We start from the raw sequence: 288,358 nt of genomic DNA on the forward strand, positions 1-288,358 counted from the left end.
GTGAGTGTATAAGTGATGTAAGGTGAGACAAGGGATGAGTACCTGTAGTACAACACGACGGTGTGAAACGCTCTACGGGAGGCATGTATATAAGTGAATATCTCTCATAATATAAGGATACTCTCCCATTGTGCAATAGAGTCTTGCTCTTGCTAATCCTCTTACTAATCTCTCTCTAATATATGCTAGTGACTGTATAAGTGATGTAAGGTGAGACGAGGGATGAGTACCTGTAGTACAACACGACGGTGTGACAACCCTCTACGGGAGACACGATGGAATTGCTTCTCAAGGAGTTGTAGAGCTTGGAGACCTCTCAAGGGTTACGAGCTCGACCATTGGAAAGATCCTTATGAATGACAATTGCAGTTCTCCAGGTAATCTCTTGTTGGATGTGTTTCAAGGGGAGGTCAGGGTAAGCCATAACATTTTTGGCGTCGCTGTCGAACGAGAAACCATCCCTAGGTTTTTTCCATCATTTTTCTCTAATCTACACATTACTCATTTCCCATTGTCTTTTATTAATGGTTTTTCATTTTAAAAAAATATGTGGATGTGATGGGGATTTATGTGTGATTTTGTAAGAATTAGCTCTCTTTTTTGTTTTTGTAAAGAATGCTACTTAATTTTTTCCTTAATTTGTTGTTTTTGTTGTTGTTAATATAGTTTTTAATGTTCGTAGGTCTTATACATAGAGTATATTAGGCTTAGTTTTCATCCATTGCATCAAACAATGCAATAGAGTACAATTTTTAGTGAATGTTAGCTCTCTTTAGAGTTAAACATAGAACTAGAATCATTAATTTTAGCTTAAATTGTGTATTTTTTGTTGAAATTATATGCATTGGAGTGTTAGCAAACATTACGACTAGCTTAATACTTCAAAAATTTCTCAAAACCATTTAAAAAAACCCTTGAAATCAACTAATTTCTCTTAATTGAGTGGTTCTCATCATTAAGAGTAATTAATCCACTTTCGGAGGTAAATTTTTTAGAAAATGTGTTATTTGGGGTCCAAATTGATCATGTAAGTAATCAAAATTAGTGTTTTTGAGTGTTTTGAGAGCATCTAGATGCATCAAAACACCTAATTACATCAGTTTCTTTATCAATTGGAGAAATTTAACTCTTTTACTTAATTTTGCTTAAAAGAAGAGACCAAAATTAAGAGTCTCATTAATCTCTAATTATACATTAATTTACACATTAGTTGATGCACATAGCTTAGCAATGTTGCCTTATATATATAGACAGTGATGTGTGTGAATACACTTAGGACCGCCGAGGTACTTTTTCCCTCTTTAGGAGGTTTTTTCCCTCGGCTTGTATATACGCCTATCCTTCTAGGGCTAATTATCTTTTGTACATTGACACAATCTAATACACTTTGTGTTGTGTGCATTCTTGCTTCTTCTTCTCCAAGCTTTGTGTGCTTTCCTGCAACCCTAATTCCAACGTAGCCTTTATCCTATATATATAGTCTTCTCCAAGCTTTAGCCTTCATTTTTCTTATCTAGCCTATATATATGGCTCTTCTCCAAGCTTTGTGTGCTTTCCTGCAACCCTAATTCCTGCGTTCTCAGAATTTGCATCTGACGTCGTTTCGGGCTCCGTTTTTGCATTTCAAGTTCTGCACAGGTGTTCGTCATTTTCTACAGAAATTTCGACAGTGCAGTTTTCTGCAAAACAGGCATACGTATTCTATTGTGGACCGTGCTACATAGCACGAGTTGTTTTTTGTTTAGTCTTTGCTTCATTATAGGCAACTTTTACATCAGTTTCAGTGAGTGGCCATGGCTGATAACAGCAATGATGTATTTCGCATGTTGTCTGCTGAAGACAAACTGGATGGAGACAGCAACTACCCACTTTGGGCATACATGATGCAGCATGTTTTGGTTGCAAAAGGAGTGTGGAACATTGTGCAGGGTATGGATGTACGTCCAGGCTCTGTGGATGTAGGATCTATTGAGGATGTTGCAGGTTCTAGCAGCTCTACTGTTGCTGCTGTTTTACCCACTGCTGAACAAGCTCGTTTTGGGATGGTAAAGATGCGCAGGCTCATGCCTTGATTGCACTTTCTGTCAAACGTAACATCACCCCACATATTCGTTCACCTAAAACAGCAAAACAAGCTTGGGATATTCTAGCTGGTTTGTATACAGGTCGTTACGAGGCAAAAATCGCTTACCTGCGTAAAGAGCTAGAATTGAAGATTATGCAGGAAGATGATGACATGAATGTTTTTCTTGCTGAGATTAAAGATCTCAAAGAACAATTGATTTCTGCAGGTGAGATTATACCTGATCATTCTCTTGTGCAGACTGTTCTTGATGCTTTACCTGAGACATATCAGACATTTGCTTCCACGTGGAGACTTCTTAATGAGGACAGACCTGATGCTGTCAAGTATGATACTTTAGTCAACAAGCTCTTGCAAGAAGCGCAGTCCAGGCAAAACAGGGCCAGGCAGCGTGCAGTTGATCAAGCATTTATTGCTGCCCAGCAGCAGAGAAGAAGTGGTAAGGCAGCCCCTTCCACTGTTTCTTCTCCTATTAGTAGGTCTGCAACTTCTTCTCCTTCCACAGGTAGCAACAATAAGTCTGAGAAGGCTCTTGATAAAGGCAAGAAAAAGACCAGGTGCAACTATTGTAAGGCAAATGATCATGTCATTAAGAATTGCCCTAAGCTAAAGGCTAAAGAGGCAAAGAAGAAAGAGTCAAATGCAGCCACAATAGCGGATGCTTCTACAAATGCAGATTAGGCGTTTAGCGTGTATTGCCAGTATGACCCATCTGTACATGATGCATGTTTGGCAGTTTCTGTTGACTCTCATGTATGGTATTTTGATAGTGGTGCTACAAAGCACATTACCTCGCATCGTGATATTTTCACTTGTCTTGAGGCTGTTCCTAATGGGAATACTGTCACATGTGCCAATAATGCTTCTTACCCAGTGAAGGGCGTTGGTAAAATATGCTTACGGCTGCAAATGGCAGCGCTTTTACACTTTCAGATGCTTTGTATGTGCCAAGGATAAAGAAGAATCTATTGTCTGTCTCTGCGCTTGCTAGACTTGGACTTGTAGTCAAATTTGTGAATGACAGATGTACTGTTCATGATTTGACTTCTGGTGATACGATTATTGTATCTGGTACCTTGTTTCGTGGACTGTATAGGCTCAATTCTTATGACAAGTGTATGGAAGATTCAGTAAATGCAATTTCTGATGAAAAGGCAGTTTCAGATGCAAAACTATGGCATGCTCGTTTTGGTCATCTGAACTTTGCTAGTTTGCTGCGTTTGCAGAAATTTGATATGGTTGCTTCATTGCCCCCTCTTGAGGCACCATTGAAACATGTTTATGAAGGCTGTATTTTGGGCAAAATACAGCGTTCTGCGTTTCCAAAGGATGGTTCTGTGCGGGCCACTCGCAAATTGTAACTTGTACATAGTGATGTATGTGGGCCTATGCAAACTCCGTCATTTGGTAAACACTTGTACTTCATGACTTTCATTGATGATTACTCAAGGCATGCATGGGTATATCCACTAAAGGCAAAGTCCGAAGTGTTTTTGTGCTTCAAACAATTTTTGCTTATGGTTGAAAATGTATCCAATTGTAATGTGGGCACCCTCCGTTTTGATCGAGGGGGGGAGTACATGTCTAAAGAGTTTGATGCATTTCTGGCTAGTCGTGGGATAAAACACCAATGTACAATGTCGTATACCCCTCAGCAAAATGGTGTTGCTGAGAGGAAAAACCGGTTACTTATGGAGATGGCACGATGTATGGTCAAGAGCCAAGCTTTGCCACATGCGTTTTGGCTTGAGGCTGTCATGTGTGCTGCATATGTACTCAACAGGTGTCCCACGAAGGCCTTGCAGTCTATTACTTCATACGAAGCTTGGCATGGCAGGAAGCCTTCTATTGGTCACTTGCGTATCTTTGGTTGCTTGGCCTATGCTTTAGTGCCTGTGCAACAATGCAAAAAATTGGATGATAAGGCTGTCGAATGCATTTTTGTTGGTTACAGTGCTGAGAGCAAGGGTTACAGATTGTATCATCCACAGTCAAAGCGTATCTTGATTAGTCGAGATGTTGTTTTTGTGGAAGATGCTGTGCAACCTTTGTTATCATGTACCAAAGAGACAGGTGTGAGCTCACGGGATGTATTTGATACGTTGTTGCCTCTCTTTACAGGTGGGAATTCAAATGTAAGTCCTAATAAGGCAAATATTCAGCCTATGCAGATTTCAAACGACATCATAGATCAGCCTAGTTCTGATGCAGATTTACAGGATGTAATTCATGAGGATAGGGCTGAAAATGAGCAGGCTAGAGGTATGCCAAAATGGCTGGTGCAAACCTTGCGTGATAGTAAGATTGATGCACCTATGACTAGTCGTACTCGTTCAGGTTTTCAGCATGCCTCTTATACATCAGATTGTTATGCTTTGGCTGTGTCTAGTATGTGTGAAGAGGAAGAACCTCTTTCATTTGATGAGGCACAAAATTTAGAAAATTGGTTGGCTGCAATGCAAAGTGAATATGATGCTATAATGAAGAATGGTACATGGTCTTTGTGTGATTTGCCTATTGGTAAAAAGGCCATTGGATGTAAGTGGGTTTTTAAGTTGAAACGAAAGCCAGATGGCAGTGTTGATCGCTATAAGGCTAGACTTGTTGCAAAGGGTTATGCTCAAGAAAAGGGCATTGATTTTGATGAGACCTTTGCTCCCACTTGTCGTATGACTACCATTCGAAGCATTTGTGCATTGGCAGCTCATAATGGTTGGAATGTACATCAGCTGGACATAAAGACTGTGTTCTTGAATGGAGATTTGTATGAGGAGGTGTATGTATCGCAGCCTCGTGGTTTTGTTCAAAGAGGGCAGGAAAACAAAGTGTGCAGGTTGAAAAAGGCTTTAAATGGTTTAAAGCAAGCTCCACGAGCTTGGTATGAAAAGATACATACATATTTAACTGCACATGGGTTTCAGAATAGTCCAACAGAAAGCACTTTGTATGTTAAACGTGTGGATGGTGTACATCTAATCATTGCTCATGTCGATGACATGCTACTCACAGGACCAAATGAGAGTCATATTGCTGATTTTAAGGCTGATTTGAATGCCTCTTTTGAGATGTCAGATTTGGGGCATTTGCATCATTATTTGGGGATACGATTTAAGCAGTGTGATGGAGGTATTGCTTTGTGTCAGACAAAGTATATTGAGACATTGTTGCAGAGATTTGGCCTTGAAGACTGTAAGCCTATTGCTACTCCAATGGAGACAGGTTTGAAGTTGAGTCTTCATGATGCTGGAGATCACTTTGATGTCACACTCTATCAGACAGCTGTTGGTTGCCTCATTTATGTATGCATTACGAGGCCGGACATTCAGTTTGCAGTCTCACAGGTGAGCAGGTTTATGCATAGCCCAGGGTCTCAGCATTGGAAGGCAGTTAAATGCATCTTTCACTACTTGAGTGGCACCATACATCTTGGGTTGTTTTATCCCAAGGGGGGATCGTTGCCGCTAGATTTACATGCTTTTTCGGACTCAGATTGGGCTGGTTACTATGACACAAGAGTGTCCACAAGTGGTTTTTGTTTCATGCTCAGTAGCTCATGCATATCTTGGTTGAGAAAGAAGCAACCTACTGTGGCCACTTCGAGTTGTGAAGCTGAGTACAGGGCAGCTTTCACAGCTACGGTTGAGTGTGTGTGGCTCAGACGGCTTATGGCTGACTTGGGTGTTGGATAGGAGTCTGCCACCTCTATCTTCACTGACAGTCAGAGTGCATTGGCAGTTGCGAGAAACCCAGTTTTTCATGCTCGCACAAAGCACATTGAGGTGCATTATCACTATGTCAGGGAGAGACTCTCAGCGGGAGAGATCAGCTTGGCCTATGTGCCAACACAGGACAACCTCGCCGATCTTTTCACAAAGGCGCTTCCTCGTGAGAAGTTCGAAGCTTTCCGCAAAGCTTTGGGCTTGCTTCCCTTTGTGGACTGATCTACTTTGGGCATGGCACTCCCCTATACATGAGTGCCAGCTCTCGTTCACACCATCACTCCCAGGGGGGATTTGTTGCCATATATATATAGGCAGTGATGTGTGTGAACACACTTAGGACCGCCGGGGCACTTTTTCCCTCTTTAGGAGGTTTTTTTCCCCCAGCTTGTATATATGCCCATCCTTCTAGGGCTAACTTATCTTTTGTACATTGACACAATCTAATACACTTTGTGTTGTGTGCATTCTTCCTTCTTCTTCTCCAAGCTTTGTGTGCTTTCCTGCAACCCTAATTCCAACAAGCAATGCCTTGCTCTATCTAATGATGTGCTCAATTGTGTGAATTAATTACTAATTAGGGGTTACTTAGAGCTCTTGATTAGTCTAAAACAAAGAAAGAATTAATCCTTGATTAATTTTTAATCACTTTTTTTACATAATTCATTAAGGCTAATGAGCATTGAATGAGTAGATGCTCATGAGTTGTCGAACTGTCCATTTTGGAGGTCATTTATGAGGGGTGTAAGGGGGTGTCATAAAAAGGTTTTTTTTTATTCCCACTTTCTTTTTTGGGAAGATGCTAATATCTCCCTAATTTAAAATTCAAAAAATATTCCCCACGAACAAGGAAATTCTAATTTCCCAGTAGAGTCCAAAAAAAAATAAAAATCCGCGTAAGCCACGTGGCTCACTACGTGAACCATTTCTGCACTCACGCCTTAGGGGTCCGCACCAAAAAAAAAATCTGCGTGAGCCACGTGGCTCACGGCATGAACCATTTCTACACTCGCGCCTTAAGGGTTCATGCCCTAGGGGTCTGCACCCAAAAAAAATCCGCGTGAGCCATGTGGCTCACGGTGTGAACCATTTCTACACTCTCATGCCTTAAGGATTCACGCCCTAGGGGTTTGCACCTTAAAAAAAATAAATTTAATTTTTTCATTTCGTGAAGTTCGATTCACGGCGTGAAACAGTCCACGTAAAAAATAAAAAAATTTACTTTTTTCGTGAAGTCCAGTGCACGGTGTGAAACCCTAAGCTTCTCATGGTATAAAACACTAAGCATCTCATGGCATGAAACAGTCCACGCAAAAAAATCAAATTTGATAAAATGCCTGAAGTCTACTTCACGCTGTGAATTGCACCCTACTAGTTCACAACGTGAAAGGGGGACCGTCGGCCAAAAAAAAAAAGACTCTGAAAAACAACCCCGTTTGGAGGCTCATATCTCTTAAACAATGAATCCGATAAAGGCACTCTAGTGCTCATCGGAAAGCCGACATCGAGCTCTTAAAAATTGGTCTTGCCATCCGAGGGCAAAATCAATTATTTTGGCCTCCAACCAGCTGTCTCAAAACTCGACCTGGAAATCAAGGTAAATAACAACCCGAAAAGCACTAAAGATTGCTAAAACTAGCACGAAAACGACTGCAAACCATATTCGAGCTACTTTTGGGGGTTCTAAACGACAAAATCACGAACAGCTCAGAGAGACAAAGTTGTAGTACTCCAAAAGTAATACAACTCTCTCATACAGAGTTTTTCCAAATTCCTTTTGGAACACAGAAACAGGATGTGAAACATGGAAAAAATTCCTAGAAAAACTTTTCATCTTGAGACAGTGATGGAAAATAGGTTTTAGGACCTCTTCTTCCATCTGGGATGCTATTGGCATGCATTTTTTTCGAAAAAATATCCCTAAGGTCGTTTACGTGTGTGTAACACACCTAAGCTAATTAGGACAAACGGACACTCGTTTGACCCAACGAAGAGTACGCCATGCTTCCTAAGGCTATAACAGAAAGTGAGAAAATCTAAAAAGCAAAAAAAAAAACACGTGCTTGCTCATTAAGGAGCAATTGATAGTGTCAGACATGGCAACGATAGAGGGACTACATGGGCCGACACTCTCACTGAACCCAATGGCTGACTTCTTCGAATCATTGAGACCCATGCCATAAATGCACCTCCCGATACCATTCGCCATGCCAACAACAAGAGTGTCATCGGGTTTTACATCCCCTATCACTTCAATCCCACCGAGATTTGGTCCTTTACCTAAAATTTTCACAAATCCTATAGGTACCAACCCTTTCCAACCCCTAGATGCCCACACCTTGGACATATTGACTAGTCCCAGGAAGGGGGGTTGCCCAAGAACTAAGTGAGTCCCTACCAACAAGAGCACTCACATACGGCCTAAGTGACTCATACAAAAATACGACCGTACAGATTTCTAAAATTATGAGCAAATACAACGAAATAACTGATCCTATTCAATTCATTCAAATGTTTGAATAGAGATGTGAAGCCTTTGGAAATCCAAATTGCCCCATCAAGGTACATGCGTTAAACCTAGCTTAGTGGGAAAGGCTAGTCGATGGTTTATCACATTGATGCCGGTGATCAAGACAAACTTCATAACCTTGAAGTCAACCTTTATCCATGGCTTTTTAAGACAAGGTGATCAGTGGAGTGCACCAAGCAAACTATATTCAATTGAGCGTAAACCAAACGAAACCGTTAGAGAGACTTTATCCTTCAGATAAAACTCTTAGACTCACGATGTGAATCATGGGAAAAATTAAACGATTCTCAATTGAAGAGATGTTTCATGATGGGCTTAAAGAAAAACAGCTTACACAACTTGGTCATTGTATCCAATCCAGAAACATTTGATCAATGTTGTAAAGAAGCAATATGTTTAGATGACAACATGATGGAAGATGATCATAATACGAGATGTTCCTCATCTAAACCACGTAAAGCAATGGCTAAAGAATGACCGATCTCGGAATTGTCATTCCTCAAATTTTATGCAGCATTGCTTAAAAGCTTTCAATCGATATCTCTAAGAGAGGATGAGATCCTTCAAAACCAAACATCCTTAATGTCTCTCTAAGTGATGAGCGAAATGTCTTGTGTTAAGTGCAATCACTATGACCATCCCAATCCCCATTGTGCGTACAAGGCAGTTGCTTTTATTACATATATTGCAAAACCTTTGGTCATGATTCTACCCATTGTCCCAATTCATCAGCAATTGACTCAAAACCTCCATCTCTCGTACACCAAACAGAATTAGTCCAAAGGATGGAAAAGAAGCAGTTAAGCAAACACTTCAGTGTTTCTATTGTCCTGGACCGCACAAGGTGACAGATTGCATAGTTTGGAATACTTCCATGCCCATAGTCACTGGCACTTTGCAACCTATGTGTGAACGTTGTGGCATCGACCACATGTTCCAAGATTGCCCAGGCGAGTTGCTTCACTACAACAACCTGTCTCACAGAATACAACTCTAACTATCTTAAGTCTACAAAACGGGCAATTGTCCATGGTACCCTTGAATGTATTTACGCAATTGCAATCCAAGGCATGAGAAACAGTCAACAAGAACACAAAATAAAACACTTCAGAATGGGTAAAAGAACATACCTTAAAGAAGAAACCAAAAGAGAAAACAAAACCTTTCAAACCCAAGAAAAACAAGGGACAACAAACTATCGAAACCAAGGTCGAAAGAGAAAACATGAAAAAGGAACCTATGGAAAACATAAACCCAAAAGAGCTAAAAGCTACACATGATGCAAAAGCATCTACCCCAAAGGCCACCACTCAAACCATAACACCCACATGTGCGACACAGGATACAAAAACCCGAATTCAATCTCGTCGCATGGGCAAACATAATGAAAACCTAACGATCCAAAGAAAGTCAAAAGATAAAAAAAGTTCTAGTACATCACTTAGTGAAGATGAAACAAGTTATGACTCTTCGCTCAATGCACTTCCCAGACCAATCCAGAAACTAGAACAACCCACCCAACCACCCCAAATTGAAAATCATGATCACATGATATATACAGAACATAAAAAGCAATCTCATGAGAGCATGCTTAGCATTGTTGAGTGTCTGTGATTGAACCTCATAATGCCAATCCTAAAAAAGCAACCAAAATACAAGAACTTAAGAAGTATCCCTTTCCCTTTCACGCAATGAGGAAGATATACTCTCTATAGAAGAGTCATTAGAGATAGATTGTACAAATTATGCGGTTGAGAAAGCATGCAAGGAATTCAATGAATCCCTTACAAAATTAAAGCAGTCTCTCAAAACCTCATTTGGAGGAGTGCTCTTCTCTCATGGTACAGCCAGCATAGTGTTAGCACTTGCACCTTTAAAGGCTAAACATGGGTTATGCAAAGACATAAAGAGCTCCGTAGAATAGGACTATGAGGATTCACAAGTTTCCGAGCAGAACTCAATCAGGATTGTCAAAGGACCAAGTGTGCCATTGTACACATTGGATACTCTTGAAAAAGCTAAGAGCCAAAAGGAGGATGAAAGTAAATGATGGGAATATGAAACCGAAAAGGGATCTAAAGCTGAAATAAAATATGAAACATCCATGGTTCCTCTTGAAGATTCTATCATGGTATGGTTAGATTTCCCCACAGAGGCAAGGATGTTAAGCATAAACATACATTGATTAGCCCTTGAGCTTCATAACATCATGACAATAGACACTTGGGTGTCATTGGGACAACCTAGACTCATCCCTAAAGACAATGGTCTTGCAAGAGGAGCCAATGGACAAAACATTGAAGTTCCACGTTACTTTAGCTATGCTACTCAAATAATTGATGGAGATGTGGAATTTAGATTGCATGTTACCACATATCCCCTTGAGTATGATGTCATCCCTTGATGGAACTTGGATATGTGACTCATCGTATTCACTTGATGAATCCATGCAAACAATCACCTTGAACACTCTTGCATGCATTGTGCAATTACTCTTATGGGAGGAAGACACCTTGGAGGAGCTAGAAGCTAGAACTTCCATCCTATCTTCCTGAGAATATCCCAAGAATTATGGTTGGATTGGACCTTTCCGATAAAATCACCACATTTCAAGCACAACTTTAACCAACACAAGAGCTGAATCTCATGACCCTCGAGTAATGGGATTTGTGAGGTCAACCAACACTCACGGCTCATCCTAAAAGAATTCCATTTATACAAGACTTGAACATGCCATGTTTGGGGCACTTTGAATATACAATGTATATTGAAACTAACCCCCTTACTTGCAAGTTTTTCGTGGTTGAGTATGTGTTGGAAGAAGATTTGATCTTGGAGCATAAATGGACTATTGCTACCCAAGCACCACTGTGCTTTGCTAGCGATAGGGTCATCACTCATGATGGTCAACGACACAAAGTTGACAATACCATACTGCAAGGAAGAGGATTCAACCCTAATGGATTTCTATGATACTGAATGCAAAGCCTCTCTACACAATGAAAAAGTTACAAACCTCTTCCACGAAAGCCCCTCTACACAATGACATACCATCTACATCAACGATCGACTCTGATAAAGCATCTACTTCTTCAACTCCATCCTCACCACCCAACAAATTTTGATGCCAAAACCTCGCAATCAACAGCTATTCCTGAAAAAGAACCCCACACACAACCATCTATCCCTAGCAAGGAACTTAAACGAAAAGCCCCAGAGCCAACGCCTCTTCATTGAAAATCCTCACCAAAGGAGACGACGATATGATTCAAAGCCTAAACATCGATAGCCACTCCATAGCAGACTCTAGTCTCATCAACAACAACACCCATGAGTCTCAAACCCGTAACCTCAGTGCAACCAATGTTAAGGAGGGCCCCAAACCTTCCACTCCAACCAAAAAAAAACCTTCACCAAGGTAGCCAAGATCAAGATATCTTAATGGTATCAAAAGGTAAAATGAGACTTATGAGCACATCAAAGACAAACTCACAATGCTCTTTTCACCCCTCTAGATGTGACGTATAAGTGCAAAAGTTACACGACAGACGTCTAAAATAGGGAATAGATTGCAAGGTGGTAGGAAAAAAAAACAAACAAACACCAGAGAGTCACATATGGCCTGCCTAAAAAAGATAGAATATCAGAAGCAACTCCCAACGATCTTCAATAGCCACCAATACAATTTTGTTAAGATTATACCCTACTTTTCATTTATCTAAGTTAATATAGTAGCTGCTCCATGAGTACAAATCCATACTCATGCACTGCAGGACATTTGAACCAAATCGACAACTTTTCAGGTACATCTCTGGATGGGGGGGGCATGGTGGGCGAACACCTAGTCAATGGTACAACCCATTACCTAAAACTTTCCTTCAAATTACAAACCTCTCCAAAGACAAGTCTTCACAATGCATGGGTCTCAAATCCTTAGTGAATATATCTTAGCCTCGCAAGTCGACGTAATTATTTCAAGTTTCGCCAATGAGTGGCTACTTCAACAAAAAGTAGCAATTTAATAAGAGTCTAATTGACTCAATTCTTGTACTTCATATATATATACTTCATTAGAGCACTTAAATATACATAAAAGCTAAAAAAGCACATGGGAAGAAGCATGCAAGAATATGTCCTACTCAACAATTAACAAGAATCCTGTCACACAAGGGACATCATCGAAAGCCAATTTCTTTAAATGATAAATGTCACTTCAATGAACGTCACTTCAATGAATCAAATGAGGAACTGATAACTGATAAATTCCACTTCAATGAATCAAATGAGGAATTGAGAATCACCATCTCGTTCTTGATGATTTTGTCTACGTTCCTCCAGATCCTTCCTTCTCTTCTCACCCATTATTAACACCTCTTAGCGTCCCCACTAACACAAATCACATGTAACCTTGCTTATGATTGCCAAAAACAAAGTGAGCAAAAAAACCCCAAAAAATGCTCACACAAATATAAAAATATAATCATTCGCACAAAAAACCCCACCCACTTGCCCCGTTAGGAATTCCCAATAAACCACTAACCTTTTCATTCACTAACTAGCTTTTTTGATTCCTTCTAGATGAACAAAGACCATTGAAGGTCACTCAACAACAAAGCTTATCAATTCTCCCCACAAAAAAAGTCTTCAACATGATGCGATCACTATCAGGAAGGGGAGAATGTTAACCCATTTCTAGGGTTAACAAGAGCTACCGCCATTATCTTACATCAAGGAGTCAAGTTAGATACACTAAAAGGTCATACATTCAAGATATGAAGCAATGATGTCCAAATATACATCTTGGACGGGCGCCCGTAACGGTGTGATGGAATACTTTGGCGATTTCCGCTTCAAGAGCATGTGGTAGTAAGTTAGGATGGCTAGTTTGACAACCACAAAAGTATGTTACATGAAAGAAATTGCACATGGCCATTCTTGATCAAAGCAATGGAGGGAAGGGCATGGATAGTAAAGGCAAATGTGTGGATTGCACTTGACAAATTAGCACAAGTTTTACATAAGAATACATTTACATAAAATATGTGTGACAACTTGAAGTCTAAGCCTCTGTCATTGACTTGTAAAATGTACTTAACACTTTCTTAAATTCTTTGGCATTAATATGGTAGGATTTGTCTTGAAGTTAGTATTGAAAAAATTGCACATTTTATTTCTATTATAATTGTAGATATGTTGCTTATGATTACAGCACATCTTGGAGGCTCATGATCCTTACTTTTCAAATAAAGTTAGTTTAATGATCTAGTCTAAACAAGAAGGCAAGGAGAAATCTCATTGGCAAGCATGTTACAATTTCCAAAAGGAAACAGCTCATGGAAGTGGAGTCCATGATGTCAATCCCATGAGATAATTACTCTAATGGTGGTACAAGAAGATATAAATAAGGTTAAAGAAAAAGATGTCCAAGCCCCCAATGGGACACTAGTGATTCAAAGAGAAATATGTCTTATGATACAAATTGGTTGAGAATTCAAGTGAGAGAGGGGAGCAAATGGAAAGCACGAGAGCAATGTCATGGTAGTAGTCTTTCAAATATGCAAATGTAAATGGATAATGCAAGGAATATTATATTGGTTATGTGTAAAAGTATAAGTTGGATAAGTTTTCATAAATACTTTGTCATATACAATGCTGGATAAGTTTTCATAATTGAAATTGGTTCTATATGAAAGCATATTACAAATGATGTTTGGTAAGTTACCATAGTAGTAAGTTTTGATGTGCTATCGTAGATAAGTTATCGTAAGTTATCGTATTGATAACTTATTATAATATTGAAAAGTTATCATACTCCTATATATAAATGTGAAGGCATTACTTTCATTCCTTCTTTATAACGACCCTTATCTCATCTCTCTCCACTCTTTTAGCTTGCCTTCATTTCCTTCATTTGGCATGTACAAAGGAAGTTGCTAGAAGAAATCCCAATAGGGTCTACACTCAAATAACTATACATCAATGGAATCATCCCCATGAAACCAATAGTGAGTGTACCCATTCTGACAATAGGGGAGGCAATCCACCGCTCCTAGGGATGATATGTGTGCTAAAGTTTCTCCACCACCGCCATAGAATAAAGAGAAAAGATAGAAAACATTCATTATCGCTCTTTGAGAAATAAGAAAGTACTAGAAGACTACCAATCTTCTCATACCAAGGACAAACTTCTCAAGGTTGGTGAAAGAGGTATTGCAAGACCTAAAGCAACACTCTTAAAAGGTTTCTTCTCGAGCTGATAATAGTGTCGGGATGATATGTGTGCTAAATCTTCTCCACCACCGCCATAGAATAAAAAGAAAAGATAGAGACCATTCACCATCGCTCTTTGAGAAATAAGAAAGTGCTAGAAGACTACCAATCTGCTCATACCAAGGGCACACTTCTCAAGGTTAGTGAGAGAGGTATTGCAAGAGACCTAAAGCAATAGTCTCTTACTAGGCTTTCTTCTCGAGCTGATAATAGTGTCAATGAGGTTAAATGGACGAGCCTAGCCTTGCTTGCTATCCAAGAAGTAGTTGAAGCTTACTTGGTTGATTCGTTGCATTATAGCCAATTAGCTATAGCCATCCATGTCGGGTGCATCACTCTCAAGGACAAGGATCTCAAGCTTGTCTGAAGACTTTGCAACAATGGTGATGCTTTTAGTTTGAAGCATGACATGCTTTGAATAACAAGGAGGATGCTTGTCATTAGGGAGTATATACTTGATTTATGTGTGTGTGTGTATGAATTATCATTTTTATTGTGTAAAACTCTCTATGTGTTGTATCTAATACAAGGTGCAATGTATTAGATTTAAAGTTATCAATGTCACAGCACTTATAATGTTTGATATCATGTGTGACCTTTACTTGAACGGATCTTTTAATTTTCAATAGAGTACGAAATGTAACCAAGAATAATCTTCTATATTTTGATCGAACAATAAAAACACAATGTAATCTTGAGTTCTATTTCTTATAGATAAATAGCACAATAAATACTAGTACCTTCTATGTGCACTATTCACCTATTTCTTTTAGATAAATAACACAATGATGAATATGGGTACCTTTTGTGTGCACAATGGTGAGTAACATGATAGATTGAGAGCTAAGAAAATACCTTGTGGATTTATAACTCCATGACTTAACCAAAGATGAGGTTAAGAGGTTATCAACAGGCGAGTAGGTGGCAAAAGAGGAGCAAGAGATGGGCTACAGAGAGAGAGTACAAGAGGATGTCTAAAATTAAGTTTGACATGCAAAACCTCATCTTGCTATAAGTGGTCTCAGATCCTATCTCTAATTTTGGTGTGTGGTCTCATATTTTCTATTTACTAAAACAATAAGATGGGCCTTGCAACCTCGAGGAAACAATAGAGTTGAAATAGTTGTTCAAGGAGTCAAATATCGGTTATGGAAGTGAGGAGTTGGAGAAGTCTCCATCAAGGAAACAATAGAGCAAACTTGAAGCTTTGAGGAAACAAGAGCAAACTTTCAACTCTACTTGTTTGGGACACAAGTAGCTAATCCAAAGGATAGGTGTGTGGCATGAGTCTCTACACAAGCCATCAATGAAAGAAACTAAGAAATTGTTCGGAAATGCCAAGCAATACCCACATATTATTATGGGGGAGCCACATAGCCATATTATTATGGGGGAGCCACATAGCCAAAGGTGTTTTGCCTATAACCTTAGAGTGAATCATGTAATGTAAAAGCCTCCGTAATAGCCTTGGATTCTATCTTGGTAAAAGAACCTCTATAAAAGGTAACCAGCATTTATGTAACACACTATTGTTAATTAAGAGTAGCCTTGGATTCTATCTTGGTAAAAGAACCTCTATAAAAGGTAACCAGCATTTATGTAACACACTATTGTTGAATCCATATCCATAATAATCCAAGGTCCCCTAGAATCAAGGGAGATAATGTAGGGCCTCAATAAAGAGATTACAAGAGGCATTCTATGAGTAATCACTTGGCACTATGTGCTATGTACTTTGCATAGCTAAGAGGCTCAAAATGAATGAACAATATATGTGGGATTCCTATAATTCATACTCAAGTTGTGGTGGTCCTATTTAATCATCATCATTTAGCATTCATCATCTTTGCTAATAATGTCCTCGTTAAGCTTTGCTCCACCCTAATATCTTCATTATTAGCAACAATGAGCTACCATAATTGGTATTAGAGAATATCATGATCCTACCCTAATCCTGTCAATAGTACACTAATCACCACATTAAGCTAAATAGCTTCTCTCACAAAATAAGCATTCCTCTATAGATCAGCCAAGATCTCCTCCCTTGAAGTTTTCTATTGGAAACAAACCTCATAGTCTTCTTGCCAACACAACAAGTCTCAGCATTTTATTTAATCAAATGCATCTTCATTCTAGCAAAAAGTTTAGTGCTACCAACCAATGATGCATTGATTTGTCATGCCTACTTTGAATCAACTTAAATACTTTTAGGAGGATTTTTTCCATGGTATTGGCTACCCATAACTAAAATCTCCAATCAAAAAAAGCATTTGATTTAATCAAATGCATCTTCATTCTAGCAAAAAGTTCAATGCTACCAACCAACGATGCATCGGACATTCATTTGTCATGCCTACTTTGAATCAACTTAAATACTTTTAGGAGGATTTTGTCCATGGTATTGGCTACCCATAACTAAAATAAGCATGGATGGGCCTGGTATTTGCAGAAGATCAGATGTAGCCTTCCTAGAATAAATTTTAAACAAATGATGCCTACTAAGGGAAAGGAGAAAAACCCATCGAGGAATCTCTAATTGGGTTTAAGATAAATTTACACATCAAATAGTGAAGCATTTTATCTACTACTAGTTGGTGAGAACCAAAATTTCTCTCATTTTTCTATAATTTATCATTATAATAGAGGATTAGTGCTAATATTTGTTGGTTTTCTAGACCATTGAGGGTTCAATACACATTTGGCACCTTATGTTGATTCCCCTTTGATTTAAAGTGTATAGCACATTTGGCACCTTATTTTGATTCCCCTTTGATTTGATATCTTGAATCAATCCTCCAAATCAAGGTCCAATTCTACATAAAAGTAGAGAGCTAGGTGAAACTCAAAATGCCTTCTTCCTCCAATACACATTTTCATAAGCTGGTTAATTATAAACCCAATAAGGTAATCAACAAGACCCCATTATTACTCATATGCTAAAGCCATGGGATTCTTGGCTTTTCTAAGCTTTCATATGCATCTTTATGGTGAAAGTAATTAAGCATATTGTATGCAAAGGTTTTTGACACTACCCTTAAGAGTCTCAAGTGGCTAAGACCACCCTCATTGCATTATCATGGCATCACACTCAGTAGAAAAATTCTCAAGAAAGGGTTTCCACACCTGGCAGCAGATGAAGGTGACGTTCATGGTCATGAAAGAAGTCTTTTGGGGTATTGTTAATGGAAGAGATCTATATTGTGAAGGAGGAGATAAGGTTTGGCGTGAGAGAGATGAGAAAGCTCTTAACATCATTGCATTAGTCCTAGATTCATGACATAGTATACAAAGGGCACTTCTAAAAAGGCATGGGAGGAGTTAGAAAAAAATTTAGGGCTAAAGGAAAAATTTCCAAGATTTGTTTAAAGATGAAATTCTTTGGTTTGGATATATCTCATCATGAAAATTTCTCTACTCATTTGAAATTTTTGAAGGGTTTAATGCTCTAGCTCTTATCCACATTAGAGCACGTATTGAAGATGAGGATGCCCATTCTTGTCCTCCTCAAAAGAATTGACAAGGAGCCCTACTAAACATTAGTCTCTACTCTCAAAACCTTCCAAGTCCCACTTTCAAAGGCATAGGAGTGGCTCTACTTGAATAGGGGAAGAAGATCAAGGAAAGGAAACATGGACCAAATCAGGCTTTCTTCACCAGGAGCTTTAAAAAAGGACCACCAAAAGAAAAGGGGAAGATCTTGTCTTCTCCACTACCTTATCTCTTTTGTGTGAGTGAGAGAGAGTTTGAGTGAGAGTGTGACTTGTAGGTACTTATATCCACGACCATGGTTGCTTGGCTATGAGGGGTATGTCATTGGAGAGTTACAACAAACATTGCGGGTGACAATGCTAGAAGTTGCAACACCAAGTAGCTACATCAATGAGTGGTTGAAGAGCCTCCCTTTTCAGAAGCTCTAGACAAGCTACAACAAAGAATGTGGGTGGTGACACAATGGTGAAAGAGTTGCAACATGTAGCTACATCAATAGTGGTTGAAGAGCCTCCCATGGGAAGTTCTAAATGGGTAGATACCTTCATCCCCATGACAAAAAAAAGTAGGTATTGTCCCTAGTCTTTGTTGTAGCTCTAAACGAGCTACAACAAAGAATGTGCGTGAAATGGTGGAAGAGTAGTAACAACATGTAGGTATTGTCCCTAGTCTTTGTTGTAGCTCTAAATGAGCTACAACAAAGAATGTGGGTGAAATGGTGGAAGAGTAGTAACATCATGTAGCTACATCAATACGTGGTTGAAGAGCCTCCCATGGGAAGCTCTAAATGGGTAGACACCTTCATCCCCCCATGACAAAAAAGTAAGTATTATCACTGGTTTTTGTTGATAGGTTTCTCTATGTGTATAATGGTTTAGCTCTTATCACTTTGTCTTGTGAGTTCTGCTAAACATTAGCGTTGAGGAGTAGGGTGAAATCCTTGCCCCATGGGGAAACTTATTGTGCTTTCCAAGTCCTTATTTCTACCATTTCTTGCTCTCATACTTTTTGTGTAGAGAAGGAAAAGATAATGGGTGGATAAGGTGAAAGGAAAGGAGTTTTATGGTCATGGATTTGACTAGGTTTTAGCTTGTTTTTTCTTTTCGTTTTGATTGATAGATTAATATTGTGTGGATTGATTAGGTTTTGGATTGAGCATTTGGCTAACATTAAGCTCTTTAGGAAGCATTTAAATTCATTTTAGCTCTATGTTAAAAACTTGCACATTAGGATAGTTTATATTAATAAGATATATTAAACATTCAAGTAATAAAGAGTTAAACATGAGCATTGTATTCGTAGTTAATTAGATATATTAATCATTCAACTAATAAAAAGTTAAACATAAGCATTGTATTCTTAGCTTAATCAAGCTTTCATTAATACATTACATTTGTTGCTTGAGCTTTGATTAGTGATTAATTCATCACTAAATTTAATCATAGTCAGTAGTATTTTCGTCACTAAATTGTTCATAACCTGAGATTTTGGATTCAGTTTGAAAATCCAAAATCAAGAGATCGAGCTCTTTGATCGTAAAACCTCATTTTGGAGAAATTAGTACAAAAAAATAAAAAAATGTATATTTTTAGACCCCTAATCATGATTAGTGTTGTAGGTGATTTTAAAATAGGCTGCTTGTGCTTTCCTTTGGTGTGATTAGATTTGGTTTTTGATTAAGCATTTGCATTTTAGGATTGATTTAGGTTCTCTGTTGTACTCTACATAGTTTATAGAGAACAAAAGAGAGTAATCTCCTTGGTTTTAACTCATAATCAAGGGGATTAACTTTCTTCTTGCTTGGATTGTTGTAACTAGTGCATAAGCAGGTATCCAAGCATTGTATGTGCTTTGTTGCGTAGATTTTGATCTTAAAATTATATTATTCATGATTTTCTCATGAATTTTATGGCTGGACATTACCTTAATGTGGCTACTCACATTTGGAATGAGTTTTTAAGGTGTTGATTATTCTCCAACCATATAGGAGGAGAGATACTTGCAATTGAGGTAAAAATGGCTATCGTATTCTCTATCCTCACTAGGAATGGATATATTTTTTTGCATGGATAGCTTTAGCTTTCTTGGTTTTCTGCATTGCATCAAACTCCATGTATGTGTGTGTGGTGGTTTTGTTTCCATTCACACTTAGTGCTTTGATGCATTTCATGGTCTAGTTATGCTTCTTTCAGGAGCTTATAGGCCCATTCCAACACACTTACTTTAGTATTCAATCAAACACACTTACTTTAGTATTCAATCAATGGGATTGCTTGTGGATCATAAGAACTCGGTGAATCAGTCACCTAGAACTTAAGGACGGCCTTGGAAGCACGAGAAAAGAGCTTCTCATGCAAGTCACCTAGAACTTAAGGACGGCCTTGGAAGCATGAGACAAGAGCTTCTCATGCAAGTTAAGCTACTGTTAACAATCCTCCAAGCAAGAATAGCTTCTAGTCTAACATAGTGGGAAGTGAAGGTAAGAATTATATCCCATTGTTTCATGGCATATTTTCAGCGTAGAGGTCATATCAACACATCCAAGCATGCACTAAGAATGGTTGCATGCATGAGTGGAGTGGATAAGTCATTCTTTGCTTTACGATTTTACACTTTTATGTGGTTTTGGATTTTTGGGTGTAGATTTAGATTTTGGAGGAGCTAATTTTTCTTAAGGATTGTAAGATCTTATTTGTGGGAAGTGATTGGGAGGTTGGAGGGGCTTAAATTGTGCAGCCAAAGTACTTGAAGGGAGGCCATCCCACTCGACATCATCTCTAGCATCCATGAGTGCTACACCCTAGATGCAAGAACTCCATGTAAGAATCTAATTATTTCTCTACCACTAGATGGATCATTTGCATTCCCTTTGCAGCCATTTGGTATGTTGAATGCAGCCATTTGGTATGTTGAATGCAACCATGCATTAAGTTAAGCTATTGGTTGGTCTTTGATCTTTTTTATCCCCTACTCTTGGGCTGAAAGCAATTGCATGCATACAAACTAGCATTTGACATGTAGGACATTGGCATTCTATCTAGCTTGTCAGTCTTGTCTAATTTGCTAGAATCTTAAATTGGGGCTCTACTACCACATAGATCTTGGATGAACGTTTGACCCTTATTTGAGAGGTTTTTACCCCTTCCATAGGGTTTTTTTGTTGGGTATTTGGAGCCTCGTGTACGTGTGTACCACTGTTTGTGTATCTTTGTGTGTGAACACTCTCTATGAGTGTATGTGTATGTGTGTTTATGTGTGTGAACACCCCCTAAGATAGAGAGAATTTAGGGTATTTGTGTGAAGCAAACAGTGATGTCATCACATGCCAACCATAGTTACTATATATAGAGTAGTTTGGCAGTCTCACTTCATCGTTGAGTTCAATGTGTTCAAGCACTCTTGTAAGCAATATATCCTCTATCCAAAGCCATTAGTTTATAATCAAGTTTTTTCAAGAAATTAATATTGTTTACTCTCCACTTCTTTCTACAATTTAGTGGTTTGTATTATTTTGATCTGCTTTCACTATTGTGCATTATTACATAGTATCAGAGCATAGGCTCTACTGTAAGGCCTTTTTGTTTCCCTTTCTTGACCTTTTGCTCTGGTTGGGCATCACATTTTGCACCTCACGACATGCACGGGCACATGCACCTACAAGTAACCTCATCAATGACAACCGTCCAGGTACATCTCTAGGTGGGGGGACCATGGCAGGCATAGGCCTGCCATGGCCCCATGGTATGACCTATCGCCCTTGGATAACCATCGACCTTGCAAGTACCTTTAAGAATAGAACCTCCTCTCCAATTTAACACAAACACAACCTCACCCTGGTTGATGTATTAGCCACATGAATAAGCTGAATCTCTAGACATCAATTGTAGAATAATTTCATGTCGTGCCAAGAAGGTCCATATTATTATCTACCCATGCAAATCATTCAATGGTGGTCTTGGCACTGATTCTATCAATCAAAAGGTGGCCCAAGACACTTCCAGAAATAAAGGAGGCCTTGCATGAAGAACTTCCACATCTCATTTCATACCACCTTGGCAAACTGAAGCTGCCTCTACCACCAAGGCTACCAAAAGATTATTACCAACTTGCCCTACATCCCGCTCTAGATCAGTCCCTAATCTACCACTTGATCTCACATGCCAACTTTATAGCTTATCCTAGACCATCCACACCTCTCCAACTTGGCAGCAACATTACCACCAACTTGGGTGGTGATGCGGGGATGCAGTCATCATCATTAAGAAGGGGAGTATGTTAGCCACTTTATAGGTTAACATGGTTTCACCTACCCAACCTATCATAAGCCATCTGACCTACTGAAAGGGGCACCTATCTTTTGTAAGATGATGCTTAGCTTTATAAAGCAGCATTACCATGAGATTAATGCCAAATAGGGAAGTCACTAACTTCGTGTACATACTTGCTTTTGATTAGACCTAGTAGATTGGGACTATTTTAGCAGCCTAGTGTGAAAGCCAATCACTAGTATATAAGGTATTTTAGAAACTAAGCAATACACATTCATTTCCTTATACAATAGAATATCTGTGAGCTCTCCTTTTTCTCCCTACCCTCTTGCTTGTGTTCTATTGAATCTTCCTTACTTGATGGATGCTTGCTACATAGGTTTGATTGTATGCTTCTCCCTCTCATTAGCTTCTTCTCCCTCTCATTAGCTTCTTCTCCACCCACCTTTTGTGAGAGAGAAATAATGTGAAGGCTATCTCCTTCTTGCCTACATCGAGCCAAAGGAAACTCTACCTTCACCCCCTTAGTAAAGACGCACATATGAGCTAGTACACACACACACACACACACACACACACACACACACACGAGAAGCTATGTTTGTGGCTCTATGGAAAAGTACCAAATGACACTTGATTTGGCAAGGTTAAGGTAAACTCTTGACTTGAACAAACATTTATTCCCATAAAAAATAATTCTATAATTCTTTCTCATGGCTCTAATAGAGATAAGATTCTTGTTTAAGTTAGTAACTATAAAATATCACTGACATAACTTTTCTTCCTTGTGTGCGTTTTCATGAATTTACTTTGGATTAGATTTGGTGTGATATTTGCGGTATAGATAAAAGTTTTTAGATTTGATATAGGATCTAAATCTAAAAAAGATGGATTTTGCCCTTGGACGCTCAAGACCAATTTCAAAGAGCTCGATGCAGGCTTTCCGATGGTGAGCAATAGAGGGTCCTTTACCCTTTTGCCTTGAGATGAAATCATAGCTTGCTCATTGGGTTGCCCTTTCCTTGTTCCTTACTTGAATAGTTTGTTTCTCTATTAAAAATTCATTAGCTTGTAGTATATATCATAATCCAACAAAGCATGGTGGATACCTATTTGTAGAGTAATATATTGGACCACCATATTCTCATGACCTTCCCCAAGGTCATTCATCAACATGATTTGGACCTTTCAAGTCCTTGATTCTATGAGCATATCGCCGAGCATATGCATGAGGGGTCTTTGATGGTCTTAATTTGTTCATCTAATTCCTAAGCTTTATCAGGTCCTTGATTCTACAAGCATATCATGAGCATATGCATGAGGTCTTTGATGATCTCATTTGGTTCATTTGATTTCTAATCTTTATCAAGCAATTATACTTCTTTCTACATAGATGTTGTTGAGAGTATCCTTTAGGGTTAGTAATTTCCTTTACTGGTATGATGGTAAGGCCATTACTTTTGGTGACCATTTTAAAAAGAATAAAAATTATATAAAATGAAAGTATCTTAAAATTGTACCTTAAAGGAAAAAGATTAACGAGTCTAGAATCACTTACATTAGCTAAAGAGTATCCCATGCTTCTTTAGCGTTAGTAGTAATTTCTTTGAGATTACCAAGTAAAGAAGTATGCAAGGCTTTTCTAGCCTTTGAATCCCATATGACTTATTGCCTAGGCTCATGTGTCCTTGTGTTTCTGCATTCAACAATGTCAATGTGATCCTTTGGAACAACATATGCTCCATTCTCTTTTTCCAAAGCTCATCTAATTTTTGGCATGATTCCATATATTGACTCCAAAGACACTAGCCATATTGGTAGTGACTAAAAATTATAAATTCAACAAGAAAATCATGCCTAGAAACTTGGAAATCAACCTTGTAAGAAAAGAATGAATATATCTTGTGTTGTAGAAGTGGTTGGGATCTTCTAAATCCCAATGATGAGAATGTAGAGCAGATTATACTCTACATTTTATCTTTTTTTAATCTCATCTCAAATCAATGGTTCATTCAATTTGAGTGAATCACCCTTTCTACAATGAACCTCCATTGAGAATATGGAAGTAGTAGTAAACAATTTACTGAAGAAAGGAAATGACCATGTTTTTTGTATTTTGTCTTGGAATTTTTATCTTGGCATACTTAGGTTGATTCACCTCTAATAGGAGGGCTACCTGTTATGATGCCTGTTCTTTCTTCTCATTGCCTCCTAAAATTTTACCTCAATGTTGCCATATCTCTCCAATACCTATTGTGACTCCTTCTCCTCTTTCTTCTCATCGCCTCTTAAAGAGGTAGTGGTTTCTTTGTGCTTTGCTATTTCTGCCTTTAGCTTTGGCATATCTTTGCAATTGTGCACTTTCATATTTGTCAACACCACTTGGTCACGAGCTTCCTTTAATTCCATCAGTTTTCTGCCATGTATCTCCTCCTTGAGCATCAAAATGTCTTGAATAATAATGAGATCCTCATGTGCATAGGACTCGCATAGGATCCCATGGGGCTAATGCTCTTCCATGTATTGTCATTAAAGTGGGCTTCCATTATGTCTAGGACTTAGTTCGATATACCCTACACGCCCTTCCGTTTGGTGGAGTGGATCATTTGTGTGTGTGGAGAGAGAGAGAGAGAGAGAGAGAGAGAGAGAGAGAGAGAGAGAGAGAGAGAGAGATGCGAAAGGTCAAAATGGCTTTGAGACCCAATATATAGATGAAGACCATCAGGTCTTACGCTAAAATGAGACCCAATACATAAATGAAGACCATAAAGGTCTTATGCCAAATGAGTGGTCCAAATAGTATGGAACAAAAAAAGAAACATTACATCCAACTTAAAAAAAACGAAGTCCTAAGGTCCATCAACCATGCCACTAAAAGATGTAACATTTGTAAAAATGCTAGATTAGAGGTGATCAGATATTGTTGAGGTTATTTTAATAGCAAGTGTGCAAGATGTATTCCCTCCCACCTATCAATCCCATAGTTCTCCCATCCTTCTAGTAATCCCCCAACTTGGATTTTTAGAGCTACCGACTCCCTTCGTTTACTTCCTCGATTCCTATGTTGACCACCATTGGCCTTATCTTACCGATTGTTTCCTTTACCTCTTCCTTTATCTCATCCTTCATTTTTGCCTTCACTTGCACTCCGATTTCCTTTGTTTGTTGAGTCTCAAACACATTTTTTTGGGTGGAGAGAGAGAGAGAGAGAGAGAGAGAGAGAGAGAGAGAGAGAGAGGTATTAATGTTGGTAGAATGCAACACGAGGGCATATACGACCAACAGTGGGACTTGTGGGACTTGAACTCCGGTGGAGAGAGAGAGAGAGAGATCTTTAGATCTAAAGCTAATCGTGGATAAAGAGAGCAGAAAAGCATTATGTAATATTGTAGTATTTGTTATTTTCAACATGAAAAATGTACTTAATTTGTCATAATCTTAGAAAATGTCTTAAAATTCACGTCTCAACCTTATAAAATTTAAGAGTCTGAACCTTAGGACCTTGAGCATTCAAGACGGTGCTTTCCTGGATTCTGAGAAAGCATCGTACGTATGTTAGCCAGGTTAGCCAAGATCGGCGGGGAACCCTGCATCAATTCTTCATCCAAATGAGGCGGATCGAATGGGTATGGATCGATTTGTTGGATGACCCATTGTAGCTGGATACGTTGAACCCGAGAATACTCGACAAGTGTCTCGTGCTTTTTGGATGAGATCATGGAAGCGCGTGCAGGTTTATTCCTCTCTCATGCCAGTCGATTCTCACAAAGTCTGTTTTTGATGCGTGTTTGTTCTCGTATGTGGGGGGGGGGGGAGAGAGAGAGAGAGAGAGAGAGAGAGAGAGAGGTTGTATAAAATGGCTAAGTCAGTGTAGGGATCTTTCACTGACCGAGAGAGAGAGAGAGAGAGAGAGAGAGAGAGAGAGAGAGTTCTACTTACTCACAAGATCATAAAAAGACACCAAAAGCGGTACTCCAGACATTGAGCATTGTGGTAGGAGATACTTAATGTATCTACCCTGGAAAAACTGATGTAAGAGACGGGATGACCCATCTTACTCTGCATCCATCCATCCATTAGCTGTCACATAGGGAGGTGACCCAGACATGATGATGCCCTCGACTTGGTGATCTTGGTGATGATGCCCTTGACTTGGTGTTCTTGGTGTTTAATGTACTGGACCTTGGTCATGGCATAAACTACGCACTGCATATGCTTTGAAGATTATCATCATTTGGTGATGATGGTATGTCTTTGTGCTTTGGGCTATCTCATCTGTAGTGATGGCTGTGCTCAACTGAATCGTAATGTTTTCAAAGGTGAAACAACGGGAAGCTATACATGCAATGAGGGTCTAAATCAGAGTTCATGGATAATTGATCTCTCCAGATGGTGAAACTACTGCTGCAGCCTGTGACTATTACTGCACAAGTAACCAGGACTTGGAAGACTTGCACACACCTGGATTGACACAGGAAGCAGGATGGTTTCTCTTGTTGATTTCCTACTTGTCACTTGGACCAATCGATGCCTTACTGCACAAGGAACCAGGAGTGGATTGAATGCAAGTACCTTTATGTTACATGCTCCACGTAAGCTTGAGTAAGCATTCAACAAGTCTTTTAGTGCTTGTTTAGAGTCACTTTCAAGCCACGTGGACATGATTCTCAGCATTAGTAGACTAAAGGGCAGATATAGGGTAGAATTGGATCAGATTGGAGTAGATTTGACAACTTGGTAGGCACCTAGAAGTGCCTAGGGCATGCACTATATGTGAGATCTTTTGGGCACAATATGAACACACGTAGTGATATTTATGATAATATTTTTGGGTCTGCAAAGTGATAGCCGACCAGAAAATCGCTAGCCATCAAAAACCTTTAAATAGCAATATTTGGGTCATATTTTAGCATTCGAAAATCAGTAGCCATCATAATTCTTTTCAGACAGCTACCTCCGGAGGCCCAGGAGAGGAGCCTCACTGGGATACGAGGCAGGGACGGACTTAGCCTCGACATCGACTCTTCCACCCTCTTGGAATGGCTTGCCCCAATCACGAACCCTCCCCCCCGGTGGTGGTTGGGTGTGTTCATCAGACTTGACATACCCTTGGCTAGAGCTTCGCCTTCCCTGCAGTGGTTGGGTGTGTTCACCAAACACGACATACCCTTGTGCAATTGAAGCCATGGGGTCAGAAGTGCAAAAGCAATTGTAGCATGAAATAGCTACCTACAAGTTGATATTGAAAGAAGATATGGAAACACAACTACAAACAGAGCTAACTACAATGAAACTGGAAATGCAAAGAGAGATGCAAAACCAGTTGAGTGAGAACCTGAAATCACGCCAAGTGATGGTTAAAGCCGAATGTATAATGGTATGTATGCCTCAAATGAAAGCATGTGTACATGAATGCATGGGAGATGTGAAAGTGCAACGTGTACAGGAATGTAAGGGAGAGATGCAATCATGTGGAGTCCGATGCATGGGTGAGGTGAAAGCCGAATGCTTGGAGAACATTAAGAAAGCGGAAGTGGAACTACCCATGCACGAAGCCTGCTTGAGATCGTCCAACTCAAAGAAGTGAATGGCAAGCTACAAGCTGATTTGGAAGAGGCTAAGAATGCCATCACTGTAGGTACCCAAACCCTCCGGCCTGAGGTGGAACCAACGACCTCTAAATTGGTTGAGGTTGCTAAAAAGGATCTTGACAACAAATGGGTTGAGGTGGCCAGAAAACAGAAAGTTGTCATGCCCTCCCAAGATGCCATTATGACAGCCACCTTGGAAGAAAAGCATAGAAAACATAAGGAACTTAATGTACGGGTAAGGGGCCTCGAAAAGGGCCCCACCCCTAGAGATGATGCCACCACATTGTGCAACAAAATGGGTGGAGGCATGGCGGATGGGGAAGGATGCAACAAGGGAACAACCCCTTATACTTAGATTCCCTGATGACACATCGCAGACGGAGTTTCTCAAAAAGAGAGTAAGCCTTTGGGGCTCCAAAATCTACTTGGGAGATGACTTGATGCAGGTACAAGTAGAACACCGCAAAACAAGTATGCCCAAGTCATGGAAGCACGGAAGGAAGGCACATGGGTGGTTTATCGCGATGGCAAAGTGGACTACTTGATGGGCTCTCCGGCCTTTACCCCTTACATAGAGGATTTCATCATACCGCCTCCCCCAATCGGAGCTGATCATACATATCTTGCCTACCATCTCAAATCTCCCACATTCGATGCCATATCCCATACAACCCTCCCCCTACATGAAGGTGCACTTCCACCACGATCTCGACAACATCTACAAGGATCACATATGGTATCGCCTCTCAGCCCTTGACTTACATACCACCTCCCTTGCCAATACCACCACCCAGCTCTCAGCTATCCTACATGAGTCAGCTCAAGCCACCTACCTGTGCACCACTCGTCCGCAAAACTGTGCCTCTATTGGATTCATACCCCAAAACAACCGGTATGATCAGGAGTGCAAAGCCTACCGTGTTCAGCTTCACCAAGACCAAGCAAGGGGCATCATCACGGCATGACAAGCACAACGGAGATCTAGGCGATTTACCAGGCTCTCCCTCTTGGCCATACTCATTAGCCCCATGCTTGATATTTTGGAGAGTGGTGTACCATCTACTGGGGGCTGATGCTCCTCTCATGTTTCTATGTTCCTAGTATTCCATGATGAGTTTCCATGGACAGTTTTGTATTACGTCAATGAGGTAGCTATGTTTATGTTTTGTTTGTGTTTTATTTTCCATTCCATGATGAGATATGCCATGGACATTATTGTTTCACTTTGGTATCATAGGCCCATTGGGTCTTTAGTAGACCCTGCTATACCTGCAGTACTTGCTGTAAACCCTACTGTGCCTGCAGTATCTTCTGGAAACCCTACTGTACAGGCTTTTGTACCTGCTGTACTTGCTGGAGAACTTTACCGTAGAGCCTTCTGTACCTGCTGTACTTGCTGGAAACCCTACTGTACCGGCTGCTCTTTCTGAAAACCCTACTGTGCCTGCTATACTTACAGTAGCACTTGCTGCACCAGCAGTTGTACTAGCCGTCATATCTGTACCTCTTGTACCGGCTGTACATCTTCTTGTATCTGCTGAATATCACACTACATCTAATGTGCCGGATGTATTTGCTGTGAACCGGCTCCGAGTGTACCTGCTATTGGGAACCACGTACTAGTACTCGTTCGTGTGCATGTACCTGTTTGTGTACTTGCACCAGGGAGGCTTGAGCCACGGTCTCTTCGAGGGTGTGAGCCAGGTGCTAGTATGAGAGCGCCTGTTCATGCGTAGTCTTGGAAAGATAGTTTCACGTTCACTCCCCTTCAAGTGTATGAGGCTGGTGGCCAGGCTACTTTGACTCATTCGACAAGTCTGGCATCAACAATCTACTCCCAGCACACTTTTGTTTGGGTAACTTGTCTTCATATTTGCATTGTATTGGATTATCTCGAAGGCAAGCCCTTGTAACTTTGTGCAGATTAAAATACTCCAATAATCTACTTTAGTATTGAGGGGGGGGGGGTCGGCCCGTTCGTGGCCCAAGTGGTGGTGTATTGTGTGCAATGCTTGTCTCTTGCGGATTATCTTGTGCAGTGATGTATATTTAAGTTGTTTTGTGCATTGTGGCTATTTTATTTTAAGTGTTGATGCGCGTATTGTTCATGAGACGGCGCCCAACCTTTAGGTTAGATTAACCTTAGCTTGGGGTTAAGGCATGTTAAGTGGCGGTTAGTAGCTTTTATGAGACACTTGATATATTTGGCTCCCAGTTTATAGGAGGCCTATATAAGTGACTTTATGAGTCAGTTCTAGGGAGAGCTTCTTAAACCTGGACTCGAGGCCTTGAGACTACTCCGTGCTTACATCCGCCGATGGGTGTGTACTAGTGGTATGGGACACTAGGGACTTCGCACGTGGAACTATGTCTATGATGCTACTACTGTGCTCGGGGGTGAGCTTGAATAGCTCTATGGTTGGGTGGTGAGCTAGATGCTCGAGTCTTTGTGTGTTTCTATTTGTTTATTCCTAATCGCAGGGTCTGATAGCCTGGGGCCTTCACAATAGCCTTGTTGGGAGACAAAGTAATTCTCTCTCTCTCTCTCTCTACATACATACATACATAGAGAGAGAGAGAGAGAGAGAGAGAGAGAGAGAGAGAGAGAGAGAGAGAGAGAGAGAGAGAAATGAAATGATATATTAACGTCCTCAAAAGGCCAAAATGACCTATGAGACCAAAAAGGTTACGACAATTGGTGGATCTGATACAATGTCTGTGTAAGAAAAGCTAAAACAACTAAACAACTAACTGAAACTGAAACAATAACTATGAGGAAAAGTAAGGTACTAGGAGCTCCTAATGATAACATCTGGGGAGGAAAACTCCAACAACAAAGGTAAGCATCATATACATCACTATCCAAAGATGTCTCTCATCGGTCGATGGCGGATATCCTCAATGTCCTCCATGGTGAGTACTCTAACTGGACGTCTCCCATGCCGTGCTAGTATGGTCCTGATCCTCTGTTGTAGTCTCCGCCGGTGTCGAGATGGGCCTCTCATCTTGGGGCGTCTGGACCGCCCCAGCTCTATAGCCCGATCAATCAGTGTACCTCTGGTGCGGCTATACTCTGGGGCTAGCTGCAATGTCTTCTGGCCTGATTGCTCAATCTCTGGTCGAAAGAAGTCTGTAATCTGCCTTTGTAGGTGTCTCTCCCTCTCTGATCCCCTCCCTCTCAAGAGACCCTCTCTATGTCTACGTAGCTCCAGCAAGTATAATCCGAGGCATCTCTGATCTTGGTATCTCATGACTCTGGAAAGTGGTCTGAAACCCTCTCTGAACAGGTAGTGAAAACGGCCTTGTATCTCATAATATACTGGACAGTGACATATGTAATGTAACTCTGTCTCTGGCTCCATCTGGCACAACTGACAAATCCTGGCCTCAGCTGGTACTCCTCTGAATCTACCAGTCTCGATCTCTAGCTGGTGTGAGGATGTGCGCATCTGACCAATAGCACACCGTACCCCATGAGAAAGATGAGTCTCCATGTAGCTGGGTCTAATCACAAGCCCATCCTCTGTGAGCTAGAGAAGGTGATCTCTATAGAAAGCCATCTTTGTACCAAGCTCGTGTGTCGGCTGTATCCATGTCCTCCTAGTGTCCAGCTGAGTCAAGTCCTGCCAGATAAGTCTGGCATGAATAAAGTGCTTTGCTACCAAACCATCATGATCATATGCTCTCCCAGACCTCATCCTGTCAATAGCTTTCCTTGCCATCTCAGTAGTAAAGAAAGCACATGTTTCTGGGCATGGCTCCGATGGGTCTGGCAGGGGCGGCTGTCCTGGTGCTGTGTACAGGGATGCTGCATACTCACCCCAAATCTCTGTGGAGGTAATGGCTGGTGATGGTGAATGCTCATCGAATAGTCTCCATGCCTCGCCTGAGTCCTGACTCATAAATAACTGATACAAATCCCTCTCCAACCGAGCAAGATAAGCCCTCTTCTTCCATCGCACCAGGTGCCGGAAGGTAATCCGTGACTGTCTGTGAGTGGTAACACCCATGAGCACACCTCTCTGTAATCTGATCCTCATCTCTCTTCACTCCTCATCATACCAGCTGTTCTGGGGCACGTTCCCAGATCGTCTCCGTGTAGGCTGACTATGGGGATATGCCTTTGATGCTGTAGCATGAAGCGTCTCTATCAATATCTGAGTGAGCTCATCTAATGGCCGTCCCGGCTCCTCGGCACATAAGCGTCTGTATATCTCATCCGTGTACATGGTGTCAGTCTCCCTCGTAAAGGTATAACGAGTGTGTGTGAAGTCCTGTCCCAATGGAGCTGTGCTGAACTGAAATGTGAGAGTGAAGGACAAGATAGCATGATCCACTGCTACTCCAACCGGCCTAGTGCCTACCATAAAATCCTGAAAAGAGGGAATGAGACTGGGCTGAGCCATAACATAGTCCACTGTACTAGCACCATGCCGATGTGGAAAGCTAGTGAAACCGCCCGCTGTTGGGAATCTTTGTAGGCCATTCAGGATGGCCAATCCATGTGCAGTCTCCATGTCTATCAAATACCGCCCATACACAGTATGTTCCTCATCCTGTGAGAGTCTAGATAGGCCCATATGCCTAACATCAAGCTCCCTCAACATCTCCTCTAAGGTATCATAAAATACTGTCTGGTTATGGGCGGTCCTGGCATTGAAGTCCCCCAGGAGAATGATGTCACCGTCCCTGGAGAACTCCCAAATGTCATCATTCAAAATAGAAAAGGGAGATTACCCGCTAGGTGATGCATACACTGATGTACTAGGAGCAAAATAGCATATAGCAATGTAGAGATATCTGCCCGTCTCTGCCCTCAGTCTAACCCACATGTACCTAGCCTGCTCATCTCTGCGGACTATATGTATCAGTGGCTGCAGCTCCTCTCTAAACAATACTGCCACTCCTCCTGAGCCCCGTCCTCTATGCTCTGAACGAGTCTCTTGTCTACAAGCTGTCTCCCATCGGTATCCACTAACATGTGGCATGGACTGTCCAGGAGCCTGATGCGTCTCACAGTAGAAGATGATGTCCCTCCCAGTGAAACTATCCTCAAAAGCCCCTACATCAAGGCGTAGAGATCCATTACAATTCCAAGTAGCAACTTTGAGTGTAGTCCCATAGGTCTCGCGCCGTCATGAAGAGTGCCTCTCCATAATCACCACTCTACCATCTCTGTAGAAGGCCACTTTCCCTTTCTCTCGGGCTGCCCTTATCTCGGGCATAACTTCTTTCATGTGGGCAAGTTGCGAGAGTGTGAGGTCATCTCCAAGAAATATTCTCGTCTTCTTGAGTGTAGGACGTCTCTTCAAGAAGTCCTTCTTCGCTTCCATGGAGGGGAAACGAATGATAAGTGCTCTCTCCTTAGAAGATTCGCCACTACCTTCTCTCTTCTTTCCCACTCTCCATGCCTTTGTGTGTGTGGCTTCAATGCCCATCAAGAAAAGAGCTCCTTGGTTTCCCCCTCCGCATCATCACAATCTTTTAGACCGGACACTCGTAGATGTAAGGCCCGGGTCTTCCTCCTTTGCTCCTCTTCAAGGGTCATGTTGATGATGGTGGGAGTGGGGATGGGTGGCGATTCTTTACCTTTACCTTTCTTGGCGACCTCGATCCATTTCTCCGTCTCATCCATCTTCTTTTATGTCTCTGTGATCACCTCCACCCATGAAGATGTCTTCTCTTTATGTTGCTCCTCCTCCTCTCGAATGATCCTCATTTGTTCCTTGATGGTATTCAGCTCTTCAATAAAGGAGGGCTGAAATTTTCCATCCTGAAGCTTGCCTTGTGAAGTGGCTTCCAACTCCTTTTTGAGGGCTGAGATTTCAGTGGCTTGACTTTTAGCATGCAATTTGGCCTCCACTAGTTCCTCCTTTAAGGTTGAAATCTCAGCCTCTTGTAGAGGGACGGGGCCAGCCCAGGCGCGAACAGTGAAGAGAGAGAGAGAGAGAGAAAAGAAAGAAAGAAAGAAAGATTTTATTAACGTCTTCCAAAAGACCGAACTCGGCCTATGAGACAAATGAGTGTACCTGTGTGGGGTATCCTCTGACATCCCAACAAAATGAAAAAGTACTGAACTAAAAAGTTGAATCTGGGTGTGCAATAAGTACAATGAGTGGGGGAGGTGATGGAGCTCTACTACTAGGAGAACGCAAAGCTATATGCATGGAGTATACAATCATGATATGCAACCTAGCTAGCTCCCTCTTGTACCATACTGGGGGTATAGAATGGTATACATCAATGAAGGGGGTGTCCACCGCTCCCTGAAGAACATGCTTGGGTGTGCTCTGAAGCGAGCCAATCGCTCCGCACCCTCTCTGTGAAACTGAGCTTTGATCTCTGTCATCTCTCTCTGGTATAGGCATGGTGTCCGAAAGCCAGGTGTCCTCTGTCTCCTGCGGGCTCTGTGTGTCTCTGCTCTCTGGAGAGTAATTCCCTGCTGTGTAGGGGCTGGGAGTGGGGTGGATCTCTGAAAAAATGTAGTAATCTGTGTCTGTCGTCTCCCCTCTGGAGCTGTCTGAGCATGTAATGATGTCTCTCTGTGACGCTGAATGTCTAGAATGAATCTCCCCAGTATGTGCTGGTCTGCTGCCTCAAAGATTTGGCGTAGGGAATGTGGCTCTCTGAATAAAATGGGATATCTCTCTCTTATGGCTGTATATGCTCTTCATCTGCATACATAATGCTCCTCACTCTCCACCTCCTCTCTGCACAATCTGCATACCCTCTCCTCTCGGGGGATCCGTGCTGCTCTGCCAGTCTCGATCTCCAATCGATGTGATGAGACTCTAAGCTGACCAATAGCTACTCGGGAGGCGTGTGGTAAAAAGCCCTCCATGTATCTAGGCCTCTATAAATCCATCATCAGTGATACTCATGAAGTGAATCTAGGCCTCTCTATAAATCCATCATCAGTGATACTCATGAAGTGATCTCTGTAGTATAGCATCTTCGGTGGAAGAGGCTGTGTAGGTGATATCCATGTCTCTCGTGTATAGAGCTGCCATAGGTCCTGTTTCAATACTCTGTTCCTCTCACTATGAGAGAGACGGATATGTGGTGCATCCCTGTCATACTGGAATGGTGGTAGATGATCCGTGTCTAGGCCATGCTGTGAGAACCAATGTGTGACCTGTGCATACCATGATCCTCTGTCTCCTGCCTCATCCAGCTGTCTAGATGCCTCAAAAGCTCTGTATGACAATCTGTCCTGTGGCATCTCTCTGAATCTGTCTAGCAGGCATATAGTCTGGAATATGGCCTCTACTATCATCGGAGGCGTAGCAAACTTTGCTCGGATAATGTCATGAGGTACTGACGGTTTGTTGCATATCATGCGTGCCATCATGAGGGCCTGTGGTCTCTCTATCTATGTCCACCAATGGGTAGCAAGTCCTGGCGCCCATACCGCTGCTCCATACATCAGTGCCGGTGTGACTAATGTGTCAAATAGCCACCCCTTCGTCCGGGGTTCCTGAAAATGCGCCTGGTGGCACTGTCTCTCTAGCATAGCCAATGTTGCATATCCCCGTGTCAATCTGGCTCTGGTTGCTGAACCCATGGTGAAGCGCGTGGTTGTTGTTGCAGAGAAGGTAACCCCTAGGTACATGTATGATGTCACCACCTCCACCTGGCGTCCTGCGAGAGTGAATGTCAGCTGACTCCTGCCCTGTCTCGATGTATGAAAGACCATAACCTTGGTTTTCCCAAGGTTCATGAGAGAGAGAGGGTGGCGGAAGCAAACAACGAAGAGAGAGAGAGAGAGAGAGAGAGAGAGAGAGAGAGAGAGAGAGAGAGAGAGAGAGAGAGAGAGAGAGAGGGGGGGGGGGGGGAGCGGCAGAAGCGAAGAGAGAGAGAGAGAGAGAGAGAGAGAGAGAGAGAGAGAGAGAGAGAGAGAGTCAACAAGCGGGGCAGTAGGCGGGAGAGGGAGGCGACGCAGGTTCGAAGAGACAAAGAGGGCAGAGGGACGGGGCTTGCCTAGGCGTGAACAGTGAAGAGAGAGAGAGAGAGAGAGAGAGAGAGAGAGAGAGAGAGAGAGAGAGAGAGAGAGAGAGATGAAATGATATATTAACGTCTTCAGAAGGCCAAAATGACCTATGAGACCAAAAAGGTTACAACAATTGGTGGATCTGATACAATGTCTCTGTAAGAAAAGCTAAAAACAACTAAACAACTAACTGAAACCCATGGTGAGGCGCGTGGCTGTTGCAGAGAAGGTAACCCCTAGGTACACGTATGATGTCACCACCTCCACCTGGCGTCCTGCGAGAGTGAATGTCAGCTGACTCCTGCCCTGTCTCGATGTATGAAAGACCATAACTGAAACCGGCCTCTGATAGAAAACCAGAGTGCGGTAGGAGCAATCACCCGTCCACTTGTAGTCTAGATGAAAAACAAAACACAGATTGGGGCTAGAGTGCCCAAATCTGAAAACACAGCGACACCTGTTGGCCCCAAAGCTTGGCGCCCCTTGCGGTATTTCTTTATTCCATTAAAATAATATGTATGGCTGAGTACAACACAAAAACCAGCCAAGAGTTTACACCTGTAAGTCCAATCTGACTGCCCACAAATCCTTCTCAGCACAGAGGATCTATGCACACAGATCTGTGTCCTCAAGCAACACACTGTGCCTCCCTCTGATCAGCCAAGTTCACAAAGCAGGCCAGCCATGGGCATACATCTGGCATAACTCAAGAGCCTGATACATCTTCTCAGCTCAAACATACATATGCTGTTCAATCTCTGTCTTAATCCCTTGTCAATCTGCCATACTCCTCCTCTCACAAGGAGCCAGATAACACATACCTGTAGCAGACATCAAGCAATAGAAAGAGAGATAGATGAACAGAGTCAAGGCTTACCAAGTTCAGCTCGTGAAACAACACTTGAGGAAGCAACAGCACCAATCTGTGCCTGCAGGCACTTGAATCCACAATCCTGCTTCACACATGTGCTTGCACTTGCCTGTATCTTCCTCCTGATGTTCACTCCTATGCTGTCCTTGTAAAGTACAGATCTGAAAATCAGCACAGTACCCGTCTGTACCGCCTCGGGATACGTGCCAGGCGTTGTACTAGCATAAACAGCCTGCTGTCCACTTCTGTACCAGCCTGAATCAGCATACACAGGTCTGTCCAGCACCCAGAAAAGCGCCGCCTGCACCTGTATGTGCTGTATCTGACTGCCCGTACACTGTACGGCAGTCGTACAGGGGTGTACTTGCTGGAAAACACACTACACAGCCTGAACAGAGCTTCTGCGCAGCCACCAGCAGCTGTCCTGTGCGCCGCCAGCAACAGAGGAGAAAGAGAGAGAGAGAGAGAGAGTGTCCAGTACTGGCCGTACAGTGCTGTACGGCTGGTTTCACTCAGAAAAACAGCAACAAATCTGGTCTTCAGCAGTCGCCTCCTTCTCTTGCTTTTCCACGATTGTTCATCATGCGCATGAGGAAGCCTCTCCTTTTGCTACACGATTCCCCAAAAAGGGAAGAGAGAGAGGGAAGAGAGAGAAAACCCCTTCCCAATTTAATCCCTAGGGCCCCAACTTAATAAGTTACTAGGGCCACTAAGGCCTAGGGGCAAACTCCAATAAACATTAAAACTTAATGTTTTTAGTTCCCCCCTTCACACCTAGGGATGTCCACACATCTTAAACACTGTCCGGGCACCCCCCCATGTGAATCATAGAATATTCTGACCCTGCAACCACCATGCCCACACTTGTCCTGCTCCATTTTCACAGGGCCATGACATACCCCCCTCTTGAAAGATGGCAAGCGTCCTCGATTGCATTCTGGTGATGCATCACAATATCCAAAGTGAAATATACAATATGGCAAGATTAGCGTCCCAATCTCTCTGAGCCATACACATGTATCATCATTCACTGCAAACCAATGGCATAGTAATAGTCCAAGTTGTATACCACTGTGAACCATACATATCCACAAAAATCTCCATGTGACTAGTACACATATATCATAGAAGTCCCATAAACAGATGTACTGTCAGCCTTAGTACCTTCGGGTGAGATAAGATCTGCACCAAGCGACCTCTAGATGTCATCTGAGCCTGTCTGTATCAAGGGAGTGGAGGTGCTACCCCCCTCTTGAGCATCAGGTAATGCTCCAGACCCATGCTCTGCTGAACCTGAATGAGCCACAATAAGAGTCGGCTCTAACTCAAAGGCATCGAGATAAAGCTGCAAAACCTGAGGTGAATTTGTTAAGTCACCTTCCTCCATCCACTTCGCATCCATCGGTGAATAGTTCTTAAACTTCACAAGATAGCGACGGGAAACTTTACCTCGTACCTTCCTTTCTTTAGGTGCCAGTATTTGCTCTGGAATCAGAACCTCATCAAGTTCCTCAACTTCCGGCTGAGCCTCATCTGATACATCCTCAGGCACATCCCCACGGAAAGGTCTAAGAAGACTCACGTGAAAAGCATTGTGAATCCTCCAGTGATCTGGTAACTTCAAACGATAGGTTACCTCACCAATCTTTTCCAAAACCTGAAAAGGCCCATAATATCGCATGCTCAACTTAGGGAATAAGCGCTCTTTACCCTTCATCTTCTTGAGTCTAGCCTTTTCAAAGCGCAAAAGAACCCAATCACCCAATGCAAACTGTAAATCACGTCTGTGACGGTCTGCGGCTTTCTTTTGCTTCTGCTGAGTTTTCTGGAGGGCCAACTTAACTCTCCGATAAGCTTCATCCAAGCTCTCCACATACTGATCAGCCTCAAAGATCTTATCCTTTGTATGCAAAATGGGTGGAACCTTCTTCCCTCCTTCTACAATCTCAAAAGGCGCCTTGCCTGTCGAGCTATGTACAGTGTTGTTATATGCAAACTCCACTAAAGGAAGATACTTTTCCCATTGTTGCTTGTGCTCTGACACATAACACTTGAGAAGATCTAACACTGTAGAGTTAGCCTCTTCTGACTGACCATCTGTCTGTGGATGAAATGACGATGAAAACTTGAGAGTTGTACCCATGTTGTCAAACAACCCTCTCCAAAACAAACTCGTCATCCGTGGATCACGGTCACTAATGATAGACGTAGGCAAGCCATGATACTTGAAGATGTTCGCCATGAACAACTTCACCATATGATCCACTTTAATTGTCTTCCGCACGGGAATGAAATGAGCCTGCTTACTGAACCTGCATATGATAGTCCAGATGCCATCATTTCCCGTTTGTGTCCGTGGAAGATCAAATACAAAATCCATGGCAATGCTCTCCCAAGGTCTATCCGGAATAGGTAAAGGCTGTAATAACCTTGGTGTCTTTTGACGGTCAAACTTTACCTTCTGACATACGATGCATTGCCTCACAAAGGCATCAACATCTCTTCTCAAGGTTGGCCAATAAAAGAAAGTCTCCACTGCTTTGACCGTGGCGTCAATACCTCTATGACCTGCATACGGTGGAGCATGACTTTCAATCATAACCTTGAGTCGCAATGGCCTGGTAACACACAGTCTGCCATGCATCAATAAAAACCCATCTCTGAGAGTGTAATGCTCATGCCGCTGACCCTCAGACATCTGATCATACAACCTTTCAAAGTCCTCATCATGGGCATACTGCTCTTTCATTTCATCAAGCTCATGATGATAAGCAAGTGAAACTGCAGAGACCTGTGGCTTGCGTGACAAAGCATCTGCCACTACATTCTTTTTGCCTTCCACATGCACAATCTGGAAGTGAAACATTGACAAAAAGTTTGCCCAACGCATATGCTTCTCTGAAAGCTTAGTCTGCGTGAGGAAATATCGCAAGGTCTGATGATCTGTCTGTACAGTAAAATCAGCCCCAAGCAAGTAGTGTTTCCATGTAGAAAGAGCGTGAATTACAGCCAACATCTCTTTCTCATACACCTGCAAATGCTTCTCGGCATCTTGCAAAACTCTACTCTCATAGGCTATCACATGTCCCTCTTGCATGAGAACTGCACCAATGCTACTTCCACATGCATCACACTGGAAGGGTGATGAGCTAGGCTGAATCAACCCCTTATTCAACAGCTCCTGCACCTGACTCATAATCTCTTCCTGTTGGGCTGCACTAACACGATACGGCGGTCTATTCGGTGGAGTACTACCAGGAATCAGATCTATGGCATGATCTTCTGGCCTCTCAGGAGGTAATTCTCCTGGCAATGACTCGGAAAAACAGTCTTGAAACTCATTTAAGAAATCAGCCCTGTCCTTATCTAACATTGACAAATTAGACTTAGACTCATCATCCCTTGCATCCTTTACATAAATCAAGTACGCGGAAAGATGCTTTTTCATTACTGATGAAATCGCCGAAGCGGATACAATAGGAACAGATTCCCCTTTGAGTTTTACATCCAATACATGCTCTTTCCCTCTATGAGTCAGAGTAATTTTCCTATTGTAAGTATCCACCACCGCATGTACCCTGTGGCACCATGGCATCCCCAACAAAACATCACAGCCATCCAAAGGCATGATGAAGAACTCCTCGCTGTCCACATAACCCTGCAAATGAAGCCGAAGCTTCCCAATGATAGGAGTAACGGGTTCTGCATACCCTGGACAAGCCATATTTGCCTCATGTAACGGCCCCATCTCCTCTGCGCGAATCCCCAATCGGCCAGCCAAATCTGGTGAAATAAAGTTGGCTCTAGCACCTGTGTCAAAGAAGATCAAAGCATTCTGATCTCTCACTTTGCCCCATGCCCTGCACAACTCTGTAGCTTCACCACTTAGCTGCTCACCCACAAGATCAGGAACTAAGCCTGCAGAAGGCTTTTGTTTCTTTGGCTTGGGCTCTCCTTTATTGTCAGGGTCCTTCTTGGACGTTCTTTTGGGACAATTGAATGACATATGCCCCTCTTCAGTACAGTAAAAACACTTTTGAGCATCTCTCAAAGCCTGTCTTTCCTCAGAAGTCCTTTTGGGCATTGGCAACTTCTTATACTTTGTCTCTGTAGACCCTTTAGCATCACGAGAAGCATGCCCAAATTTTTCAGCTTTCTTGCCCAACTTCTTACTGCCTTTAAATCCAGATGAACCACCTGTGAGTAACGCATTAGCTGTCATAGCATTTTCAATCATCTGTGATATGTTCGTTACTCTTGTCTTTATACAGTAATCTCGTACCTCCTTGGGCAGCCCACAACAATATTTCTCAACCTGCTCAGATAATGGCACGGCACGATAAGAAGTCACTGGGAGAAGAGCTTCCCAAAACTTCTTGTTATAATCCTCCAAACTATCACACTTTGAAGCATCCAGCTTGTGCCATGCGGTCATAACATCCACCTCAAATGTAGATGTGAGCCATACGGAAGAGAAAACCTGTTTGAATTGAACCCATGTGGTGGGTGCTATGCCCTGCAAAAGAAGAGTAGACCACCACTGCAAAGCATTGCCCTTGAGAAAAGTGGCAGCTTTCCTCACCTTCGAGGACTCTGTGTAATTCCCACCAGAAAAAGCAGCATCAAACTGCTGTAAAAAGGTAAGTGCCTTCAATTTATCCTTGGCCCCACTGAAAGTGTCAAACTTCACTGCAGCTCCCCCTTCCTTGTAATCCTTCGCCTTTCCCATAGGCGTTAGATTATCATATGGAAGTGGTTTTGTGAGATTGCTGCCCCCAACATTCATACCCATCATTGGGTCAACATTTCCCATTCCAACACCAGGCATACCATACATCCCAGCCATGTTTCCATACATTCCACTATGCATACCTGGCTGCATGCCACCAAACATATTGCCTTGCATCCGAGGTTGCATGCTTCCAAACACATTTCCTTGCATACCGGACTGCATACCACCATACATCCGAGGTTGCATGCTTCCAAACACATTTCCTTGCATCCGAGGTTGCATGCTTCCAAACACATTTCCTTGCATGCCAGGCTGAAAATTGGCTCCAAAAGGCCCATACATACCCATGCCTCCCTGAGGATAACCCCCAGTCATGGATTGAAACACCGAGCCACCACCAAAATAACCTGGATGCATGTTCTGCTGAGGAATAGGTGGTTGTCCATAGAAGGAACTCTGTGGGTTAGCACCAAAAGCATGCTGCATATTCGGAAACTGGGCAGGAGATGGATCCTGTGGAGTGGTACCACTATGACCTTGAGAAAGATTCTTCGAACGAACCTTCTTCTTCTTTTTCTGGGGCTCTGTGCGGGGCTCTGAGCGAGATCTCAAAAATTCAGCAAATCTCTCACTCTGTGTGAGCTGCATAAAAGTATCCATAACACTAGCCAAGCGATCTTTGAACCGAGCATCATCATCCTCTTTACCATGCACATCTTCTGGCTGTGTTACATCCTCATAAGGCTCAACATCTGCAGCCTGTTCTCCTGCAAAAATATCCTCAGATACATCTCTTTCAGGAGAAGTCTCTTGCTCTTCTTCTTCATGATAGAAGTACTCTTCCTCTGTATCAGACATGATTGCTGAATTTTCAGCGATGGCTTTCTCCAAAGCAACCACGAGCTCACCCCCTTCAGAAAGTTGATGATTGGTCCCGGCAACGGAACCTTGAAACCGGCCTCTGATAGAAAACCAGAGTGCGGTAGGAGCAATCACCCGTCCACTTGTAGTCTAGATGAAAAACAAAACACAGATTGGGGCTAGAGTGCCCAAATCTGAAAACACAGCGACACCTGTTGGCCCCAAAGCTTGGCGCCCCTTGCGGTATTTCTTTATTCCATTAAAATAATATGTATGGCTGAGTACAACACAAAAACCAGCCAAGAGTTTACACCTGTAAGTCCAATCTGACTGCCCACAAATCCTTCTCAGCACAGAGGATCTATGCACACAGATCTGTGTCCTCAAGCAACACACTGTGCCTCCCTCTGATCAGCCAAGTTCACAAAGCAGGCCAGCCATGGGCATACATCTGGCATAACTCAAGAGCCTGATACATCTTCTCAGCTCAAACATACATATGCTGTTCAATCTCTGTCTTAATCCCTTGTCAATCTGCCATACTCCTCCTCTCACAAGGAGCCAGATAACACATACCTGTAGCAGACATCAAGCAATAGAAAGAGAGATAGATGAACAGAGTCAAGGCTTACCAAGTTCAGCTCGTGAAACAACACTTGAGGAAGCAACAGCACCAATCTGTGCCTGCAGGCACTTGAATCCACAATCCTGCTTCACACATGTGCTTGCACTTGCCTGTATCTTCCTCCTGATGTTCACTCCTATGCTGTCCTTGTAAAGTACAGATCTGAAAATCAGCACAGTACCCGTCTGTACCGCCTCGGGATACGTGCCAGGCGTTGTACTAGCATAAACAGCCTGCTGTCCACTTCTGTACCAGCCTGAATCAGCATACACAGGTCTGTCCAGCACCCAGAAAAGCGCCGCCTGCACCTGTATGTGCTGTATCTGGCTGCCCGTACACTGTACGGCAGTCGTACAGCGGTGTACTTGCTGGAAAACACACTACACAGCCTGAACAGAGCTTCTGCGCAGCCACCAGCAGCTGTCCTGTGCGCCGCCAGCAACAGAGGAGAAAGAGAGAGAGAGAGAGAGAGTGTCCAGTACTGGCCGTACAGTGCTGTACGGCTGGTTTCACTCAGAAAAACAGCAACAAATCTGGTCTTCAGCAGTCGCCTCCTTCTCTTGCTTTTCCACGATTGTTCATCATGCGCATGAGGAAGCCTCTCCTTTTGCTACACGATTCCCCAAAAAGGGAAGAGAGAGAGGGAAGAGAGAGAAAACCCCTTCCCAATTTAATCCCTAGGGCCCCAACTTAATAAGTTACTAGGGCCACTAAGGCCTAGGGGCAAACTCCAATAAACATTAAAACTTAATGTTTTTAGTTCCCCCCTTCACACCTAGGGATGTCCACACATCTTAAACACTGTCCGGGCACCCCCCCATGTGAATCATAGAATATTCTGACCCTGCAACCACCATGCCCACACTTGTCCTGCTCCATTTTCACAGGGCCATGACAATAACCTTGGTTTTCCCAAGGTTCATGAGAGAGAGAGGGCGGCGGAAGCGAACAACGAAGAGAGAGAGAGAGAGAGAGAGAGAGAGAGAGAGAGAGAGAGAGAGAGAGAGAGAGGGGGGGGGGGCGGCGGAAGCGAACAGAGGGGGGGGGGAGAGAGAGAGAGAGAGAGAGAGAGAGAGAGAGAGAGCGTCAACAAGCGGGGCAGTAGGCGGGAGAGGGAGGCAACACAGGTTCGAAGAGAGAGAGAGGGCAGAGGGACGGGGCCTGCCCAGGAGAGAGAGAGAGAGAGAGAGAGAGAGAGAGAGAGAGAGAGAGAGAGAGAGAGAGAGAGAGAGAGAGAGAGAGAGAGAGAGAGAAATGAAATGATATATTAACGTCTTCAGAAAGCCAAAATGACCTATGAGACCAAAAAGGTTACAACAATTGGTGGATCTGATACAATGTCTGTGTAAGAAAAGCTAAAAACAACTAAACAACTAAGAAAAGAGAGAGAGAGAGAGAGAGAGAGAGAGAGAGAGAGAGAGAGAGGGGCAGGGGGGTTGGCGGGAGGGAGGGCTGGCACAGAGGGGAGCGAACAACGAAGAGAGAGAGAGAGAGAGAGAGAGAAGGCGGCGGAAGCGAACAGAGGGGGGGGGGGGGGGGAGAGAGCGTCAGCAAGCGGGGCAGTATGCGGGAGAGGGAGGCGACACTGGTTCGAAGAGAAAGAAAGAAAGAAAGAAAGAAAGAAAGTTATATTAACGTCAATGGGAGGCCAAATCCGACCTATGGGACAAATCAGGTACATCCATTTACATTCCACTCTGGGTATCGATGCCAAAGAGGCATAAAACTGAAAAAAAATAACTCAAAATGAACTCTTAAGACTCTTAAGAGTTTAAATTACAATGGGTTCTATTGCATCTAGTTCGAAATTGAGGTTCAAAATAAAAATAGCTGTATAGTATATTGGGCAGCGACATATGTAATGCTCCTCCGTCTCAAACTCTGTGTGGCATAGTTGGCAGATCCTCTCCTCTCTGGGTGTCTGTACGAGCTTCCCGGCTTTGCAGATGCGCTCAGCTGTACCTGTCTCCACTCTGAGGCGGTGGGAAGAAACCCGTATCTGGCCAATCGCAATCCGCATGGGATGGGACATGTGAACACTCAAGTAGCCCAGCTGCTGGATGAATCCATCCTCAGTGAGTGTGAGGAAGTGGTCTCTGTAAAAGCGCATCTTCGTGGGGAGCTCCGGGGGTGTGAGCCATGTGCAATGTGTGTAGAGGCTAAGAAGATCTGACCGGATCACCCAGTTGGTATCCTCGTGAGATAGCCGGAAAAAAGGGGAGTCCAAACTGTCCTGAAGGGGGGGTAGGTGGTCCATGCAGAGCCCGTATATTGAGAACCAAGTGGAAACTAGTGCATAGCATACTCCAGAGTGCCCCTCAAGTGCTAGCAGTCTGTAGGACTCCAGTGACTGTCTGGAAGAGTGCCTCCACTACCATCGGGGGTGCAGCAAACTCTACCTGGATAATCTGGTGTGGGATTGATGGTTTGCTGCGGATCATACGGGAGAACATCATGACCTGGGGCCTCTCAACTCGCTGCCAATCCTCATCGGATAAATCTGGCCCCCAGAAAGCTGCTCCATACATCAAGGCTGGTGTGCCGAGGGTGTCAAAAAGCTAGCCCTTCGTCCTGGGCTCCTGGAAATGTGCCTCGAAGTAGTGCCGCTCAAGTAAGCTTAAGGCTGCATATCCCGGCGTCACTCTGGCATGTGCTGCGGGAAGCATGGTAAAGCGTGGGCCACTGAAAGTGACACCAAGGTAGACATAGGATGAGACAATCTCCACAGGATCCCAGAAAGCTGAATTAACGTCTACTAGAGGACAAACTCGACCTATGAGACAAATCAATGTACAATTGTCAATGTCTTCTGGATGTCCAGAAAAAAAAGGGACAAAATGAACATGAAATAAACTATGAAAGTACTGAGCTAGTGGGGGGGTGTGATGGATGGAGCACTACTGCTAGAGGCTCCGTACTGAGCCAGGGCAGGTGGGAAAAGGGAAGCAAGCCAGCGGGAGACCACCAGCGCGCAGCGCAAGAGAAAGAGAAAGCTGTATTAACGTCTACTAGAGGCTGAACTCGACCTATGAGACAAATCAATGGACAACTATCAATGTCTTCTGGATGTCTTGAAAAAAAAAGGACAAAATGAACTTGAAATAAACTATGAAAGTACTGAGCTAGTGGGGGGGTGTGATGGATGGAGCACTATTGCTAGACTCAGTATGCAACCTATATGCGTAGGGTATACAAGAATGCAATGCAGATCTGTCTAGCTCCAACCAGTACCATAATGGGGGTGTAATATGTGATACATAGGCGATGGCGAGGCAAGAATACCTCGGAGCATGATCTCCGGATGTGAGTGTAAGTGAGCTAGCCGCTCCTGGATATGGTGCTGATGTCGAGCCCGTATCTCTGTGATCTCCCTCTGATGTAGTTTGGGAGTCTAGTAGCCTGGTGCTCTCGGTCTCCGTCTAGCTCGGAGGTCCGCAGCGCGCTGAAGTGTAACCCCCTCCTGTGTCAGGGTAGGCACTGGGATAGATCTCTGGAAGAAATCAATGAGCCGGAGCTGTCGCCCACCTCTCCCTGTGGTATGAGTCCATAGCAGTGTCTCTCTGTGGCGCAGTCTCTCTAGCAAGAATTGGCCAAATCTGCGCTGGTCTGCGGACTCCATGATCTGGCGGAGTGAGGGATGTCCATTGAAGATGGTGGTGTATCTCTCTCTAATGACACTATATGCTCTGCATCTGCATACATAATGTTCCTCACTCTCAACCTTCTCCTGGCATAGTCTGCATATCCTCTTTGCTCTCTGTGTTGCCATACCTGCCTCAATCTCAAGCTGGTGTGATGACACTCTGAGCTGGCCAATCACCACTCGGGCACTGTGAGGCATGTACACATCCATGTATCCAGGTCCCTGTATGAATCCATCCGCTGAGATACGCATAAACTGATCTCTGTAGTATAGCATCTTCAATGGTAACTAGGTGTAATCCAAATCTCTTGAGTGTATCGCTGCCATATATCGTGCCGAAGGACTCTGTTCCTCTCACTGTGAGAGAGTTGGATGTGTGGTGCATGTATATCATACTGGAAAGGTGGCAGGTGATCTATGTCAAGACCATGCTGAGTGAGCCACTGTATCATTTGTGAATACCATGATCTCTTATCTCCACTCTCTATGAGCTGCTTGGATGCCTCAAAAGCTCTATGTGAGTCGATCTGATGGCATATCTCTGATCCTCTGTATGAGGCAGATCGTCTGGAAGAGGGCCTCTACTAGCATAAGAGGTGCAGCAAACTCCGTCCGGACAATGTCATGTGGGACGGAGGGTTTGCTGCGGATCATCCGTGAGAGCATGAGAATGTGAGGCCTCTCTATTTGAGACCATGTGGAGGTGGCGAGCCCAGGTGCCCATACTGCTGTAGCATACATCAAAGCAGGGGTGACTAGTGTGTCAAACAACCACCCCTTCGTGCGGGGCTCCTGGAATTGTGCCTGGTGACACTGTCTCTCTAGCATGGCCAGAGCTGCATACCCTCGTGTGAGTCTATCCCTGGCTACCTGTGCCATAGTAAATCTTCCTGGCGGAGTCGTAAATGTAATCCCCAGGTACCACCTCTATCTGTCCTCCTGCTAGTGTGAAGATGGCCTGTCGTCGAACCGGCCCTGAGGTGTGGAAAATCATGGTCTTGGTTTTCCCAAGGTTCATTGTAAGCCCCCTCTGTGTGCAGAAGTCATCGAGTTCATGGAGATGGTGCTGTAGTCCCATCCGTGACTCAGAGACCAGAATAATATCATCTGCATATAGCATAATGTGGACTGTGGTACCTGAGATGTCTACCCCGTACCCACCACCGTGACCAATGAAGTCAACCACCTCATCGATGTATAGCCCAAATAGTGTAGGAGAGAGTGGGCATCCTTGCTTCACACCTATGGTGCTAGCAATAACATCAGATAGCCCCCCAGGGCGCTCATATAAGGCATAGATGCCCCAAACCATGTCTGATGGCATCCCCAATGACTGTAGGCACTGGGAGAGTCTCTCTCGTGGCACTGTGTCAAATGCTTCATCTCCCAACAAGATCCTTCTATTACCGGGAAAAAGATCCTTCTATTAGTTACCGAGAAAACAATCAAAATGCTAGGTACAAACTCGTCCTCAAATGGGATGTACAAAAGGGGAGGATGCTCTTCTCCTCCGGCTGGCCGCTCTAGGAGGAGAAGGCTTTCTCATACAATGGGGAGGGGAAAACAACCACACAGGTGGTCTATAATGCCAAGTGGGCTCGCCACCACTATCTATAAGAAAGGGACCATGCCGCCAGATTCTTAGGAAGACGTCTTGACACTTCCGCATGCGGTTTGAGCCATCTTGAAGCTGCCCCCACTGACCACGGAGGGTATGAATGATATTGAGCTAGATGCTCCGGATAGACTTTGTTGGCAGGGCGAGGGTGCCTTCGATAGCTTCGTTGCCATGCAGCTATACTGTTGCAAATCTCCCATCTTTGGCTAGAACTTGGCGTCGAGCGACTTGTAGAAGCTTGAATTGGCATTGTAGAAATACTAAGGTGAGAGACCTAGTCCCCCACCTTCCTCCTCACTTAGTGGCCCAAGCAACTGTGCCCCACATAGGAATACGGGCGGCCTCCATAACCTTTGGACGCAAGTCCTTCACTACACATAGGGAATTATCCTTCATAAGATAACCCTCGTTGATAACATAAGAGGCATGTGAATGACCAGCCATCAAATCAGTCCATATATGGCAAAAATCAGCATCCAAATGATACAAATCTCGCATAGCAGATAAGTCCCCATGAGAGGCCACTGAGACTGGAGCTACATAAGGCCTCCTGGATAATGCATCGGCCACCACATTTTTCTTTCCTGGAGTATGCACAATCTGAAAATGAAACATGGAAAGAAAGTTTGCCATTCTCATCTGCTGCTCTGAAAGCTTTGTTTGAGATAGAAAGTATCTCAAGCTTTGATGATCTGTCTTGACTACAAATTCAGCCCCAAGAAGATAATGTTTCCATATCTTTAAGGCATGAGTTACAGCCAAGAGCTCTTTCTCATAGATATCCATATGAAGCTCAGCATCATGCAAACAACGGCTCTCGTATGCAACTGCATGCCCTTCTTGATTTAGGATAGCTCCTATACAATCACCACAAGCATCACATTCAACTACGAATGACTTGTGCAAGTCAGGAACAATCAATACTGGACCACATATGATAGCCTGCTTGAGCTGCAAGAAAGCATCCTGTTCTTTTAAAGTCCATTTGAAAGTGATTTTCTTCTTTGTGAGATCATGTAGAGGGGTGGCTATCATAGCAAAATGCCTTATGAAACGCCTATAATCCGAACATAATCCCAAAAAACTGCGTACTTGATGTACGTTTTGCAATTCTGGCCAATTTCGAATGGTCTCTATCTTTGCAGGATCCATGGTTACTCCATCTTTGGATACAATATGACCCAGATAATGTATCTCTAAAAGGAAGAACTCACTTTTCTTGGCATTAATGAAAAGTTTATGCTTGTGCAACTCTTCGAACACTGTGACCAGATGAGTTCTGTGTTCTTGCTCATTCTTGGAGAAAACCAAGATATCATCAAAGAATACTCCTGTGAATTTGCGATGGGGTCGGAATATCCTATCCATCATACGATTAAACGTGGCAAGAGCATTGGTGAGACCAAAAGGCATTACCAAAAATTCATATAATCCAAAGGCTGTCCTGAATGCAGTTTTATGGACATCTTGTGACACCACTCGTATTTGGTGATAACCACTCTTCAAATCAAGTCGGCTAAAACAAGCCGAACCATCAAGCTTATCCAAAATGTCATCAATACGTGGAATTGGGAACCTGTTCTTGATGGTAAGCTTGTTTAAGGCTATATAGTCCACACACATGCGGAATGATCCGTCCTTCTTTTGAACAAGAAGTACAGGAGAGCAATAAGGTGAGGAACTGGGCTCACTTGGTATGCGGGTTTATTAGGTGGAGAATTACCTGGCACAAGATCTATGCGATGATCTTCGTGCCTTTGGGGAGGTAATTCACCTGGCAATGTATCAGCAAAACAGTTGTTGAATGCATGAAGAAAATTCAGCCTATCATTAGACATAGCATCCACATGTTGATGATTTGGCACAAGGCTATCACGAACAAAAACCAAGTACGCAGAAAGACTCTTTTTGATTGCTTTATTAATTTGGATGTGTGATACAAGTGGGATGGAATCCCCTTCCTTGCCAGCATCAATAAAATGCATGCGGCCTTTATGCATAAAAGAAATCATATTGGTCTTGTATTCTTTGCGGGGCTCAAGCCTATGATGCCATGGCTCGCCCAACAATACATCACATCCATTTAATGGTGCAACTAAGAAATGTTCACTATCAAGGTAGCCCTAGATATGTATGCGCAACTTCCCTATCAATGGGGTAACCTGCACCTCTTTACCAACAAATGCAGCTTCGGCTTCAATCTGAGTTCCCATGTTCTCAACCTCAATACCCAATGCAGCTGCCGTTTGCATAGAGATGAAGTTATCGGTTGCACAATCATCAAACATGAATAAGGCGGGCTGATCCTTGATTTATCCCCAAGCCTTGCATACCATTCGCTCTTTTGCATCATGACTTGTATTTCCTTGCACATCAGGAACTGCATGTACATTAGCCTTGGTCTGCTTGTCCTCGTGCTTTGGTTTGCGGTCAGGACACTGTCTAAACATGTGCTCTTTGCTACCACAAGAAAAACATTTTCCCTCCTTGGCATATTGCTCTCTTTGCTCCGGGGTTAAGCCGAATTTGTTCTTCCTTGGGCCCTGATCTTTAGATGTGGTATTTTCAGCTTTACCACCCTTGTGGGTCTCCCGGAAGTTCTTTTTAGGTGGCTGTCCACCTTTTTTGCAGATTTGGGACAGCCTTGTCTTTCCCCTTTGAAACGCCATGATCCTGCTTAATTTTGAGCACCAATTGCTCCGTAGCAAGAGCAGAAGCTGTGAGCTGTTGCAAAGTGTGTTTCGGGTGCAATTCAATGCCCGAACGATATGCTGGTTGCAGTCCGGAGCGAAACTTCCTCTTTCTTTCATCCTCTGTGATTTGCATAAAAGGAGTTACTTCCAGTAACACTTTCCAAAACTTGTTGACATACTGTTGCACGCTTTCATTCTCTCTTTGCTCCAGCCTGTCCCACTTTTGAGTGAGAGTTCGCTACGCATTTGGTGGCAAAAACTGAGCATAGAATCGGTCCTTAAATTTCTTCCAGGTGCAAATGGGGTCCTTGGTGATCTTTTCAGGAATCCACCAATGAGCAGCGGTCCCTTTCAAAAACATGCTAGCATGGCGTACTTTAGACTTCTCAGCGAAGTCCTCATCGCTAAAGGCAATGTCGAAGTGTGCCACAAATGCTAACACTTTAGAAGCATCATGCTCTCCATGAAAAACATCAAACTTAACAGATTTGTCACCTGCTTTAAATTCCTTGAGCTTTCTGGCATGAGGCTCATGGTCCTCTCTTTTTCTTTTCCCCTTATTCAACGGGGCAGCCCTATCTGCATGGGCTCCATGGGCCATCATGAAAGTTTCATGAAGCACGGTGGCATGTGCTCCACGAACTTGAGAATCAGTTGCATGTGACTTTCTTGCATAAGGCAATGTCTCTCCATGAGACAATTCAGTGGGCAAAGCTCTTCTATTTGCAGACCTGTCACCCCTACCATGGGATACATGTCTTGGATGCATGTGACTTTCATGCCCTCCATGAGCACTAGCATACATATATCTGTCAGGCTTTGTGCCTCGTAGGGAAGACGCATGACGAGAGGTGACTGTCACCTCTTCCTTTTGCATAAAAGACCTCAGCCTTTGAGATGCGGAATCTCCATGCTTCAAGCGAGGTGGATTTCTGAATTTCAGCTCTCCGTCGTCCCCCTCTTTGATGTCACCTTTGCGGAGGAGGTAGGCAAGTGCCAACTCCCTTGGCTTCTTGCCTACTTCCCGTGCCATGGACTCAAAAGTTACATCTACCATTGCATCAGCTTTCCTTGCTTCAATGGCACTTTGCACATGGGGATCTTCATGCAAAAATTTTAACTCTTGCTCTTGTGCCTGCAAGAGCTTTCTCATATGTTCCAATTCAGCTCTTATTGCATCAGGCTCTTCTTCTAGCATGACTGTCTTTCCTTGAGACAGTTGACCCTTTGATTCACTATCATTAACCCTTTCAAGGGGCTTGTGCCTTCCTCGCAGAGCATCAGAACCACGAGAGGCACTAGATGGACCCCTCGAATTAGGCACTTCCAAAGGGTTGCCTTGGCTGTCCATTGTGTTAAGTGTGCTAAAAGTGGGGTGTCCAATACACAGGTTCGTTTCCCCACTAAGAAGAGGGAAACAACCGTGCTCTGATACCAATGAAATCGATCCCGTCAAGTGGGAATAGACTCCGTTGGACACCCACACGCGTAATAGCACAACTTAATATCACAATTTGAAATGGACAACTTAATAACAACTTGAAATTGAAATGAAATGAAATGAGATAGATGGACACCAGCACTGGGGCCGGAACGGGCCAACTCCCCCCTCAATATATGATATATTTATCGGGAGTATTTAACAAATACAATGCTCCATGGGTTCAAAGAACCAGATGATGTCCATGTACAAATGAATATAGTACCAAACAAAAAGCTCGAAGTAGATGTTCGAAGCAGAGCGACCACTAGCGTGGTCCAGTCTCTACGGTCTTGTGCCTTCACTGGACTCCGCAGAGAGCGCTCCACTGGTGTTCCAAGACCACGCACAAACAGGTTCTATCGTACTAATGCGTGGCTCTCCCGATCTCAGCACCTTTGGACCGTGGTTCTCCAAGAGCTTGGACTACCCGGCACCGAACGGGTGTTGCCGTGGAGCGAATCCCTTATCAGATTTATCACAAAATACTTTACTTAAATCTGAAAATTCACTTACTTGAGGATGGTAGATGGAAGTCCAATACCCGAGGTATTTGTGTGTAGCTTCTTGAGAGAGACACCGAGGCACAGCAGCCTGTCGAGGAGGTTGAGGAGGAGCTACCTGTGTAAAAGGTGTAGCCACCTAAGAGGTGCAAAATCCTCTTGTAGCCGCCAATGGAAAGGAAGTGCAACCTCTTGCAAAAAGGAGATGGAGCAGCCAGAAGACAAAGCAAACTTCATGACTCACTGGCAGGCGTCCCCGCTCAGTAAGTGACACGTCAAACAGGCAAACACAAAAATACAAGTCATGCGAAAACAGTTTCAAACATGCAAAACATGAGTGCATGTGCAAATAGTATCATGGACATATCTCCCGTTCATGGAACAAGTACAAAATATCTGTCGGCACAAAAATGGCACAACGTAAACATAAATCCTGGTCTTCCTATGGAGTGACAGTCCCATAGGTAAAACACAGTTCCAGGCATGAGCCTCCCTATAGAGTGACAGTCCCATAGGCAAGACACGGCACGAATACTGGCTCTTCCATGGCGTGACAATCCCATGGATAGAACACAGTCCAGGTCATACACGGGTGGCACCAGTCTAGCTCCCGTCCATACGACACCTTCCTGCTAACACACGGGTGGCACCAGTCTGGTTCCCGTCCATGTCAAGCAAAAATACTGGCCTCTTCACATGAGACACCGGCCTGGCCTCAAGTGAACGAGAGACAAAAACTGGAGATGGACCAAATGGTCGGCCAATTGGTGACACGTGCAGTGACAGACTCATCCACGTGTCCATGAGATGAAGATATAGAGAGAGAGAGGGGAGAGAGAGAAGGGTAGAGAGAAGGGTATAGGGATCGTGCACAATACACCACATTGAGCGGGGAACAGGCCCCGCCCCCTTTCAAGAATTTATTCAAGAACAATCCACGGGCACGCTGGCCAAGATCAATACAATCAATGAATAGAAAACAAACAGATATGCCGATGTAGGATATCCAAGTCGATGTCGATGTCGATGTCGAGGAATGAGATCTCTGATGCTAAGCACACCACGGGGATGACCCACAAGTATCTCTCACCGGGCTAGTACCAGATCCAATATCCAAATCCAATGAATCCAAGTTCAAGTTCCAAGTCCAAATCAAATTCAAAACCAAGTCCAGATCCATGTCCAAGCCATATGTCCAAGTTCCATGCCCAAGCTCTATGTCCAAGTTCTCCATGTCTATGCTCAAGTTCAAGCTTCCATATCCAGATCCAGATCCAGATCCAGATCCAGATCCAAATCCAGTGAATCCCCAATTTTGTAAACAAGGTATTCCGGAGATTTGTGTAGGTGATGAAGTATAGGATGTTTAGCTATTTTATCTAGTTGCCCAAACTGAGGTGGAAGCAACCCACAAGAATGCTTGTACAAGGGTGTATTAACCAGTGTCAATCCTTGTGACTAAGTGGCACAGTTTTCCGGTGATAACTGTTAGGTGGAGATGCTTTAATAGATCGGAGACTGATTCAATTGCAGATGGCAGCAATAATGGGCGTAGATAACAGCCTAGTCGACACTCAATGAGCGCTGCACATTAGGCGCAGGTTCTCCAATAGCCAGGCAGCGTATAGGTGATAATTGGTGGCAACCAAGCAAGCGCTGGCAGAGGTAGAAAACGGCAGCGAGGTGCACAAAAGGCAGTAGATGACGGCCAGCGTATAGGTGATAATTGGTGGCAACCAAGCAAGCGCTGGCAGACGTAGAAAACGGCAGCGAGGTGCACAAAAGGCAGTAGATGACAGCCAGGTGGTTGGTGACAGATGGCGCACAGTTGTTCAGCTGGTGAATGCTTGATAGGCAGCAATATTTCTGATAGTGGCAGCTGGCAGCTTACAGCTTAAATGGTGCACTAGCGCACAATAGCAGGTGGCGGCAGCAGCTAGAAGTGCTGGTTACATGCGATGATCAAAAAGGTGCACAGACGGCGCAGCCAAACGGTAGGCGACTGTGGCTCTGTTGGCGTAGAAGACATAATCAGGCGGAGTTGGTGGTGCACAGGTGTAGCACGGAAAAGTGGCTCAGCCACAATGGTGAAGGAAAGAATTCCCATGCTTGGGAGACTAAGATGATGATTGGTCTTCACACCCGCTCGATGATGATGGAGAGGTTGCTCTCAAACTTGATGATGGTTGTCACCCCTTCGATGATCTTGTTCATGGTACAACAAGAGAAGCTCAGTCCTTTTTATACTTGTAAGAGACCTTGCTTTTTGCCAAAAAGCCTTCATGCTTTTGCTTTGCTTTTGTATGCTTTGCTTTTGCTGTTTTTACTTTTATCAATAAAATATTACTGAACTCTTGGTGCTTTACTATTCTGGCTTTAAGGCCTTAGAGCTGCTTTTTGAGAAAGCGCCTTTTAGCTTTTTGGTCCAGCTCAGTCTCCTCTTTCCAATGGTGCCCTTGGCTCATGGTCAATCTTGTTTGACTTTTTATTTTTTCTTGCTTTTTGACCAAGAATGGTGCTTTTTCTTAATCAAACCTTATGGACCCTGTCCCGATGTCTTCTTCCACCTGTCTGGTGTCATCATGTGAAATAGAGCTAGGAAGGCCAAATAGTTACATTCCCTCCCTCTTACATCGCATTTGTCCTCAACTGCGGACCGCAAGTGTTCCAAGCATGTCCATATATTCCAAGTACATCCATATGTCCTTGTTATATCCATTTGTTCTTGGTACATCAAGTACATCCATATGTTTCAAGGTACTAACCCCATCTGGTGAGCTTGTGCATCTGGTCTTTCCCATATCCGTGATGTCATCTGCTCATTTGGCAACACCTCGATGCCTTTTCTTTGACCGATGTATGGTACATCTTGATGGCCTGTCACATGTGTTAGATAAAATAAATGCATACTTACCCCTTGCAAAAACTAGACACAAGCTAGTCAACAAACAAGTATGCATCATTGTGTCTACTGGGTATTCGAGGTATTGGCTAGGTAGTCTGGAGCCTAGTGGACTATCACATGCCATAAATCCAAGCATTGTCCACACATCAAAAACAACACACAAAGTCAAAGAAATTCAAACATACATTAGTATGCAGTGCACAAGTAATGATCCTCATGTTCATGGATTGTCCTTTCTGGTTTCATCGAAACCGTGCTGAGCCATCTGGTTCTCGAGGGAAACCGCTCAGACTCTCACTCAAGGCCATCTGGTCACTAGGACCGCTCGAGAGTTCTTGCATAATCATTTGGGCCATCTGGTTGCATTGACTGTCCGACTATGAAATCCAATACAATCATCTGGGCCATCTGGTCGCAATGACCGCCCGATTGCAAAATCCAATACAGTCATCTGGGCCATCTGGTCGCAATAACCGCCCGATTGCGAAATCCAATACAGTCATGTGGGCCATCTGGTCGCAGTGACCATCCGACTGCGAAATCCAATACAGTCATGTGGGCCATCTGGTCGCAGTGACCATCCGACTGCGAAATCCAATACAATCATTTGGGTCATCTGGTTGCAATGACCGCCCGACTATGAAATCCAATAGTCATGTGGGCCATCTGGTCGCAATGACCACCTGACTGCGAAGTCCAATATATTTGGCATCGTTGCCTTCCATATACAAATTTGGCTCCTTGGGCTATCTGGCATTGTTGCCACCCAAACTAGAGCATGTCCAAATAATTATTATAAGCAAAATAGTGATCAATTCCAGTCCAATATATATACAATGAAGAGGGCTAGAGGCACAATTCCTCCCTCTTGAATCTGTCTTGATCGCAAGACATTGATATACCTGTACTTCAAATATATCTGAACCAACCACTTCCTCATAAGCTTGGAGTATATCTGGATAGTCCTTGAATTACTCCCTGGCATCCATTTCGCATGCAATAGCGAATAATTCTCGAGGTCCAAGAGGAACTTTCTGATCACTGTCTTTCCTCTTTTTCTCACAGAATGAAACACAATCTGTTCTGGCTCTTCCATCCCTGATGGATCCTTCAATACAAGCTCCTCTTGGGATAACCTTGTACATGGTTTTCATAAACTGTCATGGAAGGCATTATATATCCTCCAATGATCTGAAAGGTCCAATCAATTGCATACATGGTTGATCTTCTTAGTATCATGAAAAAGATCCATATACCATCATTCCTCGACTTTGGTAATCCAAAGATAAAATCCATAGCAATATTCTCCCATGGATCATTCAATGGGTGCAATAATCTTGCTGGTGTTTGTCGATCAAACTTGGCCTTATGACAAACCAAACATTCTCGAATCATAAAGTTCAATGTCTTTTCTCATAGTAGGTGACAAACCAAACATTCTCGAATCATAAAGTTGAATGTCTTTTCTCATAGTAGGCCAATGGAAGTAACTCGCCAAAGCTTGAAGTGTAGTCAAGGTGTCTCTATGCCCCATGTAGGAAGGAGCATGGCACACTTCCATTACCTTGGCCTCAATTCCTTGTGTCACACATAACCTGGGTTTGCATCATAAGAAAACCCTACTTGATGACATAAAAAGTCGCCAAATCTCTAATTTGCAATTTGTTCCAAAACATTTTTGAAATCCTCATTGGTAGTACAAGGATCCTTCATCAAAGTGAAATCCATATGGTAACCCATAGCTCAAGGGTGCATTTGCTTCCTTGTTGTCTTTTACATTCATAGGCCATAGCATGGCCTTCTTGGTTCAAGACTGCTCCAATGCAATCTCATTATGTTCAACCACAAAAAGGTCCAAAATAACCAACACTGATCCTTTGCTAGCATAAAGTCTCAATGCTTCAAAAGAGTTTTGTTTCAACTTTGGTCCACAAAGTTGAAACAAACAGATATGCCGATGTAGGATATCCAGATCTCTGATGCCGAGCATACCACTGGGATGATCCACAAGTATCTCTGACTGGGCTAGTACCAGATCCAATGAATCCAAGTTCAAGTTCCAAGTCCAAATCAAATCCAAAACCATGTCCAGATCCATGTCCAAGCCATATGTCCAAGTTCCATGCCTAAGCTCTATGTCCAAGTTCTCCATGTCTATGCTCAAGTTCAAGCTTCCATGTCCAAGCTCTATGTCCAGATCCAAATCCAAATCCAATGAATCCCCAATTTTGTAAACAAGGTAGTCTGGAGATTTGTGTTAATGATGAAGTATAGGATGTTTATCTATGGTCCAGTTGCCCAAATGGAGGTGGAAGCAACCCACAAGAATGCTTGTACAAGGGTGTATTAACCAGTGTCAATCCTTGTGACTGAGTGGCATAGTGTTCCGATGATAACTGTCAGGCGGAGATGCTTAAACAGATCGGAGACTGATTCAATTGCAGATGGCAGCAATAATGGGCATAGATAACAACCTAGTTGGCACTCAATGAGCGCTGCACATGAGGCGCAGGTTGTCAAATAGCCAAGCATCGTATAGGTGATAGTTGGTGGCAACCAAGTAACCGCTGACAGGTGTAGAAAACGGCAGCCAAGCGCACAAAAGGCAGCAGGTGACGGCCAGGTGGCTGGCGACAGATGGTGCACAGGAGTTCAGTCGGTGAATGCTTGATAGGCGGCAAGATTCTGATAGTGGCACTGGTGAAATTGTGCAAAGATTAAGTGCTGAAATGTGCATGAGGATCACACGTGAGAGAGAAGGAAGAGAGCGGTTGAGAAATGAAAACCGTAGGGATGTGAAATCCCACGATTCCCTTCATGCATATATTATTATTATCAATAAAAAGTCATAACCACTTACAAAGGTTTTGTACCACTTATTCATGTCCATACATTTATTAATGTCCATTGTGCATTGTGCACATTAGATTGACCTCATTAATTCTAACACTCCCCCTTAATGATCAATCTATTTTCTTTTACACCCAACATATTTCTAAACTTTTCAAACTTATCCTTTGAGAGAGCTTTTGTGAGTATATCCGCTGCTTGGTCTTCAGTAGAGCAATAAATCAGCTCTATCTCCTTTGATTGCACCTTTTCCCGTACAAAATGATATTGTATTTCAATATGCTTTGTACGTGCATGAAACACTGGATTCTTTGCTATTTGTATGCAACTTTGATTGTCACAATATATTATTGTTGGATCAGCCTGCTTCACTTTGATTTCTTCCATGATTCTTCTCAGCCATATAGCTTCACATGTTGCACTCTTTGCTGAAATATACTCAGCTTCAGTAGATGATAAAGCAACGGTGGGTTGCTTCTTACTTTTCCGTGATATTGCTCCACTTCCAAGAGAAAAACAATAACCTGAAGTAGATCTTCTATCTTCAACACTGCTGGCCCAATCTGAGTCACAGTAGCCAGCCAAAGTGAGAGTACATGCTGAATTATATTCAATACCATAGTTGAATGTACCTTTAAGATATCTCAACACCCGCTTTGCTGATTTTAAATGAGGTTCTCTTGGATCAGCCATGTATTGGCTGAGCATACTAACTGCATATGATAAATCTGGCCGAGTTATTGTTGCATATATAAGGCTGCCCACAAGCTGCCTATAAGCGGTAGGATCCACCTTTCTTTGATCTCCACTTGATGTGAGCTTTTCATTGACTTCCATTGGAGTAGAAAGAGCTTTTGAATCAGCCATATCAAACTTCTCAAGCACATCTTTGATATACTTTGATTGTGTGAGAAACATGCTATTCTCTTGACGCCATACTTCAATACCAAGACAATAATGAAGTTGGCCCAAATCTTTCATATCATATTCCATGGATAAGCTCCTCTTTATCTTGTCAATAAGAGAGCTATTACTTCCTGTGATAACTAGATCATCAACATACACTATTAGAAGCAAAAGATCTTCATTATGCTGAAATATATATAAGTTTGGATCACTTTTACTTCTCATGAAGCCATTGGACAGCAAATACTCATCAATCCTTGAGTACCATGCACGTGGAGCTTGCTTTAATCCATACAATGCTTTCTTGAGCTTGCATACCAGCTTTTCTTTGCCTTTGACTTCAAATCCTTTTGGCTGCGACACATATACCTCCTCTTCAAGAATGCCGTTGAGGAAGGCACTCTTGACATCCATTTGAGCAATCTCCCAATCATGATGAGTTGCTACAGCCAAAACAACTCTTATAGTATTCATCTTTGCCACGGGAGCAAAGGTTTCTTCATAATCTATACCTTCTTGTTGCACATAGCCTTTTGCAACCAGCCTTGCTTTGTATTTTTCAAGAGTACCATCAGCTTTGTATTTGATCTTATATACCCATTTTGTTCCTATGGCTTTCTTCCCATGTGGAAGATCAACAAGACTCCACGTATCATTCTTCATAATGGAATTATATTCTTCTTCCATGGCTGTCCTCCACTCTTTGCTCTTGTTGGCTTCTTCAAAAGAATCTGGCTCTTCTTCACTTAACACTCTTGCCATGAGTGCTAAATTGACATTGGCTGAATGTTTGCTCTTCAATCTTTGGCTTCGTCTTTCACTTTCAATACTAGATTCTGGCTGCTCCTTCATTTGACCATCTTCTATGGTCTTTATGTACCATTTTGGAAGCTTTTTAACATGGGTAGGTGCTGTCTCACCTCCCCCATCATGTGAGATTCTCCTTGGACTGTTTGAGACAGCCCCTTGAGGACTTTGAGGATGTCCCATATCATCATTAGTGGCTGGTCCCTTATGCTTTTGCTGATTTTCATCAAGAACACGAGCACCTGTGTCTTCATCAATCTCATAAAAGATTAGTTGATCATCAACTTCATGAATTTCATCATTATGGACAGCAAAGGTACCTTCATTGAAGATCACATCCCGGCTGATTATGATCTTCCTTGCAACCGGATCATACAACTTATATGCTTTGGAGTGTGTAGAGTATCCTATGAAGATACACTTTCTTGACTTATCATCAAGCTTTTGCCTCCTTTCTTTGGGAACATGTGCATATGCAACACAACCAAAAACCCTCAAGTGAGAAACATTGGGTTTATATCCGGAATATACCTCTTCGGGTGTCTTTCCATCCAACACTTTAGTTGGTGATCTATTTTGGAGGTACACGGCTGTTTGGACAGCTTCGGCCCAAAAATTTGATCCAATATTTGCATCCTTCAACATGCATCTTGCCGCTTCCACAAGAGTGCGGTTCTTTCTCTCAGCCACTCCATTTTGTTGTGCACTATATGCTGCGGTTAATTGCCTAAAGATGCCATGCTCCATACAATGAGAATCAAAAGCCTCCGAGTTAAACTCACCTCCCCGATCAGTCCGGAGTATCTTTATCCTTTGTCTTGCTTCATTTTCAGCTTGAGCTTTCCATTCTTTGAAGACTTCAAGTACATCTGACTTATGTTTGAGAAAAAACAGCCAACACTTCCTTGAGTAATCATCAATAAGGGAGAGGAAATACCGTGAACCACCCAATGAAGGTCTTTGGGCTGGTCCCCATAAGTCACTATGAACCAATACAAGTGGCCTTCTTGCTCTAAATGAGCTTGCTTTTGGAAATGGAGCCCTTGCATGCTTGCCAAGAACACAAGGCTCACATACTCCCGGTATTCCTTCAATCTTGGGTAAGCCCGTCACCAAGCCTTTGTCATGAAGATACTTCAATGCTTCAATATGCAAGTGACCATACCTCCTATGCCATAAATGAGATAATTCAGCTTTTTGAGTCATCAGAACTTGCTGTCCACCCATTGTAATCAGCTTATACAGCTTGTCATTGCTTCGTATGCCACGGGCCACCTCTTCACCATGCTTCTCAAGGTCTTTTATGATAAAATGGTCCTTAAAGAACTCCACGGACATGTGCTGGTCTGTAATACAGCCAACGGAAAGCAAATTTCGTGCAAGATTAGGAATCCAAAGCACATCTTTAAGCATACCTGTGTCACCATTTCTGAGCTTGATTGGTATATCACCATGTCCTTCAATGCTTTGAGTGCTATCATCACCCAAAACCACTTTGTTTTTGTTGCCTTCATCAACATAAGAAGAAAACCAATCACCATTGCCCGTCATATGGGCTGTAGCTCCCGAATCAACATACCATTCTCCTTTGTAATGAGAGTGAGTTGATTCAGCCATCAAAAGGAACTCATCTTTGCTTTGTCTTCCATCATGTGGGCTATCTTCTTCCACATAATTGCTGTTTTGCTTTCTTGAGTAGTTGGAGAAGCCTCTCCCCCTACCTCTCATGCTTTGTGCATGTTGTTTGATTCTACATTCACTTTCAATATGGCCATCTTTACCACAATAAAAACAGGGACCTTTACCTCTTGGATTGTTGTTGAAGCCTCCTCTTGAGCCTCCTCTAAAGTTTCCTCTTGAATTGCCTCTATAATTACCTCTTCCACGAGAGGTGTAGCCTCTTCTATCATCATGGGAAGAGCTTGAATCTCCCCCTTCTTCATTGCTGGTCTGATTTTGCCTTTCATTGTTTCTCCAAGTTCCTCCTCTACCACGGCCACGCCATGGTTTGCCTTTGACATTGAAAGCTTCATCCTTTGCTTTGACACTTTTTGTGCTATTCCCTTGTCTTCTTAGCTCTTCTTGGAGAAGAAAAGCACTCAGCTCTTCAAATGATGGTGTAGATTCTCTCACCATGAGAGAAGTAACTAGTTGTTGCCATGGGGAGTTAGGCTCATTCATTGTGAGCCCATTCATTGCAATGCTCACCATATCTACATCACTCACCATCTCATCCACCGACACAAGCTGATCAGTAATATCCTTTAAACGAGTCAAATAAGATGTGATTGACTCACTAGATTCCTTCTTAAATGTGTGTAACTTTTGCTTTAAAAACAGCAACCTTGTTGTGTTTACCGATTCATAAAGGCCTTGAAGTATGCCCCATGCTTCATTTGAGGTTGAAGCACTACTTATTTGTGGAATAATGCTGTCCTTCACATTCATGTTGATGTAGACAAGAGCCATTTGTGCTCTCCTATCATACTTCTCCCTTTGAAGGAGTTCTCTTTCATATCTTTCCTCTTCAAGCTGTCTTTGATTCTCTTCAAGAACCTCGGTGATCATGGGTCTTCTCACGGTTGGTCTTTCTTCCTTGCCATTCGTGATGTCCCACAAGTCCTTCACCTTGAGAATATTCTTTAACTTGAACTTCCAAATGGGATAATTTTTCCCATCCAACTTCCCACTCTCCGGTAGGATCAGCATATCAAGCTTTGCCTCTGCCATGTAGGCTTTTGGACAGCACACACTTAGTGAGGAAATCTTCTCCACACAATGGAGATTAATGTGGTTCAATAACCACACAATGGACAGCACCACTCTTCCACAAATGACCTTTAATTTGTCATAATTTAAATGCTACATACATTACCAACATGTTGCAGCTTTCCATCAGCTTCATGGTTGATCTTTGACCTTGCTCTTTGCTGGTCATACATGCCATTAGCCCTCTTCCCGGGCAATCCTTTGAATGCAAAATTCTTCAAGTCTTCAAGGGCCTTGACATGCCCAAACACATGGGTTGTGGACAGCAGCACTTTACTTCCATTTTTGACATAAAATCAGGTCCTAACTTCAAGTTTGACACTTCAAACATGAAATGCTCCACTTTGGCTTGAAAAATCAGCAAGTATGTGGTCCCTTGAACATCACATGCATGGCTGGAGCAGTAATTTCTTCTTGGACAGCAACTTGGGCAACATTTGCCTCAACTTTCTCCATGATTTGGAAACCCATTGATAGGGCCATCAATTAATCATTCATTTGCCCCAATTTGGGCAAGTTTTCCATCAAATTTTGGAAGAAAAACAGGGCTGAAACCCTAATTTCAGATTTTCATACCTTCCATTGATCAAATTGGCTTCGTTTTGGGACTGATTTGCTCACCTTTGAGGGCTGAATCATCTCCAATTCTTCATGCAAGAAATCGCCTCTGATTTGGGGCCCAATTCTCCATCGATTTGCATCAAAACAGGTCGCTTTGCTTCTATGGTGCTTGCTCCTTCAAATCGCCTCTTTCCTGGGATTGCATGGGACTTGAATTAGGGATTTGAACCCTCTAAATCAATGCTGGTCACCCCTGGACAGAAATCGTTTTTCTCCATGCTCTCTCTTTCCTGCGTTTTTGCTATCCCTGGAACCCCCTTCTTCTCCTCTACACGTTTTGCTCTGATACCATGAAATTGTGCAAAGATTAAGTGCTGAAATGTGCATGAGGATCACACGTGAGAGAGAAGGAAGAGAGCGGTTGAGAAATGAAAACCGTAGGGATGTGAAATCCCACGATTCCCTTCATGCATATATTATTATTATCAATAAAAAGTCATAACCACTTACAAAGGTTTTGTACCACTTATTCATGTCCATACATTTATTAATGTCCATTGTGCATTGTGCACATTAGATTGACCTCATTAATTCTAACAACTGGCAGCTTAAATAGTGCACTAGTGCACAACAGCAGGTGGCGGCAGCAGCAAGAAGTGCTGGTTACATGCGATGATCAAAAAGGTGCACAGATGGCGCAACCAAACTGCAGGCGACTGTGGCGCTGTTGGCGTAGAAGACACAATCAAGGGGAGTTGGTGGTGCATAGGTGTAGCACGGAAAAGTGGCTCAGCCACAATGGTGAAGGAAAGAATTCCCATGCTTGGGAGATTAAGATGATGATTGGTCTTCACACCCGCTCGATGATGATGGAGAGGTTGCTCTCAAACTTGATGATGGTTGTCACCCCTTCTTCAATGATCTTGTTCATGGTACTGCAAGAGAAGTTCAATCCTTTTTATACTTGTAAGAGACCTTGCTTTTTGCCAAAAAGCCTTCATGCTTTTGCTTTGCCTTTTTATGCTTTGCTTTTCCCTTTTTTGCCTTTGCTTTTGCTCTTTTTACTTTTATTAATAAAATATTACTGAACTTTTGGTGCTTTGCTATTCTGGCTTTAAGGCCTTAGAGCTGCTTTTTGAGAAAGCGCCTTTTAGCTTTTTGGTCCAGCTCAGTCTCGTTCCAATGGTGCCCTTGGCTCACGGTCAACCTTGTTTAACTTTTTGCTTTCTCTTGCTTTTTGACCAAGAATGGTGCTTTTTCTTAATCAAACCTTATGGACCCCCCCCCCCCCCCCCCCGCCCCGCGGCTGGCATGGCCTTAGCTTCATTCACTTCGCTGTATCATTACCTCATGAGAGGGTTGTATCGGAAAGTCCTATGCTCTGGTACCAATGTAAAGCCCTTCTAAGTACAAGTGAATGATAAAAAAAGAAGATGCCAACCGCGCACAGATACCTAAGCTCCTGTAATTATAGTACTTTTTGGAGCAAAGCTCTGTACAAGGGAAGACTGAAAGTGAAATAATAGCCAAAAGATTTAACAAGGTCAACCCAAGTCAACCTAGAGCTTGTCTAAAGTTGATTGCTGGCTGCCACCATTGTTAATTTATCTGCTGCTGGTTTCCCACTGATTTGGGTGGCCCACAAGTTAAGGGAGAGGATGAACCAGCGAGGGCTGAAGCTGGCAGCAGCGATGATGAAGAACAAGGGTAGAGGAGGTTTTCATCCAAACCAATAAGTCGCCCTGAATGCTCTGCTTTTCTGAGTGGTTAGAGATTACAGGAGAACTTATGTTGAGATGAAACATCACTAGAAGATGCAGGTATCTTGTACACTGACATGACTTTGTTTTGCTTGAAATGTTACCATGCACAAATCATTGCTTTTTTTATCCCGAGTAGTGGTATGGTTATAAGATCTGATTAGCTGCCAAATGCTATTTGATCTCGGTAAGTGATATGATACTCCATGTATAAACTTCCATATAGCAAATTCTTTCTGATTTGATCTTGGTAAGTGATGATACTCCATGTATAAAATCCCATATAGCAAATTCTTCTGGTTTGTGACGCGCCGTCACTATTTTTCATGTACGTGAATTCTAGCCTGCCAAAGGTTGTAAGGTCGTGCGAAGACCCACTTGATGAGGTGGTTTTGATGCTGCAGGCCATCAGGTGAAAGACACTTCAATTCTGGTTGTGGAACTTGATTCTAGTGAAAGGTTCATTGTGGCCAGCCTCTCAACAGGAAGTTATACGCAAGTGATTTCAATCGATCCAACAACTGGGGAGCTTATCTACACTGGTAGGGATGGATTTGACAGATTCTCCTCAGAGGCTGATGCATTTAATCATATAACTGCTGGATCACGCTGGCTCGTGAAGAGCAGAGTCTATGCGAGAGCCATACTAGGGTATGCAGTCCTAGGAAATGTCAGCTTGCTGCTTGTTGCAACGAAGATCAGATCCTCAATACAACAACTTCCAGGAGGTGGCTCTGTTTATTTGGTGGAGGAGAGCCAGTGGGTAAAGATTGTGTTAAGAAATCCGCAGCCTTTATCCAAAGCAGAAACTAAAAACTTAGCCGATTTGCAGGAGGTTGACATTGATGGCATGTACTACTATTGTGAGACAAGGGACATCACAAGGCCTTTTCCCAGTGATCACATGGTTACAGATCCAGACAAGGAATTTGTTTGGAATGAGTGGTTGTCAAAGCCCTTCAAGAACCTTGGGTTACATCATCACTGTGTTGCTCTACTTCAGGTAATGATTCGGAACTGGGAAGCTTTTTGGAGAATGCCTTCTACAATTTAGGAGGTCTACTTCAAATTTGTTCATAAATCCTTTGGTTGAGGCTGAGTTTTAGATGATGATTGCAGGGCTTTGTAGATAGTGGGATATTCACAGATGGAAGAGGTCAACAGGTTATTGTTACTCTGATAGCACGTCGCAGCAGATTGCATCCGGGAACCCGCTATTTGGCACGTGGTTTGAATTCAGCTTTTAGCACAGGTATCGTATGGGTCATTCCTTTGGGTTGTTACTTCATGGTTTCATGTACTTCTACTGAGTATTTTAGCCAGTGTACCAGTTGTGCTCCCATGGAAAAGAAGAAGCTAATATGTAGACAATGAGATTTACAGGGCATGCTATCTCAACAACTCCAGAAGGCACGCATACTAAACAGGGAGGTATACTTGGTTTTGTACCATGAGGTGCCAAGGGTTTGTGCGACCATGCCATACCATGGGTCATGTGATTAAGGGAGGGTGTTGGGGTTTAATGGATAATCACTGGAGTAAAAGGCAAGATTGTGTGATGTCCCCCTTCACAGATGCAACCAAACAATGTGGGGAATGCGTGCTTCTGTTTGTAGTGAGCTGGAGGTTCCCCTCCTACGTGACTGAACCTGCTCGCCTCACCCTCCCTCGCCTGTGCGCACCTCCCCCACTTCATCGCCTCACTCCGGTGCCTCCCCCCTGCGCAGTCTCTCATTTGCCTCCCGCTACTGCCCTTCCCCCCTCTCGCCTTGTTCTTTCTCCACCTCAGCCCTTGCTAGCGGCTCCCTTGCCTCAACCCTCCTCCTTGCTCCCTGTGCAGCCCGGCTGTGTGCCGTCGCTTCGCTTCCCCCCCCGCCCCCCCTCCTTCTTGCCCTCTCTCCCGTCTTCCTGATCAGGCGCTTTTCATTTTCGGTTTAAAAAAAAAAGTTTGCGGCAAGTTTTGGCAACTTTTGGTCTTGAATCCCCAAGAGGACTCCATGGTAACCGCTCTGCCATCCCCGACCGAGGCTGCCGTCCCTTGCCTCTCCTTTTCAGAAGAGGATCTCCAGCTCCTCGTTTCAACAGTCACTTCTTTGGAGGCCTCCACCTTGGTATGCAAGATTGTGGGTAATTGCCGGACAATTCAAGGATCTGTTATACAGGCAAGCCTTCTCGGCGCACCTAGAAAGATCATTGACATTCATCCCTTGTGGTGTGGCTACTATTCGATTCGCATGCAGCTTCGGACATAGTCATGCAGCTGAGCCCTATCGCATTGCGTACGGCCCACGCCTTCTTTGCGAGGTGGCAACACGGCTTCGGCCCGGCGTCTGACCCTTTGGCTTGCGTCTTAGGCTTTCCTGCGACAGTCTACTTTCCAGGTCTTAGAAAGGAATACCTTCCTCTCCTCTGTTAGAAGTCATCTCCTGTCTAGATTTATACACCAGGGCCTTTGTTGTGGGTGTGCCCGCCCTTATGAGGTGTTTTCCCATTTTTCCCCACTCTCCGTATTTTTCCCCTATTTTTTCCCATTTTTCTGAGGCTTGGGAGGGCTGCCAGGTGATGCCAGGAGCACTCTGAAGCTGGCCGACTGGATCTACATCAGTCGTGGGCTGTCAGAGTGCTGGCCAACTTGTTCTGACTAGGCGTAGGCATCTGTAGCTGGCCGACTGCTATTTTCAGCAGTCGTGGACATTTTTCTCAGTCGTGGGCTTTCTTTATGCTGGCCGACTGCCCTTCCAGGGAGGTATATATAGGTCCTCAGCCCCCATACCTCATTTGTATCATATCTCGGGATCTTCTTGTGTATATAGAGCAGAGTTACACGCCTACATCTGTCTCTCTCTTGTGCTGTTTTTCTGCCTGCGTTTTTGCTTTTACTCTTGTGTTCCCAGATTTGGTCATCATCTCCGCTGCATATTCTGACATGGTATCAGAGCCGAGGCTCTAGATAGGTCTTGGGATTTGTGTGAGCAAGAGGGGGACTGTTTTGTGGCTGATTGGTGGACTGTTTTGGGCTGATCGGGAAGAGGAGAAGCAAGAGGAAGGCGGGCTGATTTGCTGGACAGCCACTTGCAGGTATCAGTTCTTCTTTGTTCCCACCCACCCACCCTTTCCAGAGTACATCCCCGCTATGGCAGATCTGTTTGAGATGGCCGAGAGACATGTGAAGATCCCGACACTCCCCACGTTCCCGGTGGACCGTCAGTTGGACGGGAGCAACTACGGCATATGGAAGGTGATGATGGAATCTGTTCTGGAGTCCTACGATCTCGCCGATTTCGTAGTTGTTGGAGTTCCACGGCCGGAAGTAGAGGAAGGGGAGTTACCGTCAACCCGAAAGGACCGGGAGGCCCAGACACAGAGGTGGGATCGTGTCAACGCCAGGGTCCGTTCGTTTATTTTCCTCAACTGCACACCACAGGTAATCAATCATGTCAAGCACATGACGCTGGCCAGAGGTATATGGCAGCATTTGGCCTCACTTTACAACAGGGTATCGCCCATGAAGAGGATTTCCTTGGAAGTACAGATGCGGGTTATGAGCCCTGCAAAGTCTTCGACGATGCGGGAGCATATTAACAAGCTGCAGGCTCTTCAGCAGGAAGTTCTCCAGGCTGGGAAGGAGATATCGTCAGAGGACATGGCCATAACATTGCTGTCACACTTGCCCTCTTCGTACGCAGCATTTTACTCGTCTTTGATTACCAGTGGCAAGCTCAGCACCATCACGTGGGAGGAGCTTGTGCCCATGGTCTTGGACCAGGAGGAACGATTCACGAACCCTCCTCAGGGTGGAGGTTCGGAGGCCTTTACTGGCCAACGGTCGAAAGGCCGTAACTCGGGCAAGGGGAAGGCTTCATCGGAGAAGTCTTCTGAGAAGATGTCCGACGCTGACCGCGAGAAACTGAAGGCAGAGAGGACCTGTAATGATTGTGGCGAGAAAGGCCACTACTGGAGACAGTGTCCCAAGCGGAAGACCGAGAAGGGTGAAGACTCCTCAGCAATCATGAAGACTCCGGCTTTTGTGCACCTGGAGGTGATGGACACCGATGCTTCATTTTCTTCAGGCAGGGAGGAGATTGGAGGACTCTCCGCAACGGATACTCGGGAGTGGATTCTCGATAGTGGTGCTTCCAGGCACATGACTCCTTCCCGTTCCGGTTTACAGGATCTCTGCAGGTATTCTGGTCATATTCTTACTGGTGATACGTCCACTATCCCAGTTCACAGTGAGGGCAAGATGGAGATAGTTCCCGATGGCAGAGGGGGGAAGCATTCCTCCCAGGTGTTGTATGTTCCGGCACTTGGTTTTCATCTGTTGTCAGTGCATCAGGTTTGCAAGACTGGCATACGGGTGGAGTTTGATGAGCATTTTGTTGCTCTCCGGGACAAAGCAACAGGCCAAGTGGTTTGGGAAGGTGGAGTGGAGAATGGAGTTTACAGGCTTTCAGCACTCTCTCTCCCAGGTCCTCAGGTTTGTGATGAGTGGCAGTCTGGTAATAGCTACTCAGGTGTGGATACGCTGCAGGTGCGGGCTTTCCGAGACCAGGTGGTGGATAGCTTGCCAGTAGATGGCAGCAGTTGGCAGGAACTTTCCAGTATTGAGGTTGGTAGTTCTTGTGTTCGTGAGTCAGAGGAAGCTGAACAGGTCACTTATGCTCTGATGTCTTGTCGTGTTCGGGACATAGAACTTCCAGTAGTTGAGGATGTTCTTTCCACGGGGACCTTTCGGAAAGCCAGGCAGGTGACAGGTGCTTACTTGCAGAAGGAGGTGGTTTCTCCAGGCTTTGTGGTTCCGGATTCAGAGGGGGTGGTTGACAGGTTTCATCAGGTTTCCAGGACTTGCTTGTGCACCGTAACAGGTGTTGATCCTTGTGAGCAGTGTGATGTCTCTGTGACTCAGAAGCTGTATGGTTCATTGATCTGGTTGATGGACACCGGATTGGACGGGAGCTTCTTGATGAGGCAGTTGAGCTCTTGGTTGCAGATGTCTCTTTGTGAGGCAGGATCGCGTTTCCTGTGGTTTCTGCGGCATGCGAAGGATCATGGACTCTTGTACACAGGAGGGGGATTGTTGGATGGAGTCCGACTCCGCGGTTGGAGTGACTCGGTTTGGGGAGGAGATTCAGACACGAGGGGATCTACTTCAGGCCCAAGAGCAGTTTTCCGGAGCAGGAGGAGGTTGCATTGCAAGTTTGGGCTTCCACTGGAGGAACCCATGGTCATCCCGAGGCACTTTGTTCGTGAACAGATCGTTGCTGATGACATCTTGCTGGAGTTCTGTTCGACGGAGGACAGTACGGTGGACCTCTTCACGAAGTCGCTCTCAGGATTTGCTCAGGCGGCACCCCAGCTCCCAGTGGTTGGTCACACAGCCAGGAGCTGAGAGGGGGTGTTAGAAGTCATCTCCTGTCTAGATTTATACACCAGGGCCTTTGTTGTGGGTGTGCCCGCCCTTATGAGGTGTTTTCCCATTTTTCCCCACTCTCCGTATTTTTCCCCTATTTTTTCCCATTTTTCTGAGGCTTGGGAGGGCTGCCAGATGATGCCAGGAGCACTTTGAAGCTGGCCGACTAGATCTACATCAGTCGTGGGCTGTCAGAGTGCTGGCTGACTTGTTCTGACTAGGCGTAGGCATCTGTAGCTGGCCGACTGCTATTTTCAGCAGTCGTGGACATTTTTCTCAGTCGTGGGCTTTCTTTATGCTGGCCGACTGCCCTTCCAGGGAGGTATATATAGGTCCTCAGCCCCCATACCTCATTTGTATCATATCTCGGGATCTTCTTGTGTATATAGAGCAGAGTTACACGCCTACATCTGTCTCTCTCTTGTGCTGTTTTTCTGCCTGCGTTTTTGCTTTTGCTCTTGTGTTCCCAGATTTGGTCATCATCTCCGCTGCATATTCTGACATCCTCCCGGTGATAGAGAAAGTGATGGAATCCCCCCCCCACTGCCGCTTCGGGACTCATCAACCTCCTAGGGATTGCCTACAAAATTCTAGCCAAGGTCATCAGCTAGAGATTGGAGCACTTTGTCTCCAACTTTATTCATGGTACACAGATGGGTTTTCGTTCAGGATTGGAGTATTTAGGACAACATCTTCACCTTCTAGGAGGTGGCTGCGTCAGACAGGATGCGTCAGTAGGATCTGATTGTTCTCCTTCTTGATTTCGAAAAAGCCTATGACGGAGTAGATTGGGGCTTTCTAGAGGGGATGATGTGCATGATGGGTTTCCCGAAGGAGTGGGTCCAAGGTGTTTCGGGACTCTACTTGTCTTCACACAGCCAGGTTCTTATTCAGAGAGCTAGAGGTGACAGATTTCCGCTCTCTTGCTCGGTCCGGCAGGGGTGCTCTCTTGCACCTTATTGTTGGACATGTCATCTCCAGCCCATTTTACTCCATTTTATGCCACTTTTTATCCAGATATTTATATGTTAGGCATTTTATCATTTGTCCAAACTAGTAGCTTTTTTGCTACAGCTGATTGGCTCTACAGATACGTATATAAACATGGACATTGTTCATTCATAATTAATTCGTTATTTCAGTTCTTTGCTGTCTACTTTCTCTTGTTTGATCTCTACTTGCTTCCGCTTCATATTCACATTTTCTCACATGGTTTCAGAGATCTTTTGCTCCCACAGTTCAGCAAGAAGAGTTTTCAGCCTGCATTTTTTTCTCATTTTCTCTTTTGATGGTTCTGTTTTGGAGATCTTCTTCAAGCACACATCGGTGATTCTCTTGGCACTGATTCTAGGCTATTTTCAGCCTCTTTCCTTCATCTTGGCCAACCCTAAAACCTGCGTTTTTTTTCCATGCAGCCCCCTTTTCTATGTTTTTCATTCCCAGCCCTCCCCTCTGTCAAAGGAGGCCCTTCTAGCCAAGCTTTCTCAGCTTCTGCACCCTGCCACCTCTTCCAACCCCTCACCTAGCTTCTAGGGAGAGTAGGAAGTCCCCGGGTTCCTATTTGCAGATTTTTCTTGCTACCGGTTAAAGAGGAGGGTTCTATGGCTTCTACACCAATTGTTATCTCTTCATCCATTCCTCAACTTCCCAAGGAATCCATCTTAGATGGAACCAATTATCTTGATTGGGCACTATAAATGAAAACTCTCCTTTGGTATCATCGGCTACGGGGTATTGTTTCTGGTATTGATGCCTCTCCTGATGCTACTTCTCCTCAGTTTGAGATTAACGCCTGGGTTGACAAAAATGCAAGGACTCATGCCTTTATCTTCTTCAACATGAAACCAACCCTCTATTGCTTGTCAATTTGATGACAATGATGAGGAAACTGCATAAGAATTGCGGGAGACCTAGAGAGGAGTTGTCACCGCCGTGAGAAATTTGCTTAGAAGGTAGCCTTGGAGAATCAGCTCTCCAACCTGAAGATTGCCAATCTGTTAACATCATGGATTCTGTTTACAGAGTTCATAACCATTCAGAAGCAGTTGGTCTCGCTGAAGCTCCGCGCTCCCCCCCCCCTTGCTCGTGCTTCTGTATGCACTCCCCTCTCTCGGCCCGCCATCGCGTTTTCCCCCCTCCGCTTGCCCTCGGGTTTGCGCTGCCCCCCCTTCACCTGGCTTGCCTGCGCTGAAGCGTCCCCCCCTCCACTGCTCTTCGCCGTCGCCCCCCCCTCCCGTAGCTCTTCGCCATCGCGCCCACCCCCCCTCCTCTTCAGCGCCTCGCCCCCCCCCCCCCCCCCCCCCCCCCTCCTTCGCCAGCTCTCGTTCTGCAGGAGCACCACTTGGGTGAGAGCAGGATCCGGAGATATGGTTCGGTGATGCTTGGTAGATGGGACACCTTTTGGTCTGCAGGGTTTGGTCCTTTGGGTGGACAGGGAGGAGTATGCATGGTCATTGCAGATGTATGGCGGCAGGCCATTGTGGATCGAGGGATCATTGTGCCTGGTAGAGCACGGTATGTCATTTTGAGGATGCATGATGAGCTATTGGGTGTGCTCAACGTCTATGCGCCCAATCATGCTAGTGCCAGAGCAGAGTTCTGGACCCAGGTTACGGATGCATTGCCAGAGGCCGCACATTGGTGTGTCGGGGGAGACTTCAACATGCTTGAGGACCCGGCCGGTAGGGTGGGAGGCAGTCATGTTACAGTGCACGGCACGGAGCTTGCAGCTTGGGACCAGTTTTGCATGTCACTGAGGATCACTGATGCATGGCAGCATGGGGCCTTCTCCCGCTCTCAGGACAGTCTTAGTTTCTCTTGGTCGGATCGCCGGCAGGGAGGGACTAATCTATCACGGATTGATCGCTTTTATGTGGGCGACTGGTTAGGGGAGCGAGGGGGCTCCGTCGGGATTCTCGCTGGCACCTCATTTTTAGATTATGCGCCAGTTATTTTGACATTGGAGGAGAGGACACGGGAGCCCAGCTTGCAGTTGAGGATCCCAGAGAGGGTACTTGCAGATCCCAGTCTCGCTGAGGACATTGAGAGGATCTGGCATAATAGTCAGTGCTCTGACCAGGATGCAGCAGGCCAGTGTGCCCAGGGACTCATCGAGCTTAGCTCTTTTCTGCACGCTGCAGCTTTGACACGGCTGGGAGAGATTCGCGAGCGGGAGCATCGGCTGAGACGCAGCCTTGCTTCGCTATAGCGCCTTCAAGAGCAGCAGCCTGCATGTGAGTGGGTGGCGTCACAGCTGAGCCAGGCACGCCAGGAGGTTAGAGAGGCAGAGGAGCAGAGACATGAGTTTTACTATCGTCGCCAGGCCTCTCAGTGGACGCAGCTTGGTGATAGAGTGACTGGGGAGTTTTTTGAGATCACTGGACTCCGCCACGCTCGAGCAGGAGTCCGTCAGCTTGGCAGACCGGATGGATCGGTAGCTACTGAGCCCGAGGAGATCAGAGCCATTGCCACTGCATTCTATAGAGACCTGCTTTCAGCGGAGCTAGCCACTGAGGATCGAGATGCTTGCAGACAGACTGTGTGGGCCCATGTGCAGAGGAGGGTCACAGATCGTATGCGTACAGTTCTTGGTGCGCCTCTTTTAGAGATTGAGCTTGCCGAGGCCTTGAGGGTCCTGCCGCGACATAGTTGCCCAGGGGAGGACGGACTGACGCCGGCCTTTTTTATGCGCTATTGGGACCTTTTGGGGCCAGGCCTCCGCAAGGGCTTTCAGTATGTTCTGGACACTGGGGTGATGCCACAGAGCTTTTCAGAGGGCTTGATCTCTTATCCCCAAGGGGGAGGGAGTATTAGATGATATTCGGCATTGGAGGCCTATTACGATCCTCAATACTGTCTACAAGGTCTTAGCAAAGGCCTTGAGTTTGAGGATCCAGCCCTTCCTGGGGGAGTTGATTCATGCTACCCAGACAGGATTCGTCAAGGAGCGCAGTATCCTTGACAACATCTTTACTTTCTGGGAGGCGACGGCCCGAGCTAGATTTCTTGGCGAGGACTTGGTCGTGATGCTTCTCGATTTTGAGAAGGCATACGATAGAGTTGATTGGGGTTTCTTAGAGGGCACTATGCTTCGCCTGGGCTTTGAGCCAGGATGGATCAGAGGGGTGGCGGCTCTGTATTCCACAGCTCGTAGCCAGGTTTTGATTGCAGGAGGACGGGGGCCGAGTTTTGAGCTGACCAGATCAATCCGTCAGGGGTGTCCCCTCGCCCCTTTTCTTTTTCTCTTCTTTGCGGAGCCTATGAGCATGTATTTGACGGCAGAGGAGGTTGGTTTGAGAGGACTCCAGCTCCCAGTCCGGGGGGAGGACCTGCTTGATGCTGAGTTTGCAGACGACACGGGCTTATGAGGACCTGCTTGATGCTGAGTTTGCAGACGACACGGGCTTATTTTTGCATGGCCAAGAGGCCAATCTTCTTCGGGCAGAGCAGTCGCTCCAGGTTTTTAGTGCAGCTTCGGGAGCATTGATCAACTGGCGCAAGACAGTGGCCTTTTGGATCAGTAGTGCTCCCACTCCGGCATGGAGCCCGAACCCCGGTTTTAGATGGATTCCTCTTGGCACAGCAGTGCGGTATTTGGGATGCCAGATTGGACTAGATTTGTCACCTGAGCAGCAGATTGCCCCGCTTCTTCTGAGCATTCGGAAGAAGCTTTTGTATTGGAGTACAGCTTGACTATCCTTGGCTGGGAGGGTGGTGGTGGCAAATCAGGTGCTGTTAGCGACCATGTAGTACATTACGTCTTGCTGGATCTTCTCGAGCTCTTGCATCAGCCAGGTACAGAGGCTGATCAGGAACTTTCTTTGGTCTGGGCGGGACGGTCAGTCAGCTCGGGCAAAGGTTGCATGGGCAGTTATTACACTTCCGCTGGCTCAGGGAGGCTCGGGCATTATAGATCCAGTCGATCAGAGTAGAGGCTTATTGGGGAAGCTTATTGTTCGGGGGCTGCTTCCAGGCGCTGAGCCTTGGAAAGAGCTTCTCTTGCAGTGGCTGCAGGCTCGGGCTCCCCCAGCAGGGGGTAGTTGGGCACCAGAGATTCGCTGGATCTTCATAGAGATGAGGAGGACAAGCCTCAGTAGAGGATGGGAGGACAGATTTGCTTTGAGCATCCTGAGAGCTTGGGAGCTGCTGAGATCGGGGCTCTCTCAGCGACCTCCTTCTTGTGTTGAGGAGCGGGCTAGACAGCCGCTCATCTGGAGCCCAGCGGTTCGCACAGAGTGTCACCAGCCTGGACATTTCCCAGTCTGAAAGAGGTCTGGTGGACTCCAGGATGTTTAAATATTTGGAAAGTACAAGCTTTGGGAATGGGGGATTATCCTAGAATACAAAGGACCACACTCCTAAAATTTAGGAGAGTTGCTATTTTTGGCCCGACTCCGATGGAAATTCTGTTCGCGTCATTACATCTGGAATTGAGCAGATACCAAGAGTTGGCAAAGTGCCTATGACAGAATGTCTACCAGTTGGGATATTTTTAGAGGTAAAGATTATGGAAGGACCCATCTCTTAGATTGGGACATGTGGCAAGAAAGTGGACCAAAGTGAGACAAGTGGCCTGACACTTGTTAGAAAAAGGATCAAAGTGAGACAAGTGGCCTCACACTTGTCACTTCAGCTATTGTGTGGCTCTCCACTTGTCATTGTAGCCTTCTCTTGCCATTTTAGCTCATGGGAGGCCCAAATCTATAAATTGGAGCCCTCTCTCTTCATTAAGAGAGGCTCTCTTGCTGCACACTAGCCTCTACCACCGTTACAGGCTGCCCTAATGATGGCTACTTTCTTTCTCTCTCTCTTGAAGGCTGCCCATGAAGAATACCGGCTGTTGGGGACTGTTTTGGAGGCTTCCATCGCGAAGAAATACTGAAGGCAAGGGTATTCAATCATTTATTATGATTTCTAGCCATTGTATGTGTTGTACCAGCATTTGTACTTGCTGTACCTGCTGTACCAGCCACCGTACCAGCTGTACCAGCTTCTGTACTTGCTGTACCAGCCACTGTACCTGCTGTATCAGCCACTGTACTTGCTGTACCAGCCACTGTACCGGCTGTACCAGCCATTGTACCTGCTGTACCGGCTGAATGGAGAGTTGTACTTGCTGTACTCTTTCTATTGCATGAAGACCCGTGGTTTTTGGGGAAGAATAAGTACCCACACGGAGGTATATGGATTATATTGTTGGCTCGGCATTTCTACAGCCTATGTTCCGGCTTAGTTGCCTTGTGTTGGGCTGTGTTATGGCATTTGTATATGGATAATCCGGCATCTCCCGTGGGGAGAGTAAGGCCCTCAAAGCTTGTACATGATATTATTCTCCTTGGGTAATAAAATACTCCAAGGGGGGGGTCGGCCCATTCCGGCCTCTATGCGGTGTCACATGTGCAAGCTCCATTTTCAGCATTTGTGGATGTTTTGTCCAGCTTTATGTTTTATGCAAAGTGATGATGGATATGTGTTAAGGCTGTGGCCATGTTTAAATGTTTTAATATGCATTGATGGTATCAACAAGTGTGTCAAAGGCCCTAGTCCCCTGGGCACCACCCGCCGCGAGTTTCATTGGTATCAGAGCATAGGCTTTCTTGGAAGCGGAGGCTTCCTTCTATCAATAAGGAAGAGAAAAGATCTCAAGTGGGGACCACACTTACCATCATTGCTATTAAGCATGGCCAGCCACTTCAGAGCCTATGAAGCAAGAGCATGAGCAATAGACAGCTTGGTCTAAGGATTTATGAATTCACAAAATTTATCGTGGAAGTGTGAAGTTGGCTTTATGTGCACACGTTTAGCACTCTTTCCATATGGATATTGTGGATTATATTATCAAGCGTACAGGCAAGCTATATGGAGATATATCTCAGGATATCTTAAGGATATGGTGACGAGATATTTCTTTTGGCTTCATGACCAACCTGGCAAAGAAAAGCTAAGTATACTTTGAGTTTGCAAAGTTAGTGCTTTTGCTATGAAGTGTTTTTGATGTTCACTAACCCTTGTATAGCTATGCAAGGAGAAAGGTGTTGTTGTTTGCCTTGAGATGGTTTCAGGGAAACATTGTTTATGGCTCCCTTTAATGGGATGAATTCTTTTCATGGCTCCCTTTATTGGGATGGATTATATCCATGGAGATTTCTTTCTTGGACGAGATTTATATAGATATTGGGCTTCACAAGCAATTTTTATGGACGAATCTGTCCGAGTTTATAGAGAAGAAATCTTTGGATATTTCATGGATATGATGCTTTTATGGATAAAGTCCACCTCTACTCCAAGGTGTGTGGTTAGCACGGAGTATGTGGTAAGAGTTATGGTATACAAGGATTATGGTATACAGGTGTATGGATTCCTAGACTTCTTTTCTAGGAATTTGGATCCATCCTCAGGTTTATGGATTATGTTTATGGCTCCCTTTTACTGGGATGGGATATTCTTTTTGGCTCCCTTTATTTGGGATGCATTGGACTTATGGAACTCATGGTTCACTTACCTTGTGTAGTGTTCTCTTGTCCTACGTGCTCTCTTGAAGATTGTTTCTACCATGTGAGGGTGGAACAATAGAGAGCAGATGGAAGGGAACATGGGCACTTCAAAGGGTAGTGACAAGCACAACATACCCTGTGTAGTGTTCTCTTGTCCTACGTGTTCTCTTGAAGATTGTTTCTACCATGTGTGGGTGGAACAATAGAGAGCAGATGGAAGGGAACATGGGCACTTGAGAGGGTAGTGTGAGTTGGTGGCCGAAATGCCTATAAACTATGTGTAGCAGAAATGCGTATGGAACACCATGTTATCTATGCCTGCGAGTGATTGTTTTCAGGACTCCTTGTTTAGCCGCCCTGTGTAGTATTTCTCTTGTCCTAAGTGCTCTTCAAGATGTTCCTACCTTGCTTGGTAGAACATAGAGCCAATGGTAGAGAATATGGGCACTGAAGTCGGGCCGGGCGTCAAGGCAGCTCCTTGGTGATCTACATCGACATACCATTGTTTTCTAAATGCTGAATTTCATATGCATTGGCATGGATTATGCTATCTGGACTTATGGGACTGTTTTGTCTCGCCCATTTATCTTGGGACATGATTTTGATATTGGTATTATGGAGACTTATTTAGTCTCGCCCATTTCTTTGGGACATGGAATCTTCAGTTATATTGGATTTTTGAGACTGTCTCGTCTCGCCCAATCGATGGGACATGATTATATCTTGAATATATGGCTTGAAGCTTAAAGTTGCGGACAACTTTTAAGAAGTTGGGGAGGATGTCACCAGCCTGGACATTTCCCAGTCTGAAAGAGGTCTGGTGGACTCAAGGATGTTTAAATATTTGGAAAGTACAAGCTTTGGGAATGGGGGATTATCCTAGAATACAAAGGACCACACTCCTAAAATTTAGGAGAGTTGCTATTTTTGGCCCGACTCCGATGGAAATTCTGTTCGCGTCATTACATCTGGAATTGAGCAGATACCAAGAGTTGGCAAAGTGCCTATGACAGAATGTCTACCAGTTGGGATATTTTTAGAGGTAAAGATTATGGAAGGACCCATCTCTTAGATTGGGACATGTGGCAAGAAAGTGGACCAAAGTGAGACAAGTGGCCTGACACTTGTTAGAAAAAGGATCAAAGTGAGACAAGTGGCCTCACACTTGTCACTTCAGCTATTGTGTGGCTCTCCACTTGTCATTGTAGCCTTCTCTTGCCATTTTAGCTCATGGGAGGCCCAAATCTATAAATTGGAGCCCTCTCTCTTCATTAAGAGAGGCTCTCTTGCTGCACACTAGCCTCTACCACCGTTACAGGCTGCCCTAATGATGGCTACTTTCTTTCTCTCTCTCTTGAAGGCTGCCCATGAAGAATACCGGTTGTTGGGGACTGTTTTGGAGGCTTCCATCGCGAAGAAATACTGAAGGCAAGGGTATTCAATCATTTATTATGATTTCTAGCCATTGTATGTGTCGTACCAGCATTTGTACTTGCTGTACCTGCTGTACCAGCCACCGTACCACCTGTACCAGCTTCTGTACTTGCTGTACCAGCCACTGTACCTGCTGTATCAGCCACTGTACTTGCTGTACCAGCCACTGTACCGGCTGTACCAGCCATTGTACCTGCTGTACCGGCTGAATGGAGAGTTGTACTTGCTGTACTCTTTCTATTGCATGAAGACCCGTGGTTTTTGGGGAAGAATAAGTACCCACACGGAGGTATATGGATTATATTGTTGGCTGGGCATTTCTACAGCCTATGTTCCGGCTCAGTTGCCTTGTGTTGGGGTGTGTTATGGCATTTGTATATGGATAATCCGGCATCCACAAAGCAGGAGATCCCATGGACCCAGGTAACTACAAGACTATCATGATTGGTCACACAATGGCCAAAATCTATGGGGCAGTACTAGAGGACATGATGAGCTCTATGGCAAATAGGATGGGAAACAGAGCATCAAGCCAGGTATGCTTTAGGACAAACTTCTCTACACTGGACCATACCTTTACTTTACGAGCTATCACAAAGGAGGCGAGGTCCTCAAAGAGACATGTGTATTGCTGCTTTGTGGATTTCCGCAAGGCCTTTGACTCCGTCCCTCGATCTCGTCTGATAGGATGCTTGCAGGAGCTCCAGTTCTCACATGAGATTATATTGGGTGTGATGGAACTATATGAGGCAGTACTCGGCCGAGTACGTGCACCCGGTGGGACCTCGGGAGATATATGTAGCACTATTGGGGTTAAGCAGGGCTGCCCATTCTCACCTACACTCTTTGGCCTATACATTGATGAGATCACAGTATTTGTGGATAGTTTCGGAGGTAGAGGTTCACCATTGGCTCAGACAGTAGTGCCCATATTGCTATATGTTGACGACATTGTCTTGATCTCAGATTCAGCCGAGGGTTTACAGAAACACTTAAATGCATTGGCTAGATTTTGCAGGGAGAGACGTTATGGTCAATTTGGGCAAAACCAAGGTTATGGTCTTCAACACATCTTATGCAATCGCCTCGCGATTTTCTTTCATATACAGAGATGATGTCACCAGCCTAGACGTTTCCCAGTATGAAAGGGGTCTGGTGGACTCCAGGATGTTTAAATATTTGGAAAGTACAAGCTTTGGGAATGGGGGATTATCCTAGAATACAAAGAACCACACTCCTAAAATTTAGAAGAGTTGCTATTTTTGGCCCGACTCTGATGGAAATTCTGTTCGCGTCATTACATCTGGAATTGAGCAGATACCAAGAGTTGGCAAAGTGCCTATGACAGAATGTCTACCAGTTGGGATATTTTTAGAGGTAAAGATTATGGAAGGACCCATCTCTGAGATTGGGACATGTGGCAAGAAAGTGGACCAAAGTGAGACAAGTGGCCTGACACTTGTTAGAAAAAGGATCAAAGTGAGACAAGTGGCCTCACACTTGTCACTTCAGCTATTGTGTGGCTCTCCACTTGTCATTGTAGCCTTCTCTTGCCATTTTAGCTCATGGGAGGCCCAAATCTATAAATTGGAGCCCTCTCTCTTCATTAAGAGAGGCTCTCTTGCTGCACACTAGCCTCTACCACCGTTACAGGCTGCCCTAATGATGGCTACTTTCTTTCTCTCTCTCTTGAAGGCTGCCCATGAAGAATACCGGCTGTTGGGGACTGTTTTGGAGGCTTCCATCGCGAAGAAATACTGAAGGCAAGGGTATTCAATCATTTATTATGATTTCTAGCCATTGTATGTGTTGTACCAGCATTTGTACTTGCTGTACCTGCTGTACCAGCCACCGCACCAGCTGTACCAGCCACTGTACCTGCTGTACCAGCCACTGTACCTGCTGTATCAGCCACTGTACTTGCTGTACCAGCTTCCGTACTTGCTGTACCTGTTGTACCAGCCATCGTACGGGCTGTACCAGCCATTGTACCTGCTGCACCGGCTGAATGGAGAGTTGTACTTGCTGTACCCTTTCTATTGCATGAAGACCCGTGGTTTTTGGGGAAGAATCAGTACCCACACGGAGGTATATGGATTATATTGTTGGCTCGGCATTTCTACAGCCTATGTTCTGGCTCAGTTGCCTTGTGTTGGGCTGTGTTATGGCATTTGTATATGGATAATCCGGCATCTCCCGTGGGGAGAGTAAGGCCCTCAAAGCTTGTACATGATATTATTCTCCTTGGGTAATAAAATACTCCAAGGGGGGGGTCGGCCCATTCCGGCCTCTATGCGGTGTCACATGTGCAAGCTCCCTTTTCAGCATTTGTGGATGTTTTGTCCAGCTTTATGTTTTATGCAAAGTGATGATGGATATGTGTTAAGGCTGTGGCCATGTTTAAATGTTTTAATATGCATTGATGGTATCAACAAGTGTGTCAAAGGCCCTAGTCCCCCGGGCACCCGCTGCTGCGAGTTACACAGAGCAGGGTCATATGCTGGGTTCTCGGCCTCGTCTAGCCTGGGGACCTTTAGCGGCAGGCCCAGCACATAGTTTTGGAGACTGGCAGGCCTTCTGCAGTCTCCCAGAGGAGATCCAGGTGGAGAGGCTGAGTCACTTCAGAGGGGGGTTGATTATGAGGGATGATATTCAGGAGGCACTCACAGAGGAGTGGTTCACGCCTTTCGAGCCAGTGACCCCACGGTGGATGGGAGCCTTTACACAGTTGGGATCCTGATTGCTGTCAGAGCTTGCACCGAGGATGGTAGATGCCTCTACTATGAGATTCAGGATGAGGGCAGACTTCAGAGAGTGGAGATGGAGTCGCCTTTGGTTGCAGAGTGCACCTTTCAGAGGATACAGGTTGTGGCCGCCGCTTCTCTGAAGTGGCATATTGACCCCGACCTTGCTGATGTGCTCCCGGATTGGCGCATATGGGCATATGCAGCGCCCCCCTTGGCCCGGCTATAGTGGGACCCTGGGGAGTACGAGTGGCATGATCCTTATGCATCCCTTGAGGCCACCGAGATCACCTTTTTCCAGTATACTGTTCGGTTGCGGCGGCATATTTTGACGGCGAGGAGGATGGTCTCTCCAGCTGCAGAGCGGGGCATTGCCGGCTACAGGGACTCTCACAGGAGTTCCTGGAGGATTTTTGGGCTTGGCTCTGGGCTAGTCGACAGGCCCGCAGGATCTCGACTTTCCAGTGGCTGGTCACCCACAGGGGCTCAGCAGTTGGCACCTGGCTTGTTTACAGCGGTCTTCCGGCGGCCTGCGTCTGATGCGGCCACCCTATGGAGACACAGAGACATTGCCTTTGGGATTGCCCTCAGGTGCAGCAGATTTGGCTGCGGATGCTGCGTATTCTGGTCCCCCTCTCTCCAGAGGGTATGTTTACGTGGGGTGCCGCTGCTTGGTCGACTTCGTCAGGGCCTGCTATGGGCTATGAGATGGAACAGGACAGTCAGGCCATCAGATTCATTAGGGGCCAGCCTCGCTTGGTTCCGGCACCGGATTTCTCGTCCGCCAGCTGGACACAGGAGAGGGATTTACGATGGGAGCTCCTCAGCAGCCTCACCATCTGGTTCACCTGGAGGGCCTGGTGTTTCACGGCCTTTGAGGGGAGACTGGAGCCACCAGCAGAGACTGTATGGGGGATTTGGCAGGAGGTGATCCACACCCTGCGAGGACAGTATGACCGCATTCGGGGCGACTCGGATGAGGCGATCTTGCGGCGCCAGGCTTTTCACACCACCTGGCGCAGAGGCCCCTTCTACACCTTACACACGGGATCCCCCCGTTGGCATTACAGGCCACCTGTTTGGCTTCCCCCCCCCCCCCCCCCCCCCCTCCCCCCCCTATTGTATGATTTAGCCCTCAGTCCTCTGTACTGATGCTTGTATTTTGCAGTACCTAGGGAGAGTCTCCCGGGCTGCCTTGCTGTATTCACTGCTCTGTTTCTAATGAATCTCTTGTAATAGGAGCATAACCCCAAGAAATTGGGCACCTCACGTACTGATTTCAATTCTGGTCAATTCTTGATGGCCTCAAGCTTTGTTGGATTCCTTATGAGCAGGAGAGATCTTTTGTAGCCCTACGGGCGTTTTTATTTAACTAATGAAAGGATCTTTTCTCGGAAAAAAAAAAAAGAAGCAGTTGGTCTCGTTGGGGAGCAAAGCTACTGATGAGGACTTTGTCAATTGGCTCCTTGCCAAATTGCCTGAGACTTTCTCTGCTTTTTGTGATACTATATCACTTCTTCCTTCTACTCCTGATGTACATATCATTGTTGGCATGTTTCAGGATAGGGCCATGAGAAAGAAGACCAGGTACTTCCGAGACCCTTCTTCTTCATGACATTCGTCCAGCTCTTTGATAGTGTCCATTGGTGATGCTTCCAACTTGGAGGCCTCTTCGGTTGGTAATGTGCGGCTTAACTCTTCCCTGGGCCAACCTTCTACCATTCGGGTTGTGCCTCATGTTCCCACGCTCTCCAGCAATCTCCTTTTAGTTTTCGGATTGCGGAGAAAGGATATGGTGTCTACTTTGACAGTTCTGTCCTTGAGATCATTGGCACCAGCACCTTGCAGATTGTTGCCACATGTATCTAGAAGGTGGTCTTTATCGGTTGAGGACTTTGGTGGCTCTTTGACTGAGTTCCAATCTCATCTGTTGCAACTTCTTCACAGCTATCATGCCTTGGTAGCTAATGTGGAAACGGATTTGTGGCATTCTTGCTTCGGGCATGTGAATTATACTTCTCTGCAGTTGTTGTCTTCTCAGCAGATGGTCAAGGGTTTTTCACCACTGAAACCCTCCCACTCCACTTGTGTGGCTTGTCTTCATGGCAAGCAACACTAAGATGCCTTTCCTCACGAGGGTACTCATATTGTGGAGCTCATTCATATGGACTTGTACGGCCCCATGCAAACTACTACCCTAGGAGGAGCTACGTACTTTATGCTTATTATTGATGATTACTCATGCAAAGTTTGGGTTTATCTCTTGGTAGAAAATTCTCAAGCTTTCTCTTGCTTCCAAGAGCGGGTGACTTTGGTTGAGACGGTGACCACACAAAAGCTTCGACAAGTCTGCTCCGACAATGGAGGAGAATTCATCTCCAAAGCCTTCCATAATTTTTGCTGACACAAAGGTATAAGCTGTCAATTTTCCACACCTCACACTACTCAATAGGATGGTGTGGTAGAACGCAAGAATAGGACTGTTCAAGAGATGGCTCGTACCATGCTTTCTTCTTCTGATCTTCCTCCCTCATTCTGGGGAGAAGCTGTGAGCACTCCTGTTACCGTTCTCGTACAAAGGTGGTTTCTCATATGACTCCAGAGGAGGCTTTTACTAGACATAAACCTTTCGTCTCTCATTTTAGGGTTTTCGCTTGTGATGCCTATGTTCATATCCTTGATTTTGACAGATCCAAATTTGATCCCAAGTCTACAAAGTGCAAATTCCTTGGATATAGCTCTCATTCCAAAGCTTACAGATTATGGGATCTGGAATCGCAATCCTTGGTGATTTCGTGCAATATTCAGTTTGTTGAACTCTCATTAGATGATTCTTGCTCTCATCTTGGGCTTACCATCAAGGTCCCTCCTCCTTCCTTGGCCACCCCAACTCCACCACCAATCACCTTCTTTACCCCCTACCTCTCCACCTCCACTTCCTCGTACCTTGGCTTCTCCTCTTCCTCCTGCTCTTGTGCAACGGAGGATTGTCCCCAAGAGTCCCCAATGGTTGGAAACCACTGATCGTGATTCTCATCTCTCCGATATGGAACTTCATCAGCTTGCTAATTCTTCAGCACAATCTTTGACACGGGCACAGAGAGTATAGCACCTTCGTCATTCTTGTAACCTTGCCCTGATGAGTACAGTGATATAGTCATATGAGCCTACTACAGCTTAAGAGGATCTTGCTCTTCTTGAGTAGCAGGCAACCATGAGGTCGAGATCGATTCCATTGAGAGGAATTGTACATGGGAGCTTGTGGATTGGCCTCTGCATCGACAGGTCATTGGGGTCAAGTGGGTCTTTAAGACCAAGTTTCATGCTGATGGATCTCTGTACAAACACAAAGCCAAATTGGTTGCAAAAGGGTACTCTAAGATTGTGGGAGTGGATTATGAGGAAACTTTTGCTTCTACAGCCAGATACACCACCATTTGGACAGTTCTTGCTCTTTCTGCTCATGGGCATTGGCAGGTTTAGCAAGTGGATGTCAAGTGTGCCTCTCTTAATGGTGACTTACATGAGGAGGTGTATGTTGAACAATCTCAAGGTTTTCAGGTTCCTAGATATGAGGGTAAGGTGTGCAGATTGCACGAAGTCCTTTATGCTTTGAAACAGACACCCAAGGCGTGTTATGATATAATTGATGCATTCTCTGTTTCCCTTGGATTCAAAAGATGCTTTGCAGACAACAATCTCTATGTCTTTCTGCTACAACCGACTGGCTCTACAGATATGTATATAAGCATGGACACTGTTCATTTATAATTAATTCAATATTTCAGTTCTCGGCTCTCAACTTTCTCTAAGTTGATCTCTACTTGCTTCTGCTTCATATTCATATATTCTCACACTTATCTCTTCTTGTTTGTCGTCGAGGCCATGAGTAGTTATCTCTCCGCCCAGGAGATTGGGCTCCAAGGATTGCATCTTTCTATACGTGCGCAGGAGGACTTGCTTGATTCCGAGTTCGCTGATGACATGGCAGCATACCTGTCGGGGGACGAGGGGAACCTCCAAAGATTCGCCGAGGTGATTGAGATCTTCTGTTGTGCATCTAGAGACCAACTGGCACAAGTCGTGTAGATTTTGGGTTGGTTCATCACTCACCCCGACTTGGCGTCCAGTAGAGGCTTTTCAGTGGGTCCTGAGGGACACTCCAGTTCATTATCTTAGATGCCAAGTTGGCATTGACATCTCCCGTGAGCACCAACTAGCCCCTCTTCTTCGAAGCATTCGGAAGAAGCTACTATATTGGAGTTTCGCCAGTCTTTTCTTAGCTGGCCGGGTTGTGATGGTGAACCAGGTTCTTCTCGCCACCATGTGGTGCATCACCTCTTGCTGGTCTTTCTCCAGGGCCTATGTTGGTCAAGTTTAGCATTTGATCTAGAACTTTTTGGGGGCTGGCAACGACAAGAGACCTGCCCGGGCCAAGGTGGCTTGGAGAGTGACCATTCAGCTGCCCCGACGCAGAGGGGGCCTATGCATCATTGACCCCTCCATTCAAAACCATGCCCTATTGGGCAAGTTGATTGTTCGAGGTCTCCTTTTGGGTGGTGAGTCTTGGAAGGACTTCCTCCTGGCTAGGATCTCTGTCGGCACCGCGATCTTGGGAGGCCCTTGGCTTCAAAGCACGAGATGGATTTTCACAGAGATGCAGGCATGTGGCTTTAGCCTAGCATGTGAGGACAGATTTGTAGCCAATCTCTTGCGTGCTTAGGATCATCTTAGGCTAGCCCTTTAGCAGTCAGCTCTAGTAGCCTCCATGGAGTGTCTTCAACGGACTCTGATCTGGAACCCCATGGTCCGTCCCTCTAGTGGTCACATGCTCGGGCTCGCTTGCACGTATCATGGGGAGCTTTGAGCACGGGCCCCACTAGGTCACTTGGAGATTGGCTGACATTCAGACAGCTACCCCTAGAGGCCCAAGAGAGGGGCCTTATTGGGATCCGGGGCGGAGATAGACTTAGCCTCGTCGACATCAGCTCCTCCATCCCTCCGGAGTGGCTGGCCCGAATAGCGGACCCTCCTCCCCTGCAGTGGTTGGGAGTGTTCACTAGGCACGATATATCTCTGGTAGTTCATGGTGCGGATGAGAGCTCTGCCTTACCTTCTGTATTGGACTTCATGGTAGACTGGAGAGAGCGGAGACCCCCTTACAGGATTTCCGGGGATGCACCTTGCAGAGGGTGAGGGTGAGGGTGACTGGTTTTCATGCACTTGAGTGGCACATCTGTCATCAGTCCTCCATCGGCCAAGGTGGCCAGAGAGAGACTTTGGCGGTTATGGATTTGGGAGGGCTGGCCTCTCACGAGTCTCAAGTGGAACCCGAGAGACTGGACATGGCATGTTCCAGAAGACAGTGAGGAGATGCTTAGCACCCCCTTTTTTGCTTACACTGCATGGCTGGGCCATAGGATTCAGATGTCAGAGGTTGATGGCACTCCAATAGCAGTAGGACACTGGCAGTCCCAGGGCGTCCCGTCACACTTTCTCTCAGATTTCTGGAAGCAGCTTTGGGATAGTTTTTGTTTACAGAAGATCACCCTCTTCATGTGGCAGCTGGCACATAGGAGCTTGGGGGTTGGTTAGTGTTAGGGGTTAGACAGCATGATTTGAGAGGTGTGGCCATCCCCAGGAGTCTTAGCGTCATTGTCTTTGGGATTGCTGGAAGGCACAGTAGGTTTGGCAGAGGATCCTGCGCATTTTCACTATGGATGGGGGTGTAGCCCGCACTGTTATGTGGGGCACAGTTGCTGGGGTCACTAAGGCCGCGATCGTCATGCCGTATGAGGAGGAAGGTGGGGGACTAGCCCCTCAGGTCTCTCACCTTCGTATTTCTGTAGTGCCAGTTAAAGATTGTGTGATGTAATCTATGTTAGGTGGAGCCTGTCAAAAGCTGTCGTATTGCCATGTCTCTTGTCAGCATGCCAATTCTGTATGGTTTTCAGCACAAAGTTTGCTTGGCTCCCTGTTTTCTTTCGTCACCATTCTAACTTCATCTCAAATTCAAGAAGCTCCTGGTTTGACGATTCCAATTTATTGTATTTTGTCATTGTTTTTACAGGCAATGAAGTCGAGTGCGAGCAGGTTGTTTGGCCATCAGTATTCTCGCTAGATAAATCTATTCCTTTTAGTGTTTATGTTTGGCGCCGTGGCACCGTGCCCATCTGGTGGAAAGCAGAGATCAAATCAACTGTTGGAGAAGCAGAGATATCTGTGAGTGAAAAGGAGCCATACAAAGGTGCTGACCTGTATTTTTCAAGGCTGAGTCTACGCTATGGAGAACAATACTCTAGCATGCCCAGCACCAAAGAGAAGTCCTCAGTACCCATTGTTTGTGTAAATCTGCTCCGACATGGTGCTGGAAAGCCTGAAACAGTCTTGTCTTATCACTTCCAGAAGTGTGTAGACTTTGTTAACAGCACAGATATACCATCAGGCATGAATATTGCCTTGATTAGCTATGATTGGCATACACAAATCAAGCTTTTGGGGGATGTGGGAACTGTGGATGGCTTATGGCAGCTGTTGAAGCCTTACGCTCTAGACATGGGTTTTAAGATTGGATACTTCACACTTTCTGATAAAAGGAAAATCCCAAATGCCTTAGTAGTACAGAACACTGGTCTGATGGGTGGTATGTTCATTATATCAAATACACAGAAGGGAGTGATGCGTTTCAACTGTGCAGATTCTTTGGATAGGACTAATGCTGCTAGCTTCTTCTCTGCTCTACAAGTCTTAGTTGAGCAGTGCAGACAATTGGGTCTATCTCTAAACTCAAACAGGGCTCTCGAGTCACGCTCATCTTTCAATAGGGAGAGAGATCCTACCAGGGGTGCGTTTTCTCCTCTTCCGCCAGGCTGGGAAAGTCGGTGTGATGCTGTAACGGGGAAAGTTTTCTACATTGACCACAATACAAGGACAACCACATGGGTACATCCTTGCCCTGATGAGGCATGGAGAAGGTATGACATGGCTGTAGAAGAGTTCAAAGAAGCAACATTACCTTCTCCGATTTCTGTGCTTGCAGGCCTTTTCCTGAATGCAGGAGATGTACATGCAACCCTCTACACAGGCTCTAGAGCTATGCACAGCCACATACTTCAGATTTTCAGTGAAGAGCCATCCAAATCGAAGCAGTATGCAGTGGCACAGAACATGAAGATCACATTGCAGAGAAGGTATTTGAATGTCATCATGGACACTACCCGACAGAAGCAACTGGAGATGTTACTGGGCCTTCGACAGAAAAGGCATTTTCCCACAATTCTGGACAGTACACTACAGGTGGTGTCGCGGTCTCCAGCTTGTGTTTTGAAACCTGTGCAAAGCAACTTCCCTAATCTGTATCCTCCGAGTGATCTAATCAGTATAAAGTCAAAGGACTTGATTTGGGTAAGGTTCTAAAACCGTTAGAACAAAAGAGGTACAAGATTAATTTTGGCATTGTCTTATCATTGTGATATGACCACTGTATATGGTGTGTGTGTGCGTAGAAAGAAAGAAAGAAAGATATATTAAGCGTCTACTAAAGACCCAATAGGTTCTATGAGACCAAAGTGATACAATAATGTCCATGGCATATCTCATCATGGAATGGAAAATAAAACAGAGAGAAAACCTAAACATAGCTATCTCACTGGGCTGATACAAAACTGTCCATGGAAACTCATCATGGAATACTAAGAACATAGAAACATGAGAGCAACATCAGCTCCAAGTAGATGGTATACCACTCTCCAAAATATCAAGCATGGGGCTAATGAGTATGGCCGAGAGGTCTCCCTCAGCTATGTCACGTGGAAAGGTAGCTCGATGGCGGTGGAGCATGTCCTGGATCTGGAGCTGATGAGGTGATCGTGGCCGATGGGGGGGCCGAGGGCATCGGGCACGCTGAAGTGCGGAGGCTAGGTCCGAGGTGACTCCTCTCGGGCAAGGTAGGTCCAAAGCAGCTTGTGGAGGGTCCACAAGATCCACTATGTCGGTGTCCTCCACCTCCTGGGTCCGGAAGAAACTGGTGATGGTTGGCTGGCGAGGGAGGGGGCGGGGTGGTTGGGGCCGAAGCTCCCTCAAGAAAGTGTCCTTGTGTCTGCGGAGCTCAAGCAGGAAGAGGCCTAGGCAATGTTGGTCCTGGAGAGTGGACCAAATCCCTCACGAAATAGATAGTGTGACCTCCCGCGGATCTCATAGTATACTGGGCAGCGGCGTATGTAATGCTCCTCTGGCTCAACCTCTGTGTGGCATAATCAGTATATCCTCTCCTCTCTGGGTCTCCGTATGAGCTTCTTGGCTCTGAAGATGCGCTCAGCTCTACCTGTCTCCACTCTTAGGCGGTGGGATGAAATCCGTATCTGGCCAATCGCAATCCGCATGGCATGGGACATGTGAACACTCAAGTAGCCCGGCTATTGGATGAATCCATCCTTAGTGAGTGTGAGGAAGTGATCTTTGTAGAAGTGCATCTTCGTGGGGAGCTTGGAGGTGTGATCCATGTGCAATGGGTGTAGAGGTTGAGAAGATCTAACCGGATAATCCAGTTGGTATCCTCATGAGACAGTCGGAGAAAAGGGGAGTCCAAACTGTACTGAAGGGAGGGTAGGCGGTCCATGCGGAGCCCATATACTGAGAACCAAGTGGAAACTTGTGCATACAATACCCCAGAGTGGCCCTCAAGTGCTAGTTGTCTTGAGGACTCTAGGTGTCAACAGCCTGGACATTTCCCAGTATGAAAAGGGTCTGGTGGACTTGAGGATGTCTAAATATTTGGAAAGTACAAGCTTTGGGAATGGGGGATTATCCTAGAAAACAAAGGACCACACTCCTAAAATTTAGGAGAGTTGCTATTTTTGGTCTGACTCCGATGGAAATTCTGTTTGTGTCATTCCATCTCGAATTCTTTATGGGCAGCCTTAAAGAGAGAGAGAAAGAGAGTAGCCATCCTTAGGGCAGCCTGTATTTGCTCAATTCGAGATGTAATGACGCGAGCAGAATTGGAGTCAGACAAAAAATAGCAACTCTTCTAAATTTTAGGAGTGTGGTCCTTTGTATTCTAGGATAATCCCCCATCCCCAAAGCTTGTACTTTCCAAATATTTAGACATCCATGAGTCCACCATACCCCTTTCATACTGGGAAATGTCTAGGCTGGTGACACCAGGGCAAGCCTCGGGTGGGATCCATGTGATTGATGCGATGGAGGTATGTGACTGGCTGGAAGAGTGCCTCCACTACCATCGGGGCTGCAACAAACCCTGCCTAGATAATCTGGTGTGGGACTGATGGTTTTCTATGGATCATACGGGAGAACATCATGACCTGGCCAATCCTCATCGGATAAATATGGCCCCTAGAAGGCTGCTCCATACATCAAGGCTGGTGTGACGAGGGTGTCAAAAAGCTAGCCCTTCGTCCTGGGCTCTTGGAAATGTGCATGGAAGCAGTGCTGCTCAAGTAAGCTCAAGGTTGCATATCCCCGTGTCACTTTGGCATGTGCGCAGGAACCATGGTAAAGCGTGGGCCACTGAAAGTGACACCAAGGTAGACATAGGATGGGACAATCTCCACAGGATCCCCTCTATATGTGAAGCTCAATCTGGATGTGAAGGGGCGAGAGGTATTGAAGACCATTACCTTGGTTTTACCAAGGTTAATAGAGAGGTCCCGCTGAGTGCAAAAGTCATGTAAGGCATCCAACTGTCTCTGAAGCCCCTCGGTTGAGTCTGAGAGGACGACGATGTCATCTGCATAAAGTAGTATGGGGATCAATATGCCTGCCAATGTAGGACCAACCTTGCCTAATCTGTCAATGAAGCTCGAGATCTCATCAATGTAGAGAGAGAGAGAGATATTATTAGCGTCTTCCAAAAGACCGAACTCGGCCTATGAGACAAATCGGTGTACCTGTATGGGGTATCCTCTGTCATCCCAACAAAATGAAAAAGTACTGAACTAAAAAGCTGAATCTGGGTGTGCAATAAGTACAATGAGTGGTGGAGGGGATGGAGCTCTACTACTAGGAGAATGCAAAGCTATATGCATGGAGTATACAATCATGATATGCAACCTAGCTAGCTCCATCCTGTACCATACTGGGGGTATAAAATGGTATACATCAATGAAGGGGGTGTTCACAGCTCCCTGAAGAACATGCCTGGGTGTGCTTTGAAGCGAGCGAGTCGCTCCGCACCCTCTCTGTGAAACTGAGCTTTGATCTTTGTCATCTCTCTCTGGTATAGGCGTGGTGTCCGAAAGCAAGGTGTCCTTTGTCTGCTGTGGGCTCTGAGTGTCTCTGCTCTGTGGAGGGTAATTCCCTGCCGTGTAGGGGCTGGGAAGGGGATGGATCTCTGAAAAAATGTAGTAATCTGTGTCTGTCGTCCCCCCTCTGGAGCTCTCTGAGCCTGTAATGATGTCTCTCTGTATCGCTGTATGTCTAGAATGAATCTCCCCAGTATGCGCTGGTCTGCTGCCTCAAAGATCTGGCGTAGGGAATGTGGCTCTCTGAATAAAATGGGATATCTCTCTCTCATGGCTGTATATGCTCTGCATCTGCATACATAATGCTCCTCACTCTCCTCCTCTTTGCACAATCTGCATACCCTCTCCTCTCGGGGGATCCGTGCTGCTCTGCGAGTCTCAATCTCCAATCGGTGTGATGAAACTCTAAGCTGACCAATAGCCACTCGGGAGCTGTGTGGTAAAAAGCCCTCCATGTATCTAGGCCTCTCTATAAATCCATCATCAGTGATACTCATGAAGTTATCTCTGTAGTATAGCATCTTCGGTGGAAGAGGCTGTGTAGGCGATATCCATGTCTCTCGTGTATAGAGCTGCCATAGATCCTGTCTCAATACTCTGTTCCTCTCACTATGAGAGAGACGGATATGTGGTGCATCCCTGTCATACTGGAATGGTGGTAGATGATCCATGTCTAGGCCATGCTGTGAGAACCAATGTGTGACCTGTGCATACCATGATCCTTTGTCTCCTGCCTCAGCTAGCTGTCTAGATGCCTCAAAAGCTCTGTATGAGACCCAATGGGCCTATGAGACCAAAGTGGTACAATAATGTCCATGGCATATCTCACCATGGAATGGAAAATAAAACAGAATGAAAACATAAATATAGCTATCTCACTGGGGTGACACGAAACTGTCCATGGAAACCTCGTCATGGAAAACTAAGAACATACAAACATGGGAGCAACATCAGCTCTGAGTAGATGGTATACCACTCTCCAAAATGTCAAGCATGGGGTTGACGAGTATGGCCGAGAGGTCTCCCTCAGCTATGTTACGTGGAAAGGTAGCTCGATGGCGGTGGAGCATGTCTTGGATTTGGAGCTGATGAGGTGATCGTGGCGGATGGGGGCGTCGAGGGCATCAGGCACGCTGGAGTGCAGAGGCTCGGTCCGAGGTAACTCCTCTCAGGCAAGGTAGGTCCAGAGCAGCTCGTGGAGGGTCCACAAGATCCACTATGTCGGTTTCCTCCACCTCCTGGGTCCGAAAGAAGCTGGTGATGGTTGGCTGCCGAGGGAGGGGGCAGGGTGGCTGGGGCCTGTGTCTCAAGAAGGTGTCCCTATGTCTGCGGAGCTCAAGCAGGAAGAGGCCCAGGCAACGCTGGTCCTGGAGGTCAATAATGATCCTGGAGAGTAGACCGAATCCCTCACGAAATAGACAGTGAAACCTCCCGCAGATCTCATAGTATACTGGGCAACGGCATATGTAATGCTCCTCCGTCTCAACCTCTGTGTGGCATAGTCGGCAGATCCTCTCCTCTCTCGGTGTTCGTACGAGCTTCCCGGCTCTGAAGATGCGCTCAGCTCTACCTGTCTCCACTTTGAGGCGGTGGGAAGAAACCCGTATCTGGCTAATCGCAATCCGCATGGCATGGGACATGCGAACACTCAAGTAGCCTGGCTGCTGGATGAATCCATCCTCAGTGAGTGTGAGGAAGTGGTCTCTGTAAAAGTTCATCTTCATGGGGAGCTCCGGGGGTGTGATCCATGTGCAATGTGTGTAGAGGTTAAGAAGATCTGACGGGATAACCCGGTTGGTATCCTCGTGAGACAGCCGGAAAAAAGGGGAGTCCAAACTATACTGAAGGGGGGATAGGCGGTCCATGCAGAGCCCGTATACTGAGAACCAAGTGGAAACTAGTGTATACCATACTCAAGAGTGCCCCTCAAGTGCTAGCTGTCTTGAGGACTCTAGGGCAAGCCTCGGGTACCTGTGGGGATCCATGTGACTGATGCGATGAAGGTACGTGACTATCTGGAACAGTGCCTCCACTACCATTGGGGCTGCAGCAAACTTTGCCTGGATAATCTGGTGTGGGACGGATGGTTTGCTGCGGATCATACGGGAGAACATCATGACTTGGGGCCTCTCAACTCGTTGCCAATCCTCATCAGATAAATTTGGCCCCCAAAAAGCTGCTCCATACATCAAGGCTGGTGTGACGAGGGTGTCAAAAAGCCAGCCCTTCGTCCTGGGCTCCTGGAAATGTGCCTAGAAGCAGTGCCGCTCAAGTAAGCTCAGGGCTGCATATCCCCGCGTCACTCTGGCATGTGCTGCGGGAAGCATGGTAAAGCGTGGGCCACTGAAAGTGACACTAAGGTAGACATAGGATGAGACAATCTCCACAGGATCCCCTCTATATGTGAAGCTCAATCTGGAATTGACGGGGCGGGAGGGATTGAAGACCATTACCTTGGTTTTACCAAGGTTAACAAAGAGGTCCCACTGAGTGCAAAAGTCATGTAAGGCATCCAACTGTCTCTAAAGCCCTTCGGCTGAGTATGAGAGGAGGATGATGTCATCTGCATAAAGTAGTATGGGGATCAATATGCCTGCTAGTGTGGGACCAGCCCCGCCTAATCCATCAATGAAGCTCGAGATCTCGTCAATGTAGAGGCCGAAAAGAGTGGGTGATAGAGGGCAGTCCTTTTTCATCCCAATGGTGCTGGAAATCTCCTGTGATGTACCTCTTGGGGCTCTCACTCGTCCGGTGACAGACTCATAGAGGGCGATGATGCTTGAAACCATGTGAGATGGGACTTTGATCTCCTGTAGGCAGTGTAAGAGGCGGGCTCGGGGTACAATATCAAAAGCTTTGCGAAAATCTACAAAGTAGCAATAAATCCTTTGGTGTCCTGCTCTACCCTCCTCGATGATCATATGATGGCACGGAGGGTGAAGATGTGGTCAAGGGTAGAGTAGCTCCTCCGAAAGCCAGCCTGTCCCGAGGCTCTTTATCCTTGGCTCTTTGCAAATGAACTGAGCTCCGCCTCTATCACTGATCCATAGAGCTTGGCCAATGTGTGGCCAATCATGATTGTCCTGTAGTTATTAGGATCAAGTTGATCTCCGGCTTTGAGGATGGGGGTCACCACTCGGGCACTGTGAGGCATGTACACATCCATGTATCCAGGTCTCTGTATGAATCCATCTGCTGAGATAAGCATAAACTGATCTCTGTAGTATAGCATCTTCGGCGGTAGAGGCTGACTGGGTGTAATCCAAGCCTCTTGAGTGTATCGCTGCCATAAATCCTGCCGAAGGAGAGAGAGAGTTATATTAACGTCTACGGAAGACCCCAAGGGCCTATGAGACCAAAAGTAATACAATGGTACCATGGATATACTGAGCCATGGAAAACTGAAAGAAAAAGTAAAATGAAAACATCTAACAGGACATGTGATCAATAGATGATCCTGTGTGGAGTGAGATATGTTGTGATCAGCTAATGTTGATACCCGCCTAGGCCAGAACCAATTTGATGGTGGAGTGAACGTCAAGCCTCTATGATGGGAGCGTGACATGTTGACAGAGAACCTCACGAATGTGTTTGTGTGTGGTGGAGGGTCCTGATGCTTTGGGTCGGGGACGTCTGGCTCGTAGAATGTATCGAGCTCTCTCGCTAAGAACTCCTTTGGGGTGTGGAGCTGGAGCGTGGGTATGAGTGGTGGGCTTTGATGTTGTGGGCAGTAGATTCCGATGTGGATGTATGTACCGCAGAAATCTGTGATGGCTCTTTGTCAAGTGTCTTGTCGGAGCCGGGACTGTCTCTCAGCATGCTGCCTCAACACTACATCCCTGTGTCGTCTGAGCTCCATCAAGTACATGCCCAGGCACCTCTGATCCTCAAACTGTATCTCCCGAGTGAGTGGTCCGAATCCCTCTCGGAAGAGGCAATGGAATGTCCCCCGCATCTCATAGTAAGCTGGGCAACTAAGCATATAATGGACCTCATCCTCACTGCTCCTGTGATGCATACTGTGCATGTCCTCTCCTCGTGTGGGATATCCTCTCTGCTAGTCTCTACTCTGAGGTGGTGGGAGGATACTCCAGGCTGGCCGATCGTGATACGCATGGCATGTGACGTGTATCTGAATGTATCCCGGCCCCTGGGATCTCAAAGAATCCATCCTCAGAGAGTCTCAAAAAGTGATCTCTGTAGAACTCACACGTCTTACCAATCTCTGAGGATGACGCCCATGTCTGGTGTATGTGTAGCCGGAGTAGATCTAACCGGATGATCTGGTTGATCTCCTGACGTGAGAGATCAAGGTATGGGGAATCCAGGCTATACTGAAATGTGGGGAGACGGTCCATCTGTATGCCATGTGCATGAAACCACTCGACTACCTCAGGGTACCATGCATGTGTTGGTAATGGTGGTGGCCGTGTCTGTGAGGAGGGGGGCAGTCCAGCTCGTCTCAATCGCTCTCGTCGTATAATTGCATGGACTGTAGTGCTAGTCATGGGACGCGATCTCTGTCAAGCGTGTATACATGCTGAATATAAGCGACAGTCTAAAAAAGGGCATCTGTAACCAGTGGGGCCACCCCAAACTCTGCATGTAGAATGTCATGTGGTACAGATGGCTTACTCCTGATCACGCATGACAACATCATCACCTGTAGCCTGTCTATGCTCCTCCAGTGATCCTTCCCTAGGCATGGCCCCCAAAGGGCTGCACGATACATAGCCGCTGGTCGTACTAGAGTATCAAAGAGCCAGCACTTAGTGCAGGGTTCTTGGAAATGTGCCTAGAAACACTCTCTCCATACGGGCTAGGGAGGCGTGCCCCTCGCAAGTCGGTCAATGGTAGCTGTGGTCATGCAAAAGAAAGGGCCTGTAAAAGTGACTCCTAGATACACATACTTCTGCACCATCTCCACTGGGGCATCTGTAACTCGCGGCGCCCCGGGGACTAGGGCCTTTGACACACTTGTTGATACCATCAATGCAGATTAAAACATTTAAACATAAAAGCTGGACAAAAACATCCACAAATGCTGAAAATGGATCTTGCACATGTGACACCACATAGAGGCCGGAATGGGCCGACCTCCCCCCCCCCCCTTGGAGTATTTTATTACCCAAGGAGAATAATATCATGTACAAGCTTTGAGGGCCTTACTCTCCCCACGGGAGATGCCGGATTATCCATATACAAATGCCATAACATAGCCCAACACGAGGCAACCAAGCCGGAACATAGGCTGTAGAAATGCCGAGCCAACAACATAATTCATATACCTCCGTGTGGGTACTGATTCTTCCCCAAAAACCACGGGTCTTCATGCAATAGAGCTGGTATAGCAAGTACAACTCTCCATTCAGCCGATACAGCAGGTACAACCGGTACAGTGGCTGGTACAGTAGGTATAGTGGTTGGTACAGCCGGTACGGTGGTTGGTACAGCCGGTACAAATGCTGGTACAGCATGTACAGTGACTAGTACAGCAGGTACAATGGTTGGTACAGCAAGTACAGAAGTTGGTACAGTCGATACAATGGGTGGTATAGCAAGTACAAGTAGTACAAGGACTGGTACAGCCAGTACAATGGCTGGTACAGCAGGTACAAAGGTTGGTACAACAAGTACAATGGCTAGAAATCATAATAAATGATGAAATACCCTTGCCTTCAGTATTTCTTCGCGATGGAAGCCTCCAAAACAGTCCCCAACAGCTGGTATTCTTCATGGGCAGCCTAAGAGAGAGAGAGAGAGAAAGAGAGTAGCCATCATTAGGGCAGCCTGTAACGGTGGTAGAGGCTAGTGTGCAGCAAGAGAGCCCCTATTAATGAAGAGAGAGGACTCCAATTTATAGATTTGGGCCTCCCATGAGCTAAAATGGCAAGAGAAGGCTACAATGACAAGTGGAGAGCCACACAATAGCTGAAGTGACAAGTGTGAGGCCACTTGTCTCACTTTGATCCACTTTACAACAAGTGTCAGGCCACTTGTCTCACTTTGGTCCACTTTCTTGCCACATGTCCCAATCTAAGAGATGGGTCCTTCCATAATCTTTACCTCTAAAAATATCCCAACTGGTAGACATTCTGTCATAGGCACTTTGCCAACTCTTGGTATCTGCTCAATTCCAGATGTAATGACGCGAACAGAATTTCCATCGGAGTCGGGCCAAAAATAGCAACTCTTCTAAATTTTAGGAGTGTGGTTCTTTGTATTCTAGGATAATCCCCCATTCCCAAAGCTTGTACTTTCCAAATATTTAAACATCCTGGAGTCCACCAGACCCCTTTCATACTGGGAAACGTCTAGGCTGGTGACATCATCTCTGTATATGAAAGAAAATCGTGAGGCGATTGCATAAGATGTGTTGAAGACCATAACCTTGGTTTTGCCCAAATTGACCATAACGTCTCTCCCTGCAAAATCTAGCCAATGCATTTAAGTGTTTCTGTAAACCCTCGGCTGAATCTGAGATCAAGACAATGTCGTCAACATATAGCAATATGGGCACTACTGTCTGAGCCAATGGTGAACCTCTACCTCCGAAACTATCCACAAATACTGTGATCTCATCAATGTATAGGCCAAAGAGTGTAGGTGAGAATGGGCAGCCCTGCTTAACCCCAATAGTGCTACATATATCTCCCGAGGTCCCACCGGGTGCACGTACTCGGCCGAGTACTGCCTCATATAGTGCCATCACACCCAATATAATCTCATGTGAGAACTGGAGCTCCTGCAAGCATCCTATCAGACGAGATCGAGGGACGGAGTCAAAGGCCTTGCGGAAATCCACAAAGCAGCAATACACATGTCTCTTTGAGGACCTCGCCTCCTTTGTGATAGCTCGTAAAGTAAAGGTATGGTCCAGTGTAGAGAAGTTTGTCCTAAAGCATACCTGGCTTGATGCTCTGTTTCCCATCCTATTTGCCATAGAGCTCATCATGTCCTCTAGTACTGCCCCATAGATTTTGGCCATTGTGTGACCAATCATGATAGTCTTGTAGTTACCTGGGTCCATGGGATCTCCTGCTTTGTGGATGGGGACAATGGTGTTGGTAGTCCAGGAGGGTGGGAAGCCTTTAGAGAGTGCTTTGTTAAAAAGACTAGCAAGAATGGGAGCCAATACGTGGTACCCATGGACACCCGCGCGTAGATCCTCATGATCTTTTGCTCTCCCATTATGCAGCTTTTTAGGAGCCCTAGTTACATTGGGGGAATCAAAGAGATAAGATGATGTAGGCCTAGGGATGTGTGACATTTGTGGTATAGGCTGGTTTGGCACATCATACAACTGTCGTGCATAAGCCTCCCGAAGGCTAGGATCTGTGATAGGTGTAGGTGCTCTTTTTTCTACCAGAATGCGCCAAGCTTCTGAGTTGTCCTCGCTCAAAAAGAGTTGGTATAACTCTTGTTCTCATCTGGCGAGAAATGCCCGTTTCTTTCGGCAAATGAATGTACGAGAAATGCCCATTTCTTTCGGCGGGTGCGCTGAGAGAGAAGGCGGGTGGGAAGAGAGAAGGGAGCGCAAAGAGAAGCGAAGCGGGTGGGGAAAGGGAGCACAGAGAGAGAAGCGAAGAGAAAGGGGGTGAAGAGAGAGAAGGCGGGTGTGAAGAGAGAAGGGAGCGCAGAGAAATGTTATATTATTAACGTCTTCAAAAGGCCAAAGTGTATGAGACCAAAGTTACAACCATATGACATCTGATACACTATCTGGAAAAGAAAAGAAAGGACTGAAGGTAAGTATCTAGCTCTACAATACATCAGTAAGGGAGCATGTGGAAGCAGCAACTAGGGAGAGTGGGAAGCTAACGCTACTAGTCAAAATGGGGTACATGAGTACATGGATACATGAATACATGAGATAGTGAGTACAACAGTATATGGCTGGAGTGGTAATCATCCTAGGAGCTCTAGCATGGGTCTCTGCCGGATGGCCTAGATATCTAGCATAGTGAGATGCCTGGTCGGACGAGCGTGATGCCTCGCAATGATGCTCTGAATCCTCTGGTGTAGGCACCGTCTCTGATGTAAGGATCCGCGAACCCTCCGGTGTAGAGAGAGAAGCGAAGCGGGTGGGCAAAGGGAGCGCAGAGAGAGAAGCGAAGAGAAAGGGGGCGAAGAGAGAGAAGGCGGGTGCGCAGAGAGAGAAGTGAAGAGAAAGGGAGAAAGACAGAGAGAAATGAAATGAAATGAAATGTTATATTAACGTCTTCAAAAGGCCATAATGACCTATGAGACCAAAAGTTACATCATGGTGGATTTGATACAATGTCTGGATAAAAAATCCCAGAAAATGAAAAATAAAGATGATACTACTGAGAGAGAGAGAGAGAGAGAGAGAGAGAGAGAGAGAGAGAGAGAGAGAGAGATTTACGTCTACTAAAGACTCAATGGATCTATAAGAACAAAAAGTGTTACATAAGTTCCATGCGTGAACTGAAGATCATAAACATGGAGCGAAAACGTGCCAAAAGAAAGATAGACCCGTGTAGTATGCAGGTCCTACAAGTACAATGAAAAGGTGAGTACAACCAATGGTGTTCCTCCTCCTCTAAACACTCAAACCACACAAGATTTGAACCCTAAAGACCTTCAGCTGATTACAATCAACTCACAGCTGATCTTGAAAGACCAAACAACCTACAAACCCGACCGTGTGACTGCTGACATTTGGCGGTCTCCTGATTGTCAGACTAGACTCAAAATTTATTCCCTTCACCCCAAAAGGATTATAACAACTCTTCTGCCTCACCAACTGATCCACTAGATGCACAATTGACTGTAGTTGACACCCTTCTGACCCTATTTGGCTGTAATCTCTCAACTGAAGAAGATTGATTCAGCTATTAGTCAGCTCTGACCCTCAGAACATCAGACATACATTCATAGCTACTCTCCCTCAATAAAATCAACCAAAAAGCTCCATATCACAAATTCTCACCAATCACAACACAGATTCAAGCTTTGACTCTCAGCTCTCTTCACAAAAACAAAGACAAACTTTGTCTCAACATCCCTAAGACATGGGTTCAAATATATCAAATGAACACACTAAAAGCTTGAGGATCCTTCACAGGCAAATCCGAGCAACTACTCTCCCTAAGCATGAACTTCATCCTTCAAATCACACTGCAATGAATCAACATCCACAAACTATTGGCCTTCCCAAAGAGACACAAATCAGCACTCATCTGACTGATAGCAGCAACAATTGAACAAAATTGGACTAAGTCATGTCTCTAACAGAGTCGCCACACAGAAATCATAGGGAATCCATCTCCTATTTGATTCTTTGGTCCACGACGCATCCTTTGCTCTGACTTGTCCAATTTCACTTGTGCTACATTGAATTTCACTTCCTGCCTTCGAAAACTGTAAGACCTTCGTCTGTAGGTTGTCTTGTCACTGTAGCCTCTTCACACTCTCTTCACTTTCTTGGTTCCTTTCCTGCGCTCTCTCAATTGTATATTTGAAAATCTACACAATCCCCTTCTTAGGCCCATCGCCGCCTCACCAACTTTTGGATTGTCAGGTTGCCCGGTTCTCTTGTTCTCCAATACACCTTCTTTTTTTTTTTTTTTTTTGGCACGTGCTTTATCGACTTTGGTCATCAAGCGTTGTTTTTTTCCACCTAGGCTACTCTATACATCATCATATATACACTTCATTTATCCATGCATCATGTTTGATCGTTGCTCTGGATGCTTCTCACATATTGCCCCAACCTCTTAGTGGATCCTTCTTCTTGCTTTACATGATTCTGATATGATATGGCCTCAACCTTAGGCCATTAACTTTGCTTGTATGCATCTGACCTCCCAAGTCTTGCAGCTGATAAGTTCCATTAGAAAAAACTTGATGTACAATACAAGGACCTTCCCATCTAACTCTGAATTTGGTCTGAAAGGCAGTATCAAGAGCATTATTGTACCTCAGAACCAACATTCCCTTCTTCAGATCCTTGCTTCCCAACTTATCATTAAATGTCTCAATCCTCTTTTAACTAATCTTTTCATACCACCTGATGGCTTCCTCTCTGTCCGATAGTAAAGAATATAAACTAGTCCATCTCTTCCTCTCTTGTTCCTCCTAGGTCATACTATGCTACAACAAAAAATCAAGTGAGGGAAGCATTACACTCACTGGCAATGTGCATTCTTCTCCATAGACTAGAAGATATGGGGTAAACCCTGTTGCATTCTTCTCAAATACCCTGAAAGCTCATATAGCTCTGTCCAAGTACATGTCCCAATCATTGGGGTGGTCTTCTACTAGTTTGAACAATAGCTTCTGGAAAACCCCATTAAAGCTTTCAACCAGCCTAGTGCACTGGGGATGGTATGGTGTGGTAAACCTATGTTTAATACCCAATTTCTTGGTCAGATTTTTGACGAAATCAGCTTTGAACTCCCTTAGTCACTGACCAACTCCAAAGGAACACCAAATCTACAACAACCTTTCTTTTTGTAATGTCAATCCCATAGTGGCCTCCACATCCTTCCTCATGACAAGCTTTCAAACAATCTTGAATTTCATCCTGACATAAAACCCTTCTCAAAACACCATTTGTTCCTTTGTGATACAATATGCTACCAATGAATACATACCTCATAGCTCTTTTGACAATTGCTCTCCTTATTGAATTATCTAATCCTCTTCTTGCAAAACCTGTTAGAAGGACCTGCTTTTCCTCATAAAGGGATTCTCCGCCTTGGTACAATGCTAATCATAGCATATAAATCCTTGGAGAAAACCTGCTCTGCTAACTTATGTGCTCTCATGTTGTCCTCCCTGGACACATGCCAGATCTGAAAGGCCTAGAAATAACTAAGGAACTTTCTCACCTTAAAGAACCATGTCTTCTGTATCTTTGGGTTATCACCAGGATACTTCATTACATGAGGCAAAAGATTACAAGAGGTGAGAACAACAAAAGGTCTATAAATCACATAAGGCTTCAACCTTTTTGTGGCATATACAAGAGTCCAAACCAAAATCTCAACCTCATGCCAAGCCTTTTCAATCTCACCCTTTGCCCTGCTGACATAAAAAACAGGTCTCATATATGACTTCTTTGTTCCCTTTTGCATCAACACTGCTTCCACTGCATGTTTCCCAATATTGAGGCTCAGATAGAAGGGTTAGTTCCAATGTGGGGGCATCATTGTTGGCAGTGTAGACAACTTATCTTTGAGACTATCAAAAGCATCCTCTTCTACTTGACTCCATTTAAATGGATCTTGCTGACTAGCTTTTTGCAAAGGGTAAACATACTTAGCCAGCATAAAGAAAAATCTCGATAAACACTTGAGCTTTTGAACAAAGCTCATTAACTCTTTGGTTGTGCTAGGGCTTTCCATCTGCAGTAAACTCTCTACCTTTGAAGGATCTGGGGCTATTACATTCTCACTTACCTCATGTTCCAAGAGCACTATCCTTGCTCTTGCTATCTTACACTTTGCTGGGTTGAGTTGGGCTCCATCATCATCAAGATGTCTAAAGACAATGTCCAACCTCTCTACATGTAACAGCCTGTCACTGTATACATAGAAATCATCCATGAATATTTTGACAAAAGTTCCCAGGTAAGGAGCAAGAATCTTATCCACCCAACTCTGAAAATTGGCATAGGCATTGAGCAATCCAAAAGGCATCACTCTATAGCAAAACACTTTCCATGGAGTAATAAAACTAGTCTTCTTTTGGTCCTCGGGAGCTATTCTAATATGTTAATATCCACTAAGACCATCACAGATTGAATACCTTTCATGTCCTGCCACCTGATCCAGAATTTCATCTTGAAAGGGAAGAGGGTAATGGTGTCTCTTTGTAGCAGCATTCAGTGGTTTGTAGTTCACACATATTCTCCACTTATTCCCTTTTGTAGGTACAATAACTATAGGAGACACCCACTCTGCATCATCAACTGGAGAAATAAAACCAGCATGTAGCAACTTTGTGACCTCTGTCTCCAAAATCTGCCTTTGTATTGTCCCTGATCTCCTTAATTTTTGAGCTATTGGCTTAGCTCCCTCCTTTAGTTTAATCTCATAGACAACACTAGATGTACCCCTCATCTGAGTATGGTCCTTAGCAAATAGCTTGGGGTACCTATCAAGCAGTTTTCCAAATTGCTGTTTTTCCTCATTGGTCAAATCTTATGCAAGCATCTCCATAAGCTTATGCTTTGGAACATTGGGCTCCACAATTTGAGCACCACCGGGCTCTGTTGTATGGTTAATCATCTGTACACCACAAATATCTACTTCCAACTCCAACAAACTCTGATCCACTTCTGATTCCCCGTCAGTTCCATCAGAGGAACCAATAGAGTAGTCATCATAAGTGTTATGAGAAGCTGAATCAGCTCCTCTCTCCGTTTCCAACTTCTCTCTAATCTCCAGAATCTTACTTGTTTTTAGATCATATCTTATTCTTTTTCCTTTGGACCTGTCAACAAACAAATCTATACATCATCTGTACCAGTCTTGCCTCATTGCAATAAGCCAGGGCCTTCCCAAGATGATAGGATATGCCCCAACCCCTTTTGGCATGACATGTACATCAATTACCACGTTTTGACCAAGTACATTCAGCTCCATACCCTCAATCACACCCAAACACTTAACTTTTGAACTGCCCAGGCTTTGAATCACCTCATGCAGACCTTCCTGATCCCTGTCTATCTCAGCAGCTCTTGGAATCTCAACACGACGATCTCTTTCTACATGAACGTCAACAGGTAAAGACTCAAGCATATGTCCACCAGTACCATGGTCATATCTAGCTGACAAACTTGCCTCCCTCTCTTTCTGAGCTAGCTCTTGCTTCTGCACCTTCTTCTTCCATTGTTCTGATGCCAACTTGACTGCCTCAAAATGGTGTCATGGTCCTTCAGTTCAACCTTATTCTTAATAACCCCGTGCAACAATCCTATAAATCTATCCTTCAAGAAATCAAGAGGTATTTGATTTTTCCCTAATACCCTCACAATCCTTCTCCAGAGACTTCTTCAAATTTGTTTACAAAAGCAACAATCTCTTCTTCCACCCCTTGGTACAGCCTATTGAGCTCCTTCCAAAGGTCCTCTGGACTTTCAGTCTTCCCGTACTTTCTTCTTAGTGCATTTCTCAAGTACTCCCAATTACCCCTCTGTTTCTCTGTCAACACATCTTCATACCATTTCCGGGCCGCTCCCTCCAGAAGCAATCCTATCATCCAAGCTTTATATGCATCATCATCCCTATTGTTTTTGAATGCTGTCAACTCAACCCTCCTCAAGAATTGAGTGACATCTTCCCCCCTCTTAGCTTTGAAAACATCATAAGCAAAATCAGCCATAGGTTCTGAGTTGATCTGTAAGTGGTTTTCAACTTGTTGGTCAAAGTCTTAAGCAAGAACTTTCTGTTCCTCAGTGGGGGCACCAAAGCATGTGTGGTTGCTGGTTGATGGCCTCTACTACACCACTAGCAAGCACACAAGAAGAAAATATATAGGGATCAAAACTAGGGGACACTAGGATCCTAACTCAAAAGGCACCAATCAACTAGGAATCAATCCACTGACCTCCGGGGGCTGACACAAACAGATACCTCTACACCCTTCAATCCAACTCGGTTGTTACCTCTCCGACTGTTCTCCGAGGTCAAATCAAATTACCAAGACCTCTGATCTTTAGCCTAAATGCCTCAGCTGACTTCCTTTGACAAGTAGCTGACCTGAATCCCCCCTAGTTAACACAGAATTGATCAAATTTTAATTGTAGTGTAGACGGATGCTTGTTGTCGATCACAGTCAGAAACGTGTCCGCCTGACTCCCAGAATGTCTTCCAACGTCAGCCAACTTCAAATACTTGACCCAGAACTTCTCAAAACTTGTCAGTTCTCCTTTGCGGACACCTTGCCGACACTAGTCTTACCTAGTTGTCTATAAACTGGTTCGGAAGACTGACGCAGAATTCGATCCGATATGAGTCCTCCTAGCTCTCTTATTGTCCTCCTGTTTTAGCTTAGCTCAATCCTTCTACCCCATAACCACGCTGAACACCTTCTTTATGCTTGGCGGATCTTTTGCTAACATCAATCCGACTGGTCTTGACGGATACTAATTTAGTTAACTGAGATAGAACCAGCCGACTCAGATGCCTTACTTGGATCAGGAACTTTCTTTTACTTGTCCGGCAAACCTTCCTAATCCTGAGGTTGCTCTGATTTCATAGAGATATATCACAAAAGACTCTTTATTGACTGCAATTGACTCACAACAGACCGATCTAATTGAACTGATTTCTGACAGCTGATGGCTGACAGCTAACTCAATTGGATCAGACTATCTTAGTTTTGAGTCCTCTAACACCCCTAGACTCTCTAAACACTCAAACCACACAAGATTTCAATCCTAAAGACTTTCAGTTGATTACAATCAACTCACAGCTGATCTTGAAAGACCAAACAGCCTACAAACCCGACCGTCTGATTGCGGACTTCTGTTAGTCTCTTGTTTGTCAGACTAGACTCAAAATTTCTTCCCTTCACCCCAAAGGATTATAACAACACTTCTGCCGTATTAGCGGACATGCAAATTTCACATTGTGAAGTTTTCGTCGGAGTTGCAGGCAGTTGATATTGTGCTTATTTTGTCTATCTTTAGCGGTGCATTTGCCCTATCAATTACTTATTTGTTGTACTAATTCTTTCTATTTACTACTTCCCTTAGTGCTAGGCTTCATTATGGGTGAGTCTGCCCTTCATCTCCGGAGGTTTGACAAAAATTTAGTACGAAGGGCTGTGTGTGAATATATGCTCTATGTGTGTGTGTGTGTGTGTGTGTGTGTGTGTGTGTGTGTGTGTGTGTTTAGTGTGTATGTGTGTGTGCTGCTGCCGCCGCCGCCTGTGCCGACTGCCCCGCAGACCTGTGTGTCCTTCCTGCTCCTGCCTATGCTAGCTACCCCGCAGACCTGTGCGCCCTGCCTGCTGCCTGTGAAGCGCGACTTGCTTGCCTGGTTGCCCCGTCATCAGCCGCCGCCTCCACTTTTGTTGTATCTAATTGCGCTCTGCTCCACGTTCCCCACCTTCATTTGCCCTTTGATCTTTTTCCCTCGCCGGCCTTTTTCCAGCCTGTCTACTGCGCTTACTGCCCCGCCTATTGCCTTCCTTTACCCGCTACCTTTGCCTCTCTCCCGGCTCTTCTACACTCTGGTACTGTTGCTCTTTTTTTCCTTCTTGTCTTGTCGTATTTCAATCATGGCTTCAGGTTTGGATTTTTGTACATATGCTCGAAAAGAAAGACCTGCAGATGCTAAGCGCCGCCTATCAGAGCCTGCATCACAAGATGATGAACTTACTATGGAAGCTCAGTACGTCTTTGACACCCTTAAGGATGACTTTTAGCAGTCACGACAGGAATGGGGCAAACCGGTTCTAGAGGTCACGTACAAATTGAAATTGCCGTTCCTGGTGAATCCTCTCAGGCAGTTGTCTCAAACTGCAGTTATAATTTTCGTTCCAGGAAGAATCCAGCGGCCAGTGATGTCGCGTAGTGGATTAAGTCCATCCTTGGAGGATGCTTTGTAGAGGGAGTGTATTTTGCTTCCAGAGGCTTTTATGAGGTGCATTTATTAGATGCTTCGTGCAAGCAGAGGCTTTTTGAGTTCTCTCCCCTGTTTACGGGAAGCAGATGGTACATGCTATGCCCTGGTCCCCAAACAAGGACTATCAAAGTCTTATACGACATCATTGTCCTGTATGGGTTGAGGTTGTTAACTTCCCGGACTATATGTGGGAAGAGTTCCCTGGCCTGGCTGCTTCTTTGGGACAGGTCATTTGTCCTCCACGCGCCATGGGAAACCGTAACAGGTTCTGCATTCTCTGGGACACTGATACACCTACCCCTCCTTCTATTGCAGTGGAAGTTGAGGGAGTGCAATTGGGAAAAAAGTATTTTGAATTATTGAAGTGGGGTGTGTTTGCAGGAGCTTGTTTTGCCTGCCACAAGTTTGGGCATCTAGCCTCTGAATGCCCAATGGTTCTGCATCAGCGCCCTCCCAATGCCTTGCCGCCCCAGACTCCGGAAAAGAATGAGAATTTGCAAGCTAAGACAGCAAATAGAAATGGAGCAAAGAATGCCAAACCAATCAATCAGGTGCAGTTACTTGCTGGAAAAGGAAAAGATAAAGGAAAAGAGAAGATGAAGGAATCTGCAGGGATTGATCAGGATGGTTTTCAACAACCTAAGAAAGTGGTTGTATTGAAGCAACGCCCCCTTCAATCTCGTCAATGGGATGCTTCTCCTCCCTCACCAGGACAGGCTTCTACTTCAGCTCCTGTCCTTCAAAATTGGGTGGGGGTTTTGAAGAAGGGCATCCCCATATGTGATTCAGAAGAAGGGGAGAATGCTATGTCTTTCATGGGTCATGAAGGAATGCAGCCCATGCAGGCAGAGGCTTTGCCTCTCTGATGTCTTGTTTTTTATATCTGATACTTTGCTGTATGTACCTCTTTCAATGTAGAGAGCCTCTGCAATGTCTCAAAGTGGAGGCTTTTATGGAATTATGTACATAAAATGCAGCTAGATATTGTTTGTTTGCAAGAGCATAATCAACACTCCATGGTCGGTCATCATGTTTATTTTGGCGGTTATGATATATATTATGCTGGTACCACAACCTACTCAGGTGTATGCATACTGGTTAGACATGAGCTGGAGCCTCAGTTAGCCTTCAATGACAGCAGTGGCAGATGGATGGTCATACAATGTAATGTCAATGGTGATATTCTTGAGTTTGCATCAGTCTATGCTTCCCAGACCTCTGCCATGAGGGCTTCATTATGGGATTCTTTATGCAGATATCCATGGAGATCCAATGCATTCATCTGTGGAGATTTTAATAATTCCCCTTTGCCAAGGGATAACACCACTTCAAGATCTCATATGCTATCATTGGAAAGGCAGAAATGGGACAGCATGTTTCTTTCTGTGTAGGCTGAAGATTTATGGGTGCTTCTCCAAGGGTCAGTGCGTGGATATACTTTTCATCATAATGCACTTACTACATACTGGGCAAGGCTTGACAGATGGTATTTGTTTTACCCTCAACAATTTGCAGATTTTAGCCCTCATCTCCTTATAGATTTCTCATTGGGCTTGTCAGATCATGCCCCATTGTGGATGAATTTGCAGCTTGGCATGCCCCTGGATGATTTGCCACCCCTCTCCAGTAGATTATTGCATGTTAATCAGGCTTATTTCCGACATCACTATTTCCAGCAAATGATCAGACTTGCAATTCATCCCTTGCCTTTGCATGCCCAGGAGGACATGAATTATACTTGGGACAGCTTTGTCTCTCGTATGTAGAATGTCATTAGGGAATATGGCAACTGGCATATGACTGAATGGAGGAATGAGGTTAAATGGGCAAAAAGGACAGCACAACAATTGACTGAATTTTCTCAGTTAAGGCCTCTCTCTGATTCAGAAAAGGATTTCCTTTCACATGCTCAGTCTAAATTGACTGTTAATGATCAGAGGAAATTGCACAAATGGCAGATTAGGGCAAGAATGAAGCCCCTCATGGATAAGGGCTGCTCATCAAAAGCCTTTTTTCAGGGCTTGCATGCTACTCGAAAGAAAAACTCATGCCTAAGGGTAAGGAAGCTAGATGGCTCTTGGACGCACTCTTTCTCTGATCTCCAAGATGAATGCCAAAATTATTTCCAGAAATTATTCTCCGCTCCTAGTTCCCCATCTAATCAAATGACTGAGGCTAGGACTGAATTTCTCCAATATGTTTCTGGAATAGTGGAAATGGATGATGCTCTTACCTTGGAGAGACCTTTTACTGACACAGAACTTGATAATGCATTGTTCCACCTCAGCAAATACAAGTCCCCTGGCTGGGATGGCCCTACGGTGGAATTTTATATTTCTTTTTGGGATGATTTGAAAGAAGTTCTCTTGCAAATGATCAATGTTGCCTGGCAAGAAAATCAATTGCCGCACTCTTGGAAGCATGGCATAGTCAAACTTGTGCCCAAAAAACATCTGTGTGACCATATGTCAGATTGGAGGCCTATTACTTTGATGCTTGTAGTTTACAAACTCATTACCAAAATGATTGTACATAGGCTTCACAGGATACTGGATGCGGGACTTCATCCTCATCAGTATGGGTTTGTGCCGCGAAGACAAATCCATGACAATATATCCAATGCCTTGACTGCAATTGAATATGCTAAGTATTCGCATCAAGATGTGCTTATATTGCAGGTGGATGTTGCTAAGGCATTTGACACTGTTCAATGGGATTTTATCTCTCAAATCATGACCAAGTTGGGCTTTGGTCCCAAGATGGCAAATGCAGTTTACTGGCTTTATTCTGGCTCTACTTCTCAGTGCATTCTTGGGGGTTATCTGTCTCGGTCATGGACATTGGGTCGATCAGTTAGACAGGGCTGTCCTCTTAGTGCTCTCTTCTATGCCATTGCGACCCATCCCCTTTTAATGTATCTTGATCATCTTACAAACACAGGACAGATGACTGGTCTTAAAATCCCTGGGGCTGCATCTTTTTTGGCACAAGCATATGCTGATGATTCCTTCTTTATGCCACAGAATTCTTCCCGGGAAGTTCAAATGCTTATGACCACTCTTTCATTGTATGGTTTGGCAGCGATTGCATGTCAATTTTGACAGATCTAAATTACTTCCCCTGAAACAATGTGACTGGCATTCTATTCTTTGGCCAGGTCAGGTGGTGCATTCCAAAGATGTAGTCAGGCATTTGGGATATCCCATAGGATGGCATATCACCAGGAAGCAGCAGCTAAAATGGATCTTCCAAAGACTTCAACATAAACTGGAATATTGGAAGATTTCTACTTGGCCTCTTCATGTCAGGCTCAGAATAGTACAGTCCATTGTAATGTCCTATGTCCAGTTCTATTTGCCTTTACTGCATTGGTCCTCCAGGGATATTTCAGCCTTTATGTCTAAAGCTATGGAGATGTTATGGAGGACAAAAACTGCTGTGAAAGCATTGAGACTGATGAAGATGGAAATGGTGTGCTCTCCTAGGATGCATGGTGGACTTAATGTCCTCAATATAAGATATCATGTACTTGCAAGGAAGGCAACTATGTTGCGTACTTTTTTCCGCCAACAACAGCCATGGACTTGTATGCTAGCATCCATGTGTGTCAACATGAGGACTTGTGCTTATGGTCATTGGATTACTGATCATTGGGAGGTTGTCATTGGGAGATTTGTAGGGAAGATACTTGGCTGTCCTTTCTCTACTACCCTGATACTTGACTGGAAACAAGTACTTTCTAAGGTCAAATGGGCTCCTGATAATTGCTCGGGGACAAACTCAATGAGGAAAGAAAGTATTCATTGGAGTGCCATCTTTGACATTCCACTCGCTTTACAGGAACCTGTTCGGGCATACAATCTCATGAAATCGGGAATTAGATATATACATGATGTGGTAGATGATCAGGACTATGTCTTATCTTTTCCTTAGGCCACTGCTTCCTATGCATTGGGAATGCATCATAGGTCTATATGGAAGAAAATTGCTGATTTATTACATCCTTTTCTACCTGTTCCTCCTGTGGCTGACACAGACAGGCTTACGGATTGGCAATTGCAACCCTCTGCCACATGCACTCATCCTGTTCCTCTTCCCGCCTTAACCTCCATCAAAGCTTACAGGCTTCTTCAGCCTGCTCCATGGATTCAGCAACATGCTAATTCTCTGTGGCATATAAGGAAGCCCCTCTCATGGTGGCGGAAGAATCTCGGGATTTTATGGAAGTGTAAAATGCCATTGAAACAAAGACTTTTTCTTTGGAGATGTATGACAGGCACATTGTCAGTGGGGGTCACACTTGCTAAACGTCGCATTGCACCATCCACATGTTTAAGATGTCAGGCTCCTTCAGAGACTGCTCTTCATTTGCTTTGGCACTGCCCGTGTTCTAGGATCCTCCTCAGGAGAATTTCAGATTATCTTCGGCTCCGTTTCTCGAGTCATAGATTTGGGAAACCTTTCTGGGTCTTTGGCAGATTTATGAGGTCTTTGTCTCAATACTGACTATTTTTCTCTTGGGTGAGATATTGGGCTCTTTGGACAATCTGGAGTGAGCATAATTTGGCATACTTGGGTCGGTAGATTCACAAGCCATATGAATCTTTCCGGGCCTCATTGCGGCAATCCTTATATGATGCCTGCCATGAGGGTGATATGGATGCTTCTTGCATAGAGCTTTTCTTTTTATGTTTTTGATCTTTGGGATACTCTCCATTTCGGAGACCTCCCATCATGTAAATTTATGAGCATATAAATATACTGCACTGGATATTACCAAAAAAAAAAAAGAGTGTGTGTGTGTGGAGTGCGTGTGAAAGTGCATGAAGAGATCCATTGCCAAATTGCATCAGAGACAGTGAATGTTAAGTACATGATAGAAACAGAGACATTCATCATGTCATATTGGTACAAACGGTCTCCCTAAGCATCAACATCACCCACAAATCACACTACAATGAATCAACATCCACAAACTATTGGCCTTCCCAAACAGACACAAATCAACACTCATTTGACTGACAGCAGCAACAATTGAACAAAATTGGACTAAGTCATGTCTCTAATAGAGTTGCCACACAGAAATCATAGGGAATCCACCTCCTATCCGATTCTTTGGTCCACGGCGCATCCTCTGCTTTGACTTGTCCAATTTCACCTATGTTGCACTGAATTTCACTTCTTCAGCCTTCGAAAATTGTAAGACCTTCCTCTGTAGGTTGTCTTGTCACTGTAGCCTCTTCACACTCTCTTCACTTTCTTGGTTCCTTTCCTGCGCTCTCTCAACTGTATATTTGAAAATCTACACAGTCCCCTTCTTAGGCCCGTCGTTGCCTTGCCACCTTTTGGATTGTTACGTTGCCCGGTTCTCTTGTTCTCCAGTACACCTTCTATTTTCGTTTTTTTTTTTTGCACCTACTCTTATTGACTTTGGTCGCTACGCGTTGTTTTTTTCCACTTAGGCTCCTCTATACATCATCATATATACATATCCATGCATCATGTTTGATCGCTGCTCCGGATCCTTCTCACGTCTTCAAAAGACCCAGTGGGTCTATGAGACCAAAAGTGATACAGTAGTGTCCATGTAATCTCAGCATGATACAATAGAGAGATTCATCCTCTGGGTATTTCGTAGACGTTAATAATATCTTTCTCTCTCTCTATCTCATCCCGACCTTCTACCCGTGAGCAATTGCGAATCCTGGACATTCTTCGACAACATGGAAAGCTCCCATCCCAAGCGAGAGATGTTACTATAGCCCTCCAATCTGTGTTGGTGGAGGAGTATGTCATCATTAGTTGAGTCTTTCTACACTACCTCACATATACCTAGAGTGACATATTGTATCACCTTTAACTCTCGCAACACTGTTAGCTAGTTTCTCCAGTTTTTTCCATGACTCAATATATTTTCTCATGGATTCACTGCACTACTTTTGGGTCTCGTAGACCCTTGGGGCTCCAGGTCTGGTTGAAGAAGTGTGCATTTGTTCCACTTTGTTCCCATGCTTGCAATCCCTTTCCCTTAACATAGCTATGGTCTCCTGCCGAGAATGATCATGCTTGTTGCTTTGCCTCGGAATGTTGGGAATTAAGGTCTTACGTGTGTGTGAACTCACTCTTATGAGTGAGGAAGTATGTGTGTGTGTGAACCGCCTCTTAGAGGGGTATCAATAATATCTAGATATTTGTGTATGATGTGACATTAATAGTGATGTTAGGAGGAGAGCCTTTGTACTCATAAAAGGTACATGTACTTCATTGAAAATTAATCAAGCAACTATCACATCATTTAAAGTCGTGTTTTGAGACCGAAATGATGTTACATCTGGTTCATGAGTGGACTGGATGTCAAGAGGTGGGGACATCTAGCCCTGTCTATGTCGTCTATCTCCGCCGCAGATCTTGTGTGGGCTGAGACTCCTGTAGGTCTCAGTAGGGGCTCGTTGGTGAGGGCCAAAAAAGGCCAGTGATAAGCCTCTTGGACTACTACCTCAATAATTTGTCTATGTGTTGCCTCAGCTCTAACACGTTAAGTCCAAGGCATCTCTAATCTCTGTAATGCAACACCTGTGTGACAGGGTCCCGAAACCCTCCCTGAAGGGATAGTGGTAGCATCTGTGTATGTCATAGTAGACTGGGCATCTAAGTAAAGTTATGCTCCTTTGACTCTATCTCCCTCATGCTACATAGCGTGCAGAGCCATCTATCCTTTGGGATGCCCTGTGCACTATCCGTCTCAATCCAAAGGCGTTGTGACGATACCCTCAGCTGACCAATGGTAATCCTCATGGTGTGGGACGTGTCTGTGGAGATAACTGAGCCTCTCAATGAAAGGTTGGATCTTCAAGGAAAGCTCGATCGGGGAATTCCATGTTCCGTCTATATGAAGCCGATTCAGATCTAGGCGAATGATGTGGTTGATCTCTTGCCGTGAGCGAGCAAGAAAAGGGGAGTCTGAGCTGTATTCAAAGGGAGAGAGGCCCCATAATAAAAATACACTTACACTGTGTGTCTTCCCATGACCGATACTCACAAAGAATAGCCTGAGAAGCACGATCGAAACATTGCAAATCAGTATACCATACGGTGAGTACATACGAAAATCCACGGGAACATAGAAGAGGTAGGCTAGCACTTGCCACTCAACTGAAGGCTCCAAACTATATGCAATGGTAAGATGCCCCCCCAGCTAGAGACCAACACAACCCTGGCAAGCCCATACCCTTAAGGCATGCACGTCTTGAAACACCCCAGTTAAGATTCCACTTACATGTGTGTCTGCTCAAGACTGATTACTCACAATTGTATGTGTGAAAAGGACGTCCAAGCCATTACAATTATGTACATCCAATCAAGAGGTGAACAAGGGAACATAAAGGGGCACTCATCACCCAACCATAGGCTCCAAACCACCCGGAGTGGTAAGCCACCCTTGAGCTAGAGACTAACACAACCCTCGCAAGCTTACACCCACAAAGCATGCACGTTCCATACCACTCACCCCTAGTCCTCACGACTTCTGTCACTAGCACTGCTAACCGGTGGGCTAATCACAAGTTGGGTCCCTTGGGAGGCCCCTCTCCCAAGGTAGAGTTCCACACATGAACTTTCATTAAAATGAGCCACAATCCCACCTATATAGCCCAATGACTAGTTCACACTGCTATAAGAACTGTGTCCAGTTGATCTCTAAGCACTAGTCTCGTTATGTCCAAGCACGGGACAAAATCTAGATATTGGCATTGGAGTGAGGCAACATTCTCCCTTTCTTCATCCGCACGATCCCTCCATCTAATGAACGACTCGGGAATTATCCTATTCCTCCTAAGGGTACGATCCCTACGATTCACATCAGCGATTGGGTCATGGGGAACGTAGATAGATAGATCCTCGAGTCCGGCAAGCAAGCTCTTGATCGGAAACCAATGCACCCAACACCATTTTCAATCTGCTAACATGAAAGACAGGATGCACACGTACTCCATTTGGGAGACATAACTATAAGCAACCTCATTAATCCTTTCCAAGATCATATAAGGTCCAATAAATCTTGGAGACAACTTATAGACTTTGCAATCCATAGAATCTTAAGTAAACCCATTGGCCTTCTTTCAAGACTCTAGGTGATCGCTTTTGGTGCTAGCTTGGTCTTCAATTCGTTCAATACCCAAAGAATAGCATCCTACGTAGACATATGCCATGCCAGTGGATATCCCAGATGTCTAACCAGTTGGTCGATTGGAATAATTTGCCCTGACCATAGCAGTGTATGCCAGTGAGAAGAAGTCAATGGAAGCAGTTTGGACTTAGAAAAATTGATATGAAGTCTAGTTGCTTTACCAAACAATTCCAAAGATTTCATGATGCACTTGAGATCATTTGGATCATTTTGAGGCATGAACAAAGAATCATTTGCATAGGATTGAGCCACAAAATGCGAACCATTAGGTAATCGCAAACCATGTAGTTGCTCTTGTGCAGTTAAAAGATCTATATACATCAAAAGTGGATGCGTAGCAATCGCATAGAGCAATGCACTAAGAGAGCATCCTTGACGCACAAATTTTTCCTAAGTCCACTTCGATGAAAGATCACGACCAAAAACACATTAGGCAGTACTATCTCTATATAGCCAAAAAATGGCTTGTTGCATTTTGCAGCCAAAGCCCATTGTAGCCATAACCCTAGCTATGAAATCCCGTTGAACTGTATCAAAAGCTTTAGCCACATCCACCTGCATAACAAGAACATCCTGAGAAGTATGTTTGGCATATTCCATTGCTAGATATACACTAGCAATATTGTCCATAATTTGTCTTCTGGGGACAAAACCATATTGTTGTGGATGCAAACCATGGAAAAGCAGACCACCAATACGATTTGCAAGCATTTTAGTTGCCAATTTACAGATAACTGGCATCAATGTGATTGGTCTCCAATCATCAAAGGATTGTCCCAATGCTTTTTCAGGTACCAAAGTGACAAGGCCTTCTTTCCAAGAATTAGGCATATATTTAGTTTCCCATGCAACATTAATCATCTTCAAGATCGGAAGTTTAAGCTTATCCCAAAAAGTAACAAAGAATTCAACCATTAGACCATCCCAACTAGGTGACTTCCAACGTCCCATATCATATAACACACATGTCAGCTCTTCCTCGATGAAGGGGAGATCATGCCTCAAAGCAGATTCATTGACAACAATGGAGTGTACACAATTTAAGAAAAATTTTTGAGCATCAAGGACATCACAATCCACACGAGATGAACTCTGAAATATGTGCTGATAATGATTGACTCATTCAGATGCAAGCTCCATTTTTGTGGATGTCCATGTGCCATTAAATTTCTTAACATGCTTTGTTTTATGTTTCTGCCTATCAGCAGGCAAGCTTTTGAAAAATTGCTTGGATGAGCAACCTTTATCTTGGAGTTGCTTACATCTCGATCTAATTTGCTATTTTTGTATCTTTCTTTGTTGATTCACAGAGACGCACGCTTTGGCTTCACATAACATATTTTGTTAATCTTGTGTAAGAGTTTGAAGATGGCTGAGTAACGTGAGTGATTGGATTTGTCTCTTAGCCATTTTAACTCTTTGCCTAGCGTCTGTAACATAATACCTGCCATAGTCAACATGACTATCTGCATTCGTTGAACAAAATGAAACCAAGCAGTGTTAATATCATCTAATAATTGAGCAAAAAGTGGAGAAATAGCATCTTGTACTAAAGCTTTGAAGGCATCATGCGAAAGATAGCTGTTATTTATTTGTAGTAGTCTCTGATGTTGTAGAGGAGGTTCCCATGATATAAAGTCAACCATAGTGGTGAATGATCAAAGAGTGTCGAGGCATGGTCTACCCAAAGCTTGCATGAAAAGGAGTCATACTGTCGAGTATGTAACAAACACCATCTGTCTAATCTAGCCCAATATCAAGTGAGAGCATTATGGGTATAAGTGAATCCTGGAGTTCATAGTAAAAAGCCAAAGATCTGAGGCGTGTGTTTGCAAAATGAAATTTTCCCAAGACTGATGCTCAATATGTAACATATGAGAAAAGCCTAATGTATTATCCTCCCTTCGTGGAGAGTTGTTAAAATCTCCACAAATAAAAGCATTTGACAACCAGGGATAGGAATTGAAGAAATTCCAAATCCTTTGCCGCTCATGGGAAGATTGAGATGCATACACTCTTGCAAACTGAAAAATTTCACCCTGCAAAGTACATTGCACAATGATACAGCGGCCCAATGAATCATTATATTCCAATGCTGGCTCCAGTTCATGTCTCAAAAGAAAAGAAATACTTGAGAATTGTTTGCTTCCGGCATAGAAAATGTCATATCTAGCAAAATGGCCAAGCTAGCCACCATACTTATGCTGATTGTGTTCTTACAAACAAACTGTATCTAGTTTCATTGTATGTACATAATCCCGTAAACATCTCCATTTATGAGGATTGCAAATACCTTGTACATTATAGGTGACACTTTATTGGAAGCATCTTGTGTACATGACAAACAAATGAGAGAATTTAACTCTCATCCATATGCGTAGATCATAGTTGTTTTCGTACAGCGTACGACACTATATCGTACGGAATACCATATGGTACGATAACGCACGAACTTGTACAGACTTTTTTAGATTTTTTTTTTTTTTTTGGGGGGGGGGGGGTGGTAATGGTCTTGTTTTTGCTTGTCTATGGCTGTTTGAGCTTCCTCTGTACTATGATGCTTCCCTTCTTTTTAAAATACTCCATATCTCGAATTGGAAATACCTAAGTTTATTAGTATTTTTTTAAAACACCTTTTTTTTTTCAACTAGCCTTTGGCCCAAGAGCCTCCCATAGTTACCAAATTTCACCGTCCGTAGACAGCCACCCGTAGGCGCTTACTTATCCACTTGTAGGTGATGCCACCGAGGAAGCACCAAGGGGGGTTTTGAACCTAGGACCTCTTGGTCCTAGGCAAACACCTTCACCACTTGAGCTATCACCTTATTGGCTAAAACACCATATTTTATCTTACGATAAGAATTTTTTTAATATCATACCATATTTTTCCGTACGGTATTGTATTGTGTGAATCGTACGGTATCGTACTTGACAACTATGGCACAGATCTCCCTAGATCTTGTAGTAGATTCCAAATAACATCATGCTTATCAAAGAGTTGAGTACCTCCAGTACAAACATGAATTCTGTTACGTGAACCGCATTAGCAGCAAGATTCGCTTTGGCATTGAGGACATTAGTTGCCAAGGAATCCACATTGTGAGCTGCATTCTCTCGAGTCTGCATCCAATTACGGGTTTTGTACAAAGGCGCCTTGAAAGTCTTTTTCGGGGCAATAATACCATTGTGATCCATTATACTTTTCCATTTAGACTTGGTAGATGGTGTAGCCTTACTAGTGGAAGCTTGCTGATTAACCATAGGCAAAGAGCCTTTGGGTTTTTCTTGCTGCATAGGCAAATTAGCAGAGGGCGACAAAAGAATGACATTTGCAGGAGAATTAGAAGGTGAAGCTGATGCCATTGGGGGCTAGGCCGTAGCTGGTGGTTTATGAATGAGACAGGACATTTATTGGAGATATGCCCAAACTATTTACATTTAAAACATGCACCAGCAAAAGTATCCCAAATATGCTTATAATTCTGATGGCCAATCCCAAGTTGTCTATGACCAATACATTTTATTCCAATAGAGACCGAAGGAACAACAAGTGTAGTTGTGCCCCAGAGAATCATGAAGTAATTTCCATCTTCAGCAGGTCGAGGAGGACAAATAACCTTACCCAATGAAGCAACCGACATAGGCAAATGTTCAAGGAAATGTTCTGGGAAATGCTTCTTTGTGACCCACGCTCAGCATTTGTGCACAATAACACTATGTTCACGGAAATGTTCTAGGAAATGCTTCACTGCGACCCACACTGGGAATTTATGCTTAATGACACTTTCATAATCCTTGTTTGCCGACCACGACAATACATGAACCAACTGAGTGCCAAACATGAGAGGTGACTTTTCTAGCAAGGCTATTCTGTGTTTAGGTTCTTTAAAAAGAACCTCATAAAATCCTCTGGTAGCCCAATACGCACCATCAACTACATTTCCCTACAACTCTGATTTTATTCATTGTCCCACCTCATTTGCAAGAGGCATCTTGCTCGGTAAGAGCTTGGTAAGAAGACCACTGCAACATTTTCGGAGAACTTTTTCAGTGGTGAAACCATCGAAGGGAGAGGAATATCAAACTTGAAATCAGGATCTGCAATTGCCATTCCTTTTTACTCCTCTGATCAACCGTTTTTGAGTCTCCGGATGGCTCGGGCTACCATGGTGGGTGTGATGGGGCATGGATGTGATGGTGTTGGGATGGGGGGCTGATTTGGTACCTCGTACAGGGATTGTGCATATGTGCGCCATATGGATGGAGATGTGATAGGGGTGTGGGGGGGGGTGTTCCTCTCGGATTTTCTTCTTGCCCTCATTATAGTTCACACCTTTGAGAGATTGGTATAAGTCCTTGTATTGGCCTTTAACATGTGCTCATTTCTTACATCTCGTTGTGTATTGGTTAACCGTTAATCCTTTGAGCATCTTGCTCTCGGATTTGGCCAGTTGCAACCTCGCGTAGGAGACGCTCAAGTGTTGTGCGGCATTCCTCATTATACCAATCGTTTTGGGGCATGGTGCCAATAGGGGGCCCTCTCACTCACCTGATGTAACTGCATTGATGACTAGTGTGTCAGCCTTGGAAGGCGATCCCTATCAAGACTATATACATGTTGGATGTAGGTGATGGTCTGAAAGAGGGCATCTATGGCGAGTGGGACCACCCCAAAGTTCCAAACTCTACTAGCACAACCTTATGTGGTGCCAACATCTTACTTCTGATCATGTGTGACAGCATGATAATCTGTAGCCTCCGCTAGCCTTGGTCCTCAAAAAGCTGCAGCATATATGGCTGCTGGGCGAGGATCCTGGAAGTGGGCCTTGAAACACTGCCTCTCTAGATGGGTTAGGGAGGCGTGGCATGTGGTGAGAGAGAAATGAAAATGAAATGAAATGTTATATACGTCTTCGAAAGACCAAGTGGATCTATGAGAGAGAGAGAGAGAAAGAAAGAAAGCTGTATTAACGTCTACTGGAGGCCAAACTTGACCTATGAGACAAATCAATGTACAACTGTCAATGTCTTCTGGGTGTACAGAAAAAAAAAGGACAAAATGAACATGAAATAAACTATGAAAGTACTGAGCTAGTTGGGGGGGGGGGGGGGGGGGTGCGCGTACGTGTATTTTGTCATGGCCTTTCTCGAAACAGAGATTTAGTATGTTATACTGTTTTTGGCAGGTTTGTCCGGTGACAGCTGAGATAGTGGAGGTGTTTATATTTTTGAAAAGCCCATGCCATATTTGTCAGCTTCTGTTGACAATCGCTCATGGATTAGAAGATGGCACATCTCCTGCTTCATTTGATGTGAGAGCTGGGCGATACATTGATGGCCTGAAGCTTGTTTTGGAAGTTGGGTATCACTATTTTCTTCTCTTTACCTTTTCATATGAGGAAGGAGGTATGGATTTTTTAAATAGAAAATATTTCACCCCTTTCACATGATTTGCAGGGGGGCACCATACCTCGGTGTGCAAACGGAACAAAGTTGCTCTATCTATTGCCTGGTGTTGTGAATTCGGAAGATGCTGCTATTACAGGTGCTGGGTCGATGCCAGTTAGAGGAGGAGAGAATCAATTCCCTTGGTTGTATGAATTCGAAGAGCAAGAGGGCGAGATTGATTTTTTGACGAGGATCATTGCTATCACTTTCTATCCGACGTCCCCAGGAAACACTGCAATGACACTTGGCCAGGTAGTTTCTGATGTGTGTGTGTGTGTGTGTGTGTGTGTGCACACTCGTGCTTGTTTTAATGACTTCCTTTTTGGCATGTAGATTGAAATTCTTGGCTTTTCTCTTCCATGGGAAAATTTTTTGGCTGACAATGAACCTTGGGTAGAAGTTGTTGCACCTGCATCTGATGATAGAGATAGTGAAGTTGACAATAGAAACCCATTCTTGATGTCCGAACGAAAGCTACATGAACTGGACGATAAGCCAAACGGAGCAGACAAATTGCCTGCAAATTCTGTCACCCTTGGACATGGATTAGATTTGTTGACGGGTGATGTACCTACACCAACACAGCCTGCTGGGTTTGAGACTGTTACGTGGGATCACACAACATCCATCAAGGCAACACAGAGCTGGGATTTATTCTTGTCTGATTCCTCGGATCATTCGGATACATTTGAAGATCCTTTGCGCAAGAGGAGCAATATAAGCACTAGTGTAGAAGGAAAGACTGCTTCAGATGAGTACTTGGATTCTGTAAAGCTCTTCTGTGGCTCAGACTTGGTATGCAAACAATGTGTTTTTCTTGTTGGAATGCGGATAAAGCTTGCATGTGGTTTCATAGTGATTTGTTCATCGTTCCATCTCTCTTTTGCAGGCAAGACGCTTGGAGTTCTCAGAAGCTGTGGAGCTTGAGATCATTCGTTTTGGCCTCGGCTTGTCTGCAGCAGACAGGGATCGCATGCTTCTTTCCATTGGTAAAGACCCTGTTTCTGTTGATCCTAACAGATTATTGTCATCTTTGTATTCGGCACAAGTCTCCCAGACTGCAGCACAGCTTGCTGCGATCAATCAGGTAGCACTCGAGGATGAATCGTTATCTGCTATTGGGCTGGAAAAGCTAGGACTAGAAAGCACTCAAAGGAAGGATGGAACCATAGATGGCTGTGAAATTCATGGAAACAGGAAAGATGGGAGGTTAAGGCCTCATTCCAAGGTAGCAGGACTTGCAACATGTGGACTCTGCCGGCGTAAAGCTTGTGCAGCGTGCAGAGTCAGTAAGGAAGAAGTTGCACTGGCAGGGAGCTTTGGCGGTTTTGGCGGGACTGCAACTGCTTTTCAAAACCTAAGCTGGGATGACCCTCTGTGCAAGAAATGCTGTCCTCATCAAATCATTCTTGATGCTCTTCTTCTGGACCATTTAAAGGCCTTGGGATCTCAAAGAAGAAAAGGCAGGATTAGAAATGCAGCAGCCAAGACAATCAAAGAGATATATGGTGATGGGTTGGCTTTGTTTTCAAACAATCATGCTGGAGGTCTTGATAATGATAGAAAGTGGTTCGAAGCTCTTCTCAATGGCGAGAAATCCTTAGCTGAATACCCACATGCAAGCCTATTAGCAAGTGTAAGTTATCTCTTCCTGATAGCTAGTGAGAAAATTTAAGCTGGGAGACTGTTGTGTGCATGTGCATGTGTGCGATGTGTGTCTACTCACACACTGCCAATGCTGCATGCATGCGTGTGTGTGTGTGTGTGTGTGTGCGCGTGTGTGCGGGCGTGTGCATGTGTGTCTACTCACAGACACTGGCCAATGCTGCATGCATGTGTGTGTGTGTGTGTGTGTTCAGCTACAGCAACTAGACCAGCTGCATATGGACTTGTTTTTCAACTGCTTTTGGTTGTACATTGTATAAGGAGTGCCCTCAATCTTGAGGGCTCTTCTCTTTATACAGTAAAGAAATAGGAAGTGCAGTTTCACAAAACAAAAAAAAAGTGTGCGCGCGCACACTTTGTGAGACCCCTGATCTTACGTATTGTTCATGTAGCTTTGGAAATCAGCAGTCATTTTAATAGCATGGAGCTAAAGTAATCTTGTTGTTGATGTGCAGGTGGAAGCTGCAGAAGGTTCGGAATCACCTCTTTCATTACTGGGAAATCCTTTTCTAGGACCCCAAGAGACATATTGGAAAGCTCCATCCAGTGTCTCCAGCGTGATGCTGAATGTAGTTCTATCAACTCCATCTGCTGTTTCAGGCTTGGTGTTGCTTGTCAGCTCCTGTGGGTACTCTGCATATGACACACCTCTTGTAAGCCCACTTTTCCAGAACTATGTGCTTTAGTATGTTCAAGAAAGCCTGGCTTTCTTCTGACGTTTTGTAGTTGTGTTTGTAGTTGGATGTGTGGTCTGGCAACTGGATCACGGAAACCGATCGTACCTTTATTGGTAGATGGGATCTGAGAAATGAAGTCGCAGCAGCCCCTTATGTTTATGGGCAGGAACCTCCTGGCGCAAGTGAAGGCCGACCACCACCACGTTCTCTGTATTTCAAGTTTAAAAAATGCGAGAATTGCCGCATCCTTTGGTTGAAGCTTACCCTTCAAAGTCCTTCAAAGGCTTTACTTGATCCAAAATTTGACCTTTTGAGCTTGGGTGCATCATCAATCAACAAACAGAGATCGTTTGGAGGTGCTGTAGCACCCCCTTGCATCCATGCTAGAAGGATAATAGTTGTAGGAAAGCATCTTCCGGAAATATCAGATTCAACTCCTTCAGCTTATGTTTCTATGAAACAAGCTTTGAGGAACATGCTCGAACAGCCTGTTCTGTCTGGCCGCTTCAAGGTAATGGTTTCTTTGGTTTACTACGCTGCATATTAAATCAGTGTGAAGAGAAAAGTGTCATCGCTTGTACTTCAGACATCTTTTTGAAGCTTGACACCACATGCTTGCACATTAGCACGCCCAGGGACACACCCTATGGGGACCAACTTTCATCCAGAGTATCCAAACTCACACTCACGCACAGGCTGAAATTTCCTATGTAGGCAAGTGGGACCAACCTTAAGAATCTCCTTTTGAAACTTTGACACAGACGCACGCACAGAGGCACAAACCCACGCTGAAACAGGCTTGTGAGTGAAGGCAACTGGGACCAACCTTCATCGTACCCAACACGCTCTCATAGAGAACACAAGGAAAGATGGACTCACCAACCCAACAGTAGGATTACCTGTCTAACTCTCCTATGCTCAGGGATGGCGGAGGCTTCCAGATCATAGACCACCTTCCTTGTGAATGATGTTTGCGTCCCATACCATACCCGGCAACCACCAGAGGATTCGGCAGTCCCATGTGCGCTTCATAGCTAGACTGGATCCACTGCTGGCTGAGCACACAGTTTTGTTCACCCCCATTCACTTAGATGGGCCCTAGACCCTGTTAAGAACCCTGCTTTTATGAGATTATTAACTGACTCTCCAATAGCCAAGTGCTACCCCATATTACACTTTGCATGACTTAAAAGTATTAACCCTATCCATTCATCGGTCCATTCCAAGGTTGTAACACAAGCTCCCGTGCATGTGCACACACTCAACATCACACACAAAAACATGTTTCAACACAACTATCGAATAAATTAAACTTGAGAAGCTTTCCTTGTTTTCTTAGCAGGTTCAAGTCGAAGCTGAAGCGTACAGGGAGAGTGATCGCATAATAGAGCTGACTTTCTCACCATCTGCCCCTAGTATTAATGGATTCCGATTGGACTCTTTGTACACTATTAAGAACAGCTTGAGATGCATTCCCATGAAATGTGAGAATCATTTGGATTCTATTTTGGACTCTGTTGAAGGCCTACTCATCAGTCGTGGAAGTCTATATCTTTGTGTTTCTGCAGTTCAGGTATGCAAAGCATGTGGAAAACTTCCATGTTAATATCATAGAAGGGAGGAAGCAACATGTTTCTAGAAGAGTCTTGATTGTGTTCATGCTTTTGATCCACAGGAGAACCGGCCTTCTGTACGAGTAGGGTATTATTCGGTGCCCATTACTCAAGTTGCAACGCCTCTCTACTTCGACTTTGGAACACCGATACAGGCAAGAGAACTCACCTTCGAGTTACTTGGTGAAATAACAGCATATAGTGATGAAAGAACAGAGCAGAGTGATGCAGCTGTCAGAGAGCCACCCATGGCAAGTGGCCTTTCATTGGCGAATACGATCAAAGTGTTTCGATATGCTCTTACATCTGAGATGGGGAGATGGGCTCTTTTGTCTGCTGTTTGACCGCTGTTTTAATGTACAGGTTCGATATGAACCTGTAATGTATGTTCTCGTCAGAATAATGGTAAAAAGATAGGAAGCCTTCGAAGCTTTATCCGGCTGCATTTTACTGATTCTGTTGGCTCAATTGATCAAATCTGTCAGCAAGCAATGGAGAGTTAATAATTATCACGATATCTTAGCTCCTGATGGCTACTAATTCTTTGTAAAATAGTTACACACAATTGCCATAGGAACATATTGGAATAGAAAGATTTAATCATAAAAAAACAATAATGGAGAGAAACAAAATTTATTAATTGAATCTTATAGCTAGTTGAACGTCCCTCATTTGGAAGTCCATATTGTTGCCCTCCCATATTTCTTTGATATTGTTGAAATCATTCTTCAATATTCATTGTCCATGCTGCATCAAAGCTTGGCTCTGAGTACATGTCATAATAATTATGGTAAAAATTCATTCATAATGTTATTGGGCTTTGATGTTATCATGAAACTCCATAGGGCGTTTAAGTTAGGCGTCATCTCCAAACCTCTTCCTTATGGTGTCGTCTAATTGTTAATATTTTCCACTCCTTCCCACTTTAATAATGTATTAGGAAATGTTGCTCCATGTGGATGTTTCATGTGAAACTTTGAGCAGTATAGGCTTTGATTTTAAATATTGTTGGTGTGAGACAAGTCATATCCTTAAAATCGACAATCCAAAACTAACGAAGATGTGTGTTTGTTATTGTCAAAATTGATTTTATAAGTGATTAGTTTTCACACTAGATTAAACCTTAAAAATGAGTTGGCCATTATTACTTGTCATAAATAAGTATGTACATGAAGTTCTTAGACTTCTCCTATTAAGCTCATGGTAAGGCCACTTTATGTGTTTCTAATAGGTGCTCATTTGGGTAAGAAAGATGGCAAAGCATCTTATTAGTAGGATGAGCAAATGAAACCATGTTAACCAACGAAGTGGTTAATATACTTTCCTTTCTAATAGTGATCATGTGAGCACTAGGTGGATGATGAAGCTTGCTTCCAGGTTGGTGATGGTGTCCACGATATGTTGTAATGTTGGTTTACAAGGTTCAAGTGGTAGATTGAGGATCGATCCGCAACTAGTTGCAAGGCATGTTTGGTGATAATAATTAGGAAGCTCCCGTGGTAGGAGGCTTGTTGAGGCGGCATGAAATGTATATGCGATGTAGGTCTTTATGTGTGGTCTCCTTCTATTTGGAAGTGGTTTGGACCATTCAAAATCATGTGGTTGGTAGAAGTAGCTCGTGTCTTTTGATTGGCGAAAATAGCGCTAGGACCGCCATTGAATGATTTGTATAGGTAGATGGCACTCTGTGCTTTCAAGATGCAACATAATATTACTCGCAAATCTCATAGCTCGATGCTTAGAGATTGGGCTTCTTCATGGCAAATATGTCGGCTAGGGCAAGGCGTGTTTGTGTTGAATTGGAGTCGAAAGAGATGTTATATTCTTTAAAGCTATTTGGAGATGCTTGCAAGGTTGTTGATTATCCAAGCGATGGGGTCATACCATGGGTCAAACTTGCGTCCACCATGGTCTACCCATCTAGAGATGTACTTGGAGTGTTGTCGTTGACGAGGTTAGTTGCAGGTACATGTGTTCGTACGTGTCATAATGTGCAAGGTGTGAAAAACAATGTGATGTCCTTAGTGAAATATGTCGTTGACGTGCATAGACAATGGATAGGTGTGCATCGTGTGTGTATTTCTCTAATCTTAAAGATTTCTCCAACTACTTTCTCTGACTCTATTTACTACTTTCCTTGATAATTACTTGACATCCCTTTTCTTGGGGAGTCAAGTTGAGTTGTTGATGGGTGACGGTGGAGCTAGGTGGTCTCTCTTGCTTGATTGATTTGGCTCCATTGCCCATAGCTTCAATGGAGCTATGTGGTCTTTCTTACTTGGCATTATCGAGCATGTAGGATATAGACTATTTTGGATCAATAAATTGTGTGGCCAAAGAAGAGGCCCTCTCAGAGGTTTGAGGAGAGTCCAGGCGATGGGTCATGCACTATGGGCACTCTCCTTGGTCCATAAATGTACTTATAAGGTTGTGGATGATAAGACTTAGTGCAAGTGCTTGAGCAGTCGGTGCTTATTCATGCTAGACATGTCTACTAAATGTAGAGCCCATGTATATAATATTGCAGGTTGCATGCATGGGCATTGGGCTAAAAATGTATCCATTTAGAAGATTCTTCTAGTGAGAACGCCAACATGATTTCTTCGATTTATACATGGTTTCATAATTATCTACGTTATTATTTGTGACCCTGTTTTCTTTGCTATCATTCCCAAAAACTAAAGTTATTTTGTTTATTTAAAAAAACAGATTTGATACTTTTAAATATGTTTCTTTTAATGAATATCATGAGGATAGGTTCAAGATCATCGACAAGCTGGACTGGAGATCCCCTGCGCACGCTTACACGATTCTACATCTGCCTCTTTGACCCCTTTCGGCCTTTCGCACCTCCTCCTCTACCTGCTCACTTTTTGCGCAGCCGCCTTGCCTCTCTCGCCTGCCGCCCTTTGTGCCCGCCTCCCTCATACTTTTACCACCCTTCTGCTCGTCACCTCGCCCGCTTTCGCCTGATCCCCTACATCTTGTGCGTCCTAGCCCCTCTTCATCCCGCCTCCTCCTTTGCCTGCCCCCCCCTCCCCCTCCCTCCTTTCTCTCGGCCTTTTCCCATCTCATTATTGCCTCCCTCTTGTGTCCTTTCCCTTTTTGTTGCCTTGCCTCCCATTTTAGCGTCCGCCCCGCCTCCCTCCTCCAGCATTTTTACAATTGGGTTTTTAGCTTTTGGACTGCTTCATTTTGGTCGATGTCGGCTTCCTTTAGTCCTCATCCATTCAGGAGGACTCCATGGCAGCGCTCCGTCAACTCGGACTGAGGCCGCCCCATGTTTCTTCTGTGTCGATGCCTCTACTTTGGTTTGGAAGATTGTGGGTAACCTCCTGCTTGATGACCTGCTCCCGGCCATCCTCCTTGGCGAGCCTGGCAAGATCATAGACATTCATACCCTCCAACGTGGCTACTATCAGGTGGAGTTTGACACCCAATAGCTTCAGACCGTGTGCTTTAGCTTAACCACGGCCCAAGCGTTCTTTGTACGTTGGAAACACGGTTTTGATCTCGCCTTTGACCTCTTTTGGTGGAGTATCTTGATTATTGGTCACAATCTATTTTCCAAGCCTTAGGAAGGGTTACCTTCTATTTCTCCCTCCCATTGGGAGAACAATAGGGCAAGTGTTGGAATCCCTTGGGCGAGCATCGAAAGTCACTTCGATGGTGATGTAGGGGGCTAGGATTCCTTCACTTCGTAAAGCATTTTCTCTGTGAAGATGGTACCGCATGTCATCTTTCTTCAATGCCTCCAGGGGATCCGATTCTTCAACAGGTGGAGTACTTTTCAAGCTAGCTTCATTTTCTGACAGATGGTTCACCTCGTCAAAGCTTGCCCCCATCGCTAGGCTACACGTCCTTCCAGCCTTCTCCCCCCTCATCGTGTGGCCATGCTAAATGAGCTCCACATGGACATCCAGCCTCCTCCCTCCTAGAGAGTGGTGAGAGCGGACCGAGCGTATCACCGTGTCACCTTCTCCCTATGGTGAGATAGAGACCCAACATCCTATCCCCAACTACGAGGATGGGGGTAGGTGGCAGATGACTAGGCGAAGGCAGTGTAGACGCACCATCACCAGGTAAGACAAGCTATCATCGGCACTAAGTCACACGAGGAGGGAGTGTTGGGATCAACAGGCAAGGCAAGCTATCATCGGCACTAAGTCACACGGGAAGGGAGTGTTGGGATCAATGGTTGTAGGTGCCGTCCGCTAGAAAGTAAACGTGACCCAAAAGTAAACGCAGCCCGGTGTCCGTGTGAAAGCTGTCACCGGAAAGTGCCATTTATGGGTGTAAAAGGGAATAATTGTGACATTAATGTTTAGTTAATGTTGGAAGGTAGAATTTAATTTGGCAGGGTTTGATTTCCCAAATCTGGGCCGAGTTTACCCTACATGCTCTTGTTTCATCTTCGTCTGCTTCGTGTGTGCCTGCGTGTAGTGCCGTGTGTGTCTTGCACCTTCACTCCGAGTCTCTGATTAGCACAAGTTTGCGCTTCTGCAGTCACTTGCCAATGGTGCGTTTCCCGTTGTAAATAAAGGGCAAGAAGAAAGGCAGGGTAGGGTACGCTACAAAGCGAAGCAAAAGCAAAGTGAGTACTCACAGCAGCTCGTCGTGTAGACGATGCTCGGACCAGAGGATGTGTGGGCCGCCTGCGAGAGAGCCATCGTCGTGGCCTACCAGAAGGACCCGCAAAGCTTGGCCGCAAAGAGAGACCGCCTGGCGCAGATGCTGTAAACGCCTGAGAAGATGATCCACATCCCAGCACTATCTTCTTCTCGCCAGCTTCCTGCGCCAAGGCAACAGAGCAGCAGCAGCACCACCACCTCGACGGTGGTAGAGCCCCTACTGGATGAAAGCGTGCTGGCCATCAAAGCAAAACTGGTCAAATTTGAGTCAGAAGGTTGCAAGAGTTGGAGGGGGTGCACATGACCTTGGACCTCCTCAAAGCAACACAGGTCGGGAAGGTGGTGAACGGCCTGCGCAAGCACCCCTCGCAGTGCGTGGCAACCCTCGCCAACAAGCGGATGGTGAAGGCTTGGAAAAGGCTTGTCGACCATGATTATGCTCTCCCAGAGCGTAGTGGCTTTGAGGAGGGCACCCACATGCAGCAAGAAGTCACAAAGGCAGCATCCATCCAAAAGATGGCTCCCCCATCAACATTGGAATCAGAGGTTAAGAAATCGTCTTTATCAACAACTTCATCATACAGCAGCAGCTACGAGGAGAAGCTGGAGTCTGCCAAGCGCAGGTTGAAGCTGAGCTATGAGCGAGAGGAGACTGCCAAAAGGCAGCACACCATCCACGTCCTCCGCCCGCATGAGCTGCCTTCCTCCAAGACCCTCTTGAAGCCGCCTTCCCCCAAGAAGACCACCCTCTTCCAGCACAGGGGCCGCAAGGCTACTGCATGCTGCTAGGTGTTCGCCCCAAAGAAAAGATTAGTAATCTAAACTCTTGACTCACCTTTGGCACTCCAATTGTAAATATGGAGAAATTGAGAAAAGATCAATTATACTTTTAATGAACTGTGTGATCTTTTGTTCATTGTCAAGTATTGTTTTGGTATTGAAAATTCCTAGTTCTTTCATTTGGGCATATCATAACCTTCGCAATGCACTTCTGCAGGTTCACATCGGTTGGCAGCTATTTGGGCATAAGAATCAAAGTGGAATAATTCTATGCTATTGTAGAAATTAGCAGAACTAGCTTTAACTCAATTTGAGAACTAGATTGTCACACAGGTAGAGAAATTATTCATTAAGTGTGGCCATACAAGGTGGTGACATTTGATATGTTGATTCATTAAGCGGTATTTGTGTTGTACTTCAAACCAGCTAATAGGCTTTATTACGTGAGTGACTTTTACATCTTGCAGCAACAGCAAGGTATTAAACTTAAGGTACGAAAGACGGGGAGACTGGTTCAGGCCGTATAGGGAGCGAGTCATGCTCAGAACAGGGGAAAAGGTCTTGGTAGAATTGATACCCTGGACTTGTGTGAATCCACGACAGCGAGACACCCTTTGGAACGAGCAACAGAGCCATCTGGATTGTATTTGTGTCGAAGGAGATGTTTGCAAGTCACAAGCCAATGGTTTGGTGGCCGGTCCACTAATGTCCAAGTCCTGTTTTGTTGCAGCAAGTGATACTCATCATCCATGGCGGTGTTCCATAAATCTGTCTCAAGTGCAGTCAGGGCAGTTAGGGCATCACCAGGGTTGAGGTCGTTTTCAAGGGAAGATTGTGGGGTCTCAAGAATCTCAGCAACATGTGCTTCACCAAGTATGTCATAGTTGGCGATACCTGGGAGCATGGCATTGGGAGGCAGGAGAACGTGACTGTGGGTCCTCATGTGAAGAAGTCATTGAGGGGGAGTTGAGGGGGCACGAACGCAAGCAGCTATGGTTGGTAAACTTATTGAAGGTGATGGGACATTGTTTGCATCTTCATGGTAGGCACTGGGTGATGGAACATTATTTGCATCTTCATGGTAGGCACTAGTAGAGGGAGCACCTTCATAGGTGCCAACTGAATAGGATAAGGATTCATGTGCCATGGTTGCCTGAGTCAACGTATTGTGATCTAAGATGGGGCTAGTACTAGGAACATATGGAATGTTTGTATGCCATAATTGAGGATAACTGTGATATAAGAGAGAGGGAATGTAACTATTTCTTTTCGCATGATGGAACTCATGCCCCTACACATGGACAGAATCATGACAGCATGGGAATAGGGTTCATGAAGCTGACACAAGAAAAAGCACCAGTCTTGGTCAAAAAGCAAGAAAAAGCAAAAAGTCAAACTGAGTTGACCGTGAGCCAAGGGCATCATTGGAAAGAAGAGGCTGAGCTGGATCAAAAAGCTTGGGAAAACCAAGGTTACACAGGCATGGGTGATGAGATCAGAGTATCAATTCACTTTCCGTATGCCAGTTACATGTGTGCCACATGGAGGTTGACGAGAATTTTAGTTAAGCCTAGTGATTGCTTGCTGCAATGCATGACCCCTTGTGCTTGTAAGGGTGATGTCTAATGAGATACAAACGAATGCTAATGCCAACAGTGAACTGCACTCTGTTGTTATCTTGCAGCCACCAAAGGAGCAGTGCGTTGTGGTGTCTTCAGTGGAACTGGTGGAGGAGAGTTGACAGCTCGATTTTGTTGGACAAGTGGTGGAGCTTGAGGTGTATTAATGTAGTTTGTAGCATTGTTTACAGTAAAATTTATTATGTCATTGAAATCTTCCTTGGTAAGACCATTTGTGTAACATGCCTATTTGATGTTGATGCCTCTTTCACAGTGGGTAATTCAGGTTCTACCTTTTGTTGGTGGGGAGGTAAGAGTGTCATTTCATTGAAGAAGGGCTCCGACTCAATTGGAACCGTCGAGTAATGGTGTTATAAAGGCGGACCCCAAACTGATCTATGAAAAGTTTCTTCTCAACCCTATCATCCAATTCGTGGTGTTTCTCTGCAAACGACATATGCATATGTATGGCAACCAAAAATTCTTATATGGGAGACATCTAGTTTGATGTCAGTCCAAGCGTCATAAGGAGTTAGATGTTGTAGGATTGTGGTCAACAATAAATTTTGGGCATAACATGCAGTTGAGACTGCCTCCTCCCAATAGGAATTGGGTAAGCCACAACTTTGAGCATGGAGTGAGCCACTTCATTAAGGTTCTACTCTTCCTTTTGACAAGGCTGTTCTGTTGAGGGATATATGGTACAGTATATTGATAGATAAAAAAAGCTGCACGAAGAAGAGACTACGATACCTTCTCCCCAGTGAAGGTATTTAAGAAGCGCCTAGGTGAGGACGATTTGGAGGTGCTTCGATCTCCTACACCTGGCATGGCCAAGAACGATCAAGAGCCACCTCTTGTCTTGGTGTCATGTCACATTATGCAAAGGGCTATCTTCTTGATGTCATGTGACATGCGGCCTCATTTTGTATCAATGATATGGATCTTGGTCCGATTTTGTATCTCGGTTTACATTTTGTATTGATGACAATATCTTGACACATTTTGTATCTCGATTTACATTTTGTTCCATGATATGTAATCTTGTCTCATTTTGTATTTAGTCACATATTGTATCGATGATATGGATCTTGGTCCAATTTCGTATCTTGGTTTACATTTTGTATTGATGATAGTATCTTGACACATTTTGTATCTCGATTTACATTTTTATCCATGATATGTAATCTTGTCTCATTTTGTATTTAGTCACGTTTTGAAATATGTAATCTTGTCTCATTTTGTATGTATCTTGTCACGATTTTGTTCAGATGTGGCTGGCTGGTGTTACAATATTTTACTAATGAATTTAATGTTTTACTGTTCAATTTAATGTTTAATTGTTTTACCTAATCTAGACTATGGCCATGCCGAGAGAGAGAGAGAGAGAGAGATTTCTTATCTCCCGTTGTTTTCACTCATAGATTTCTTATCTCCCATTGTGCTTAAAGAAATGTCTTCTTGTTTTGAGTAAATTGCAATCAACTACGCTAAGGTAAACTCAGAGCGGTCCATTTAGAACTCACTATGGCCATAGTGATTTAGATATGGCCATGCCCAAAGAGAGAGAGAGAGAGAGAGAGAGAGAGATTGCGTGGCTCCAAGAGCGCATGAAGCCAACATCTTGGGTTGAAATTTTTTCTTATCTCCCATTGTGCTTAAAGGAATGTCTTCTGGTTTTGAATAAATTGCAGTCAACTAAAGTAAACTCAGAGCAGTCCATATATCTAATTCACAAAGTGAACTCGGACTGTGAAGTAAACTCAGACCGGTCCGAGTTTACTCTTGCACAGCCATTCTGTTAAAATATATCTCCCAAAGTAAACTCGGACTATAAAGTAAACTCGGACTAGTGTGAGTTTACTTTTTCACTCAGTCCTATTGTAGAAATGTCTCTCCCAAACTAAAGTAAACTGGATCGGTTCGAGTTTACTTTGCACAGCCATTCATTAAAATATATCTCCCAAAGTAAGCTTAGATTGGAAAGTAAACTTGGACCAGTCTGAGTTTACTTTTTCACTCAGTCCTATTGTAGAAATGTTTCTCCCAAAGTAAAGTAAACTCGGACCAGTCCGAGTTTACTTTTGCAGTCCTATTGTGGAAATTTATCCCCCAAAGTAAAGTCGGATTGAAAAGTAAACTCGGCCACATCTATCTCATATGAATCAACATTTAAGTTTCATCTACCCAAGTTTTGGATGATTTGTTGGTGTGTATGGGCTTCATATTCTGGCAGCAAGCTCAACAGTAGTGAGTATACACTCTATTTTGTTGAACTGTGGCTGGTGATGTCTCCTAATTTTACTAATGAATTTAATGTTTTATTGTTCAATTTAATGTTTTATTGTTTTACCTAATCTGGACGCTGAGCTACCGAGAGAGAGAGAGAGAGAGAGAGAGAGAGAGAGAGAGAGAGTCAGGTTTTGGATTTATTATTGGTGTTTATAGGCTTCAGCCTTTTTGCCCTGCAAGCTCAACAGTAGTGACTATACTGTCTATTTTGTTCAGTTGTGGCTGGCTGGTGTCACAATGCTAAAATGAATTTAATGTTTTACTGTTCAATTAAATTTTTACCTAATCTGGACGTCGAGCTGTCAAGAGAGAGAGAGAGAGAGAGAGAGAGAGAGAGAGAGAGAGAGAGAGATTGCATGGCTCCAAGAGCGCATGAAGGTAACATCGAGGGCTGAAATTTTTTCACTCTGATACATTTCTTATCTCCCATTATGATTAAAGAAATGTCTTCTTGTGAGTAGATTGCGGGCAACTAAAGTAAACTCAGGGCAGTCCATATATCCAACTCACAAAGTGAACTCAGACTGTCAAGTAAACTCAGACCGGTCCGAGTTTACTCAGGAAGGCACAATAGGACTGACTGGAAAAGTAAACTCAGAGTAGTCCATATATCCAACTCACAAAGTGAACTCAGACTCTGAAGTAAACTTGGACCAGCCCGAGTTTACTTATACAACCATTTTGTTGAAATATATTAATCAAAGTAAACTCGGGTTGTCAAGTAAACTCGGACTGGTCCGAGTTTACTTTTCTAGTCAGTCCTATTGTAGAAGTGTATGTCTCCCAGAGTAAACTCGGGGGACTATAAAATAAACTCAGACCGGCCGAAGTTTACTTCATAGTCCAAGTTTACTCTGGGAGATATATTTACTTCACCTAGATGGAGGACATGGTCTATGGTCCATCGATCTTGTAATGAGCTTTACATACTACAATGATGTCAACACGGCTTATGGGATTATAAGAAGTACATAAGTGGTATCAATAGCTTTAGAAATGATATCAATGCATGAATTATGAAATTACAAGTACATGAATGGCATCATTCTCGTTTGAGATGCCAATGCTTTCACAATATCATCAGTCATTGAAGAGGCCAAAAAAAAGCATTGCTCATCATCTTGAGAGTTTCCATACTCAATTGCCATGATCTTGTAACGCCGAGGTGCGAAATTACCATAAATTTGCATGTCCTTGTTGATGAGAGTCTCCTCAACGCCAAGTGGGGCATGCCTCATGGTCAAAGGCAACAATTCATGACAAGTGTGACATGATATGGTAACTAGGGGATCTATCATCAATATTTTTGTACAACAATGAGGACACCAAATGGGAAGTCTCTTTTCAAAGCGAACACAGTGTGCCTACCTTGTTGATGTTTTCGCCTTAGGACTCCAGTAACATGAGGATGCTTAGGTTGGGGAGAATCCTCATCTAAACTATTAGGTATATTGTCTGGACTTCCATGACCCAATCTAGTGCGTATAACATTTGCTTGAATTTGGTGAATTCTCACTTGTGTTGGCATGTCAATCTTCTTTGGAGCTACCAAGCTCATGAGGTTATCCTTGGATATCTTTAATTGTTGTAGTACAATAGCTTTCTCCATCTCATCTTGTTTTGCAAACCATCTTCAATTTGACAAAGGATTTTCCTAAACTCCTCTATACATTTACGTAACTCCTCACTTGCACCCATCTCACAGAGGTCTTAATCATCATTTTGAAGAACTGGTCCTTCATTCATACCATGGTTGACCAATGTATGTGCACTATCAATAATTCGCAAGATGGAAAGTAAATGTGGAAAGTGGCTAGTGATAATCAACCTCATACCAATGAGATGCTTGCAAATCACTGCTCCAATCAGGGCAATCACAATAATTAGATTGCATGCTAACATGATACCATTGACCTTTAGTTGAGATGCTTTGTACCCATCTCACAGAGGTCTTAATCATCATTTTGAAGAACTGGTCCTTCATTCATACCATGGTTGACCAATGTATGTGCACTATCAATAATTCGCAAGTTGGAAAGTAAATGTGGAAAGTGGCTAGTGATAATCAACCTCATACCAATGAGATGCTTGCAAATCACTGCTCCAATCAGGGCAATCACAATAATTAGATTGCATGCTAACATGATACCATTGACCTTTTGTTGAGATGCTTTGTATCCTGAACAGTAATGTCATCTCATTTACAATTTCAAAACATGATGGAATACCTTGATAATGTTGAAGAATTCGCTCCCCTTCGAGCAATCGTGCCGTATGTCTCCAGTGTGACTCACATCTCCTTGAATGGCTCTCATCATAAAATTATAGCTTGCCTTGTCCAACGAAAATTATTTAGGAGACAAATATAACATGGGATTGGGTGAAACAATGTTATTTTGATTGGATCGAACATGAATACTTTCGGTGCTACTCTCTAAGCCACATTGGAACCCGCCATCTCGATGCCTGCCCAGAGAAAGTTGTGGAACAACCACCACTGTGCCTATCCAATATACACCCTAGAAAAGGCCCAATAAGAGGTGATGCACCACATGGTAGCAAGAAGGACTTGGTTCACTACCACTACCCAGATGGCAAGAGAGAGCCTAGCCATGCTCTACTATGGAAGCTTCTTTGAAATGCTCAGGAGGAGGGGGGAAGACTCTTTCTTTAAGGTGATGTCGATCTAACCTAACAACTAAAATAACGCACTGGGGTACCCCTCACAATCCATTGGAAGGATTCAAGTAGATGTCAAGTTGGGGTATTGGATGAGCTAGCCCAAAATCCACATAACTTGTGCCAATTGATATGTGTGTTGGTGCTACAAAAGATCTCGATAGCATCGTAAACCAATTGAGGTTCTCCATCTCTCTAGAGAGGTAGGCCATTGTGTTATCTGCAAACTCAAAATCCAGTAGCTCCTCATCAGGCCTGAGCGGCTAAAAAACTACTCATCCCCTTTGCCATAAAAAGGAAGAGGAAGGGCGTGTAAGAATACACAATAGCAGAATCTAGATCAACACAATACAAAGCACTGAATTACAGAAAGAAGTAGAGAGTAAACAATATTATTGCTTGCAAAAACTTGATTACAAATTGATGGTGTTCGACCACCCATGTGCTTTGGGTACGGAGTTTTTATGGCAATCTAAATAGACTCTAAATAGAGGATGTCTTGAACTCGATGATTATGAACTAAGGCTGCCAAACTAGTCTATATATAGTACCCAAGGTCAGCATGGATGTAGGTCGGCCACGTCTCCATGACGGTCCAAAATGACCAACCGACCACATCATCCAATTGGTCCCATCTCCCACGGCCATCTGAGACCGTCCAGACCCTCAACTAGGCCCTGCAACCTTAGAATAGTGTGTCCCCCCATGAGCTCCCAATGACAAAGAAACAAGGGGGCCGAAAGCCCATCCTTGCCTGGGCACTTACCCCTAGGGAGTGCCTGCAAAGCCTCTACAATCTCCTCTTAAAAGAGAAGGGCATCAACAAAAAAACTCCAGAGAGCCGGAGGGACTACCTCACAATGTGTGTGCTGCGAGATCCTCTCTCGTGCATCCTGTTCCTACAAGGAGTGTGGCTCTGCAGTGAGGAGGGAACTAAAGAATCCTATGGCTATGGCTCGAACCTAGGGTGGTCCTAAACAATAGTGTCATTGATCCTCTAAGCCTCTGGATGCCATCCCTCCTATGATGAGGCTTTGTCCGCTCAAAGAAGTCCCCACTTCCTTTGTCTTCCGCCTAAGTTCAGAGAAGGATGCTCAGGCATGAGACCTGTACTCCACTCTCCTCTCCTCTATGGAACTGATCTCAATACGGGGTGGGGCCATCTAAACATTAATCCACATACTATCCCAGGGCCGCTAACCTAGTTTGGGATGCAAGGCGACTCCTCTCCTGCTCTCTAAACTCCGCTAACCTAGTCTAGGATGCCTCCATGAGAATGACACTCATCTCACTGAGCCCAATATCCAAAGTCACAACTCCTATGCCCTCATGGTGGAAGGCAAGGCTTCCCAATGGCTGCTCAATCCTTCTGGAGATCTCTAGGTCTTGTATCAAGCTCTCGATTATGCAGAGTCTTTGTTGGTAATCCTCTTACCAGGTGTGATTCCTGCCCTACAAAATCTTCCCACATTTGGGGGCACAACATGACCAACTGACAAATGATATTCTCATAGAAAGAGGATGTTGATAGAGCCTCCCACTAAGGCATAACTCCTCGTCCTGAAGGACACCTTGCCTAGAGCGATAATGCGGGCCGCCAATCCTTGGATGTTCCAAATGTGACTATCCGTTTTAGCATAGGGTCTAGTGCCTTCCTGCACCCAAAGTGCCACAAGTACCTTAGAGGAAAGAAGCAAGTGAAACAGGTAGATGCCACAATCGCACCCCACAGTAACACTCTAAGAGCTAACAACCTCATGTTCATCACTGTTAGGTTCCCAAACAATTGTTAAAAAAAGCACAAACCATGAAGGAAATAGGGAAATATGGGTATCCAAACCATGAAATCATTTGGCAAATCTATCTATGCAGAAACCTCGCTAGCAACCACCAATCACCCCAAACACCATGACCAAACCGGCCAAGAAAAATTAAAAGAGAAAAGGAAGCAGAAATGGGTCCCAAACAACCAAGCACACCACTCTCTCTACCACATCACATAACAAAGCAGGTATGGGTGCCCAAAAGAAAACCAAGTCAAAGACTTGAGCTCACTAAATCAGACTACAAGGACGAGAATAGGTGGGAATGGCAATGGAAAAAATTAGTGCCCTTTGTAAATGTGACTAGGAAGCCACAAGAACCTACGCAAAAGCAAACTGGGGTAAAACAGGTGAATCACCCAATTCCCTACCCCAAAGGCAAAGCTATCATAGCACACCCGCAAGACTCCATGTCCAAGCAACACATGTGCACACAAGAATCTGCTCTATAGATTCTATGGACTGGGGCTGATTCAATGGGATGGAGAGGGAGTTATTGTGTTCCATAGACGAGCTACAAATGTTACACCAACACATTCTACATCAAGAGCTTCATCCAAATATGGTTGGGCCTATCCCATGGAGCATCAGGCCAGCAAATCACAATGATGCTATAGAGGACTAACTAATACTCTAACAGTACTACCACCCTCTTTGACAAACTCAGATTCACCACCATGATTCTCTGTAGAATCAAGGTCGTGATTTTGCATAATCACGTCGTATCACTTCTTCCCATAAGCATCTTGGAAGTCTAAAATCAATCCCAAAGTGCATCATGACACAAGCTAAACCCTATCATGGCCAGAACCTCACTGTCTTATCAACCGTGATTCTAGTGGAATCACGCTTGTGATTCTCGACGACCGATAGAATCATGCCACAAGAACTTGACTCAAACTCATCCTAGGGATGCCATGTGCCTGGTAAGGATGGAAACTCATGTTTCTTGGTTTCATCCGACGTGATAACAATTGCGGCCATGATCACAACCATGTCGTCCCCGTGATCACGCCAACCATTTTGTTGGGATCATGGCAAGCATCCAAAGACCAATTAGATGGTGCCATGTGCTACATGTATTAAACCTTCAGCGATCCCCCTATCCAAGCCTTGATTTATAACTACATAGGTTTGTTGGTTAAGGTCATGGGTTGAGTTGTCTGAGTATCCCAAAGTTTTAGATTATAATTCATGGCATCATCATATTTTGACTGAACACACTTCTTATCATTTACATTTTGTTAATCCCTTTGGCAAGCTATTGAAGATAATCTTAAATTATTTGCTTCTTTGTGGTAGTCGTCCAATTCTTTCAATTCTTGGACTATGTTGTAGTATCCTTGACATCCTTTGGCTTATAATGTCTCTGATAGAACATCGGCATTGATCCCTTTGGCAACTATTGAAGATAATCTTAAATTATTTTCTTCTTTATGGTAGTTTGGTACAACACCGGCAACAAATGTGGAAAATTATATTCATCCGGCCGCCCAAGAGCATAGAGTAATGCTTAGGGAGTTGGCAAAGGATTAATTACTCGATGAGTATGTCATCTTCTTGTACTATTATTTTGCACAACTTGGCTAAACCCATTTGCATCTTGGCTACATTTCTTAATAGAAATCGAGAATCAAATCCCCTAGATGGCTAATTTATAATTGCATAAAACTCTTGCTCCTTCTTTTGTTGGATCCACATATTTTCCAGTCTAGCTTAGAGCATTTGCACATCCACATCTTGCTGCTTATTTCCCAATAGTAGGTGTACATTATTTTTAATTGAAGTTGGATCGTCAATACTAAACCTTGAAAATCTTAGTGCCTTGTCATCCCTGTGTAAGGCAAACATAGTATAAGTCATCCCTATGTAAGTCATCCCTATGTAAGGCAAACATTGGTGGCTTGTCATCCCTGTGTAAGGCACTGGATTATCCAACAGCACATCTATTCCAAAGTTCCTAATTTAGAGTCTTCTAAAATATTCTCCTATTTCTTAGATTGGTCTTTCTCCTCGCTTTCTTCATTATCATCTTCTATTAGTCCTACTACCACTTTTAGTTCTTTTATTTGTACTATTGATGCTTTCAATTCTTCTTTTGTAAGTCTATCTTTACCCTTGTATCTAGGAATGATGTTTTGATTGGGTTTATGCCATGTTGTATTGAGCATCTTTAGAAGATCATCCTTCATATTCTATAGCAATGGATCAAGTAAATCTACATCTATGAACAACCCCCCTTCCTTATTCTTGCTTGTTCCAATATAGATCTCAGTTTTTTTCTTGCTAGGTATCCCTTATGCAATCCTTGGCCCTTAATCTTACTTGTTCCAAAATATAGGCTCGGCCAATCATTAACTATCTTCTGCAGTCATTCTTGGCTGTATGACCTCCTACAATGTAGCCTCATCGGTGTTAACATTCTCAACAATTTGAGTATCTCCATCATGCTTCCATGGAGAGCTAAATTTCGTGTCCTCCACCAATGGTCGTACATCTATGCACCGAGTCGTAGTTTTCCACTACTTTTATGATGATGTGCTCTCTCTCTCTCTCTCTCTCTCTCTCTCTCTCTCTCTCTCTCTCTCTCTGCATAACAGGGTAGTGAATGAAACTAGAAAATGGCTTGACCTTGCTGCCTCTAATAGCACCATCCTTGCACCCTAGAGCTTGTTCTTTGACTCTAGCACACATGCATCATTTTTCTTTTTGGCCTTAGGCCCAAGATCCTTCTGTAGTTACTGATTTTCCACCGCCTATAGGCGCTTAATGATCCGCCTGATGATGCTGCCGAGGAAGCACCAAGGGGAGTTTTGAATCCAAGACCTCTTGGTGTCCTAGGCAAACACCTTCACCACTAAAGCTATCACCTCATTTGGCAGCACATGCATCATTTTTACCATGAATATTTGTTACAACCACAAACATTAAAAATGAGGTAGAATAAACTAACCTTGGTAATCTTACTTCTTAATGCATAATTATGACCACGAGGTCTAGTTTTAATTAAAGAATAGTTGAATCGACAGTGGCACGGCCACCCATGCACATGCACTCAATGTTCAAAAAAATTCTATTGAGCTGGATTGAAAACCTTCTCATTGTAATTTGAAGAGGGAATTGACCATTTTGAGAGGGAATTTCTCTTTAAATTTTACAAAATATAAATAAAACTTGATAATTTTGAAGAGTCTTCTCCTTCTCCCACAAATTTAAGTAAGCTCAGCACAAACATGAACAAGTTCAAGGCTAAGCCAAACCTATCTTTTTCCGAACCCTACATGCACTTGTCTAGTCTTTGGGAGATGGTTGGTCTTTTACTTGTGTGATAGCATCTCAACCCTTAATTGGTAATTATTATGCTTTGTTTCTCTTTAAGTATTTCTTAGTTCTGGTTATGTTGGCTTCTTGATGTTGTTCCTTGGCTCCTCATTGTTGTTGCTAATATTTTTCTCATTGTACCACCTCTTCTCAAGTTTTGTGAGGTTAATCGAACTCGGTCCCTTTGTATACTCTCCCAAGAACTTCCTTAGCTTCTCTTTCACTTTCCTTTGTAAAAGTGAAAGTCCTTGTAAATTTTTTACTTCATATTTCCTACACATAATGTTACTCCAGCCCCACCATAAGTGTGCATAACTTGATCTTGGATGCATTATAAACTCTAGGTAACATTAGCCCTATAACATCTTCATGACCAATTGTACGTGGTCCATACCATGCAATTTTAAAGTTAGGCATCTTGGGTCCTAGTCTTGATTGTGGTAAAGAAGAACTAAGTCCCCCTTTTTAAACTCTCTTTGTTTAATATGATTGCCATGCCACACCTCTCTTATGTTCTGAATGATATGTTGGGAACCACACTCCTTGTTCCTCCTTGTAGTGACCTTCTTGATAGGTCCTGTGTGTGGAATCCACTTTATGAATAGTTCTAGAGGGTGAATAGGGTTCAAGGGCATTGAATGCTTGGCATAGATTTTCTTGATCTTTGACACATATCACATTGATTACAAAACTTGAATGCATACCCATAAACATGCTCCATGATAGGCTTGCACATGCAAAAACTTTTCTCGGTATAATGTTTGCTACCAGATCTCCTAAGCGTGATGCTCTTACCACCACCCTTCTCTCTTCCCTTACACATCTTTGTAACACCATGTACGCTTTGAGAATGCTACAACTCCTAAGCACGTGATGCTCTTACCACCACCCTTCTCTCTTCCCTTAAACATCTTTGTAACACCATGTACGCTTCGAGAACAGGACATCTCTTGTTACAACCGTGTATACTTACATGCCTTTAAAAGGCTAATGCTTTCCTTTAATTTTTCGTGATTTCTTTCAAAAGCATTCTTGTGGTTAGATATTCCATGATGTCTTGTGGTTATTCTTGTGGTTAGATATTCCATGATGTCTTGCCCATTATGGATCCATCATCCTCATTTAAAAGTGTTGTCTCTCTCTCTCTCTCTCTCTCTCTCTCTCTCTCTCTCTCTCTCTCTCTGCATAACAGGGTAGTGAATGAAACTAGAAAATGGCTTGACCTTGCTGCCTCTAATAGCACCATCCTTGCACCCTAGAGCTTGTTCTTTGACTCTAGCACACATGCATCATTTTTCTTTTTGGCCTTAGGCGCAAGATCCTTCTGTAGTTACTGATTTTCCACCGCCTACTATAGGCGCTTAATGATCCGCCTGATGATGCTGCCGAGGAAGCACCAAGGGGAGTTTTGAATCCAAGACCTCTTGGTCCTAGGCAAACACCTTCACCACTAAAGCTATCACCTCATTTGGCAGCACATGCATCATTTTTACCATGAATATTTGTTACAACCACAAACATTAAAAATGAGGTAGAATAAACTAACCTTGGTAATCTTACTTCTTAATGCATAATTATGACCACGAGGTCTAGTTTTAATTAAAGAATAGTTGAATCGACAGTGGCATGGCCACCCATGCACATGCACTCAATGTTCAAAAAAATTCTATTGAGCCGGATTGAAAACCTTCTCATTGTAATTTGAAGAGGGAATTGACCATTTTGAGAGGGAATTTCTCTTTAAATTTTACAAAATATAAATAAAACTTGATAATTTTGAAGAGTCTTCTCCTTCTCCCACAAATTTAAGTAAGCTCAGCACAAACATGAACAAGTTCAAGGCTAAGCCAAACCTATCTTTTTCCGAACCCTACATGCACTTGTCTAGTCTTTGGGAGATGGTTGGTCTTTTACTCGTGTGATAGCATCTCAACCCTTAATTGGTAATTATTATGCTTTGTTTCTCTTTAAGTATTTCTTAGTTCTGGTTATGTTGGCTTGGCTCCTCATTGTTGTTGCTAATATTTTTCTCATTGTACTACCTCTTCTCAAGTTTTGTGAGGTTAATCGAACTCGGTCCCTTTGTATACTCTCCCAAGAACTTCCTTAGCTTCTCTTTCACTTTCCTTTGTAAAAGTGAAAGTCCTTGTAATTTTTTTACTTCATATTTCCTACACATAATGTTACTCCAGCCCCACCATAAGTGTGCATAACTTGATCTTGGATGCATTATAAACTCTAGGTAACATTAGCCCTATAACATCTTCATGACCAATTGTACGTGGTCCATACCATGCAATTTTAAAGTTAGGCATCTTGGGTCCTAGTCTTGATTGTGGTAAAGAAGAACTAAGTCCCCCTTTTTAAACTCTCTTTGTTTAATATGATTGCCATGCCACACCTCTCTTATGTTCTGAATGATATGTTGGGAACCACACTCCTCAGATGTAGACTTCATCTAACTTAGTCAGTTTTTCTATTCTATTTCTCAAAATTACTCCTCCTCCTATTTGATGGTGGTTTACCACAACTGACAAACTCGGTAGAAGGAATTATAAATAGCTTCTATTTTATAAACCAACCTGAAGTGAGTATGCTTGGTGGTTTTTACTTTTCAAGTTGTTCTATATGCCCACAATGCAGTTATAAGGTTTTCCATATATGAGGCTCATCTTGTACTATCTTGTTAAGAATACCCTTTAATGTTTTGTTAGTATGCTTGGCCTCTCCATTATATCTCAAATAATATGGCGTTGATTTTCTATGCACAATCATGAATTTCGGATAATATTTTACTAGTACTCTTAGCCTCTCCATTATGTCTCGAATAATATGGAGTTGATCTTCTATGCATAAACATGAATTCCCCCATTACTTCCTCTATACATGGAGTGGATTTTCTATGCACGATCATGAATTCCCACACTAGTTCCTTTATATCATTATTTTTAAAATGAGTCCCCTGATCAATTACATCCAAACCTGGTTATCACTGATTCATAGAGGAATATTGTTATACTTATGGTAGAATTGTCTAGCAATGTTTTTATTTCGGTCCACTTGGCGGCAGAATTAGTAGCCACCACAATATATTTGTTCCTCCTTGTAGTGACCTCCTTGATAGGTCCTGTGTGTGGAATCCACTTTATGAATAGTTCTAGAGGGTGAATAGGGTTCAAGGGCATTGAATGCTTGGCATAGATTTTCTTGATCTTTGACACATATCACATTGATTACAAAACTTGAATGCATACCCATAAACATGCTCCATGATAGGCTTGCACATGCAAAAACTTTTCTCGGTATAATGTTTGCTACCAGATCTCCTAAGCGTGATGCTCTTACCACCACCCTTCTCTCTTCCCTTACACATCTTTGTAACACCATGTACGCTTTGAGAATGCTACAACTCCTAAGCACGTGATGCTCTTACCACCACCCTTCTCTCTTCCCTTAAACATCTTTGTAACACCATGTACGCTTCGAGAACAGGACATCTCTTGTTACAACCGTGTATACTTACATGCCTTTAAAAGGCTAATGCTTTCCTTTAATTTTACGTGATTTCTTTCAAAAGCATTCTTGTGGTTAGATATTCCATGATGTCTTGTGGTTATTCTTGTGGTTAGATATTCCATGATGTCTTGCCCATTATGGATCCATCATCCTCATTAAAAAGAGTTCTCTCTCTCTCTCTCTCTCTCTCTCTCTCTCTCTCTCTCTCTCTCTCTCTCTCTCTGCATAACAAGGTAGTGAATGAAACTAGAAAATGGCTTGACCTTGCTGCCTCTAATAGCACCATCCTTGCACCCTAGAGCTTGTTCTTTGACTCTAGCACACATGCATCATTTTTCTTTTTGGCCTTAGGCCCAAGATCCTTCTGTAGTTACTGATTTTCCACCGCCTATAGGCGCTTAATGATCCGCCTGATGATGCTGCCGAGGAAGCACCAAGGGGAGTTTTGAATCCAAGACCTCTTGGTGTCCTAGGCAAACACCTTCACCACTAAAGCTATCACCTCATTTGGCAGCACATGCATCATTTTTACCATGAATATTTGTTACAACCACAAACATTAAAAATGAGGTAGAATAAACTAACCTTGGTAATCTTACTTCTTAATGCATAATTATGACCACGAGGTCTAGTTTTAATTAAAGAATAGTTGAATCGACAGTGGCACGGCCACCCATGCACATGCACTCAATGTTCAAAAAAATTCTATTGAGCTGGATTGAAAACCTTCTCATTGTAATTTGAAGAGGGAATTGACCATTTTGAGAGGGAATTTCTCTTTAAATTTTACAAAATATAAATAAAACTTGATAATTTTGAAGAGTCTTCTCCTTCTCCCACAAATTTAAGTAAGCTCAGCACAAACATGAACAAGTTCAAGGCTAAGCCAAACCTATCTTTTTCCGAACCCTACATGCACTTGTCTAGTCTTTGGGAGATGGTTGGTCTTTTACTCGTGTGATAGCATCTCAACCCTTAATTGGTAATTATTATGCTTTGTTTCTCTTTAAGTATTTCTTAGTTCTGGTTATGTTGGCTTCTGGATGTTGTTCCTTGGCTCCTCATTGTTGTTGCTAATATTTTTCTCATTGTACCACCTCTTCTCAAGTTTTGTGAGGTTAATCGAACTCGGTCCCTTTGTATACTCTCCCAAGAACTTCCTTAGCTTCTCTTTCACTTTCCTTTGTAAAAGTGAAAGTCCTTGTAATTTTTTTACTTCATATTTCCTACACATAATGTTACTCCAGCCCCACCATAAGTGTGCATAACTTGATCTTGGATGCATTATAAACTCTAGGTAACATTAGCCCTATAACATCTTCATGACCAATTGTACGTGGTCCATACCATGCAATTTTAAAGTTAGGCATCTTGGGTCCTAGTCTTGATTGTGGTAAAGAAGAACTAAGTCCCCCTTTTTAAACTCTCTTTGTTTAATATGATTGCCATGCCACACCTCTCTTATGTTCTGAATGATATGTTGGGAACCACACTCCTCAGATGTAGACTTCATCTAACTTAGTCAGTTTTTCTATTCTATTTCTCAAAATTACTCCTCCTCCTATTTGATGGTGGTTTACCACAACTGACAAACTCGGTAGAAGGAATTATAAATAGCTTCTATTTTATAAACCAACCTGAAGTGAGTATGCTTGGTGGTCTTTACTTTTCAAGTTGTTCTATATGCCCACAATGCAGTTATAAGGTTTTCCATATATGAGGCTCATCTTGTACTATCTTGTTAAGAATACCCTTTAATGTTTTGTTAGTATGCTTGGCCTCTCCATTATATCTCAAATAATATGGCGTTGATTTTCTATGCACAATCATGAATTTCGGATAATATTTTACTAGTACTCTTAGCCTCTCCATTATGTCTCGAATAATATGGAGTTGATCTTCTATGCATAAACATGAATTCCCCCATTAGTTCCTCTATACATGGAGTGGATTTTCTATGCACGATCATGAATTCCCACACTAGTTCCTTTATATCATTATTTTTAAAATGAGTCCCCTGATCAATTACATCCAAACCTGGTTATCACTGATTCATAGAGGAATATTGTTATACTTATGGTAGAATTGTCTAGCAATGTTTTTATTTCGGTCCACTTGGCGGCAGAATCAGTAGCCACCACAATATATTTGTTCCTCCTTGTAGTGACCTTCTTGATAGGTCCTGTGTGTGGAATCCACTTTATGAATAGTTCTAGAGGGTGAATAGGGTTCAAGGGCATTGAATGCTTGGCATAGATTTTCTTGATCTTTGACACATATCACATTGATTACAAAACTTGAATGCATACCCATAAACATGCTCCATGATAGGCTTGCACATGCAAAAACTTTTCTCGGTATAATGTTTGCTACCAGATCTCCTAAGCGTGATGCTCTTACCACCACCCTTCTCTCTTCCCTTACACATCTTTGTAACACCATGTACGCTTTGAGAATGCTACAACTCCTAAGCACGTGATGCTCTTACCACCACCCTTCTCTCTTCCCTTAAACATCTTTGTAACACCATGTACGCTTCGAGAACAGGACATCTCTTGTTACAACCGTGTATACTTACATGCCTTTAAAAGGCTAATGCTTTCCTTTAATTTTTCGTGATTTCTTTCAAAAGCATTCTTGTGGTTAGATATTCCATGATGTCTTGTGGTTATTCTTGTGGTTAGATATTCCATGATGTCTTGCCCATTATGGATCCATCATCCTCATTTAAAAGTGTTCTCTCTCTCTCTCTCTCTCTCTCTCTCTCTCTCTCTCTCTCTCTCTCTCTCTCTCTCTCTGCATAACAGGGTAGTGAATGAAACTAGAAAATGGCTTGACCTTGCTGCCTCTAATAGCACCATCCTTGCACCCTAGAGCTTGTTCTTTGACTCTAGCACACATGCATCATTTTTCTTTTTGGCCTTAGGCGCAAGATCCTTCTGTAGTTACTGATTTTCCACCGCCTACTATAGGCGCTTAATGATCCGCCTGATGATGCTGCCGAGGAAGCACCAAGGGGAGTTTTGAAACCAAGACCTCTTGGTCCTAGGCAAACACCTTCACCACTAAAGCTATCACCTCATTTGGCAGCACATGCATCATTTTTACCATGAATATTTGTTACGACCACAAACATTAAAAATGAGGTAGAATAAACTAACCTTGGTAATCTTACTTCTTAATGCATAATTATGACCACGAGGTCTAGTTTTAATTAAAGAATAGTTGAATCGACAGTGGCACGGCCACCCATGCACATGCACTCAATGTTCAAAAAAATTCTATTGAGCCGGATTGAAAACCTTCTCATTGTAATTTGAAGAGGGAATTGACCATTTTGAGAGGGAATTTCTCTTTAAATTTTACAAAATATAAATAAAACTTGATAATTTTGAAGAGTCTTCTCCTTCTCCCACAAATTTAAGTAAGCTCAGCACAAACATGAACAAGTTCAAGGCTAAGCCAAACCTATCTTTTTCCGAACCCTACATGCACTTGTCTAGTCTTTGGGAGATGGTTGGTCTTTTACTCGTGTGATAGCATCTCAACCCTTAATTGGTAATTATTATGCTTTGTTTCTCTTTAAGTATTTCTTAGTTCTGGTTATGTTGGCTTGGCTCCTCATTGTTGTTGCTAATATTTTTCTCATTGTACTACCTCTTCTCAAGTTTTGTGAGGTTAATCGAACTCGGTCCCTTTGTATACTCTCCCAAGAACTTCCTTAGCTTCTCTTTCACTTTCCTTTGTAAAAGTGAAAGTCCTTGTAATTTTTTTACTTCATATTTCCTACACATAATGTTACTCCAGCCCCACCATAAGTGTGCATAACTTGATCTTGGATGCATTATAAACTCTAGGTAACATTAGCCCTATAACATCTTCATGACCAATTGTACGTGGTCCATACCATGCAATTTTAAAGTTAGGCATCTTGGGTCCTAGTCTTGATTGTGGTAAAGAAGAACTAAGTCCCCCTTTTTAAACTCTCTTTGTTTAATATGATTGCCATGCCACACCTCTCTTATGTTCTGAATGATATGTTGGGAACCACACTCCTCAGATGTAGACTTCATCTAACTTAGTCAGTTTTTCTATTCTATTTCTCAAAATTACTCCTCCTCCTATTTGATGGTGGTTTACCACAACTGACAAACTCGGTAGAAGGAATTATAAATAGCTTCTATTTTATAAACCAACCTGAAGTGAGTATGCTTGGTGGTCTTTACTTTTCAAGTTGTTCTATATGCCCACAATGCAGTTATAAGGTTTTCCATATATGAGGCTCATCTTGTACTATCTTGTTAAGAATACCCTTTAATGTTTTGTTAGTATGCTTGGCCTCTCCATTATATCTCAAATAATATGGGGTTGATTTTCTATGCACAATCATGAATTTCGGATAATATTTTACTAGTACTCTTAGCCTCTCCATTATGTCTCGAATAATATGGAGTTGATCTTCTATGCATAAACATGAATTCCCCCATTAGTTCCTCTATACATGGAGTGGATTTTCTATGCACGATCATGAATTCCCACACTAGTTCCTTTATATCATTATTTTTAAAATGAGTCCCCTGATCAATTACATCCAAACCTGGTTATCACTGATTCATAGAGGAATATTGTTATACTTATGGTAGAATTGTTTAGCAATGTTTTTATTTCGGTCCACTTGGCGGCAGAATCAGTAGCCACCACAATATATTTGTTCCTCCTTGTAGTGACCTTCTTGATAGGTCCTGTGTGTGGAATCCACTTTATGAATAGTTCTAGAGGGTGAATAGGGTTCAAGGGCATTGAATGCTTGGCATAGATTTTCTTGATCTTTGACACATATCACATTGATTACAAAACTTGAATGCATACCCATAAACATGCTCCATGATAGGCTTGCACATGCAAAAACTTTTCTCGGTATAATGTTTGCTACCAGATCTCCTAAGCGTGATGCTCTTACCACCACCCTTCTCTCTTTCCTTACACATCTTTGTAACACCATGTACGCTTTGAGAATGCTACAACTCCTAAGCACGTGATGCTCTTACCACCACCCTTCTCTCTTCCCTTAAACATCTTTGTAACACCATGTACGCTTCGAGAACAGGACATCTCTTGTTACAACCGTGTATACTTACATGCCTTTAAAAGGCTAATGCTTTCCTTTAATTTTTCGTGATTTCTTTCAAAAGCATTCTTGTGGTTAGATATTCCATGATGTCTTGTGGTTATTCTTGTGGTTAGATATTCCATGATGTCTTGCCCATTATGGATCCATCATCCTCATTTAAAAGTGTTGTCTCTCTCTCTCTCTCTCTCTCTCTCTCTCTCTCTCTCTCTCTCTCTCTCTCTCTGCATAACAGGGTCGTGAATGAAACTAGAAAATGGCTTGACCTTGCTGCCTCTAATAGCACCATCCTTGCACCCTAGAGCTTGTTCTTTGACTCTAGCACACATGCATCATTTTTCTTTTTGGCCTTAGGCGCAAGATCCTTCTGTAGTTACTGATTTTCCACCGCCTACTATAGGCGCTTAATGATCCGCCTGATGATGCTGCCGAGGAAGCACCAAGGGGAGTTTTGAATCCAAGACCTCTTGGTCCTAGGCAAACACCTTCACCACTAAAGCTATCACCTCATTTGGCAGCACATGCATCATTTTTACCATGAATATTTGTTACAACCACAAACATTAAAAATGAGGTAGAATAAACTAACCTTGGTAATCTTACTTCTTAATGCATAATTATGACCACGAGGTCTAGTTTTAATTAAAGAATAGTTGAATCGACAGTGGCACGGCCACCCATGCACATGCACTCAATGTTCAAAAAAATTCTATTGAGCCGGATTGAAAACCTTCTCATTGTAATTTGAAGAGGGAATTGACCATTTTGAGAGGGAATTTCTCTTTAAATTTTACAAAATATAAATAAAACTTGATAATTTTGAAGAGTCTTCTCCTTCTCCCACAAATTTAAGTAAGCTCAGCACAAACATGAACAAGTTCAAGGCTAAGCCAAACCTATCTTTTTCCGAACCCTACATGCACTTGTCTAGTCTTTGGGAGATGGTTGGTCTTTTACTCGTGTGATAGCATCTCAACCCTTAATTGGTAATTATTATGCTTTGTTTCTCTTTAAGTATTTCTTAGTTCTGGTTATGTTGGCTTCTCGATGTTGTTCCTTGGCTCCTCATTGTTGTTGCTAATATTTTTCTCATTGTACTACCTCTTCTCAAGTTTTGTGAGGTTAATCGAACTCGGTCCCTTTGTATACTCTCCCAAGAACTTCCTTAGCTTCTCTTTCACTTTCCTTTGTAAAAGTGAAAGTCCTTGTAATTTTTTTACTTCATATTTCCTACACATAATGTTACTCCAGCCCCACCATAAGTGTGCATAACTTGATCTTGGATGCATTATAAACTCTAGGTAACATTAGCCCTATAACATCTTCATGATCAATTGTACGTGGTCCATACCATGCAATTTTAAAGTTAGGCATCTTGGGTCCTAGTCTTGATTGTGGTAAAGAAGAACTAAGTCCCCCTTTTTAAACTCTCTTTGTTTAATATGATTGCCATGCCACACCTCTCTTATGTTCTGAATGATATGTTGGGAACCACACTCCTCAGATGTAGACTTCATCTAACTTAGTCAGTTTTTCTATTCTATTTCTCAAAATTACTCCTCCTCCTATTTGATGGTGGTTTACCACAACTGACAAACTCGGTAGAAGGAATTATAAATAGCTTCTATTTTATAAACCAACCTGAAGTGAGTATGCTTGGTGGTCTTTACTTTTCAAGTTGTTCTATATGCCCACAATGCAGTTATAAGGTTTTCCATATATGAGGCTCATCTTGTACTATCTTGTTAAGAATACCCTTTAATGTTTTGTTAGTATGCTTGGCCTCTCCATTATATCTCAAATAATATGGGGTTGATTTTCTATGCACAATCATGAATTTCGGATAATATTTTACTAGTACTCTTAGCCTCTCCATTATGTCTCGAATAATATGGAGTTGATCTTCTATGCATAAACATGAATTCCCCCATTAGTTCCTCTATACATGGAGTGGATTTTCTATGCAGGATCATGAATTCCCACACTAGTTCCTTTATATCATTATTTTTAAAATGAGTCCCCTGATCAATTACATCCAAACCTGGTTATCACTGATTCATAGAGGAATATTGTTATACTTATGGTAGAATTGTCTAGCAATGTTTTTATTTCGGTCCACTTGGCGGCAGAATCAGTAGCCACCACAATATATTTGTTCCTCCTTGTAGTGACCTTCTTGATAGGTCCTGTGTGTGGAATCCACTTTATGAATAGTTCTAGAGGGTGAATAGGGTTCAAGGGCATTGAATGCTTGGCATAGATTTTCTTGATCTTTGACACATATCACATTGATTACAAAACTTGAATGCATACCCATAAACATGCTCCATGATAGGCTTGCACATGCAAAAACTTTTGTCGGTATAATGTTTGCTACCAAATCTCCTAAGTGTGATGCTCTTACCACCACCCTTCTCTCTTCCCTTACACATCTTTGTAACACCATGTACGCTTTGAGAATGCTACAACTCCTAAGCACGTGATGCTCTTACCACCACCCTTCTCTCTTCCCTTAAACATCTTTGTAACACCATGTACGCTTCGAGAACAGGACATCTCTTGTTACAACCGTGTATACTTACATGCCTTTAAAAGGCTAATGCTTTCCTTTAATTTTTCGTGATTTCTTTCAAAAGCATTCTTGTGGTTAGATATTCCATGATGTCTTGTGGTTATTCTTGTGGTTAGATATTCCATGATGTCTTGCCCATTATGGATCCATCATCCTCATTTAAAAGTGTTCTCTCTCTCTCTCTCTCTCTCTCTCTCTCTCTCTCTCTCTCTCTCTCTCTCTCTCTCTCTCTCTCTGCATAACAGGGTAGTGAATGAAACTAGAAAATGGCTTGACCTTGCTGCCTCTAATAGCACCATCCTTGCACCCTAGAGCTTGTTCTTTGACTCTAGCACACATGCATCATTTTTCTTTTTGGCCTTAGGCGCAAGATCCTTCTGTAGTTACTGATTTTCCACCGCCTACTATAGGCGCTTAATGATCCGCCTGATGATGTTGCCGAGGAAGCACCAAGGGGAGTTTTGAATCCAAGACCTCTTGGTCCTAGGCAAACACCTTCACCACTAAAGCTATCACCTCATTTGGCAGCACATGCATCATTTTTACCATAAATATTTGTTACAACCACAAACATTAAAAATGAGGTAGAATAAACTAACCTTGGTAATCTTACTTCTTAATGCATAATTATGACCACGAGGTCTAGTTTTAATTAAAGAATAGTTGAATCGACAGTGGCATGGCCACCCATGCACATGCACTCAATGGTCAAAAAAATTCTATTGAGCCGGATTGAAAACCTTCTCATTGTAATTTGAAGAGGGAATTGACCATTTTGAGAGGGAATTTCTCTTTAAATTTTATAAAATATAAATAAAACTTGATAATTTTGAAGAGTCTTCTCCTTCTCCCACAAATTTAAGTAAGCTCAGCACAAACATGAACAAGTTCAAGGCTAAGCCAAACCTATCTTTTTCCGAACCCTACATGCACTTGTCTAGTCTTTGGGAGATGGTTGGTCTTTTACTCGTGTGATAGCATCTCAACCCTTAATTGGTAATTATTATGCTTTGTTTCTCTTTAAGTATTTCTTAGTTCTGGTTATGTTGGCTTCTCGATGTTGTTCCTTGGCTCCTCATTGTTGTTGCTAATATTTTTCTCATTGTACCACCTCTTCTCAAGTTTTGTGAGGTTAATCGAACTCGGTCCCTTTGTATACTCTCCCAAGAACTTCCTTAGCTTCTCTTTCACTTTCCTTTGTAAAAGTGAAAGTCCTTGTAAATTTTTTACTTCATATTTCCTACACATAATGTTACTCCAGCCCCACCATAAGTGTGCATAACTTGATCTTGGATGCATTATAAACTCTAGGTAACATTAGCCCTATAACATCTTCATGACCAATTGTACGTGGTCCATACCATGCAATTTTAAAGTTAGGCATCTTGGGTCCTAGTCTTGATTGTGGTAAAGAAGAACTAAGTCCCCCTTTTTAAACTCTCTTTGTTTAATATGATTGCCATGCCACACCTCTCTTATGTTCTGAATGATATGTTGGGAACCACACTCCTCAGATGTAGACTTCATCTAACTTAGTCAGTTTTTCTATTCTATTTCTCAAAATTACTCCTCCTCCTATTTGATGGTGGTTTACCACAACTGACAAACTCGGTAGAAGGAATTATAAATAGCTTCTATTTTATAAACCAACCTGAAGTGAGTATGCTTGGTGGTCTTTACTTTTCAAGTTGTTCTATATGCCCACAATGCAGTTATAAGGTTTTCCATATATGAGGCTCATCTTGTACTATCTTGTTAAGAATACCCTTTAATGTTTTGTTAGTATGCTTGGCCTCTCCATTATATCTCAAATAATATGGCGTTGATTTTCTATGCACAATCATGAATTTCGGATAATATTTTACTAGTACTCTTAGCCTCTCCATTATGTCTCGAATAATATGGAGTTGATCTTCTATGCATAAACATGAATTCCCCCATTAGTTCCTCTATACATGGAGTGGATTTTCTATGCACGATCATGAATTCCCACACTAGTTCCTTTATATCATTATTTTTAAAATGAGTCCCCTGATCAATTACATCCAAACCTGGTTATCACTGATTCATAGAGGAATATTGTTATACTTATGGTAGAATTGTCTAGCAATGTTTTTATTTCGGTCCACTTGGCGGCAGAATCAGTAGCCACCACAATATATTTGTTCCTCCTTGTAGTGACCTTCTTGATAGGTCCTGTGTGTGGAATCCACTTTATGAATAGTTCTAGAGGGTGAATAGGGTTCAAGGGCATTGAATGCTTGGCATAGATTTTCTTGATCTTTGACACATATCACATTGATTACAAAACTTGAATGCATACCCATAAACATGCTCCATGATAGGCTTGCACATGCAAAAACTTTTGTCGGTATAATGTTTGCTACCAAATCTCCTAAGTGTGATGCTCTTACCACCACCCTTCTCTCTTCCCTTACACATCTTTGTAACACCATGTACGCTTTGAGAATGCTACAACTCCTAAGCACGTGATGCTCTTACCACCACCCTTCTCTCTTCCCTTAAACATCTTTGTAACACCATGTACGCTTCGAGAACAGGACATCTCTTGTTACAACCGTGTATACTTACATGCCTTTAAAAGGCTAATGCTTTCCTTTAATTTTTCGTGATTTCTTTCAAAAGCATTCTTGTGGTTAGATATTCCATGATGTCTTGTGGTTATTCTTGTGGTTAGATATTCCATGATGTCTTGCCCATTATGGATCCATCATCCTCATTTAAAAGTGTTCTCTCTCTCTCTCTCTCTCTCTCTCTCTCTCTCTCTCTCTCTCTCTCTCTCTCTCTCTCTCTCTCTCTGCATAACAGGGTAGTGAATGAAACTAGAAAATGGCTTGACCTTGCTGCCTCTAATAGCACCATCCTTGCACCCTAGAGCTTGTTCTTTGACTCTAGCACACATGCATCATTTTTCTTTTTGGCCTTAGGCGCAAGATCCTTCTGTAGTTACTGATTTTCCACCGCCTACTATAGGCGCTTAATGATCCGCCTGATGATGTTGCCGAGGAAGCACCAAGGGGAGTTTTGAATCCAAGACCTCTTGGTCCTAGGCAAACACCTTCACCACTAAAGCTATCACCTCATTTGGCAGCACATGCATCATTTTTACCATAAATATTTGTTACAACCACAAACATTAAAAATGAGGTAGAATAAACTAACCTTGGTAATCTTACTTCTTAATGCATAATTATGACCACGAGGTCTAGTTTTAATTAAAGAATAGTTGAATCGACAGTGGCATGGCCACCCATGCACATGCACTCAATGGTCAAAAAAATTCTATTGAGCCGGATTGAAAACCTTCTCATTGTAATTTGAAGAGGGAATTGACCATTTTGAGAGGGAATTTCTCTTTAAATTTTACAAAATATAAATAAAACTTGATAATTTTGAAGAGTCTTCTCCTTCTCCCACAAATTTAAGTAAGCTCAGCACAAACATGAACAAGTTCAAGGCTAAGCCAAACCTATCTTTTTCCGAACCCTACATGCACTTGTCTAGTCTTTGGGAGATGGTTGGTCTTTTACTCGTGTGATAGCATCTCAACCCTTAATTGGTAATTATTATGCTTTGTTTCTCTTTAAGTATTTCTTAGTTCTGGTTATGTTGGCTTCTCGATGTTGTTCCTTGGCTCCTCATTGTTGTTGCTAATATTTTTCTCATTGTACTACCTCTTCTCAAGTTTTGTGAGGTTAATCGAACTCGGTCCCTTTGTATACTCTCCCAAGAACTTCCTTAGCTTCTCTTTCACTTTCCTTTGTAAAAGTGAAAGTCCTTGTAATTTTTTTACTTCATATTTCCTACACATAATGTTACTCCAGCCCCACCATAAGTGTGCATAACTTGATCTTGGATGCATTATAAACTCTAGGTAACATTAGCCCTATAACATCTTCATGACCAATTGTACGTGGTCCATACCATGCAATTTTAAAGTTAGGCATCTTGGGTCCTAGTCTTGATTGTGGTAAAGAAGAACTAAGTCCCCCTTTTTAAACTCTCTTTGTTTAATATGATTGCCATGCCACACCTCTCTTATGTTCTGAATGATATGTTGGGAACCACACTCCTCAGATGTAGACTTCATCTAACTTAGTCAGTTTTTCTATTCTATTTCTCAAAATTACTCCTCCTCCTATTTGATGGTGGTTTACCACAACTGACAAACTCGGTAGAAGGAATTATAAATAGCTTCTATTTTATAAACCAACCTGAAGTGAGTATGCTTGGTGGTCTTTACTTTTCAAGTTGTTCTATATGCCCACAATGCAGTTATAAGGTTTTCCATATATGAGGCTCATCTTGTACTATCTTGTTAAGAATACCCTTTAATGTTTTGTTAGTATGCTTGGCCTCTCCATTATATCTCAAATAATATGGCGTTGATTTTCTATGCACAATCATGAATTTCGGATAATATTTTACTAGTACTCTTAGCCTCTCCATTATGTCTCGAATAATATGGAGTTGATCTTCTATGCATAAACATGAATTCCCCCATTAGTTCCTCTATACATGGAGTGGATTTTCTATGCACGATCATGAATTCCCACACTAGTTCCTTTATATCATTATTTTTAAAATGAGTCCCCTGATCAATTACATCCAAACCTGGTTATCACTGATTCATAGAGGAATATTGTTATACTTATGGTAGAATTGTCTAGCAATGTTTTTATTTTGGTCCACTTGGCGGCAGAATCAGTAGCCACCACAATATATTTGTTCCTCCTTGTAGTGACCTCCTTGATAGGTCCTGTGTGTGGAATCCACTTTATGAATAGTTCTAGAGGGTGAATAGGGTTCAAGGGCATTGAATGCTTGGCATAGATTTTCTTGATCTTTGACACATATCACATTGATTACAAAACTTGAATGCATACCCATAAACATGCTCCATGATAGGCTTGCACATGCAAAAACTTTTCTCGGTATAATGTTTGCTACCAGATCTCCTAAGCGTGATGCTCTTACCACCACCCTTCTCTCTTCCCTTACACATCTTTGTAACACCATGTACGCTTTGAGAATGCTACAACTCCTAAGCACGTGATGCTCTTACCACCACCCTTCTCTCTTCCCTTAAACATCTTTGTAACACCATGTACGCTTCGAGAACAGGACATCTCTTGTTACAACCGTGTATACTTACATGCCTTTAAAAGGCTAATGCTTTCCTTTAATTTTTCATGATTTCTTTCAAAAGCATTCTTGTGGTTAGATATTCCATGATGTCTTGTGGTTATTCTTGTGGTTAGATATTCCATGATGTCTTGCCCATTATGGATCCATCATCCTCATTTAAAAGTGTTGTCTCTCTCTCTCTCTCTCTCTCTCTCTCTCTCTCTCTCTCTCTCTCTCTCTCTCTCTCTCTCTGCATAACAGGGTCGTGAATGAAACTAGAAAATGGCTTGACCTTGCTGCCTCTAATAGCACCATCCTTGCACCCTAGAGCTTGTTCTTTGACTCTAGCACACATGCATCATTTTTCTTTTTGGCCTTAGGCGCAAGATCCTTCTGTAGTTACTGATTTTCCACCGCCTACTATAGGCGCTTAATGATCCGCCTGATGATGCTGCCGAGGAAGCACCAAGGGGAGTTTTGAATCCAAGACCTCTTGGTCCTAGGCAAACACCTTCACCACTAAAGCTATCACCTCATTTGGCAGCACATGCATCATTTTTACCATGAATATTTGTTACAACCACAAACATTAAAAATGAGGTAGAATAAACTAACCTTGGTAATCTTACTTCTTAATGCATAATTATGACCACGAGGTCTAGTTTTAATTAAAGAATAGTTGAATCGACAGTGGCACGGCCACCCATGCACATGCACTCAATGTTCAAAAAAATTCTATTGAGCCGGATTGAAAACCTTCTCATTGTAATTTGAAGAGGGAATTGACCATTTTGAGAGGGAATTTCTCTTTAAATTTTACAAAATATAAATAAAACTTGATAATTTTGAAGAGTCTTCTCCTTCTCCCACAAATTTAAGTAAGCTCAGCACAAACATGAACAAGTTCAAGGCTAAGCCAAACCTATCTTTTTCCGAACCCTACATGCACTTGTCTAGTCTTTGGGAGATGGTTGGTCTTTTACTCGTGTGATAGCATCTCAACCCTTAATTGGTAATTATTATGCTTTGTTTCTCTTTAAGTATTTCTTAGTTCTGGTTATGTTGGCTTCTGGATGTTGTTCCTTGGCTCCTCATTGTTGTTGCTAATATTTTTCTCATTGTACCACCTCTTCTCAAGTTTTGTGAGGTTAATCGAACTCGGTCCCTTTGTATACTCTCCCAAGAACTTCCTTAGCTTCTCTTTCACTTTCCTTTGTAAAAGTGAAAGTCCTTGTAATTTTTTTACTTCATATTTCCTACACATAATGTTACTCCAGCCCCACCATAAGTGTGCATAACTTGATCTTGGATGCATTATAAACTCTAGGTAACATTAGCCCTATAACATCTTCATGACCAATTGTACGTGGTCCATACCATGCAATTTTAAAGTTAGGCATCTTGGGTCCTAGTCTTGACTGTGGTAAAGAAGAACTAAGTCCCCCTTTTTAAACTCTCTTTGTTTAATATGATTGCCATGCCACACCTCTCTTATGTTCCCGAATGATATGTTGGGAACCACACTCCTCAGATGTAGACTTCATCTAACTTAGTCAGTTTTTCTATTCTATTTCTCAAAATTACTCCTCCTCCTATTTGATGGTGGTTTACCACAACTGACAAACTCGGTAGAAGGAATTATAAATAGCTTCTATTTTATAAACCAACCTGAAGTGAGTATGCTTGGTGGTCTTTACTTTTCAAGTTGTTCTATATGCCCACAATGCAGTTATAAGGTTTTCCATATATGAGGCTCATCTTGTACTATCTTGTTAAGAATACCCTTTAATGTTTTGTTAGTATGCTTGGCCTCTCCATTATATCTCAAATAATATGGCGTTGATTTTCTATGCACAATCATGAATTTCGGATAATATTTTACTAGTACTCTTAGCCTCTCCATTATGTCTCGAATAATATGGAGTTGATCTTCTATGCATAAACATGAATTCCCCCATTAGTTCCTCTATACATGGAGTGGATTTTCTATGCACGATCATGAATTCCCACACTAGTTCCTTTATATCATTATTTTTAAAATGAGTCCCCTGATCAATTACATCCAAACCTGGTTATCACTGATTCATAGAGGAATATTGTTATACTTATGGTAGAATTGTCTAGCAATGTTTTTATTTCGGTCCACTTGGCGGCAGAATCAGTAGCCACCACAATATATTTGTTCCTCCTTGTAGTGACCTTCTTGATAGGTCCTGTGTGTGGAATCCACTTTATGAATAGTTCTAGAGGGTGAATAGGGTTCAAGGGCATTGAATGCTTGGCATAGATTTTCTTGATCTTTGACACATATCACATTGATTACAAAACTTGAATGCATACCCATAAACATGCTCCATGATAGGCTTGCACATGCAAAAACTTTTCTCGGTATAATGTTTGCTACCAGATCTCCTAAGCGTGATGCTCTTACCACCACCCTTCTCTCTTCCCTTACACATCTTTGTAACACCATGTACGCTTTGAGAATGCTACAACTCCTAAGCACGTGATGCTCTTACCACCACCCTTCTCTCTTCCCTTAAACATCTTTGTAACACCATGTACGCTTCGAGAACAGGACATCTCTTGTTACAACCGTGTATACTTACATGCCTTTAAAAGGCTAATGCTTTCCTTTAATTTTACGTGATTTCTTTCAAAAGCATTCTTGTGGTTAGATATTCCATGATGTCTTGTGGTTATTCTTGTGGTTAGATATTCCATGATGTCTTGCCCATTATGGATCCATCATCCTCATTTAAAAGTGTTGTCTCTCTCTCTCTCTCTCTCTCTCTCTCTCTCTCTCTCTCTCTCTCTCTCTCTCTCTCTCTCTCTCTCTCTCTGCATAACAGGGTAGTGAATGAAACTAGAAAATGGCTTGACCTTGCTGCCTCTAATAGCACCATCCTTGCACCCTAGAGCTTGTTCTTTGACTCTAGCACACATGCATCATTTTTCTTTTTGGCCTTAGGCGCAAGATCCTTCTGTAGTTACTGATTTTCCACCGCCTACTATAGGCGCTTAATGATCCGCCTGATGATGCTGCCGAGGAAGCACCAAGGGGAGTTTTGAATCCAAGACCTCTTGGTCCTAGGCAAACACCTTCACCACTAAAGCTATCACCTCATTTGGCAGCACATGCATCATTTTTACCATGAATATTTGTTACAACCACAAACATTAAAAATGAGGTAGAATAAACTAACCTTGGTAATCTTACTTCTTAATGCATAATTATGACCACGAGGTCTAGTTTTAATTAAAGAATAGTTGAATCGACAGTGGCATGGCCACCCATGCACATGCACTCAATGTTCAAAAAAATTCTATTGAGCCGGATTGAAAACCTTCTCATTGTAATTTGAAGAGGGAATTGACCATTTTGAGAGGGAATTTCTCTTTAAATTTTACAAAATATAAATAAAACTTGATAATTTTGAAGAGCCTTCTCCTTCTCCCACAAATTTAAGTAAGCTCAGCACAAACATGAACAAGTTCAAGGCTAAGCCAAACCTATCTTTTTCCGAACCCTACATGCACTTGTCTAGTCTTTGGGAGATGGTTGGTCTTTTACTCGTGTGATAGCATCTCAACCCTTAATTGGTAATTATTATGCTTTGTTTCTCTTTAAGTATTTCTTAGTTCTGGTTATGTTGGCTTCTCGATGTTGTTCCTTGGCTCCTCATTGTTGTTGCTAATATTTTTCTCATTGTACTACCTCTTCTCAAGTTTTGTGAGGTTAATCGAACTCGGTCCCTTTGTATACTCTCCCAAGAACTTCCTTAGCTTCTCTTTCACTTTCCTTTGTAAAAGTGAAAGTCCTTGTAATTTTTTTACTTCATATTTCCTACACATAATGTTACTCCAGCCCCACCATAAGTGTGCATAACTTGATCTTGGATGCATTATAAACTCTAGGTAACATTAGCCCTATAACATCTTCATGACCAATTGTACGTGGTCCATACCATGCAATTTTAAAGTTAGGCATCTTGGGTCCTAGTCTTGATTGTGGTAAAGAAGAACTAAGTCCCCCTTTTTAAACTCTCTTTGTTTAATATGATTGCCATGCCACACCTCTCTTATGTTCTGAATGATATGTTGGGAACCACACTCCTCAGATGTAGACTTCATCTAACTTAGTCAGTTTTTCTATTCTATTTCTCAAAATTACTCCTCCTCCTATTTGATGGTGGTTTACCACAACTGACAAACTCGGTAGAAGGAATTATAAATAGCTTCTATTTTATAAACCAACCTGAAGTGAGTATGCTTGGTGGTCTTTACTTTTCAAGTTGTTCTATATGCCCACAATGCAGTTATAAGGTTTTCCATATATGAGGCTCATCTTGTACTATCTTGTTAAGAATACCCTTTAATGTTTTGTTAGTATGCTTGGCCTCTCCATTATATCTCAAATAATATGGCGTTGATTTTCTATGCACAATCATGAATTTCGGATAATATTTTACTAGTACTCTTAGCCTCTCCATTATGTCTCGAATAATATGGAGTTGATCTTCTATGCATAAACATGAATTCCCCCATTAGTTCCTCTATACATGGAGTGGATTTTCTATGCACGATCATGAATTCCCACACTAGTTCCTTTATATCATTATTTTTAAAATGAGTCCCCTGATCAATTACATCCAAACCTGGTTATCACTGATTCATAGAGGAATATTGTTATACTTATGGTAGAATTGTCTAGCAATGTTTTTATTTCGGTCCACTTGGCGGCAGAATCAGTAGCCACCACAATATATTTGTTCCTCCTTGTAGTGACCTTCTTGATAGGTCCTGTGTGTGGAATCCACTTTATGAATAGTTCTAGAGGGTGAATAGGGTTCAAGGGCATTGAATGCTTGGCATAGATTTTCTTGATCTTTGACACATATCACATTGATTACAAAACTTGAATGCATACCCATAAACATGCTCCATGATAGGCTTGCACATGCAAAAACTTTTCTCGGTATAATGTTTGCTACCAGATCTCCTAAGCGTGATGCTCTTACCACCACCCTTCTCTCTTCCCTTACACATCTTTGTAACACCATGTACGCTTTGAGAATGCTACAACTCCTAAGCACGTGATGCTCTTACCACCACCCTTCTCTCTTCCCTTAAACATCTTTGTAACACCATGTACGCTTCGAGAACAGGACATCTCTTGTTACAACCGTGTATACTTACATGCCTTTAAAAGGCTAATGCTTTCCTTTAATTTTACGTGATTTCTTTCAAAAGCATTCTTGTGGTTAGATATTCCATGATGTCTTGTGGTTATTCTTGTGGTTAGATATTCCATGATGTCTTGCCCATTATGGATCCATCATCCTCATTTAAAAGTGTTGTCTCTCTCTCTCTCTCTCTCTCTCTCTCTCTCTCTCTCTCTCTCTGCATAACAGGGTAGTGAATGAAACTAGAAAATGGCTTGACCTTGCTGCCTCTAATAGCACCATCCTTGCACCCTAGAGCTTGTTCTTTGACTCTAGCACACATGCATCATTTTTCTTTTTGGCCTTAGGCGCAAGATCCTTCTGTAGTTACTGATTTTCCACCGCCTACTATAGGCGCTTAATGATCCGCCTGATGATGCTGCCGAGGAAGCACCAAGGGGAGTTTTGAATCCAAGACCTCTTGGTCCTAGGCAAACACCTTCACCACTAAAGCTATCACCTCATTTGGCAGCACATGCATCATTTTTACCATGAATATTTGTTACAACCACAAACATTAAAAATGAGGTAGAATAAACTAACCTTGGTAATCTTACTTCTTAATGCATAATTATGACCACGAGGTCTACTTTTAATTAAAGAATAGTTGAATCGACAGTGGCACGGCCACCCATGCACATGCACTCAATGTTCAAAAAAATTCTATTGAGCCGGATTGAAAACCTTCTCATTGTAATTTGAAGAGGGAATTGACCATTTTGAGAGGGAATTTCTATTTAAATTTTACAAAATATAAATAAAACTTGATAATTTTGAAGAGTCTTCTCCTTCTCCCACAAATTTAAGTAAGCTCAGCACAAACATGAACAAGTTCAAGGCTAAGCCAAACCTATCTTTTTCCGAACCCTACATGCACTTGTCTAGTCTTTGGGAGATGGTTGGTCTTTTACTCATGTGATAGCATCTCAACCCTTAATTGGTAATTATTATGCTTTGTTTCTCTTTAAGTATTTCTTAGTTCTGGTTATGTTGGCTTCTGGATGTTGTTCCTTGGCTCCTCATTGTTGTTGCTAATATTTTTCTCATTGTACCACCTCTTCTCAAGTTTTGTGAGGTTAATCGAACTCGGTCCCTTTGTATACTCTCCCAAGAACTTCCTTAGCTTCTCTTTCACTTTCCTTTGTAAAAGTGAAAGTCCTTGTAATTTTTTTACTTCATATTTCCTACACATAATGTTACTCCAGCCCCACCATAAGTGTGCATAACTTGATCTTGGATGCATTATAGACTCTAGGTAACATTAGCCCTATAACATCTTCATGACCAATTGTACGTGGTCCATACCATGCAATTTTAAAGTTAGGCATCTTGGGTCCTAGTCTTGATTGTGGTAAAGAAGAACTAAGTCCCCCTTTTTAAACTCTCTTTGTTTAATATGATTGCCATGCCACACCTCTCTTATGTTCTGAATGATATGTTGGGAACCACACTCCTCAGATGTAGACTTCATCTAACTTAGTCAGTTTTTCTATTCTATTTCTCAAAATTACTCCTCCTCCTATTTGATGGTGGTTTACCACAACTGACAAACTCGGTAGAAGGAATTATAAATAGCTTCTATTTTATAAACCAACCTGAAGTGAGTATGCTTGGTGGTCTTTACTTTTCAAGTTGTTCTATATGCCCACAATGCAGTTATAAGGTTTTCCATATATGAGGCTCATCTTGTACTATCTTGTTAAGAATACCCTTTAATGTTTTGTTAGTATGCTTGGCCTCTCCATTATATCTCAAATAATATGGCGTTGATTTTCTATGCACAATCATGAATTTCGGATAATATTTTACTAGTACTCTTAGCCTCTCCATTATGTCTCGAATAATATGGAGTTGATCTTCTATGCATAAACATGAATTCCCCCATTACTTCCTCTATACATGGAGTGGATTTTCTATGCACGATCATGAATTCCCACACTAGTTCCTTTATATCATTATTTTTAAAATGAGTCCCCTGATCAATTACATCCAAACCTGGTTATCACTGATTCATAGAGGAATATTGTTATACTTATGGTAGAATTGTCTAGCAATGTTTTTATTTCGGTCCACTTGGCGGCAGAATCAGTAGCCACCACAATATATTTGTTCCTCCTTGTAGTGACCTCCTTGATAGGTCCTGTGTGTGGAATCCACTTTATGAATAGTTCTAGAGGGTGAATAGGGTTCAAGGGCATTGAATGCTTGGCATAGATTTTCTTGATCTTTGACACATATCACATTGATTACAAAACTTGAATGCATACCCATAAACATGCTCCATGATAGGCTTGCACATGCAAAAACTTTTCTCGGTATAATGTTTGCTACCAGATCTCCTAAGCGTGATGCTCTTACCACCACCCTTCTCTCTTCCCTTACACATCTTTGTAACACCATGTACGCTTTGAGAATGCTACAACTCCTAAGCACGTGATGCTCTTACCACCACCCTTCTCTCTTCCCTTAAACATCTTTGTAACACCATGTACGCTTCGAGAACAGGACATCTCTTGTTACAACCGTGTATACTTACATGCCTTTAAAAGGCTAATGCTTTCCTTTAATTTTACGTGATTTCTTTCAAAAGCATTCTTGTGGTTAGATATTCCATGATGTCTTGTGGTTATTCTTGTGGTTAGATATTCCATGATGTCTTGCCCATTATGGATCCATCATCCTCATTAAAAAGAGTTCTCTCTCTCTCTCTCTCTCTCTCTCTCTCTCTCTCTCTCTCTCTCTCTCTCTCTCTCTCTCTCTCTCTCTCTCTCTCTGCATAACAGGGTAGTGAATGAAACTAGAAAATGGCTTGACCTTGCTGCCTCTAATAGCACCATCCTTGCACCCTAGAGCTTGTTCTTTGACTCTAGCACACATGCATCATTTTTCTTTTTGGCCTTAGGCGCAAGATCCTTCTGTAGTTACTGATTTTCCACCGCCTACTATAGGCGCTTAATGATCCGCCTGATGATGCTGCCGAGGAAGCACCAAGGGGAGTTTTGAATCCAAGACCTCTTGGTCCTAGGCAAACACCTTCACCACTAAAGCTATCACCTCATTTGGCAGCACATGCATCATTTTTACCATGAATATTTGTTACAACCACAAACATTAAAAATGAGGTAGAATAAACTAACCTTGGTAATCTTACTTCTTAATGCATAATTATGACGACGAGGTCTACTTTTAATTAAAGAATAGTTGAATCGACAGTGGCACGGCCACCCATGCACATGCACTCAATGTTCAAAAAAATTCTATTGAGCCGGATTGAAAACCTTCTCATTGTAATTTGAAGAGGGAATTGACCATTTTGAGAGGGAATTTCTCTTTAAATTTTACAAAATATAAATAAAACTTGATAATTTTGAAGAGTCTTCTCCTTCTCCCACAAATTTAAGTAAGCTCAGCACAAACATGAACAAGTTCAAGGCTAAGCCAAACCTATCTTTTTCCGAACCCTACATGCACTTGTCTAGTCTTTGGGAGATGGTTGGTCTTTTACTCGTGTGATAGCATCTCAACCCTTAATTGGTAATTATTATGCTTTGTTTCTCTTTAAGTATTTCTTAGTTCTGGTTATGTTGGCTTCTGGATGTTGTTCCTTGGCTCCTCATTGTTGTTGCTAATATTTTTCTCATTGTACCACCTCTTCTCAAGTTTTGTGAGGTTAATCGAACTCGAACCCTTTGTATACTCTCCCAAGAACTTCCTTAGCTTCTCTTTCACTTTCCTTTGTAAAAGTGAAAGTCCTTGTAATTTTTTTACTTCATATTTCCTACACATAATGTTACTCCAGCCCCACCATAAGTGTGCATAACTTGATCTTGGATGCATTATAAACTCTAGGTAACATTAGCCCTATAACATCTTCATGACCAATTGTACGTGGTCCATACCATGCAATTTTAAAGTTAGGCATCTTGGGTCCTAGTCTTGATTGTGGTAAAGAAGAACTAAGTCCCCCTTTTTAAACTCTCTTTGTTTAATATGATTGCCATGCCACACCTCTCTTATGTTCTGAATGATATGTTGGGAACCACACTCCTCAGATGTAGACTTCATCTAACTTAGTCAGTTTTTCTATTCTATTTCTCAAAATTACTCCTCCTCCTATTTGATGGTGGTTTACCACAACTGACAAACTCGGTAGAAGGAATTATAAATAGCTTCTATTTTATAAACCAACCTGAAGTGAGTATGCTTGGTGGTCTTTACTTTTCAAGTTGTTCTATATGCCCACAATGCAGTTATAAGGTTTTCCATATATGAGGCTCATCTTGTACTATCTTGTTAAGAATACCCTTTAATGTTTTGTTAGTATGCTTGGCCTCTCCATTATATCTCAAATAATATGGCGTTGATTTTCTATGCACAATCATGAATTTCGGATAATATTTTACTAGTACTCTTAGCCTCTCCATTATGTCTCGAATAATATGGAGTTGATCTTCTATGCATAAACATGAATTCCCCCATTAGTTCCTCTATACATGGAGTGGATTTTCTATGCACGATCATGAATTCCCACACTAGTTCCTTTATATCATTATTTTTAAAATGAGTCCCCTGATCAATTACATCCAAACCTGGTTATCACTGATTCATAGAGGAATATTGTTATACTTATGGTAGAATTGTCTAGCAATGTTTTTATTTCGGTCCACTTGGCGGCAGAATCAGTAGCCACCACAATATATTTGTTCCTCCTTGTAGTGACCTTCTTGATAGGTCCTGTGTGTGGAATCCACTTTATGAATAGTTCTAGAGGGTGAATAGGGTTCAAGGGCATTGAATGCTTGGCATAGATTTTCTTGATCTTTGACACATATCACATTGATTACAAAACTTGAATGCATACCCATAAACATGCTCCATGATAGGCTTGCACATGCAAAAACTTTTCTCGGTATAATGTTTGCTACCAGATCTCCTAAGCGTGATGCTCTTACCACCACCCTTCTCTCTTCCCTTACACATCTTTGTAACACCATGTACGCTTTGAGAATGCTACAACTCCTAAGCACGTGATGCTCTTACCACCACCCTTCTCTCTTCCCTTAAACATCTTTGTAACACCATGTACGCTTCGAGAACAGGACATCTCTTGTTACAACCGTGTATACTTACATGCCTTTAAAAGGCTAATGCTTTCCTTTAATTTTTCGTGATTTCTTTCAAAAGCATTCTTGTGGTTAGATATTCCATGATGTCTTGTGGTTATTCTTGTGGTTAGATATTCCATGATGTCTTGCCCATTATGGATCCATCATCCTCATTTAAAAGTGTTGTCTCTCTCTCTCTCTCTCTCTCTCTCTCTCTCTCTCTCTCTCTCTCTCTCTCTCTCTCTCTCTCTCTCTGCATAACAGGGTAGTGAATGAAACTAGAAAATGGCTTGACCTTGCTGCCTCTAATAGCACCATCCTTGCACCCTAGAGCTTGTTCTTTGACTCTAGCACACATGCATCATTTTTCTTTTTGGCCTTAGGCGCAAGATCCTTCTGTAGTTACTGATTTTCCACCGCCTACTATAGGCGCTTAATGATCCGCCTGATGATGCTGCCGAGGAAGCACCAAGGGGAGTTTTGAATCCAAGACCTCTTGGTCCTAGGCAAACACCTTCACCACTAAAGCTATCACCTCATTTGGCAGCACATGCATCATTTTTACCATGAATATTTGTTACAACCACAAACATTAAAAATGAGGTAGAATAAACTAACCTTGGTAATCTTACTTCTTAATGCATAATTATGACGACGAGGTCTAGTTTTAATTAAAGAATAGTTGAATCGACAATGGCATGGCCACCCATGCACATGCACTCAATGTTCAAAAAAATTCTATTGAGCCGGATTGAAAACCTTCTCATTGTAATTTGAAGAGGAAATTGACCATTTTGAGAGGGAATTTCTCTTTAAATTTTACAAAATATAAATAAAATTTGATAATTTTGAAGAGTCTTCTCCTTCTCCCACAAATTTAAGTAAGCTCAGCACAAACATGAACAAGTTCAAGGCTAAGCCAAACCTATCTTTTTCCGAACCCTACATGCACTTGTCTAGTCTTTGGGAGATGGTTGGTCTTTTACTCGTGTGATAGCATCTCAACCCTTAATTGGTAATTATTATGCTTTGTTTCTCTTTAAGTATTTCTTAGTTCTGGTTATGTTGGCTTCTGGATGTTGTTCCTTGGCTCCTCATTGTTGTTGCTAATATTTTTCTCATTGTACTACCTCTTCTCAAGTTTTGTGAGGTTAATCGAACTCGGTCCCTTTGTATACTCTCCCAAGAACTTCCTTAGCTTCTCTTTCACTTTCCTTTGTAAAAGTGAAAGTCCTTGTAATTTTTTTACTTCATATTTCCTACACATAATGTTACTCCAGCCCCACCATAAGTGTGCATAACTTGATCTTGGATGCATTATAAACTCTAGGTAACATTAGCCCTATAACATCTTCATGACCAATTGTACGTGGTCCATACCATGCAATTTTAAAGTTAGGCATCTTGGGTCCTAGTCTTGATTGTGGTAAAGAAGAACTAAGTCCCCCTTTTTAAACTCTCTTTGTTTAATATGATTGCCATGCCACACCTCTCTTATGTTCTGAATGATATGTTGGGAACCACACTCCTCAGATGTAGACTTCATCTAACTTAGTCAGTTTTTCTATTCTATTTCTCAAAATTACTCCTCCTCCTATTTGATGGTGGTTTACCACAACTGACAAACTCGGTAGAAGGAATTATAAATAGCTTCTATTTTATAAACCAACCTGAAGTGAGTATGCTTGGTGGTCTTTACTTTTCAAGTTGTTCTATATGCCCACAATGCAGTTATAAGGTTTTCCATATATGAGGCTCATCTTGTACTATCTTGTTAAGAATACCCTTTAATGTTTTGTTAGTATGCTTGGCCTCTCCATTATATCTCAAATAATATGGCGTTGATTTTCTATGCACAATCATGAATTTCGGATAATATTTTACTAGTACTCTTAGCCTCTCCATTATGTCTCGAATAATATGGAGTTGATCTTCTATGCATAAACATGAATTCCCCCATTACTTCCTCTATACATGGAGTGGATTTTCTATGCACGATCATGAATTCCCACACTAGTTCCTTTATATCATTATTTTTAAAATGAGTCCCCTGATCAATTACATCCAAACCTGGTTATCACTGATTCATAGAGGAATATTGTTATACTTATGGTAGAATTGTCTAGCAATGTTTTTATTTCGGTCCACTTGGCGGCAGAATCAGTAGCCACCACAATATATTTGTTCCTCCTTGTAGTGACCTCCTTGATAGGTCCTGTGTGTGGAATCCACTTTATGAATAGTTCTAGAGGGTGAATAGGGTTCAAGGGCATTAAATGCTTGGCATAGATTTTCTTGATCTTTGATACATATCACATTGATTACAAAACTTGAATGCATACCCATAAACATGCTCCATGATAGGCTTGCACATGCAAAAACTTTTCTCGGTATAATGTTTGCTACCAGATCTCCTAAGCGTGATGCTCTTACCACCACCCTTCTCTCTTCCCTTACACATCTTTGTAACACCATGTACGCTTTGAGAATGCTACAACTCCTAAGCACGTGATGCTCTTACCACCACCCTTCTCTCTTCCCTTAAACATCTTTGTAACACCATGTACGCTTCGAGAACAGGACATCTCTTGTTACAACCCTTTAAAAGGCTAATGCTTTCCTTTAATTTTACGTGATTTCTTTCAAAAGCATTCTTGTGGTTAGATATTCCATGATGTCTTGTGGTTATTCTTGTGGTTAGATATTCCATGATGTCTTGCCCATTATGGATCCATCATCCTCATTAAAAAGAGTTCTCTCTCTCTCTCTCTCTCTCTCTCTCTGCATAACAGGGTAGTGAATGAAACTAGAAAATGGCTTGACCTTGCTGCCTCTAATAGCACCATCCTTGCACCCTAGAGCTTGTTCTTTGACTCTAGCACACATGCATCATTTTTCTTTTTGGCCTTAGGCGCAAGATCCTTCTGTAGTTACTGATTTTCCACCGCCTACTATAGGCGCTTAATGATCCACCTGATGATGCTGCCGAGGAAGCACCAAGGGGAGTTTTGAATCCAAGACCTCTTGGTCCTAGGCAAACACCTTCACCACTAAAGCTATCACCTCATTTGGCAGCACATGCATCATTTTTACCATGAATATTTGTTACAACCACAAACATTAAAAATGAGGTAGAATAAACTAACCTTGGTAATCTTACTTCTTAATGCATAATTATGACCACGAGGTCTACTTTTAATTAAAGAATAGTTGAATCGACAGTGGCACGGCCACCCATGCACATGCACTCAATGTTCAAAAAAAATTCTATTGAGCCGGATTGAAAACCTTCTCATTGTAATTTGAAGAGGGAATTGACCATTTTGAGAGGGAATTTCTCTTTTAATTTTACAAAATATAAATAAAACTTGATAATTTTGAAGAGTCTTCTCCTTCTCCCACAAATTTAAGTAAGCTCAGCACAAACATGAACAAGTTCAAGGCTAAGCCAAACCTATCTTTTTCCGAACCCTACATGCACTTGTCTAGTCTTTGGGAGATGGTTGGTCTTTTACTCGTGTGATAGCATCTCAACCCTTAATTGGTAATTATTATGCTTTGTTTCTCTTTAAGTATTTCTTAGTTCTAGTTATGTTGGCTTCTAGATGTTGTTCCTTGGCTCCTCATTGTTGTTGCTAATATTTTTCTCATTGTACCACCTCTTCTCAAGTTTTGTGAGGTTAATCGAACTCGGTCCCTTTGTATACTCTCCCAAGAACTTCCTTAGCTTCTCTTTCACTTTCCTTTGTAAAAGTGAAAGTCCTTGTAATTTTTTTACTTCATATTTCCTACACATAATGTTACTCCAGCCCCACCATAAGTGTGCATAACTTGATCTTGGATGCATTATAAACTCTAGGTAACATTAGCCCTATAACATCTTCATGACCAATTGTACGTGGTCCATACCATGCAATTTTAAAGTTAGGCATATTGGGTCCTAGTCTTGATTGTGGTAAAGAAGAACTAAGTCCCCCTTTTTAAACTCTCTTTGTTTAATATGATTGCCATGCCACACCTCTCTTATGTTCTGAATGATATGTTGGGAACCACACTCCTCAGATGTAGACTTCATCTAACTTAGTCAGTTTTTCTATTCTATTTCTCAAAATTACTCCTCCTCCTATTTGATGGTGGTTTACCACAACTGACAAACTCGGTAGAAGGAATTATAAATAGCTTCTATTTTATAAACCAACCTGAAGTGAGTATGCTTGGTGGTCTTTACTTTTCAAGTTGTTCTATATGCCCACAATGCAGTTATAAGGTTTTCCATATATGAGGCTCATCTTGTACTATCTTGTTAAGAATACCCTTTAATGTTTTGTTAGTATGCTTGGCCTCTCCATTATATCTCAAATAATATGGGGTTGATTTTCTATGCACAATCATGAATTTCGGATAATATTTTACTAGTACTCTTAGCCTCTCCATTATGTCTCGAATAATATGGAGTTGATCTTCTATGCATAAACATGAATTCCCCCATTAGTTCCTCTATACATGGAGTGGATTTTCTATGCATGATCATGAATTCCCACACTAGTTCCTTTATATCATTATTTTTAAAATGAGTCCCCTGATCAATTACATCCAAACCTGGTTATCACTGATTCATAGAGGAATATTGTTATACTTATGGTAGAATTGTCTAGCAATGTTTTTATTTCGGTCCACTTGGCGGCAGAATCAGTAGCCACCACAATATATTTGTTCCTCCTTGTAGTGACCTTCTTGATAGGTCCTGTGTGTGGAATCCACTTTATGAATAGTTCTAGAGGGTGAATAGGGTTCAAGGGCATTGAATGCTTGGCATAGATTTTCTTGATCTTTGACACATATCACATTGATTACAAAACTTGAATGCATACCCATAAACATGCTCCATGATAGGCTTGCACATGCAAAAACTTTTCTCGGTATAATGTTTGCTACCAGATCTCCTAAGCGTGATGCTCTTACCACCACCCTTCTCTCTTCCCTTACACATCTTTGTAACACCATGTACGCTTTGAGAATGCTACAACTCCTAAGCACGTGATGCGCTTACCACCACCCTTCTCTCTTCCCTTAAACATCTTTGTAACACCATGTACGCTTCGAGAACAGGACATCTCTTGTTACAACCGTGTATACTTACATGCCTTTAAAAGGCTAATGCTTTCCTTTAATTTTTCGTGATTTCTTTCAAAAGCATTCTTGTGGTTAGATATTCCATGATGTCTTGTGGTTATTCTTGTGGTTAGATATTCCATGATGTCTTGCCCATTATGGATCCATCATCCTCATTTAAAAGTGTTGTCTCTCTCTCTCTCTCTCTCTCTCTCTCTCTCTCTCTCTCTCTCTCTCTCTCTCTCTCTCTCTCTGCATAACAGGGTAGTGAATGAAACTAGAAAATGGCTTGACCTTGCTGCCTCTAATAGCACCATCCTTGCACCCTAGAGCTTGTTCTTTGACTCTAGCACACATGCATCATTTTTCTTTTTGGCCTTAGGCGCAAGATCCTTCTGTAGTTACTGATTTTCCACCGCCTACTATAGGCGCTTAATGATCCGCCTGATGATGCTGCCGAGGAAGCACCAAGGGGAGTTTTGAATCCAAGACCTCTTGGTCCTAGGCAAACACCTTCACCACTAAAGCTATCACCTCATTTGGCAGCACATGCATCATTTTTACCATGAATATTTGTTACAACCACAAACATTAAAAATGAGGTAGAATAAACTAACCTTGATAATCTTACTTCTTAATGCATAATTATGACCACGAGGTCTAGTTTTAATTAAAGAATAGTTGAATCGACAGTGGCATGGCCACCCATGCACATGCACTCAATGTTCAAAAAAATTCTATTGAGCCGGATTGAAAACCTTCTCATTGTAATTTGAAGAGGGAATTGACCATTTTGAGAGGGAATTTCTCTTTAAATTTTACAAAATATAAATAAAACTTGATAATTTTGAAGAGTCTTCTCCTTCTCCCACAAATTTAAGTAAGCTCAGCACAAACATGAACAAGTTCAAGGCTAAGCCAAACCTATCTTTTTCCGAACCCTACATGCACTTGTCTAGTCTTTGGGAGATGGTTGGTCTTTTACTCGTGTGATAGCATCTCAACCCTTAATTGGTAATTATTATGCTTTGTTTCTCTTTAAGTATTTCTTAGTTCTGGTTATGTTGGCTTCTCGATGTTGTTCCTTGGCTCCTCATTGTTGTTGCTAATATTTTTCTCATTGTACTACCTCTTCTCAAGTTTTGTGAGGTTAATCGAACTCGGTCCCTTTGTATACTCTCCCAAGAACTTCCTTAGCTTCTCTTTCACTTTCCTTTGTAAAAGTGAAAGTCCTTGTAATTTTTTTACTTCATATTTCCTACACATAATGTTACTCCAGCCCCACCATAAGTGTGCATAACTTGATCTTGGATGCATTATAAACTCTAGGTAACATTAGCCCTATAACATCTTCATGACCAATTGTACGTGGTCCATACCATGCAATTTTAAAGTTAGGCATCTTGGGTCCTAGTCTTGATTGTGGTAAAGAAGAACTAAGTCCCCCTTTTTAAACTCTCTTTGTTTAATATGATTGCCATGCCACACCTCTCTTATGTTCTGAATGATATGTTGGGAACCACACTCCTCAGATGTAGACTTCATCTAACTTAGTCAGTTTTTCTATTCTATTTCTCAAAATTACTCCTCCTCCTATTTGATGGTGGTTTACCACAACTGACAAACTCGGTAGAAGGAATTATAAATAGCTTCTATTTTATAAACCAACCTGAAGTGAGTATGCTTGGTGGTCTTTACTTTTCAAGTTGTTCTATATGCCCACAATGCAGTTATAAGGTTTTCCATATATGAGGCTCATCTTGTACTATCTTGTTAAGAATACCCTTTAATGTTTTGTTAGTATGCTTGGCCTCTCCATTATATCTCAAATAATATGGCGTTGATTTTCTATGCACAATCATGAATTTCGGATAATATTTTACTAGTACTCTTAGCCTCTCCATTATGTCTCGAATAATATGGAGTTGATCTTCTATGCATAAACATGAATTCCCCCATTAGTTCCTCTATACATGGAGTGGATTTTCTATGCACGATCATGAATTCCCACACTAGTTCCTTTATATCATTATTTTTAAAATGAGTCCCCTGATCAATTACATCCAAACCTGGTTATCACTGATTCATAGAGGAATATTGTTATACTTATGGTAGAATTGTCTAGCAATGTTTTTATTTCGGTCCACTTGGCGGCAGAATCAGTAGCCACCACAATATATTTGTTCCTCCTTGTAGTGACCTCCTTGATAGGTCCTGTGTGTGGAATCCACTTTATGAATAGTTCTAGAGGGTGAATAGGGTTCAAGGGCATTAAATGCTTGGCATAGATTTTCTTGATCTTTGACACATATCACATTGATTACAAAACTTGAATGCATACCCATAAACATGCTCCATGATAGGCTTGCACATGCAAAAACTTTTCTCGGTATAATGTTTGCTACCAGATCTCCTAAGCGTGATGCTCTTACCACCACCCTTCTCTCTTCCCTTACACGTCTTTGTAACACCATGTACGCTTTGAGAATGCTACAACTCCTAAGCACGTGATGCTCTTACCACCACCCTTCTCTCTTCCCTTAAACATCTTTGTAACACCATGTACGCTTCGAGAACAGGACATCTCTTGTTACAACCCTATAAAAGGCTAATGCTTTCCTTTAATTTTACGTGATTTCTTTCAAAAGCATTCTTGTGGTTAGATATTCCATGATGTCTTGTGGTTATTCTTGTGGTTAGATATTCCATGATGTCTTGCCCATTATGGATCCATCATCCTCATTAAAAAGAGTTCTCTCTCTCTCTCTCTCTCTCTCTCTCTGCATAACAGGGTAGTGAATGAAACTAGAAAATGGCTTGACCTTGCTGCCTCTAATAGCACCATCCTTGCACCCTAGAGCTTGTTCTTTGACTCTAGCACACATGCATCATTTTTCTTTTTGGCCTTAGGCGCAAGATCCTTCTGTAGTTACTGATTTTCCACCGCCTACTATAGGCGCTTAATGATCCACCTGATGATGCTGCCGAGGAAGCACCAAGGGGAGTTTTGAATCCAAGACCTCTTGGTCCTAGGCAAACACCTTCACCACTAAAGCTATCACCTCATTTGGCAGCACATGCATCATTTTTACCATGAATATTTGTTACAACCACAAACATTAAAAATGAGGTAGAATAAACTAACCTTGGTAATCTTACTTCTTAATGCATAATTATGACCACGAGGTCTACTTTTAATTAAAGAATAGTTGAATCGACAGTGGCACGGCCACCCATGCACATGCACTCAATGTTCAAAAAAAATTCTATTGAGCCGGATTGAAAACCTTCTCATTGTAATTTGAAGAGGGAATTGACCATTTTGAGAGGGAATTTCTCTTTAAATTTTACAAAATATAAATAAAACTTGATAATTTTGAAGAGTCTTCTCCTTCTCCCACAAATTTAAGTAAGCTCAGCACAAACATGAACAAGTTCAAGGCTAAGCCAAACCTATCTTTTTCCGAACCCTACATGCACTTGTCTAGTCTTTGGGAGATGGTTGGTCTTTTACTCGTGTGATAGCATCTCAACCCTTAATTGGTAATTATTATGCTTTGTTTCTCTTTAAGTATTTCTTAGTTCTGGTTATGTTGGCTTCTCGATGTTGTTCCTTGGCTCCTCATTGTTGTTGCTAATATTTTTCTCATTGTACCACCTCTTCTCAAGTTTTGTGAGGTTAATCGAACTCGGTCCCTTTGTATACTCTCCCAAGAACTTCCTTAGCTTCTCTTTCACTTTCCTTTGTAAAAGTGAAAGTCCTTGTAATTTTTTTACTTCATATTTCCTACACATAATGTTACTCCAGCCCCACCATAAGTGTGCATAACTTGATCTTGGATGCATTATAAACTCTAGGTAACATTAGCCCTATAACATCTTCATGACCAATTGTACGTGGTCCATACCATGCAATTTTAAAGTTAGGCATCTTGGGTCCTAGTCTTGATTGTGGTAAAGAAGAACTAAGTCCCCCTTTTTAAACTCTCTTTGTTTAATATGATTGCCATGCCACACCTCTCTTATGTTCTGAATGATATGTTGGGAACCACACTCCTCAGATGTAGACTTCATCTAACTTAGTCAGTTTTTCTATTCTATTTCTCAAAATTACTCCTCCTCCTATTTGATGGTGGTTTACCACAACTGACAAACTCGGTAGAAGGAATTATAAATAGCTTCTATTTTATAAACCAACCTGAAGTGAGTATGCTTGGTGGTCTTTACTTTTCAAGTTGTTCTATATGCCCACAATGCAGTTATAAGGTTTTCCATATATGAGGCTCATCTTGTACTATCTTGTTAAGAATACCCTTTAATGTTTTGTTAGTATGCTTGGCCTCTCCATTATATCTCAAATAATATGGGGTTGATTTTCTATGCACAATCATGAATTTCGGATAATATTTTACTAGTACTCTTAGCCTCTCCATTATGTCTCGAATAATATGGAGTTGATCTTCTATGCATAAACATGAATTCCCCCATTAGTTCCTCTATACATGGAGTGGATTTTCTATGCACGATCATGAATTCCCACACTAGTTCCTTTATATCATTATTTTTAAAATGAGTCCCCTGATCAATTACATCCAAACCTGGTTATCACTGATTCATAGAGGAATATTGTTATACTTATGGTAGAATTGTCTAGCAATGTTTTTATTTCGGTCCACTTGGCGGCAAAATCAGTAGCCACCACAATATATTTGTTCCTCCTTGTAGTGACCTCCTTGATAGGTCCTGTGTGTGGAATCCACTTTATGAATAGTTCTAGAGGGTGAATAGGGTTCAAGGGCATTGAATGCTTGGCATAGATTTTCTTGATCTTTGACACATATCACATTGATTACAAAACTTGAATGCATACCCATAAACATGCTCCATGATAGGCTGGCACATGCAAAAACTTTTCTCGGTATAATGTTTGCTACCAGATCTCCTAAGCGTGATGCTCTTACCACCACCCTTCTCTCTTCCCTTACACATCTTTGTAACACCATGTACGCTTTGAGAATGCTACAACTCCTAAGCACGTGATGCTCTTACCACCACCCTTCTCTCTTCCCTTAAACATCTTTGTAACACCATGTACGCTTCGAGAACAGGACATCTCTTGTTACAACCGTGTATACTTACATGCCTTTAAAAGGCTAATGCTTTCCTTTAATTTTTCGTGATTTCTTTCAAAAGCATTCTTGTGGTTAGATATTCCATGATGTCTTGTGGTTATTCTTGTGGTTAGATATTCCATGATGTCTTGCCCATTATGGATCCATCATCCTCATTTAAAAGTGTTGTCTCTCTCTCTCTCTCTCTCTCTCTCTCTCTCTCTCTCTCTCTCTCTCTCTCTCTCTCTCTCTCTCTCTCTCTCTCTCTCTCTCTCTCTGCATAACAGGGTAGTGAATGAAACTAGAAAATGGCTTGACCTTGCTGCCTCTAATAGCACCATCCTTGCACCCTAGAGCTTGTTCTTTGACTCTAGCACACATGCATCATTTTTCTTTTTGGCCTTAGGCGCAAGATCCTTCTGTAGTTACTGATTTTCCACCGCCTACTATAGGCGCTTAATGATCCGCCTGATGATGCTGCCGAGGAAGCACCAAGGGGAGTTTTGAATCCAAGACCTCTTGGTCCTAGGCAAACACCTTCACCACTAAAGCTATCACCTCATTTGGCAGCACATGCATCATTTTTACCATGAATATTTGTTACAACCACAAACATTAAAAATGAGGTAGAATAAACTAACCTTGGTAATCTTACTTCTTAATGCATAATTATGACCACGAGGTCTAGTTTTAATTAAAGAATAGTTGAATCGACAGTGGCATGGCCACCCATGCACATGCACTCAATGTTCAAAAAAATTCTATTGAGCCGGATTGAAAACCTTCTCATTGTAATTTGAAGAGGGAATTGACCATTTTGAGAGGGAATTTCTCTTTAAATTTTAAAAAAATATAAATAAAACTTGATAATTTTGAAGAGTCTTCTCCTTCTCCCACAAATTTAAGTAAGCTCAGCACAAACATGAACAAGTTCAAGGCTAAGCCAAACCTATCTTTTTCCGAACCCTACATGCACTTGTCTAGTCTTTGGGAGATGGTTGGTCTTTTACTCGTGTGATAGCATCTCAACCCTTAATTGGTAATTATTATGCTTTGTTTCTCTTTAAGTATTTCTTAGTTCTGGTTATGTTGGCTTCTCGATGTTGTTCCTTGGCTCCTCATTGTTGTTGCTAATATTTTTCTCATTGTACTACCTCTTCTCAAGTTTTGTGAGGTTAATCGAACTCGGTCCCTTTGTATACTCTCCCAAGAACTTCCTTAGCTTCTCTTTCACTTTCCTTTGTAAAAGTGAAAGTCCTTGTAATTTTTTTACTTCATATTTCCTACACATAATGTTACTCCAGCCCCACCATAAGTGTGCATAACTTGATCTTGGATGCATTATAAACTCTAGGTAACATTAGCCCTATAACATCTTCATGACCAATTGTACGTGGTCCATACCATGCAATTTTAAAGTTAGGCATCTTGGGTCCTAGTCTTGATTGTGGTAAAGAAGAACTAAGTCCCCCTTTTTAAACTCTCTTTGTTTAATATGATTGCCATGCCACACCTCTCTTATGTTCTGAATGATATGTTGGGAACCACACTCCTCAGATGTAGACTTCATCTAACTTAGTCAGTTTTTCTATTCTATTTCTCAAAATTACTCCTCCTCCTATTTGATGGTGGTTTACCACAACTGACAAACTCGGTAGAAGGAATTATAAATAGCTTCTATTTTATAAACCAACCTGTAAGAAGACAAGCTTTATTTAAAGCTTTTAAAAGAATTAAAAATAAATAAATACTAAAAGAGAAGCGATGGGCCAGCAACGGGTAGGTAGTTCATTGTCTATTTTTTATTTATTTTTAAATAGTTTTTATTCCTTCTTCATCACTACAGGGGCAGCATGGGTTGTCTATTAAATAGTTTTTATTCCTTCTTCACTATAGGGGCAGCATGGGTTGTGGAATTCCTAGCCATGAAGAAACGCTGAATTTTTATTTTTATCTAAATCCAAATTATATATAGAGCCTGAATTTCCTTATGAGCTGGCTAAAAATTCATTTGTGGCTTTAAACCCATTTTTCCACCAAGCTTTAAAAGTTAACAAAAAGCTTTAGTTATTATATATATATATATATATATATATATATATATATATATATATATATATATATATATATATACATATATACATATATACATATATACATATATATACATATATACATATATACATATATATATATATATATATATATATAAGGCTTTTAATAAGCTTCCTTATGAAGCTTTAGTTAAAGCCTTGCTACTAAGATTAATTAAAGCTTAGTTCTAATATATATAAGCTTTATGCTCTTTCTTATGGATTCTGTAAGAAGACTTTTAATTAAACGCTTTAAAAAAATTTAGTTAAACTTTAGTTTAGTTTTCTTCAATCTCTATTATTTTCATAAAGCTTTTTGTTTTCTTTTAAAAGGCCAAAGCTTATACTTTAAAGTTTAATCATTAAAGCTTTAATATATAATTAAATCTTTTAAAAGTGCATATTTTGTTTTTAATAATCCCCTTAAAGAATTTTTTTAAATGGCCAGTTCATTGGAGCAATGACAGGAAACGTTCTTCGTCACCATCGAGATTCGGCTTCCACAAATCATGAACTATGTCTTCGTTACAATTACTCTTTACCAGTTGTAAATTAATTAAATTATTGCATGCATATACGATATCTAAGCTAAGTATTTACTATACTCTCTCTATTTATATTTTTATCTCAAATATTCAAGCATTTTGAGAGTATACTGTTTACAATTAAACCTTAATTTATTGTTCCTCGATCCTTTAAAATTGTCAAACAATATCCTTTTAAATCCAAATAAATTTTATAAGTCATTGTTAAGATTATCACATTTTTTTAAGGATTATTTTTTCATTTGGCATGTGCAAAATTAATTATTTCAACGTTTATTTCCTAGTTTTTAATCAAAATTATCTGAAAAATATAGTTTGCATGTGTGCAGGTTGAAAAAGGCTTTATATGGTTTAAAGCAAGCTCCATGAGCTTGGTATGAAAAGATACATGCATATTTGACTGCACATGGTTTTCAGAATAGTCCAACAGAAAGCACTTTGTATGCTAAACATGTGGATGATGTACATCTAATCATTGCTCTCTATGTCGATGACATGCTGCTCATAGGACCAAATGAGAGTCATATTGCTGCTTTTAAGGCTGATTTGAATGCCTCTTTTGAGATGTCGGATTTGGGGCATTTACATCATTATTTAGGGATACAATTTAAGCAGTGTGATGGAGGTATTGCTTTGTGTCAGACAAAGTATATTGAGACATTGTTGCGGAGATTTGGCCTTGAAGACTGCAAGCCTATTGTTACTCCAATGGAGATAGGTTTGAAGTTGAGTCTTCATGATGCTGGAGATCACTTTGATGTCACACTCTATCAGACAGCTGTTGGTTGCCTCATTTATGTATGCATTACGAGACCGGACATTCAGTTTGCAGTCTCACAGGTGAGCAGGTTTATGCATAGCCCAGGGTCTCAGCATTGGAAGGCAATTAAACGCATCTTTCGCTACTTGAGTGGTACCATACATCTTGGGTTGTTTTATCCCAAGGGTCGTTGCCGCCAGATTTACATGCTTTTTCGGACTCAGATTGGGCTGGTTGCTATGACACAAGAGTGTCCACAAGTGGTTTTTGTTTCATGCTCGATAGCTCATGCATATCTTGGTTGAGCAAGAAGCAACCTACTATGGCCACTTCTAGTTGTGAAGCTAAGTACAAGGCAGCTTTCACAGCTACGGTTGAGTGTGTGTGGCTCAAACGGCTTATGGGGGCTGACTTGGGTGTTGGACAAGAGTCTGCCACCTCTATCTACACTGACAGTCAGAGCGCACTGGCAGTTGCGAGAAACCCAGTTTTTCATGCTCGCACAAAGCACATTGAGGTGCATTATCACTATGTCAGGGAGAGACTCTCAGTAGGAGAGATCAGCTTGGTCTATGTGCCAACATAGGACAAGCCGATCTTTTCACAAAGGCGCTTCCTCGTGAGAAGTTCGAAGCTTTCCGCAAAGCTTTGGGCTTGCTCCCCTTTGTGGACTGATCTACTTTGGGCATGGCACTTCCCTATACATGAGTGCCAGCTCTCGTTTCACACCATCACTCCTAGGGGGGATTTGTTGCCATATATATAGGCAGTGATGTGTGTGAACACTCTTAGGACCGCCGGGGTAGCTTTTACCTCTTTAGGAGGTTTTTTCCCCGGCTTGTATATACGCCCATCATTCTAGGGCTAACTTATCTTTTGTACATTGACACAATCTAATAAATTGTGTGTTGTGTGCATTCTTGCTTCTTCTTCTCCAAGCTTTGTGTGCTTCCTGCAACCCTAATTCCAACATCTTGATGGGGTGATGTTATTTTATTTCCCTTGCGTTGTGTTATGCTATGTTATTTGATTTCAATTTAATTCAAGTCTTTGTTTTAATTTTTGAAATATTTTATGAGTTTTTAATTATTTATTTAAGAAATACAAAAGGATCCCATGGTGGACAATGTGAGGGGTGTATTCTTGGTAAAATATATCGGGCATCATTTCCAAAGGATGGATTTGTGAGAGCTGTTAAGAAATTAGAGTTTATACATAGTGATGTATGTGGTCCTACTTGTGCTTACTTCAAGCTACAAGAAGAAGGTATTAGAAGAAATGCATTCTTCTCCATTGTCGGGGCACATGGGACTGTTTAAGACCTTTGAAAAGGTGTGGAAGAGTTTTTATTAGAAGGGAATGTGGAAAGATGTATATACTTTTGTGACAAGTTGTTTGCCTTGTCAACAAAACAAAGATCCCACACATAAGCCCAGAGGTTTGCTTTAGCCTTTGCCTATTCCCGATGGCAAATGGACACATATTTCCATGGATTTCATCACAAGGCTTCCTTATACGTAGTGGTAGACCGCTTGACAAAAGTGGAGCATTTTATTCCTTCAAAGGTCAAATTTACAGCATCTATGGTTGCAAAACAGTTTGTGGATCATGTGTTCAAGTTGCATGGAGTGCCACAACAAATTGTTAGTGACCAAGATGTGAAGTTTATGAGTTCATTTTGGAAGACATTGTTTGAGATCATGGGGACTGTTTTGACACCTAGCACCGCCTATCATCCCGAAATCGACCGGCAAACCGAGAGGGTGAATAAGTGGGTGGTGGAAACGTACTTGAGGCACTATTGTCATGATACGCAAGGTGTTTGGGATGAATGGTTATCGCTTGCCGAGTTTGCTCATAATAGCACGCATCATGAGAGCATTGGCATGTCACCTTTTAAGGCACTTTATGGCACTTTATGGGTACAAAGTGAATATTCCAATGATGATTCAAAAGCAAGAAGGGGTGAATAAGAACAGATTGAAAAGTTGGATACACTCTTGTAACAATGCAAAGCTAATATGAAGCAAGCTCAAGAGAGGATGAGGCATTATGCTAATACTCATCAAAGGAGGCCATTGGAATTCATGGAGGGTGATTGGGTATTCTTCAGGATTCCCAAGACAAGATATGGTTCTCTAAAGGGCATGACAAATGTTACCATATTATAGTAGTGATGTGTGTGAACACACTTAGGACCGCCGGGGCACTTTTTCCCTCACTAGGAGGTTTTTTCCCCCGTGCATTGTATATACGCCCATTATCTTCTAGGGCTTGTTATCTTTCATTTTTGGCACTCATAATACACTACAGTGTTGTGCTCAAGCTTCCTCATCTTCTTGAAGTTGTGTGTGCATTTCTGCAACCCTAATTCCAACAATTGGTATCAGAGCAGGCTTCCTCCTCCCGGGCAGCATCACCTACACCTGCCGCTTCATCTCCTCCGATTGCGACGAGGTTTCACGAGCGTCTGCAGGTTAGTATATGCCGTGGGCGAGCCCGTAGGGCTCGTTCGTTTCAGAATTTTGATCTGAAGTCATTTCGCCCTCCGTTTTTGCATTCCAAGTACTGCGCAGGCAAAATCGTCCTACTGTGCAGATTTTCTGTCAAGATTAAAATCTGCAGGACAGGTGCCCATTCGTCTGTTTTGGGCTGTGCTACATAGCACAGGTCGATTTTATACAGGTTTACCTCTTACAGACAGCATTTACATCTAGTAGTACAGTCATTGGCCATGGCTGACAACAATGATGTATTCCGCATGTTGGCTGCTGAGGATAAGTTGGATGGCACCAACTATCCATTGTGGGCATATATGATGCGACATGTATTGGTAGCAAAGGGGTTATGGAACATTGTGCAGGGTATTGATGCACGTCCTATTGTGGCTGGGAATGCTGCAAACACATCAGAAACAGGTACTGTTGATGATGGTGCAGGCACAAGTGCTGTAGCAGCTGTTCGAGAACCACCACTTTCAGCAGAGCAGATTCGTTGGGATGGTAGAGATGCGCAGGCTCATGCCTTGATTGCGCTGTCTGTCAAACGTACCATTATCCCACATATTCGCTCCTGCAGGACTTCTAAGGATGCTTGGGATGTACTTGCCACATTGTATCAGGCAAGAAATGAGGCTCGTGTTGCTTACCTCCGAAAACAGTTGGAGAGTGAGCATATGAACGAAGGTGATTCTATGGATAGCTTTTTGACAAAGATCAAGGATTTCAAAGAGCAGCTCATTTCTGCAGATGAAATCCTGTCAGATAGTTCACTTGTGCAGACTGTTTTGAATGGTCTACCAGATTCTTATCAGGGTTTTGCTTCCACTCTTCGCTTGATGATGAAAGGCAATCCCAATGCCTTATCATTTGAGGAGTTAGTTTCTGTTTTGCTGCAAGAAGACCAGTCAAGGCAAAACAGGAATATTATGCGTGTCGCAGATCAAGCTTTCGTTGCTAGTCAGAGAAGCGGGAAAGGTAAAGCTGGCTTTTCTTCTAGTAAGCAGAAATCTGCAAATGCTGCGCAACCAAAGAAGGAAGACAAAGATGAGAAGAAGGGTGACAAACAGAAGACATTTTGCAAGTACTGTAAGGGAAATGATCATGTCATCAAAGCGTGTCCTAAGCTGGCTGCGAAAGAGGCTAAGAAGAAAGAGGCTGGTATGGCTATTGCAGATGCCTCTCCTTCTAACAATGAATCTGCTAATGTTGTTCAAGATACTGAATGGGCATTCAATGCGCAGTGCAGTTATGACCCATCTTTGCATGACACATGTATGTCTGCAGTAGATTCAGATGTATGGTACTTTGACAGTGGTGCCACTAAGCATATCACCTCGCAGCGCAGTTTATTCACTTTCCTTGAGTCTGCTCCCACAGGGAATACTGTCACTTGTGCCAATAACTCCTCTTATCCCGTTAAAGGAGTTGGACAGATTGTGCTGAATGTTGCAAATTGCAACACCTTTACACTTTTTGATGCATTGTATGTGCCAGGGATCAAAAAGAATCTGCTGTCAGTCTCCGCATTTGCCAAAACAGGTTTGGTTGTAAAATTTGTGGATGACAGATGTACTGTTCATGATCTCTCTTGTGGTGACATCATTGTAGCATCTGGTTCACTATGTCGAGGGCTGTATAAGCTCAATATGGATGGCAAATGTGTAGAGGATTCAGCATGTTTCAAATTATGGATACGCAGGCTATTTCAAATGCAAAACTGTGGCATGCACGTTTTGGTCATCTGAATTTTGCAAGTTTGCTGCGCCTGCAGAAATCTGAAATGGTGTCTTCTTTGCCTAAGCTTGAGGCACCTGTCAAGCATGTTTGTGAGGGCTGCATATTGGGTAAAATGCAGCGTGCTTCCTTTCCCAAAGATGGATCAGTGAGAGCTGAACGCAGATTGCAGCTTGTTCACAGTGATGTTTGTGGTCCCATGCAAACTCCATCATTTGGAAACTACCTTTACTTCGTGACTTTCATTGATGATTTTACCAGGCATGCATGGGTATATCCTTTGAAGGCAAAGTCCGAAGTGTTTTTGTGCTTCAAACAGTTTTTGGTTATGGCTGAAAATGTGTCAGAAAGTAAGATGGGCACCCTCCGTTCAGATCGAGGGGGGGAGTATATGTCTTCAGAATTTAATGCATTTCTGGCTGAGCGTGGGATAAAACACCAATGTACAGTGCCGTATACACCACAGCAAAATGGTGTGGCTGAGAGAAAAAACAGGTCTCTCATGGAAATGGCAAGATGTATGGTTAAGAGTCAAAGTCTACCACATGGTTTTTGGCTTGAGGCTGTCATGTGTGCCACTTATGTACTAAACAGGTGTCCCACCAAAGCATTACAGGTTGTCACTCCATATGAGGCTTGGCATAGCCGCAAGCCATCTGTTGGCCATTTACGTGTTTTTGGTTGCCTGGCATATGCATTAGTGCCTGTGCAACATCGCAGAAAATTGGATGACAAAGCTGTCAAATGTATTTTTGTTGGATATAGTGCTGAGAGCAAAGGCTATCGTTTGTATCATCCACAGACAAAGCACATTTTGGTTAGCCGTGATGTTGTATTTGTGGAAGATGCAGTTCAGCCCTTGGTTTCATGTACTAAGGAGACGGATATCAGCTCACGTGATGTCTATGATACATTGTTGCCTCTTTTCAGTGGTGCACAGTCAAGTGCAATACCTCATGAGGCAGTTTTTCAGCCTATGCAGGTTTTAAATGATGGCACAGATCAGCCTATATCTGATGCAGATGTGCATGATGCACTTGAGGATGAGAGACAAGAGATTGAGGGCTCTAGGAACATGCCTAGATGGCTGGTGCAGACTTTGCGTGACAGCAAGTTGGATGCCCCTTTGTCTAGTCGCACTCGTTCTGGCTCTCATGGTGCCTCTTATGCGTCAGATTGTTATGCATTGGCTGTTTCTAGTATGTGCGATGAAAGTGAGCCTGTTTCATTTGATGAGGCACAAAGTTCAGAAAATTGGATGGCTGCTATGCAAGCAGAATACGATGCTATTATGAAGAATAGTACATGGTCTTTATGTGACTTGCCCCCTGGCAAGAAGGCCATTGGCACTAAGTGGGTATACAAATTGAAGCGTAAGCCTGATGGCACAGTGGATCGCCATAAGGCTAGGCTTGTTGCAAAAGGTTATGCTCAAGAGAAGGGCATTGATTTTGATGAGACTTTTGCTCCCACATGTCGTATGACCACTGTTCGTAGCATCTGTGCATTAGCAGCTCATAATGGTTGGAATGTACATCAGCTGGACATAAAGACTGCGTTCTTAAATGGAGATTTGCATGAGGAGGTGTATGTATCGCAGCCTCGTGGTTTTGTTCAAAGAGGGCAGGAAAACAAAGTGTGCAGGTTAAAAAAGGCTTTATATGGTTTAAAGCAAGCTCCACGCGCTTGGTATGAAAAAATACATGCATATTTGACTGCACATGGGTTTCAAAATAGTCCAACAGAAAGCACTTTGTATGTTAAACGTGTGGATGGTGTACATCTAATCATTGCTCTCTATGTCGATGACATGCTGCTCACAGGACCAAATGAGAGTCATATTGCTGATTTTAAGGCTGATTTGAATGCCTCTTTTGAGATGTCAGATTTGGGGCATTTGCATCATTATTTGGGGATACAATTTAAGCAGTGTGATGGAGGTATTGCTTTGTGTCAGACAAAGTATATTGAAACATTGTTGCGGAGATTTGGCCTTGAAGACTGCAAGCCTATTGCTACTCCAATGGAGACAGGTTTGAAGTTGAGTCTTCATGATGCTGGAGATCACTTTGATGTCACACTCTATCAGACAGCTGTTGGTTGCCTCATTTATGTATGCATTACGAGGCCAGACATTCAGTTTGCAGTCTCACAGGTGAGCAGATTTATGCATAGCCCAGGCATTAAGCATTGGCAGGCAGTGAAGCGTATCTTTCGCTATTTGAGTGGTACTCGGCATCTTGGGTTGTTTTATCCCAAGGGGGGATCATTGCCGCCAGATTTACATGTTTTTTCAGATTCTGACTGGGCTGGTTGTTATGACACACGCGTGTCCACGAGTGGTTTTTGCTTCATGCTTGGAAGCTCATGCATATCATGGTTGAGCAAGAAGCAGCCTACTGTGGCCACTTCTAGTTGTGAAGCTGAGTACAGGGCAGCTTTCACAGCTACGGTTGAGTGTGTGTGGCTCAGACGCCTTATGGCTGATTTGGGTGTTGGGCAGCCATCTGCCACCACCATCTTCACTGACAGTCAGAGCGCATTGGCAGTTGCGCGGAACCCAGTGTTCCATGCTCGTACGAAGCACATTGAGGTGCACTACCATTATGTCAGGGAGAGACTCTCTGCAGGAGAGATCAGTTTGGCTTATGTGCCAACACAGGATAACCTTGCAGACCTTTTCACAAAGGCTCTGCCTCGTGAGAAGTTCGAAGCTTTTCGCAAAGCTTTGGGCTTACTCCCTTTTGTGGATTCGTCCACATAGCTAGACACTTCCCTATAAATGAGTGCTAGCTCTTGTTCACCGCATCACTCCAGGGGGGATTTGTTACCATATTATAGTAGTGATGTGTGTGAACACACTTAGGACCGCCGGGGCACTTTTTCCCTCACTAGGAGGTTTTTTCCCCCGTGCATTGTATATACGCCCATTATCTTCTAGGGCTTGTTATCTTTCATTTTTGGCACTCATAATACACTACAGTGTTGTGCTCAAGCTTCCTCATCTTCTTGAAGTTGTGTGTGCATTCCTGCAACCCTAATTCCAACAACAAATACCAAGTTAGCTCATCTCTACTATATGGGCCATACAAGGTGGTGAGGCGTGTTGGTGAAGTTGCTTATCAATTGGCACTTCCATCAACCTCAAAGATTCATGATGTGTTCCATATATCACACCTCAAAGATCACCTTGGGCCAGAGTTATTTGTGCAAGATGAATTGCCTCTAGTGGATGAGGAGGGAATGATTGAGTATGTGCCAGAAGCAATTTTGGGCACAAGAGAAAGAGTCCTTCGCAAACTATACATTAGTGGAGTACTTGATCAAATAGCGAGGGCTACCTAAGGAAGAAGCTTCTTGGCAACCTGCCTCTACATTGGAAGGATTTGAAGGGTTGTTGGATACATTTTGGAAGTCCAACAAGGGTCATGAACAGTGAATTAACTTGCTGGAAATTACTATAAATTCACTGTGGACAGCCCTATATCTTTGGGAATTGGATGCATGATGATTGGAAGCTACTCAAGGTTCTTTTATCATCATGGGGAAGAAGTTATGGAATGTTTTGAAGGCTTATTGAGTAGTTTACAACCATATGTGATTTTGATATCCCATACATGGTGAAAGCATAAGCCTCAAGATTTACGAGTCCATTGACATATACCCCATCCATGGGAATTGTAATTGTATAAATCAATGGTTTCGAGGACGAAACCTTTTGGGTGGGGATGGTTTGTAAAAAAGTGGAATGGTCTCATATGAATAATGGGCCCAAGGCCAATTGACCATGCCCATGGACAACACTTATGATAGTGTGAAATGGGGGTCATGTATATAGGTCTCACACACCATATTTTTTATACCTTTTTGATAATCAAGCTACACAAGCCTTTGCTTTCTCTTCTTGTTCTAATCTTAGGTTAATCTCTCATGTTTTTTTAATCTTAGGCTAATGAGGATAAATCTAGAGTGCCACTTTCTTTCATATATAAGTCATTTTCTCTCATAATACAACATACTCTCCCATTATAATTGAGTCTTGCTCTTGCTAATCTTCTCTCTAATCTTCTTCTCTAATGTATGCTAGTGAGTGTGTGTGAGTGGTGTGAGGTCTCTCTCTCAGGGCCAAATAATACATCCACTCATGGTAAGGATAGAGAATACTTTATTGTTTTTACCTTTATCACCAGTGACCTCAAATTATGAAGCATTACTAGATTCTTTCTTGGTCTTTAGAGTGTCATTCTCTTGTGGCATCTAATTTTTCATGCATTCTTTTACTATGTTCCCTTTCTTGTTATAGTAAGATCATTTCATATTATTATTCTGATTAAAAGAGTTAGAATTCTTACCCTTCTTCTTTATGTTAGTGGAGAAATCCTAGTTACCACCATTGTGGCATTGTATCCACATCTCCTAATTCCGAAGTAATGATTGAACTCCTCAAATGTGAAAGGAGTAGGCCTGACACCAACATTCAAAGATATAATAAAACTATCATACTTAAGCAATACCCTTAGATAGTAACAATAAGAGAAATCTGAGGAGAGCACACTCATGCTGATTGCAACCATTTAGTCATAGAGATCTTTGACTCGTGAGAAACACCTCTACTATTTCACCTTCATTCAGCTTCTCTTGTTGAAACTAATTTTTAAGACTGTGAATCCTTGAGGGATTTGTGGTCTCTTTAATTCTAGTGAGAAACACCTCTACTATTTCACCTTCATTCAGCTTCTCCTATTGAAGTTGATTTTTGAGATTCTAAATCCTTGAGGGATTTGTGGTCTCGTACTGGCTATGTAACAAAAATCCCATGCTTTTGCAATTGTAGAGACATGTTGAGCCAAGGTCCGCATGCTACCTTCCATGCTAATGATGATGGCATAGAGAGCATCTAAATCTCTTGGTCTCCAATCATGGACAAGGTCAGCAGCAAGCAAGAAGTGGTATAGGGTTGCTACCATCTATTGTATCACTTCAGTAATATAGTATTCTTCTCTATCTCTATTATTGTTATGCAATTTAAGTTTTAAGGTATTATGCTATGAAAAATCCTACTTCTTGTATACATCACACTTTGTATCCTCTTAATCAGAGCCCTAGCTAATTAAAAAACTTATCTGCTAATTGTTGTTTAGTAGTCCCTTATTAGGAGAAATGAAATCTTTTGCAAGACCCCGCCCTTCATCATGTGGTGCTATTGGAAAGCTTAACGGCACCAATTATCCTCTTTGAGTGAAAGTTCAAGCTTAAGGCTATTCTTTCCTTCTCTGAGCTCTAGGACACTGCCATTGGTAATAATGTTCACCCACTGCCAACAAGGGATGCATCAAAATAACATCATCATGCTATATAAACTATATTTCCAAATAATAATGCAATGAGCCCAAATCTATTATCTCCCTACACATGTATGCTTCTATGAAGGGAGCTTCGATGGGTGATCTGGAAGGCCGGCATATATACGTGGGGCAACCAATAACATGACCACGTAGGTCCACTATAATAGTCAATGCTACCATCCGTGGTATAGACTCCGTTCATAAAGATGAACTAGACATTGCATAGCAGCTTTCCCACCTCCCACGACGACCATCCGGGCTCATCTTGGGCCCCATTCAAACATTGTAATGTCAGGGCAGGGTGTTCAAGAGTAAATTATACCTAGACTATTATGAGATAATGGTCCAATGTATCATGTAGCCTATTTGATGGTGTTCCAAATATAATCCAAGTTGCCTATAAACCATGTGGCCTCCTAGGCCACCTTCGCACATGAAGACAAGGATATCGGGCTACTCAACCATGACTAATCCTCATAAAGGGGGGGGGGGGGAGGCATGCAACCATGAGCTAGCCAACATTAAATATAGTGCAGATCCCCTCTTCTAAAACTGTGTGCCACAAAACACACAATATAAAAGCGTTAAGTGAGACCATCCTTTTCCTTTTATAGACACAAAACACACATTTAAAAGAGGGTTAAGTGGGACCCTCTTTTCCCTACATGACAACTTCCAAATTTGGTACAAACTTGGCCATTTTGTAGCAGTTCTTCATCGACAATATAAAAATTTTAAAATTAAATCGTGGCAATTTTGCCTTTGTAATGTGCTTATTTTTATATTCCTATTCAGTGGCATCAAATAGCGGGTTCGTACTTTCTAAATGTTGGCCATGAAAACAATCCGTGCTAACCAAAAAGGATAGGAGTTTTTTTTCTCTTTTCTAGGCACCTAGAAAAAAGGTCTTTTGAGCAAAATAAAATAAAATAAAATAAAATAATTAACCAATGTAACCTTATGATATAAATAAAATGAAAGTGGTTGCTTTTCGAGGTTCTTGGAAACACAAGTTAGGAGTGCACGACTGTTCTTTCTTGTAAAAGGGGTTAGGTTCTTGCATCTTGTTTTATTGTAAAAGGGGTTAGGTTCTTGCATCTTGTTTTCTTCTCCTTCCCTCTTTGTGGGAAAAGCACTCTCTCTTCTTGCAAATCTTGGGTTTCTATTTGCTGCATTTTCATGGCTTTTTCACTTCTTATGTGCCCTCCTTTGGGTGATTCTGGGCAGGTTACCGCAGTTTATGTGTCCACTGTATTGGTACATTTGTGTGCGTTGTTGGGAGGGGTTAGCCATGGTTGGTGCAACAATGGAAGAGGAAGGGAGAGATGGAGATGAACCACCCGATGAATGAAGTGGCCTACATGTGTGGAAGCTCTCAGTGGTGCCCTTCTTGTTAAAAAATTAAGGGTCTTGGTGGTGCGAAAGCTTCAAAATCAAATCTTGGTATACAAATGGCAGGTTTCATGGTCTTCAACCTTCTTCTTTTCCTCAACAATTGTTGTTGTGATTTACTGGAGTTAACTTTTTATCAAAGCAATGGGACAATTTTCAAACAAATTTCCTGCATATTTGAGTTGATTTGGGAGAGATATAGATGAATAATTAGAGGATATTAATGAAGTCTGTGCAAAGCATTGTTCTTCCTTTTCTCTAAAGTCTGTCATACAGATGTTGAATTTCACAAGAATTCTAAGAAGAAATCAAGGAAAATATTCTCGTATGAAGAAAAAGGAAAGATGATGATGATGGATAATCCCTCAATGTCCACATGGCCTTCTGCCATGCTCAACCATGACGAAATTGAAGAAGAAGAAGATAAAGAAGGAGAAGAAAGAAGACAATGGTCATCTGCTGCTACCTTAAGACCCACACAAAAATAAGAACGAGGAGAAGAGAGAAAGAGAAATCATCTATGTTTTCTTTTTGGAGAAGATAAGGCTTACAATTTTTAGCCCTGACATTGATTAAATCTAATCCTAGTGAAACAAAAAAAGACAAGCTTGAGGAGCTCAACGAAAGAAGACAAAGCAAAGGAAGAATGAATTGCACTAAAATAGTAGAACTGCCATGCCAAACCCATCCAAGAGGGTATAGTAGTGACCTAATTTCCAAAGGAGTATATACTTCACCGATACTTCTCACATGCAGGATTTTATTTTCTTTTAGGGATAAGTGGGTGGAGTGCTTTATTTTTAAAATCATTTGTGAGGGAGTTTTAATAGAATTACCTTATGTAGGGTTTATTTCTTTTGGCTTCATGATGGAGTTTTCATTTGTTTCCATGGCAGAGGTAAGTGTTTTTGAGTGCATATTGTGGGAGTTTGATTTTTCATTGTCAATGTGAAGGAGTTAGAAGATTGAATTTAGGAGATTGGGAAATAGTAGGAGAAGTGTTTGGAAATCCAAGGAGTGAGAGTGAAGTTGATGTGATAAGTTGATATGTAGTAGTATTCACATTGGTTTTGGGGATTTCAATCTTTTCTTTGTTCGCAGGCGACGATTCACAACTATCCGTGGGGGAATGACAACCTCCAAATTTGGCCATTTCGTAGTAGTCCTTCATCGACAAAAGAAAAAAAATTAAATTGAATCATGGCGATTTTGCCTTTGTAATGTGCTTATTTTTATATCCCTATGCAATGTAAATTTTGCCTTTGTAATGTGCTTATTTTTATATCCCTATGCAATGTAAATGATGGGACTAAATAACGGGTCCGCACTTTCAAAATGCCAATCATGAAAACAATCCCTTTGTAAATGATGACATAAAATAGCGGGTCTGCACTTTCTAAATGCCAATCATGAAAACAATCCCTTTTCTAGCCAAAAAGGATAGGAGTTTGTTTTCTCTTTTCTAGGCACCTAGAATAAAGGTCTTTTAAGCAAAAACAATATTAAACCAATGTAACATTATGATATTATAAAATGAAAAGCAATTAGGAATGCACGACTCTTCTTTCTTGAAAAAGGAGTTGGGTTCTTGCATCTTGTCTTCTTCTCCTTTCCTCTTTGTGAGCAAAGCACTCTCTCTTAATTGCAAATCTTGGGTTTCTATTTGTTGTATTTTCATGGTTTTTGCACTTCTTACGTTCCCTCCCTCCGGCAGGTTACCCCAATTTATGTGTCCTCCCATTGGTTTACACTGCATCTCTAAAAGATCTTCTGTAAACATATGAGATACTCTACCATTCTAGAAAAAGTTGTAATAAAAGTCATCGACAGATTACCATAAACTTTTGGAGAAAGCATCATGCACCTTTGGAATGTGGTTGGAGCATTGCAAAGCCCAAAAGGCATTACCTAGTACATATAGGCTCCCCCCTCCGTGATGAACGTATTTTTTTTTACAGTTTTCTTCTGCTATATGGACAACTTATTATAGCCACTATAGCCGTCTAGAAAGCTTTACAATTCATAGCTTGCTACCGCTACCTCATCTAACATAGTATTAGAAAAAGGTAGTGGAAACGGATTGTTTATGGTTTGGGCATTAAGCTTTCTCTAGTCCCCACACAAACTCATATCATTTTTCTTGGGTACCAGTGTTGGAAACCTCATAGATGAACCTTTTGAGCATAGTTGGGATGCATTCTATACCTTTGCATTCTTATAGGTTGACCATATGGCTTGAGTGGAATTCGATGTGACATACTTGAGTGGAATTGGATGTGAAATACTTGAGGATCAACCTCTTTCAGATCGGTGTGTGTTCCCATGCAAACACATCTATGAGTTCTCTGAACAACTCTTTCACTTGTTAATCTTTGGTAAATTCTTGTTTAAAATCACCATTAGAGGTTATTCTTATGTTCCTAAAGTGAATTCTCATGTCTATGAAACTTGTGTTTCTCGAGATTGCTTCTCGCTCAACATCTTCACTTCTCTCTCTCATTTGTTTGATCAGTTTCTCCCACATGTATGATGTCTACTGCCAACAATCTCTCCTCAATTTCTTCAGTTGGCATCTGGTACCTTTGGCCTGATATTTCTTCAGTTGGCATCTGGGTATGATGAATCCTAAATTCTATTGGTACTCTAGTGCCTTGTGCCTGTGCTAATTCTTTCCTATCTTGTTCTAGCTCTGATGTGCATATCCTATAATATGCTTTCCTATGAGAACTTTGATTTGAAATAAGCTTTGAGAGTGGAACTTGTTGTCTCCATGATGGTACTTCAGCAAATGTGTATTTCTTGGCATTTGGGTGAATCTACTCACCACTAGCAGATCGCCAAATGTGGACGCTGTAATTCTCACCCTTGCCAATACTCTTGAGGCATTGTCTTGACTCTCCCCCTACCTCTAGAGTGGCCTCTTCCACTACTTCACAAGGAGTGATCGTGGACGACTACTGTCACTCAAAGCTTAACACAATCAATGCTAGCTATCCACCTTCCTAGTCTTAGCTAAGAATCTCAGTAAGAAATAGGGGCCAGTGTTCGGGATTGCCAAGTGACTTGGAGTCTCATCGCCTAGGCTAGACTCTTCATGATTTCACTCTCTACTCTCGCTCTTTATATTCTCTCTCTGCTCAAATAAGTGTTTCTCGCTCAACACATTAACAGTATTAATGACTGTAAAACATGCAAAGTAGAGAAAGCGTAGAGGAAATACTTTATTTTAGAATTTGTGAGGATTACCAAAGTTATATAGTAATGGTTTGCTCATGGGCAATCACTTGCATATAGATTATACAATCCAACAATTGGATTCAACAACAACAATCACTCGAAATCGGAACACTGCCTAATGAAAATGAACAACGTTTATAGGCACCATACCACATGGCACTCGTCGATTGGATCCGCTCCAACCTTCTTGGATTTTCTTCTAATTGGCCCTCATTCTGATGCTCGGATCACTTCAACTCTGTTTCTTGTGTGCTTTTATACTTTTCTCTCAGCAAGCCTTAGAGACTTAGATCCATGGCTTGATTCAACTGCTCACTATATGCTTTAAGCTTATCCAAGGCTCTTCTTACTACCATGTTCCTCATGCATAATTTGGCTGTTTCCAATGAGCCATTTACCCCTAATTCATTAGCTTGGATTCAAGCTTCCATTAGCTCCTCTTCCTCTCTCCTTATACTTTCAATAACTTTGAAATCGAGCAAATACGTCAGCTCCATCATCATAAAAGGAGCGATCATCTTTGTCTTTCTTCAAGTTGAAAGGAATGGGGTTCTTTAAATAACTTCTCTTCAATTATTACTTTCAAGCAATGGACACAAAGACATATATCGCATGTTGCCCTTATTGTATTCGCATGGGCAAGCTTGATCTCACAGGAGAGCTATGTAAGGTGGGGTGCTCTTCAGAGCACACCATACAAGCCAAGCCGGTTCAACTCTGCCTTCTCATCCAAATGTCAAGTTGTTTTTATACACTAGGCTTGGATGGGGAAACCTCTCATGAGCAATCTGTTCCCCCATGTTGTAAACAGCATGCACCATAATCATATTGTTAATCATTCAAACCCGCCAAGTTTCTCCACGGGTAGAGTGGCAGTTCCACAAAGCATAGAACCATCAGTGATCACATGATCACATTCACCAACCGAGACAACTCGGTAGTATTCAACAGCCAGGATGCAAGCATCAAAGATGCACCCATTTCACAGAGTCCAACCACTAGTTAACATCGAGTAAAATCTAGCTCCATCCCAATGCGTACAACCTTGCCTTTTGCATACACGAAGGAGCTTTTACATTGATAACCATTGGTACTGTGGACTACATGGATTACAGATAGTACCCCTATTAGGGATACCTGTCTTGCTACTCCATAAATGTCGGCCATTAGTTTAATACGTCCATTCAATTGTACTATTTCGTAAAGTATGTTAAGAGGATAGATGCACATAATTACAGTAGCAGGATTGAATGACTGTTGTATCATGGTTTTGATAAGGATATTGATTATCAAGTAGCAGACTAGTCTTCTTTTGTATGTCCAATCCAACAATCACAGGAAAACCACGAGAGAAGACAACATTGGAAATAACAGTAGTGCCTGGCCACAGTCATGAATGAGGTGACAAGAAATATATGTTGGAAAGTTCCTAATTCAACGAGGTGGGGGATTGTAGTTGCAAAGAATCAAGAGAGAAGCACTAACATATGAGAAGTGACTAACAGTGGAATGTAATGATAGAGAAGGTAATAATGATGGGCTAGGAAGATAAAGGATAAGCAAGCACTAAAGCATCGCCCATCTACGATCATCTTCCACCATCACAAAAATGATTTTGTTAAGCATACGATACAATTCCACTGCTAAGAAATTCAAGACGCTGTACGAAGAAAGACGGTCCACTGCCCACAGTACAATAACTGTGCCAAACACATGCCAAAATAACTGGCTTGGGCTGAACCCCCTAGATATATTCCAATTGGAGTCCAAGATCAACCATCATGGAATACTTCTCAAGAAGTGTAAAAACAAAGTGACAGTCTGATCTTTTTGTACAAGGAAAAAGCATGAAACTAGCAAGCACCAATTCCATCACCTGAATTGCAGATAGACAATATTTAACTTTTATATATATATATATATATATATATATATATTGAAACGTATTCAATATTTACACACAATGATTTTATTTATACGAATGAAACAAATGAAGGTGTCCTACCTTAGATTGACGGTCGTAAGCAAGGAAGAAGGCACGAACACTGACATGGACACAACCCAACAGGCGATGAAGAGCAGTGCAAGACGATATGAAGATTAAAAGCAAGACAATCACACAGAAGAGGTTGAAGAAATATGCATAAAAAGGGAAAGAAGAGATATTTATGATTCAGCTGCTGTCGGTCCCAGCTAGCTTAAATTGGCATGCCACAAGTCTACATCGTGTGATTGGTGGAGGGCTTGTGACCGTTTCACGACGTGCACTACTAGAGTCAGTTCCGATCTGAACGTGCACTACTCACGATGTGAACCATTTTACATCAGCAACCTTTTCGATTAAAAGGGTAAAACTTGAGCAATATATACATGATCAGGCCATACATTGTACTATGTTCTGACTCCTAAGACATGCCACTTTACAGGATAGTGCATCATCAGATTTCTGTTGATTTGAGCATTACATAAGGACACGATCACCTTCTATGTAATAAGAGTTGCTACACCTGTAATACAAAAAAACAAGACAAATCAACAGCTGAACATATAAATGAAGTACAACAGGTGATGTAATAACTCACACCTACTCTTTGAATGATTTGTGTTACCAACAATATCACCGTAAACATGATGTAAATAATATGCCGGAGTCACCTTCTTGGCTTTAATATTTTGGTTTGTTTCTCTTGTCGAAGTAGCCAAGGCCTCAAATGTTGTGGAAGACCACCATTTGCTCACATACAGTTAAGCTCTACAGTCCAGAATTAAGGGTTCCTAACAAAAAGGCTTTATAAATTTCACTAATCAGCCATTTTGAATGAGTGAATGGTGTAATCCCTAATGGAGGGCTTCATTATCCTTAATGTACTCACCTGGGCACCCACTCAGCAGTAACTGTCACCCAATACCCACTTTCTGTACTGCTAGACTCTCCCTCTGACACTTCCCTATCTCTCGTCTCTCTGTGTTAGCTTGATTCAGTTTAATCTGACTGTTAGAAAAGGTTCTGAAAAGAAATCACACACTCAGCAAGCGAACTAGGTGTGCTCAGATAAAATGGAACTGTAGTGACATGTATCAGTGTGGGCCAGGCAATTTCATTAAACCCTCAACGGTTGTGGCACTGTTTTCTGCACAGAGACTCAACAACGGGCGTTTCAGAAGCAGTAAAAGGATCAAAAGGTGTGGATGTGTAGCATATACCTTATCTAAATTGTGGGAAATATGATGTCATTCATACAGAGGGACACATGCTAGACTATATGAGGACAGCCACGGCACGAGCATCTACATCAGCCACCCACAACACTGCCACTCAAATCCTGAATCTCAAAGATGGGCGGCGGCAGCAGCTGTGGGCGGCGGCAGCGGAGCTACATGAAGATGAGGGTCTCCTTGCTCTCCATAAGCTTCATGCCCAAAACAAGAGGGCTCTAGCTTCTTTTATACTTGGGAAGGGGGATTTGGACTTGGGATTTGGACTTGGGACTTGGGATTTAGATTGGGATTGTGTGGGAGAATTAGGGTTAGGTTAAGAGTTCATGTGTGGGAGACATACACAGAGAAGCAAGGGAGAGAGAGAGAGTTGTGGGGATAAGTCAACTCATGAGGCATGAGTGTGTGACTCCCCTATCACACATGTATATTGCACTAGTACACATAGTGCACTTAGTACATTAAAAGTACTAAGTGTACTATGTACTATAACTTATGGGCTTGTACACACTATAAGGGTGGGCATAACGCCTTTACCCCAACAACCTCCCACTTAAAGGCAAAGTGCCCTTAAATGAAGGAAAAAAAAAATCAGCATGTACATGATAATATACAAGGCCATATCAAGGCTGAAACTGGCCTCATCCAATGCCCATCAAGTGTCTGCAATGAGCAAACCGCTCCGGAGGCAAACTCTTCGTTAACAGATCAGCCGGGTTGTCATCCGTATGAATCTTAACAAGCTGAATTTGCTTGTTCTCTATCACCTCTCTGATGAAGTGATACTTCACATCCACATGCTTCGTCTTTGCATGAAAGACAGGGTTCTTTGCCAACTGGATGGCACTCTGACTATCACAATGCAACAATGGAATATCCCCTGTATAACCCAAATCAACCACTAACCGAGATAGCCATAATGCCTCCTTGCAAGCCTCTGTGGCTGCAATATACTCGGCCTCTGTAGTAGATAAGGCAGTGCACTTCTGCATCCTGGATATCCATGACACAGCACCTCCTGTGAATGTAAACACATAACCGGTAGTAGATTTCCGGTTATCTGGATGACCGGCATAATCCGAATCCGTGTAACCATGCACTAATGCATCCTGTTTGCCAAAACATATGCACATATCCTGTGTGCCCTTCAGGTATCTCATGACACCTTTCACTGCTTCCCAATGCTTCTTGCCAGCGTTGGCCATGTATCTAGAAACCACTCCCACTGCAAATGCAATGTCCGGCCTAGTAGCAACCATGGCATACGTGAGACTGCCACAAGCTGAAGCATACGGAATTTTGGCCATATCAGCCCTGTCTCTATCTGACTGTGGGCTGTCCATAGCACTGAGTCTCACATATGGAGGCAAAGGAGTACTAGTCTTCTTCCCCCCGTCCATATTGAACCTCTGCAAGACTTTGCCAATGTATTCCTTCTGAGACAAATACAACACATGCTGATTTCTGTCCCGAAGTATCCGCATACCCAAGATATGATTTGCATCACCCAAATCCTTCATATCAAAGGTTTGATGCAGCCTCTGCTTCAAGGCATCCATCTCTTTACGAGATTTCCCGGCAATCAACATATCATCAACATACAAGATGAGGATCAATAGACTGCCATCCAAAGCTTTCTTGGTGTACAAGCAGTCACTTCTCCTGAATTTATGAGATTTCATGAATGTATCAAATTTATGATACCATTCTCTTGGTGCCTGTTTGAGCCCATAAAGACTCCTTTTCAGCTTGCATACAAGCTTCTCCTTTCCACTCACTGCATAACCCTCTGGCTGCTGGAGAGGACACTGGGGGAAACTCCAGGGCGACTCGGATCGCATGAGAGGGCGCCGCAAGGCTTTCCTCCGCACTTGGCAGCCTGGCCCTTTCCTCACCGCGAGGGGCGAGGATGTCACTTGGCACTACAAGCCTCCAGTCTGGCTTTTCTCACCTCCCATATGTACTACTAGGTAGCCCCCCCCAGAGAGCGGCCAGCCACGGGGGTGGAGCTCAGGAGTTCACTGTGTTTTTATCCCTCCTTGCGAGGTGAGCTTTGTAGCCTTATGGCGTTTTCTCATTAACTAATAGAAGGATCTTTTTCCCGGGAAAAAAAAAAACCCTTTGGCTGCTGCATATATATCTCCTCATGGAGATCACCGTGAAGAAAAGCAGTCTTCACATCCATCTGAATCAAGTCCAGATCATCATGCGCAACCAAAGCCAACACAGCTCTAAGTGTGGTCATTTTGACCACTGGAGAGAAGATCTCCTCAAAGTCCACACCATATTCCTGCTTGAAGCCCTTAGCCACTAACCTGGCTTTGTATCTTGGCTTTGCATCTGGTGCAACTTTGAGCCTGTAAACCCACTTGCATGGCAAAACCTTCTTGCCTGCAAGCAAATGCACCAATTTCCATGTTCCATTTTTGTGCAGAGAATCCATCTCTGACTTCATGGCACGCTCCCAAAGAGCCTTGTCTGCCCTCTGTAAAGCCTCCTTATAACATGAGGGCTCCCCACAATCAGTAAGCATCAAATAGTCAACCCCTGGAACAAACCTGTCAGGGGCTCTGGAGGGTCTTGTGGACCTCCGTACCCAATGACCATCATTTGCAGGTTGCTGTCCAGCCTGCATATCCCTCATTGGTGGCTCCTGTTCCATGCCATAAGGCTGAAATATCATGCCCGGTATCTCCTCCAACTGTGGTATATCCATAGGGATATCTTCTGCCATCTCTGGCTGTCCATTTGGACCATTTTCAGCACCATTTAAGGGCTGGTTTTCCTGCTGTAATGGCTGATTTACAGCCCTTGGTTGTTGTCCATGATGTCCATCATCATCAAAGATGACTCTGCCAGGCTCCTGTTGCCTTGCAGGCTCCTTATACATGCATGTTTCATCAAAAATGACATCATTGCTGCGTATGATCTTTCTATTCATGGGATCCCAAAGTCTATACCCCATTTCACCTCTGTCACCATATCCTAGGAATATGCATTTGTGAGACTTAGGATCAAGTTTGGTGCGCATTTCCCTGCGTATGTGCACGTACGCAACGCAACCAAACACTCTCAAGTGCTTGTATGACGGAGGCTTCCCTGTCCATACTTCTTCTGGCACTTTCCCACCAAGCCTCGTGTTAGGTGACCTGTTTATAAGGTGAACGGCTGTCATAACAGCTTCAGCCCAAAAACCATGAGGTAACGCAGCATGTGACAACATAGAACGGACCTTCTCCTGTATGGTCCTGTTCATCCTCTCTGCTGTCCCGTTTTGTGGAGGATCATAAGGAGTAGAGAGCTCCCTCTTGATGCCTTTAGCATCACAAAAGTCTTGAAACTGTTTGGACATGTACTCTCCACCATTGTCGGAACGCAAAGCCTTCAGTGTTTTGCCAGTTTGATTCTCAACAAGAGCAACAAACTTTTGAAACACTGAGAATGTATCACTCTTCAAACGAAGAGGATAAACCCACACCTTGCGTGTGGCATCATCTATAAAAGACAAAATATTTTGCCCCTCCCAAAGAAAGCTGAGGCATCTCACATACATCTATATGCACAAGCTCTAACTGAGCATCTTTCTGTCCAAGAGCTTTCTTGTGGGGGCACCATATATACAATGCTCACAAAACTGAAAACTTGAAAACTTTAGAGAAGGCAAGTAACCCAAACGAGACAATTGCTCCATTCCTTTGACACTCATGTGTCCCAACCGGCTATGCCACATAGAGATTTCCGGCAGCTCGGTTGCATTTACATTAGCATGGTGACAAACACCTGCATGCATAAAATAAAGAGTGTCCACCTTAGAGCCTCTGGCAACAACCAGTGAGCCCTTACTAATTTTCCACTTTCCACGACCAAATGTGGTAACATAATCAGCATCATCAAGCTGTCCAGTAGAAAGCAGATTCTTCTTGATCTCAGGCACATGCCTGACATCATGGAGCATAAGCTGTGAGCCATCTGAAAACACAAGCCTCACATCAGCTGCCAAGAATCTTGCATGCATGGTTATCACCAAAATAAACCACTCCTTCATTGCCAGCAGTATACCTGACAAACAAGTCTCTGCAACCTGTGACATGAAAGGAGGCACCTGAATCAATGATCCATGAGTGCATACCATGACCACCTGTAAGAAGTGAATGGGCATCAAGTGAAGACGTAAATAGGACCTCATCCTCACTGCCACCTGCATGTGACACATTGATTTCTTCAATCTTGACTCCACTTTTGCCCTTTGGCTTTACATCTTTGGCTTCATCCTTCTCTTTGTCTTTGCCTTTTCCCTTTTCTTTTTGATCATTTTTCCATTTGTAGCATTGCTTTTTAATGTGTCCCTTCTTGCCACAATAATGGCATTCCAAATCCTTTTTGGAGCGAGACTTGCTCCTTCCCCTTTCTTGGCTTTTCCCCCTTTGCTGGGATCTCCCACGTGCATTCATTGCATTGGACTTTCCAACAGAGTTGTTTTTCCTGTTCATCTCTTCTTGAAGAAGAGCACCCTCAACATCTGCATATGACAGCATAGCATGCGAATTGCTAGTGGCTGTCCTGAATGTGTCCCAACTCTCTGGCAAAGTGCATAACAAAAAAGTGGCTTTGAACTCATCGTCCATTGCCAACTTTTGATTAATAACTTGGCTGACAATACCATTAAACTCATTTAGATGGGCTGTCATAGACGCCCCTTCCTTCATCTGAAGACCTATGAGTTTCTTCAACCAATACACTTTGCTTGAGGCACTTTGTTGGGCATACAAGTCCTGCAATCTCTGCCACATTCCTCAAGCTGTCTTCTCTTCACGAATGCTGAAAAGTAACGAGTCTGACACAGACAACATGATAGTAGATCTTGCCAGCTCATCCATATCTTCCCACTCTTCAACAGTAAGAGAAGAGGGCATTACACCCCTTTCTTTGATAGGCTTGTGCTGCTTTTTCTGGAGCAACACATTGTAGCACTGGGTTTGCCAAATATCATAATTATGCGAGCCTTCAAGCTTCTTGATGTGAAGCAATGAAGAGCTCTCACCTGTGGTTGCCATAGCAATATGCAACCTGTCAATGCCTGATTCCCTGCAAAATGTGCAAACACTGCACCAAAAAGCACACAAAGTGCTCACAGTTGTTCTCCCAAGCTTTATCTCCCACTGCGGAAGCACAAATGCAACTTTTCTCCCACTTTATGTGATGAAATCACCAAAATCTGGTTGGTGCAGATTTTGGACAGCACCTTAAATGTGCTCTGTTGCCCTTCCAAAGTACTGTACAACAGTACCAATTGCTCACAAATGATGTACCAGACCTGTACCGGCAAGTACAGCAGCTGAAATTGAACCTTTTGGTCACTCAAAACAGTGTACAGCCATGCCAAAACTTGCACAAAGCTGTGCCAAATCTGTACCAACAGGTACAATAGCAATAAATGCTCTCCTGGCTGTCCAAATGAGTGAAAATCAGACTTTTACAGTCCTGTACACTGCATACAACAGTCCCGAACAGAAATTGGGCAAAAGCCCCTTGACTGCAAGCTGATTTTTGAGGATTCAAGGCATAAATGTCTTGCCTGCTGCTTTGCCAAGCTCAACAAGCATACGAACTTGAAAAGCCCCTTGATTTAAGATCAATTTCTGATCATACATGGTACATTGACGCACATGAAGGCATCCAGAGTGTTCACGATGCTTCCCCCTGGCCACATATACATTAAATACATGAAAGCCCCTTGATTTACAGCCACATTAAGTGCTTGTAAGGCATCAACACATTATCCACAGCATCAAATGCGATTGCCTGCATGCAAATCAACTTAATCGGCACAAAAGCCCCTTGGTTTACACTGCAATTTGCTGCAATTTTGCCCAAATGTGCGATTTTTCACATCATACAGCATGTATGAGTGCTTAATTGCACAATTACATCAAAAGCCCCAAATTTCGACATCCAATTTCCTGCAAATTGATCCTGATTGTGACCAATTTCCTGCAAATTGATCCTGATCGTGACCAATGTCACCCAATTTTGCTCAAAAATTGAGCAAATCGGCACCTGTATCTGCTCAATTAATGATTGCACCTGCTCAATTGCAAATCCCAAAAAAAAAAATTGAAGCAAAATACCTTGTAATTTTCTAAATTTCTCTGATATGCAGGCTGAATTTTAGTTGTTGCAGGAGAAAAGGGGGGGGCACTTCTTGTTGATGTTGATGCTGTTGCTCCTGCTTGTTGCTTCTTCTACAGCATTCCATTGAAGCACGAGGCTAACGAGTCCATAGGTTAAGATCACCCACTGCAGTCCAACACCTACAGTTACCACGGAGAAGAAGATGGAGTAGGAGAGGGCGAGGACCAACGTGAGCGAGAGAAGGTAGGTGAGGCGGCCACGCAGCTTGCTCCGCTTCTTCACGATCACGCGGTGCGTGTTGACAAGGCGGAAGCACCTCTCCTCCCCGTGCTCGCACAGGTACAAGTAACGCGAGTTGCTAGATGCTTGCTCACGATCCAGTTGCCGCCGCCTTCGCCTGCGTATCTTACGCCTTGTGGCCAGGTGCCTTTTGCAAGCCTACGACTGGCTGTTGGCTATGGCGCTCCTATCGCGTATCAGCCCCAGCTTATTACTCGTCCCAGATATGCCACCACGACCTCTGCACCTGATAGCGCTACACGCTTCTTTGTGTATTCGCCTGTTTCGCCTAGCGCCAAGCTGGCCTAGTATTCGATGGATGCCCGCTTATGCTGCCTTGGCTAATGCTACACGTAGCTCTGTCTCTCTCTGCAACTTACGCAGGCTGCAGCTGAATCAGGTCGACAGAGCTACACTTTCCTACGTGCAACACAGACAGTTGTAGGCGCCTAGCTCCACCATCATGTTGGAAGTATACTGCACATGCAGAGAGCTGCAGACTGGCTCTGATACCAGTTGTGTGGGAGAATTAGGGTTAGGTTAAGAGTTCATGTGTGGGAGACATACACAGAGAAGCAAGGGAGAGAGAGAGAGTTGTGGGGATAAGTCAACTCATGAGGCATGAGTGTGTGACTCCCCTATCACACATGTATATTGCACTAGTACACATAGTGCACTTAGTACATTAAAAGTACTAAGTGTACTATGTACTATAACTTATGGGCTTGTACACACTATAAGGGTGGGCATAACGCCTTTCCCCCTACAGGGATTTGGACTTGGAGCTTGGAGCTTGGAGCTTGGACTCGGAACTTCGACTTGGAGCTTGGACTTGGGATTTGGACTTGGGACTTGGACTTGGACCTGGACTTGGAACTAGCCCGGTGAGAGATACTTGTTGGTCATCCCCGTGGTGTGCTTGGAATCAGATATCTTGTGCCTTGACATACACATCCACATCGACTTGGATATCCTACATCGGCATATCTGTTTGTTTTGTATTCATTGATTGTATTGATCCTGGCCAGCGTGCCTGTGGATTGTTCCTGAAAGGGGGCGAGGCCTGTTCCCCGCTCGGTGTGGTGTACTGTGCAAGATCCCTATTCCCTACTCTCTCTCAGCGCGCTGCGGACCTCCGAGCCAGACGGAGACCGAGAGCACCAGGCTATCAGACTTCCAGACTACATCAGAGGGAGATTACAGAGATACGGGCTCGCCATCAGCACCATATCCAGGAGCGGCTAGCTCACTTACACTCACACCCGGAGATCATGCTCCAAGGGATTTTTGCCTCGCCATCGCCTATGTATCGCATATTACACCCCCATTATGGTACTGGTTGGAGCTAGACAGATCTGGATTGCCTTCTTGTATACCCTACGCATATAGGTTGCTTACAGACATATGAAACACTGGCCGGGGAGGCCCGAATACTCCACGCGCTGTATCAGATGTCCTCCAGAAAGACAAGGGAGGAGGATCGTCTTCGGGAGGGACTCTGGTGACGGAACCACAACACGAATGGCCGGGAGTCCTGCTGCCCGAGCAACCACTGAGGCCGCGGTCAATGGCACCTCCACCACTTGCCCGAAAGCCCTGCCTATGGACGGCAAGAGGGGCAAGTACTCCCTTCGGAGACCTGGAAAGCAGACGGTGATGGGGAATCCAGTCGCGCCTGCCAGTGGATCAGACGATGGGTCGAAACCGTGGGTCCACCGTGCAAAGAACGCCCGAGAGGAGCGTAGGGCAATGGGGCTCCGAGCCAGCACCCTCTGAGCTGCTGGAGGGGACTCGAACTCCACCTGGTAGTAGCCGCGGCCTAAAAAATCCACGCTGACGATTCTTGCAGTCTCGCCAATGAGGCTACCCTGCAGTAGGTCGCGTAGCTCTCTCCGCATTGGGCGGCTACCCACCACCTTGCAAACCAAGGAAGAGGCCTCCAAGGAAGAAACGGAGGACGCGAGAAGCTGCTGCTCTACATCTGAGAAGTCTAATCGAAGACCTGTATCGGTCGGGGCTGACGGAGAGGCTGCCATGGAGTCTTCCTAAGGGAAAAGACCAGGTACTGGCTGAATCGAAGAGACGAACCCAAGAAAAACCTCTCCACTACGCGGAAATCGCCGAAAAAAAGGGGAACAGGGGGCTGAGGCGGGGAGAAGGGGAGAAGCAGGGACGGGGGGCAGAGATGCCGATGACGCGAGGAGGGGGGGAAGAAAGGAAGGAGGCGGAAAACAGGGGGGGGGAGGCGGAGGCAGAAGGGCGAGGGGGGGCTGCGCAGGGAAGGCGAAGGGGGGGGAAGAAGAGGGCGGCGCGAAAGAGGGAGGCGGGGGGCTGAGAAGGCTGGCGGCGCAGGCGGGGGGCTGAGGGGGGCAGGCGGGAAGAAAGCGGGGGAGGGGAGGGGCTGCGGGGACAGGCGGGGGGCTGGGAAGGCTGGCGGCGACAGCGATGGGGGAGGCGCAGGGGGCAGCAGGCTACGTTGTGACCTGGTTGGACCTTTCAGATCATTGGAGGATATATAATGCCTTCCAAGACAGTTCATGGAAAACATGTACAGGGCTACTCCTAGAGGAGCTTGTATTGAAGGATCCACTAGGGGTGGAAGAGCCAAAACAGATTGAGTTTCATTCTGTGAGAGGAAAGACAATGATCAGAAAGTTCCTCTTGGAACTTGAGAATTATTCGCTATTGGATGCGAAATGGATGCCAAAAAAGTACTTCAAGGACTATCCAGATATACTTCAAGCTTACGACGAAGTGGTTAGTCCAGATGTATTTGAAGTATAGATATGGACGTCTTGCGATCAAGACAGATTCAAGAGGGAGGGATTGTACCTCTAGCCCTCTTCATTGTATATATATTGGACTGGAATTGATCATTATTCTGCTTATAATGGTTACTTGGACATGCTCTAGTTTGGGTGGCAACGATGCCCGATAGCCCAAGGAGCAAGATTTGTATATGGGTGGCAACGATGCCAGATGACCCATTGGACGGCAATGATGCCAAATATCTTGGACTTCACAGTCGAGCGTTCATTGCGACCAGATGGGACTGTATTGGATTTCGCATTTGGGCCGTCATTGCGACCAAATGGACTAGATGACTTTTGGATCTTACAGCCGGACAGTCAATGCGACCAGATGGCCTAGACGACTATTGATGAATTCTTGGGCAATCCTAGCCTTGAACGATAGTCTGAGCGGTTTCCCTCAGGAGCCAGTTAGCTCAACACGGTTTTCGATGAAACCAAATAGGACAATCCGTGAACAGGAGGATCATTACTTGCGCATTGCATCCTAATGTACGTTTGAATTTTTTTGACTTTGTGTGCTGTTTTTGATGTGTGTTAGAATTAGTGCATCTCAGTGTTATGGGGTTGTGTCTATTTATTGGGGATTTCATGTATTTTCTCGTGTAGTAGGTCATGATCTGGTCGGCCTGTTCTAGAGGCAGTTGGCCAGATCATTCCATCACTATATAAGGACTCTCCCCATTATTCACTTCATCATCCAATCCCATGCACATTGTTCAACACCTCTTGCTGGCTATTGCCATTGTAAAGCTGTTTGCTAAAAGGTGATCTTGTCCACAAGCTCTCTCTACTCTCTCTTGTTCAGTTTATGCTTCCGCCTGTGCATTCTCCGACATGGTATCACTCGTTTAGGTTCAGGCTGCTCCATCGCCGATTTCGTCAACTGTACTATGCATTTTTGCTTTCATATCTTCTCCTGGCTGCAGATCTGCCTTCTACAGTGGCTGTGTTTCTGTACCTTGCTATGTTTTCTGGTCCAGCCACCATCTTCTTGCTGCTGGCCAGCCGTCAAGGCTGCGTTTTGCTCTACAAAGGCAGGTTGTGAAGTTTTTTGGCTGCGTTTTCTGCTTCAGCATCTATTGGTGGTGAGTTTCTTGCATGAGGTGTTGCCAAGACAAGTGGCTCTACATCTTCTTCATCCTCTACGAGTCCCTGCCCTTCTAGTAGAGGAGGTTCCCGGTGGTTCTAGGACTGTTTTGCTGCTGTCCAGCCTCTCTCTCTCAGTTTTGAGAGGGGGCTAATTGGTCTTGGTGCCTCGCTTCGTTGGAAAGCACTCGAGAGGAGTTTTGGAGAGCTGAGATTTCTGTACTTTGTTGCTGTGGATATGGCTCCCCCTTGTACAAACAAGGATGACAAGTTGAACGGACCCAACTATGCTCATTGGAAGCTGCAAATGCGGATCTGTTTCATCCACAAGGGTTTGTGGGATATTGTTCAGAGCAGTGAGAGGAAGCCCGAGCGTCCTCAAAACTCTAGGAGGTGGACTCAAGCTCAGGAGGATGAATTCCTTGCGGAATTACAAGCCTAGGAGAATCGGGATTCGAAGACACATTCAGTGCTTGTGCGGACCATCACACAGTGAGACCACTGGACTAAGCCTAGTATCTGGGATGATCTCCTCCATACTACATCTCCTCAATCTTCCTCCAGGCATGATAGTGTAAATGATGCAATCTGTAGCATCCTGACCCGGGAGAGTAATGACCTGCAGAGGTATGCCTATCCTCGAGAAAACTCCCAACCAACTTGGATGATAGTCTCCGTGAAAGGTCCCAGAAAGCCACTCATGCGGAATAGCTGCATCAATCTGATCAGTACGAATGCGAGAGCCACTAAGATGCTGAATGGATGCAGCTCTCAAATCCTCCGGAAGGCTCTTAAAGGTATTCCAAGCAAGAACTGTGTATGCACATCTCTCCCATCCTCACCACTGCATATAACGAGATGCACCAAGTGGCCGACCAGCCTCATCCCTAATGAGCCCGTTCCACATAATAGGTTGTCGGTCAGCCTCATCCAAAGACCTAGGAAGCCTTTGTCGCAAAAAAGATCTCATGCTTCTACATGCTCTGACAATGGCTGAAATAAGAGGGGAAGATGGTGCCCTAGTATCAGTCTCTGTAAACAAAAAACATGTGCTGGGCATCCAGTCTCTCCCGACCCTGGGCGTACATCCGAAAATCTGAAACAAGAAAAAATCCTTCCAAGGCTCAGTGCCTGGTAGGGAACATCCGGATCGATAATATTCAAGCCCCCCTCTCATTTGGGCTGAATAACTGTGAGCCAAGCTACCCTGGCACGAGTGTCTCAGGTGCCATCCAAACCCGACAACAGAAAATTGCGGATCAATCTCCACAATTGGCCAATGCACGCACGAGAGAAGCACCAACAAGGGGCAATAAACCAAGCTGAGGCAAGAAATACCTGGTTAGCCACCAAAGCTCTGGAAGCTAAATCTAATCTCCTGGAGCTCCAATGGAGGAGCTTCTTCCGAATACTCATAAGTACCAAAGCAAACTGCTCTGTAGGAGAAATATCAATCCCAACTTGGCATCCCAAATATCTAGTAGTGCATCCTCTGTTGATCCAAGTAAAACCAAGCTTTGTACCCCAAGCAACTCTCGGTGAATCACTAACCCAAAAACCAACAGATTTGTGCCAATTAATGAGTGCCCCTGCTACCAAACAGAACTCCTCTAGTGCTACCCGGAAGGAACATAAGCATATATGTGAAGCCTCCAAGAACATGGCTGTGTCATCAACTAACTCAGAGTCAACCAATTGCTCTTGACTACGAAGAGGCAACCTCAACCCCGAAATACGAGCAGTGGAGCAGAGAAAGATGCTCATGGCCTCTGCAACTATGATATATAATAATGGGGCTAAAGGGCAACCTTGCCGTACTGAGCGAGAAATCTGAAACCGCTCTTCTCTATCACCGCAAGCGAGCACTCTATTGTGGGCATCACGATACATGCATGAAACTCCCTTGATCCATCTCTGAGAGAAGCCCATATGGCTAAGAGTACCCTCAAGGAAGTCCCAATCCACTCTATCATAGGCTTTCTCAAAATCCAAGAGTAGAATGGCTAAGGGCTGATTGCTCGCTTTAGCCCATTCAATGGCCTCCCAAAACGAGAAAATGTTATCAAAGATGGTCCTACCATGTAAGAATCCATTCTGAGTATCATGAATGACATCCTGCAAAATTGGCTGCAATCTGATGCTCACTGCCTTAGCAAGAATCTTATACGCAGAGTCCCAAGTAAGGTGATAGGTCTTCACTGGCCAATCAATGTCTTATCCCCGCTCTTAGGAATAAGATAAATAAGCCCCTCAGTGAGACAAGAAGGCATAGAACCTATGTCCCACATCTCCTACACTGCCGATGTGATCTCAGCCCCAATCTCATCCCAAAAAGTAATGAAAAGAACAGGGGAGAGGCCATCCCCCCTGGACACTTACCATGAGGTAAGGCATGAAGAGCATGACTCAACTCCTGCATAGAAAAGGGGCATCCAGAGCGGCACACATCTCCTCGGTGATCAAATGTGGCAATGCATTCCAAACCTTCCTCTGTGCCCTGTGTCTCAAATCAGAGTGCGCCTCAGCACTAAGAAGCTGGCGATAGAAATCAGCGGCAATCTATCTAACCATAAGAGGATCTGAGTGAAGAGTGTCATGCGAATCCTGCAACTGCCTAACACTCTCTCTAGCACGAGATGAACCGTGAGTAGCAAAGAAATGTTTGTTACATCTACCACCCATCTGTGTCCAAAAGGATTCCTCGACATGGAAACGGTACTCCACGCGCTGCTCAAGAGAGTGATGAAGTTCTGCCCTAACAATACATAAAGAATTTGCAACCCATTGAGCATGAGGATGTTTCTCATGCTCTTTCTGCAAGGCAACCAATCTACGTCTAATAGCCCTTTCTAAATCCAAGGCCTCTTGCCTCTTAGACAGGGCACATGTGTGATAAAAGTCACTAATATCATAGAGAGCAGAGGCCGGGCTTTGAGAGGCCTGTAAGAAATCATGAGATCTCCAAATATAAAGCATACGACGCAATAGCTCTGCATCTGAAAACAATGCGTACATGGGGTACTGATCCATGGCAATTCGGATCTCTAATACATAAAACCACTGGGCCATGATCAGATTTAGAGGTGTGTAGCAATAAAAGTATGCCCACCTCTGTCAAGCGCACAATCATCCACGTGAAATCTGTCTAACCGTGCATAGATACATCCTGCATCTCTTCTCCTGTTAGACCATGAATAAAGAAGAGTGGATGGACTCCTCAAAATGTCATCCTCATGCCAACAATCTCTGCCATGAATGAAGAGTATAAATCTCTCCCAAGACGCTCTTTCAAGAGGATGCACCAAGCCCTCATGTCCACCTCTTTTATCCGTTGGCGTCTCAACCATGTTAAAATCCCCACCAATAATCCAATGGTCGGCAAGAGGCATCAGTGTAGTGAAAGATTTCCAAAAGGCAATCCTTGTTGGGTTTTATGCTGTGTATGCACCCAGAGGAGTGCTAGTGATCATCAGTAGATTACTGGGGCACCGCACTTTTTACTTCAGTTAGTGAAGGTTTTTTCCCCCAGTTTAGCTTAGTTTCACTTATATTCAGTTTATATGTGTTTTGGTCCACCCGGCACATTTTATGACCGGACATGTGAACACATCTCTTTAGGTCACTATTATGTGGCTATTGTACTTCACTTTTTATCAAGTTGAATACACTGAAGTCGTGTTCTCTCTCTGTTGGTCTCCACGCCTGTTTGCAGCATCTCCAAACCCTAACCCTAACACCCCTTGTGCCTTCATTTGGTATCAAAGCATTGAAGGCTTGCCATTGCCCTACTTGAACACAGTCGCCATCATTCCGTACATCTGCCCGTACATCTGCCCGTACACAGTGCGCCGTCTGCAATAACCGTACAGCTGCAGCTTCCGTACCTGTTCGCCCCCGTCAGCAGGAGTCGTGCATTCCGTACAGCCCGTACAGTCAGCGCCGACTGCATCTTGTCAGCGCCGACTACATCTTGTCAGCGCCGACTGCACAAGTCAGCGCACGAAGCTGCTCCGTAAACCTGTACCTGCTCCGTACAGTCAGCGTCGACTGTACCTGTCAACGCTGGTCGACTGTCGACTGTATTCAGTCGACTGCTGCAGCACCGTACTATACCTGCCTGCCCGTATACTGTACCTGGTCGCCTTGCTCTACACTGTGCAGCTTCCGTACCTGTCAGAGCCGACTTCAGTACCTGCACAGAATCTGCCTACAGTGGCCTTCAGCTCTGCATAGTACAAGTCGACTGTACCTTCACAGTACAGTCAACTGTACTTGCCCTTTTGGTGGACTGCACTTGCATAAGTACCACAATCTACTCAGTCAATCTGTGGTAAGCATTAAAAATTCTGTTTTTGGGAATACTATTTTCTTTGTGAAAATATACAGGCACTACAGGTAGACTTTCTAGCAAAGAAGTCTACAGGTTTTTTGCACAGTTTTGCGTGCAATAAATTTGGGCATTTTTGGGGCATTTTGGCATTGTGTACGCCATTTGCTGCTCTACTCAGTCATTGGTGCACTGAGCTGCACATTCAGAGGATTGAGAGTGCAGGCATATTTGGGTAAACTGTATTCAGTGGAGTACAATTGTTTTCAGGGTTCTTGCTATTGGGTTTTTTAATACACAGGTACAACATTGTGCGTAGGCATAATGGCAAATCAACAGCAGAGTGATGTATTCACGTATTTGTCTAAGGAAGACAAATTGGATGGCACGAACTACTCCTTGTGGAGTTTTAGGCTGAAAAATGTGCTTGTGGCAAAAGGTCTTTGGGATTTTGTTAGTGGTGATGAACCACGTCCAGGTCCATTGGCTCCAGAGACTCCTCCCCAAGGGGGTGCTCGTGGACGAGGACAACAGGTACAGGCTCCAAGGCAGCCATTGCCTGTTCAAAGAACAAATGCTCAAAAGACATGGGATGCCAGGGATGCACAAGCTTTGTCACTCATTGCATTGTCAGTACAGAGGTCCATTATACCTCATATTCGTTCAGCTGGCTCTTCACAAAATGCATGGGTGACTTTGGAGCATATGTATGCTGCTCGTAATGAGGCTAGGATCTCATTTTTGAAAAGAGAGCTGGAAAATCAGAAAATGAACGAAGGAGATGATATGTCTAGCCACTTAAACAAGCTGCAGGATTTGAGAGAGCAACTCATCAATGTGGATGAGATTATTGACGCAACTTGTGTCCACCATCTTGCACTCTTTGCCAAGATCTTACTTGGCTTTTCATACCTCTTTGAACCTCAGCATGAGGAATGCGTTGAACCCCTCAAGTATCAGGAACTTGTTGCTCTCTTGCTACAAGAGGAGCAAATGAGGAAGAATATGAATATGAACACAAATGCTGAACAAGCATTTACTACAGGTCAAAAGGGGAAAGGAAAAACTCAGCCAAAGAGTTCAAATCAGAATTCAGGTGATGGTGGTTCTTCACAAGATACCAAGAAAGGTGATGGACAGCCCAAGAAGAAGGGCAAATGTCATTACTGTAAGAAGCCAGGTCACTACATCACTGAATGTAGGAAGAGGATTGCCAAAGAGAAGGCAAAGGAAGCTGGGATGTTTGTTAATGATGCTTCTAAAGCTCCTCCAGAGACTGCTTCTCTTGTTGAGGACAGGGATTACTGTTTTTATACATGCAGCTATGATGCCTCTTGGTCTTCACAGGCACTCAGTATGACAGAGCATGCATGTACTTGGTATTTTGATAGTGGTGCCTCAAAGCATATCACATCTCGCAGGGATTTGTTTAGTCATGTTGGCCCTGCCCCTGTTGGCAAAACTGTTCAGTGTGCCAACAACGCTTCATATCCAATTCGTGGCATTGGGGAGATTCAACTCACAGCCATTGATGGCTCCATTCTCTGCCTTACAGATGCCTTATATGTACCAGGAATAAAGAAGAATTTGTTGTCCATTTCTTCTTTAGCACATTGTGGTATGCAAGTCCACTTTGATGATGATAAATGCATGGTCAGAGACAAAGCTAATGCCTTGACCTTGATGCTTACTGGTACATTATGTCATGGACTTTATCAGTTGGATGCATTTCAGCCAGTGGATCAGTCTGCTTATAATGCATTCACTCTTACTCTAGCTATGGTTGATGCGGATGTTGGGGTAAAGGCATTATGCCCACCCTTATAGTGTGTACAAGCCCATAAGTTATAGTACATAGTACACTTAGTACTTTTAATGTACTAAGTGCACTATGTGTACTAGTGCAATATACATGTGTGATAGGGGAGTCACACACTCATGCTATGATGAGTTGGCTTATCCCCACAACTCTCTCTCTCTCTCTCCCTTGTTCTCTGTGTATGTCTCCCACACATGAATTAACCTAACCCTAATTCCATCTCTCCCATCAACTGGTATCAGAGCCAATCTGCAGCCCTCTGCATGTGCAGTATTCTTCCAACATGATGGTGGAGCTAGGCGCCTACAGCTGTCTGTGTTGAACGTAGGAAAGCGTAGCTATACTTACGCAGGCTGCAGCTGAAGACAGTCGACCAAGTGTTGACGTGGCAGAGCTACACGTAGCACACCACAAGCGGGCATCACACCACAGGCGGGCGTCAACAGTAGGCGGAGACAGCGTAAGCGAACACAAGCGCATAGCAAGCGGAGGAGGCGAAGGCAGGCAGGACATGTAGGCCTTTGTCCATACTCAGGCGTAGCCAGGCGCCTACAGTAGCCAGGCGAACACGGCGTGAGCGAGTAAGATACACAGGCGAAGGCGTAAAACCATTCGTAGTGAAGTCGTCGGCTGGCTACTAGGCGAATAGGCGGCGAAGGCACACGACGTGTAGCGCTGGCCCTCCGCTCCTCAGCACCTTTGGAGGTGGCCCATGCAGGTGTCGAATTCAATGAATCCGCCAATACCCTGTGCGTTCAGCTCCGAGTCGTCTGTGAACTTCACAGACTCCACTGAGACTGCAGTCCAGGCCGTTGAACCACTCCAGAAACTCCTCTCGGTCGCAATTGGGAGGCAAGTTCCATAGCTTGAGCTTGGTCGCCTTCAGCAATACAACCAGAGCTCCTCAGCTATTGCCTACCTGCACAACAAAGCAGCACACGAATTCTGCAGCACGCCTGAAGAGCCCTCCAATAGCATCAGATTTCTGCAGAGCAGCACCAAATTCAGCACACCCCCCTTTCCTGCAACAAAATTCAAAAATTTCAAGGTATTTGCCTCAATTTTTTTTTGGGATTTGCAGATTGAGCAGGTGCAATCATTAATTGAGCAGATACAGGCGCCGAATTGCTCAATTTTTGAGCAAAATTGGCAAAATTGGGTGACATTGGTCACAATCAGGATCAATTTGCATGAAATTGGTCACAATCAGGATCAATTTGCAGGAAATTGGATGTCGAAATTTGGGACTTTTGATGTAATTGTGCAATTAAGCACTCATACATGCTGTATGATGTGAGAAATAGCACATTTGGGCAAAATTGTAGCAAATTGCAGTGCAAATCAAGGGGCTTTTGTGCCGATTGGATTGATTTGCATGCAGGCAATCGCATTTGATGCTGTGGATAATGTGTTGATGCCTTACAAGCACTCAATGTGCCTGTAAATCAAGAGGCTTTCATGTATTGGATGTATATGTGGCCAGGGGGAAGCATCGTGAACACTCTGGATGCCTTCATGTGCGTCAATGTACCATGTATGATCAGCAATTGATCTTAAATCAAGGGGCTTTTCAAGTTTGTATGCTTGTTGAGCTTGGCAAAGCAGCAGGCAAGACATTTTTGCCTTGAATCCTCAGAAATCAGCTTGCAGTCAAGGGGCTTTTGCCCAATTTCTGTTCGGAACTGTTGTATGCAGTGTTCGGGACTGTAAAAGTCTGATTTTCACTCATTTGGACAGCCAGGAGAGCATTTATTGCTATTGTACCTGCTGGTACAGATTTGGCACAGCTTTGTGCAAGTTTTGGCATGGCTGTACACTGTTTTGAGTGACCAAAAGGTTCAATTTCAGCTGCTTTACTTGCCGGTACAGGTTTGGTACATCATTTGTAAGCACTTGGTACTGTTGTACAGTACTTTGGAAGGGCAACAGAGCACATTTAAGGTGCTGTCCAAAATCTGCAGCAACCAGATTTTGGTGATTTCATCACATAAAGTGGGAGAAAAGTTGCATTCTTGCTTCCGCAGTGGGAGATAAAGCTTGGGAGAAAAACTGTGAGCACTTTGTGTGCTTTTGGTGCAGTGTTTGCACATTTTGCAGGGAGTCAGGCATTGACAGGTTACATATTGCTATGGCAACCACAGGTGAGAGCTCTTCATTGCTTCACATCAAGAAGCTTGAAGGCTCGCATAATTATGATATTTGGCAAACCCAGTGCTACAATGTGTTGCTCCAGAAAAAGCAGCACAAGCCTATCAAAGAAAGGGGTGTAAACCCCGCTTCTCTTACGGCTGAAGAGTGGGAAGATATGGATGAGCTGGCAAGATCTACTATCATGTTGTCTGTGTCAGACTCATTACTTTTCAGCATTCGTGAAGAGAAGACAGCTTGGGGAATGTGGCAGAGATTGCAGGACTTGTATGCCCAACAAAGTGCCTCAAGCAAAGTGTATTGGTTGAAGAAACTCATAGGTCTTCAGATGAAGGAAGGGGCGTCTATGACAGCCCATCTAAATGAGTTTAATGGTATTGTCAGCCAGGTCATTAATCAAAAGTTGGCAATTGACAATGAGTTCAAAGCCACTTTTCTGTTATGCACTTTGCCAGAGAGTTGGGACACATTCAGGACAGCCACTAGCAATTCGCATGCTATGCTGTCATATGCAGATGTTGAGGGTGCTCTTCTTCAAGAAGAGATGAACAGGAAAAACAACTCTGTTGGAAAGTCCAATGCAATGAATGCACGTGGGAGATCCCAACAAAGGGGAAAAAGCCAAGAACGGGGAAGGAGCAAGTCTCGCTCCAAAAAGGATTTGGAATGCCATTATTGTGGCAAGAAGGGACACATTAAAAAGCAATGCTACAAATGGAAAAATGATCAAAAAGAAAAGGGAAAAGGCAAAGACAAAGAGAAAGATGAAGCCAAAGATGTAAAGCCAAAGGGCAAAAGTGGAGTCAAGATTGAAGAAATCAATGTGTCACATGCAGGTGGCAGTGAGGATGAGGTCCTATTTACGTCTTCACTTGATGCCCATTCACTTCTTACAGGTGGTCATGGTATGCACTCATGGATCATTGATTCAGGTGCCTCCTTTCATGTCACAGGTTGCAGAGACTTGTTTGTCTGGTATACTGCTGGCAATGAAGGAGTCGTTTATTTGGGTGATAACCATGCATGCAAAATTCTTGGCAGAGGTGATGTGAGGCTTGTATTTTCAGATGGCTCACAGCTTATGCTCCATGATGTCAGGCATGTGCCTGAAATCAAGAAGAATCTGCTTTCTACTGGACAGCTTGATGATGCTGATTATGTTACCACGTTTGGTAGTGGAAAGTGGAAAATTAGTAAGGGCTCACTGGTTGTTGCCAGAGGCTCTAAAGTGGACACTCTTTACTTTATGCAGGCAGGTGTTTGTCACCATGCTAATGTAAATGCAACCGAGCTGCCGGAAATTTCTATGTGGCATAGCCGGTTGGGACACATAGAGTGTCAAGGGAATGGAGCAATTGTCTCGCTTGGGTTACTTGCCTTCTCTAAGGTTTTCAAGTTTTCAGTTTTGTGAGCATTGTATATATGGTAGGCAACTACAGTGCCCCCACAAGAAAGCTCTTGGACAGAAAGATGCTCAGTTAGAGCTTGTGCATACAGATGTATGTGAGATGCCTCAGCTTTCTTTGGGAGGGGCAAAATACTTTGTGTCTTTTATTGATGATGCCACACGCAAGGTGTGGGTTTATCCTCTTCGTTTGAAGAGTGATACATTCTCAGTGTTTGAGAAGTTTGTTGCTCTTGTTGAGAATCAAACTGGCAAAACACTGAAGGCTTTGCGTTCCGACAATGGTGGAGAGTATATGTCCAAACAGTTTCAAGACTTTTGTGATGCTAAAGGCATCAAGAGGGAGCTCTCTACTCCTTATGATCCTCCACAAAACGGGACAGCAGAGAGGATGAACAGGACCATACAGGAGAAGGTCCGTTCTATGTTGTCACATGCTGCATTACCTCATGGTTTTTGGGCTGAAGCTGTTATGACAGCCGTTCACCTTATAAACAGGTCACCTAACACGAGGCTTGGTGGGAAAGTGCCAGAGGAAGTATGGACAGGGAAGCCTCCGTCATACAAGCACTTGAGAGTGTTTGGTTGCGTTGCGTACGTGCACATACGCAGGGAAATGCGCACCAAATTTGATCCTAAGTCTCACAAATGCATATTCCTGGGATATGGTGACAGAGGTGAAATGGGGTATAGACTTTGGGATCCCGTGAATAGAAAGATCATACGCAGCAATGATGTCATTTTTGATGAAACATGCATGTATAAGGAGCCTGCAAGGCAACAGGAGCCTAGCAGAGTCATCTTTGATGATGATGGACATCATGGACAACAACAAAGGGCTGTAAATCAGCCATTACAGCAGGAAAACCAGCCCTTAAATGGTGCTGAAAATGGTCCAAATGGACAGCCAGAGATGGCAGAAGATATCCCTATGGATATACCACAGTTAGAGGATATACCGGGCATGATATTTCAGCCTTATGGCATGGAACAGGAGCCACCAATGGGTGATATGCAGGCTGGACAGCAACCTGCAAATGATGGTCATTGGGTACGGAGGTCCACTAGACCCTCCAGAGCCCCTGACAGGTTTGTTCCAGGGGTTGACTACTTGATGCTCACTGACTGTGGGGAGCCCTCATGTTACAAGGAGGCTTTACAGAGGGCAGACAAAGCTCTATGGGAGCGTGCCATGAAGTCAGAGATGGATTCTCTGCATAAAAATGAAACTTGGAAGTTGGTGCATTTGCCTGCAGGCAAGAAGGTTTTGCCATGCAAATGGGTTTACAGGCTCAAAGTTGCACCAGATGCAAAGCCAAGATACAAAGCCAGGTTAGTGGCTAAGGGCTTCAAGCAAGAATATGGTGTGGACTTTGAGGAGATCTTCTCTCCAGTGGTCAAAATGACCACACTTAGAGCTGTGTTAGCTTTGGTTGCACATGATGATCTGGACTTGATTCAGATGGATGTGAAGACTGCTTTTCTTCACGGTGATCTCCATGAGGAGATATATATGCAACAGCCAGAGGATTATGCAGTGAGTGGAAAGGAGAAGCTTGTATGCAAGCTGAAAAAGAGTCTTTATGGGCTCAAACAGGCACCAAGGGAATGGTATCATAAACTTGATACATTCATGAAATCCCAGAAATTCAGGAGAAGTGACATAGATCACTGCTTGTACACCAAGAAAGCTTTGGATGGCAGTCTATTGATCCTCATCTTGTATGTTGATGATATGTTGATTGCCGGGCAATCTCGTAAGGAGATGGATACCTTGAAGCAGAGGCTGCATCAAACCTTTGATATGAAGGATTTGGGTGATGCAAATCACATCTTGGGTATGCGGATACTTCGGGACAGAAATCAGCATGTGTTGTATTTGTCTCAGAAGGAATACATTGGCAAAGTCTTGCAGAGGTTCAATATGGACGGGGGGAAGAAGACTAGTACTCCTTTGCCTCCATATGTGAAACTCAGTGCTATGGACAGCCCACAGTCAGATAGAGACAGGGCTGATATGGACAAGATTCCGTATGCTTCAGCTTGTGGCAGTCTCATGTATGCCATGGTTGCTACTAGGCCGGACATTGCATTTGCAGTGGGAGTGGTTTCTAGATACATGGCCAACCCTGGCAAGAAGCATTGGGAAGCAGTGAAAGGTGTCATGAGATACTTGAAGGGCACACAGGATATGTGCATTTGTTTTGGCAAACAGGATGCATTAGTGCATGGTTGTACGGATTCGGATTATGCCGGTCATCCAGATAACCGGAAGTCTACTACCGGTTATGTGTTTACATTCACAGGAGGTGCTGTGTCATGGATATCCAGGATGCAGAAGTGCACTGCCTTATCTACTACAGAGGCCGAGTATATTGCAGCCACAGAGTCTTGCAAGGAGGCATTATGGCTATCTTGGTTAGTGGTTGATTTGGGTTATACAGGGGATATTCCATTGTTGCATTGTGACAGTCAGAGTGCCATTCAGTTGGCAAAGAACCCTGTTTTTCATGCAAAGACGAAGCATGTGGATGTGAAGTATCACTTCATCAGAGAGGTGATAGAGAACAAGCAAATTCAGCTTGTTAAGATTCATACGGATGACAACCCGGCTGATCTCTTGACAAAGAGTTTGCCTCCGGAGCGGTTTGCTCATTGCAGACACTTGATGGGCATTGGATGAGGCCAGTTTCAGCCTTGATTTGGCCTTGTATATTATCATGTACATGCTGATTTTTCTTTTCCTTTACTTAAGGGCACTTTGCCTTTAAGTGGGAGGTTGTTGGGGTAAAGGCATTATGCCCACCCTTATAGTGTGTACAAGCCCATAAGTTATAGTACATAGAGACAGGGCTGATATGGCCAAGATTCCGTATGCTTCAGCTTGTGGCAGTCTCATGTATGCCATGGTTGCTACTAGGCCGGACATTGCATTTGCAGTGGGAGTGGTTTCTAGATACATGGCAAACCCTGGCAAGAAGCATTGGGAAGCAGTGAAAGGTGTCATGAGATACTTGAAGGGCACACAGGATATGTGCATTTGTTTTGGAAAACAGGATGCATTAGTGCATGGTTATACGGATTCGGATTATGCCGGTCATCCAGATAACCGGAAGTCTACTACCGGTTATGTGTTTACATTCACAGGAGGTGCTCTGTCATGGATATCCAGGATGCAGAAGTGCACTGCCTTATCTACTACAAAGGCCGAGTATATTGCAGCCACAGAGGCTTGCAAGGAGGCATTATGGCTATCTCGGTTAGTGGTTGATTTGGGTTATACAGGGGATATTCCATTGTTGCATTGTGACAGTCAGAGTGCCATTCAGTTGGCAAAGAACCCTGTTTTTCATGCAAAGACGAAGCATGTGGATGTGAAGTATCACTTCATCAGAGAGGTGATAGAGAACAAGCAAATTCAGCTTGTTAAGATTCATACGGATGACAACCCGGCTGATCTGTTGACAAAGAGTTTGCCTCCGGAGCGGTTTGCTCATTGCAGACACTTGATGGGCATTGGATGAGGCCAGTTTCAGCCTTGATTTGGCCTTGTATATTATCATGTACATGCTGATTTTTCTTTTCCTTTACTTAAGGGCACTTTGCCTTTAAGTGGGAGGTTGTTGGGGTAAAGGCATTATGCCCACCCTTATAGTGTGTACAAGCCCATAAGTTATAGTACATAGTACACTTAATACTTTTAATGTACTAAGTGCACTATGTGTACTAGTGCAATATACATGTGTGATAGGGGAGTCACACACTCATGCTATGATGAGTTGGCTTATCCCCACAACTCTCTCTCTCTCTCTGCCCAGTTCGCATTGTGGCCGCCAGTCCATTTCGCCTCTCTCTCTCTGCCCGCCAGTCCATTTCGCTTCTGCCCAGTTCGCATTGTGGCTTCCAGTCCATTCCGCCTCTCTGCCCAGTTCGCATTGTGGCCGCCAGTCCATTTCGCCTCTCTCTCTCTGCCCAGTCCTTTTCCCACCCACCTCTGCTCAGGCCCCCAAGGCAGAAACATAACTCTCTCTCTCTCTCTCTCCTCCCTGCCTGTGGGAAGGACTGCAGAGTGATTTGGAGGAATGGCCCCGAGTCTCCAAGAGAAACTCGAGGCCCTCGAGATGGCAATGAAGGCACTAATCAAGGAGAACAAGAAGACATCCGATTCCAACCTCAATGAGGTGGAAAACAAACTACACAGGCACATCATAGCTCTCGAAGCACGGGTCACGAACCTCGAACAAGAGAACACGGCACTCAAGGAGGAGGTGAGTGCATTGAAAGTGGAAATGGTAGCCATCAAGAATGCTGAGAAGGAAGAAGGGGAGATCAATGACAACACTCTCACGGCCATCAAAGAAGAGATCTCCAAGGAGATCACAAAGGACATGGAAGGAAAGCTCGAAGCCAAGCAGTCAGGATGGGTCGAGGTGGTGAAAAAGAACATCCGTAAAGAAGTGAGGGAGGAGACTCAAAGGGAAGAAAACCAAATCATTCACACCACCATTGAGGAGGAGAAGATGAGGCATGCTCGCCGCCTCAACATTCGGGTCACACGTATAGCCGAGACACCTGACTCCACTCCCGAGAAAGATGGACAGCTTCTATGCATGAAGCTCGGCTACAAGGAAGAGCACCCTCTCCCCTTCACCAAAGCATGGAGAGCCGGGAAAGACTCAACACGCAAGCGAGCCCTCATCCTACAGTTTGCAGGAGAGACGGAGAGGGTCACCTTCATGAGGAAGAGGGTCATACTACGGGGTTTAGAGGGAGCTCCCATTTTCTTGGATGATGATCTCACGAGGATGCAGCTTGAGCATAGGAGAACTTGCATGCCACGAGTCTTACATGCGAGGAGAGAAGGCAAGAAGGCCTTCTATCGAGATGGTCGGGTCATCATTGATGGCCGGCCCATGGATTAGCGGTTTGGGGCCTATGGGACACAGACCAGGCCACTGACAGAGATACACATAGCAGTATGGAACTGTAATGGTTCACTATGGGTGCAGCCTGGACGACTGGAGCATGTTATGGTGGGGAGAGACATCATACTTCTGACAGAGACACATCAGAGCCCAGAGAGAGGGCTACCTCGAGTAGAGGGATTCCAGTGGGAGTCAGCATACAGGAGGACCACACGCCAGGGTACCTCGAGAGGGTCGGGGGGAGTAGCAGTTCTATTCAGACGGGAGCTACAGGGGAGACTGAGAGTGGTAGCACAGGATCCACAGGCCAGATACATGTGGATCAGCTTACAGCTCTCACAGGACAGGGTTTTATACATAGCTCTATGTTACTTTTCTCCATCAGGATCCTCCTATGTCATTACAGAGGATATGCCACAGGAGGAGGAGACAGGAGCCTCGCCATACACTTGTCTGTCAGAGGAGATTATGCATTATTCTACACTAGGGGAAGTATTTCTTACGAGCGACTTCAATGCCCACACACAGAGCAGACAGTGTGAGGTGTATGACTATGATGACATGGAGATCCTCCACCCTGTGGATCCAGAGGAGATAGGGGCTAGTCGGGCATCAGAGGACACTGGACCAGACAGAGGACATTATGGGGACCACTTACTAGAGTTGGGAGCCAGACATCGTCTCGTTATTTATAATGGGATGCTACAGTGGCCGGGATCAGGAGGGCTGACATGCTTCCCACATGGGGGTCATACACGGACCGGAGGCACGGTGGTAGACTACATTATGGGGTCTTTGGAGGCATCACAGCTTGTCACCTCATTCTCCATTCCACCTCGTCCTATTGGGGCAGATCATACATACTTGGCATTTTCACTAGCCGGATCAACAGTATCACCAGCCCCCCACATACCGACGCCACACACTACCATCTACTTCACACATGACATGGCAGACATATACACTGGCAGAGTAGAGGATGGGCTCCTACTCATGGATCCCCTGGCATCTATGGATACCATTACAGCCCAGCTCGCATCACTCCTACACACGGCTGCATTACAGAGCTTTCCACATCGTGTACACTCAGGAGAGCCTGCGAGACCTGGGACTATGCCCCAGAACAGATGGTATGATGACGAGTGCAGAGCCCTATACTCACGGCTCCGCATACAGAGAGCCTTGGGAGCCATCACAGAGCAGGAGTCGAGGAGAGAGATGAGGAGACTTACTCGCCGCAAAAGGCGGGCCTTCGCAAAGACACAGGAGCTAGAGATCTTTCATTTCTTCATGAGTAGAGATAGCCCTGTCTCATGGCGACACTTCAGAGAGCCCCGGACCCCGACACCTATTGCAGACCCACAGACATGGCACACATATGCAGAGGGTCTATACCATGCCCCACAGCAGCCACCTATACCTCAGCCACAGGAGCCTCGACCTACCACAGCTAGCTTCTTTACCCACTCGATGGTACAGGAAGCTATCCGCCACCTACAGCATGGACGGGCCACTGACCATATGGGCCTGCAGGGTGAGCATCTCATATATGCAGTAGATTCTTTAGCTCCTTTTCTTGCACACCTGTTTAATAGGGCACTAGCAGAGGGTTTGCCTGCGGAGTGGACGATGCACACCATTGTGCCGATTCACAAAACAGGGGATATGCTCGATCCGAGCAACTACAGGACGGTTATGGTTGGCCACGTGCTGGCCAAACTCTATGGTGCAGTGCTGGAGCAAGAGCTTAGCTTATATGCTGAGCGAGCAGGTTTACGCTCATCAGGGCAGGCAGGCTTCAGGAGAGCTTTCTCTACCACTGACCATGTATTCACTTTGAGATGTATGATTGATCAGGCCAGAGTGAGGAAGAGAAAGCTCTATTGCTGCTTTGTGGATTTCCGCAAGGCATTTGACACAGTACCACGAGAGAGGCTCTTTCAGCGCCTGCAATCTCTTGGCATACCAGCAGATATGACATGGGGTATCTATGCATTATATGAGCAGGTTTTTGGGCGAGTCAGATGTCCAGGAGGTATGTCCGAGACTATTGCTAGCACCATTGGTGTGAAGCAAGGATGCCCACTTTCCCCCACGCTATTTGGGTTATACATTGATGAGGTGGATGACTTCATTACACGGGGAGGCGGAGATGGAGTTGATTTAGCAGGTACCTCAGTACATATTATGCTCTATGCTGATGATATTGTATTAGTGTCTGAGTCCCCAGGTGGTCTACAGCAGCATCTACATGCACTCGATGATTTCTGCACACAGAGGGGTCTTACTATGAACCTTGGGAAAACCAAGGTTATGGTCTTTCATACATCGAGACAGGGCAGGAGTCAGCTGACATTCACACTCGCAGGATGCCAAGTGGAGGTGGTGACATCATACATGTACCTAGGGGTTACCTTCTCTGCAGCAGCCACACGCTTTACCATGGGTTCAGCAGCCAGAGCTAGATTGACACGGGGATATGCAGCATTGGCTATGCTAGAGAGACAGTGCCACCAGGCGCATTTTCAGGAGCCCCGGACGAAGGGGTGGCTATTTGACACATTAGTCACACCGGCATTGATGTATGGAGCAGCAGTATGGGCGCCAGGCCTTGCTACCCATTGGTGGACACAGATAGAGAGACCACAGGCCCTCATGATGGCACGCATGATACGCAGCAAACCGTCAGTACCTCATGACATTATCCGAGCAGAGTTTGCTGCGCCTCCTATGATGGTAGAGGCCATATTTCAGACTATATGCCTGCTAGACAGATTCAGAGAGATGCCACAGGACAGATTATCATACAGAGCTTTTCAGGCATCTAGACAGTTGGCTGAGGCAGGAGACAGAGGATCATGGTATGCACAGGTCACACATTGGTTCTCACAGCATGGCCTAGACATGGATCATCTACCACCGTTCCAGTATGACAGGGATGCACCACATATCCGTCTCTCTCATAGTGAGAGGAACAGAGTATTGAGACAGGATCTATGGCAGCTCTATACACGAGAGACATGGATATCGCCTACACAGCCTCTGCCACCGAAGATGCTATACTACAGAGATCACTTCATGAGTATCACTGATGATGGATTTATAGAGAGGCCTAGATACATGGAGGGCTTTTTACCACACGGCTCCCGAGTGGCTATTGGTCAGCTCAGAGTTTCATCACACCGATTGGAGATTGAGACTGGTAGAGCAGCACGGATCCCCCGAGAGGAGAGGGTATGCAGATTGTGCAGAGAGGAGGTGGAGAGTGAGGAGCATTATGTATGCAGATGCAGAGCATAAACAGCCATCAGAGAGAGAGATCCCATTTTATTCAGAGAGCCACATTCCCTACGCCAGATCTTTGAGGCAGCAGACCAGCGCATACTGGGGAGATACATTCTAGACATACAGCGCCACAGAGAGACATTATTACAGGCTCAGACGGCTCCAGAGGGGGGGCGACAGACACAGATTACTACATTTTTTCAGAGATCCATACCCCTCCCAGCCCCTACACGGCAGGGAATTACTCTCCAGAGAGCAGAGACACTTAGAGCCCGCAGGAGACAGAGGACACCTGGCTTTCGGACACCACGCCTATACCAGAGAGAGATGACAGAGATCAGAGCTCAGTTTCACAGAGAGGGTGCGGAGCGACTGGCTCGCTTCAGAGCACACCCAGGCATGTTCTTCAGGGAGCTGTGGACACCCCCTTCACTGATGTATACCATTTTATACCCCCAGTATGGTACAGGATGGAGCTAGCTAGGTTGCATATCATGATTGTATACTCCATGCATATAGCTTTGCATTCGTCTAGTAGTAGAGCTCCATCCCCTGCACACCCAGATTCAGCTTTTTTATTCAGTACTTTTTCATTTTGTTGGGATGACAGAGGATACCACATACAGGTACTCCGATTTGTCTCATAGGCCGAGTTCGGTCTTTTGGAAGACGTTAATAAAATCTTTCTTTCTTTCTTTCTTTCTCCCCCTTGTTCTCTCTGTGTATGTCTCCCACACATGAATTAACCTAACCCTAATTCCATCTCTCCCATCAACGGAGTTATGGCATGCTCGCATGGGGCATGTCAATTTTGGTAGTCTTATGCTTCTGCAGCGACATAACATGTTTAAAGATCTACCTCTCATGGAGAAGCCTCCAGATCACATTTGTGAAGGATGTATTTTGGGAAAAATGCATAGGTTTTCTTTCCCACGTGATCAGGCTCTAAGAGCAACTGCAAAGTTGTAGCTTATACATAGTGATCTTTGTGGTCCCATGCAGACGAAGTCATTAGGTGGTTGCTTCTATTTTGCAACATTTATTGATGACTTCTCTCGTATATGCTGGGTCTATCCTTTGACACAGAAATCACAGGTATATGATGCATTTTTCGCCTTTGTAGCACTTGCTGAGACAGAGTCAGGTGCAAGGTCAAGACTCTCCGTTCCGACCGAGGGGGGAAATATATGTCACATATGCTGAATTCCTTTCTTGGGAGTAGAGGTATAAAACATCAGTATACTACTCCTTACACTCCACAGCAGAATGGGGTTGCAGAAAGGAAGAATCGGTCACTCATGGAGATGGCCAGATGTATGCTAAAGGCAAAGAGGCTACCACATATCTTTTGGGTGGAAGCTGTCATGTGTGCTTGTCATATTTTGGATCGATGTCCCACAAAGGCATTGGTATCCATTACTCCTTTTGAGGCCGCAAGCCTTCTGTATCGCATTTTCGTATCTTTGGGTGTCTTGCATATGCACACATACCCAAAGAGTTGAGGAGGAAGCTGGATGATAAAGCCACAAAATGCATTTTTGTTGGGTATAGCCGTGAGAGCAAGGGCTACCGGTTATATGACCCACTATCTAGGAAGATATTCACTAGTCGTGATGTGATTTTTGATGAAAAATCAAAAATATCCATGGCTGGTTATGAGGCAAATCAGGCTGAAAATGATGTGTTTGAAGGTCTACTACCTATGGAGTTTCATTCCACAGTTGGTGATCCAACTCATGAAGGTACAGGACAGCCAGCAAATGATGTAGGTGGTGCAGAAATTCAGCAGCAAAATGAGCCAGAAGCTGAACCAAATATGGGGCAGCAGGCACCACAGGTCAGACACATACCTAGATGATATTTGAGGACATTACAGGACAGCCATTTAGAGGGTCCTCTTGCTGGTCGTACTCGTAGGGAGACACGGACCAATGAGCATGCACACATCATGGATTTGAATCTGGTTATGGCAGCCAGTTTACAGGATGATGATGAGCCTGATTCATTTGTGGACGCGATAATGTGCATTGGAACAAAGCCATGCACGATGAGCTTGATTCTATTAAAAGGAATCAAACATGGGATTTGGTTGATCTGCCCAAAGGCAAGAAAGCAATTGGTACTAAATGGGTCTATAAGTTAAAAAGACATGCAGATGGATCCATTGATAGGTACAAAGCCCGTCTAGTTGCAAAGGGCTATGCACAGAAGAAGGGCATTGATTATGAGGAGACATTTGCTCCTACATCCCGTATGTCGACACTTAGGTGTGTCATTGCATTGGCTGCACACCGTGGTTGGGTTGTTCATCAGTTGGACATAAAGACTGCATTACTACATGGGGACCTCGAGGAGGAAGTTTATGTATTTCAGCCCATGGGTTTTGCAGAACATGGTCATGAGGGGAAAGTATGCAGGCTGAAAAAGGCCTTGTATGGTTTGAAACAAGCTCCACGAGCTTGGTATGCAAAAATAGATGCTTTCCTACTCACTCAGGGATTTGTGAACAGTCCATCAGAAGCCACTCTGTATGTAAAGAAAGAAGAGACAGATCTGCTGGTCATCAGTCTTATGTGGATGATCTCTTGCTCATGGGATCAAATGATGACAAAATTGCAGCTTTTAAAGAGATACTGCAACAGACATTTGACATGTCTGACTTGGGGCTTGTACATTACTATTTGGGCATACAGTTTGTGCAGGATAACAGAGGCATTGGGTTGTTGCTATCATGGTATGTTGCTAAACTTCTGGAAAAGTTTAAATTTCAGGATTGCAAGCCTATTAGTACTCCTATGGAGCCTGGGATGAAACTGTCACTACAAGATGACAGTATTTCCTTTGATGCCACTACATATGCTCAGGCTGTTGGGTGCCTTATTTACTTGTGTAATACAAGGCCAGATATTCAGTACGCAGTCTCTCAGTTGAGCAGATTCATGCACAGCCCGCGGTTGTCACATTGGCAAGCTGTGAAGCGTGTATTCCGTTATTTGTAGGGTACCTTGTCTCTTGGATTGCTTTATCCTGAGGGGGGTGACATGCAGTTATACGCTTACAAAGATTCAGATTGGGCTGGTGATTTTGATACCAGACATTCCACTAGTGGAAATTGTTTCTTTCTTGGCTCTTCATGCATTTCTTGGCTAAGCAAGAAACAGACCACAGTGGCCACTTCGTCTTGTGAGGCAGAGTACAGAGCAGCCTACACTACTACTGTTGAGTGTGTTTGGCTGCGTCGTCTCATGACTGATATGGATATTTCAATGGAGGAGCCTACACCTATCTATACTGATAGTCAGAGTGCCATTGCTGTGGCCAGGAATCCTGTGTTTCATGCTCGCACGAAACACATTGAGATTCACTATCATTTTGTTCGGGAGAGACTCCAGGCAGGAGATATCAGTCTGATCTACTGTCCTACAGATCAGAATGTGGCAGACATCTACACCAAGGCATTACCACGCCCGAAATTTGAAGCATTCCGCAGTGCTTTGAATTTGTTTCCTTTTGGTGGATGATGTACAGTAATCACATATCACTCCAGAGGGGTTTGTTGGGTTTTATGTTGTGTATGCACCCAAAGGAGTGCTAGTGATCATCAGTAGATTACTGGGGCACTTTTTACTTCAGTTAGTGGAGGTTTTTTCCCCCAGTTTAGCTTAGTTTCACTTATATTCAGTTTATAGGTGTTTTGGTCCACCCGGCACATTTTATGGCCGGACATGTGAACACATCTCTTTAGGTCACTATTATGTGGCTATTGTACTTCACTTTTTATCAAGTTGAATACACTGAAGTCGTGTTCTCTCTCTGTTGGTCTCCACGCCTGTTTGCAGCATCTCCAAACCCTAACCCTAACACCCCTTGTGCCTTCATTTGTTGGGTTTTATGCTGTGTATGCACCCAGAGGAGTGCTAGTGATCATCAGTAGATTACTGGGGCACTTTTTACTTCAGCTAGTGGAGGTTTTTTCCCCCAGTTTAGCTTAGTTTCACTTATATTCAGTTTATAGGTGTTTTGGTCCACCCGGCACATTTTATGGCCGGACATGTGAACACATCTCTTTAGGTCACTATTATGTGGCTATTGTACTTCACTTTTTATCAAGTTGAATACACTGAAGTCGTGTTCTCTCTCTCTCTGTTGGTCTCCACGCCTTTTTGCAGCCATAGTTTCCACGAGTTTCGGAAACGGGGGTGCGGAGCACGGCGGGAAACGGAGTTTCGGAGTTTCAGCCTTCGGGAAGAAACGGGGAAACGGAGTTTCGGTTTTAGGGTTTAATACATACATATATAATTAATAAAAACATTACAAAAGCTTGAAAAATACATCTTTGCTCAAGTTCAATGTCAAAGACTCAAATGATAGATCAGAATGGCGGAAATAAGCGCGCAGAATGACAACGAAAAACAGCACGCGAGTTTCTAAACCCTGGAAAAACAGGGCCTTGGAAACGTCGTTTCTGGAAGCGGAAACGTTTCGGTGGGCCAAAAACAGCGTTTCTGGAAACTATTTTTGCAGCATCTCGAAACCCTAACCCTAACACCCCTTGTGCCTTCAATCCTCTCACCTCTATGGTTAGGAGCATAGAGGTTGACAATACCAATGCGTGTAGTACCCTACATAAGAAGGATCCACTACGCTCTCGCAAGCAAAATGACACCATGTCCAATGATGCAAGGCAAGATCAAAGCTGAGACAGAGATACAGACCCCACCCTTGGTACCAACAGCCGGTGACCAAAAGGTGTCCCGAGAGAAGCTTGCCTTATCTCTCACACTGGCTAGCATCCAGTTTATGCTCTTGCAAGAGCAATACATCCATAGGTCCACCTATGAATGCACAATGAAGCTGGGTTTTTACAATTTGTTTAACGCTAAAAAAAACCCAAAGACCCTAAATGTTCCAAGAGACAATCCTCATAAGGACTCAGAGTAGGAACGACCAGATCTCGTGGTCGACGAAGGACTCCCTTTAGAGGCAGAAGTACGTCTCGCCTAGGTTAAGGGAGGGAAAATCTGACGATGTAAACCTTACCTCTCTCTCCCACTCCGGGGAAATACCAGGGCTAGTCCTCAGAACTGGAGAGGTACCATGACAATGCAAACGCGCAACATCATCCTCAAGGGTACAATCATCCTGTAACTGTAATGCAACATCCTCCTGTGAAGGATCCAGATCATGTGCCTGCAAAGCCTCATCCTCCAAAGAAGGGTCAACATCCTGTGAGGCAAGAGCTGCATACGGGTTAGGGTACTCCACAAGGGGTGTGAGTGAAGAGGCAAGTACGGGGGTCAGAGCATGCCTGCCATCCCTAACCACAACCCAATGCTATGTGGTCTGTTGTGGCAAAGGAGCAACTGGAGTCTCAGCAACTGCAGAAGGCCTCTGATGGGTAGAACCACGCCGCCTCCTAGCATGGCCCCTCGATCTGGGACAATCCCTAGCAATGTGACCCTGTCGACAAATCCGACAATGGTCACGTCTGCCTGCAATCTCCATTCTCTAGCGGAAATGAGATCTATCAAGCATAACATGATCATCAGTAATCAATGGATCAGGAACAAGCACAAGGACCCGGGATACACCATCAAGAGTGGCGGTAACGGGCGCGAAAGTTGAGGCGGGAGAGCTCGAAAGGACTCGTACCTCTAGAACCTCGCCAAAGGATGCCTCTATGGTAGCTAAAAGCTTCCAATAGGACCAAGGAAGAGCAGGGAACCGTAGTGAGACCGGGGTAAGGTGTTGATCCTCCACCACTCGATCAAAACCCACCTGGTACTGAAAGAAGAAAATATTCCTAGGACCAAGAGGGAAGGGGCTGCCAGCCTGAGAAGTAGCTTCTGAAGAATGAAAGTCCACCTGGAAGAAGCCTCGACCAAGCAGACGAGTATCCTGAAAGTGCACAATCAGCTCCGAAGGAAGAACTGCTAGAAGCCATTCACGGGCCTGCGATCGAGAGGGGTGGGAACCATCAACTCTCGCAACATGGGTGGTCTGGACCTCAAGGTCAATGTCGTGCTGAAGAGAGGTGAGCTCGTCTTGTGAAAAATTGATGATTCTCTCGGCCAATGGGGGTGACGAAAGATTGGTTGCGGCAGAAGAAGCCATAAAGCCAATCAAAAAAAGTGGACGGCCGACTTGAATCCAGATAAAATTGCTGCTAAAAAAGAGGTGGGTGCAGAGGAAGGGGGGCAGAGGCAGGAGTAGAGGCGGGACCAGAAGGGCAGGAGCAGCTGGGGAAGCAAAAGCAAAGGGGCAGGCAGGGGCAGCAAAGGGGCAGGGGGGCAACAGAGGGGCAGGCGGGTGCAGCAGGGGCAGGCGGGGGCAACAGAAGGGGCTGCCGGGGGCTGAAGAAAGGCGGGCGAGTGCAGCAGAGGGGCAGGCAGGCGGCAGCAGAAGGGCTGGTGGGGGCAACAGAGGTGGCTGTAGAAGGGCAGGCCAGGGCAGCAGAGGAGCAGTCGAGGGCTTGCAGATGGGAAGGCGAGGGCAACAGAGGGGCAAGCGGAGGCAACAGTGGGTAGGCGGGGGGCAAGACAAAGCAGCACGAGCTCCTTCTTCAGTACCTTCGAGTCGTTCCTGTCGTTTTGCTTTTTCTTGTTGCTTTCTTGCTTCAGCTTTTGCTTTTTCTTCTCTGTGTCGAACCTTGTCTTCTCTTCTTTGTTGTTCCATCTGAAAGAAGAGGGAGATCTAGTCAAGGGTTCTAGAGGAGGAGGAGGAGGTCGTGCTGCTATTGCCTCCAAGAGTTGGAGACTGTCACCAGCCTGGACATTTCCCAGTATGAAAGGGGTCTGGTGGACTCCAGGATGTCTAAAGATTTGGAAAGTACAAGCTTTGGGAATGGGGGATTATCCTAGAATACAAAGAACCACAATCTAAAATTTAGGAGAGTTGCTATTTTTGGCCCGACTCCGATGGAAATTCTCTTCGCATCATTACATCTGGAATTGAGCAGATACCAAGAGTTGGCAAAGTGTCTATGACAGAATGTCTACCCGTTGGGATATTTTTAGAGATAAAGTTTATGAAAGGACCCATCTCTTAGATTGGGACATGTGGCAAGAAAGTGGACCAAAGTGAGACAAGTGGCCTGACACTTGTTAGAAAGTGGATCAAAGTGAGACAAGTGGCCTCACACTTGTCACTTCAACTATTGTGTGGCTCTCCACTTGTCATTGTAGCCTTCTCTTGCCATTTTAGCTCATGGGAGGCCCAAATCTATAAATTGGAGCCCTCTCTCTTCATTAATGGAGGCTCTCTTGCTACACACTAGCCTCTACCACCGTTACAGGCTGCCCTAATGATGGCTACAGGCTGCCCATGAAGAATACCGGCTATTGGGCATTTTCAGCATTTGTGGATGTTTTGTCCAGCTTTTATGTTTTACGCAAAGTGATGATGGATATGTGTTAAGGTTGTGGCCATGTTTAAATGTTTTAATATGCATTGATGGTATCAACAAGTGTGTCAAAGGTCCTAGTCCCCCGGGCACCCGCCGTGAGTTACAGAGACGCTCCATGAGAAGCTGGCTCTAAGCTCTGAGTAGAGCTATGGTGTCAGAGGTAGTTAAAAGAGTAAGGTCTCCTTCGGGGGAGACTTCTTCCGACTGATGGATACTCTCCTCTGTAGACATGATGCTGAAGTCGGTGGTCGTGCCAGAACGCAATCTGACCATCCAAGGATGCCCTCACACTAGGATGTGGTGTGTATGGACAAGTTGAATCTGATACCAGTGTAACATGCAGCGGAAGTATTCGTAATTAAGGATCCTGTCACACAAGTCTCACATTGCCTTCTATATCCTAAGTTTCGCGAGTTTCGCAATCCACTTTTATGACTTCAAACTTTAAGAGATTGAGAGAGAGAGAGAGATAGATAAACTGTACATCGTATGGGGTCCTGCATTACCCACTGAAGGCCCCCCTATCCCGTTACCGGAACAGTATTTGCTTTATTACTTTGAAGAGACTAACTTTGGACTGACGATAAGCCAAACGCAAGATCTCAGAGGACCAAGAGTCGGGCTAAACTGTACACGGCTGTAGAAGCACCAATGATGACCAATCTCGAGCCTATGCACTCTTCCCAATGGAATGAGGGAAGGCTGCAAATCTGAGGCTGAGGTGTGGACTGCTTGGAACTGTTCTAGGCTATGTATGAATGCTGAAAATGAATGTATGCATACGTGTTACGTTCAAAAAAGAGGCTGTAGCAAAGGCGGAAGCTATGCAAAGCTGAAAACTGCTTCAGGGCTGAAAATGCAAGGCTGAGAGTGCTTTGATGCTGGCCGGCTGTTGAATGGGCTGAAAACGCAAGGAAGATGACCTGATGCTGGCCGGCTGCTGAATATGCTGCGTTTTGCTGTTGGGTGGCAGATGATGCAAGCGATGATGCTCCAGGGGCTGAGGACTGCAGCGCTTGGCTGAAGAATGATATGAATGATGGAACGATGCAAAGCGTGCCTATTTATATGCACAAGTTGCTGGTCAGCTGGCATTTAATGCTGGCCGACTGTAGCATAAAATGCTACATGACTTATTCATGGAAAATAAAGATTTTAAATGCTGTAAATTATGGAAAAAATGCCAGATAAATGCTAAAAAATACTAGATGTTATTTGAAGACTTCTGCAATGGTCTATATGCAATGGATGAATGATATGCAATATGCGGAGTAGGAATGACCTACATAGCTCGTGCTTGACTTATCATGGACTGTGGATTACAATGGGGTCACAGCGTACGACAAATATCATCCTAAAGAGTCCTAATAATGTACAATGTTCCACTGATGATGATGAGCCATCTTGTCACCATGCACTACAATACAGAGTGCATGTGACACTCTTCCCCCTTCTTACAAATACCTCCATTGTGATCGATGGAGTCCGGAGTATGCATACGCTTGCGCTCAGACAAAGTGGCGTCACATGGAGGACAAGATCAGTGCCCACCTAGAACGCCTTCGTCCCCGAACGGATTGTGACTATTCCCCGCCTAAACCCTCACCCAAGACTCTTCCAGTGGAAGGCAATTCTGCTAGCGCCGCATCACATAGAGATTGATATGCGGATTGTCTCATGGAACAAACAGGGTTTAGGGGGCCTCAATGCTTGCAAAGACGAGGTGTCCTCAAAGGCAAGTTTCAGAGAGCCTTAGTTGGGGGACCCATCGACATTCTGTTCCTTCAAGAGAATCACCTTTCTGAGGGGCGCACCTGCCGATGCAGGAAGATTCTTCGAGGCAGGAGTCACACTTTCTAGTCCCCATCCTTCAGCCCCTGAGGGACGCAGAGAGGTGTGTGTGTTTCTATCAATAAGCAGCTTTTGCCGGCAGCGACAGGCTCGGGAGTCATAGTCCCGGGGCAAGCACAGTGTGTGTGTTTCTATCAATGAGCAGCTTTTGCCGGCAGTGACAGGCTCGGGAGTCATAGTCCCGGGGCAAGCACAGTGGATTACCGTATTAATTGGAGAGGATAGCGTTGGCTTCCTCAATGTTTATGCTCCGCACGCCACTGCAGGTAGAGCCCTCTTTTGGACGGCAGGCCCTTCCCCAGGTTGACTTTTGGTCCTTGAGCGGTGCCTTCAACATGATAGAGGCAGTAGAGGACAGACTTGGAGGTGGCACGGCCACCGTCTCAGGAGCAGAGTATTCGGCCTAGGAGGAGATGATTCTAGTACTCAAGGGACATGACCCTTGGCATCTTCCAAAGTTTGGGTGTAGCCCTGGGAGCCTTAGCTCCTCGAGATCACATACAAGGAGCATCGGCCCCAACCTCTCTAGACTAGACAGGTTTTATGTTGATGAGTGGGCTTGCAACCCGGGGGGGCATGATCAGTATCCTGGCATGCACTTCTTTTTCTAATCACGCCCCGGTTATTCTGTCCTTAGAGGACCCCTCGAGGCATGACAGGCATGCGAGCTTTAGGATTCCAGACAGCCACATTCAGGACACCAAGATATGCAGTAGGATAGAGCATATTTGGGTGGGATTGAACTTTATCTCAAGCTCTGCTAATGCACATTGGATGTAGGCCTAGGGGAGATCAGCAGTTTCTTGCACGAGGCAGTGGCTGCACCTTACAGAGGGTGAGGGTGATTGGTTATTAGGCATGGGAGTAGCACATAGACCCAGCACTAGCCAAGGTGGCCAGGGAGAGATTATGGCGGCTATGGATATGGGAGTGCCAACCTCTCACGCTTCTATAGTGGGACCCGGGAGAGTGGACTTGGCATGATCCCGCCAATCGGGAGGAGACTCTGCATGCCCCCTTCTTTGCATATACAGCACGGCTAGGCTGCAATATCGAGATGCTAGAGATAGATGACACACCGGCATCAGCAACACACATTGGTAGTCACAAGGCCTATCACAACGCTTCCTTTCAGATTTTTGGAAGAGGCTTCGGGACAACTTTCGGCCTAGAAAGATCACCCTCTTTCTTTGGTTGTTGGCACACGAGTTTGGCGGTCGGTACTTGGCTGGCAATTGGAGGTCGGCCAACAAATTGCGTGCAGTGCGACCACCCTCAAGAGTCTTAGAGACATTGTCTTTGGGATTGCCCGAAGGCTCAGCAGATTCTCTGCATCTTCACTGTCACCATTTCGCCATCCGAATGGTTCACTCTTGCTTTCACACTATGCACATATTGGATTTGTGTCCATGGCTTATGGAATGTCCCTATGCATGTGATTGACACGTGTCATGCTGTATAGTTGGATATGATATTCCCCAGGGACTTGACGTTATCATGCCCGGAATATCTGGAGGACTTGGCTTTCCGCTGGGACTTGTGCCTTTGTGTACATGCCCGGAAATGGCTGGAGGACTTGGCTTTCCCCTGGGACTTGTGCCTTTGTGTACATGCCCGGAAACGCCTGGAGGATTGGCTTTCCACTGGGTCTGGTATCGCATATACTTGCCTGGAAACGCCTGGTCTTATATGGTTTCATGAACGGAAATTGCTCATACCAATGCTGCATTGCATAGCATCTTTATGTGCTTGCCTGCAAATGAAATTGCATGCTGTTTTCATGCGTGCATGACCTATGTGTAGTTCCGGGTAAGGGGACGCCTGCCCGTGAACCGTGCGTGTGAAACTGTCTGCTGACATGGTTGTGTGGCAAGTGAACAGGTGGTAAGTATTTTCCAATCTAGGCTCAAATAGCCCTTAGAACTTAGCCAATACTTATAAGTGAGTACGTTCCCATTTCATTAAAGTTTGGGCGCCCAAAAGTCACTTATAAATTATGACCGCTTCCAAGTTCACACTCCCTGAGTCCCGAGGCGGACAAGACTCAATGTCCAGGACCTGATCCTCCCCTTTTCCTCATAAATGGGTATCTCCCCATGTCCCCTCACCTGATTGGACCCCAATTCACTTACTTATTAAGAGAAAATTCGTGTTCTCTCTTCATGAGGATTTTTGGAGGCTGAAAACTCTGTTTTTCCACCATTTTTCTCCATTTCCAAGCTCTCCATAGCCATACCCAACTTGCTAGGGTGTTTTCCAAGCTTCCAAGAGTGTTTCCAAGTGCTAATCACTCTCCTACTCACTCCCAATGACTGAAATTCAGCAAAACAGCTCTCACTTTTGCTGTAATTTCTGGTCTTTTTGTTGAAAACCCTAATTTCAGCCTTCCTTTCTCAAGTTGAACCATAGGAGAAGCTTTCCCAGGGTTCCCTTCATCCTCTTGAAGACTTTTGTCGCGAAGGATTGCGGCAAATCGAAGATATCAACACTTCTAAAGCTTCCAACGCGAAGGCGTCCGCTTGCAACAACTTCTATAAAGACTGGTAAGCTAATTGGACAATGTGTTGTCATTACTTACTCAGTAGAAGGGCAGGACTCCTTGTTTAGTCGCCCTGTGTAGTATTTTCTCTTGTCCTATGTACTCTTGAAGATGTTGCTACCTTGCTTGGTAGAACATAGAGCCAATGGTAGAGAATATGGGCACTGAAGTCGGGCCGGGCATCAAGGCAGCTCCTTGGTGATCTACATCGACATACCATTGTTTTCTAATTGCTGAATTTCATATGCATTGGCATGGAGGATTTGGCAATGGATGCCCGTGAAGCTATGTATTGAATTTCTCCAATAGTAATACAATTTACTCAAGGGAGGGATCGGCCGTTCCGGCTCATTGTGTGTCTCTTGTCAATTCAGCAATTTACTTCTTGTATATGAGCAAGTGTCCTTCAAATCTTAGGTGTATTTAAGTGTATTGATTAGCATTGTGTTCAAACAAGTTACATTGGTATCAAAGCATGTTGGGAATAAAGTCCCAGTTTCGCCTCCGGACCTTGATCATCGCGTAGCTCTTTTCGAGAGCTTCGCGGCCATATATTTACTTGTACATTTGGCCCCCATTTGGGCCTTGTAACGGCATTCTTTGTATTTGGTCCGCCGGGCGCCCCATAAGTTGGGCGCCCGCCCATACCCTTGTATCACTATAAATACGAGGTCTCCCTTGAGCCTCAATAAGACATTCAAGATATTCTTGAGCATTGTGTGAGTTCTCTCTCTCTCTCTCACTCTCACTCTTCTCTATCTCCTCTGCACTTCCTTGGCTAAGGCTCTTGTGTTTGAGTCATTCTCCTCCAACAACTGGTATCAGAGCTATGGAGGGAAGAAGCTATGGAGTTAGAGGTGTCTTCCACCACTTGACTACGGGATCGTCTGCGTTTTTCGCGTCAAACACCTCCCTTTTTATCATCAAGATGGTGCGTTTTTCTTTCTAGAGTGCTGCGTTTTTTTTTCTCTCCCTCTGCTGCCCCCTTGTGCTGCGTTTCTTCTATCCCTTGCTGCCCCTTGTGCTGCGTTTTTTTTTGCTCTCCATTGCTGCGTTTCTGTGCTGCGTTTTTGGTGCTGCGCTGCTGTAAACAGCAGCGTTTCTGTGGTCTTGTTCTCTGCCTGCTGTACGGCTGCCATCAGCAGCAGCTAGGGCTGCAGCCAGCAGCCCCACGACTACCAGCAGCAGCTAGGGCTGCAGCCAGCAGCCCCACGACCACCAGCAGCAGCCAACGCTGCAGCCAGCAGCCCCAAGGCCACCAGCAAACAGTCCGGGCTGCAGCCAGCAGTCCCACGGCCACTAGCAGCAGCCGTCTCTGCCTCCAGCAGACAGGATCTTCGAGCAACACCAAAGACAGCAACTTTCTGCCCCTCGGCGAGTTTACATCGACATCCGGTGATTCTCTTCCGCCGTCACCTTCACTTGAAGTTGTTTCATCAATCTACGAGCATCCTACAGTCAACCCATATCTGGTACATAACATCTTGCTATTACTTACTTTCTGAAGTGTCAGTTTGATAAGTCATGGCGTCTACAAGTGATCTTAAGGGTCTACTAGAGATTAAGAAGTTTGCAGGCACTGGGTTTGATCTTTGGAAGGTGAGGATTCAGAATATCCTCTATCTGCGGGAATGTGATACTGCACTTGAGCAGTTCAAACCCGCTGCTATGACAGATGATGAATGGGGAATCCTGAACAGAAAGGCCGTTGCCTATCTCCAGATGGCTGTTGCTGATGAGGTTCTAGTAGACCTCAAAGGGCTGACAACAGCCTATGCCGTCTGGGAGAAGCTGAGAAGCACCTATGAAATCACCACGCCAGTGAACCAGGTACATCTCATCAGGAAACTCATGAATATGCAACTTGATGATTCTAAGAATGCAGTAGAGCATATTACTACTTTCACAGGGGTGCTTAATCAGATGCAGGATTCTGGATTGCCTGCTTTTGATGATAAGTTGAAAGCTATCTTTTTGCTCACTACTTTGCCTGACTCTTGGGAAACACTTGTGGTGTCACTTGGGACAAATCCCAACCTAACTTTTGATGGAGTCAGGGGTGCTATTCTCAATGAAGATATCCGGAGGAAGACCTCAGAGACTAGCGGTTCTGCAAATGTCTCACGAGGGAGGACGACCAAGCGGGGAAATACTACTACCAATTCAAAGGGTAGAAGCAAGAGCAAGGGCCAGCAGTCTGATGTTACATGCTACCAGTGTGGTCGTAAAGGCCACAAGAAGCCAGATTGCAAATTTTACAAGATGGAGCAAGACCGGAAGAAGAAATCCAGTCATTCAAATGACAAAAAGAAGGAAAAAGAGAGTAATTCCAGCAAAGCAGAAGAGTTCGAAAAGGACAAGAGCAAGGCCAATGTGGCCTCTGGTGTTGTCATAGAGGAACTGTCTGACTCAGATGATGTGCTATGTGTTTTTTCTGCACTTGATGTTCATAACTTGCATGTCACAGAACCAGATGTTATTCATGCCTTGATGTATGAATCTGATGTGCTTTCACAGACTTGGATTATTGACACAGGTGCCTCTTTTCATGTAACTCCTATCAAGGAGTGTTTTGCAACTTTCACTGCAGGCTCCCTAGGAAAGGTGTTCTTGGGGAATGATCATGCTTGCAATATTGAAGGTATGGGCACCGTGAATTTGACTTTGCAGGATGGTAGTGAGTTTGTGCTGCCAAATGTGAGGTATGTGCCTGGTTTGAAAACCAGTCTCCTGTCTGTGGGCCAGCTTGATGCCTTGGGATACACGGCCATATTTGGAAATGGCACATGGAAATTGACCAAAGGCACAAGGCTGATTTCAAAAGGATGCAAGAAAGGAACATTATATAGCCTTCATGGTCAGGCTTTGTCTGGTAAGTTTATTGCTTTTGCAGAGGTACGCTCCCACATGGAGCTTTGGCATAAGAGACTTGGCCACATGAGCCAAAAGGGTCTCTCCATTTTGTCCTCTTTGAACAAGTTTGATGCAAAAGGAAGCAAGCTTGATTTTTGTAATGATTGCTTGTACGGGAAACAGAATAGGAGTTCTTACTCCTCTCGTGCCTCTCGCAAGGCTGAAAAGTTGGACTTGGTCCACTCTGACATATGCAGCATGCCCATTAAATCTAAAGGTGGTTCAAAGTACTTTGTGTCTTTTGTGGATGATCACTCACGAAAAGTATGGATCACTTTGTTGAAATCTAAGGATGATGCTTTTGCTGCATTTCAAAAGTTTTATGCATTTGTTCATACTCAAACAGGAGTGAAGATTAAATGCTTACGCACTGACAATGGGGGTGAGTTTGTTAGTACTAAATTTCAGAAATTTTGTGATGATAATGGCATTAAGAGGGAACTTACACCCCCCTATAGTCCCTCTTCAAATGGTGTGGCTGAAAGGTATAATCGTACACTGTGTGAAAGAATTCAATGCATGCTGTCCACAGCTAATCTCTCTCAGGATTTTTGGGGAGAAGCCTTGAAAACTGCAGTTCATGTTTGCAATCGATCTCCACACACAGCTTTGAAAGGTGGAATCCCTGAGGAGGTTTGGTCTGGCAAACCGTCCTCATATGCCCACTTACGCATCTTTGGTTGTGATGCATATGTGCATATCCGCAAGGAAGACCGGAACAAGCTTGATGCTAAGTCCGAGAAGGGCACCTTCGTTGGCTACGGTGATGAAGGTGAGATGGGCTACCGTGTGTGGTTGCCATCAACCAACAAAGTGGTTCGCAGCCGGGATGTTGTATTTTATGAGGCAAAGCTGCTCCGTAATGTTTGTGCCTCTCATGGTGATCAGAAAAAGGTCAAATTTCAGCAAGGGCAGCCACCCATTGATGCTGAAAATGAGCCCCAGGATGCTTCACAAAGGGCTGAAGATAATGAGTCCGTGATATTTGAGCCAGAAGAGGTTGGACAGCCGCTTCATGCTCCTGGAGGTGTAGGGCAGCAACCCCTATATGCTGAAAATCAGGCTGTTCGTGAAAACCCGCAGCCTTTTGATGCTGAAATTATGATTCCTCCCGATATTGACCCCCAACCAGCCAATGATCATTGGGTACGGAGGTCTACTCGCTTTCGGAGGGAACCTCAGCGTTTTGATCCCTCTTTGCAACATGTTTTGCTTACAGATGAGGGTGAGCCTCTTACTTTCAAAGAGGCTAAGTCTTGTGAACTCCGAAACAAGTGGGAGCATGCTATGCAGGAGGAGATTAAGTCTCTACATGCAAATGACACTTGGGACTTGGTTGAGTTGCCCAAAGGAAGGAAGGCTATTCCTAACAAGTGGGTGTACAAAGTCAAGACAGTTGACGGCCAGCCTAAGTATAAAGCCCGCCTTGTTGCTAAGGGCTATGCTCAGAAGGAAGGGATTGATTTTCAGGAGGTCTTCTCTCCTGTGGTCAAAATGACCACCCTTCGTGTTTTGTTTGCTCTCACTGCTGTTTTGGATTTAGAACTGTATCAGATGGATGTAAAGACAGCTTTCTTACATGGTGATTTAGATGAAGAGCTGTATATGAAGCAGCCTGAAGGCTTTGTCATTCCTGGCAAAGAACATCTGGTTTGTAAGCTGAAGCGTAGTCTCTATAGGCTGAAACAAGCCCCGAGGCAGTGGTACAAAAAGTTTGATGCTTTCATGCTTAACCAAAAGTTTAATCGTAGCCATGCAGATCATTGCTTGTATACTAAAACTGATGCAGATGGCAGCCCAGTGATACTTGTGCTGTATGTTGATGACATGCTTCTTGCAGGGAAGAATAAGAGCATTTTGGAAGCTCTTAAGGACCAGCTGAAGTCAGCTTTTGCTATGAAGGACTTGGGTTCAGCTGAACATATTTTGGGTCTTCGGATTAGACGGGACAGAGCACAGAAGTTGCTTTTCCTCTCACAGGAGAAGTATATCCAGAAAGTCCTTGATAGATTTAACATGGCTGATTCTAAGCCTTTGGGTGCTCCATTGCAGCCCTATGTTAAACTATCCAAGGATGATTGCCCAAAAGATGATGATGCAGCCAGTACTATGCGCGGGATCCCTTATGCTTCTGCTTGTGGATCTCTTATGTATGCTATGGTTGCTACACGGCCAGACATTGCTCATTCAGTGGGAGTAGTCAGTCGTTTTATGTCCAACCCTGGCAAAGCACATTGGGATGCTATAAAGTCTATTTTGAGGTACTTGAAGGGGACACAGAAGAAATGCCTTATGTATGGTACAGGTCCACTTGAGGTGCAGGGTTATTGTGATTCAGACATGGCAGGTGATTCTGATACCCGCAAGTCTACTAGTGGGTACATCTATACTCTTGCAGGTGGTGCTGTTTCTTGGTGCTCTAGACTCCAGAGGATAGTAGCACTTTCTACTACTGAGGCCGAGTACATCTCCGTCACAGAGGCTTCTAAGGAGGCCATTTGGTTAGCACGCCTTGTCACGGAGTTTGGATTGCCAGAGAGGGCTCCGGTCCTTGGTTGTGATAGCCAGAGTGCCATATACCTGGCTAAGAATGCCATGTTTCATGCTCGTACCAAACACATTGATGTACGGTACCACTTCATCAGACAGGTGCTAGATGATGGTTTGGTCAGTTTGGTCAAGATTGGCACTCATGAGAACCCTGCAGATGCTCTCACCAAAAGTTTGCCAAAAGCACAGCTTGATATGTGTCTACAGCGGGTGGGAGTTACATAGCTTAGAGGAGCTTCACTGGCCCTTTAAGTGGGAGGTTGTTGGGAATAAAGTCCCAGTTTCGCCTCCGGACCTTGATCATCGCGTAGCTCTTTTCGAGAGCTTCGCGGCCATATATTTACTTGTACATTTGGCCCCCATTTGGGCCTTGTAACGGCATTCTTTGTATTTGGTCCGCCGGGCGCCCCATAAGTTGGGCGCCCGCCCATACCCTTGTATCACTATAAATACGAGGTCTCCCTTGAGCCTCAATAAGACATTCAAGATATTCTTGAGCATTGTGTGAGTTCTCTCTCTCTCTCTCTCACTTTCACTCTTCTCTATCTCCTCTGCACTTCCTTGGCTAAGGCTCTTGTGTTTGAGTCATTCTCCTCCAACAAAGCATACGGTTCTCTTTCACTTCTATCGTGAGAGACGATCACCGTGAACACTAGTTGTCTCTACACTTAGAACATTATGGACAGCCATACAATGAATGTTGGAGATGCTAATACAAGAGGCAGGGACAATGAAGTGCATGCCTCCAATGCTTTACAAGATGAGCAAACTCATGTGGTGCACAATAGGCAACATGAATATGTGGGACAGCCGTCCCGTGGCAAAGAGAAGATGCAAGAAGAAGAGTCCATAGTCTTGAGGACTAAACTTACTCGTATGCACGCTCTTCTCCATGCGCAACAAGAAGAATTGAATCTCTATCGCCGCGAGAATCCATTGGTACATGATCGTTTGAAGGCCAAGAAAGCTGAATCTTATATGGATCATGCAATGGCAATGATTGCTCAAGAGTTGCACATGCAACCGAGGGATGCAGCACGTGCATACTTGGCTCGTACCAAGGATGCCTATGCAGAAAAGGCAACCATCCCACATGTCTTGGGATCCCCACAAGTGCCCGTACAAGAACTTATGTCTAAGAGGATGAATCTCCATGCGATGGGAGAGAAACAATCAGTGACTTCACGCCATGCAAGAATACCTCATGTAGCCCGTGAAAGATACAATCATGGTTGTCACGGTACGAAAATACGATACCGTACGATACGATACCGTACGGGAATTTTTGGTACGATATGAAATTTTCGGACACCGTACGATAAAATACGGTTTTTATTTTTTACACTTACAAGATATGGAGCTTCAAGCTTGAATGTGACGGAAGGTTGGGAGGGGAGGAGTCTACAGTGCTTGAGAAACCAGTACATGGATATGTGTCTCTCCCGGTTGGATCTCCCGATTGTCTCCAAAAAAGAACCTGGATGGGTAATGCAATACTAAAGGTCTCCCAGTGTAGCGTTTATGACTAAGGGACCGTCCTTGCACAAATACGAGGAGTGCATCTAGGGCGATAAGTTTAGGGACTCCTCTCTAGATCAAAATGGCCATGTCCAAATGTTCTCCCTCGAGCATAACTTGAGAATCTAATTGTCTAGCCTACCTATAACAGGGATCCCCAAGTGATGTAGCAAGATTCTCTCATCCTACCAATCAAGTGTACAGTACCAGTCTACCTCGCCAGATTTTTTAGGTCTCTCCACAACCCCATATGGAATACTGAGTGGACACGAAAGTTGCGAAGTATTGCGAGCATTTGGGATCTTCGTAAAGCAGGGTTTCTATTTTTTTTAGCATTTGGGATTTTTTTTCAAGGAAAAAAATTTTGGAGAAAAAAAACCAACTCGTACCGTACGATATCGTACGAATTCGTACGGTATCGTACCGTACGACTCGTACGTACGAACCTGTTCGTACGCGTATGAGAAACAACTATGTATACAATGTTTATGGCAGTGGTCAAAATGTATGTCAAATGCCATTGTCGGCTGAAAATGTACATGCACAACACATGCAACATGGGCTGCAATTTTCTGTTGGTGCAAGTATTCTGCGTATCTCTCATGCCACTCATGCCTTCGAGTGTGCTCGTGAGGGAGAAGATATGGCTGAAAATGTATCAAGGCATGTTGAGGGGCCAGCCATGCCTCATGCTTACAGGGCACATGTATCTATGCCTTATGCATCACCTTTTGGTCCAAAAATGATGCCAGTTTACAGGGGCTGTCCCAATGGACAAACATGGGGGAAAACATGTTGACATGCACACATATGCATCAAAGTCTCGAGACTTCAAAGCCGGAGACAAATCTGTGAAGTTTGACACATATCATGGGAAATATGATGCATCAAAGGCACTTGCTTTTATTGCCCAGTTTAATATTGCTTTCAGTGATGAGAATTTCACTCAGAAATCTATGATCGGGCTCGCTGAAGCTGCCGCTCCCCCCCCTCCTGCTCGCGTTTCTGTCTGCACACCCCTCACCCTGCCCGCCATCGCGCCTTCCCCCCTCCGCCTGCCCTCGGGTTTGCGCCGCCCCCCCTTCCGCCTGTTTTCCCGTGCTGAAGCGCCCCCCTCCCCTGCACTTTGCTTTCGCGCCCCCCCCCCCCCTCTCGTTGCTCTTTGCCTGCGCGCCCACCCCCTCCTCTTCAGCGCCTCGCCCCCCCCCCCCCCCCCCCCTTCGCCAGCTCTCGCTTCCCCATTTCCCCCTCTTTTTTTCGTGCTCCCGCCCCCCCCCCCCCCCCCCCGGGTTCTGTTTTCGCCGCCTCTCCCCCCCCCCCTTCTTTCTGGTTTTCTCCGCCCCCAGGGGTTATTTTTTTTTTACCATTCGCCCCCCCCTCCTTCGTGTGAAGCTCGGTTCTTGCAGGTTCTCCGTATCCGCTCCGCCTTCAACACAGCTTCAGACTCTGATGGAGGTTCCTCCCGCCCCACCTCAGAGGGACTCATCCGCAGCCCCCTCGCCCGCCCCTGAGGACACCCCCATCAGGCTTTCTCTTTCGCCGGAAGAGGACGCGAGCCTCGCCGCAAAGGTGGAACGCCTTCAAGCACATTCCACCATCTGCCGTATAGTCGGCACTCGCCCCAGCAGAGGGGAGATCCGGGATCTTCTCCAGGCCCGCCTTCTTGCAGATGTGGGCAAGATCCTGGACGTTCAGCTATTGGGCCGTGGACATTACCAAATCGAGTTCGAGACAGCCCAGAGCGTGGCCAAGGTCCTAGCCATGAGTCCCCTTGACATCAGGGGTGCTCGGGCTTTCTTCAGACCTTGGCAACATGGCTTTGACCCAACAGCGGCCGAGTAGGGAGAGCGCCTTTTCCATGTTATAGTTTGTTTCCCTGGACTCCGCCGGGAGTACCTTCCGCTCCTTCCTAGGCTAGGAGCATTGGTGGGTTCGGTGCTAGAGACTGGCCCCACAGCAGCTTCAGTGGTGGCCAGAGCAGCTGGGCTACCTTCAGTCAGAGTTTTGGTGTCTGACATCTCCTCCCTTCCGAAGGTCATTCAGCTACCTAAGATAGGGGGGGAATGGATTGATCAGAGAGTGGAGTTCTCGCGGCTCCCGAACCAGTGCTTTATTTGCAGGCAGGTCGGTCATCTGGCCAAGGCCTGCCCTCGCAGGAGACCCCGACCTTCACCGCAGCAACAGGCCCCTGATGGCCCGCCCACAAATGCAGCTCGGCAGGCAGCCTCCGGGACACCTGCTCAGGCCACAGAGACCTCGGAGTGGCAGCCTGGACAGGGGCGCCGCCGAGGGAGACAGCCACAGCAGCACGCCCAGAGACCGTTGCAGCAACAACCGCAGTCTCAGCATCACTGGGTTCCCGTGAGGAACAGCTTTGCTCCCCTCCAGGAGGAGACCCCTGCGACGACTGAGGACCAGGAGATGCCAGCACCCCCTCCTTCACCCCCCCCACCCCCATCCCCCCCTACCGCCTCGCTTCCACCTTCGCCGCCTCCCGTCCCTGCTCCTGTTTCGGCAGCGGCTCCTTCTCCACCTCCCTCGCCCCCTCCTCCTCCCCCCCCCCCCCCCCCCCCCCCCCCCCGCCCGCCTCAGCTCCCCGAGAGGCCCTGGCAGCCCCCTGGCGGCCAGGAGGGCTCTGAGCACCAATCTTGATCGGGCACCGCAGAGGAGACTTACCATGCCGATTCGGGCTTCACAGATATCATCTATCCGCAGTCGGCTGAGTCGCCTCGGCACTAGACAGCGCTCGAAGACTTTTGATTACTCCTTCACACGGCTTTTTGGAGCAGAGGGCCCCCATGAGCCAGCACCCATCCGAGTTCATGTAGTGATACCTCCGGCCCGCGGGGAGGAGGCACTTGATTCAGCGGTGGCCTTCTCGTTCCCTCTCTGTGGCCCATGTGACCGGGAGTGGACTCTGGAGCTCACTCTCAGCACCTTGAAGACTCAGGCAGTTGAGTTTTCTCATCATGTGAGCGATCTGGAGGTGACAGATGTGATAGGCCGACTATGGGAGTTGGCTCATTTTTTCTTGGATCCCGGGAGTGTGGACGCCTCATGGATTCGTCATTTGGTCGTTCGCATAGTGGCAAACTTAGCACGCGACCCTGGATATGTATGTATACACGAGGTTGCTCTGTCAGAGCGGGAGGCAGTCGCCATGGGCCACAGCCACTGGCGCCTGAGCCGTGATTCTTGCAGTATACCGGGTGGGCAGATTCGCAGCCGCTCGGATGGGGACTACTCTCCATCCAAGCCGCTTGCGAAGGCCCGCCGTACGGCTGAGACAGCATCCACCTCAGCAGGTCATCCATGAGGATCATCTCATGGAATGTACAGGGCCTTGGCGGAGCACATTTTATAAGCTATCGTGGTTGCTTGAGGCAGGAGCTTCAGAGATGCGTGGTTGGTGGCAGCATTGATATTTTGATGATGCAGGAGCACCACTTGGGTGAGAGCAGGATCCGGAGATATGGTTTGGTGATGCTTGGTAGATGGGACACCTTTTGGTCTACAGGGTTTGGTCCTTTGGGTGGACAGGGAGGAGTATGCATGGTCATTGCAGATGTATGGCGGCAGGCCATTGTGGATCGAGGGATCATTGTGCCTAGTAGAGCACAATATGTCATTCTGAGGATGCATGATGAGCTATTGGGCGTGCTCAACGTCTATGCGCCCAACCATGCTAGTGCCAGAGCAGAGTTCTGGACCCAGGTTACGGATGCATTGCCAGAGGCCGCACATTGGTGTGTCGGGGGAGACTTCACATGCTTGAGGACCCGGCCGATAGGGTGGGAGGCAATCATGTTACAGTGCACGGCACGGAGCTTGCAGCTTGGGACCGGTTTTGCATGTCATTGAGGATCACTGATGCATGGCAGCATGGGGCCTTCTCCCGCTCTCAGGACAGTCTTAGTTTCTCTCGGTCGGATCGCCGGCAGGGAGGGACTAATCTATCACGGATTGATCGCTTTTATGTGGCGACTGGTTAGGGGAGCGAGGGGGCACCTCATTTTCAGATCATGCGCCAGTTATCTTGACATTGGAGGAGAGGACACGAGAACCCAGCTTGCAGTTGAGGATCCCAGAGAGGGTACTTACAGATCCTAGTCTCGTTGAGGACATTGAGAGGATCTGGCATGATAGTCAGTGCTCTGACCAGGATCCAGCAGGCCAGTGTGCCCAGGGACTCATCGAGCTTAGCTCTTTTCTGCACGCTGCAGCTTTGACATGGTTGGGAGAGATTCGCGAGCGGGAGCATCGGCTGAGACGCAGCCTTGCTTCGCTTCAGCGCCTTCAGGAGCAGCAGCCTGCATGTGAGTGGGTGGCGTCCCAGCTGAGCCAGGCACGCCAGGAGGTTAGAGAGGCAGAGGAGCAGAGACATGAGTTTTACTATCGTCGTCAGGCCTCTCAGTGGACGCAGCTTGGTGATAGAGTGACTGGGGAGTTTTTTGAGATTACTGGACCCCGCCATGCTCGAGCACGAGTCCGTCAGCTTGGTAGGCCGGATGGATCGGTAGCTACTGAGCCCGGGGAGATCAGAGCCATTGCCACTGCATTCTATAGAGACCTGCTTTCAGCGGAGCCAGCCACTAAGGATCAGGATGCTTGCAGACAGACTGTGGGGGCCCATGTGCAGAGGAGGGTCACAGATCGTATGCGTACAGTTCTTGGTGCGCCTCTTTCAGAGATTGAGCTTGCCGAGGCCTTGAGGGTCCTGCCGCGACATAGTTGCCCATGGGAGGACGGACTGGCGCCGGCCTTTTTTATGCGCTATTGGGACCTTTTGGGGCCAGTACTCCGCAGGGGCTTTCAATATGTTTTGGACACTGGGGTGATGCCACAGAGCTTTTTAGAGAGCTTGATCTTTCTTATCCCCAAGGGGGAGGGAGTATCAAATGATATTCGGCATTGGAGACCTATTACGATCCTCAATACTGTCTACAAGGTCTTAGCAAAGGCCTTGAGTTTGAGGATCCAGCCCTTCCTGGGGGAGTTGATTCATGCTACCCAGATAGGATTCGTCAAGGAGCGCAGTATCCTTGACAACATCTTTACTTTTTTTTATGCCACAATAGGCACAACCACTTTGCCGTAGCCCGCTGCCCCCTGCGCCTCCCCCTTCGCAGTCGCCGCCGCCTCCTCCCCCTCCTCCTTTCGCTGCAGCGCGTGTAGCCCGCTGCCCCCTGCGCCTCCCCCTTCGCAGTCGCCGCCGCCTCCTCCCCCTTCTCCTTCACCCGCCTGTCCCCGCAGCCCTTCCTCCCCTCCGCCTTCACCCTTCCGCCCCCGGCCTCCCTCTTCCGCGCCGCCCTCCACTTCCCCCCCCCTTTCTCGCCTTCTCTGCGCAGCCCCCCCCTCGCCATCTTTCTTCTTCCTCCGCCTCTCTCCCTCCCCCCCGCCCCCCTTTTTCCACCTCCTTTTCCCCCCCCTCCTTGCGTCGTCGGCTTCTCCGCCCCCCGTCCCTGCCTCTCCCTATCTCCCTGCCTCAGCCCCCCCATCCCCCCCCCCTTTTTTGTTTTTCGGCGTCTTCAGCGGAGTGGCGTGGTCTTTCTTGGGTTCGTCTCGTCGATTCAGCCAGTACCTGGTCTTTTTCCCCTAGGAGGACTCCATGGCAGCCTCTCCGTCAGCCCCGACCGATACAGGTCTTCGACTAGACTTCTCAGATGCAGAGCAGCAGCTTCTCGCGTCCTCCGTTTCTTCTTTGGAGGCCTCCTCCTTGGTTTGCAAGGTGGTGGGTAGCCGCCCAATGCGGAGAGAGTTACGCGACCTACTTCAGGGTAGCCTCATCGGCGAGACTGCCAGAATCGTCAGCGTGGATTTTTTAGGCCGCGGCTACTACCAGGTGGAGTTCGAGTCCCCACCAGCAGCTCAGAGGGTGCTGGCTCGGAGCCCCATTGCCCTACGCTCCTCTCGGGCGTTCTTGGCGCGATGGACACACGGTTTCGACCCATCGTCTGATCCACTGGCAGGCGCGACTGGATTCCCCATCACCGTCTGCTTTCCAGGTCTCCGAAGGGAGTACTTGCCCCTCCTGCCGGCCATAGGCAAGGCTTTCGGGCAGGTGGTGGAGGTGCCACAGACCGCGGCTTCAGTGGTTGCTCGGGCAGCAGGACTCCCGGCCATTCGTGTTGTTGTTTCGTCACCGGAGTCCCTCCCGAAGACGATCCTCCTCCCTTGTCTTTCTGGAGGACATCTGATTCAGCGCGTGGAGTATTCGGGCCTCCCCGGTCAGTGCTTCATATGTCGGGAGATGGGCCATCTCGCACGCTCCTGTCCCCGCAAGGGGGCTAATCCTTCACGCTTTGCTGCCTCTGGACCCCCTGCGGGAGACCCGAGAGGTGGCCATCCACCTCCGAGACCGGACATCTTTGGCTCGTCACAGCAGGCGCCACCATCGGACGAGCAGGCTCCGGCGGAGGATGCCGCACAGACTCAGGAGGCTGGAGGCTGGCAGGAGGTTCGCCGGCGGAAACGCCCGGCTCGCAGGGACCGTCGCAGACGCCAGCAGGCAGCGCAGGCTAGCGGACAGGATGGTGGACGGGCGACTCCGGCTGGCCCACAGGCACCTACCCGCATTTATGCTCCAGTCAGGGATAGGCGGCCGGTAGGTCCCACCCCGATGGACGAGGATTCAGTCTCAGTGCCCGTTGCTGAGGCCGATGGAGGAGTCTCCCACGTGGAGACCCCACTCCCGCCTCCCCCCGCGGGGGGCCCCGCCCCCTCCTTGGAGCAGTTCCCTGAGGATCCCCGGCCGCACTCTGCGACCCCCGGCTCCCCTCCCCCCCACCCGGAGAGCACTCTTCCCTCCTCCCCCCCTCCCCCCCCCGCCCCCCCCCTCCCTCCTCCCCCGGCGGCCCCCCCTGACTCCTATCCTCTGGCAGATGCCTTTCCATCCTCCCCTCGCTCTCCCCCCTCCTCGCCGCGCGCCCCCATCCCTCCCTCAGCCTCTCCAGGATACTTCGCCAGACCACCCACTGCCCCGGGGCAGCGCAGCTGGGTAGGCCAGAGTTCAGTCCAGCGGTTGTTTCACCGCCTCTCCGGGCCGGTGGAGATGGCGATCCTCGCTTCACCCGCCACAGAGTTCGCCCCAGCCTCCCCTGGGGGGCCCCCGCGAGTGATGGGGCTACCAGTGGATTACAGTTTTTTCAGGTGCCTCCAGCTGGATGCTGGCCCATTCGAGACTCTGGTCGCGCCCCTGCGAGTTTGCGTGGTGTGCCATCCCTCGCGTTCTCCTTCAGTGGTGAGCAGCATGGTGGCCTTCTCCTTTCCTCTCAGCGTTGCCCCAGACACAGCCTGGGATTGCAGCTCTGTAGAGGAAGTTCTGCGTGACCAGATACTGGAGTTTTCTCACCACTTCAGCGACCTGGGGCTCACGGATCTACTGCAGACCAGACTTCACTCAGCCCGCATGAGCCTATTTGGTATAGGAGATTGGCGGGTGGATCCGGTCCACACATCAGTTGAGGCGGTGCTACTGATTCTCCTCCATGCCGCCCCGAGGGTGCAGCCTTCCTTTAGGTACTTATATGCAGAGGATTGGTCTCACGCCTATGCTCTGGATAGGGCGAAGGCGGAGTGGAGCTGGACTCAGACACACGTCACCCTCTTTCTGGAGAGACTCCGCACCCGGACAGACAGTGATTATTCTCCCTCCAAGCCGGCGCCCAAGACTCCTAGAGTGGAGGGCAGATCATCCGGGCCGGCTGAGAGGGGTGAGCCAGTGGCGGCTTCTTCACTTGCCTCAGCTCATCCATGAGGATCCTCTCATGGAACATCCAGGGTCTCGGTGGACATCGCTGCCACATTGGTCGGGGCAGACTTCGTCAGGAGATCCAGAGGGCTCTCGTTGGAGGACCCATAGATATTCTTTTCATCCAGGAGCACCACCTTTCTGCCGGGCGTACCCGCATCTGCGGGAAGATCTTGCCAGGCAGGAGTCACACTTTTTGGTCCCCGGCATATGGCCCCCAGGGGAACCAGGGCGGAGTATGCATCTCAGTCAGCGAGCAGCTTCTTTCTGAGGTTGTGGACTCTGGCACTCTGGTTCAGGGTCGAGCGCAGTGGGTCATCCTTCGGGTTGGGGAAGACCGCATTGGCTTCCTCAACTTCTACGCCCCTAACGGGGCGTCCGGGAGAGCCGAGTTCTGGAGCACCATCAGGCAGTCCCTCCCCTTGGCAGACCACTGGTGCCTAGGAGGGGATTGCAACATGCTGGAGGACGCAGAGGATAGGATGGGGGGCAGCCAGGAGACCATTCATGGGCCAGAGCTAGCTGCCTGGGAGGAGCTAGTGCTACAGGTGAGAGGCCAGGATCCGTGGACTCTCCCGGAGTTTGGCAGATTGCAGGGGAGTCTATCTTTCTCGCGCTCGGATAGACGAGCCACAGGCGTTAACCTTTCCCGCATCGACAGATTCTACATTGATGAGTGGGCCTGTGATAGAGGCGGCACTGTGGGCATACTTGCTGGCTCCTCCTTTTCAGACCACTTCCCAGTGCTTCTCCAGATTGAGGACCCTACGAGAGGAGAGCGTGGCCAGAGCGTCCGGATTCCTGATTGTCTCATAGAGGAGCCTGAGATCGCGCTCAGAGTTGAGCAGGTCTGGCAGGAGCTACAGTTCAGGAGAGGCTCGGCAGCCAGTGATCTTGCCAGTGGCTTGCAGGAGATTAGTCGGATGCTCAGACTGGCTGCCTTGGACCGTCTGGAGGCCTTCAGGGAGCAGGAGAGGAGCCTTCGGAGGAGTTTAGCGTCTCTCCAGAGACTCCAGGAGAGAGATCCTCTGAGCCCTTGGATCTCTGAGCAGATGGAGACAGCTCGCACTGAGATCAGATCCATCGAGGAGAGGCGGGTGGAGTTCCGATTCCATGCTCGGTCTTCTTTTTGGACTCAGGCTGGAGATAGAGTGACTCGGGATTTCTTTGAGGCGACTGGGCCTCGCTTCAGGCGAGAGGGTCTCAGGCAGCTTCGTCAGGCTGATGGCCAGGTTGTGGTGGATCCCCCCAGGGTGCGGGCGATAGCCACAGATTTTTACAGGGTTCTTCTCTCTGCTGAGCCGGCAGACGACAGGGTGAGAGAGGCTAGGGAGGCAGTCTGGAGCTTCACGAGACCGGTTGTGCCGGCCCATCTGCAGCACTCCCTTCTCTCCCCCTTCTCGGATACGGAACTGGAGGAGGCTCTTCAGGCATTACCGCGGGGCAAATGCCCAGGAGAGGACGGTCTTTCAGTGGCTTTCTTCCAGAGGTACTGGGGCCTCCTTCATAGGGGCTTCAGATTGGCTTTCCAGGAGATTATGGAGACGGGAGTCATGCCGGACAGCATTGCAGAGGGGTTGATTCACTTGATCCCCAAAGAGGGCGGAGACAGACTGGAGATTAGACAGTGGAGACCGATCACCTTGCTAGGCACGGCCTACAAGGTCCTAGCTAAGGCGATCAGCAGGCGGCTTCAGCCTCACCTTCCGGACATCATCCACTCCACGCAGACAGGCTTCATCCAGGATCGGAGCATTCTGGATAACATTTTCTCTTTCTGGGAGGCTACGGCCTTGGCTAGATTGCGGCAGGAGGATTTGGCGGTGCTCCTTCTCGACTTCGAGAAGGCATATGATCGGGTGGACTGGGCCTTCTTGGAAGGCACTATGGAGAGGATGGGCTTCCCCCCTCAGTGGATCCGTGGGGTATCTGCACTCTACACTTCGGCTCATAGCCAGGTGCTGATACAGGGTGTGTGCGGTGAGAGGTTCCAGCTTTCGCGCTCGGTGCGGCAGGGGTGCCCCTTGGCGCCCTTTCTTTTTCTTTTTGTGGCGGAGGCCATGAGCACCTTTTTGACGGCACAGGATACAGGTTTGAGGGGCCTCCAGCTTCCCATCCGCACCTCGGAGGAGCTCCTAGACTCGGAGTTTGCGGATGACACTGCTGTCTATCTTCAGGGAGGTGAGGAGAACCTCCGCCGCTTCGCCTCAGCCATGGACAGGTTTTGCAGAGCCTCGGGCGCTTTGATCAACTGGCACAAGTCGTGTGGGCTGTGGGTCAGTTCTATGCCCCCCCCGACTTGGAGGCCAGTTGATGGTTTTCAGTGGCTGCCCCCCGGCACTACAGTACGTTATCTGGGCTGCTATGTGGGCATTGATATATCTCCGGAGCAGCAGATAGCCCCCCTTCTTCTGAGCATTCGGAAGAAGCTTCTGTATTGGAGTACTGCTCGTTTATCTCTGGCTGGCCGCGTAGTGGTGGCCAACCAGGTTCTGCTCGCTACCATGTGGTACATCACTTCCTGCTGGGCCTTCTCTCGGGCGTGCATCGGCCAGGTGCAGAGGCTCATCAGGAACTTTCTTTGGTCCGGAGGCGATGGGCGACCCGCTAGGGCAAAGGTGGCATGGGCTGTGCTCACTCAGCCGAGGGGGAGAGGCGGCTTGGGCATTGTAGATCCTATTTGCCAAAGCCGAGCTTTGCTTGGCAAGCTGGTAGTTCGTGGTCTCCTGCCAGGTGTTGAGCCGTGGAAGGAGCTTCTTGTTTCCAGGATGCTCAGCCGCACTCCGTCTCTTAGCGGCCCCTGGAACCCCAGCATCAGGTGGATCTTTACGGAGCAGCGCTCCAGAGGAGTGGGCCTTGGCTTCGAGGAGCGTTTTGCAGCCAGCCTTCTGAGGGCCTGGGCGCATCTGAGGCCTGCACTCTTCCAGACTCCCCCGGGCACCGATGAGGAGCGCCTGAGGCAGCCATTGATCTGGAACCCCTTGATTCGTCTCCCCAGTGGCCATATGGTTGGCTCGCGGTCTCACGTGTCGTGGGGCCCGTTGAGCTCCGGCCCAGCCCAGTCCCTAGACGACTGGATATGTTTTCAGCAGCTGCCTCCAGAGGCTCAGGAGAGGAGACTCAGTGGGATGAGGGGCAGAGAGTTGATGAGACAGGATATTGAGGCGGCCATCCCCCGGGAGTGGCGGACCCCAGTACAGGACCCTTCACCTCCACAGTGGATGGGTGTCTTTACTCGGCATGAGATCCTCCTAGCGGTCTGCGGCACAGCGGAGAGAGTCGCCCCACTCACTTTCGAGGTGGGAGAGGGTGGCCAGCTTCAGAGGTCACGACTAGATTTGGATGGGTTCCAGGGTTGTATCCTTCAGAGGGTTCGGGTGGTCGGCTTTCATCAGAGACAGTGGTATGTAGACCCCTCACCGGCCTCGATAGGGGAGGATTGCTCTTGGAGACTCTGGGCTTGGGACAGCAAGCCTCTTATTCGTCTTCAGTGGGACCCAGGGGAGTGGTTTTGGCGAGATCCCTACTCGGCTCCTACCAGCCCTGCCATTCCCTTTTTTCAGTACACAGCGAGGCTGGGGCGGCGGATTCAGAGACACAGGATAGAGAGCACCCCGGCAGCGGCCGAGCATTGGCGGCGACAGGGGCTCTCCCCTGCCTTTCTTAGGGACTTCTGGCAGCGCCTTTGGGCCAGCTTCCGTCCCCGGAAGGTGACGCTTTTTCTCTGGCTCACAGCGCATAGAGGATTGGCTGTGGGGGCTTGGCTTGCTTTTGGTAGACACCCAGCGTCCTGCCCTCGGTGCGATCATGCACAGGAGTCACAGCGGCACTGCTTATGGGATTGCCCACAGGCACAGCAGGTCTGGCAACGCGCTCTCAGGATGGTTTTTGCAGGTTCTCCAGGGGAGATGTTGGTGACATGCGGTGCGGTAGCTTGGGCCACGGATAGCGGCCCTGCACTTGGATATGAGGACGCTCCTGGCAGTGTGACCATCCAGGTCTCTGACAGGGCGATGGCGGTGGTTCCGACACCAGACTTCTCCTCGGCAGCCTCTCAGGAGGGGGTCGGGCAGAGATGGGAGTTGATCAGCAGCATGACGGCCTGGCACATATGGAGAGCCCGATGCAGGGAGGCCATTGACCACCAGACGACTCCACCGGCGGAGGTCATACAGGCCCTCTGGGTGGACATCATCCACACCTTGAGAGGACACTGGGGGAAACTCCAGGGAGACTCGGATCGCATGAGAGGGCGCCGCAAGGCTTTCCTCCGCACTTGGCAGCCTGGCCCTTTCCTCACCGCGAGGGACGAGGATGTCAGTTGGCACTATCGGCCGCCAGTTTGGCTTTTCTCACCTCCTTCATGTATTACTAGGTAGCCCCCCCCAGAGAGCGGCCAGCCACGGGGGGGAGCTCAGGTGTTCATTGTGTTTTATCCCTCCTTGCGAGGTGAGCTTTGTAGCCATATGGCGTTTTCTCATTAACTAATAGAAGGATCTTTTTTCCGGAAAAAAAAAAAAAAACATCTTTACTTTTTGGGAGGCGACGGCCCGCGCTAGATTTCTTGGTGAGGACTTGGTCGTGATGCTTCTCGATTTTGAGAAGGCATACGATAGAGTTGATTGGGGTTTCTTAGAGAGCACTATGCTTCGCCTAGGCTTTGAGCCAGGCTGGATTAGAGGGGTGGCAGCTCTGTATTCCACAGCTCGTAGCCAGGTGTTGATTGCAAGAGGACGGGGGCCGAGTTTTGAGCTGACCAGATCAGTCCGTCAGGGGTGTCCCCTCGCCCCTTTCCTTTTTCTCTTCTTTGCGAAGGCTATGAGCATGTATTTGACGGCAGAGAAGGTTGGTTTGAGAGGACTCCAGCTCCAAGTCCGAGGGAAGGACCTGCTCGATGCTGAGTTTGCTGACGACACGGGCTTATTTTTGCATGGCCAAGAGGCCAATCTTCTTCGGGCAGAGCAGTCGCTCCAAGTTTTTAGTGCAGCTTCGGGAGCATTGATCAATTGGCGCAAGACAATGGCCTTTTGGATCAGCAGCGCTCCCACTCCGGCATGGAGCCCGGACCCCGGTTTTAGATGGATTCCTCCTGGCACAGCAGTGCGGTATTTGGGATGCCAGATTGGACTAGATTTGTCACCTGAGCAGCAGATTGCCCCGCTTCTTCTAAGCATTCGGAAGAAGCTTTTGTATTGGAGTACAGCTCGACTATCCTTGGCTGGGAGGGTGGTGGTTGCAACGTGCTGTTAGCGACCATGTGGTACATTATGTCTTGCTAGATCTTCTCGAGCTCTTGTATCAGCCAGGTACAGAGGCTGATCAAGAACTTTCTTTGGTCTGGGCGGGACGGTTAGCTAGCCCGGGCAAAGGTTGCATGGGCAGTTATTACACTTCCGCTGGCTCAGGGAGGCTTGGGCATTATAGATCCAGTGGATCAGAGTAGAGCCTTATTAGGGAAGCTTATTGTTCGGGGGCTGCTTCCAGGCGGCGCAGAGCCGTGGAAAGAGCTTCTCTTGCAGCGGCTGCAGGCTCGGGCTCCCCCAGCAGGGGGCACTTGGGCACCAGAGATTCGATGGATCTTCATAGAGATGAGGAGGACAGGCCTCAGTAGAGGATGGGAGGACAGATTTGCTTTGAGCATCCTGAGAGCTTGGGAGCTGCTGAGACCGGGGCTCTCTCAGCGACCTCCTTGTGTTGAGGAGCGGGCCAGACAGCCGCTCATCTGGAGCCCAGCGGTTCGCACAGAGCAGGGTCATATGCTGGGTTCTCGGCCTCGTCTAGCCTGGGGACCTTTAGTGGCAGGCCCAGCACGTAGTTTTGGAGACTGGCAGGCCTTCTGCAGTCTCCCAAAGGAGATCCAGGTGGAGAGGCTGAGTCACTTCAGAGGGGGGTTGATTATGAGGGATGATATTCAGGAGGCACTCACAGAGGAGTGGTTCACGCCTTTCGAGCTAGTGGCCCCACGGTGGATGGGAGCCTTTACACAGTTGGAGATCCTGATTGCTGCTTGCACTGAGGATGGCAGATGCCTCTACTATGAGATTCAGGATGAGGACAGACTCCAGAGAGTGGAGGTGGAGTCGCCTTTGGTTGCAGAGTGCACCTTTCAGACGATACGGATAGTGGCCGCCGCTTCTCGGAAGTGGCATATTGACCCTGACCCTACAGATGTGCTCCCGGATTGGCGCATATGGGCATATGCAGCGCGCCCCTTGGCCCGGCTACAATGGGACCCTGGGGAGTACGAGTGGCATGATCCTTATGCATCCCCTGATGCCACAGAGATCACCTTTTTCCAGTATATTGTTCGGCTGGGGCGGCATATTTTGACGGCGAGGAGGATGGTCTCTCCAGCTGCAGCGGGGCACTGGCGGCTACAGGGACTCTCACAAGAGTTCCTGGAGGATTTTTGGGCCCGACTCTGCGCTAGTCGACAGGCCCGCAAGATCTCGACTTTCCAGTGGCTGGTCGCCCACAGGGGCTCAGCAGTTGGCACCTGGCACTCAATTCTTGCCTCCCAATGCATTGAATGAGATAACAATGAAGTGGGATTGGGTAAAGCAAAATGAGGGGGAATCGGTAAATGCATATGTACAAAAGTTTTGGAAAGTGCTCTTGGAGGTGTCTCCATTTATGCATGTCACCGAGGCGGAAAGGAAGAGAAGGTTTCAATCAGGATTCCAATCCGTGTACAAAGCGGGATTACAAATGTATCCTGGTCGTACCTTACACCAATTAATCGCAGCCGCCACCGCCACCGAGCAATTGGAACTCAAATTGAGTCGATCCAATAAGACTAAACCCTCATTTCAAGGCAAAGAGAGGGCTGTCAAAAACCTGCAAAATGATGAACAGCCATCTAAAAGGGACCAAAACCAAGCCAAATCAGGTCCAAAAGCTGAAAATAAGTTTGCTAAAAAGCGCCCTTATAAGCCGGCAAACTTTGGTCTTAGTGCTGAGAAGAAGGAGCAATATATGCGTGAAGGCAAATGCTTTACTTGTGGCAGCACTGAGCACATGGCAAGAGCATGCCCAAATAAGAAGAACAAAGCTGAAAATGCTAATGTACCGAAGCCTAATGTGCATATGGTTCCAGATGTGCAGGGCAACACTTCACATGATAGCAAAGATAGGGTTGTATGTAAAGCTTGGGGACAGCTCAAAGATCAGCCCGCTTTGTTCATGTTTGATGATTCTGCATCGGAGAATTTCATATCCACTCAGATGGCAGCTGCTTTGGGTATTGAAGTGGAGGACATGGGTCCTCAAATTGAAGCAGGGGCTGCCTTTGTTGGTAGAGAAGTGCAAGTCATGCCTATTTTTGGCAAGTTGCACATACACATTCAAGGCTATGTGGATCATGAGGATTTTCTTGTGGCGCCTTTGAATGGCTGTGATGTATTGCTTGGAAAGCCTTGGCATACACGTATTGATCCATGCAAGGCTTACAAGACTAACAGGATCACCTTCATGCATAAAGGCCGAGAACATGTAATTGATGCTGGTGAAGAGGGTGATACCATTCCCCTTGTATCTCATGTACAAATTAAGAATGTAATAAAAAAGAGTATTTTTGCGTACTTGATTTTTGTACAAGATCCTGTTGAGAAAAATAATGTACATGTAAACACTCTTTGTAATGATAGGCTGAAATTTTTGCAAGAGCACAATGATTGTTTTGCTGATGAGTTACCAAATGAGTTACCACCTGTACGACCGAAAGATCATCGCATTGATCTTGTGCCGGGTAGCTCACCACCTAATAGGCCAGCCTATCGTGTAAGTGCATCCCAAAAAGAGGAGATCATGAAGCAAGTGAATGAGCTTCTTGAGAAGGGTTTGGTTCAGCCAAGCTCTTCTCCATATTGTTCACCCGTCCTCTTGGTTCAAAAGAAGGATGGATCCTTTAGTATGTGTGTGGATTATAGAGCTTTGAATAAGCTTACCATCAAGAATCGGTTTCCGATTCCACGCATAGACGACATCCTTGACAAGTTGGATGGATCGGCATGCTTTAGCCGAATTGATCTCAAGAGTGGATATCATCAAGTGCGTGTAGTGCCTGAGGATGTACACAAAACTGCTTTCAGGACAGCATTTGGGCTTTATGAGTATCTTGTTATGCCTTTTGGTCTTACAAATGCCCCAGCTACATTCAATAGAATGATGGATCGCATATTCCGTGGGTACAGGAAATTTACAGGTGTCTTCTTTGATGACATCCTAGTCTTCTCGAAGACCGAAGAAGAGCATAAAGCTCATTTGGCTATTGTTTTTGAAGAGCTCCATAAGCATAAACTCTTCATAAATGCAAAGAAGAGTGAGTTCTTCTTATCAGAGATACATTATCTTGGATATATTGTGTCCAAAGATGGAGTGCGGATGGATCCTGCAAAGATTGATGCAATTTGGAATTGGCCCGAATTGAGTTCGGTGCATGAGATCCGTAGTTTTCTTGGATTATGCTCTTACTACCGCAAGTTCATTCAGCACTTTGCATGGATTGCTTCTCCTTTGCATGATTTAACAAAGAAGAAGGCCGTGTTCAAATGGACTAATGTAGAGAGAGATGCATTCCTCAAATTGAAAGATGCAACTACTCATGGTCCAGTGTTGATCGTTCGTTGATCGTTCCGGATTTGCAAAAGCCTTTTTGTGTGGAATGTGATGCATCTGGAAATTGCATAGGGGCTGTCCTTAATCAAGAGGGACATGCCGTGGCTTATGAGAGTCGTAGATTGCATGATGCAGAGCTATCTCTTGGCATTTATGAGAAAGAGCTCTTGGCTGTAATTCATGCACTTACTATATGGAAACACTATCTTCTTGGGGCTGCTTTCACTGTGAATACAGATCACCAGAGTTTGAGGTATTTTCTTACTCAAACTAAGTTATCAGAGAAGCATATGAGGATGGCCAATTTCCTCTCTATGTTTCATTTTCAGATCTTGCACCCCCCGGGAAAGAAGAATGTAGTGGCCGATGCATTGTCACGAAAGCCGTATGTAGCAGCTATCTCGGTTGCCTCTCATGGGGACTTGTCTACCATGCGTGATTTGTATCATACGGATGTTGATTTTGCCACTATTTGGGCTGGCTGGTCATGCACATGCCTCATATGTGATCAAAGAGGATTATCTCATGAAAGATAATTGCCTATGTGTGGTGTCTGCTGACATGAGGCAAAAGGTTTTGGATGAGTGCCATGCTCCTCCATATGCTGGTCATAGAGGCATAATGCCTACTACGCACATGATTGAGCGGTATTTCTTTTGGCCAGGTATGCGGAAGGACATAGAGGCACATGTACGTGCATGTATCACCTGTCAAAAGGTCAAATTTGATAGGCAAAAGGCACCAGGTTTGCTTCAGCCATTGCCTGTTCCCACGCAGCCATGGGAAAGTATTACAATGGATTTCATTATGGACTTGCCACGTACCCAACAGGGTAATGATGCAATTTGGACAATTGTGGACAGGTTTAGCAAGCAAGCTCATTTCTTGCCGGTCAAAAAGACCATCAAAGCTGAGCATATGGTTAAAATATATCTTGCACAATAGAGATCCCAGGACAACAAGTCTCTTTTGGCGGGCCTTATTTGATAATATGGGCACCAAATTGGACTTCTCATCAGCTTATCACCCTCAAACGGATGGGCAAAGTGAGGCTGCAAATTCAGCTGTGTTGGATCTCTTGAAATGTTATGTGGCGGATCAAAAGTCTTCTTGGGAGAAGTACTTACCGCTTGTGGAATTTGCATACAACAATACAATACATGCATCTACGAGAAAGGCCCCGTTTGAGATTGTTTATGGTAAGGTGGTTTTGCCACCCATCCTTAGTACAAAGGATCAGATATTTGCAGCGGATGAGTACGTAAGAGACTTGGATATTGCTTTTGCTCAGGTGCGGACAGTCATTGCAAGGTCACAAGACAAGCATAAAAAGGCTGCCGACAAGCATAGAAGGCAATTGGATGTTAAAGAGAATGATTGGGTATTGCTGAAATTTGAAAAAGCAAGACTTGCAAAGAGGCCTGGCAAAGAGGGTGCATATCCTAAGCTTGCAACGAGGTACTATGGGCCTTTTCGAGTGATCGAGAAGATCAATGAAGTGGCTTTCAGATTGGCATTACCTAGTCATTGACACATACACAATGCTTTTCATGTGAGTCTCCTTCGCAAGTATGTGGGGCCGGAGCCCAGTGAAATGGTCATTGAGGATCCACCAAAAGTGGATGACCTTGAGGAGATCTTGCAGCGCAGATTATGTATCACAAGGAACGCAAGCTTGCTGCAGGCAAGGTTGTGAGGCGTTACCTTGTGAAGTTTAAGAACTATCTTCCCATTGATGCTAACTGGGTAGATGAAAAGTTCTTTGGAGATTGTCCGCAGTTACTACAAGCATATTTGGATGCATTTCAGTTGCGGACAACTCTTTAGAAGCGGGGGGGGGGATGTCACCATTTGGCCATCCGAATGGTTCACTCTTGCTTTCACACTATGCACATATTGGATTGGTGTCCATGGCTTATGGAATGTGCCTATGCATGTGATTGACATGTGTCATGCTGTATAGTTGGATATGATATTCCGCTGGGACTTGACGTTATCATGCCCGAAATATCTGGAGGACTTGGCTTTCCGCTGGGACTTGTGCCTTTGTGTACATGCCCGGAAACGCCTGGAGAATTGGCTTTCCACTGGGTCTGGTATCGCATATACTTGCCTGGAAACGCCTGGTCTTATATGGTTTCATGAACGGGAATTGCTCATGCTAATGCTGCATTGCATAGCATCTTTATGTGCTTGCCTGCAAATGAAATTGCATGCTGTTTTCATGCATGCATGACCTATGTGTAGTTCCGGGTAAGGGGACGCCTGCCCGCAAACCGTGCGTGTGAAACTGTCTGCTGACATGGTTGTGTGGCATGTGAACAGGTGGTAAGTATTTCCCAATCTAGGCTCAAATAGCCCTTAGAACTTAGCCAATATTTATAAGTGAGTGCGTTCCCATTTCATTAAAGTTTGGGCGCCCAAAAGTCACTTATAAATTATGACTGCTTCCAAGTTCACACTCCCTGAAATCCCGAGGCGAACAAGACTCAATGTCCAGGACCTGATCCTCCCCTTTTACTCATAAATGGGCATCTCCCCATGTCCCCTCACCTGATTGGACCCCAATTCACTTACTTATTAAGAGAAAATTCGTGTTCTCTCTTCATGAGGATTTTTGGAGGCTGAAAACTCTGTTTTTCCACCATTTTTCTCCATTTCCAAGCTCTCCATAGCCATACCCAACGTGCTGTTAAAATATAGTATCTCATGTGGAATTAAGTCGTAACATTGTGAGTCGGCCAACCTTCATATGTGGATATATAAACATACCCATGCACACCATTGTAATCAACTATTCATTGCTAAATCAAGTTCAAGTTGTTCGCCAACCTCTCTCTCGCTCTCTCTCTCTCTCTGCGTCAACTTTTCTCTCTACGTGTGTGTGTATTCCGCTGCACCAACTCTGACATGGTATCAGAGCTGAGGCTCTAGGGTCCTTGGACAAGCGCATAGAGAGTGCGGTTCGCTGCCGACGTCGTGGCTTAAGGTGCTGCAGGCGACGGCTCTCTTGGCAGAGGCGGCACAGAGGTCAGAAGTGCTGTCAGTACTACTGTAGGCAAAATCGGCGGCAGGCGACTGTTTGCTGACTGGGCAGAAGGCGACATTTGATGGCACAGGCGCACAGGTGATGCACAGGGCTGATACAGGCGTTGCAGGCTGTGCACATGTCAGAAACAGGCAAGGTAGCGCAACCAAGCAATAGACAAAAATTCAGACTGGACTTGGGCCTGTTTCGTGACAGTACCAACTGTAGTGGTGGCGCAGAGCTAACAGGGCTGAAGTGGTGCTGCTGTCGACAGAGGCGCTGCTGAACAAGGTAGCAAAGTACATAGCCCAAGGCTTGAGGAAACGCACAAGGCGAGCAGACCGGGTCGACTGAGAAGAGGTGGACGGAGTTTTCGAGATGGGACTCCCGTGTTCGAGCAAGGATGACAAACTGAATGGCGACAACTATGCGCATTGGAATTTGATCATGAGGCTATGGTTTAGCAGAAAAGGCTTATGGGACATTGTTGATGGCTCGGAGGAACGTCCCCGAAGGGATAGCAATCGGTTCACACGTCTTCAGGAGGAGGAGTTTCTCAAATCTCTTGTGGATTGGGATGCTCACAATGCGAAGGCGATGTCGGCGATTGCAGAATCTCTCACCAAGGAAATTTCCCCTGCCATTCAAACTTTAAAGACTGCCAAGGAAATGTGGTCAAAGCTTGCAGGAATGTTTGATCGAGACTCAACAATGCGAGCAGTAACCCTTCTCGGCCAGTTGTTTTCTATCAAGTTTGAAACCGGGACCTCTATGCAGTCACTTCTAATGAAGGCAAAGGTTATCCATGATCAGTTATCGGCTATGAATAGTGCATTAACTAGTACCCAGTTAGCTGCCTTGGTTCTTACGAAGTTGCCTGAGGAGTATGAGATGGTCTCGAGGGCATTACGCTTACAAGTCACGAAGGAAAAGCTGGAATTTGATGATCTCAGCTCTTTTCTCATTGAGGAGGAAGCAGTGCTCATCTCCCAAGGCAAGATTCGAGTTCCGAAGGATGTAGAATCGGCACATGCTGCATCGGAATCCAATAAGAAGTCTAGGAGCCGTTGTTATAAGTGCGGAAAGCGAGGGCATTTGGCTCGGGATTGCAAATCCAAAGCTAAAGCTCAAGGCTCGACGAATGACAAAGGCAAAGGCAAAGCTGACGAGGATGACAGTGACAGTGATTCTACTAAGGATGCTACGGCGTCTGCCGGTGTGGCGAGGACTACACTGGCACATGCTCCAGCATTCTAGCCTAGTGGATGGATGCTACCACGTGCTTCAGCCAGAGAGAGGCATGTGAGTGGCAGAGAGGGGCAGTCTGTGCTCCCGTTTTGGTGATTTGGACCCGTGTGTCGGAGTTCAAGGCACATGCATCTGGCATGGAACAGCTTGACAAATCTATGGACGTGATGTGTTCGTAGTTCATTGGTAGTAGACTATGGATGGGATGAGTTCCTGGTTCATTGTGTAGCAGAATTTTGGGCGTCGTGTGTGACAGTTCAAGCATTCAGAGATTTTTGGACGTGATGTGTTCGCAGTTCAACGAATGGGGGATCATGAATGTGGAGTTGTCTGCAATTCATTATTCTATGTGGCAGCTAAAGCTCAAGATGGCATTTTCATGTGGAGACAGGTTGATTGGTGCATGATCCGAGGTGTACCTAGCAAAGGCCACGCTAGGGTGTCCATGGTTGCATCTGCATCGACTTGGTTTCTTCATCTATGCCCACTATGAGCTACAGAGAGGGTGTTAAAATATAGTATCTCATGTGGAATTAAGTCGTAACATTGTGAGTCGGCCAACCTTCATATGTGGATATATAAACATACCCATGCACACCATTGTAATCAACTATTCATTGCTAAATCAAGTTCAAGTTGTTCGCCAACCTCTCTCTCGCTCTCTCTCTCTCTCTGCGTCAACTTTTCTCTCTACGTGTGTGTGTATTCCGCTGCACCAACTCTGACACTTGCTAGGGTGTTTTCCAAGCTTCCAAGAGTGTTTCCAAGTGCTGATCACTCTCCTACTCACTCCCAATGACTGAAATTCAGCAAAACAGCTCTCATTTTTGCTGTAGTTTCTGGTCTTTTCGCTGAAAACCCTAATTTCAGCCTTCCTTTCTCAAGTTGAACCATAGGGGAAGCTTTCCTAGGGTTCCCTTCATCCTCTTGAAGACTTTTGTCACGAAGGATTACGGCAAATCGAAGATATCAACACTTCTAAAGCTTCCAACGCGAAGGCTTCCGCTTGCAACAACTTCTATGAAGACTGGTAAGCTAATTGGACAATGTGTTGTCATTACTTACTCAGTAGAAGGGCAGGACTCCTTGTTTAGCCGCCCTGTGTAGTATTTCTCTTGTCCTATGTGCTCTTGAAGATGATGCTACCTTGCTTGGTAGAACATAGAGCCAATGGTAGAGAATATGGGCACTGAAGTCGGGCCGGGCATCAAGGCAGCTCCTTGGTGATCTCCATCGACATACCATTGTTTTCTGATTGCTGAATTTCATATGCATTGGCATGGAGGATTTGGCAATGGATGCCCATGAAGCTATGTATTGAATTTCTCCAATAGTAATACAATTTACTCAAGGGAGGGGTCGGCCGTTCCGGCTCATTGTGTATCTCTTGTCAATTCAGCAATTTACTTCTCGTATATGAGCAAGTGTCCTTCGAATCTTAGTGTATTTAAGTGTATTGATTAGCATTGTGTTCAACCAAGTTACATTCACTATGGACAAGGCATCCACTCGGATCATTACATGGGACACTGTTGCTTGGGCCACAGAGGCTGGAGTGGTCAAGGCTTACGAGGAGGATGGGGGAGCTAGCCGTTCAGGTCTCTCACCATCGTATTGCAACAGTACCAATCACAGCCCCACCTACAGGCGATTGTCGCCAGGCTCATGCTAGAGATGGGAGATTTGCAGTAGCATAGGACCCTGGCACATTTGGCATGCTAGATGCAGCAAGGCCATCGAGGGTACCCACACTCCGTCAACTGAGTCCATCAAGAGCATATGGCTCGATATCATTCACACCCTCCGCGGTCAGTGGGAGAGGTTACAGAGGGGTTCTGACCGCATACGGAAGCAACGGGAAGCTTTCTTGAGGCTTTGGAGGCCTGTGTGGTTGTCACCCCCCCCCTCTTTGTATGAGATAGCCTTCTCCTCACAGAGCGGCCAACCGGAGGGAAGTGTCTCTTCCCCTTTTGATCATTCGATTCCCACCCTTAAAAGAGGCAAGTTTGTATTTAGTCCTTTGTGGTTGTATCTAACCTTTGTGGCTGTTTTTTCATTAACTAATAGTAGGATCTTTTCCCCCCCCAAAAAAAAAAAAAAGACAATAAATCAACAACTTTGGCCAAATATGAGTAATATTTTATTATTACTAAAATATTATAGCAAAAAGAGAAAAGCAAAGCATAAAGTATTGCTTTTGGTATAAGCAAGGTCCTTCCCAAGTATTAAAGAAGCGAGAGCCCTCTTGTTTTGGGCATCAAGCTTGTGGAGAGCAAGGAGACCCTCATCTTCATCTAGCTCCGCCGCCGCCGCCACTGTGCAATGCCGCCGCCGCCCATCTTTGAGATTCGGAATTTGGGATTTCGACTTAGGACTTGGAATTGGTATTTGGACTTGGAACTTGGACTTGAAACTTGGACTTGGGGCTTGGACTTGGGACTTGGACTTGGGACTTGGGCTTGGATTTGGCTTTGGACTTGTTGGACTTGGATTTGGACTTGGGTTGGACTTGGACTTGGACTTGGATTTGGACTTGGACTTGGACTTGGATATTGGATCCAGTACTAGCCCGGTGAGAGATACTTGTGCGTCATCCCCGTGGTGTGCTCAACATCAGAGATCTTGTGCCTCAACATCGACTTGGATATCCTACATCAGCATATCCATTTGTTTGTATTCATTGATTGTATTGATCTTGGCCAACGTGCCCGTGGATTGTTCTTGTCACGTGCACCCCGCACTTGGATGCCACGTGGACATATCTGAACAAGGTGCAAGACTTGGAGTGGAAAACTGGTCCCATGTGAGCCCAATCCGGGACAAGTCAACCAGGGTTCTACTCCAAGCGTCCGAGGTCAAGTGTGCATTGTCCTCCACATGAAGCAGTGCCAGTCCACGCTGTGAGTCTCCCTCTAGAATGATGCTAGTTGCTCTCTGTGTTTGGTTTGCGACAAGATGCCAAACCTCTGTGCAGAACTTAGGTTTGCTTTTAGTGTAGGCATCGGGAAGGCTATGAGCCATCCCAAGGGAGCTAGGAAGGCCCCATCATAGTAGCAGGGTAACGTCGTTTCCACCCCTTGGGAACGGTGGAACACGTTCCCCCAAGGCTGAGATGCCTAAACCGGGTGGAACGTGCATGGGGGAACGATTTGGTATGGGAACGGCCAGGGGAATGTGGGGGAACGTGGGGGAACGGTTTCATGGAACGTTTGGCTGCCGTTCCCCCTTTGGGGAACGTTTTTTATGTTTGGCCAAGAAAAAAAAGAGAGAGAAAAAGTGTACCTGTTGTTGCGAGCTGCCTGTGGATATCCTTGAAAGACGTACCCTATTGTCGCCTGCCCGCATACTTCCAAGGCCCGTGCAGCGTGCGTACTTGACAGCTCCGAGTCACGAGTGGGCTCCTCTCTCGAGTCTCTTTAGACTTCGACTCCTACTTTCCAAGGCAAGGCAGCAAGGCTACTTACTTTTCCCTCTCTCTTTCTCTCTCATTCCCCCTTACCGTTCCCCCTCGTTCTCGTTCCCCTTGTGGCCCGTTCCCGTTCCCCTGATGGGGATTTCGTTCCGTTCCCGTTCCCGTTCTGTTGCTACTATGGGCCCCAGGCCTTGCCCACCAGCCCTAGTGTGGGCTGGGCAAGCTGTCAGCCAGCCCTAGGGGCCTGGCCATACAGCCGACAAAGCTACAAGCCCTACCTAGCCAGTCGGCCAGGTGTGGGCGGTAGTCCCACACCCTTGCGCAAGGCTGCCCAGCAGCCTGGGCATTGCCCATGGCCATGCGCAAGTGGAAAGTATTAGTAGGTGTGAACACGCTGGTTTTTATTAGCATTAATTGCTATTTTATTTGGTCACGGAGCTTGCTGCTGGTTGTGAGCTTTTTACAGCAAAAAGGCTCGTAAAGAATTGGCCGACCAGGACTAGAAGGGAGTATAAATACCCAAGCCCAGAATTCAGTTTATTTATCTCATAATTCACGAGGTGCTGCAGCTACTCAAGGGCTAGGACAGCCAAGGGAGAAGCTAACGCAAGGGTGAAGGTTTGAAGGTCAAGGGCAGAGATCTATCTCAGCCAAAACAGGTTCAGTCAGTCTTTTATTTTCAGATTTTGCATCATTCTAATAAAAGCAAATACACCATTCGTGGTGGGGGCCCTACAGAGGGTATTCAAGACCCAATACTGTGTCCGCAAGGCATTTGACACAGTACCACGAGAGAGGCTCTTTCAGCGCCTACAGTCTCTTGGCATACCAGCAGATATGACATGGGGCACCTATGCATTATATGAGCAAGTTTTTGGGCGAGTCAGATGCCCAAGAGGTATGTCCGAGACTATTGCTAGCACCATTGGTGTGAAGCAAGGATGCCCACTTTCCCCCACACTATTTGGGTTATACATTGATGAGGTGGCTGACTTCATTACACGGGGAGGCGGAGATGGAGTTGATCTAGCAAGTACCTCAGTACATATTATGCTTTATGCTGATGATATTGTATTAGTGTCTGAGTCTCCAGGAGGTCTACAACAGCATCTATATGCACTCGATGATTTCTGCACACACAGGGGTCTTATTGTGAACCTTGGGAAAACCAAGGTTATGGTCTTTCATACATCGAGACAGCAGGGCAGGAGTCAACTGACATTCACTCTCGCAGGACGCCAGGTGGAGGTGGTGACATCATACGTGTACCTAGGGGTTACCTTCTTTGCAGCAGCCACGCGCTTCACCATGGGTTCAGCAACCAGAGCTAGGTTGACACGGGGACATGTAGCATTGGCTATGCTAGAGAGACAGTGCCACCAGGCGCATTTTCAAGAGCCCCAGACGAAGGGGTGGCTATTTGACACATTAGTCACACCGGCACTGATGTATGGAGCAGCGGTATGCGCGCCAGGCCTTGCTACCCATTGGTGGACACAGACAGAGAGACCACAGGCCCTCATGATGGCACGCATGATACGCAACAAACCATCAGTACCTCATGACATTATCCGAGCAGAGTTTGCTGCGCCTCCTATGATGGTAGAGGCCATATTCCAGACTATATGCCTGCTAGACAGATTCAGAGAGATGCCACAGGACAGATTGTCATACAGAGCTTTTGAGGCATCTAGACAGCTGGCTGAGGCAGGAGACAGAGGACCATGGTATGCACAAGTCACACATTGGTTCTCACAGCATGGCCTAGACATGGATCATCTACCACCATTCCAATATGACAGGGATGCACCACATATCCGTCTCTCTCACAGTGAGAGGAACAGAGTATTGAGACAAGAACTATGGCAGCTCTATACACGAGAGACATGGATATCACCTACAGCCTCTTCCACCAAAGATGCTATACTACAGAGCTCACTTCATGAGTATCACTGATGATGGATTTATAGAGAGGCCTAAATACATGGAGGGCTTTTTACCACATGGCTCCCAAGTAGCTATTGGTCAGCTTAGAGTCTCATCACATCGATTGGAGATCGAGACTAGCAAAGCAGCACAGATCCCCCGAGAGGAGAGGGTATGCAGATTGTGCAGAGAGGAGGTGGAGAGTGAGGAGCATTATGTATGCAGATGCAGAGCATATACAGCCATCAGAGAGAAATATCCCATTTTATTCAAAGAGCCACATTCCCTATGCCAGATCTTTGAGGCAACAGACCAGTGCATACTAGGGAGATTCATTCTAGACATACAGCGTCACAGAGAGACATCATTATAGGCTCAAACAGCTCCAGAGGGGGGACGACAGACACAGATTACTACATTTTTTCAGAGATCCACCCCTCCCCCAGCCCCTACACAGCAGGGAATTACTCTCCAAAGAGCAGAGACAATCAGAGCCCGCAGGAGACAGAGGACACCTGGCTTTCGGACACCATGTCACTTCCTATTGACTGGAAGAAAATAATTATCCAAAAATATTTTAAATTTTTATTACCTCTAGAATATTTTCTCTCTATGCCAAAAACAAGAGAAAACAATGCTTTTTTGCATTATGAAAAGAGGATAATCAATGGAAACTAAAAGGAGAACTTACACATTTAAGAGCTGGGAAAGAATTTTACATTACTTATGGAATGAGCGAGTGTTTCTTGGACTTGGAGATGAAGCATAGACATGGAGAACTTGGACATAGAGCTTGGGCATGGAACTTAGACATATAGCTTGGACATGGATCTAGACTTGAACTTCGTTTTGAATATCGATTTGGACTATCTTCCAGCTTCTACTAGTGGTGGATAACAGGTCTAGGCTATAAAACAGTACCTATGGCTTGGTTATGAGGGATGACACAGGCAGAGGCTATCCATGAGTAGAGACATCTACCAACCGGATATCTGCTCAGGGCCAAGAGTAACTTGGCACGTGGCATGTCTTGATGGTACTGGGCGCCAAGGCCTATTGTCATGGCAAGACTGACTGGGTAATCTATACCTCAGGCTCAGGGGTGATAACCTATGGTCAGGAGGTGAGCTGCTAGCCAGATTCTAGCATAGTCATCGTCGTCCGATCTGATGCAGATTATATTTACTCAGGTAAGGTTCCAGGTATGGTTGATCCTTCCAAAATGTCTCTCGATGTTCCATAAAAAGGCTCTCCCTACAGAAGCCACCGTGACATGAATGGTGTAAGATGCTCAAAGATGAAGATAATGAGACAATGTATATGCAATCACAATACCTATTGAGTCTTAGTATCTAACTTTCATATGAGATTGGGTGGCACTCATGGGCTTGGACAGGGATCTTCCTTGTGAAGCCACCCTTTCTTTATGGTGTGGACTGCTGAAAGATTGGAGTTACGACAGCATGCTCACAATCATCAACCTTTCTGCTGGAGCTCTTCCTCTCTATATCACGAACAGACCATATTCAAAAAATATGGGATACGGGCATCAAATTGGATGATGCCAAGAAGAAATGCTGTGGCTTTTCAGCCTGTCGATCCAGGTTCTTGTCTTGACCAGGTCCCCCTTTTTCTAGCACTTTCTGCCCCTTGTCCAGCTTAAAGAGGTCAGAAGCTTTTCAGCTTGGCTGATGTCAGCTTGTGGACCTCTGTGTGACGGCCTTCAAACTTTTTGTTTGTTGTGTGGCGGGAAGCTTGTGAACCCAACCTTCGTGTCATCCTTTGATATGAGAAAGTTAACACAAACGGAATCCTAAACAAGACATGTTTGTTACCAAAAATCGAGCATGTTCAGCAAGAGTAACAGATACCATTGGACATTATGGAGAACAAAACTTTGTTAGCGCATCCCAACCTGACAGGGAGATATGCACTCAAGGATGGGCCTTTAAATCATCTGAGGTATGGGGGGTGCCTTGGTCATTGACGAGCATTGGTCCGTCCTTTTGTTGTATTTCCACAGCAGCAGCAGCCGCGATGACAATGTCGGGAGGTGAAATGGCATTGAGGGGGTCCTGATGAGCAGTAGGGTTAGACAAAGCAAAGAAAGGGCTGGTTTCTGAGGGGAGAAGGTGAAGAGGGGGAGGAGAGGCCAACTCGCGAGGGCTGCTGGGCTTGGAATGCTCGCTACGCAGGCGGAGGGGGTGGGGGGCGGGGGCGGAGCGGGGGCTGGAGGGTGAGGCACGGAGGTGAAGTGGCTGGAGGTGGGAGCGGTTGATAGGAAGCGAGTCCAAGTTGGATGGGGGCAGCTCATTGGTGACATTGTTGGGCAGGTAGCGGAATGATGAAGAGAAATCGGACTGCGGGAATGGCGAACCCTCAGGGCCTACCAAGCGAGGAACACCTGAAGGGTGCATATCCATGATGATGATGAAGAAGAAGACGAAGAACACGAAATCTCAGCCCTCACTTGTGAGCGAATCCTGCTACTGACGAAAAGGAACAAGCACCAAATGAAGAAAAGGCCGTGAATAAATAACAGGAAGAAGGTAACAGAAACTTCTCGTGCCGCGGGTACTTTAAAAAAAGCTTAAAAGAAACTTCCACTTCCGTCTATTATTAATGGTGGCCCTGAGAACTAAGTGCCACTAGGTTTTGAAGAACCTTGTCAAGTGACATTACATTGATCAAACTTGAGGCCTCTTTTTTCAACCATCGGATAAAGTAAACTAACTAGAGTAAACAAGAGGTGAAAAATATAGAATATAATGGCTTGAAACCACATTATTTGTTTTCTTGAAAGTATAGTGTAGTGGTAAGATGTTTCCAATGGTGACCCAAAGTCTTATGTTCAAATCGTCTTTTGCACAAAACATCTTGCTCCAAAATTTTCTAAGTCCCAAACCCAAATTCACCCTCATTCTATGATGTAAACTAGGAAGTAAAGTATGATTTGCTGAGTAAACTAAGAAGTAAACTATGTCGGTTGAAAAAAGACATCACGATTCTGATCAATGTCATCCATTGATGTCACCTGACAAGGGTCTTTAAGACCCCATGGCACTTAGTCCTGAGAGGCGGATAGGCCCCTCTCTCTAGTTTACGTCGGGTTGTCTTCTTCACGAGGTAGGTAAACCTTCAGCTAGCTTATCAAGCTAGCCTTTTTGCTGCCCATATGCCTATGCGGGTTCGAAGTTTACATATATAGATATATATATATTTATACATATATATATATACATATAACATATACACACACACACACACACACACATATATAATAAGCTACTAGTTCATCTTTACTATATTGTATTTATTTATGGCTATTATACAATCTACATAACATATATGTGAGATCTCTATTTATACACTTTCTCTTTTATATATATATATATATATCAGCACAAAATTACATGTGGTAGCTCTCTTCTCTATCTCTCTCTTAGAGAGAGAAAGATAGCCTCAGCTCTCTCTCTCTCTTAGAGAGGGAGGCTCTCTCTTTCTCTCTCGACCTCTTTCTAATATCCTCACTTATGTTAATATTGTATTAGCATGAAGAGACTTAAGTCACATGAACTTATGGTCTGGACGTGTATTAGAGGCCTATTTAGATGATAGTGTGTCTATCGAGCTAGGTGTGTACCGGCCTAAACTAGGCTCAGAACTTTTAGTCAAAACCCAGTTTAGCATTGTACAAGGACCTGCAACAATAGGGGCCAGTGATACTTTATCTGACATCGAGTAAATGGAAGGATCCCCAATCCCAAGTAGTAACCCTAACAACTAGGTCTCACCAGTTCGGCAAGCTACCAATCTTTTTGATCACGTAGCTAGCTACCTTAGAGGTTCAGCCTCAGCTGCTACCTCTGAACCAAATCTTACCTACATACCAACCACATGATGAAGGAGCTGAGGTAAACTATAGAGAGACACATGGGGTAGTGTCATCGTTACAAGCAAGGAGCATTCACGTTGGTATCCTTATCCATACAACTCCTGTTGCACCTGCATGCCCCCCCCCCACATAAGTGCTTATGCCTGATGGAAGAACATTAGAAGAAGTGCAGATAGTAAAGGCACTAATCTAGACTGCTAGAGCAAAGGAAGAAGAAATTTTTCAATTAGCCATACAACTCTTGTTGCACATGCATGCCAACTATGATGACTATCGAACAACCCACCCCCCGTTAAGTGCTTATGCCCCATGGTAGAACATTAGAAGACGTGCAAATAGTAAAGGCACCAATCTAGGCTACTAGAGCAAAGAAAGAGGAGACTTTTCAATTGGCACAACAACGATTAGTAGCCCAAACAGTTCAATATGCCCAAAATGTTATGCCTACAAATCTTGGATCAACGTCTTCTCACATATGATTGGGAGTATAATGCATTAATAGAGACTCTTGTGGATTCCGCTATAGGCCAAGCTTATGGTGTTAGTTAGGAAGGGATTATCCAGTTAATATCTAGGGCCACAGTAGAGGAGGAATGATTGTAGGACATCTGCGTCCATACATAGGATCATTAAACATGAAAGAATCCAAAGACCTTTGACACAAGTTGGGACATCCAAAGCAAGAATGCCCACAATAAACGAAATGGTAACACCTCATGTGAGCCTAGTGGATCCTACTTTTGTAATATCACCCGGCTACACAATGGACCAAGCCTTGACTGTGGCTATCATTCCTCAAGGTTATACAAGATTCGAAGAATCTACTAGCATAAGCTTCACATTCCGAGACCATAGTAGAGAGGTACCCACTCAGGATACTGTTAGCACAATTCTACACTCTGTGGTATTAGGTACTACACCACTCATAACGCACCACCTATGACCAACCACGCAACATTCCCATTAGTTTCATGCCCTCGGTCAACTATGGTAAACCTGGTTGGAGCTATCCCCCCAACAACGACTCCAAGCCTATATCATCTGCTAGGGTCGCAGGAGGAGGAACCTTCACCTGCCATCCTTAATTCCTTACATCTGCTAGGGCCGCAGGAGGAGGAACCTTCACCTAACATCCTCAATTCCTTACATCTTCCTCTACTTTTTCAATGTAACCTAAAGTAAGGGGGACATCCTTACAAATGACTAGACCAGTGGCACCCTTGGCTCATATGTCATCGGTACCTATGGGAAGTCTTGTACAACCCCCCACCTATCAGACTCATGTTACTCCTTTAGGATTCATGCCATTACGCTTGGCAGCACCCTCCCCTGTTGTACTAGTGCTTCCAGCAGCATCCCTCCCAACTGATTCATTAGTCTTTGCGTAAGCATTGGGGAAAGTAATGGCCGAAAGTATAGGACCAGTTATGAGAGATAAAGCTTTGGAAAGGCTACACAAATTGCAAAGCTTACGCACAAGCTTAATGGAGAAGAAGACATCTCAAGGTCTTTTGATCAAGTTTGGGAGGCCTTAGATGAGAGAAATGAGCTTGCAAAGACCAACGCCTTTAGATGGTAAGGCTGGTGAATGGTATCAGGCACCTTGAGAGTTGAAGTACATCTAAACTTTACCGAATTTCAAAGGTTATTCCTAAAGTAATTTGTGAATGAGGAGATTTGTGGAGTGTGGTTTCACAATTACACAAAGCTAAGAGAGAATAAGATGAGTCACTGAGAGATTTTATTAGTCGTCTCTCAAGCATTTGAATTCTTGTTGTGCTCTATATGAATGTTTCTCCAACAATTAACTTGTGGATCGATTTATCCACGGGCTTAAACATGAAGATATCCATCATGGTTTGGTCCTTAGAGGTATCACTACCTGGGAGGACATCACGACTAATGCCATCCAACTTGAAGATAACTTGATGATAAGGGGAGTAAGAGCTTCAGATTCTAAGTTTGTTACATCAGCAGCAGAGGCAGCCACTAGCGGTCGTAGCACCATCACTGCAAAACCTATTAGCTAAAGGTAATACTTTAGCACAAATAACTTGGACTGACTCCTCAAAATCCCTCTAAAAGAAAATGAAGGCTACCAAGGCTTTGGACAATGCGCACATGTACCCAAGGAGAGAGCTACATTGGTGTTCCATTTGCCATTAAGGACATACCACCATCGAATGTCCAATTTCAAGAGCTCTTTACAATGGTAATTGTAGCTTTTGTGGGTGCTATGATCGTGAAGCTCGAGATTGTCGAACATGCCTACAGGTTATTGCCAACACAACAAAACTATAGCCAGCATTGCCGGCACCGCAACAAACCCTATCCCTTGGTCTTGTAATAAATCAAACAATGGTTGAGCATCTGATGCAATAACTCCAAATCAAGTAAGTTATGAGGAGCCTACTAATATCAAGAATATAAGGTTGATGTTGAACCCACACCACATCTCTTCGAGGACCCCACGGAGCTTCATCCTAACTATTATGTAATGGATGGGAGAGGGGGAGTCAAGCAAGTGTACCAACTTGCCATGATAGGAAGGGTCCGGAACATTAATACAACAGGAAGGAGAACGCCTCTTTGATGTTACCATTGTCAAGGTCCCCACCAAGTTTCAGAATGCCTATAAAGTTTCCTAAACTCAAACAAGCTGTGGCATCAAACATGCCATGCCATCGGCCACTTGTAAACGTTGTGGCATAGATCATCAAATTAAGGACTGTCCTAGTAAGATTGTGGTGACAAGTCCACAGATGGGACCCATCATCATGCCCCTAAACATGATTGGGGTGAGTAATTAAACTCAAAGGCAAATCCTGAAAAATCAAGATCACACAACTTTGAATGCTATCACCTCGCTACAAGCCCAAAACCAACATGTTCTCGAGTAATGATTTGTGGCCTTGGTAGCAGAGTCTAAGAAGAAGAAGGGCCATAGGGAAAAAAAGTTTGTTAAGAATGGGAAAATGAAGGAAACCAAAAAGACAAATCTGAGAACGCCTCAAGAGCCAGTCTTCATTAAGGACCTAGATAAGGACTCGGACTCCTTGGACATAAGGGCCAATTCTTAACTTGGTACATAAATACCCTCCAAAACCAAGAGCACAGGCAAGGAGGCCCCATAGGACATGTAATTCCTGAACTAGATCACACGTGACAAAACTTGACTCTTATCGTGACCCTCAAAAGGAGATTAAGAAAGTCCAAGAATTTAGTGATTTAGTTACAAAAATACAAGAGGAGCTTAACCAAAGACCAAGCAAGTGAGAGTCTCAGATACTATACACCCTAGTACCTTAACGTCTACTACTAAGATTCACAAACCTCCAAATGTGCCGAGTATCATCTTGGAAGAGACTGAGGCCTCCACCACTCATAGTTTGATCCCTAGTTGATTCACGCGATAACTACCATATGGAAACCCTGATCCCATCTCAGAGACGAATTTGAGAGTGATGTAGGGAAGGGCCCAGCCTACAAGGATGCTGACAAACAAGCTATTGAGCCTGAAGATGATCTAAATACATATGATGGCTACAATAGATAGTTGGAGAACCAAAGGGTCGCTATGGGTTACACTTGATGGTGAGGAGCTCCCTAAGGTTGTGCCACTATGAATGATTTGTGCTCTACCTTTTGATGCCGAGGGGATTGGTTATAGTGAACGTGAGTCCACATGGGATAACTCAAGCACAAGCACCAATGGTGAGGACATGTGAACATAAACTGGACTTCCCTCTATAAGTTTTACTAGTCATCGACAATTATGTGAGACTGAGATAAATTATACTACCATAGAGCATGAAGGTTTAGGGATAGTATATGCTGTGAAACAATTCCAACATTACCTTCTAGATAATAAATTTGTTTTCTATGTTGATCTAATCAAGCCTTGCTATACCTTGTCAAATAAACCTTTCTCCACAGGGAGGATCACCAGGCGGTTGTTGATTCTTTTCGAATTCGAGTTCACAATGGTGGTACAGCTTGGCAAGAAACATGTTATGGGTGATCATCTATCTCACGTATCTAATGGTGAAGCACCAACTGGAATAGATGATGATTTACCTGACGCGACACTGTTTAAAGTTGAGGCTATACCAAAGTGGAGTGAGAAAATTGTTAACTTTCTAGCTAATGGTTTCCCATCGGAAGTTGCTTAAAGAAGCAGAACCTTACCAATTGATTACTGGAACTCTTTATAGAAGAGGTAAGGATGACATATTGAGACGCTGCTCTAGGGAGGATGAATACTTATACATCATCGAATAAGCACACCAAGGGGTAGTTGGTGGGAACTTTTCAATAGATATTACTGCAAGAAAAATAATCCAATCAAGGTATTGGTGGCCCATACTCTTCAAAGATTGTGTACTATTTGTGTAAGAGGATGTGATGAGTGCCAACGATGTGCTAAACCACAAAAGAAAAACATGATGCCCTTACACCATATTAAAGTTATAGAACCCTTTATGAAATGGGAAATTAATTTTGTGGGCTCCATTAGTCCAACTGCATGTAGCATCCAAGAAAGCTATATTTTAATAGGTATAGATTATGTCATGATATAGGCCAAAGCAAGAGCTTCAAGAAAAGTAGATGCTGTGACAACAACAAATAAGTTTCTTTATGAGAATATCATTACCCGCTTTGGTTGTCCTTTTGAGCTAGTGAGTGACCAAGGGAAAGATTTTATAAATGATGTAATCCGACATCTCACCACAATGTTCATGATCTCACATCGCAAGTCCACTCCATACTACCCGCAAGCAAATGGTCAAGTTGAGAGCACCAACAAACTCCTCATTTCCATATTAACAAAAACTATTGAAGCTTGACACAATGATTGGGAATTTAAGCTCACATTAGCTTTATGGGCTTACCAAACCTCTTACAAAGTTGCAATTGGTTGCACACCATTTAAGATGGTGTATGGGGTTGAGACGGTAATGCCTTGAGAATTTATGATACCCAGCTTAAGGGTGGTAGTGACTGAGAGACTTGAGGGTAACCTGTTGGCTGACCGTTGTTCATTCTTGAACAATTGGAGGAAGAAATACAAATTGCTCTATAGAACATATTAACAGAAAAGAATTGATGAAAAAAGTGGTTTGATAATAATCTCAAGGATAAGGAAATCAATGAGGGAGAACTTGTACGGAGTCTGTAACAAAAAAAAGAAACTAAAATATACCAGAAAAGGACCATTTCGAGTCTACAAAATAACACCTCAAGGTACAATGTGTGTTGAAACCCTTGACAGGATTGAAACGGTTGGCTTCCTTAATGGTAGTAAATTCAAAAAGTATTATAGTCATGTTTATCGAGGAAGCCTTGCGGGTTTCACATGATAAAAAGGAAGCTAAGGAAAAAGCGAAATTAAAGAAAGCTCAAGCTCGACAAGAAGCTAAAGAAAGGCAAATCTGAGAGTAGCATGAGAAACTATTCTTGGGATCTCCACAAGGCCTTTGTGGGAGAAGTTGAAGGAGACACAAAGGAGTACATAGCACCTCTATGAACATCCATTCAATCGCCTAGCCCTTATGGTAAAGTGGAATGAGTTATGAAACCCCCAACTCGTAGATACCTCTTAAAGGTGAAAGGTATCCATGGTAGGAATACCAAGGTTCTTAGGCTCCTACAAATAGAGACAAATTGTGATGGCACATGGGGGGGAGAGTTTGTGGTTATACCTACCAGAACATTACTTGAGTTCTAGCCAAGCATTGTATTTGGATACCAAAACATAAATGTATACCACTAGCCTCATTGTCGCCGCTTACATATGCCCAAGTCTCCTTAGTGATGGACAAAAGCTTCAGTAGCTCAAATTTTGACAAAGGGAAGGCTATTATAAGGAAACCTTCACCACCAACACCCACACAAGTCTAGATCCCAAAGAGAAACCCTATCACACGAGACATGGTGATTGATGGTAAAGCTTCTATATCGCAAAATGTTACAAAACCATTGTTAGCTATCCAAGTCCCAATTCCATTGGTCCCCTTAGAGCAACCCACTATGCAAGTACAAATTACCTTATCACAAGTGCGAACTCCATTGCTCATCTGTAAGGGAGAACCCATAAGCTCCATCCAATCTTATGAAAGTCCCTTACTGCCCTTAAAGCTAGAAATTGATATGCCGCAAACAAGTAACAAAGGGTGCTCCTAGCCAATAAACACTGATGGAGCACAATTGGAAGGGATGGTTACAACAAAACCATTTTTGGCTATCCAAGCCCCAATCCCATTGGTCCCCTTAGAGCAACCCACTACGCAAGTACAAATTGCCTTGTCACAAGTGCGAACTCCATTGCTCATTTATAAGGGAGAACCCATAAGGTCCATCTAATCTTATGAAATCCCCTTATTGCCCTTAAAGCTGGAAATTGATATGCCGCAACAAGTAACAAAGGGTGCTCCTAGCCAATAAGCATTGATGGAGCACAATTGGAAGGGATGGTTACAAAAAAACCTAGAATACCTTCCACGAGATCAAGGTATGATAGAAAGCAAAGAAGGGGATACTTATGCTAATATCATTACTTTTACCCCCCCACTTTCTGCTCCCCGACAAGTTTCATGTCCATATTAGGAGGGAGCCTGTCTAACCCATGACAATATAGCTTGCACCAACATGTACATCAATATAGCACCTATACACATACTAAAATCTGACTAACCATAAATTTTTTAAAAAGATGATGAGAAAGAGCACATATCAAATAAGAGAATGAAGAACGATTGTGCTGTTACTACAAGATGTGAGCATGGAATTTTCGTGGATTGATACAAGTGACCCTATAATGGACCCGAATTGTCTAGATTGGTACTATTAAGGGCAGCTAAGTGTTCCTCCTTTCCAAACCCACTCACGTTATTTTGATGCATCACTAGGGGAGCGATGTTATGGAGCCACCTTCGTAGACATGTTCTACCTATACAATTTCATCCCCTTGCACCATGTCTTAGTTGTGAGCATCGCATGTTATCTCTAGCGTCCTACTTATGCTAGCACCGTAAAACTTAGTTTAAGCGCTATGGGATAGGACTCTTACAGTCCATGGTAAGAGAGACACCACGACATAATGACGTGAGTGTGCTTTACCTAGTGGAAGGACCCTATCAAGTAAGGAACACACAAGAAGAGATTATAGAGCAGGGGAGGAGGGTAAGAGCTTACACACTGTTAGCGGCATTTCTGCCCTAAGAGAGAAAACAAAAGAAAACCAGGGAAAGAGAATAAAAACAAAGAGAAAAGAGAGAGAGAGAGAGAGAGAGAGAGAGAGAGAGTCTCCATTGCTCTCAGCCAAAGTCCATGATTACCAATCATACATGAATACCCATACAAAAAGTCCCAAGGTAGATGATGACCCAAGGTAGGTGAAAGGTGGCGGCCATCAGGGTAGGTGAAGTTAAGGTTTATGGTGGCTAAAGGTTACAGTGCATACACACGAGCTAACACTTGGCATACCCGATGGGTTGGATTCCCAATCTGACAACCCGAACCCACAATCATAGGGTCATGCCGGTGTTGTGCACATAACTTGAATCTAGTGGAAGAACAGTGCAACCATTTCATGGCAACAGACTAGGGTTGAGAACCCATCAGGTACAATGCCATCCATGCGTGATCATACAACAGGAAAACATAAAACCATGTGTGGATCAGAATGTTGATACTCCAAGGGCATGGAACAAAGCGGGTACCCGGCATACATAGCCATAGGCTCAGATCGACATCCTCCTTAACCTGTCTCCTACCATGTTGAAGTCCCTTGCACATCCAAAGAGGTATGCAAGCTTTAATCCCAGAACCATGTGTTGCTTATATCCATCCATTAATATGGCTGTATGAATTTTCCTCCCCTCGCTGAGAGAGCAGGCAGGCGGGCACATGTATTCATCTTGATGCCTTCAATCTGAATGTGATGGAAGGGAATTAGAGCATCTTTGTCATGCGGAGTCCGAGTAGAGGTTGCAATCACTGCAGGCAGTCCGTTAGAAATGTGCATGCTTGATTCATGACCTTCACGTACATTACTGGCAACAAGGACTTCTTGTACATTAGCTATGCTTGCGCAATTTCCATACCCCTACTGAGTACTGTGGTTGCTACACCCGGAATTTGGTCAATCCTAGCAGAAGTCATGTTGAAATGAAGTTGTGGACATACCTCCAGACTATCTGTTGCATTGTAGGCTGGCATAATGCCAACGAGCAAAACTTCAGTGAAGTGACCCACTCCTTGTGCATGACTTTGTTCAATAGAAGAGCTTCCTCTACTTAAACCAACACAATGTAGGCTGCGAGCATTGTGGGCCATGACAAAACAAATCTTCTGTCACCTCGATGCCCGAGTCAAAGAGGATGCTAAACGTTGTCAAAGCTGGAGCTAGTTGTGGGACCATGCCAACTTCCGGATTCCACCCGTCAGCCCATGTTCCGGGTTCTGGATTCCGGGCACGCCACCACTCTTGGAGTTCCGGGTTCTGGATTCCGGAACAAACTTCCACGTTCCGCATCCTGCATACACCTCTGGGTTGGCAATTTCGCAGCACTCCCGGAGTATGGGTTCCGCAAGCTTCTGGGTTGCACATGCTAGCTTCCGGGTGGTATATTGCAGCCGTCTTCTAGCTTCCGGCGGCATAGCTGAAGAGAGGATCACATGCTATGTGCAAATGGAGGCTAATTCCACGGATGTATTCACGCCCAGTCTAGACAATTGAGTTGCCCATAGCGTTGGGCCTGTTCAACATGTTCTGGGTGCTGGGTAGTCTGCAGGTAGTCTCCTTCAAGCAGACCTACCAGCTGGCCCCCGCCGGCCATAGCTACGTATCCATCCAACTCACCACCTCCTTTGAATTCAACAAGTGAGCCATTTGGAGCATACAGATCCACCAAAGCGGTGCCAATGTAATTACTTTCCTCAAAACCTTTACTGAAGACTTCTGCATGCATGCTTTGTCCCTGGTTTATGGCTCCAACATTACCACAAGCTTCCAAGCTCTAGACATATGTGAGAACATTTGGATAGACATATGTGATTGCATCTTGGGGCACACCCTCTGCTTGCATCTCTTTTACACAGGTAGGTGCTTCCTCATCATGCCCATGCTCAGCATGTATTTGATGGCATCTGTCCATAGCTCCAATCCTGCCACAGGCTTTCAAGTTGTAAGCAACCATGAATGTATCCCAAAGCATGCCATCCAACATCATCTTGTCCAAACAGATCAGTGCTTCCTCACCAAGATTGTGATCAGCATACCCAGGAAGGAATAAGTGCAGTCCATGAGACAACACAATGAACTGGCAGTGTGTCAAACACTCTTTGTGCTGTTTTGCAAGTGATCCACACTTGGCAACCATATTCACCAAAGCACTACCCGTGTCAGGATCTTGTTCTAGCCCCTCTTTGGCAATCTCAGCATGCACTTGCTTGCCCCTGGCTAGGGTTTGGATGTTATCACAAGCATGTAGAGTGCAACAACCAATCGTGTCCGGGTCTAGATGCATTCCCTCACTTTTCACTTGGTTCAAGCAATTTAATGCTTCGCTACTGAGCCTTTCATCAGCATATGTGGAGATTAGGGTATTCTGGGGGACTCCATTCCAGACTAACAGTTTATCACCCTCATCTTGTACTGCTGCAAGTAACCCACATGTGTGGAGAACCTTCTCATTAGCTGATACCAGATCATCCTAATTGTCCACCCCATGAAGGAAATTTGATGAAGTGCTAGAGGCATCCAAGGACATCACCTAGCTCTTCTGGCCTTCATGCTCCTTCTGCACGGTCCTCAGCCTTCATCCCAACCATCCTATCATCATGGCTAGAATTACTATCTGGATCATCCGTGACATTTTCTGGGCTCTTGCAGCCACACTGCTCCTCCACAACGTGACTGTTGTTCTCATGTATATGAGCATCCGGGAGATCATCCTCCATGCTCTCCTACATACCGATCTGAGGGTTCTGGACATGTGAGGGCATTCCGGCTCTCTCTCGTCTACACAGGTCCGCCACTGCCTCACTCTGTACCTCATCCATGGTTGCGTGTTGCAACCCTTTCGGCTCATTTATTGGAGCATCCTCAATAAGTGCCAAGACCATTGCATCCCGAACAACAGCACATGGCCTTCCCTGCTGTTGGGGGGCATTTGATGACCATGACTCTATGGAATGGAGATCACATAGAGCTTTTCTCTGTGCAAGGATATAGGCCAGATCCCTACCATATCCGCGATTCTGAGCAACTTGCATACAAAAGGGAGCCAAACTTTCTCAGGCACAAAAGGGAAACAGAGGATCTCATGCCTTCCGGGAAAAGACATTGAACAAAAGGAGCTATGCCAGAATGTTCCCAGTCATAGCTTCTGTTATGGTGAACTCCATTTAGTGCCAAATGAACGGCCTTGCAGAGGCAGCTGATGAAAATTGCTTGTGATGGGACACTCCTTGTGTTGGTTATTGCCTGTTAGACCATCCCTCTATGCTTCATGGAGATTTGTGAGGAGCAGGGTTTGCTTGG

The 288,358-nt window shown here is 44.4% G+C and overlaps 2 protein-coding genes and 1 long non-coding RNA gene across 8 annotated transcripts; 2 read left to right on the forward strand and 1 right to left on the reverse strand.

Moving 5' to 3' along the window:
* Nucleotides 1–25,651: 25,651 nt before the first annotated feature.
* SAC9 (sacI homology domain-containing protein / WW domain-containing protein) lies at nucleotides 25,652–126,724 on the forward strand. Its single transcript, XM_086785178.1, has 12 exons — nucleotides 25,652–26,092; nucleotides 65,929–66,527; nucleotides 66,644–66,776; nucleotides 88,676–90,009; nucleotides 121,841–122,011; nucleotides 122,112–122,354; nucleotides 122,436–122,897; nucleotides 122,992–123,738; nucleotides 124,223–124,420; nucleotides 124,506–124,955; nucleotides 125,787–126,017; nucleotides 126,120–126,724. Exons 1-12 carry the CDS (start codon nucleotides 26,077–26,079, stop codon nucleotides 126,399–126,401), a joined length of 4,866 nt encoding a protein of 1,621 aa, XP_086641304.1. The 5' UTR covers nucleotides 25,652–26,076; the 3' UTR covers nucleotides 126,402–126,724.
* A 3,843-nt stretch (nucleotides 126,725–130,567) lies between these two features.
* Nucleotides 130,568–134,190, forward strand: LOC147610710 (uncharacterized). 6 transcript variants are annotated; one of them, XM_086785395.1, is made up of 3 exons: nucleotides 130,568–133,015; nucleotides 133,153–133,245; nucleotides 133,362–134,190. In XM_086785395.1, exon 1 carries the CDS (start codon nucleotides 130,989–130,991, stop codon nucleotides 131,475–131,477), a length of 489 nt encoding a protein of 162 aa, XP_086641521.1. In that variant the 5' UTR covers nucleotides 130,568–130,988; the 3' UTR covers nucleotides 131,478–133,015; nucleotides 133,153–133,245; nucleotides 133,362–134,190. The 6 variants fall into 6 exon arrangements, 5 of the variants coding, with proteins under 5 accessions (XP_086641521.1, XP_086641523.1, XP_086641520.1 ...); XM_086785397.1 differs by having other exon boundaries at nucleotides 130,568–131,801; XM_086785394.1 differs by having other exon boundaries at nucleotides 130,568–131,501; nucleotides 131,686–133,245.
* Nucleotides 134,191–199,852: 65,662 nt separating this feature from the next.
* Nucleotides 199,853–276,532, reverse strand: LOC147610711 (uncharacterized). Its single transcript, XR_015263863.1, has 2 exons — nucleotides 275,833–276,532; nucleotides 199,853–200,233 (listed from the first exon to the last, which is right to left on the reverse strand). It is a non-coding gene; the product is annotated as an uncharacterized LOC147610711 (long non-coding RNA).
* Nucleotides 276,533–288,358: the final 11,826 nt, after the last annotated feature.

The sequence above is a fragment of the Cibotium barometz genome, chromosome 48 (genome assembly GCF_041138505.1).
Source record: "Cibotium barometz isolate CiBa-2024 chromosome 48, ASM4113850v1, whole genome shotgun sequence".
NCBI classification, from domain to species: Eukaryota; Viridiplantae; Streptophyta; class Polypodiopsida; order Cyatheales; family Cibotiaceae; genus Cibotium; species Cibotium barometz.

What these genes read in the sequence shown, in the direction of transcription:
- LOC147610710 (XM_086785393.1), top strand. Translation starts at nt 130,989, where the DNA reads ATGACCTTGGACCTCCTCAAAGCAACACAGGTCGGGAAGGTGGTGAAC.
- SAC9 (XM_086785178.1), top strand. An exon ending in AGTCAAAGGACTTGATTTGG is followed by an intron (nt 90,010 to 121,840) that starts GTAAGGTTCTAA and finishes TGTTTTTGGCAG; the next exon opens with GTTTGTCCGGTGACAGCTGA. An exon ending in CTGCAATGACACTTGGCCAG is followed by an intron (nt 122,355 to 122,435) that starts GTAGTTTCTGAT and finishes TTTGGCATGTAG; the next exon opens with ATTGAAATTCTTGGCTTTTC.